Source organism: Arvicola amphibius, chromosome 1 (assembly GCF_903992535.2).
Source record: "Arvicola amphibius chromosome 1, mArvAmp1.2, whole genome shotgun sequence".
Taxonomy (NCBI): domain Eukaryota; kingdom Metazoa; phylum Chordata; class Mammalia; order Rodentia; family Cricetidae; genus Arvicola; species Arvicola amphibius.
In genome coordinates, this window is record NC_052047.1 from 69,467,832 (window position 1) to 69,670,971 (window position 203,140).

The 203,140-nt window shown below is 42.9% G+C and overlaps 2 protein-coding genes and 2 pseudogenes across 2 annotated transcripts; 1 reads left to right on the forward strand and 3 right to left on the reverse strand.

Moving 5' to 3' along the window:
• Window positions 1–7,303: 7,303 nt before the first annotated feature.
• Window positions 7,304–11,187, forward strand: C1H22orf31 (chromosome 1 C22orf31 homolog). Its single transcript, XM_042055043.1, is given in 8 exon segments — window positions 7,304–7,318; window positions 8,457–8,604; window positions 8,607–8,678; window positions 10,072–10,180; window positions 10,754–10,858; window positions 10,860–10,946; window positions 10,948–11,003; window positions 11,006–11,187. Coding segments are annotated over 8 exon segments (774 nt in total).
• A 720-nt stretch (window positions 11,188–11,907) lies between these two features.
• Window positions 11,908–163,214, reverse strand: Znrf3 (zinc and ring finger 3). The gene is made up of 9 exons (XM_038344436.1): window positions 162,924–163,214; window positions 75,430–75,555; window positions 25,597–25,671; window positions 24,795–24,926; window positions 23,194–23,304; window positions 22,068–22,235; window positions 18,990–19,092; window positions 16,473–18,179; window positions 11,908–15,441 (listed from the first exon to the last, which is right to left on the reverse strand). Exons 1-9 carry the CDS (start codon window positions 163,212–163,214, stop codon window positions 15,404–15,406), a joined length of 2,751 nt encoding a protein of 916 aa, XP_038200364.1. The 3' UTR covers window positions 11,908–15,403.
• LOC119818933 lies at window positions 118,184–118,752 on the reverse strand (annotated as a pseudogene).
• Window positions 163,215–198,352: 35,138 nt separating the features above from the next.
• On the reverse strand, window positions 198,353–198,509 carry LOC119805993 (annotated as a pseudogene).
• Window positions 198,510–203,140: the final 4,631 nt, after the last annotated feature.

The window sequence follows — 203,140 nt, forward strand, 5'->3', positions numbered from 1 at the left end:
AAAACTGGGCATGGGTGGAGTCTTCGTTGCCTACTGTCGGTGCTAGATATAGGGCTATTGGGTGTTTGCTCAGCCTCCTCAGGAAAAGCAACATAACACCAGCCTTTTTGCTCCTCCAGCAAGATCCCAGGCCTCTGTACTCTTGGCTTGAATCACCTTCAAAGAGAAGAAAATGAATGGGTAACATTGGTGCAGTCTCTAGGTAGAGGCAAACCTGCTCCCCTGCCCCGCCTCAACAAATAGTCAGTAATGGGGTGGGAATATAGCTCAGTAGAGTGTTCACCTAGCGCACAAAAAGACCCGAGTTCAACCCCCCAGTACCAAATAAGCAAGGTGGCCGGCACACACATGCCTGTTGTCTCAGGTTTTGGGAGGTAGAGGCAGGAGAAACAAGTGAGTCCAAGGTCATTCTCAGATACACCAGAACAAGGCCAGTCTGGACTACATGACACGGTCTCAAAACAAAGATGCATAGTTAGGAACATGGGAAGTGCTGAGGACATAGCTCCTGACAGGACAGCCCAAGTTCAGGGTGTGTGTGTGTCTAAGACACCCCAGAGTACTGTAGAGAAACCAGTTTAACGATGCTCTGTGAATGCTAAGCCAGCGCTCTGAGTCACATCTACAACCCCAACCCTAAATATTTGTTGAAGGAAGGCAGGCTCACATCTGTCGAGAGAGAGAGAGACAGACAGAGACAGACAGACAGACAGAGACAGAGAGAGACAGACACACACACACACAGAGAGAGAGAGAGAGAGAGAGAGAGAGAGAGAGAGAGAGAGAGCGCAGTAGCCTAACATGAGTCTTTGGGTCCCATCCAAAACACGAGGCTGTTTTGCACCCAAAACAACGGGGATGCTGGGGAGAAGCCCAGCAGGACAGTACTCTGCAATTTCAGTTCCCTGCAGTTTACTAGCCTCTGTATCTCCTTCGGGTGTCAGAGGAGAAAATAGGAAGGGAACACACAGGAGATTCAAAACAAGGTTCTTTTGGCCAACCCAGGGTGTCCAGGCTTCGTGAAAATAGCTTTAGACGATTCTGCTCCTGGGCTGTATAGAAAGTTGCCCTTGTAGGACAACTTTTCATTAGGCTCTGGTATAATAAGAACGGACTCTACAGTTTGTATGGCTGAGTAGGAAGTGGAAATACAGGATTCTAGCTGGGCATGGTGGTGCATGCCTTTAATCCCAGCACTCGGGAGGCCAGCCTGGTCTACAGATGGAGTTCTAGGACAGCCAGGGCTACACAAGAAACCCTAAATACAGGCCCTCTGTTCAGACTTACTGAGGTGGAGGGATTGTTGGATGCTCAGTGGCAGAATGAGAGCCTGTCTCAAACAAAACAGAAGAAGTTCAAGATGATGACAGCAGAACATTAAAAATGGTTTCAAGGGGGCTGGAGAGATGGCTCAGAGGTTAAGAGCACTGACTGCTCTTCCAGAGGTCCTGAGTTCAATTCCCAGCAACCACATGGTGGCTCACAGCCATCTATAATGAGATCTGGTGCCCTCTTCTGGCCTACAGGCAGGAAAATAAATAAATAAATAAATAAATAAATGAATGAATAAATAAAGTGGTTTCAAAGCCAGGTGGAGGTGGTGGCGCACACCTTTAACCCCAGCACTCTGGAGGCAGAGGCAGGGAGATCTCTGAGTTCAAGGCTGGCCTGGTCTACAGAGCGAGTTCCAGGACAGCCAGAGCTATGCAGAGAAATCCTGTCTCGAGCACCTTCTCCCCTCCAAAGTTGTGGCTTTTCTAAGCCCTTTGGATCTTGGTCACTACACAGGAGGCACACTCATGAAAGTGAGACCCTGTGTGTAATTCAGCCTGTGAGCGCCTGCCCATTGGGCAGCTGTGAGACGGAGGCATCCCCTGGCCTTCCCTACCCCCACCTTCTCTCTGAAGCTAAAAGCCCAGCACAGGTGATGGAAACATCCCACGAGAGGCTAAAAATACAGCTGAGTGTGTCTAGGTCATGGCACTCACGGGCTCAAGGTCTTCTGCTCAGCTATGTGGTGTTGGCCTCCGATGGGAGCAGCCCCAGATGCTCGCTTCCGTGCTCTGCATGCCTGGGAGCTTCAGAGACTTATTTCATGGAAAGAATGAGGACATTCACGGTAGCCCCTTGCCTTCAGGAAGGTGCTGCCATCTGAGTCTATTTGCTTGCTCACACTTTCCTCTTCCTGGGAGGCCTACCTAAGCTTGGGGGGGGGGGGGGTTGGTTCAGTCTGGCATTTAAAATGGGAATGATTTTGCTCAGAGACTGTCATGTTGCAGACAGCCACAACACAAGGGTGTGTGGCCCAAACATCTAGAGATTTTACTTGCCAGGCAAAGAGGTGCACACTTTTAAGCCCAACACTTTAGAGGCAAAGGAAGGAAGGTCTCTGTGAGTTTGAAGGCAGCATGTCCGAACACAGGAAGCTCCATGCTATCAAGGGCTACAGAGTAAGACACTGTCTTAAAAAAAATTCCTATGCTTTGCAGTGTGCACGATCATAAGACCATATTCCACAGAACCCTCCCCAATGTGTTAAGAAGGAGGGCCCTGAGAACCAATGAGATGCTTTGTCACCAAGCCTAGTGACCTGATCACTGGGACTCACATAGCAGAAAGAGAGAACTGATTCCCGCAAATTGCCCTCTGACCTCCAAACTCAAGCCTTCAAGTACACGAGTACACACACATAGAAAGACACACTAAGTGAATAATGTAATTTTAAATACACGCACACACACATACAAAAAAAAAAGAGACTGAAAATATAGGTTAATTAGAGTGCTTGTCTTACAAGCATCAAGTTGTGTGTTTCATACACGGCACTGACTAAACTGGGTGTCCACACACCTGTAATCCCAGCATTTTGGAACAGGTAAGGCAGTGGAAGGCCGGCCTTGGATGCAAAGTACAGTCTCACCAAAACTCCAGGGTGAACAAAATAATTCTGTCTCTGTCTTTCTGTCTGTCTGTCTGTCTAGATCAAGCACATGGGCTTCCACTACTGAACAACTACACATACCCCCATCCATTCCCAACATTTCAAACAAACATCAGATTGTTCTCTGGAGTTAAGCCTATCTCAGCACCGTGTTGTTTACTGATCCTGCCTCCCCAGATTTCTAGCTCAGGAATCTAGTGATAGGAAATTCAAGAGAGTCAGAAATTCACTGTTCTGATGGAGTATGGGAAAAGAAGGAATCTGGTCCTGGCACAAAGCACAATGTGTGGGTATGTGGGGGGCGGGGAATATGAAATGGAGTCATCTTGAATTTAAAGTCAAGTGGCAACTAGCCCCAAGGTGAAGAGAACACCAGTTACCATTTCAGATGCAAGGCCTGTGACTGGTGATATTCAGCGCATGTCTCTAGGCCATGGTATCACAGTGCAGTACTCTCTACATTCTCTCCCAAGTTCTGCTGTCTTTTTGCACCATGAACCTCAGCTGTGTCCCCATATGGGTGTGGGAGCTTGCTGCCTGTGTGCCAGGACAAGGGGGAAAGCCACCAGAGCTCGAAGGGTGGAGCCATAAAGGGAGAAGACAAGACTCATAAAAGCAGGTTCACGCTCTTCTTGATTAGCTGGTCTTCCAGAAAGAAAATAAGAGCTGAGAAAAACTAAAGAGAAGAAAGAAAGATTACAGGAGCTAAAAATACTAGGAAGAAAGCTTGGCTGAGCATCAGAGAAGGACAGATGTGTTTCCAAATAGACGCATGGGCTCGCATATGTCAAGGAGCTCAGCTCCAAACATGTGGGAAGCCAGGAGACCGAGCTCAGCAGAATACCATAAAAAAGTTCTGTAGAGCAGGACGTACAGGATCAAGGCAATAGGGACATCCTCCTCTCTCAACCCCAAGCACTCCCATCCAAGCACTAACCAGGCCTAACTCAGATTCCAATTGGTTAAACCATGTGTGTTCAGGGAGGTACTGCCATGAAATTGATCTCACCGCCCAGATCAAATGATGATAACAAAGACCAAAACCCTCACTGCGGGTTTAGGAACCTGGGCCAAATAGTATTTGGAGCCTGACTTAAGGATTCTAAACAACCTCTGAGGGAAGACCACTTTCCTTACTGTAGCCACAGTTGCCTCTTTCCTGTGCCATCTAGCAAAGAACTTTCCAAAGATGCAGTATTCCAGAAAATTCCACAGTCAGGTGACCACTCAGTCTGCGCTGTGGAGCTGGGGGCAGAGCTCAGTGGCCAAGCACTTACCTAGCTATCGGAGGGAGGGATGGGGGAGGGAGAGGAGGTGAGAAGAGGGATGCATTAATAGCCAAGCTGCATCAGAAACCCTTTTTCTACCTGAGAGGGCCCATTGTTTTGGCTTTATAAGCCAACCTGATTCATATGAAACCCTGAGACGAGGATCATACCAAAGGTTGGATCATGCCACCTAAAACTATGGGCAGCAGTGTCCAGAGAGGGGCTGATAAGCAAATAGTCACAATGGAACATTAATAAAAGCATTATCTACTTTCTTTTTAAGCATCTAAGAACTATTTATTGTGTGTGAGCACGTGTATGGGAACAGAGGACAGCTTGCAGATGTGGCTTTTCTCTTTCCACTGGAGGTCAAACTCAGGTCACCAGGCATAGTGGCAACCACGCTTACCTGCTGAGTAATCCCAGTAGCCCTATTATCTGCTTTAAAATTGACTTTATTATTATTGCTGTTGTCATGTGTGTGTATGTATGTATGTATATATGTATATATGTATGTATGTATGTATGTATGGGATATAAGTATGTTGTGTGTGCTGTGGCACACATGTAGGGATCTGAGGACAGCATTGTGGAGTTGGTTCTCTCCACTTTTATGTGGGTTCTGGCAATTGAACTCAAGGCAGCAGGATTGCACCGTGGGGTGGGCAGCAGAATTGCACCAGCGGGCAGCATGATTGCACTGTCGGGCAGGCAGCAAGCATCTATTCATTGAGCCATCTTGCTGACCCTCATTATCTACTCTCTTTAAAGTGATTTATTTAAAGCTGAGTGTAGTGTCACATGACTTTAATCCCAGCACTTGTGAGGCAGAGGCAGGGAGATCTCTGTGAGTTTGAGGCCAGACTGGTCTACATAGTGAGTTCTAGGATAGTCAAGGCTACATGGTGAGACCTTGTCTCAAAAAAATACTTATTTATATTTATGTATACATGTGTTTCTATGAATGCATGCCATGTGTGTGGTGTCCATGGAGGATGCAGAAAAGCATTAGATTCCACAGTTATAGGTGTTTGTGAGCTTTGGGAACTGAACTCAGGTTCCCTGGAAGAGCTATGGCTGAGCCCTCTTGCTAGCTACTATCTATAGATAGATCATACCTCTCAATTCAATATGTACCACCTGAAGACAAAAAGTGCCATGCTTCATCCTTCAGAATCCTACTGCAAGGTTATTACATATTCGGCTTTGTGGGCAATGGTGCCAGGAACTCCCTCTGCATTGCTTGTTCTCATGGTGAACCTTTTGGAGATGCTGTTATTATTCCTGTCTCATGGAGAATATTCCAGTTCAGAGATATGCATTCGTTTGTCTGCTGAGTAATGGATCTGGGGTACCAACTTAGATCAGAACAATTTCTGAGCCTAGAGAAACTCTGGTGAGTAGACAGGACTAGACCTGAGCTCAGGGGCAGTGGCTGGATGGACCAGCCAGAGAAAAGGCAGGGTCACTGCGACAACTGTGAGCGGCCCAGAGCAAGGGCTATGCAGATTGTGGCTAGGTCTACTAGCCATAGGGCCTGGGGCATTTTTTTGAGCAACTTGTGACTCAGTTTCTTCATGTGTAAAGTAGGGGTGGTAGCAGCACCCATATCCACGTGGCTGTGGGTAGCATTTCATGATACGAGCCTGAACAGCAGCTGGCCTTCATTAAGTGTTCAATAAGTACTAATTTTACTGATGCAGAAGAAATAGCACAAGTGAAGTTACTAAGGGTTGGGTTAAGAAGAATGAGGTGTACCTTTAGGATGCGGTCAACTGAAAGTGAGCCACTCTGAACACGGAGCAGGAACTGAGTCAAAGTTGAAGAGTGCAGGGCTGGAGCAATGGCCACACACTTGAGAACGCCTGAGTTTGGTTCCCAGCACCCACATGGTGGCTCAAAGCTGCCTGTAAGGGATCTGGCGTCTTCCTCTGGCCTTCATGGAGACTTGTGCACACACACACACACACACACACACACACACACACACACACACACACAAATAGTAAAATAAATATTTAAAAATAATATAAAAATGAAGAGTGGGGCTGGGATAGAGGTAAGTGATAGAGTGTGTCTCTAGCATGTTTGAGGCCCAAAGTTCAAATGGCCGGCATGGGAGAAGGTTGTTTTGAGACACTCATGTGAACGGCCATGTGCCAGAAGGCTCCCAGTGCTTCTCAAAAGCCAAGCTGTGCCTCTCCATCACTGAATGGCAAAACTAATTCAGTAAACGTGGTGGACAAACTTGGAAGTGAGAAAACTAAACTTGTGGTGGAGAAGAATGCCAGGCACGGTGGCAAACACCTATAATCCCAGTACTTAGGAGGCTGAGGCAGGAGGATCATGAGTTGCAGATCCCAGTCTAGGTAGCATTACACAAGGAGACTTGGGGCAGAGGAGGGGAGTTGGGGAAGGGAAGGAAAACAGAATGCTTCTCACAATGGCTTCCTGTCGCTGACTAGTCTCTACCAAGCAGAGCTGAACGCAGATGGTAACGGTCCAGAGACCTACAAGCGTGGTGCCATCCATCTCTCTAGGATTCACGGGTTTGGAAGCATGTTTGCTTGTCTGGTTTTAGGTATTTGCAAACTCTTCCCAAAGACAAACCTTTTCCAATGGCCTGCTTTAAAACTGACCCACCTCTTGGGAGGTGAAGCCAGAGCTTGCTGCTGAATAGGTCTCATTGTCTTCCCAAGTGTCTGTGGGTCCAGATGCCATGGGACTGGGGGTGGCTCTACCACAGGGCAGCCTGTGTTGCGGTCGGCCTGCCAGCTTTGATTCTCTCCAGGGACAACAGCTGAAATTTCAAACAGGCAACACATGGCAATTCCAGGAGTCCCTGCCAGACTCATCCTTTGTTTTTCCATAGTGTCACCTCCCTCCCACTCTGGAAGGAGCCTTCTTTGGCGTTCTGTGTATGAAAAAAAAATCATAACCACCAACAGGACCAGCACCTGAGAAGGGGTGAGTGAGGCATTGCCCAAGAGTTCCCAGGAAGAGGCGGCCTTTGTTCTCATTTCCAGGCCTTTACAGTGCTAACAGCTCTAATTACTGCACTGGCCATGTGATGTCAAATAAAACCACAGAAACCATGTCATCTCCTTGGGTGAGACACAGGGAGAGGTGCTCAGGGCTGCAGGGATGTGTTCTTTCATTTCTGGTCCCTAACCTTGGCAGCTATTTTGATCATTTAAAGTACCCTCTTTTATGTGCATGGAGAAGGGCACTTGTGCGCACATAAGGATGGATCTCCACATCTGCACCCACATAATCTGGTCTGCATGCTTGGTGCTATTTTACGCAAAGCATGCTCCCTAAGAACATCAGGATTTTCTTCCAAGCCTTTAAGGGAAAATGAAGACTCCAGAAGTTTCTGAGCTTTTTCTAACATCATTTGATCATAAAATCTAATTATGTAATACCTGCCCACACCCACATCACAAACCAAAGTGACATCACAAATACTGGAGTGAATGGCTCAAAACTGGCCGCGTGCCAGCCAGAATCTAGACAGTGATTTGCCTCAGATAAGACAGGTGACCAGACTAGAAATATAAAAGCAACAACAACAATAACACACACACGTAGGTGATAGGAAGCCTGGTCCTCTGCAAGAGCAGTCAGCTCTTGGCTGCTGCTGAGCTCTCTATTCCCTGAATTGGTAACATTTCTTAAAAAGATAGGTCTCATGTGATCAAATCTATCCATTGTTCCCTTGTTCTTAGCCAGTCCCAGGGAGTATGTTTTGGTCTTTATGGCCACCAGAGTGCATTTCCCTATCGGGTGGCTTTACCAGGCTCTTGCTATCAAGTTAGAAGGTATATTCATGGTCCAGTAGGATTTACTTGCTGTCATTTGTGTTCGAATGTGCATGAGTTGTGATCACAGCCTATGCAGAAATCTTGTAGGACTTGGTTTTCTTTCCTGCTTGCTATGGATTCATTATCTTTCCAGTAGGCAAACAGTCTCATTCTCTTACCGAGCTCTTCCTGACTCCAGCTTCCTGCCCCAGCATGCTGTTCTTTAAGAACCAAAATATCATCATGACCTTTTAAAATTCACATCTTTCCCTTACTTGGTATAAAGGAGTCTAGATGAGCAGGAGGCACAAACCCCAACACGACTGCTAAGACCAGGGGTAAAGGAATAGCATGTGAAATGATGTTAGTTTCTAACATACTTTCTAGTTTCTGCGTGGGAACTGCTCTTTAACAACAAAAATCACTTCCTCTTTATATTTCTAGCACCCAATTAATGTGAGACAAGAGTCCAGCATCCCTACCTATGGACGACCCATGCCATTAAACACCAAGCTTCAGGACTGCTATGTGGCCTCGCCGACATCCATGTGGGCCCCAGCACCAGGTGCCACCTCTTATTGGGAAGTGGTAAGGAGCCATAGATTGCCTATTTGTTCTCGCTGGCCAAAGTTGTGCTCAGACGACAACAGAAGGGTAAATGCCACAGTATGCTTTCTCAGCTCAGAGAAGCAAAATCCTCCAAGGGACTGAAGCCTAGCAATAGGATAATACTGAAAGGCACATGCTACCTTTAAATGTTTTTGTTTCCAAAAGGAAGTAGCCCATATGATCCAGCCTCTCAGAGTGCCTCTGTTGCAGTCTCCTCAGAATTCCGCATCCAGAACAACTTCAAAGCTGCTGAGATGGTCCAGTCTCACAGACTGTCCAGCCAGGACTTCAGATAAGCTCTACACTTTCCACCACCCAAAGACTAAACAAAAAATGATACAACCAGCTCTCCCAGGACTTTACCATTATCCCAATTTTCTCAGGGTCCCCTAAATATGCTGTTACCCCCAGATAGCAGGAAACAGTCTAGAGAACACAACACCCACATTCCCAAAAGGTGGAGTAAGTGGGTTTTGGTTATTTGGCATTTGTTATAATTTTGAGTGGTGGTGTTCACAAGTTGTTATTGGTAATGGTCAGGAAAAAAGCTGAACAAAGGAGATTAATTAGATTCAAGTATCTCTGTCTCTCTCTCTCTCTCTCTCTCTCTCTCTCTCTCTCTCTCTCTCTCTCTCTCTCTCTCTTTTTCAAGACAGTGTTTCTCTGTGTAGCTTTGGGGCTTGTCCTGGAACTTGCTCTGTAGACCAGACTGGCCTTGAACTCAAGAGATCCGCCTGCCTCTGTTTCCTGTGTGTTGGGATTAAAGGCGTGCACCACCACTGCCCAGCAAGAATCTTTCTGAAGGGAAAAGGGAGGGGGTATATAATATAAAAACGATGAGATACGCCATCATAGTTATAGTTACAGCTTTCCTTGTTACCAAATTAAAAAAACAAATTTACAAAAGAGGTATAAAGTATATAAGGTTGAAAGATCTAAAAGCTTAAGCTGTGATGTGTCTTTGCCAAGGCACCTTCTGATTGGTTTAATAAAGAGCTGAATAGCCAATAGCTAGGCAGGAAGAGGTTAGGGAAGTCTTCTGGAACATAGAGGACTCTGGAAGGAGAAAGGTAGAGACATGAGGAGACACAGAGAACAGGATTCACAAAATGGAAGAGAGGTAATGCCATGTGATGGAACGCAGATGAACATAAATGGGTTAAATCATAAGAGCTAGTTAGGAACAAGCCTAAGTTATAGGCTAAGCGTTCATAATTTTATTTTATTTTATTTATTTATTTTTTTTTTGTTTTGTTTTTCGAGACAGGGTTTCACTGTAGTTTTAGAGCCTGTCCTGGAACTAGCTCTTGTAGACCAGGCTGGCCTCGAACTCGCAGAGATCCGCCTGCCTCTGCCTCCCAGGTGCTGGGATTAAAGGCGTGCGCCACCACCGCCCAGCGCGTTCATAATTTTAAAAAGTTTGTGTCATTACTTGGGTGTTGACTGGCAGGATTAATAAAAAAAGACTTGTTAGAGGCAGAGACACACAGAACAAGAAAGGCCAGCAGGCCAGCTACTGGGCACTCCAGAGCAGAGGGCCTGCAGGCCGTACCAGAGAGGTAACCAGTGGCCAGTGGTGATGAGATGGGTTGGGGAAGGAAAAGCTAAAGCCAGAGATTTTACCATACAGATTTATATATCCAGGCGATGAAAATCCTTACTCATGTATCCACACCTAAGGTACCAATAGCCTGTGAAATTGCATTCAGAGAACTTGTCCGCCAGAGGCCTAACCTGATAAGTCCAGTTCTGTTGTTTCATGGTGGCCGGCAGAGCTCAGAGTATGTTCAAATCCCAACTCTGACAAACCATTGTCTTGATTTTATCATATAGACTGACACTGGCCCTTCTCTCACAGGGTTCCATGAAGACTAAATGAATTAATAGATGTAAAGGCCTTTTGAACAGTTTGGCAAAGAATAAATAATTAGGAACCCGCTTAGTGTGCAATAGATGTCAGCTGTGGTTATGAGCTTCTTAAGCTCCGTGGCCTTGGGCAAACCAGTTCTGATTTCCCCACCTTTCAGTCTGTCTCAGTGGACTTCACGGGGTTCTAGAGATGACAAACAGTGCCATATGAGAAGGTATTTGGTAACTAGACTGTGCTAGGAGCATGATGGTGGTTGCTGCAGTGACGATTCTGAGACACAAATCCCTGATTATTCTGACCTCCCAAGTTTGAACTTCATCTCTGCTTTCTTCTTGGCATTGAGTAAAGAAAGTTCAAAGGAAAAAAAGTAACAGCCAAGATCTTGAGGATAGATACGCCAAATATGCAGCTGCTACCCAAGTGTTGTCCAGGGGCACTGGGATGACAGCCTGGAAGGTTGCTTCCTGAAACCCAAGAGGGACAGCAGTTGGAGGACATGCCAACCATCCATAGGATCAGGCTCTGCACCATGCTGTGGTGGAGCCCACGCTGTGAGATCCTTCTAAAACCATGAGGTACAGACTGGAGCTAGGTAAAGCCTTTATACAAAGGCTCCAAGAAGCTCAGCAGTCAGATGCCACCAGGAGTGCAGAGAGGAACCTGGAACTGAGTGGGGAGTATGGCTGCTGTCCCTGATGAATGGCGGCCCAAGCTAAGATGAAAAATAACGGGAACTCATAGGATTGGAGTGTCCTCTGCAGTGTCTGAAAAATAAACTGTCCCCTTCACCCAATCTCAAGGTGGAGTAACTACCCTCCCTGGGAAAAGAGACAAAGTCCCCAGGCTTTATTATTATTATTTGGAGATAGGCTCTCTCTACATAGACCTGTTCTAGAACTCACTATGTATATCAGGCTGGCCTTATACTCAGAAATTCACCTGTTTTTGCCTCCCAAGCACAAGAATTAAAGTTGTAAGCCACCATGCCCAGCCAGGTTTTGGGGGTGGTGGTGTGGGGGGTGAAGATATGGGGTAGGGCAAGGCAGCTATGGGGGATTGAACCTAGAGCCTTGATTGCTGGCAGGCACTCTATCATCAGGCTGAGCACACTTTTTACTTTTTTTGAGAAAGGGTTGCATTGAATTGCACAGGATAGCCTTGAATGCACTCTGTAGTCCAGGCTGGCCTGGAAGTTGTGGTCATCTTGCTTTAGGCTCCTGCCACACACTGCTATGCAAGGATAAAGCCCACAGACTCTAGCCAACTCTGATGACTGGAAACGCCCCACAACTTGGACTCTTAACAGAAGCAGAAGTTTACAGGGAGTCTCTGAATAACAGTGCTCAGAGCACTGGCTTGTGTAAAGTAGCAGACTCTAGACTTCAGCCATCCACAGCAATGACCACATGTAACACATACTTGATAAAATTGTATTTTTTTTTTACAGTCATTTGTACAATTTGTTACAAAACCATAGAAGACTACAACTTGCTTTAAATCATTTTTGGTCTGCAAATATGTAAAATCTGTGTGCAATTATCATGTATTTACAGGGCCTTGTTAGTCATTTTCAATGCTTATTTCAACAATATCACACTCTCAACATAAGACATGGCTTAAGATAAATATATTAGTAAATAAATATTCTGAGAACATATTTCCATAAATGAAATGTGTTGCTATACATATACAGAATATACATAAGTTGTTTTCTAGCTTTAAAAACAGTTTTTCAAATGGTAATGTTGAAAAGAGCCCTTAGATCATTTTATCACAAAGCCTTTACAGCAAAGTCTTTACAAAAATCTTAAGTGCTATGGAAGAAATTTTTTTTTAAAAAAGTGTCTCGTTAGACCAACAATACAAAAAGTTCATGGAAGGAACAGAAAACGGCCGATCAGTTTAAAAGACGATACTTTCAACTAATTCTTTTATAGACCACATTTAAAAAACATTAGTCCTGTGTGAACTTTGAGATCAGAAGACACAGGGGCAAGCTTGAACCACAGGACTAAAGATGGAACCTAGTAAAATGACCTGGGCCTGGAGGAGAGAGGAACCGTTCGCTATAGGAGCTGTGAAGAGGTATCTCATGGATCAGAATGCCCAAACTTCCATTTTCATCTGATTCTAGAATGTTACAGTTGACATGGCTGTTTTACACCCAGGGGTGGTATCAAGTTTATACTAGCTATCACACACATTTAGATGGTACAAAGGTTCCCAGGGGAAAGTGAGGTGCTCCTTGTCCATGATTATGCAATTACCACACACTACTGATCTATTTCTGCCTCCCCTTCCTCGAAAGAGGGTACTTGGAACTTCAAAGACACAATTTCTTTTTATTGAAATGGTGACATGAGATAGTTGACAGGTGATTTTGTTCTGGTCTGATGAGGGAACACAAAGATGGTGATTGCTTCTAAATCTTCCTTTTGTTCCTACTACCCCCCAAACTATAACAACTACAAGTGTCTGTCCCCTACCACTGCCACTCTTTCAGAGGATAGCTGGACCTGTTCATCTGACTTCTTCCAGTGGCATTCAAATTCTCTATTCTTTTCTGTCTTAAGACTATTGAGAAGTGGTTTTCTAGCCAGGGCAAAGACAAGTCTTTCTGGGATTTGTTTCAGCCAAGGGAGAGATATGCACATGCAGACACTAAAAATGGAAAAAAAAGCACAACCTGAAAAAAACAAATATTTCGACAGTGAGAAGCTGCAGCTTTGCAGTTCATGTTAAAAGCTGTGCCCCATTCCCACTGCAAAGTAATGCAAGCTCTTGTTCTTAGCAGCTGCAACTCCTGGCCCCAGAAATAAAGGCAACCCCGATCACATGTCAACAGCTTAGGCCCTTCTCACACCCTCACCAACAGGTGCACTGAGCACAGCCTGGGGGAGAAGCCATCAAGCAACAAACTCCCAGAGTTAGGCGGAAGGACAGATTTTTATGAAAGCCACTTCCTAAAGGGTAAATGGCTGGATCACCTGATGTGGGGACTTCTTTCTGTCAGATCCTGGCTAGAAATAAGTCAATGTCCTCATCTAAAGATGGGGTTCTAAGGAACAAAGCATTCTGATGGTCTCAAACTGTGTAGTCTGGCCCCTGAATTGACTTCCTGGGAGTCTGACTGGAAGAGGGGTCATTTCTATCTCTGGTAACATAGGGTAGTCCCTGTTTCCCTAGGTTTCAAGGTTCCCGTTCTGTAACTGGGCTTTCAGATCCACTAGGCCAAACTCTTTCAGATGGCAAAAGATATCGGCTAAATGAATGAATAAAAGTGACCAGAAAAGCTACTGACACAGGGCCAACCCGATTAGTTTCCTCTAAGGAAAAGAAAAACATTTTTAAGAACAAGGACTATATTGGACAAAAAGGATTACAATCCCTGAAGTAGTTTTCAATAAATTTTCTCCCTTTTAAAAACAAAACATCTTAAAAACAACAATGACAAAAACAACCAAAAATGGTTTGGGTTTAAAAAACTCTCCCTTCCCCTTAAAAAAGAAGAGGCAGGAAAAAACATACAAAGGCTACCCTTTGGGTCTGAACTATCTGATAGTCTGTCTCGTGGAGAATCAGTACATAATAGTGCATCAGGCAGACAGGCTAGCAGACCTCTGCTGGTGGGGTGAGCCACTGCAGTTACCAGGCAGAGGCCCAAAGAGCCCTGAGGCCTTTTTCTGGGGTTGGAAAATTGATTCAAATGAAGTTTAGTGCACACCCCCATGGGTCAAGCATATGTCCCCTAGAAAGGCAACCAAAGGGGGCAGTAGCTGAGGGGTGTGGCTGCCCCCAGACCCATGGGCACAGGTGTGCCCCAGCATGCCTTTTTTCAAGGGGCGGTGTACTGCTGCTGGGTGAGAGGAGCGCTTGTTTCTCCAGTCCCATAGGACACCAAGGCCACAAAGCAACATTCCTCCTGGGTGTCTGTCCTGCACACCCCATTCAAGTCACCTCTGCAATTGATGGCACAAAGTCCAGAGCAATTTTACAGAAGACTTGAGAGCCGGACAGTAAGGGGGAGAGTTTCTCTTCCTTGCCACAGTGGTCAGAATGCAGGAGAGGGCCTAGTAACAGGGCTGGTCAGTCTTGGATTCTGTTGGGACAAAGATGATAACCCAAAGGAACAGAAGACAATGGGCACAATGCTCCCCAACAACCTGGGGCATAGGCAACAGTGGTTTGACACCTCTCCTTTCCCTCCTGTTCATAGCAGTTCCATGGCTGCCTACAAGGTTTGGGCACAAGAGGTAGGGCTTCCCAGAAGCCCTGAAGTCTAGATTTGCCTCAAAAAAGGGAAAAAGGAGAGGCAGCTTTGCATTGTTCCTCGGCATTTGTACCCCTATCAATAGCTTTTTACTTCAAGTTTCTGGTTCATTTTCAATAAGGCAGGTGTAACCCTGAGCTTTTCAAAGGCCTGAGGTCCCACCAAGGAGACAACAGTATCGACACATGATGTGGTTCATTTAATGCAGCAGTGATCTTTTTTCTTTTTCAACAAAAGTTGGTGGTTAGGGTTCTTTAAAATATATATTTAAATAACTTTTTACATTTACATATAACATCTTAGAAAAAAAAGCAGAGAACTCAATCCCACACACCTCAGAACCCCAAACACACATTACAAAACAGAATAACACATTATTAAAAGAGAAAAAGGACTCAAGAGATTTTGTCTGTTGGTTTGTTAATGGGAAGGGGATGCCACAGAAGGCTCACATTTTGGGTTGAGGAGGGCTCTCTTTATTACCACTTTTGTGTTTGTCAAAACTAATATATATATACATACATATATATATATGTGTGTGTATATATATATGTGTATGTATATATATATTAGTTTTGAAGGAAGCCAGACTTTGAAGTCTTCGTACAGTTTCCGATTTTTACAAAAGAGTTCCTTCTGAGCTCAAGCTCCCGTACCGATGCCTGGGCCAGATCCTGGTCCTGGGAGAGAGAGGGAGAAGAGTCAAGGTTGTGGAGAGCTGGCACAGCAGGCTTTGGGAAGTATGTACCAGGTAAGGTGGGCTCTTGGAAGTGACAATTCACAATGGTGGGTGGACTACGTGAATGGTAAGGGGGAGGGACAGCGATGGCTTCTTTCCTGAGGGGCTCAAGTCTACACAGTTGTCTCTGGGGACAGGTCTTCCTTTTTTGGCTATACAGTCTTCTGGAAGTACTAAGATGTCATGAAATCATGATGTAGAAAACTGAATTCCCAGTAGCACTGAAGAAGCAGGGAAGACAGATCACACAGACCTTCCCACAAGGACTTAGGGAAGAGCAGAGGGAGCAAGAGTGATGCTGATGGGGAAAGAAAGGCCACTGAGCTGAGATCTAGAGAGGTCGAGAGATGTAAATGAACCTGACATGCTGCAGGGATCAAAGGGAGAAGCTCCACTTAGAAGACATCTTATGTGTACGCCTTTAATCCCAGCACTTGGGAGGCAGAGGCAGGGAGATCTTCTGAATTCAAGGCCACTCTGGTCTACAGAGTTGAGTTCCAGGACATTCAGGGCTACACAGAAAAACCCTGTTTCAAAAAACCAAAAACCAAACCCAAACCAAATCAAACCAAAAACCAACCAAACAACCTCCCTCTCTGTCAAAGGACATCTTATAAAGGGAATGAGTCATTACAGTGTTTCTAGTGTAAGGATGGTGACTTAGGTCACCCAAATGGGACAGTAGGCAAGTACAGCGAGGTCTGTTGGGAGGACTTTGCTAAGAAGCACAGGGATGGACTAAAGGGACCATAGGAGATGCAGAACAGTTGATGAAATTGCGATTCCTATTGGGTGTGAAGTATCTGAAGGGAAGAGATGCCAACGTCATGGGCAGAGGACTTGAGGACGAGTGGAGCTAAGAAGCAACGTTTGAAAACTATCAGGTACAGAAGCCAAGTTATAGAAGAAGCCAAACAGAAAAGGCCTGAGAAGAGAACCCCTATACAAATACCTACTATCATCTGCTCTCACCTGAAGCCTCAGCAGCCAGGGCATGGGACTCTTGAGTGTCCTGGGGAGCACTGGAGAGGCTAGCCCTGGAAGCATCCGCCTCCTCTGGAGAGCAGCCAGGCTGCAGTGGCATCTCAGCTTGGTAGCATGGAGATTGTTCCTCTTCCCGAGTTGTCCCCAGACTCCAATGGTGGAGTCTGGGGACATCCAAGCCCAGCATCCCACCCCAGGGGCTGTGGCTATGCATCCCTTGACAGTCTTGAGGCAAGCCCAAGTCACAGTCTACATCCTCTGGAATAATGGGGATACGCTGGCTCAGATCCCGAGCTCCTGCATAGCAGCTGGGTGGGGGTTCCTCAGTGAGTGTGTACTGCACACTCACAGAATAGTCTTCAGTGTAGCAGCCATTGCCCCTGCCAGCACTGTGGGCCACCTGCTTCTCTTCATAGAAGCAGCAGGGCAGGCCCTCATATTTTACCCCATCTGTCCTGGGAAAATGGTCTGAGTGAAGGCCATACAGGCCTTGGGAGCTCCCTGGTTGTGGCTCCCCACTTGTAGGGTTGCAATCTTCAAGGAGCCGGGGACCCAGGAATAAGGTGCTGCCACCAGAAGCTGCTCCTGTCCCAGGGCCCAGGGAAGAGGGCTGGGGATCAAAGCAGCAAGCACATGATGGTCCCTCTGGGCCCCCTTTCCAGGTCCTCCTGAGGTCCAGGGCAGCCCCAGGAGAAACCTCGAGCCCCACTTCTGAGGTAGAGCTGTTGGGCCCTCTGGGTTCCAGTGAGGAGTTGCTGCTGTAGTTCATCTCTAGGCTGCAGGTGGACAGCTGGTCTCCTGAGGGAGAGGCAGGGCCTAGCCAAGGCTCACCCCGCCCAGCACCTTGACTGTGTGCTGCTGGGAGCTCCTCTGGTGGTGGGGAGCCCTCAAGATGTACAGCAGGTCCCCGGCTGCGGTAGATGAAGGGGTCATAGTCACTGCTGAGGGAGCTGCGGAAGGTGGAACAGCTCCCATACACACCTTGGTTGCTGACTTCTGTGCAGTCCACCACGGAGTCACTGGAAGAGCAGCGGCACTGACCAGAGCTGTTACTGCTGCTATCACTACCAGGACAGTCTGCCAGATAGCCACTGCACACAGAACGGTGCCCATGGTAGCAGCTGAAGCTGGAAGAGCTGCCACTCTCCACGTGGGTGGGAGGGGCCATGTGCACCACGGTGGGGAAGAGCAGGCTGCTTCCACCATTTGGTGGGAAGGCACGGGATGGACCCCTGGGTACAAGGCTGGGAATAGGCTGGCCCTCCTGTTCTGGATAGCTGAGACCCTGGAAGTAGTAGTGTTGGTACATGGTCTCATACTGGGAGAAGCAAGCTGCCTTGGAGAAGCTGCGGCCACTGAACTTGGGCCTGCGGAAGGGATGGGCTGGTGAGTAGGCCCGGTGTTCCAGGCTGCAGCGGTGAGGGGTCAGAGTGTGGTCCAGGTGCAGGGATGGGTAGCCACGGATATAGGTAGGGGTCTGTGGAGAATAGAGGTTCTGTTCCCCATGCCGGTCCATGGTCAGCAGTGTGACAGGATTGCCATGGGAGTCCATACTTGTCCTGGTAGGGTAGGCTGGGATGGCGTTGGTCCTATGCACACGGCCTGGGTAATGTACTGGCAGGGTCACTCTTGGCTGACGACCACGTGTAAGGTTGCTGGTCTCAACACAAACAGCACCCGGATTTCCCTTTTGTTCTGGAAGAGGAGGAGGAAACAAGGTAATGGGTCAAAGCCTGAAGCATCAAGTAAAGCCAAGTGCCAGGGAGTTTATGCTTGACCCTGCCACATTATAAGCTGCCTCCAAGTTCAGCTGAGCTGATGGAGGCTGACTTGTCTCTTTTCCTATGTCTCCACACAGAGTACAGAGAGCAAAACACAAAGATGAAAGTGTCTCCCACCCTGCCCTGTAATGATGACATGGGTAGAGCAACAAACACTGTTACTGCATATTCATCATCCCTTGTGTCCCTGGAAACAACCCTGCAGTCTAGGCCTGGGCAGTCATCTGTTAGAGACAGGGCTCTAGGCCCGGGAGGCCAGGCCAGGATGCTAGGGTCTGTTGTTTTCTACTTTTCTCAGGCATGACCCCAGCCTGACCTCCAACCTGCTAGATAGTTAAAGATGACCTTTAACACCTGTGTCTACTTCCCAAGTGCTGGGTATACCATGTGTATACCATATACCCAGCTAGGGTCCTGTTTAATTGGAAACTCAAACTTGAACGCAAGATGATTTTCTTGAGGGGGTGGGAGGGTGTCAAGCCTGTGATTTTGCACAATCTAGGCAACAGTCTCCTACTGAGCCTCATCACCTGCCCCTAAAAGTGATCCTCAATGCCAAGCTCTGCTTAGAATTGTGCAGCCAAGTTTCAAAGCCTAATGCTTACACACCTACAGGCCAGAAGACCATGCCGCGTTGGTTCAGTTCGTTCATGAGCCTACAGCATGCATTAAGCACTTAACATACTTTGAAGGGACAGTGTCCTCCAAGATCTGTAACAATTACCTATGATGTTGTGCCGACAGTGGGGGCAAGTGTGGTGCTGCAGCAGCCATGGATCCACACACTTCCTGTGGAACCGATGGGTACAGGGGATGACCCGAAGTTCCTGCAAAGGGAAAGAGGGGGACATAGCATGAAGAATGGACTGAAGGGAGGGTACTTCTGCCTTCAGTCTCACACATGTGCCTCCTCCAATGGATCCTATGGGGGACAGAATGTGCTGGTGCCCTCCTGCTAAAATATGAATCTTAAGTGTTCCTAGATTGGCAGTACCAGGAAGGAGAGGGCCTAGTGGGACCTGGTTTCCCTCTCCTTCTCTTTTGTGTCCTTCTGGTAAGCAATGTTGAAGATTTACTTATTTTTTTATTTCTTTACTTTTTTTAGACAGGATTTCTCTGTAGCCCTGGCTGTCCTGGAATTCACTTTGTAGACAAGGCTGTCCTGAAACTCAGAGACCTACCTGTCTGCCTGTGCCTTCTGAGTGCTGGGATTAAAGGCACGTGCCACCACTACTTGGTTTATTTATTTACTTACTTATTTACTTATTTATTTTTAAGCTAGATGACTATTTATCTATCTATCTATCTATCTATCTATCTATCTATCTATCTATCTATCTATCTATCAATCATGTATACAGTGTTCTGCCTGCATGTATACCTGAACACCAGAAGAGGGCATCAGATCTCATTAAAGATGGTTGTGAGCCACCATGTGGTTGCTAGGAATTGAACACAGGACCTCTGGAAGAGATGCCAGTGCTCTTAACCTCTGAGCCATCTCTCCAACCTGAGATGATAAATTTTATTAGAGATGAAGAGGGAACTTTCAGGGTAGGAAAGCAGTGTATCTCAGAAGTTGCTCAGGAGAATGGAGAAGAGAAGGGAGTTCATGTTGCTAGAGTTATGCTGGTACAGAGGTCAGATACATGGAGAAAGAACAAGGAAGAAGATTAAGAAAAGGTACATTTGCCGGGGCGGTGGTGGCGCACGCCTTTAATCCCAGCACTCGGGAGGCAGAGGCAGGCGGATCTCTGTGAGTTTGAGGCCAGCCTGGTCTACAAGAGCTAGTTCCAGGACAGGCTCTAAAAAAGCTGCAGAGAAACCCTGTCTCGAAAAAAAAACCAAAAAAAAAAAAAAAAAAAAAAGAGAAAAGGTACATTTTTCTGAGTAATTCAGAAACACAGGCAGACTTACAAAGCAGCACAGCTGCATTCTGCACAAGACTGCCTTAATTTTAACTTTTAGTTATATGAATGCATGCTTATGTGTTTGTACTGAGTGTATGTATGTGAATGTAGTTGCCTGAGGGGGTACTAGTCCCCTGGAGCTGGAGTTGCAGGTAGGTATGACTCACTCAACACGAGTTTTAGGAACAGAATTCAGATCCTCTCCAAAAGAAGCATGTGCTCCTAACCACTGTGGTACCTCCAGTCCGATCCATCACATGCTTTCGTCATGATATGCTGCCTCCCTGTTTGCAGTCAAATGATCATGGGCCAAACTGTCCAAAAACTATGCGCTCAAACAAACCTTTGCTCTTTATATGTTTATTACTGCAGGTATTTGTTATAGGAATGGAAAGTTAAAACACTGTACTCTCTCCCCTAATTCCAACTAAGGGCCACTTTCATTCCTTCAAGTATTCAAGTAGGGCCCATAGGGAGAAGGAAACTGAAACTGCCCAATCTACGTGGCCCAATCATAGTCCTCAGGGTTAAAGGACAAGGAAGGCAAGGAAGTGGGTTCCTTTCTAGGAGCTGGAGGGCACACCTAAGTCCAAAAGCAGCAGGCTAGAGAGCATGGGGTTTGCAGGGAGAGTTACAAACACCCTAGGTCATTTATGTTGAAGTAGAGCAGTGGTTCTCAGTCTTTGGGCTGCGACACACCAAACCATCTGAAAACACAGATATTTACATCACAACTCATAACAAAATTACAGTTATGAAAGAGCAACAAAAATAATTTTATGGTTGGGGTCACCACACATGAGGAACTATATTAAAGGATTGTAGCATTAGGAAGGCTGAGAGTCATTGAACCATATACAGACGGTTGCTTCTTGGCACTTTTGAAGGAGGTCAAGTACAAAGAACACTTGCTGGGGCCACCTAGCTTCTAAGGAAAGCAGTCTATGACAGAATGTGATGGCTTTCTAAGTATCATCCTAACTATTCTTGCTGCTTTGCTTTTATTTTCTCACAAGTCTGACACAGTGATATTCACACTAATAACCAATGTGGTGCTTTAGAATGCCTGTGTCTTCTCACCTAAGTAGCCTTCGTGAGCATCTAGTATGCTGGTTTGGATCATCAATGCAGACACTGGATGAAATCACTTGCCAAACCAAGAACCTGCCTAGGCTAGGTTGGAATCCTGGGCTAGGTATGTACCTACAGTCCATGCAAGAGCATCATTCCAAGTGCCTGTGTGCAAACATACTTTTGTCCAGCAATCTATATTCAGGGGCTATCCAAGGCCTGAACTCTCTAAACAGTTTGCTCCACCCTCATCCCAACTGTTGTGTACCTGTCCAACTGGAGAGAGGCACAAAGTAACAAAGTGCTAATGATGGGTGGTTATAGGTGAATGGTCTATGCTGCTCCTAGTACTTTAATTCCAACTTTTAATAAAGAGCCACAAGTGAAAACAAAGGCATCAAATATCTTGACTTTTTCCAAGTAAACATACCACATAACCACTTCTTCAAAGCAAAGCAAGCAACTTGTTCTTGCATCTACGTATTTTCTGTCTAACCATGTACTTTTTTGTTTATTTGTTTTGTTTTGTTGTTGGAGTCATGACCTTAAACTCACAATTTTCCTGATTAGCCTCTCAAGTGCTATAATGACTGGCACGTGCTACCATGCCTGGCATTCACGTATTTCTGATTAACTTCTAAAGTCACCCAGTTAGGTAGACCATCTATAGACTATTATGTCTTCCCAGGTCCTAGGAGAAATACCTTTAAAAGCCTGGATATTGAATCAAGGTTGTAGGAAACTGGTCATGGTGGTCCCCAGCACCTCTGGGGACCATATATCCCCTCCCCACCCAAGACAGGTCCTGTCTCTAACATTACCTCTCCATCAATGTACTTCTCCAGACAGATAGCACAGTCAGATGTGGAGCCACTGCTAAGTGTATCCAGGGCCCCACAGCTTCCTTCCCGGCGCCCCTTGCTTTTGGAGTTGAACTTTCTGGTTTCCATCTTCTCCAGAGCCTGCACGGCCAACCTGTTCATGGAATTCTGCAAGGAAGAACATGGTCAGTGTTGGTACATATTATATTAATAGTAGTATTCACACCCCAGGCCAATGCACTCAGGACACTGGGACAGAAAATACTAGTCTCACTCAGGTCAAACAGATTCTTGAGAAACTGTTCAAAACTCACCCTGCCACTGTATTTCATAGACCCTTTAGAGTGCCCATGACATCTGTCTAGTATTTTCACAAGTGACCCTACTCAAAAGTCTTGCCTTCAAGGTAAAAGGCAATTCTCTGTTTCTGGTACTTCCCAACTCTGTGGGACTTTGGTTTTTAGAAGGCCCTATGTTAAATACCTCCTTGTTGAGGGAAATGAGCATTTAGATGAGTGCTCAGCATCTGACACACAGTGTGAGTGGATAAATACTAGCCAATAATCCCTGTTTTTGCTGGTGATGGCCCCTCAGACCTCCTGACAACTGAAACCATTTTCTTTTGACTGTCACTCTCCAAGGTACCTTCTCGCCAAGGTATCACACTGCCACACATCTCAGTCTATCCTCCTGCTTCCCTCCTCTCTCCACCCTCTGCCTGCAGATCTTTCTTGCAAGCAGCAGTGATGGGTTGGCTAGAGTACTAGTATGGCTACCTGTTTATCAAGAGTCATCATAAGGGCCTGGCAGAGGTAAATTTCATCACAAGACCTGGGGACCTGACAGTCTGTATTTTTACCAACCCTAAATCTACCTGAGGAGCAAAGGCCTCACGTTCCAAAACAAATTTTTATTTGGACATTTCCTTCAAAATACTCGCTTGGAATACACCCAATGAAGAGGCCTTTTCAGGCTTGCCCCTCTCAACACTAGGGCTCAGTACTTGAGGTCTGACATTCTCCAGAACACTGAGAAAGGAAGGGGAGCAAGGATAGCAGGTTGCCTAGACCTCTAACTTTCATCAGCAACAGGGTAATGGGGTTCACAAGTTGCTTTTAGGGGTTACCTGACTACGACGCTGCTTCAGCTTGATTTTGACAAGGAGAATGAGGCAAACCAGGGAGACGACGACGAAGAAAGCCAGGAAAATCCCCATGTCAAAGTACTCAGTGGGTTGCTAGAATAGAACACAAATGCCATGAGCCATGTTCTCTTTGGCCTGATTGTGGGCATGTGGGCTGTCAGTCCTGGTCAGGAAATGGAGTGGACGAGTGAGGACAGGATCCCTCAGTGTGTAGGAAGTTTGTGGGGTTCTGCTCACATGAACACAGTGATAGTGCCTTAATGTGGCCAGGATGGGGGTGGGGGAGTTATATTAGCCTCACACCTCCTAGTAGCCGAGAGAGCCATTTGTAAAGTTTAGTCTCCCATTAAAACAGTGCAAAGTTTGGTATACCTCGTGAGAAAAGCCCCTCTGAATAAACACAAATAATCACAGTTATAGACAAAGGAGTGAGTGTTGTGTTTTGAGGGAACAGTGATTACTAAGCATATAATTAATGGTTTACAACAACTTAGAAAATTGTATGGTGTTTCCACAAAAATCAGCTTCCACTACAATGAGTCACGTTTGCCCAAGAGTTCCTTCTTCCTTTAAAATGAAGACAGCAAGTCAGTTCTGCAAATGTCTTGTTTCTTTTTTTGGTGTGGGGTAGGGGGTAGCATTTATCCTAAGTTGGTCTTACCTTGCTATGGAGCTGAAGATGACCCTGAATTTCTAAATTCACCTTCTAAATGTTGGAATCACAGCTGTGCCATGACAGCAGCTTTATGTAGTGCTGGGGAATGAACCCTGGGCTTTGTGGATGCTAGGCAAGTCCTCTACCAACTGAGCTGCACTTGGCAGCTCTTATCTTTTTCACACAAAGAACACTGACTTCTGCTATCTGAAGCTGCTACATCTCGGATATCCACTTAGCCAGTAAGAACAGGACCCTAGTAAGATGCTGTGCTACCCATATACTTGGTGCAGGAGGAAGAATCATTCTGCATGGGAACAGTTCAGTAACTGTGAAGAGGGAAGAAAACATATATGGGCATCAGCCCCAGATTCCAAGGCTGAGGAGAAGAGGCCAGTCAAGTGTCAGTGGGCAGTACTACTGTTTCAGTGCAATGAAGTGACGCCTGACTGCTATTCATCACAACCAATGTCAGTCCCATGTCTGAGAAATTCTTAGTGTTCGTATTTGTGAGCCGGGGAGTTTTAAGTCAGTGATCTACCTGATTGGCAGAAGGAAGTATAGGCCTTTTCTTAGGTCTTTCTAGGTCAGATGGCAGGAAAGAGACAAAGGGAAACAAGTGCTAAATGTGTCATCCCTTCATTTTTTTCAGCTTGTCTCTCAGAAGGATGGGCTAAAAGGGGCAACGCCAGATGAGTAAAACCAGAGACTTCATAGCATACAGTGTCTATTTCTGTAAGCTTTTACAATTTTTTTACAAATAAAAAAAATTAGTGAAAATTTCTGTTTTCCTGTCCTATAGCTGAGCTCAACCCATAGAAACAGATACTATGCCAGCATTCTAGATATAGGAACAAGATGGCTGAAAGTCAAAGCTCAAAGAAAATGAAGGCACCGACCGGTAGGCAACAGACAAGTTACCACTCACTCGAGGAGGGAGGTGCTGGATCCTTGCTCGGGCTACTTTCTGCTTGTTGACAATGTTCATCAGCTTGATGGCATCTGCACCCTTCACATACACCACTGGTCTCTTAAGAGGGTCTTCTGAGCCTTGGTTTAGCTGGCAAGAAAGAGAGGGCACCAATTAAAAGACATGCTTACTTTAAGAAGCAAGAGAGGCTGGGCGGTGTTGGCACACACCTTCAATCCCAGTACTCAGGAGCCAGAGGTAGGAGGATCTCTGTGAGTTTGAGGCCAGAATGCTCTACAGACTGAGTTCAAGGACAGGCTCCATAGCTAGAGAAACCCTGTCTCAAAAAACAAACAGAAAAAAAAAAAAAAGAAAAAGCAAGATGTGGCTCTGTGGTAGAGCACTTGTCTGGCAATGCAAGGTCTAGCTTTCAGCACATACACGCACACGTGTATTTTATGAATGCATACACAAGAAAGAACATTAAACCCCCACTTGGACATTCTTGAAGTCTTCAAGCATTACAGACTTGGGATTCCCAGAAAGGCAAGGATAGGGTGCTATACTTGTTTTAAGATGGGCTGAGCTGGCTGAAAGTCCAGAAGACTATTTGAAAATGTCCCTTATCCCTAACTCCTGACCCATAACCACTTTCTATATGCCTCCCTCAGGATATGATACTCAAACACAGGCATATTACTTCAGCAGATAGGTGCAAAGAATCTGAGACAAGGGTGTCACAACAGTGCCCACTCAATATAACCACAGCAAATTCCTCTCAGGCAGACAGTAGGAATGATTTTGGTGGAGATTTATTTACCTGGTCAATGGCTTCTGGGTTTTCAGATACATCAAAGATAACTGCAGTGGCTCCCCGCTGAACTGCTCTCTTGGCCTGGAACATGAAAAAGAGAAGGTTGGCAACTCTGTCCCTACCTGCCTCGAGCCAGGGTTTCTCTGTATAAACAGCCTTAGCTGTCCTGGAACTAGCTCTTGTAGACCATGTTGGTCTCAAACTCACAGAGATCTACTTTCCTCTGCCTCTCAAATTCTGGGATTAAAGTTGTGTGCCATCACTGCCCAGCCCAGCAACTCTGTCTTTTGACCCTACCAATACTGGCCTCATAAATCAGGTATGGCTTCAAATGCAGAACCAGAGAGTAAGCAAGATCTGTGCCTCTGAGCAAGTTGTTCTACTTTTCCAAGCCTTGACATTCTCATCTGAAAAACAGGAGACACAGCCACTTACTGTGTCCTATCATCCCAGTAGCCTGGTGACTTAGAATGGGTGGAAATGAGTAACTGACTATGCAAAGTCTTTCTTTCCCATCTAGCTGGAATATTAAAAACAAGTCTATGGATGGGCAGTTTGCCCAGCCAGTGCAGAGGTACTGGTTTTGATATTTTCTGCTACGAACACACTGCCCCTGGCAACCAGAGTAAATGCCTTTGGTTTGTCTCTTGTGGTCCTTTCTTCCTTCCCATGCCATCTAGTTAGAATAGCATGTTGACTACTACTGAATGGATCTCAAAATGGTCACTTTTAACACACAACACAAGCTGCAGATCTTTGTAGACACCATTGGGGGGCTTAAAAGAAATAATAAGTGGGGATTTAGAGCAGCTGGCTGCCAAGCCTGGCTGAACATCAGAAACCACTTGTGAAATTTGTAAAGCAGATTTCCTGGCTCTGACCACAGAGAAGGGTTCAGTGAAGCTGGAGGCAGGTTCAGCAAGCTCTGGGGACTCAGCTGATCCCACCAGTTGGAAAACTAGAGGTCAGAGGGACAAGACAAGAAGGCTTAAAAACAAATGAGAAGTGATAGAAATTTATATTGTTGTTGGGGTAGAGGAAAAGATGGGAGAAAAGATTCCTTTCCACCTCAGTGAACCTTCTCATTTTATCTCCAGCTAAGTGAACAACAGAGTTGAATCTGCAGAAGAAATGAGACAGACCCTTGCTTTTAGGACTTGAACTACTGTAACAGAGGTAGCCAGAGGTATTAAAAAAAATACAGGGAAAACAAGCCAACTTCCCAAACCAGCATGCTAAAAGATGGGCAAATTATCATCCAGGCCAGTCACTATGAGCTCAAACAGTGAATAGACCCAACAAATAAACAGAGAATAAATGTAAATTCCTTCCACAGGAATAATCTGTACTGACAGGTGCACAAACCCAAAGAACACAGACAAGAATGACCAATGACTTTATCGGACCACTAGAGGGCAGTGTCACTTCGTTACTTTTTAAGTCAACCCCCTTGCACTTGGGACCAAGTCAAAACTTAATGACACTGAAGATAAAGTATGTTCCTTGGAAGCTTAAGAAACACAGGAATCCTGGGTGCAATGATGCAGGATTTGTCCTTGTTCTACAGGTACCTTTCTTAAAAACAAACTGAGACTGAACAATCAGAAAGTCAACTGAGGGTTACCTGGTTGTTTTATTATCAGTGTTCACTGGTGACCAGTGGGCTGTCCCTGCTAAGTTTCAGTCGTTCTTTCTTTTCTGCTTGGTAGTGTTGTGGTCAAACCTGGGCTTTGTTCATGCTGAGCAAGTGCTGTACCACTGCATTTTAAGTCACTGAATCTTTCATGCCCAGCCCCAGAACAACCATGTCCCTGTGCGAGGCCAAGATAAAATGGCACGACTGTTTTCTTAGATTAAGTTCCTTAGGGGAGCAGACTTCTACCCACAGCTCCTAGACTCCTGATGGGTGCTTGTGTTTCTGCCCCAGTGGTACCCTAGGCTTCTTCACAAATTCCATTCCCAGAGGAAGAAATAAAGAGGTCCTCTCATTCTTTTATTCTGCTTTCATCCAGGGATCCAGGATATCAAACAGTACCTGTGAAGAGTGTGAGTTCAGATATGTCCTGACTGGAGTGCTTGTCCCTCCAGCTTTGATGCTAGTGCACCTGGAGAGGCTGGCACAGGCTGCAGTGCCTGGGTAGGGAATGCCTTCCTGGAATGTGCCTCAGGGAAACTACACAGCCAGAGGGCCTCCTTGACTTCCCTGTATTTCTTGTTTCACAAGAACACGAATGTTCATTTGTTTCAGAGGCATGACCCATTCAGGGCAGACATCACAGAGCCGGGGGCAGGGAGTGTAAACCTTGGGCCTCATCCATACCAGGTTATGTCCTTTACCATGGGGCTATACATTCTCAGCCATACAAAAGATTATTCAAAACATACATGGTTTTGTTAGGCATGGTGGCACACACCTTTAATACCAACACTTGGGAGGGGGAGTCAGAGTCAGAGTCAGAGTCAGAGTCAGAGTCAGAGTCAGAGTCAGAGTCAGAGTCAGGTATATCTCTGTGAGTTTGAGGCCAGCCTGGTCTATAGAGTGAGTCTGAGGATGGCCAGGGCTACACACAGAAACCTTGTCTTAAAACACCAAACCAAAACCAAACCTTATTTATTTGGTGAGGAGGACAGGTAGAGAATAAAGTGCTTAGCTCTCATCTACAACTCAACCTCAGACAAATCACTAATGCATGGAATCTAAGGACAAGTCCTGTGGCTGAGCAAATTTTCAGTGAATTACAATAAAAATTTTATTTATGGAGGCTGGAGATGTAGTGCAATTGGCAGAGTGATTGTCAACCATGCCTAAAGCCCTAGCCCTTCATAAAGAGATCCTTAGCAAGGCGTTAGGACTGGGTATGGTGTCTGTAATTCCATCATTTAAGAGGTAGAGGCAGGAGAATCATAAAATTCAAGATCATCCCAGCAACACAGAGTTTGAGGGTAGTTTGGACTAAGCTGCTAATTGAAGTAATTTGTATTTCCAGCACATATCAGGACTGGGTAAAAAGAGAGCCTACTGAGAGCATGCCTGTTGGGAGGTGTGTGGCTTTAGAAAAGACTGATGGATGTTACTCAATGGTAAAATGTGCTAGCATGCATTAATCCTGAGTTTGTTTAATCCTCAAGAAAAGGTCATGGGTAACCTTAATTTACAAGATGGGAACTTTCATTATATTTTAAAAACATAAAATACTGTTTGGTTACACTTTTCCTCCTGCCCCAATGTAATTTTAAAAACTTGAGAAGCCAAGTTCTTTGAACAAATTTTCCAATTTTATCTATTGCCCATCTCCTGCCAAACTATTATATTTCAAACAACCTAAATCCTAGCTAGAAGATTACCAGTCTTGTGACTAGAGTAAACTTTATTTTTATAATGTTATACCTGTAATGCTGCATGAAAGGATGGAAAAGGCTGTGGCTTTCTTAGATGTGAGACATCCCTGCAAAACTAAACAGCAGCCAAAGGCCTTGCCTTGCTAACCCTTCCCATCAGAGGTATCTTCAGGTTGCTTTTATCCTCACTTAGGCCAGCACAGGTAGAACCAAAGGAGAGGCAACCAGAAACATAGTGGCAAGGAGATGTTTGTAGGTGATACAAAGTAACGAAAGAGCAAAATCTGCATGCTTCTATTTTACAAAGCACAAAATTAGAAGCCTCAGAAGGCAAGACCCTACTAATCATTCATCACTCCTATGATGATTCAATCAATGCTCAGTAAATTGAAAGAAACCTGTCTGGGCCCATATTTAGGTTACGGCAAGGAAAGAGCTCCCTGACTATGGGGATGGTTCTTCCACAAGACCAAGTCTATAAACTCCCAATGCAGACAGCATTCTGATGACAATGGTTCTGTTATAATAGGGCCTTATAGGGATGTGTGTGTGTGTGTGTGTGTGTGTGTGTGTGTGTGTGTGTGTGTGCGCGCGATTGACGTGTCCAGACCTGATTTGGAGCTCAGACCTACCAATCAATACCTGTCCTTTGGAACTTCTGAGATACATTAAGTTTTGTTTAGTTATATCTTTGTTAAGCACTTGGATGTAAGTTCCCTAATGTCTAAGCTTTATTGTAGGAAAATGAAGACAAAACATGTTCTCAGCAGGAAATAACCAAAAAAACTTTTCTCTGGATTCTTGATGAGAGAGTACCCAAGGAGTTGGACTGTCAATAGCTAGTTGGAAGATGTGTCTACAGCTTCTTATGGGAAGTTCTGACATATATCTATTCCAGTGGCTCTACGGAATATAATTTTATTATATTTATTTAACAGCAGACATAGTGAAAGACAGGTATTTATCCTTATGGAGCATATCTTCTGCATGTGATGATGGTGGAATACACCATACCTCTGGGGGCATCACCAGGAAAGTTTGGTGTTTAGTTCAGGGACATATGGGCAAGAGATGAAGAATACAAGGTTGCTTATCCTGTCTCTAGAGTGGCTTTCCACAAAGTGCACATATGGAAATGACCTATTTTCCTGGCTGGTATCCTCTGGAAGTATTGCATTTTCTAGAGCTATCCATGACAAATGTGAAGCACATTCATTTTTTGGCTGCTCCTGACTACCCAGCATTAGAAAGCCTTTCTTAGCAATGCATAGAATACCTTCCCTGCTGTATAGCAGGCTTTGGATCAATGTTCCATGGTGGGTAGCACGCTTGGGTTAAAGGATTATCAACCCCTTCTTTTCACTCTCACAGGTAGAAGGATGACATTTTGCTCTGGTAGCCAATTACTAAATAATGTACACATCCACAACTTAACAGAAATGGTTATTGGTATGAAAACATCCAATTATATAGTTCCATCTATGAACAATTTAAGATAGCCAACTAACTGTGTGATAGACACAAACAAGAACCTTTTGGAAGCATCTACCATAATACACCTGACAATGTCTTTTCTTCCTTCCCTTCCCCTTCCCCCAGACAGGGTTTTTCTGTAGCTTTGGAGCCTGTCCTGGAACTCACTCTGTGGGCCAGGTTGGCCTTGAACTCACAGATATCTGTCTGTCTCTGCCTCCTGAGTGCTGGGATAAAAGGTGTGTGGCATCACAGGCAGTGAGGCACTCCTTCTTAAGCAAGGTGAGGATGCTGGGGACTCCTCCTTTCAGCCATGTGAACATGTTTATGGGGTTCTCAGATATGCTTACATATAGCTTAACACAAGGTGGCAGACATTACAATAGTGGAGAATTCATGGTACTAGAGGCTCAAGAATTGCTTTCCATGACTTAGCACCAACTTTCTGCTTCAGATTAGATTCTTCTAAACTTTTGCAGCTAGTTCCAGAGCAGGGCAGAACACATTATCCCAGACCCTGCAGGACATTTCTTGAGCAGGATGATGTGGGCCTATGATTCATTCAATTCTCTTTTTTAAAGTTGCTTGTGATGGTGCATACCGGTCATTCCAGCACTCAGGAGGCTGCACGTTCGAGGCCAGTCAGCGGTAAACAGAGTTTAAGACTAGCCTGGGACACATGGTAAGACACTGTCTTGAAAACTCCCAACAGCTTGGCGGTGATGGTGCACACTTAATCCCAGCACTCAGGAGGCAGAGACAGGTGGATCTCTGTGAGTTCGAGGCCAGCCTGGTCTACAAGAGCTAGTTCCAGGACAGGCTCCAAAGTTACAGAGAAACCCTGTCTTGAAAAACTAAAAAAGAAAAAAGGAAAAGAAAAAGAAAAAGAAAAGAAAAAAGAAAACTCCAAAGAAATAAATTCTTACTTTCCTACAACTTGGTCTCCATCCTCAAGGTGGTACATGGAAATTGTAGTTTGCTGTGCCACTCTACATTTAAGTGCTTGCCAAGCTATACTGATTCCAACTTCCAAATCTACCTCCTATTTTTCCATCCCCACTGCTGCCACCTTAGTGCCTTGTGAGTCACAACTAATTTTTTCCCTGCGGCTCTTCCTACCCAGCCAGCCTTACTTATTTACAGCACAGAACAAGACCTTTCTTAGTCAGGGACCTAACTGTGCTGCTCTTAGGGTAAGATCTGACTTCCCTTGCCCACAGCTTCCAAACTCAACACCCCTCTTATTCCTAGCCTTACTAGACAGTTCTTCTCCTGGTTCTCTAAGTGTCCTTCCCATTGAAGGATGTAGCATGCAGCACTCCTAGGGCTCAGTTTTACCTCATTTAACTTGCCTTCCATGGAATAGTCCCTAAGCCTTGCTGCCAGTTCCTCATTGCAGCTCCATCTTCAAAAGCTTCCCTCAGTAGAGGGCAGTCTGGGTGTCAGACTTCACAGCTGACTTAGTGTCGGCTCACAGAGCATCAGTCTCACTCAGTGAGCAAGGCTGGTCACCTGTGGATCCCCCAACTCTTCCATAGGTCTGTTTAGCTGTACCTTTTTGGAACTCTAGTCCTATGTCTTCACACTTCCAATTTCAGGACCCGCCCTCCCTATTCACCATACCATCTTTTGTTGTACTGCTGAGGAGGTTGCTGACTTCTAAGGCAAACATCTTGACTCTGGCCAGCAGTAAAATCAAAAGTAGCTTTGCCTGTAGTTCTTAGGCCCTGGGCTTTGTATACTGGAGTCCAAACCTCTCAAAAAAAACATCCTGTACACTTACAATGTGTGCTCTGCCCCTTCTTTCTCTGGAGGAAAGTGAACTTTTCTTAGAACTCCAATGAGGAAAAGCTAGACAGATGACTACCTCTGGATTTGTGCCCTTGGCCTTCCTCTGGCCTAGAGAACTGATAGAATCTACCCTGCCATTTGCAAAAGAGAACAGGGCACTGGGTCTGCTGAGACACCGAACATGGCTCTCTAGGAGTAGTGGCTGCAGATTCCACAGCTTCACAGCTTTCAAGCTCAAAGGCAGCCTGCCTTAGAGTATTTAGACATCTAAGTACCAATATGGGAGATTTCTGTAGCCTACAGACTTGCAGAGTAGCAGTAACAGCTTCTGGTGTTGTACAGGGTCCTGATCCTGCTGCAGGAAGGCCACGATGGAGCAAGTGGTGGTGGTGTGCTGTTCATTCCAGTGGAGAACAGCCAGTGGACCTAGGGGCTGACCATATCTACGACCACAGCTTTCTCTTGGTGGTTTTTCCTAGTCCGAACTGCCATTCATTGGGTCCTGTGCCCTTCTCTTTCTGGAGAGCACTAAATGGATTTTAAACCTTTACTCCTCACTTTTTCCTCCTTTACTCTTCTCTAGTCAGTGACCACCCAGGCACCAGGCACTTGCATACTCTGGACAGCCCTGTGCCCTGAAACATGAGCCACACCAAGCAAAGGGGCTCACAAAGCCAACTCACCAAGGGCCCTGTTTTCTGACAGAGATTTTTCATTCCATAGGAAATGAGGTCACACAGCAGGGCACACGGGGAACCAGTGAGAAAACCCTGGTGCCAAGAATTGGGACTGGCAGTTATGTTAGAAGACATGGGGAAACCTGGCATAAGCCACCAGGAGAGGTCACCTGTGCTCGGAGGTCATTTGTGCTGGAACACACCGAGTTAAAAACAAAAAGAAACAACAACAACAAAAACCCAGCCCTGATCTCTTCTAAAGTACACACAGTATCTGATTTTACCAAATTACATTTAGAGGGCATTTTGTTAGTTTCTTTCAGGCCTAATCCAAAAGGAGACCAACACGGAAAGAGGACCAATGGTAAAAGAAAGGCTGGAAGACTGGGTGGCCAGACAAGGTTACTTCTCAAGGGTGGGAGGTAAGGGTGGTGACATAGAGCCACCGGCTCCACTGACTTGGCTCCTCATTCCAGGGCTTGGCTGCAGCCTGGCCTGACCTTCCAGGTTTCCCTGGCAAGTGATCAAAGCTCTGAAGCCACAAACACAGTTCAGAACTCAGGGGCCCTGCGGCCAACACCACCCCCCTTCTGCCAGCTCTCATCCGGCTTCTCTGAGAAAGGGCTCTCCCACCAGCTGCACTCCTACCCACCAGAAGATATTTCTTGCCATAATTAAAGTCATTAAGCCTCCAAAGGCTCCCATGGGCTTCAAGTTCTAAGTTCCCGAGAGAGGATGAAGCATTTTTAAGTCCTAGTTAAGATTATGCTGATCTATTCAGGAGACATGTAGCAGCGAGAATCCAGTGGTTAAGTTAATGGTTAAGGCTGCCTAAGTTTAAACAGTGTTATTTATTCTCAAAATATGCAGCAGCCTCCACTTAATTCCTACTAATTAAAGGAACCATCAGAAGAGGCTGAGTCTGTAGTCATGCACGGCGCCGGTGCACAGGTTGGGAGCCTGTTCACAATCAGAAACTACTGGGTGTTAAACGGAAATGCATTTCCTTAGATCTTAATCTCAAATATAGACTTTTAGATCAGTTCCAAGAAACACAATGGTCCTCTTTGTTTTAACACCTGACAAGGAGTACCTAAACCTTAGGAGAGCCTGTGCACACCCTCTTGTTCCATCCATCCTTCTGGGTGAAGGATGTTATGGAAAAATGGCTGCAGAGCTGTCTATGCCTGAAAGAGAATCTTGTAGAGGAACTTGGAAGCTATTACTTTGCCTTGGGAGATTCTCAAAGTCCCATTTCAGGCCAGATCTTATTAGGTCTGTAACTGGAAACTTCAAAAAGGACCACTGCTTTCTGTACATGTGGCAACTAATTAATATAAACAAGTGTTAATTAGGTGGCAGAATCAGGCTTAACAACCTTGCCTGCAAAGTTTGAACATCTAAGCTGTCCTCTGGAGAAAGAGGGCAGGCCCCTTGCAGCTAGGAGCTTGGTTCTTAAGGTTGACCCACTGAGGGGGAAGTTGGGGAATTAAAATTAAAATCACAGACTGGTGAGGTGGCTCAGTGGGTAAGGGGACCTGTCCCCAGGTCTGAGATCTCAGTTTGATGCTGGGAATCAGTGTACTAATGCTGTTGGGCTAATGGAGCCTGAATCTAATTAAGCAGAACCCCAGCAATACTTGGGATGAAGTTAAAGAAGATATTACAATATTCTTGAATCAGGTGACAAACATTTAAAAACAAAACCAAAACAAGAGCATTCTGACTAATAACTTTATCACTAAGCACAATATATCCTTGACATATATAGCCTATTCTTCAGTTCTTGATTAGAGTGTGCCCATTTTTACACACATGCAGGTAGACTCTCAGCCTTCAGGGCCAAGTTCTCATCACCTTGCTTAGAGATGTGCTGCCATTGCAGTCTGTTCCTAGGAGGATACTCTAGAAAGGATTGTAAGGACTGGGAACTAACAAAGGGCCATCTTGAAGGTGGATTGAGGCATGATAAGCTGGGTCACCAGCTTGATAAGCTGCCAACACCCCATGTCTTGTCATCAGCAATACTGGCTTAAAGCATGAAACTTCAGGAGGGAACATAAAGTACTCATTAATGAATCAGTGCTTCCAAACGGTATTGAATCTGCACAACTGCAAGGCAGGGGCAGCTGGCCCCCATTGTATAGTTGGAAGCTCATGTGTTATATATCTTGCCTATGGTCATGAAGTAGAGGGCTGACATTTGATCTAAACCTTTTCTCCCACTCCACCCCAGAGAAATTTTCACCTTGTCCCACTTGGAAGCATGAATGTTGAACTATGACTTGATAGCTTATACAAGTGTTATACGGGTCAGGCTTAGAAGAGCAGACCTATAATCCCAACTATTCGGCAGATTGAAAGTCAACATAAAAACAAGAGGACTAGGCTTAATAGTACAACTCTTGCCTAGCATGTATGAGACCCTAGGTTCAGTCCCTTGTACAAGTGAAGTCAGATGAGTCTCATTCTCCATAGCCCTACAAGGAAATTCTAGATAGCTTTTTAATTAATTAAATAAGTAAATTAATTATATCAAAATTTAAAATTTCCCCTTCTTGTTTGGATTTCTGCCTTTTTTAAATAAAATATGCATTGAAGTTTTACTTGCACATCTTTTTGAGGGAGTTGGATCCACTGGAACTTGAATTACAGTTATGAGTTGCTATATGGGTGCTAGGAATTGAACTTGGGTCCTCTCAAAGAGCAGCCAATGCTCTTAACCACTGAACCAGCTCTCCAGCCCAGCTTTTTTATTTTTAAAAGATACACTTATTTTTATATGTCTGAATGTTTGCCTGCATGCATGTTAAATGCACACGACTGGAGTATGTACAAAGGCCAGAAAAGGCATCAGATCCTCTGGAGCTGGAGTTATAGGTGGTTGTGAGTTGCCATATGGTTTGTGGGAACCAAACCTGGGTCCTCAACAAGAGAAGTTAGTGCTCTCAACCCAAGCCATCTCTCCATAGTCCTTCCCAGGTCCCATTTAGTTCTTATTCTAATTCATTTGGTTTTCTTCCTCTTTAAATTACTGCTAGCCAGGCATGGTGGCGCATGCTTTTAATCCCAGCACATGGTAGACAGAGGCAGGCGGATCTCTGTGAGTTTGAGGCCAGCCTGGTCTACAGAGCAATTTCCAGGACAGCCAGGGCTACACAGAAAAACTGTCTTGAAAAACCCCAAATAGGGCTGGAGAGATGGCTCAGAGGTTAAGAGCACTGGCTGCTCTTCCAAAGGTCCTGAGTTCAATTCCCAGCAACCACATGGTGGCTCACAATCATCTGTAATGAGGTCTGGTGCCCTCTTCTGGCCTGCAGGCATACTCACAGACAGAATATTGTATACATAATAAATAAATAATTTTTAAAAAAAAAAAAAAAAGAAAAAGAAAAACCCCAAATAACAACAAACAAATAACTTTTTGTTAAAAATGTCATCTTAATCAAATATTCAACATAAACAGGGGTCGTATGCCCTCTAGTTGCCTATCACACTGGTTCCTAAGTGCCCATCTTTAGGAGGTTTTAAGGAAGAAACTTTTCCTACTATAGCAGCAGGCTAGCATCTTGGAAAGTCTGCTTTATCAGATACAAGCTATTTCACTCAGTAGTGTAATACCCATTGGCATTTAGGCCAATGTATGCTCATAAACAGGACAGTTCTCACCTTTCCTATTTACTTTTTACTTATTTATTATATTTTATTTTTGAGATGGAGTCTCTCTGTGTAATCCTGGTTGTTCTGTAACTTGCTGACCTAACAGTGATCCACCTGCTTCCAGGTGGGTTAAAGTCTTGTGTCACCATGCCGGGTTTCCTTTCTACTATTTAAGGATGTATCCACCTATGTTGTTCAATATTACTTCAACTCTAAATCCTATAGTTAGTAGAGTTTTAAAATGATAGTTTCGCTATCTTAACCCCCCTCACCAAGAGCATTTATAAAAATATCATAATTAAATCTTTCTCTAGGGAAGAGCAGTTACAACCCTCCTACCTCCCCACCCCTATGCTAGTCTTATGTGTGTATAACTGGTTTGAGGACACCTCACCAAGGTGACCTTTGGGACTGGCACAAGCTGAAGGTCAGGTGACATGAGCTCAGGCTGGCAACACATGTTCTTTTACTTTAGCTCTGCTATGGAGGAAGGGAAGGGAGCTGAAACTCCTGGAATTGAAATCTTGACTCACCTTACTTCTCCATGACCATGAGTGTGTGAGAGAAAGCTCTCTGCTTTGCTTCCTCAGGAATGGAGTTACTAGGATAGTTACAGCAGCTGGGAGGGCTGTCAGAGCAGACACCTGGCATTCAGATCTAAGTACCAGGGGATGATCACCACACACATCTCCCTCCTATGCTCACATCTTTCTGTGGATCTTTACCCTTCCCTTAATGTATGCATGCAGGATGTACTCTTTTTCTGATCCTTCTTGCAGGTGCAGGATCTGTACAAAGTAGGAAGGCCCCCAAGAACCAGTGAGTTGACCTGAAAATTTCTGGAGGCTGATGAGACATGCTGCACTCCTAATACCACAGGAAAGTCTTATATATGGCAATAAATAAAGCCATGGAGTGATCAGGCACAGGGTGGCAATGGGAACTGCCTAGAGAGCTTGCTCAAGACTCCTCCTGAGGCTAAAATCAAAGCTCAGTAGTGTAGTAGTGCTTGCTTCTCTTCCGAAGATCCCAGTTTTGTTCCCAGTATCCAGGCTTTGAAGTTCACAACTGCCTGTAACTCCAGTTCCATTGGATCGGCCACCTCTTCTGGCCTCTGTGGGCACCTCCATGTACATGGCATATACTCAGAGAGAAACGCACATACATATAAATAAAAAAAATCTTTTTCAAAAAGACTCCCTGGAGAGAACTGGGGATCTGCTAGAAGTACACTGGGACCTGTTGGGTCTGAAAGCTCCTCAGGCTAATTCTGAAGTACAACAGCATGCATGAGACCTAGACATTAAGAAGGCTGGAGAGGTGGAAATGTGGCAGGGCACAGGGCATACACCTCTTAACCTAACTCATCACCAACCCCTTGTTTGTCTACCACATAGAATGACCCAATTCCTTCCTCAACTATATTTCCAGTTTTGAAAAAATCCACTAATGCTAGTCTAATTCAGACTAAAGGACAGCTTTATTAAAGAGACAATGTGTTTCTATGGCACTAAACAACAGGGGCTTTTGTAATGTCTGGGGAAAGGTGTCTCTAAAGCAGATGTTTGGGTCCTTCACAGTCAAGGCCTTGCAGAGAGCTACTATACAGACCTATCCCACCCTTACCCCTGTCATAGCACCTGCAATCCAAGAGATACACAAATGCTGATGATACATAGCTGTGGGCATGAACAGGGCAAGCTTTGGTAGTAAAGGACAAATTCCTGGCTTCAGGGTCTAAGCCTTTAACTTCTATTCCACAGGAACCCATGACCTTGCATGGAGTCCCTCCCTATTGGTAGAACTGAGCAGTAGCATAATAGATGGCAAAAACTGGGAAAGAGAACTTCATTTTGAACCAAGTCTCTACTTTCTTGAATTAAGTCCTCAAACACACTCATGAGCTGTGCTTACCAACTCATAGCAATTCCACGCCAACCTCCCAAGTCCTGTCATTAACAGTTGTCGTAGTGATGGGACAATGGGTATGGAGAGAGCTGCTGGCTCTAGCAGCTGGGTTAAGGGGTAGGCTATAAACACAGCATGAGTTAAACTGGAAAGGATGTAATTCAAGGTCTAATTTAAATAGCAAGTGATGTGGGATTCCCCTCTGTATGCTGTGAATACCGTTGGTTAATAAAGAAAACTGCTTTGAGTCTATAGAAGAGGCAGAAAGAGTTAGGCGGGGAAAACTAAATGGAATGCTAGGAGAGATAAGGCGGAGTCAGAGAGAAGTCATGTAGCCTTGCTGGAGACAGACACAGGATGGAACTTTACCCAGTAAGCCACAGCCATGTGGCAATACACAGATTAATAGAAATGGGTTAAATTAATATGTAAAAGCTAGCAAGCCGGGCGTTGGTGGTGCACGCCTTTAATCCCATCACTCGGGAGGCAGAGGCAGGAGGATCTCTGTGAGTTCGAGGCCAGCCTGGTCTACAACAACTAGTTCCAGGACAGGCTCCAAAGCTACAGAGAAACCCTGCCTCGAAAAACCAAAACAAACAAACAAAAACAAAAAAGAGCTAGCCAATAAGAAGTTAGAGCTAACAGGCCAAGTAGTGATTTAAATAATATAATTTCTGTGTGTTTGTTTCTGGTCTGAACTGCCAGTAAATGAACAAGCAACCTCCTAACAACAAGCGTTATAATCAGACTCCTATAGATCAAAAGGTAAATGCTGCCTTTTTATGCATACTCTTACATTTGTCTGAATTCATTCTAGTCCTGGCCCTCGATAAAGAGCCATCACACTTGTGATACTGATGGAAGGGGAACAATAAAACAAGGACAGTGTAGTCCCAAGAACTGACACTAGTGGTCACACCAATAAGTGAGAGGAAGGGTTCTGCAAAAGTTATTCTGGGGTATATGGTAGTTTTGTACTATAGTTCTCACAAGCTCAACACAAAAAACTTCTTACCTACTGCCACCTGGCTTTACTCTCAGTAGCAGCCGGTGTGTCCACAATCTAGCTTCTGGTCTACAGGCTCCCAAGTGGTCCATATGATCTTGGATCACTACTTGGAATTTTGTTTTCTGGAAGGTTCCGTAACTCCTACATGTGGCTCAGTTCTGTAGCTCTGTGTTTCCAATCAAGACTCACACATTTAATATATGTTTACTGAGCATCTACCATGAGACTACAACTACATGCCCCCAAGTCCTCATTCCCAACGCTCCAGTCCCTCTTCTCACGGTGCTTCCACAGTTCTAGGGATGTTATAAGCACAACCAGAAGTAAGTGTTCTGAAGAGCTTGAACTTCAGAGGATAGCAAAAAGAAAGGGAGGGAGGACAAAGTGCAAGAGGCACTTGTGCTTCTACTTGTGCCAACCCTCAGCAGGCTAAGTCTGCTGCAAGCAGCACCCCTAGGAGCCCTTCCTTGCTCAGCTAATATAAATATATTTGCTTGATACCAATACACCCATCAACAAGTCAACAGACAACTGTTGTAAGAAGGCACTTTCATCTTAAAGAATAATGTAGTAGTCTTCAACAGGAAAGAAGATTGAATAAAGACAGACAGATCTTTAAAAGTCAATACAGTGAAAGAAATTTAAGGACCTATGAAGAAACTTAAGAAACTATGACTGGGCCGGGCTGTGGTGGCACACGCCTTTAATCCCATCACTCGGGAGGCAGAGGCAGGCGGATCTCTGAGTTCGAGGCCAGCCTGGTCTACAAGAGCTAGTTCCAAAACAGGCTCTAGAAACTACAAGGAAACCCTGTCTCGAAAAAAAAAAAAAAAAAAAAAAAAAAAAAAAAAACCCGAAAAAAAAAAAAAGAAACTATGACTGGGCCCATCACTTCCTTTGGTTAAAAACAGATGAATAAAAAAAGAATGTCTTGCAAAGGGACAGCTTAATTCCAAGAAAAGGAAAGAGTAAGGGTAATCACTACCAGCTACCCAGAACCCTTCTTGTTGGGGAAGTTTCAAATGAACAGGAAAAGAGTATGTAACTCTGTTTTCTGATATAAGTATAACTCTGTTTTCTGATATGAGAATTTGCCAGTGGGTTTGTGGGTGAGTAGAGTTAGTACCACATGATCTGTAGAACCCCAAATACAAGTTGCTAATTGCAGGATATGCCAACACTGGCTCAGGAGGTATCCAGCTATCAGGCAGGTCTGAAAAAGTGGCTGCTGGCAGTTACTTTATTATTAGTGTGTGCGTGTGTGTACACACAGGTGCTACAGGAAAAGCCAGAGAACATTTTTGTGGAGTCTGTTTTTTTCTTCTTCCTTTATGTGGGTTCTAGAAATTGAGCTCAGGTCATCAGGCTTTTGTACCAAAAGCTTTTACCCACTGAGTCATATTGTTGGCACCTTTTGTAATTGTTTATTGAGAAAGGGTCTCAAATGTACCTTTGGCTAGCTGGAACTCCCTAAGTGAGTCGTTCTCAACCTGTGGGTTACAAACCCCTTTGGGAGTGGTATCAAACAAACGTTTCACAGAGGTCACTTAAGACCATTGGAAAACACATATTGTAAAACTACACAGGTTCCATTCCGCACTCTACGGGAACTAGGCTGAAAATTTAAAAATCATACACACACAGACAGAGACAGACAGACGGGGCACAGGAACATCCTCGAGACAAGAATGCCCACTTAACTGTGCTCAGGGGCAGCTTATATAGGGCTCTGGCCATGCCCCAGCTCTCAGATCTTTCAGCTGCAGACTCATCAGAACCCACTCCCTTGCCATCAGGGTCTCATGCTCAGAGCAGCTGCAGGCTGCTCAGAGCAAAGGAAAACAAGTTGTTTACAAGAAATTCAGGGTCTGGCGTTCCGCAGTCACCAACAACAGGAGTATGATTCACAACAGTAGCAAAATTAGTTATGAATTAGCAACAAACATAATTTTATGGTTGGGGTCGCTACATATGAGGAACTGTATTAAAAGGTTGTAGTATTTAAGAAGGTTGAAAACCACTGTTCTGTGGACACCAAACTGGCCTCCAACTCAGAGATACAGCCTGCCTTTGCCCCGATTGCTAGGATTAAAGGTGTGTGCCTCTACACCCAGTCCCTGTTCTAATTAAAATTTATTATTATTATTGTGTCTATGTGTGGGAGCACATGCCACAGTGCATATGTGGAGGTAGAGGACAACTTTGTCAAGTATGTTTTCTCTTTCTATCTTCATGTGGGCATTTTGAGTTTTGAATTTAGGTTGCTGGATCATCAAGCTTATATCCTTTTCCTAGTCTGAGGCTGAAGAGATCAAACTGCATACCCTTTGAGTTTCTGGAACACATGGAAAGATCAGTGAGCCAACTCTAGAAGACCACAAACCACTTTCTTTGAAGTAAGAGTTCTGGCCAGATGCTCCTGCACAGACCAAGTCCATTACTCTTGGCCCCAAAGCCAATGTGGCACACTTGAGGACACTAAGCCTGCTTCTGTCCTAAGACTTGCATAGCACACCTCAGACAAGGAGCCTGAGTCCCACTTATCTGATTTGCAAAGAAGGCCATGTTTTGCTGAGACCAGAGTGTATCCCACTCAAACCTGCCCCCAGCCTACAATCAGGTTTCGAAATGTCCAAGTTTTTGCTTGAGGTTGGTAGAATCCAGATATATCTTTAAGCGTTATTTCTGTAAAATTATAAACATTTTATATGTATTGTTTCAAGCAATCATTACTAGAACTTTCTAAGGGATCTAAAGGTAAGCATTTGTGATGATTTGAATGAGAATGGCTCCTGTAGGCACATATATTTGAATGCTTAGTCATTGGGGGTGGACCTGTTTGAGAAGGATTAGAAAGATTAGGAGGTGTGGCATTGTTGGAGGAATTGTGTCACCAGGGATGGACTTTAATGAGATTTTTGGTTTTTTGTTTGCATTTTTTTTTGAGGCAGGGTTTCTCTGTAGCTTTGGAACTCACTCTGTAGAACAGGCTGGCCTCCAACTCACAGAGATGCCCCTGTCTCTGCCTCCTGAATGCTGGGATTAAAGGCATGTGCCACCACTGCCCGCCCAGGTTTCTTAATCAAATGCCAGTAACAGAGTCACTCTCTGCTTGCCTCCTTCTAGACCAGAATGTAGCTCTCGGCTATTGCTCCAGTACCATGCCTACCTGCTGCCCACCATGACAATAAACTAACCCTTGGAAACTGTAAGGAAGCCCCCTAAACTGCTGTCTTTTGTAAGCTTTGCCTTGGTCATGGTGTCTCTTCATAGTAATAGAACAGCAACTTAGACAGCTTTTAAAGAATTCAAGTGAATGTTTGTTAAAGGAAGTTGGACTAAGAATTTTGCTACTAGACAGATATAAACTAGCTCAGAAGGGAGCCCCCCTGAGCCTCCAGAAAGGGTTTCTCTGTGTAGCCCTGTCCTAGAATTCACTCTGTAGACCAGGCTGGCCTCGATCTCATAGAGATCCACCTGCCTCTGCCTCCTGGATTAAAGGCCACCACTGACTGACCAGAAGATACTCTTGACATGTAAATTAAAATAATTTCAAATGTAGAACGCAGTCACTTAATAAGTCTTTTTTGTTTGTTTTCCTTTTTGAAGTCTGTTCTCATTTCATAGCTTTTGTTGTTTTCGGAACTTGCATGTAGACCAGCCTAGCCTAGACCTTGTAGTAGTCACGATCCTCTGTATCTGACTATTAGTATCTTTTTTTCTTTTTAAAGGTTAAAGAACAGCTTTATTAGGAAAATGAAAATAGCATACACTCCTGACTAGCTAAACTGTAGAAAACTATCCTGATGTCTTTGAAGAGCTGGAACTCCATATGCATCTCATTCTTTCCTCAGACCTCACCATTATTGAATCTTTAAAAAATGTTTTACTTTTAAATTTTATGTGTATAGGTGTTTTGCCTGCATGTATGTCTATGTATCACATGTGTGCCTGATACCTGTAGAGGTCAAAAAAGGGCACTGGATTCCCTGGAACTGGTGTTCATGGGGTGAGCTAATGTGTGGGTGCTGGTAATTGAACCCCAATCCTTTGGAACAGCAGCCAGTATTCTTAACCACCAAGCCAATGCTCCATTCCACATTATTAATTTCCCTCCCTCCTCCTCCCTCCTTCCAACCCCTCCCCCTACCCCCGTGTGTTTTGAGACAGAGTCTCGAGTTAGCCTTGGATGTCCTGGAACTCAAAACAAACACACACACACACACACACACACACACACACACACACACACACACACACACACACACACACACACACACACACACACACACGGCTGACCTCAAACTCAGATATCCACCTGTCTTGACTCCCAAGTGCTGAGATTAAAGGCGTGCGCCACCACACCTGGCCATTATTAAATTGTAAAGTGAATACTTTTGTAGCAATCATCTCCCCGATATAACAGAGTCTGCCCCAAGGCAAGGCTGGGGTATTTGCATAACTTAAGCCAGTCAGAGAGTAACTGAAGTTTTTACAGTACGCCACCCATGACAGTCTGCTGGTTACAAAGCCACACACATTAGCGTATACAGAGCTACACACTCTCCGAAGTCCTCCAGGCTGCCTTCAGTTACCACTTCAAGAGACGATATGTCTAGAACCAGAGTCTGATAGTCAAGAGGAGGTTAAGCTTGGGGGTCATGTTAACAGCTAACAGATGGAGTTATAGATTAACTTATCATTGCCATTAGTTGGTTAATGTACAATTCATAGGTAACTTTACTGGTCCTGGCCCACATTCAGAGTGGGGAAAAAAAAACCCAGCATGTTTACATGATCCCTTATTTTAAAATCTGAAATCTCTCTCTCTCTCTCTCTCTCTCTCTCTCTCTCTCTCTCTCTCTCTCTCTCTCTCTCTCTCACACACACACACACACACACACAAACACACACGCACGCGCACACTCCATTGACACATATCTCCAACTGTCTTAAGTATTTTAAATCTACTATCAATGCAACTGGATGAAGGCTAAGTTTAGCTAGCAGTGCAGAATTCACCTGGTTTCTGAAAAGCAGGCAGATCCCAAGTCAGTAGACAAAGTGAATATTTCATCAAGAAAGGGATGATAGCCGAGCAGTGGTGGCACATACCTTTAATCCCAGCACTCGGGAGGCAGAGGCAGGAGGATCTCTGTGAGTTCGATGCCAGCCTAGTCTATAGAGCGAGTTCCAGGGCAGGCTCCAAAGCTATACAGAGAAACCCTGTCTTGAAAAACAAAAACAAAAAAGATGATAGCTAGGTGTGGCGGAGCTGTGAGATCGAGCAGTCTGGTTTAAAGAGCAAGTTCCAGGACAGTTAGAGACACACACAGAAACTCTGTCTTGAAACGAACAAACAGACAGACAGACAATCAATTGTGTAAAACTCTTTCTAAATATTCATATTTATACCCATAGGATTAGTGCTGTGCTCCATGCTAGTGAAAGAAGCTTCTATTTTTACAGTGGGCAAGGAAGAGACTCAGAACTGGTCAAAATGCCGAGAACAGTGAACAATGAGTGCTCACCCCTAAACAGAACACCCATAGCACCCTTCTGAAACTCAGGGAACACTGTGGAAGAACATCCACAAAGTGGAGAGGAGTGCTGCTGAACGTGTCTTCTGGACACGACCCAGCCACTGGACTCATAAACTCATGACCACCGTGGCTTACTGTACAAGACCTCCACTTCTCTCTGAGGGGCTAGCAGTAAATAACCACCACCCATGTTCATGTAGGTTTGGGACCAGCCTGGGTGCACAATTAATTCAAGCCCAACCTAGGCTACATATTAAGATCTTGTCTTGAAAGAAGGGAGGAGAGATGAGCATGACATAAAATGTACATTTGTTGCTGCTGTCCACAAAAGAATCCAGAATTCTGCAAGATTTTCATTTCTGGTTCTATCATTTACTAAATACATACCCTTGGGTAAAGTCACTTACAGTTTAGCCCTCAGTTTTCCTATCTTTAGAACTAGGACAGTGGTAATGACAGGATTGTTATATGTTATAGGGGTTGATCGGAGTACCAAATAATTCTAGGTGTAAGGTGCTTGGCTCAGTTTGGAGACACAGTAGATGCAAACTAATGGTGGCTACAATCACTATTCACTGACCTAATCTTTCATGAGTATTAGCAGTAGATGCTGAATCCTATATATCAGACAACGCAGATTTGAGCAGGAGTATTTCAGTTTGAGTTTGTAACTGATTATACATTTATTTTCTTTAAATACTTTATCTCATTTATTGTATGTTGTATGTATGTACTTGTGCAGAATTGTGTAGAGGATTAACTTCCAAAAATTCTCTCCTTCTACCAAGTGAATTCCTGGGAGTGAACTCAGGGGATCAGGTCTGGCAGCAAACTGAGCCATCTTGTCCCTCAATAGCCCCTCCTTTTTTTTTTTTTTTTTTAATTTTTAAGACAGGATCTACTGCAGTCTAGGCTGAAACAGAACTTATTATGTAGGCTAGGCTGGCCTTGAATTTGCAGCAATCCTTCTACCTTGGCTCCTATCGGAGTGAGCCACCATATCTGGCATTATCAATCTTGTTAGGTTAGTGTTATGAATCAGACTGGTACTTTTTTCCTTTCTTGCATTATCTTCACCTTTTTGCCATCATCTGAGGCCAAACAGAAATAACCTCCACAATAAGGTCTTCAAATTTTCACTTGCTCTCTTGTGATTTTTAATGCTTTCTAGCTCACCTAGAAGTTACATGGCTGATCCAAAGGATCAAGTATCTCCCACTACCATGTGTTACAAGATACTTATACTCTTGAGTGAACTGAAGAAAACAGCCACAATATTTTGTGGCTTTTACCAGAAAAAGATGGAGTTTGTCTCTCCATTTCCTTGAAACTATGCCTGTATACACAACTTGGGCTCTCTCTCTCTCTCTCTCTCTCTCTCTCTCTCTCTCTCTCTCTCTCTCTCTCTCTCTCCTAGGAACCCCCATAGGAGGCTAAGTTCCTGAATGACAGGGCACAGCTGTCTTAAGCAGAGTCCCAATGGTATTAGGGCCTTCCTAGACTATCCAATCTTTGTTGAGCCACCTGGTGATCACAGAGGTCAGTCAGGGTGGCCCAGACTAAAAGTGCTTAGCCAAGTCACAGAAACAGAAGCAGAAATAGTTTTGTTTGGTTTGGTACTGTTTTAGAGGCAGCTGTTATGCAGCAAAGCTGACATACCTAAGTTAAATTAATACACAAGGCCATGTTCCCCTACTCGCCTATCTTCTGTGCTGTGCCAGCTCCTCCTCTCTCGTATCTTTAGGTTTCTTCATAGTTTCACTCATTCTTTTCCCAATAGGTCCTATACTAGGTCCCCTTTCTCTAAATTTTCTTCTAGGACAAGCTCATTTTGGACTCTGGGAATATCTAACCTTCTTCACCACACTCTACAGCTCTGATTTCCCAGGCAATTTAACACGATCGAAATCAAAGCCATCAAATTTCTCCTAAACTCACATTTAAATGAAGATCACATCCCTCTTCCCCTTCTCTCATAGTCCCGGCTCCTTTCTACATCCATCCTGTCTAATCCTATTAATGTAAGAAGTCCTTGCAAGCACACTCTGTTCCCGTTGCAACTGCTATTCTGCACTGAAATCTGTTTCTAGTGGCTTTCTAGTCCACCCCTACACAATGCCCAGCATCATCTCACTCCTTGCAGATACAAGTGCTGACTCAACATGTAATGTTCAAGAGTCCTCTGAGTTTGAAGTCAGTCTGCCTGGCCTGGCCTCCCTCCTACGTGTAATATGCCTCCAAGCACTGTATACTCCAGCCACAGAGTTCAACTCTCAAAACGGAAGAAACAAACAACTTCAAGCTTTATATGGATTATTTGTTTATTTATCTGTTTGTTTGTTTATTTATTTATTTAGGTCTGGTTTTGTTTTTAAGACAGGGTTTCTCTGTAGCTTCGGAATCATCCTGGAGCTCACTCTGTAGATTTCGAACTCAGAGATCCGCTTGTCTCTGCCTCCTGAGTGCATGTGCCACCACTGCCTGGCTGGGTTATTCTTTTTCACCTAGACTGCTCTTCAGGAACCTGGCCTACTTATTGAAACCCTTCTCATGTTCAATAACTCATCTTTTCTCTGCAACGCCTTGCCCTATTTCTAGAACCACCTCCATGCCACTTGCAGCCATGAGCATGCCTCTTATATGAGTCTTTATTACACTCCCAGCTGACAAAATGGACTCTGTTCTTATGTGCCAGGGCCCAGGGTGCAAGCACAGGACGGCCCCAGTTTACACCTGTCTTCCAATCACAGTTAATAAGAACAACCCCTTCCATTCTCAAAAGTCTCAGCTTGGATAAAACAAGTAGTATGGTCATCCTACTTTTGTCCTACAGTGATGGACAAAACTAGAGGCCAAGCTGTCTTGAGCCCTAATTCTTATGTATTGTTTGATGGTCAGAAAATATTGGTTTTTGTTGTAACTGATTCACACAGTCTTCCATAGACCAATTTAACAGTACTCCTCTAGCAGCTGAAAATGAAACAGGAACCCATGCATATGATAGTAATTGGCAGGCTGCTGTAGTATGAGGAGGGTAGTGGCAGTGGTGGGGATGACAGTGTGTATCTGTCTGATGGGCAACTTCCATTCAATACAAGCTTCCTTTGCCAGAAGAGCTGAAATAACAACACTGAGAAACCCGAGTTTTCAGAAAGTAGAAATATGGTTATTTATATTAAACCTTCTAATTGAAGGACTGACAACTAATTCACACTTAGGATATTACAATTGTGCCCTACACAGTATTTTGGCCTTCATAAAACCCACCAGCATCTACCTGGAAAATGCTCCACCTTTAGGAACAGAACTACATGAATGGCCTCCACAGTAGGGCCAAGTGGTCTCTGTCATTCATTAGCTCTGCTACAGACATCTGTGAGCAGATTGCTGGAATAGCTTCACCTAAATTATCAGGAGCACACAACTTTTCTTTCTAGGAAAATGTTATTTTCCCTCCCACTTCAGGTCTTTGGGGTGAAAGCATGTCGTATGCCACCTGGCCTGCCCATGAAGATGCTGGTGGGCATCTCCCAGGGAAGTCACAGTGCCCTAAGGTAGCAGAGCTCCTCTCTGCAAGCAGCTCGTCTGAACTCTCTCACTGGAACAATTTTTTATTTTTTTATATTTTTTATTTTTGACAGGGTCTTACTGCCTAGGTCTCATTCTTCTCTTGTTTCATCCTTCCAAATACTGGAGCTACAGGCATGTGCCACCATTCCCAGATGGGGGTAACTTCTTTAAATCTGAATATGGAGATCTCATTTGAAGCTCCCTGTTTAATCAGTAAGTACTCTTAAATAAAATACTAAGAAGTTATCCATATACTAGGGAACAAATACACTTGTTTCTTTGGCCTCTAACAAATAATTTAGAAAAATATCTTTTAAGTTCTACTGAGCCCTAAATCAATCTTCAGTGGGCCTCTACTATAATACTCCTAATATTCAGCATTATCAGGACTTTAACAGAACAAAGGAGGTGGATTCTAATACATCTTACACTGGCTAGAGATCTCCCCACTCCCTGTAAAGCCTTGCTTTCTCATTCACTCTTTTTTTAAGGAGAAAGTTCTCTAGTCTATCATGATCTACTTCCATTCTTTCATCTTTTCTCAAGATGGTCAAATGCTGCTTCACCTTCCCAACTTCTTGATGACAGTCGAAAGGACACTTTGCTTGTCTTTGGATTTTCATGTGAATACAAAGCAGATACACACCAGGTAGCTTTTTATGACAGTAACCTTCACCAGCACAAGACATCATTTGCTAATGATCACTTAAGCTCTTATATATTTAGTTCAGGGTGTAAGACATGGCTAATTGTTTTTTTTTTTTTTTCACCTCAAGACAGGGTTTCTCTGTGTAGCTTTGGAGCCTGTCCTGGAACTCACTCTACAGGCCAGGCTGGCCTTGAACTCACAAAGATGTGCCTGCCTCTGCCTCCTGAGTGCTGGGATTAAAGGCATGTGCCACCACTGCCTGGTTTATCAGTTTTAATTTTCAACAGATTGTCCCTCCCCCCCACTTCTTTATAGTCACCAGAAGAGGGAAAGAAGTTTTCAAGGAAGAATAGGTGCCCAAAACAAAACACTGTAATAAACTTTGTAGGTTACATTAATCCTTAAAACAATACCAAAGGTTAAGTTTTAGGACACACACACACATACAGACACACACACCCCTTTATATCACAGCATATTATGCAACTTTCAGAGTTAAAAAGTATTATCATGAAGACAAGTAGATAATATTTAACAAGGTTCCTAAAATAGAGCAGCTAACTTTCTGTAAGACTAAGTGCTTTCCTGTCATTATTAGCCCTTGCTAATACTTATATGGTAGCAAAGAGCTGTTTGATGGGTTTGAAAATGACAGGGATGACAGGGAGCAAGAAAGCACACCTTAGTAGCAGATGTGGTGACGAACAGGTGACAAAGCAGAGGTAGGCAAGCTCTCTGTGGGGAGAGGTGTGTGCAATGTCTCTTTTTTCTTGACTCTGGGTTGATGGTTCAATGTAGCTTAGGTAGAGATGCCTTAATTACTCCTTTACCTTGGTGATCTTGCAACCACATCATAGTCTGCAGTCAACCCTGTTGTGTATGTCATGTGTTGGCTGTCTCTGCATACTCTCGACTGACTGAGGGTCTCACAACATCAGGGAAACTTGTCTACTCTAACTACAGTTGTGCCGGGAGCACCAGTCTGAGTTGTAGGAGGGCCTTAATACATTCACAACTAAATTTCAAGGACAGGATCTGTTCTACACTGTACAAATGGAATACTTTAGGTAAGTTCTTGTCTGAACTACTTTAGTAGGGAGGCTAGGGCATCTCTGTAACCTGCACAATGTGCTGCAAGATAGGCTGTGAGTCTAACTGCTGTGTAGTTAGTAGCTGCTGAAATGCTCTTCGTTCACAGATCTCATAGTCTCAAAGAACACCAAATCCAAACCTGTTCCAGCAGGTCAGGGGACCACTGATATTCAGACAACTAAGTGACATCAAATATACCATTGCTCAAGAGTTTGAGTGGACAGACAACTCAAAACCAAGATGTATACATTTTTTAGCTATTTTGAGCAGCGAGATTTTCAAGGATTTTTCACTGCTCTTACAATAGCACTCTGGATGGTAGACTTCACAGAAACAGAAATGGCTAGAATTAAAAGTATGGAGAAAAGATGCTTAGAGAATGATGTGAAGACTATTAAACCCTCTGCACTGTTTTCTCCAAGTAAAGATATTTTTTAGCAGTATCCACAATACTAACCAACCTGTTCTGGTAAATGCTATTGCCATTATTTCATGATGCCCATGTTAAGATGATGTCAGGCCCCAGCTAGTTCCTCTTGACACTGTAGCAAAACCTTCATAAATCCAGGATTATTCATTTTACTCCACATACTAATGCTTTTATGACTTACATAGGTAATCTAATCATCTCTGGTAGAATTTGTTTTTCTTTCATTTTTAGTGTGTGTGCACATGGGCCTGTGTGTGAGGTGAGAGGACAACTTATGGAGTCAGGTCTCTCCTCCCAACATGGCTTAAGCTGCAAGGGCTTTTACCCAGAGCTAACCCACCAGCTCTAGAATTTAAAATTTATTATTGGAAGCCAGGTGGTGGTGGCTCACACCTTTAATCCCAGCAGAGTCAGAGGCAGGCAAATCTCTGTGAGTTCGAGGCTGGCCTGGTCTACAGAGTGAGTTCCAGGACAGGCTCCGAAGCTACACAGAGAAACCTTGTCTCGAAAAACAGAAAACCAAAACCAAAACCAAACCAAATCAACCAAACAACAACAACAACAACAAAAAAGCAAGCAAGCAAACAAACAAAAAAACCTAAAAACCTTATTGTATATAATAATTGGGAATTTGTCTGAGCATAATGCCTATGCACCACATGCATGCCTAGTACCAAAGGAGGACAGAGGAGGGAACCTGATTCCTTGGAATTACAGTTACAGAGGGTTTTGAGCAGCTTTGAGGATGTTCTGGAAGTATAGTCTGTACTCCTTACTGATGAACACTTCTCCAGTCATAGATTTTTTTTTTAAATAACCAATGCCAGGTACAAGTATAAGATGAAATGCAAATCATCAGGCTCACCCTCCTCCTTTGTTTGGTACAACTTTGAGTTACCTGTGAATGTAGAGGTATAGCTTGACAAAGATCCCAGGTAATAAGAGATAAAAGTTGCTCCTGAATCGTCATTTAAATACTACACACTCCAAGAATCAGAGAATAAACCAAGGAAGTAACCCTAACATTGCTTCACATATCTTTTGAGAGAGAACAATGTAGCTTGTAAAAGAAAAAGAAAAAAAAAAAAAAACTCAGTTTTCTTTTTCAGCCTGGATTTGTCACTCAATGTCCCTGAAAATTAAAACCAAAAATAAGAAGCTGGGACAAGAGGTGCACTAGAAACATCACGAAGGGATACTCTGTATAACTGCAGTTGTCCTAGGAAGCTGACTAGGACAATGTTCTTCCAAGAAGGAGTGGACCACAAGCAAAACTGAAAAACAACTGCCCAGGGATTTTCTGAGGCAGAGGGAGCAAACAGTGGTGTGTGTGTGTGTGTGTGTGTGTGTGTGTGTGTGTGTGTGTGGCGGCGGGGCACTTTGGGAAAATAAATACTGAACATATACATTCTTCTGGCATAGGACAGCCAGGGATAGGTGTGTTGACAGCAGTAGCTTCTCAACAAGGAGAGGGCATAGACTGTCCAGGAATCCATCCTGTTACACATGAGAACTAGAGAAATAGGCTCCACAAACATGAAGACAAGATGTGCCAACTTATGTGCCAAGAAGAGCTGCAGTAGTCTAGAAAGAAAGAGCCTGGGGGTGGGAGTGTTCATGCTAACCTAGGGCCTTAGCTGGTGTCTGCAGCCAAGCTCCTCTCCCCAAGTTTAAGATCATTAATCTTTGAACTAGCTCCCAGGGTTTTGAGTTTTAAAGACTCTGTCAAGACAGGAGTCCGCCTGGAGCTTTGCAGGAAGCAGCTGCTTGGGAGATGCATCCATCCTGCTCAAAAATGTGTAATTTCCCCCGGCAAGTTTTTTGAAGTCCTTTAGGAACAAATATTTTGTACTAAGTCATGGCTTCGACAGTAACAATAATAGTAATAATAATAATAATAATAATAATAATAATAATGCTGGCAGCTGTAAGTTAGTGCTTAAAACACAAAGGACACATGAAATTCCCCTGCTCCCTTGCCACACCACACTCACTGGTAAGAAGGATGCCTGAAAAGAGAACTGCCCTTTGAGGCTACAAAGGCAAATCACTAGAATTTACCGAATTTACTTCAAATTATCTAGAACCAGTGCTACGACTTACCAGTAATTCGAAACTTTAGGTATAGAGAAGCTCTGCCCTTCTGTCTTTCCAGAGCACCCCCCCTAAATAGTTGAGGGTGACCCTTTGTTTTAAGCCCCCAAAGGTGCATTACAAGGTAAGGATGCAGCAACAACAGAACAGGTAGCACTGATGGGTCCAGGCGCAGTCTCCATTTATTTGATCTTAAGAATCAAAAAGTAACCGATCCCCCATGTAGATGTAACAGCTTAGGAACTACAGGAAAGAAAGTGGACCTTGCCAGTGCTTCAGTTCTCCCAGGCCTGGAGTCTCAGAGCCTCAGCTCTCCCTTACTGCTCTGCACTGTGCTCATGCCTCTGTTCTTCTCTGGAATGGAGAGAACTTCACTTGCAGCCCAAGCATGGGATTTGAGTGTCTCAAGGGACAGAGGCAGCATAAGCACCAACTTAGGCAATAACTTCAATGACCAGCCAAACCAGGTAACCCAGCCCAAGCTCTTTGTTTTGGGTTAGGATGGCTACAGGGTCCTCTGTCTGTGGTGGGCCCACAATGTTTCCCAAAAGAGTATCTTGTTACAAAGAGAAGCTGGAAATTTCTTTGCACACAAGCAGAGACATGGCAGGCCCTGCAAAGGCCCCAGGGTAAGGATTAAAGAAAAACAAAATAGAAACCCTTCCATTTCTAATTAGGGTCTTCATTTGCCAAAGTGCCATTCCCCAGCAGGAGGGTTTACATTCAGGCCACTGCTTGGAGTTAGTTGGAAAACGTCTCTTAGCAGGTTGGTTCCTCAGTTCAGGCTCTTCTGAGCCAACAGTTTCTGGTTACTTAGAGGAGTGCTGCCTGTATATTGTTTTAACTGGCCTGGCTTCTGCAGCCAGCTTAGCTGTGTGAACAATCTTCCATTCAGAACCTAAAGATAAAAGCACAGTTTGGTTGAAAAAAAATCTCTTTAATTTTTTTTTAAACTTGAGAATTACAGGTTTTAGAATTGGCATTATTTCTCTTGTACACAGAGTGTTTTTCCCTCCGCCTTGGTTCTCAGCCAGCAAAGGCTGCATCCTGGACTTCTGCCAGCCACCACTCCCCATTTCCTTGCCATTCACACCATGGGGCTGGTGGCAGCTGGCCATGGAGACAGGACAGCAATTCCCATTTGCAAGAGGTTGGCCACGGAATAGTGCAGCCAGCTTGCTGGACCCCCGCAGCCAACCCAGGATACCTCTTCTACATTTCCGTCTCATTCTTCATGTCTAAAAGTGCACATCTTCTAACACATGAAGATGCTGGGAGCCTGGCACAGGATGCAAGGATTCTTTTCCTTTCTGGAATTCTCAGGATAACAATTAATTATAAACTAGACAAATATATTTGTTTGACATTTTATGTACTAAAACAAACAAACAAAACTGTGCAAATATAAGGAAAAAAAGACACCAAAGCACAGGCAACAGAAAGAAAATAAAACAGACAAATTGGACTTCTTCAAAATTAAGAACATTTGTGCATCAAAGGATACTATCAACAGTGAAGAGTCAGTCCAAAGAACAGGTGAAAATATTTGTAAATTGTGTACAAGGTAAAAGATCAATACCAAGAACATATTAAAAAATTCCCTAAAACTTAATAACAAAATCCAACCAATCTGCCTTCAAAATAGGCAAAAGACCAATGAACATGTGGACAAAAAGGCTTTTCAGCATCACTGATCAATAGGAAAATACAAACCAAAACCATTATGAAATACCACTTCATACCAATTAAGATAGTTACTATTTGTCTATGTATATGTATATGCCCATAGTAACAGGATGTGGAGTAAAGTAAAAAACTATTGTACATTTCTGGTGGGAAAGTAAAATGATACAGTTACTGTGGAAAATAGTAGAGTGATTCCTCAACAAGATAAACAATGGGGTGACCATGTGGTTCATCAATTTCACTTCAAGGTACAGTAGATGCCTGAAGAACTGAAAGTAGGATCTCTCAAATAGATGTTTATACACTCTTATCCATAGTTTTATTATTTATAATTACCCTAAGGTAAAAAAGTAACCCAAGGATTAATCAACAGATGAATGGACAAACAAAATGTGATAAATACAACAGAATACATACAATTCAATCCTAAAAATGAAAAAATTCTGCTACATGCTATAATATGGATAACCTTGAAGATGCTGGTGAAAGAGCCCATCATAAGAGAACAAATACGGTGTCAATCTATTTATATGAAATGCCAAGCATAGGCAAATTCAGAGAGACATAAAGTAAATTAGTGGTTGCCAAGGTAGAATCTGGCAGATATGGAGAGTTGGTGTTTAATGAGTATGGAGTTTTACTGAGGTAGGGGAGAAAGTTCTGGAGATAGCTGTTGCCACTGAGTTCTAAACAATGTGAATGTACATCATGTCTCAAGAGTATACATTCAAAAATACTTAAAATGGTAAATCTGGTGTTATATATAGTTAATCATCATCTATTTATCTACCTAGTCCTCTAGCCATGTACCTATTCATCTATCTATTCATCTGCCCATCCACACATACTTTTCTTTAGGGGGCACAATTCTGGGAACCATGGTCTTGTATAAATACCAGGAGAATGCTTTCTACTAAATTACAACCCAATCCCTTAATTTCAATTTTAGAAAGAGATAGAGAGAACATGGTGTAGTGATGCATGCCTTTAACCACAGCACTCAGGAGGTAGAGGCAGGTGGATCTCTGTGAGTTTGAGGACTGCCTAGTCTACATAGCAAGTTCCAGTACAACCATATATATGTATGTGTGTGTGTGTGTGTGTGTGTGTGTGTGTGTGTGTATATATATATATATAGAGAGAGAGAGAGAGAGAGAGAGAGACCTTGTTTCAATCAAACAAAAACAGAGATAGAGGAGAAAGAAAAAAATGGGCTGAGAGAATTAGTATTACTGTAGGGGCATACCCTTATAAGGCAGGCTGATCTCTTTGAGTTTGTTTGAGGCCAGCCTGGTCTACAGACCGAGTTCCAGGACTGGCTCCATAACTACTGAGAAACCCTGTTGTGGGGGGGAGCGGGGGATGTCCAGAAATTGTTCAGAAAATGTCCAACCCCTTGCCACCAAGTTTTTTGCTCTGTAGACCAGGCTGGCCTTTAACTCACAGAGATCTGCCTGCCTCTTCTGTACTCACAAGTTTTTGTTTGTTGTTTATCCAGAGGTTCTGCCCCTAAGACCTTCTGGAACACATGGTATACTATTTATGTTATTGCTGACCCACTCTCAGAATTCCCTCTCCTCCTTACTCTAAACTCATTCCTTTTTTAAATCCATTCCCTCTATGAAATCATCCCTGATGATACACTATTGGTCCAGAAAAAAACTTTCAGTAGAAAGTGTGGCCCAAGTTAAGACCTGAAGGAACCCAGAGTCCCTCTCCCATGACCACTCTGAATCTGGAAGTGTGGCCAGAGTATTTGGATTGCTGTAATAGGTGATTTTATCATCTTGGACACACTGATATCTTAAATCACAAACTCCATCTCCTAAGCTGTAGGGCAGTCCTGGATAACAAAAAGGATCAGTGGCTACCTAGATCACAGTCACACAGTTTGAATAGACATCAGAACCAAACTGAGGAATCCATGGCAAGTGGTGATCTACTACTTTATTTTTGGTTCTTCGAGACAAGGTTTCTCTGAGCAGCCCTGTTTGTCTTGGAACTGACTCTGTAGGACTGGCTGGCCTTGAACTCACAGTGAGTGATCTGCCTGTCTCTACATCCCCAGTGCTAGGATTAAAGGCATGTGCCACCACTGGCTAGCTGATGTCCTACTTTTGTAACCAGTTAAATTACCAACAAAGACATGGTCATTAGTGAAATGGAGGAGAAAAAAAAACCCAATAGTTTATACCAAGAAGCATCAGGATTTAAGGTAAAAGCCATCAAAAGTACACGCCCCTCCTTCAGGAAATAGTCCCAAAACTGAGGCTATCCCATGCCTCTTACCACAGAGAATGAATGCAAATAGCCACTCAACCTTAAAGCTAGAAGGGCTTGTCGGGCATAGTGGTATACACCTTTAATCCCAGAACATGGGAGGCAGAGGGACGTGGTTCTTTGAGTTGGAAGTCAGCCTTCCAGGATAGCCAGAGATACATCGAAAAACCCTGTCTCAAAAAAACCCAAAAGTGTTAGAAGGGCTTAGACTGGGAAAAACAAAGAAAGAAAAAAAAAATTTCCAGAATGCCCTATTCTCTTCAGGATACAGACCTGATACCTAAGAAAGCCTAAGGTTAAAGACAAAGAACCTGGGAGATTGATTCAGAATGTGTAATGTACAAAACCATCACCAGGACTCCGTAACTGTAGCCCAGTGCTGCAAAATTTGAAGCTGTGGTCAGGTAGACTTTGAACTGACAGGGCTTCAATTCCAGCACAATCTGCCCACCAAATAGGGTGTGGTTAGAAAAACATTTTGAACATTCAGTCCTCTTAGCTTCTTCCTTGCTGAATTTTGTATGGGCAAGTAAAAAAGGGAAAAGAAAAAAAGGAAAGGAAAGGAAAAGGGATAGATTGCTAGCAAACTACAATCAACATAAGAGAAACTAGGAATTAAAAAAAGATTTCTTTGAGACATTTCATTCTCTTATTAGGTTCTGAAATATTTAAGCACTAACAAAGTACTTACTTTTTATGTTATTTTATTTGGGGGTGTGTGGTTTGAGTCAGGGTTTTTCTACATAGCCTTGGCTGTCTTGGATCTCACTATGGAGACCAGGCTAGCCTCAACTCATGGAAATTTATCTGTCTCTGTCTTCCAAATTCTGTGATTAAAGGCATGTACCACCACCATACTAGGCTATTAAAAAGGTATTTTTGATCAACCCTGTCACTAACGAGTTTCTAGAAAGGGCAACAGCAAATTGGAAAGGGAATGGTGGGAAGAGTAGATAGCTCAATGGTCCCTGTTTGCCAAAGACCAGCTACAAGGCCACACACACTGTTAGGTCATTCTGGAACCTCATCCCTGTATTCACAGAACAATCTAGTACCATTCCCTTCCTGGAGGAATCATACTGCCTATAATAGGTATGCCAAGGGCATCAATTTTTAGGGTTCCAACAGAGTGAGATGTTCTTAAAAATCCACCTTCTAAATGATGTTCCACAGGCCAGTGAACACAGACTTTTGGTGAAGCAAAGCTATATTACCCTTATAATCCTAGTTCCCCAGATGTTACAAATAGAAACTACAGCTAACCCCATTAAGGTGAATGATCTTTTAGTAATATAAAGGGTACCTATGTCCTATCACTACAGGGAAACCTGCAATTGCCTAACCTGGATCCCTGGCTCTGGGAGAGTGAGCAGGCATCACTTCCCTAGCCAGTCTCCAGGGACAGGAAGCAAGAGCCATTTTTCAACTTCATTTCTGCTGGCCTGTAAAAGGCAGAAGTCTGGCTGATGATGTCCCCCTTAGTCTCCTGTTTCCACATCTTCCCCAACCCATTATTTTCTTTCCCTTTTATCCACCGAGAAGACTTCAAGAGCCTTCTTAGGGTTTGCTCTCTCCTTCAATTTCTACAACTTCCTAAACAAAGAGGTGTAGGGAAAATACCAATCTAAAGACTATAAACATCTATAAAGGGGCTTGCTAAGAACTGGGCGTAGTTCACATGCCCAGCAAAGGCTAGGTCTTCCTCCTGGCAGGCGGGTCAGAGGCCTGGCAGAGGAGCCTCTCATTGTGCACACCCTAGGGCAGGCAGCAGCGAGTCTGGGAGGAGAAAGGATCCCTTTGAAGCACATGGTGCTAAGAGCTTCCCAGTGACCATGGAAACAGGCACAGTGGGTTCCTGAGAACCAGGGAGAGCCAGCCTGGATTCAAACACAAAACGTACACAGAGCACACAAGATCTAAAAGGCAGGGGGCAAGGCAAAGGGTGGGCAGCCAGGCTGGCAGGAACTGAGCGGCTCCCTGTTAGGAAAATCCAGTCTATGAAGCTGAGCAGATTGATGGGAAAGGGGAAGATCCTTTTCATTCCCAAGGCTTTCTTCTCACTAGTCATTGCCCCTTGGGTCCTATTCAGAACCTCATGAGGTCAGTATAGTCGGACCTTTAGCTGGCCTGCTGGCAGCCAGGCCTGGAACCGGCAGGAGGTGATCAAAGGAGCCGTCACTGCAGCCGCACCCCACCCCCCTACTCCCTTGGGATGAGGCCCGCCAAGGTGATCCGGTGAAAGCCATTGGGGGAGGGTGAGGAAGAGACAGCTTTCATGTCTGCTTTTCTGTTAGAAGAGACACAAAGCACAGCATGACAGGACTAGTAGGTCACAGTTCTCTACTTCTGGGATGGATGACTGTTCTTAAAGTGAAGGTCTGGGGAAGCCACCTAGACTGGTATCTGGGGTGTGCTCTGATGCCGAGATCCTGAAGTCCAAAAGACCAGCAGCACTGTACATGGTGCTTCTGGGTCCCCTTTCACAACTGTCTGCCTTCTCCTGGGATGAAGTTACACTGAAAAAGTCTCCATGTTATCTGAGAGTCTTCGTGACGGTTTGGGCTTAATTTCAGTGTTCCAACTTAAAAGGGATTAAAAAAAAAAAAAAAAAAAAAAAAAAAAAAAAACCTGAGCTGGCTTTTCTTTTTGGTTCAGCAAGATGAGGAAACAATGTGATTAGAGTGCTAAAGAGGAAAGATCCTTGTTTACAGATGAGTATCTCTCTGTCTTGGACTAGAGGGAATCAAAATTAAATGTGGCTCAGTGCCAGACCAAGGCAGGCGCCAGAGAAAGGCACACAAGCCCACTTTAGCCACTGGCCTGGCTGCTGGGTGAGTAGGGCAGACTTCATTAGACCAGCTTCTCTTGAGGAAGGCGGTGTTTGGACAGGCCTGCAATTTGAGAAGCCTGTTAGGTGCATTCTCCTTTTCTTACCTTTGTTGGGCTGCCAAAATATTTACTTGACTTCTTAACTCTAAATCTCTAAAACACACCTGGATTGCAGAAAACAGGCAATTTTCTTATTTTTTTCTAACTCAAGTAATAGAGTCTACTCTAAGCAAAGATAACAATATTATGAGGGGGTCAGAAGGAAAGAAAGGCTGGTAAGAGATGCATACTTTTGCATAATTCAGTCACTTCTTAAAGAGTTGGGTAACTGGGTTGGTTCCCTCCCCCCCTTTTTGGTTTTTGGAGACAGAGTTTCTCTGTAGCTTTGGGGTCTGTCCTGTAACTTGCTTTATAGACCAGGCTGCTCTTGAACTCACAGAGATCTGCCTGCCTCTGCCTCTCAAGTGCTGGGATTAAAGGCATGCACCATCACTGCCCGGCTGTGTCTTGTGTGTGTGTGTGTGTGTGTGTGTGTGTGTGTGTGGTTGCACGTTAGGGTTATATGAATAACCAATAGATTTTACAGGTGAGACTTTTGCAAATCAAATCAATTTTTATTTTGGTTTTTAAGAAGAGAGTAGGTTTCTATGCCAAGTAGAAGTCTCTGTGGTAGTCAACTGCATTTATTATTATTATTTTATATAACAATTCTACAAACGCTAACTGCCTTGTAATATCAGATTGAGGACCATGTACCAGGGAGAATGGGATGCTGCAAAGATAAAGGCTGATAGACTTTATATGAATTTCAGATGATAGGAAAGGCCCCACATCAACTGGAAACTAAAATAAAACTTGGGGGATCATATGTGTTCTTCTGAAGTTTTCTAAAAGAATTTGAGAAAACAGGTCTAGTAGATGAGAAATTATATATGCCAATCTCTTTGTCATGTGTGCCTGCATAGCAGCCCGTTTGCCAAGGCTGAATGGCCTACAGGCAGGCTTTCGTGGAGGCTGGTTCTCAGTAAATCATTTCATCAAAATAGGTAGATCTCAATGAAAAGGTCTCTGCATTGACTGTTGGTCCCCATCTTAGGTTCTCCAGAATCTCAGCTAATGATCCTACTTACCCTTTCAGATACCTAGTCCTCACACCCAAATCTTTCTGAGAATAAGGGCCTAGCTATCAGTTAGGGAAATTATTTCCATTCTGGTGCTCATGAGCAAACCTTTGATCGAAAAACTACTTTGAAAACATTCTGATCTTAATCATACTAAAATGAAACTTTTTTGAGATATTCTCTTTTCAAAGGCACTAAAAAGCACAGGAGTGGTGGGAGGCTTACTGACAGCTTGTTACTAGCCTACATCCTTTCTGTAGCAGCACCTTTATTACTTTTACTTAGGTAGACAGTCTTGTCTTCCCTTACTTAGACAAGACGGAATATAATTTTAAGTCCATAAGAAATAAGGTCTAGAAGGTTGGCTGGCAGGTGCATCCATATTCATGAGTACTTTTGAAATTCTAGGAAGTAGAATGTCACATTCTTCTAGAACGATCATTAGCTGAAAAAGGTGGCTCCTGGGTGGTGCTTCTCTCATCTTACCATATTGTAACCTAGCCATTTATTCTGCTACCAAGATGGAACATGAAGGGGCCTGAGCATTGCATGCCTAGGAATCTGCCACCCTCCCACTGTTGGATATGTGGAAAAGTATTGTGGTGCAACGGCCCCGATGGAGTCAAGGGATCCTAGATGGCAGATTAGGACAGGAACCTGTGATACACACAGATCAATGCTTGCTGGCTCTCTATTAACTTAAAAGCTTTTGGAAAGAGGAAAGGAACTCTTCAGTAAGAATTCCAGAAGGCCCTCAAACAGATGTCCATAATAAAATATCATAGAAAAGATTATTAGTGGATTTCAGAAAACAGCCTATAATGATTACTGAGACAGAACATCAAAACACAAACAACCAAAGAAGTGGTAACTTGGATTTTATCAAAATGAAAAACTTTTGTATTGCAAAGGACTTCATTAAGAGAGTAATGTTTGATAAGACATGCAGTGGGAAAAAATACTTGTTGATGGCACACACCAGAGGTGGGCAGATCTCTGTCTGAGTTCAAGGCCAGGTAGATATGTACTGTGAGTCTCCAAAACCAAATAATAATAATAATAATAATAATAATAATAATAATAATAATAATAATAATAATAAACCCTTCCAGGTGGTGGTGGTAAACGCCTTTAATCCCAGCACTCAGGAGGCAGAGGTAGGATCTCCTTGAGTTCAAGGCCATCCAGGTCAATGTGTTGAGTTACAGGACAGCCAGAGCTACACAGAGAGATCCTGTTTTGAGAAACTAAACAAAAACAACAAAAAGTATACAAACTACCAGTAAGCACAGGAAAAGATGCTCAACCTAGCAAGCCACTTAGAAAAAGTGGCTTTTTAAAATTTTTCTTCTCTTATCCATGTTTTTATTTTTCTTCTCTTATCCACTCTCCTCCAGGCAGCTGTTAAGATTTACAGATTGCCTGCCCTGGGTTTTTCTTTTAAATTTAAATAAAATTGTTCTCACGCCTCTATTTGACTCTATTGTTAAATTTTTATAATAATAAGCCCAATAACTCCAATCTGGCAATTACCAAGGAATAACCTAAAAATCTGCCAGGCAGTGGTGGCACACACCTTTAATCCCAGCACTTGGGAGGCAGAGGTAGGCATATCTCTGTGAGTTCAAGGCTAGCCCAGGACAGGTTCCAAAGCTACAGAGAAGCTCTGTCTGAAAAACAATACCACCACTACCAACAACAACAAAAACAATCTACAAAAATTTTATGGTAACATTTAATGGCCTGTATGGAGAGTATTATTATATTACAGAAGCTTTTCTGAGTCTGAGGATACAATATAACCTTAGCTTGTTCCTAGAAGACCCAGATGTCACCTCTGTTGAAGCCAGTTAAAAATGGTGACCACCACTCCCACAGCTGTGAGAGGCTGAGGCAGAACAATAACAATCTGTAGTAAAGGAGAGTCTAGAAATTAACAAATGAAAAGTGGCAGCACAGCAAGGCCTCCACCAACCAGAGCTTTCCAGAGCCAAGTAATCATGCTTCTAAAGCCCAAGTACATGAATGAGATGGGTACTTGTGATGTCCCTAAAAGGTCACTAACAAATGGCTGCTAACAAGTGATTGTAACTTTAGTTCCAGGAGATTCAATGCCTTCTTCTGGCTTCCATGGATATTTGGCATGCATATGGTGCACATACATACATTCAGGCAAACACATAAAATCTTAAAAACAAATAAAACCCAGAAATCTTTATAAAAAAAAAATCAGCTTTTCACAAATAAATGAAAAATTTGAAAGCTTTTAGCCTTTAAATAGTAATTCAAATTTTATTTTTAAAAATCAGAGTTGGGGCCGGGCGGTGGTGGCGCACACCTTTAATCCCAGCACTCGGGAGGCAGAGGCAGGCGGATCTCTGTGAGTTCGAGGCCAGCCTGGTCTACAAGAGCTAGTTCCAGGACAGGCTCTAAAAAAGCTGCAGAGAAACCCTGTCTCGAAAAACCAAAAAAAAAGAAAAAAGAAAAAAAAATCAGAGTTGGGGAGATGGCTCAGTGGGTGAAGTACAGAGGACACCAGAGGATGTTCTCTGACATTGCACACATGCCGTGGTAGGCACACATATAAACTCACACATACATCAGAGGTGGGGGCTAGGAATAAGGCCAAAAGGCAACAGGTTCCTTGAACGTTCCACTTTTCTCTAAGAGTCATTTAAGAGTGGATAAATTTGTGAAGAACTATAGCAACAGGTTCAAGTTGAAAAGTGAAGGCCAAGTTCCTTAGCACAAGAAATAGCATAAGTTCTTCAAGATGACTAAGATATCATTGACTCTAATAGTGCTTAGAGTAACTGGGATATATTGATAGGAACTGTATTAAATATGTAAAGTCTCATCTACATGGGCTCGATTACAAAAACTAATAGTGTATTCCTTAAATAATGAAAAATTTGTCTTATTACATTTGTTTTAGGTATGTGGGGGAGAGGCTTGAGCATGTCATGTGGGTTGTGTAGAGAACAGAGGACAACTTATAGGAGTTGGTTCTCTCTTTTCACCATGTAGGTACAAGGCTTAGTAGCAGGCTCTTTTACCTGCTAATCCCTATCAGTGGCCCTTTTATTATTTCTAGAACTATATTATATATATTTTATGTTCTATATTGATTATTTCTATAACTAGAAAAAGCTAAGATATTAGTCAGATCATAGAGTGTAACAATGGATTTGGAAAAGAGTATTATTTGTGTCAGGAATCTGAGGTCTTGTGACCAAGGCCAGCAGACAGGTTCTCACCCATGTCTCTATTCCCCCTACTTAGTCTCTAGAAGATTCTACGTGCAAGAGAGGTGTGTAGCAGTATTTTGCTTCTATGTTATACAAGTGCTGTGTGTGTGTAGGGAGGTGGTGGAGATGGGAGGTTAGAAAAATCTATACTCTGCATGGCCTTGGGAACTGTCAGGGCTGCTCTCATATCTCCCTTGACCATGGCCTGGATCTGCTACTTAAGCAGGTCAATGAACGTGCAAACCAGATGTGTGTGAGACCCTCTATTTGAAAATGGGGAGCAGATGGGACTGTGAGCTTGTTCCCAGATATGTGAGGTTCTGGAAAATTGAGCTGGTAGTTGTATTTTATATACTGTGAAGATGTAATGTATTAGAGTCACAACCTCTCAGAGTAGATAATTCAGTAGCTACCTTTTTAGGCTCCTATACTGATTATTTCATTTGTATTTTAATAAATTAAGTTTTCTTGAAGATCAGAAAGCAAAACAGCTACAAAGGCCAGGCAGTGTTGGCACACACCTTTAATCTCAGCATTAGCGAGGAATAAAAGGTGAGATGAGACAGGAACTCTCTCTTTCAGTCTGATGATTTCATAGACATAAGAGCTCTCTAGTGGTTTGACTGATTTGCTTTTCTGATCTTTAGGTTGAACCCCAATATTTGTCTCTGGGTTTTTATGATTCATGCTACAGTCTGTCTTGTTATCATCTTTTGTGTTTTGGAACAACTTCACTGTAGCTCCGTTGAAAGTGGTTCTCTGGATGCAGGCAGTGATAAGGACTGCCAAGACAGAGAGGCAGACTTCTCTGAGACCTGGAGGTGACAAATTGCCTGTGTCCCTTGGGTTAGCAGACAAAGTATTTGTTCTTTTCACTTACTGTCTTCAAAACTACTTCAAGCCTCCTGCTTGGTTTCAGACTTTTATAGCTAAAAGATGTATCTAATATATAGATGGTGTTTATTATAGCCTTTTAACCAAGAAGGTTATGGAAGGTTTAGGTATAGATGAAAGCATCACTTAAAAACTCTGACTTTCATATCAGACACATGAACTCAAAAGCAAAATGGTATTTCCAAATTTTTTCCATTCATATCAAGCCAATCTTCTCCTCCTGGTCTGATTTCTTTTACCAAATTCCTTTCTTGCTTTCTTTTTTAACCAAATATGGGAGATATTTACCCAAGTGTTCCTTAAAATAAATCTGTAGAGTCTTCCAAACTTCCTGCCCAATAAGCTCAGTTCAGCACACTTCAGGAAAGGACTCCTGTTGCTCATCAGAAGTATGCTTGAAGACTGAAGGAAATTGTTGAATTTCTATGAACTTGGCATATACATTTTATACATCATCACAACTTTTTAAAGGTGTGTGCATGTAGGCTGGAAGAACTATTGGTCAGTTCTCTCTTCTCACTGTGGGCTTAAAAAGCCAAACTCATGTCATCAGACTTGAGCAACAAGCTGAACTGCCTTGCCAGTCCATCATAGCTCTTTACAGAAGCACATTTGCAGAAACAGAGGCAAATAGACATTAGCTGGCTTAAAGACACTTGGCGTGGGGGCTGGAGAGATGGCTCAGTGATTGAGAGCACTGGCTGCAATTCCAGAGGACCAGGGTTCAATTCCCAGCACCCACATGGCAGTTCACAACTGTCTGTGACTCCAGTTCCGCAGGATTTAACACCCTCACACAGACATATATGAAGGCAAAAGCACCAATGCATATAAAAAAATTAATAAAAAAAAAGACACTTGGCTTGCTAAGTAGAATTATCATTGACACACAGGCTGCTTGGCTTTCATAGCCTGCATTCTGCACACATCTCAATGTGCAAAATGCTTATCATTCATTCACTCTGCAGACTAAAAGTACCATGTACTAAGAACAATGAGGCACAGAAGCAAATAAAGGCGGAAGAAGTAGAACTTAGTATCTTTGGGGAAAAGAATATTTGCATGTCACAATAAAAAAGGGTGGGGTGGGGGGGGCGTCTAGACAGGGTTTCTCTGTAGCTTTAGAGCCGTCCTGGAACTCGCTTTATAGACCAAGCTGGCATTGAACTTACAGAGGATCACCGGCCTCTGCCTCCCAAGTGCTGGGATTAAAAGTGTGTGTCACTATTGTCTGGCTAAAAAAGGGTTTTTCTAACTTGATGCTGTTGATATTTGAAATCAGATTATTCTTTTTATCCTTATTTTAAAAAGTTTTATTTGTATTTCATGTATGCAAGTGTTTTGCTTGCATGTCTGTGTACCAGTTGTGTGTCTGGTATTCAAGGAGGCCAGAAGAAGGCATTGAATCCCCTGGAACTGGAATGTTACAGACATTTGTGAGTTGCCATGTGGGTGCTGGTAATTGAACCTGGGTCTTATAGAAGAGCAACGAATGCTCTTAACTGTAGGACTATTGCTCTAGCCCCTTCCTTATTTTTAGCAAACAAGTAATTGTGTATTACATTTTGTGGAGCCCGAGGATTCTCTGTGGTAAACTGTCCTATGCACAATAGGACACCGAGCAGCAAGCCTGGCCTGTACCTTTTCCACCCCCATCCCACCCTAATGTATTTTTCTAAAAACTAAAGATGTCTCCAAATATTGTGCCTGGTTGAAAACAATGTAATACATTAAAAAAAGTTTACAAAAATATGGACATGGGCTGGAGAGATGGCTTAGCAGATAAGAGTACTATCCTTTCTTGTAAAGAACTTGAGTTTGATTCCCAGCACCCATGTTGGATAGCTCACAACTTCTGTAACTCCAGCTCCAAGGAATCAGATACCTTCTTCTGGCCTCTCTAGGCATCTGCAAATAAGACACATACTAAAGAAAATTAAAATTAAATTTAAAAAAAGTTGATATAGCAAGTATACTAAACTCTGCATAGGATGCTTCTAGGGATGCCAAAAAAAAAAATAAGCTATAGTCATGTCTCCCTGTGCCAGAATATGACACATATCTACTTGTTTTGCTGCATGCTGTTGAGGCAGCATGCTGAATGTAAAAGACTGCAAAGTAAAGCAGCTGGAGTAACCAGCCACCTTTTTTCCTTCAGACACAAGAATTTTAGTTCCATTATTCCTCTTGAAATAGACTAAGCTGAGCTTGGGTTAAGGACCAGGACACTCAAGTATTCCAGAAAACACCTGTGAGCAAAACCCCAAATAAGAGTGCTGTGCTGAGGATAAGTACCTCTCTTCCCACCCCAATACATGCAGGACTCAAAAAGGACTCTGAAGCTTACCAGACACCTAAAACTTCATGCTCAGATAAAAGCTCACCTTTATAACCTGCTTCTAGAAGGTCATGGCTGATTCAAGCATCAAAGATACTAAGACACTAAGAAGTACTTCCTGTTGGTCTGGTCATTTGTTGTTATACATTGCCCTCTATGGCCTCTATTGCCTAATCATTCCCACTGACTCTGTAATAGTCACAGAGCTTAGATGAATTCTGTGAGATCTTGCAGTAGGAACATAACATTGGATTAGAAAACTCAGATTTCAAGTTTCATTCCATATTCTCAAAAATTAAGACCCCCTAAGAATTTTTTGTATGGGTTACAGCTATTATATTTAGCTTACTGGGAACTAAAACATAAAGTTAGAACACAGAACACTCAAGTACATATTACATTACTCGTGAGAAAGAGGAAGTCAGCACATACAATGACACTCTTGGAAACCTCCATCCACCACACACTTCCGAGAAGACGGAGTGAAAAAGACATATAGCACTGCAGTATACTATGAAAATAGTTCTGAACTTTAGGGTCTCCTGGCCACACTTTAAAATCTGAAGTGTTGGATTAACAACTATACCGGAACCAGAGAAGCCAGTGAGACAGATCCCAGAAGAGAACAGCCCTACTACGTTCAAGGTATTTGTCAAAACCCATTCACCATCATGAGGTCACTGATAACTTTGGGGGAAATTTTCTGTCTTTTGTTTGTTTGTTTGTTTTGGTTTGGTTTTTCAAGACAGATGTGTATCCCTGGCTGTCCTGGAACTCTGAGGACCAGACAGACTGGCCTTGAACTCAGAGACCCACCCGCCTCTAGCTTCACTGCCCAGCCCCTTTTCTTTTAGGCACCAATTGTTGCCATTATTGTATTGCATATAGGCTCGGGTTAATATCTGGAGATAAACATTTTTCCGTTTCAGTTAGATTCATTTTCTTCTCCATTTACTTACTATGTGAGAAAAAGAGCAGAAATAAAAGTACATTCACCTTTTAGCCATATTTTCTGTTTTGAACTAGAGATTGTCAAAGCTGTTAGTTACCCCCCAGAACATAACAACAGAAACCTATTGCTGAAGACACCACATTCTTGAGTTAGAACATAGAGAAATACAGAGAGTATCATCTAGAAGCATTCTCTCTACTGGCTTTCATAGCGGGAAGACACTATGTATACTATAGAAAGAGAAGTGCAATCATCAGTCTTACCCAACTGCGAACCCTGTGAGCTACAACAATGACTCTGCTTGACAAGACAGGTCCACTGGTGCAATAGTGGGTGTTAATGGTATAAGAGTAACAAATGAATTTAAGGTTCACTCCAGGAGATGGAACCCATAGATAGGTGGGTTATGGACCCCAAGGGAAAACCTATTACCATTATTCTACTAAATGGACACAGCAATAAAACACCTAATGACTTACTGCTATCCCCATAGATCATGTCTCACCCCTGGTAAGAGAAGCTGCCCCTTACGGTAGATGCAATTAACTCAGAGAATAAGAGACTTCATAGTGCTCAGTCCTAAATGGGCTGTCTATATTACTTACCTTCTCTCAAGGCTCAAGGATCTATCCGAAAGAGGGCAAGATTGTTAAGAACCACTGTAGTAGATGACCTCAAGAAAACTGTTTTCCAAGCACAAAAGGCAGGTGCACACATATGAACTGCTAATGATTATGATAACATGCATAAGACCTGCAAAAATTCAAGTCAGACAAAACCCTCGCATGAAGAAATGGAGTTGGACATAAAGCCCCACTCCTGCCTGAGGAGTTTTTGACATCTGATTGCTGCTGGAAGAGGAAGAGTTGGCTTTCTTTAATGGTGTGGCACCTGGTATATGGATCACACTCCAGGGCAGGCCTCATGCTCAGGAGTGCTAGGTCAACACAAACTGGACTCAATGGGGGAGAGAGCAAGAGAGAGAGAAAGAGAAACTAAATTGGATGGTTAGGGAGGTAGCGATGATCTGGATGAGCTGGGAAAGAGGGATGAATATGATCAAAATATACTATATGATATTCTCATAGAATTATTATTTTATAAAAAGACTTTGTTAATAAGAACAAAACCACAAACTTATCTATTTTGATAGCTGCAATCTGAGAGAGAGACAGGGAAGACATTTCCCCAGACAGACGAATGCAGAGGAGGATGGGGCTCTCCCATTTCTGTCTCCTTTTCTTCAGTATACCAGGACTCAGAAATATCAGGCATCCCTTCATAGGGCTACACTTTATCACTTCAGGAACAAAACAGCACTGTTGCTGTTGTTGCTATTTTGCTGTGCTTTGTTTTGTTTATTGAGACAAGGCCTCACTTGGGAGCCCAGGCTGGCCTGGGATTCATTATGTAGTTCATACTGATCTCAAATTCATAATGATTCTATTATCTCAGTTTCTCAAGTTATTGGGATTCCAGGCACAAACCAACACATTCCACTTTATTATTATAATTACTTGTACCTACTGCCATTCTACTCCATATACTATAAAATTACTTAAGACACCATTTTATTTAGGTAAAATACATATAATACAAAATTTACCATATCAATTATTAAGCACACAGGTCAGCAGCATTGTCAGTCATGGCTATCAGCAACCTCCAGAACCTTTTTATCTTTCTAAACTGAAAGTTTCTACTTGTTTTTTTCTTTTTGTTTTTAAATACCTTTATGCTCCTGGATCCCAGATTCTGGCAACCATTTATTTCACTCTGTCTTTCTGGATTTCACTATAAATGCAATATAACTTTGGATACTAAAGAAATAGAAGGACGATAAGGGAAGGAAAGAGACAGCAAGGAAATATAGGCAATAAAAGCCACTTTGTTTAGTATATTCATTTGTGCTAGGAACAACGACTAACAGTATATGTACTCTCTCCTTTAGATCCTGCTCCTATTGAGGTTGGAACATACAAAGGACTGAGTGACTGCAGGGGTCAGAGCTCGAGAGGGTTGAAACTAGGCTGTAACTTGGTGCTTGTACAGCATGTGGGAGGTCCTAGTTTCAATCGTCAGTATGGAGAACTGTTAAGACTGGGGTTCAAACCTTGATTAAAGAAAACATCCCTTGGCTCTGACTTCTGGTCATCTTGGTCACCAGGTGTATGAGTCAGAGCTCAGTAGAAGACACAAAAAACTAAAACAGCAGTTTTTTTTTTTTTTTTATGTTTTTCTTTGCAATGGCATTTCTGAGACTCGGGTCTGGATGACGGGGCAGCCTAAACACAGGGTGCAGTTCTCTATCAGCCTTCACCCTTGGTTTCTCTGTCATCCACCAGGAGGGCCAGTTTTTAGAGCAGTTTTGCTCATGGCACAGACAGGTCTTCCCTGTCACTCTGTAGGCTATCCAGTCTCTGCACTGCATGTCTAAGAGTGAAAATGGAACAGGACAGAGGCAAACATGACTCCTCGGCAACTCCCCTGGGTAAAAATGATTGATGTGTGGGCCTACTCAGTTCCCAGAGCCAGATCTTATGATACAGTCATTCTATTAGAATCCTTTAGTAGTTTTATAAAGACCAAATTCTTCAACATGAAACCTTTCTTCCTCAGCAACTTTCCACATCCCTAAAGAATCTCTGGTTTCCTTTGCTTTACACTGTTCTTCCCCCCTCTCTTGCTTTCATAGTCCACTTTGGCTGCCATCCCTTCAATAACTATGACCACATCCATTTACAGATCTCTACTATGAAAACACATGGCCCAAGAGTCTTCTCTCAATAGACCCAACTTCAGGTCACCTAGTACCGAGAATTCCACCCACTAGGCTGTGACAGCATTCTTGACTTAGCAACTACAAGGGCCTGCTTGTAGTTGGCCCTTGTAGGATAACAGACCAGCACTATTCCAGGCTTCAGCCCATTTCTGAAGAAAACATTTTCTTCCTACCCTCACACATGACAAGGTGAGACAGGCTTTGTTCCATAGTGTGATTTTAGCCCCAGAGAACAGCTGGTCAGCCTATAAAGAGCCTGATTTGAGATGGGCCAATGAAGCCCCTTCTTGAAATTTTTTAGAATCAAAACCAGGAATGCTGGATTTGTATCTTCCACTGAATAGGTAGGGGAGTGGAGATAAAGCAGGTCTACAAAGAGATCTGGGGAGGGGGATGCTGACTTGGTGAGTAGTGGCAGTACCAGATATAAGTTCTGTGATATTGCTCAACCTTCAGAACAACCCTTGCCTGTAGAGTGAGAGCTGTGATTCTACCATGTAGAAGCAACAGTCCAGCTAATGTCTATGATCTAGAAGACTGGCCAAGACAAGAGGAGACAAGAAGTCAACACTGGTGAAACAAAGAATAGTTCTGTTTCAGCTCCAGGCTCTTGTGAGCTGTGTGATCTCAGATCATGTGGAGAAACTAACTAGGACTCAGATTACTCACCATAACATGGAAATGTGGACAAGATGTCAATGTGACAAGCAAAGACATCTACAGCTCCTAGAGGCTCCTAGAGTACCCACCCAGGATGGCTGCTTTTGCCTTCATTGAGGATTGTATGGGCTAAGTGCTTTGTTAATACCTCATAGCCCTACAGCAATCAGAAAGGCTATGCTTCACAAAGGAGCAAGGCACCAAAAACTGAAATTGTCTTTCTAAGGTCACTCAGTCAAGATGGCATTTCTAACATAAAATTCTCTTAAATATTTTTTCAGTAACTTCCCCAAACCATTTTCTGAAGCACTGGACACAAGCAGGCCCAGACCTGTTGGATGTACTGTACTTTTTTGTTTGTCTGTTTTGTCTTTTGAAACAGGGTTTCTCCGTAGCTTTGGGGCCTGTCCTGGGACTAGCTCTTGTAGACCAGGCTGACCTCAAACTCACAGAGATCTGCCTGCCTCTGCCTCCCAACTGCTGGAATTAAAGGCGTGCACCGCCATCGCCTGGCCGGATGTACACTATTTCAAATAGCTAGCACAGAATTGGTCTACCTTGGGTTTGGGGCTTATCCAGCCAAGAATTTCAGAATTCAGGTGAAGTGAATTCTGCTGGAAACTCTAGCATATCACGTGTATCCTGACACGAGAGTCTCCACGAATTTGATGGGTCATAACAGTCAAATTAAGATTAACCTCTTAAATTTTTTGCAGCCTTGTAAGATGCTTAATAAACACTACAAAGCTGAAGAGCTGAAATGCCTGAGGCATACAGACTCTTGCACTTTGGGAATAATTTAAGACCTTTCTCAAAAGTAAGCTGTTCCCAAATGTCAATCTTACTGTTTCCATGGGGTTCAATCTTTCAGCTCTGTAAAGAGGGTGTTAGGGAAGATCCTAACCATGGTCCTGAAGGTCAGGTTATGATACAACAAGGTTCCAAAGACAGTATCTCTGCACTCAGTGAAAAAGAAAGCACCCAAGGGCTGCAGAGGTTTACCTGAGCCTGGTCTAAAGTGGGGCCTGGTTAGGTTACTTGAACCTGTCCTGCTTCTTCCCTGTGGAATTCATCCTTACCTCAACTCTACCTAACTGGCTGGGCGGTGGTGGCAGGCACCTTTAATCCCACCCAGCACTTGGGAGGCAGAGGCAGGTGGATCTCTGTGAGTTCGAGGCCAGCCTGGTCTACAAGAGCTAGTTCCAGGACAGGCTCTAAAATCACAGCGAAACCCTGTCTCGAAAAATCAAAAACAAAACAAAGAACAAAAATCTTTACCTAACTGACGTTGTCTATACCTGCACTACAGAACTAAAAAGATCAAAAGTATGTGATCATAAATTATTTTTTCTCTTGTAAGTTTAAAGTGCTGATATCAAAGCCCCTTGGGAATAAACTAAGACGATGAATCTATGCCTTTTGCTTTTAAAATAAAACTTGATTTGAACTCCTAGAGAAGCATTTATGCCTTTTAAAGTCATCAGGTCATGATTTCCTGTGGGCAGGAGAACTCCATGTCTAGCCCTTCTGGTTTCCTACAGGCTTTCTGTGGTGACAGAGACAAGTTTCAACATCCATTCGTGGCAGTTCCTGCAGCCCCAACTGCACACTGGGCTGGCTGTGTGTTCTTCCTACACCTTTTAACTTTTTTTCTTTCTTGCAATGCTGGTGATGGAACCCAAGGGCTCATACATGCTAGACAGGAGCTCTATCACAAAGCCACATTCCCAGCCCACTTCCTATGCCTTTGTGCTTCTCCATGCCTATCTCTCCTTGCCATAACCACTGAAAGCCAAGAAATAGAAGGAAAAATCATACTATCTGCAGGGGACTGGCATGCTGAGCTACTGGGAAGATTATTATGCCTTCCCCCACACTGGAGTCTTTTGTTTCTACACTTGGGAAACCATAAAAGTAGACAACAGAATTTACAAAGTTAATGAAATTAGAGGAGGAAGAGGAAGGAGGGATTTATCACATCTCCATTACCAACCCACATTTAAAGCAAACAGTAAACTTTGTCTGGCCCAGGCATCTTTACTAATGATTTTATTCAGACTCAAACTCTTAAGGTAAACAGCAATAGCAAATGCAGGCTGCCTTGTGCCACACTCTCAGTCCTAGCCTTTTCCAACAGAAATAAGTTGCTGCTCTTAGGCAGGAAGAGCCATATGCTAAGTTCCTAGTCCTCCACATTCAATAACTATTTCATGAAAAGTCAACACACGAAGAGCTCCATGATTCAATACCTATCTAAGGTTTCTATCCCCTTGGCTTCATAGACCAGCAGGCCAAACCATATAAAACTCACCAAGTAAACCATGGTGCAGTTGATTCAGGAAGTGGAGAAAATAATTTGGTTCTGAATGACTTCAACAAATGCCCACCACTAAATTATCTAAGGACATACATATGCTTTGGGCCCTGTTACAACCCACTGGGCTGGGGAAAACAAATGAAGCCAGTAAGCTGAGCACGGTACAGCAGCAGCTGAAGTGTAGGAGTAAATGGCATATTCGAAGCAGACACCTACAAGGAGAACACTGTTCCTACACTTTGGATGTAGCTGGCATTTCTCCTAAGAAAACACTAACTCTCAAGAGGGTTACTGCTCCTAACCATCATTAAACAGCTCTGGTCAACTACTGAAATGATGAAGTATCAAGGCTGAGCCACCTCAAACACCTTGATTCAACTTAGTGAACCATAAACCAAACAGGCTATAATTTGTGTCAGGTTTTCCCCTCCAATGAAAGGGTAGGAAAACTTGTCAAGAGTCATGGAGCTTCTCAAAAGGCAAATTAGGCTTCTGAGAGTCTCCAGGACCAAAGAACTGGCAAGTAGACAGGTAGAGCCACATGCTAAGCTTAGTGTCTGGCAAGAAATTCTTTAGGTTTGGTGATGGCTCCCTGCACAGTGCCACCTCTTCTTTGGCCTGAATATCCAAAAGAGTCTGAGCTTCCAGGAATAGGTCTCAGTTGTCTTACCAGAGGACACAGATCTGTAGCTCTGGGGTCCATAAAATGTCTAGGCGATAAGACTACTCTTAGGGATTATTTTCCTCTAACCAAAAATTCAAATTACTTTCACAAAACCCTTCCTTTTAACAAAAATGATCTACTTTAAAATAGTTATGACCTATCAGATTAAAAGTTCCTCATGGATGGATTCCCAAAATAAATTTATTTCTATCTTATACTGCAGTCAGAAGTTATAGTGGCACATTAGGCATCAAGCATTGCATGTCACCTCACCTCCTAGTCACCTGGGAGGTAAGTTCTAATACAGGGCCATAATTGCTGTCTGCTGTTCTGAAACTAAGGAAGCTCTAAATCCAAGGTTTTCCATAACGTACGTGGCTACAAAAATTAATGGACCTGAACTCATTTTAAGGCAAAGCAGCTGTGGGCTAACAGGAGGCTATTTAGATTATAGTTATCCCACTTAATGTGAATATCCATACGATTTGCTATACATATATGAATATGTGTGATTACTGAGTATGGCCCCAGGTCCCCGAGGTTACTTAAGAGACAATATATGCACCTAAAACTTTCCCAAATCTTAGGTTTAAACATCTGGCCCTAAAGGTACAACATATAGTACTATGGGTTTCTAGTAATAACCCATTTCACAAACAAGAAGCTGAGACTCAGGTAAAGCAACTTGCCCAAGGCCACACAGAAGGCAGGGATAGAGCAGATTTGGATTGCTGTGCCAGCATGACTCTTCTCCAGAACAATTATTTGAAACTCAAAATACTTAAGTGGAAAACACCACACAATAGCAGTGACACAGAAGGCCTGGTGCTTACCTTGCCCAAGACAGTGAGACATGGTTTGGGGTCCAATTCTGGCTGTTCAAGCTTCACCACTCCTACCCAGCCATATTCATACAAGTCCTCTTCATCATTGTTATTACACAGGCCCAGTGGGTGCATCTAAGAGACAAAATGAAAAGAAAATGTCAACAGGCTGGCCACAGACTGCCTTGACTCCCTTTGTGCATTTCTTATTGTGTACTAAGTCTAAGCTACCTCAAAACTTTAAGGCAGGGAATAGTCTTTCAATTCACAGGGAATTCCATTTCATTACAAGGAGCTGAGCACTGGAGAGAACACAATAAAACAAGTAGAAGAAGATATTATAAGGGCTGGATAAATAACTTAACAGTTAAGAGCACTGGCTGCTCTTCCAGAGGACCCAGGTTCAACTCCCAACATGCATATGGCGTTCACAACTGTCTATGATTCTGGTTCCAAAGGATCTAATGCCCTCTTCTGGCCTCCATAAGCACCAGCCCTGCATATTCTATACAGATACATGCAAACAAAATACCCACTCATAAAAATTAAATAAAGATCTATCTGTATATATACGCACATTCATGTGCATGTACATTTGTTGATGCATATGGAGGCCAGAGGTTGATGTTAGATGTCTTCTCAATTTCTCTCTACAGAGTCTTTAAGTAAACCTGGAGCTTTTCAATCAGCTAGAATGGCTGGCCAGTATGTCTCAGGGATCCTCCTGTCTCTGCCTATACAGTGCTGGGACTATAGGCATATACCATCATGCTTGGTTTTCTCACGGTACTAGGGATTGAATTCAAAACCTCATGTTTGCACAACAAGCACTTTACGGACTGAGCCATGTCTCCAGCCCCTATAAATAAATTTTATGACTTCTTTCTCTCTACCTTGAAAGTAATGGTTGTCTAAGATAGAAGCCATCTGATAAAAGGTAGGAGAGAAAAAAAAATCTCATATAAATGCCAATTTAAATTGCTATGAAATACTATAAATCTAACACTAAGCAATTATAAATGAAACTCACCAAGACAGTATCCTGTTTGGCTTCTAGATCTTACGGTCACATTAACTTATCCATGAGGGTCTAGAGACACATTCAGGACTTTATGATAAATGGAAATATGGTAAACTATCAGTATAATTAGCAGGCTAGTTATAAAAGTCTGGAAACAACAGAAATCCCAAGGTCTATGCTCACAGTTCTAGCACTGACTATTATATCAGACTATTCTGCAGTAATTTCTTCACCCGTTCCTTAAGACCCAGGAAGCTCATTAAAACTCAGAAGTTCTAGGGCTGGAGATTTGGTTCAGGAATAGTAGCACACACCTTTAATCCCAGCACTTAGGAAGTAGAGGTAGGTGGATCTCTGTGATTTTGAGGCTAGTCTGGTCTACATAGTGAGTTTTCCAAGACAGCCAGGACTCCATATATTATAGTGAGACCCTGCTTGGGAAACACAACAAAACAAAGAACCTTCTGGGTTCCACCATAGAATCCAGTATAGAAAATAAAACCCCAAAGACACCCATATTCTAACCTTCAGACATATGAATTTACCTCACACAGTAAAACACTCTGGCAGATGTGACTAAGCATGATTAGATGGAAGTTTTCTGGACTCTCTAGGGAGGTCAGTGTAACAAGATCAGTGTTATTCTAAGTCAATAGACCTGTAATAACTTGTAGCAGCAAATAGAAAGCTAATGCATATTATTTCTTACTTATTTTATGGGTGAAACCAAAAGTTCAAGGTAAATTTCCAAGATAACCTAGGCAAGCAAGTATACCCAGTCCAATGAATTCCATCTGGGACCCAGGATCTACATTTGTAAACTGAAATTCTACAGAAGGCCAGTTTCTTTTCTCTCTTTCTTCATGTATGTGAGTATATGTGGACATGCACCCAACCAATGAATTAAAAAGTTGTATGCTTTTACCCATTCAGACATGCCAAGGCTGCGGGTTTTCCCTTTAAAAAATCCCCTTACCCCGAAGCCTCGGGGCTGGCTTTCCCCACCCCGCTGCGTCAGTGTGTTGGATTATGGTCCAAGTTAGCTAACTTGTAATCAATAAACTCCAGTGTGTTTGCATCGGACACTGGCTCTGTGGTGGCACCACATGCCAAAACAAATTTATTTATTATTTATTTATTTAATTATTCGTTTGTTTGATCATTTAGTTTATTTATTTATTCATTATAAGTCTGGAACAGTCTTGTTGAGTTTCCCAAGATGGTCATGAACTTGTTATCCTCCTGCCTCATATTCTAAATATCTGAGATTGCAGGCATATGCTACCATATCCAGCTATTAAAATGAGGGGGGGTTAACAGTTGTTAAATCCATAATTTTTTACTCTGCTCCTACAACTACTTTGTGTTCAAATAATATAACCACACTGTTCCATGAAATACATTTTGAGAGCACACTGGGAGGGAGAACATACACACACTGAGAGACTAAATTTGATACAAGACAAAGTTAAATGGCCTAAATACTAAAGAATCAACCCTGACTCAAGAGTAAAAGATAGGGGAGAGGGACAGGGATAGGGATATGGAGAGGGAGGGGGAGGGAGGGAGAGGAAGGGGAGGGGGGAGGGAGAAGGAGAGGGAGGGGAGGGAAGGGGAGGGTATAATAAGAATGGGAACCAAGAGCATCAGAAGCCAAGGTTGGAACTTGATAACTTGACTCACTACAGCCAACATGAAAACAGGGGCCTAACACTAAGGATAGTGTGACAAGAAAGAACATGTATCTAGAAATATCAAGTATACCCAAGGGTCCCTAAGGTTCTGTCAGGCAAGCACCACTCTGGAAAATACTTCCTACTGGGCTGGCTGGATCTCCCCTCCTTTCACTCTTCTGTAATACTCCTTATCAGAGTTTCTTGCTGACACTGGAGCAACTGTTGGTAGCTCAATACATCAGCAGCCCTGTTAAGGCTGCCAACTATTAAATAGTATCAAAATCTTCAAAACCAAAACAAACTTTTCTAAAGCACTATCAGTTGCCAAGGGCTGTTTACTTCTTTTTGGAATAAAGATGTTATAAAAAATTTATGGGGGCTGGAGAGATGGCTCAGTGGTTAAGAGCACTGGCTGCTCTTCCAGAGGACCTGAGTTCAATTCCCAGCACCCAAATGGTGGCTCACAACCATCTACAGAGGGATCTGATGCCCTCTTCTTCAGGCATAAAGTCATACATACAGATAGAACACCTATATACATAAAATAAATAAATCTTAAAAAAATAAGTAAAATTAGAAAAGATTGTTTTTAAAAAAATTATCACAGGATTGAAAATTCACCTCATAGCCATTCATGATGAAGCAACAGAGACAGGCATATTTCTGTGAATTCAAAGCCAGCCTGGTCTACACAGTGAGACCCTACCTCCAAAAAACAGGAGGCAGGGGGATGACATCATCAAAGACCACCACCTACCTCACCATCCTTGCCACTTTTCCACCTTCATCTCAGTTCCTACTCTTATTTACTTCCCCAAGTAGTTAACCTTGCAAATTCAATCTTAGCTAGTTAAGTTAACCAATATAAGTATCCATTTACTCATCTCCTAGAGATAATATTATAGAATTCAGGCTGCTGTCAGTTTGCTTCTGACAATAGCATCAGCTTTCAGAAATGCCTGTTGTTCCACACCTACAACTATTTGCATCACAGAGTTCCTTCAATTTAACCCAAAAGGTCCAAGTTACAAGGTCGGGAAAATGTTTTCTTCATTAAGTAGAAATAGTCATACACTGAATATATGCAATAGTAAGTTGACCTGATACAAAAAATGGTGTCCCCTAGGCAAAGAAAGGTATTATGTGCAAATGAGCAAGCTATGTCAAAGGGGAAATCATGGTGGACTTCTCATCTCAGAATGTGTACTAGGTTGCATTTCAATTTCACTTCATCCTTACAGCCAACTGCTGTAGGAAGTCTTACAGGTAGCAGTTACCCGCCTACTGGGGCGTGGCCTCTTATACTATTTTTGCTGATGCAGAGCCCATGTCCGCTCTCTTTTCGGGCCTCTCTGTTCCAGTTGTGGATTTTGATTTCTGATTTCCGTTCCAGCAGAGGATTCTGATTTGTGAGTTTACCCATAAATAAATAACAACCTATTTCTCAATTCTGAGTTAGTGTGGGATTTCTTTTAAGTGTCCTTCAAGCAAACTGTTAAACTAGTCAATGATAGTGATTAGACTATATAAAGAAGCTGTATGCTAGAACTACAAGTCATCAGTAAAGTCAATTAGTGGTACCATGAAAGCTGTGTCAGCCAATGAACAGCTGGATCCCAGTCAAAGCCAATGGCAAATGATCTAGTTAAGGATTAAAGAACTATGGATGTGCGTTTCCACAGAGAATGATCAAAGTAGAAAGGAACTATATATATCAAACAAATCTTTAAAAAAAAGATGAGCCAGGTGGTGGTAGTGCAAGCATTTAATCCCAGCACTTGGGAGGCAGAGGCAGGCGTATCTCTGTGAATTTGAGGCCAGCCTGGTCTACAAAGTGAGTTTCAGGACGCCAAGGCTGTTACACAGAGAAACCCTGTCTCGCGAAATCAAAAAATAAAATATAAATAAATAAATAAGCACAAGGATAAAACAAAGTCTGATCTGTGTTTAACTCTGATCCTGTGCTATAGGAAAAGTAACTTGGGATGTCCAATATGGCATGAGTCAAGGAAGAAAGAACACTGCCTGTCTTTTATTGGGACTGTTACTATTGCCAAAGCCTCAAAGGGATACAACAGTTAAATGAGATGTGATGCAAACAAATAGCAGAGTATATGCTCAATAACTGTCCTCTCTTTTTCTAAATCTGTCACGCTCACTTTTACTTTATACCCTTGCCAAGAACAATCTGCTCTTCAAGACCAGCTTCAATGAATTGAATGCACTCACAGAACTAAGTTGCTTTGATAGCAAACACTTCCATTGTGTGTACAGGGCCTTTTATTGCCCATACCTCACTCCTCCACCCCACACCTAATGTGAGCATCTGCTTCTAGAACAGCATTACTTTACTCAGAAGTTCCAATCATCTTACTGTTAGTCTTGACATCAGCTGGTGCTCAATACATAGCTGCTGGCTAACCAAACTAGTGAATGAATTTTAAAGGATTAGTTCTACTAAGTGTTGATCGCCAATTCATCAAAGTCATTTTGAAGACAAAAAGACTGGTATTGGCACAAGAAGCTAATACTTCCCACCCAGAGAACACAACCCTGCTGCCCTTAACCCATGCAGGCTGGTAGCTGTATCTTAAAAGGTCAGTGAATGGGGAAGGAAAATAGAAGATGACTCCACCCCAAAGAAAGTTCCACATGTCTACAATGTTCCTACTTATGTCTAATCCACAAAATTACTGTCAGCAACAACAAAAGTAAGGAACTAAACCTAAGGAGAGGTAGAAATAAGATCCAGGAACAAGGATTCCAACAGAAATAAAGGAACTCTTAAAATGAAGGCCCAGAGGGTGATAGCTGTAGGAAAGTCAAAACAACAACAACAATAACAACAACAACAACAACAACAACAACACAACAAAACTTGAATTACTGCCAAATGGGTTAGTGGTACTGAGGAGTTTTACAGTTCTGAAAAAGAGCATGAAATGTGGGGTAACTAAGGGTAATATTAACTGATGGCAAGAAGATAGAATGACAACACAGTTCTTTATTCCAGAGAAAGCCAGAACTTACACCTAGGCCTGCAGATCCAGCTGAGAATACTGTTATCACCATGATAGTCTGATGCAAGCAGCAATTATAAAGTGACTAGATTGAAAAATGGAGGATGGGTGGTGGTGGTGGCGCACACCTTTAATCCCAGCACTCAGGAGGCAGAGGCAGGCATAATCTATGTGAGTTCGAGGCCAGCCTGGTCTACAAGAGCTAGTTACAGGACAGCCTCTAAAGCTACACAGAGAAACCCTGTCTCGAAAAACCAAAAAGAAAAAAAAATGGAAAACCTGGTTTATGCTAGAATATGAAAATAGACCTTCAGATTTCTCAGGGCCAAGTGAGATTGATTATATCATAGTTTCACTGCTTTGTTAATGGACAAAGAATCTAAAGGAACCCCTAAGTCAAAGACAATGTGATGCCAGGCATAATTATCTGGAAAGAATTATTCCCTTGAGATCCTCCACAAGCCAAGCTCTGAAACCAAGAGCAGCTTTTCCAGAAGCTTTTCACACAAACTACTTGAGACACTGGCATAGTTTCCTAACATCTCAGGGGAAGAGTTGAAGTTGGGACTAGCCATGCTTTTGCCCAAGGTTATACCACCTCTACACTTCAAAGTTTACAGTAACTTCAAAAGGACCCGCTTGCTTGCAAGTGAGTGACTGCTACACAGGAGCCATGCGCTATACTATCAGGAGGACAAGCTAACTCACTCTATAAAATTAACTCATCCAAGAGGTCCTGGAGACTCAAAAGGGAGATTTCCCTCCTTTTGTCCTCTGTCCTCTACATATGGCCCAGGATGTAAGATGTCCCTATGGTATAGAGCCTCGTGTCACAGTTCAGACATTTTCTTAAAAGTATGGTGGCTAAAATCAAGGCTAATTTATGTGAAGGGACAGGATAACAGCCCACCTACTCTTCTCTTGAGTCATAAGGTCTTTCCCCCCCTTTCCTATGTATAAAAAAAGAATACATAATTCCTTTTCAAATTTTTTTTTAAAGCTCTGTGTGTGCATGTGCAAGTATGTATGAAGAGGTCAGAGGACAACCTCAGGTATCAGTCCTTGTTTGAGATAGGGCCATTTGCTCTTTTTTACTGCACAAGTCAGGCTAGCTGGCCTCAAGATTCTGAGGAGTAGCCTGTTTCCACAGCCTATCTTAACATCCAAGTGCTTGGATTACAGACTTGCAGTACTGTGCCCATGGGGATCCACACTTAGGTCCTCATGCTTGCTGACCAAATGCTTTACTCACTGAGCCATCTACAATGTTAGAATCTTGTCTTGAAATGGATGCCTCTCTAGCTCTTTGAATGGTCTAAACCATTTTTTTTTCCTGGAATCTAGAATCCAGGAGAACCTAAATACAGTTTCTTTTCTTCCTGTTGTCATAGTTACTGGGGCAACTGTAATAAGGATGGGAACTTACCCAGACACAGAAAAGGAGCTGGTGGCTCAATGTGTAAAGGCTTCCAACTGGGAACGATCTAATGATTAAACCAACACTTCTCTACACCAGACATAAGTTTTCTAAATGCTCAGCTGGAGTCTCTGCCAATGAGTATCGCTTTTTAGAAAAAAAAAAAAAAACAAAAATGCCTTTTGATGTGGGATTCCCCCTCTGCATGCTGTGATTACCACTGATTAATAAAGAAACTGCTTTGGACCTATACCAGGGCAGAACAGAATTAGGTGGTGAAAACTAAACTGAATGCTGGGAGGAAGACGGTAGAGTCAGGAGACACTATGTAGCCCCACCAGAGACAGACATTTAGGACGTAACTTTACCCGGTAAGCCACAGCCACGTGGTGATACACAAATTAATGGAGATGGGCTAGTTTAGGATATAAGAGTTAGCCAAAAATATGCTTAAGCTATTGGCCAAACATTATTGCAAATAATATAGTTTTGTGTAATTATTTTGGGCATCCGGGAACTAACAATAGCCTTTATTTTACATGGTTCCTCTGTACCAAAAGAAGATAATGAAAGGTGGTGGCGGTGGCACACGCCTTTAATCCCAGCACTCGGGAGGCAGAGACAGGAAGATTTCTGTGAGTTAGAGGTATGGCATGGCATGGCATAGCACTGATGTTGTCTTGAAATCAGATATGTTTTGGAATATTTGTTTACACTGTGAAGGTGTGTCTTTGTCAGGCACTTTCTGATTGGTTTAATAAAGAGCTGTGTGGCCAATAGCTAGGCAGGAAGAGCTTAGGTGGGACTTCCTGAGACAGAGAGGACTCTGAGAAGAAAGGCAGAGTTGCCAGAGAGGAGACAGGAGGTACAAGATGGAAGAGAGGTAACACCATGTGGTAGAACAGATTTAAAAATATGGGTTAGTGTCAGATGGCAATGGCGCATGCTTTTAATCCCAGCACTCAGGAGGCTAGTACCAGGACAGGCTCCAAAGCTACTGAGAAACCCTGTCTCAGAAAAAAACAGACAAAATATGGGTTAGCTAGGCGTGGTGGCAAACACCTTTAATCCTACCACTTGGGAGACAGAGGGAGGTGGATCTCTGTGAGGTCGAGGCCAGCCTAGTTTACAAAGTGAGTTCCAGGACAGTTAGGGTTGTTACACAGAGAAATCCTGAAGAAAAAAAAAAAAAAAAAAAAAAAAAAGAATGAACGGTTAAGTTATAAGAGCTAGTTGAGATAAATCTAAGCTGAAGGCCAAGCTTTCATAATTAATAATAAATCTCCTAGTCATTATTTGTGTGCTGGTGGTCCAAAGATACTTTGACAAAGAAAGATTGCTACATCAGATCAGTTATGATTACCAGTACAAAACTCTCAAAAGATCTAGCTTATTAATATTTCCTCCTGGAAGGTAGGAGAGGCCCGTAAGACATAGGAGGCTCCTCCCCTCCTTGAAGATATAAGCAGTTAACAATTGCTAAGACAGAATCTTATTCAGTGGTATAACAGCCCCTAAGTTGATTATACCCCAATTAAAGCAGCCCCAATTAAATGCATTGTTCTACCAAGTTAAGACTTAGGTGGGATTGTTTCTTTGGCTTGTGGCTGGTGCCCTATCTGGGGTTAACAGACATTTGTTAATGAGTTTTCAAGAAAAGTCACAAGTGCTCAGGATCAAAACTAAAGCCTCACACAAGTGGCAGGTACAGGGAAAAGAACACAGCTGAGGCCCAGTATATTTACTTTATCTCCCTCAGTTCAGCTTGTTCATCTGAATAACAGAAATGGTCCTGACCCACTGTGCAGGGGGACATCACAAATCGACAGATGGAGAGCGGCAGAGTGTACTGCGCAAGAGGGAATGGGTCCTAGGATGAGACCCAGAAGTATCGTGATAAGAATGAAAATAGCACAATTTCACGGTGTGTGTGGGGGTGTCTGTAATCAAAGGAAGTTTGGTGGGACAGGGTGGCCTTCATTGAACTTCCCAAAGCCCCAACAAGAGGCCCAAATTAAAGAATCTAGAAAATGAGGACACTAGCTATGAATCCAAAATGGGCAACAGCTCCCATAGAAGGATGGTTCCTTGCACTCACAGACTGCAGATTCACTGTCTCTGTAACTGCCTGAATAAGTTTCAAACCCAAGAAGAGAGCCAAGAGTACTCGAGGAACGATACTTGATGAAAATCACCTGATTAAAATATTCCAGAGTAGTCTGTTAACAGGGGCTGAAGAAGGGAAGAGGAAACCATAGGCTCAGGTTTTGAAGGCAGTAAATTATGGGCTGGCCTAACCACCCTATATGACCTTGGGCAAGTCAAGTAAGGACCTACTCACTGATCCTAAAAGCAATGGGAATGTCTGTCACCTCCTTATCTTGTGTGGGTTTGATGAGATGTCTGAGCTATGGTACTGTGGGATCCCAGGAGACAGCCATCATCTATCAGGGAATTATCAGCACAAATTAGGGTGATTTCCTGCCCATCCTCACCTCATGTTACCTACACTAAGTTGATTCTGCTTATAAGGTCTAATCCCAACGAAGAGGAGAGTGGTGAGATAATTAACTGGTAAGGCTGGGTCTACTCTGCTTGGTCTTGTTAAATCCACTTCCTAAACCTTCATTTGTTAGTAATGGGATATCCTGAGATTTTAGCAGTGTTTAGTTTATAATACCAATAATGGATGATTAAAAAGAAACCGTGGGCAGTGAGATGGCTCAGAGGATAAAAGCACTTGCTGTACAAGCCTGATGAACTGAGTTTGATCCCCAGAATACACAAGGTGGAAGAGGAAAACTAAACCACAAAGCTGTTCTCTGATGCTGGGCAGTGGTAGTGCACGCCTTTAATCCCAGAACTCAGGAGACAGAGGCAGGTGGATCCCTGTGAGTTCAAGACAAGCTTGGTCTACAAGAACTTGTTCTAGGACAGGCTCCAAAACTACAGAGAAACCCTGTCTTGAAAAACAAAAAACAAATAAACAAAAAAAGTTGTCCTCTGATTTTCACATGCATGCCATGGTACAGATACCCCCATATACAATATTAATTAAAAAAATTTAACAGAAAGCAGATATGGTGGTGCACATATTTAATCCCAGCACTGGGGAGGCAGAGAGACAAGTGAATCTCTGAGTTCTAAGCCAGCCTGGTCTATAGAGAGAGTTCCACGGCAACTAGAGATCTGCAGAGAAACCTTGTCTCAAAAAACAAACAAACAAAAAGACAAAAACAAAAGTTTTTTTTTCTTTCAAGAAATAATGGCCCTCTAAACTTTTTGTAAGACCCTTTGCTTTGTGTTACCCTTCACAGGCAGTAAAGAGCTGGTTGCTGGGTTCCCAGACAGGACAGACAAACTCAAAGAGTTTTTAACCAGTCAGTTCTTAAGTATTAGTACAATGATAGTGTATATTTGTTAGGAGAGAAGTTAGGAGACCCAAGTGCCTCAGGAAAAAGATGCAGAGGTTGACAGTGGGCCTGTGAACCAGGGGAATGCTCAGTCACAGCTTCCTGACACCCAACATCTGAGGAAGCAAAGGCTGAAGACCACGAGGTACACTTTAAGGTCATCTCCCACTTATCCCTTTTTCCCTAGTAAGACAGGAACCTCATCACCTGTGGGTTCTGTCTGTTCTGACCCACTCCAAAAGGAGTTGCAGAAGGAGAAACCCTTCTGGTTGCAATCTTGAATGGACTTTTCAGCAGTGGAGCACCCTGTACCATCTATTAGTCACCTGACCCTTCTATTTCTATGCCACACTTTACCAGGAAGGACAAAAAGAGATGATATCACTGCCTACCCAACCTTCAGCTATCTATGTAAATAATAAACAGTCTGAATCAAAAAGTGGCATGTTGTACCGTTATCAGCCCAATCAGTAAGGCCCTGCCCCGTGTCTTTACAAGATGTACCCAACACTCACCTTGATTGCATCAAAGTTTAGGTGAAGAGGAAAGGATGGCTTCCCATGACCTGTCACAGGACAGGACCCAGAACAGTGAACAAATTTAGACACTCCTGGGTCAGCCTTGTCCCGCAGCCAGAAATTCTTTCTGTTTTATCATCCACATGAAAAGATCAATGCTGGAACTATAAGGTTGTTGCTAAGATTGGAGGGGGAAAAAAAAACCCAGAACTAGTCCAGAGTAGTGTCTGACACAACCATTAAGACCCCAGAAATAATAACAGCTACTGGCATTTGCTGTGTACTTATCAGATCATTGGCACCAATCCACTATCATACAGGCACTGACTCTTCTGATCCCCACAATCACTCTGGACTGCACTATGGTCTTACAGATGAGGAAGATAAGACAAATTCAGTGATTTGCTGGAGGTTACAAACAAGGATGCTACAAGTCTGGCATTTAAACTCAGGCGGTCTCTGAGCCTGAACTCTTTTAACTAACTGCCACAGCAGATATTAAAGTATTATCATTTATTCACTGTTGCTGAAAAGAGTAACATTTTATCCAGTCTAATCTAAGAACAGCTCCTGACTCCACATCTTAGTTATCATTAGGTTGAGTTTGAGTAATAGGCAACAACATGAAACAAAGACAAGAGCTATCAGTGTTCCAACTGACAAAAGACTCTAGCACTTGATAGGCCTGGTTTACAGGTAAGGACAAACTGACTCCAAGAACTCCCTGCATCTCCATAGATCAAAGATCCAAATACAAGAACATGCCATATGCTGTCCCTATTAAGTGAGATGCAGCAATGAAAATTCTAAATTAGCAAATGAAAATACTACTTTGTAGAAAGAAAAAGAAATACTATTTCTTAAACTAGTTTGTGAATACATTACAATATACATTACAATACATTACAATAACTGTAAGGTATACATTACAATAACTGATTTCTAAAACAAAATTTTCACATTTACATACATACATACACACACATATCAGAGAACAACCCTCAGAGCTGGTTATGTTCTTTCACCTTGTGGGCTTCAGGGATCAAATCAGGGTTATCAAACTTGGCATCAAGTACCTTTTCCCACTGAGCCATCGCATTAGCCTCAATCGCTGATTTATTAAAAAGATATAAACTGGCCAGGCAGTGGTGGCGCACGCCTTTAATCCCAGCATTTGTAAGGCAGAGGCAGGCAGTTCTCTGAGTTCAAGGTCAGCTTGGTCTACAGAGTTCCAGGACAGTCAGGGCTATACAGAGAAACTCTTGTCAGATTGTGGGGGGCAATAAACTGGGCTAAGGGTGTAACTGAATGTTAGAGCACCTAACTAACATACAAGAGACCTTAGGTTTAAACCCAACATTTAAAAGAAAAAAAAAAAGCCGGGCACTCGGGAGGCAGAGGCAGGCGGATCTCTGTGGAGTTCAAGGCCAGTGTGGTCTTGACAACTATACTATATTATATACTAAATCTACCCATGGCAACTTCATTACAAGCACAGTCAACTACTTCATAAGTGATTTTCCTAAGATGTGTCCTGTTTCTGATGTTTTCCCCAAAGTTGACTTTAAAACCTTAATTCTTATTTCCAACAAAGTACCAGGCCTAGCTCAATGGAAAGATAAGAGATATAACAAAAATTAAATGTTTAATAGTTAGTAGGGTAATAAGCAAAGGTAACAAATGGACACGTTATTTGTTTGTTTGTTTTTAGAGACAAGGTTTCTCTGTGTAGTTCTGTAGCCTGTCCCGGAACTTGCTCTGTAGACCAGAGCTGTCCTCGAACTCACAGAGATTCACCTGCCTCTGTCTCCCGAGTGCTGGGATTAAAGGCATGGGCCACCACTGCCCAGCCAAATGTGTACTTTTAAAGAAAAAAGTAATGCCTAAGAAAAAAGGTAATACATAGGAACAAATATTTATGGCATTAACTTGACCTAACAACATCAATAAAAGAAATAAATCTTTTTTTTTCTTTTTACAGGAAGGGAACAAAGAAGTAAGAACAAACTATACATACAAGGCACTAACTAGGCGAGTCTGTTGGTTCTGAAGGGTAACCAGCCCATCTAATTCCTTCATTAGGACAACACTGACCCAGTCAGAAGTCAGAAAATGACATACAGCCTTGGTCTGAAAGGTCATTAGCTACAATCGGCACCCCAACTAGAGATCTTTAACTCACAGTAAGCTTAGAACACCAACTCCTGAGCACTTGTGACTATTTGCTTGGCTTGTGTGTACATTCCACCAAAGGAGAGCTACACAGAGCAGCCTCTGACAACCTTGGCAATTCTGTGTCACACAGGTACACACACACAGTTCTCTCTCAAAAGACATCTTGTGGTTACCTAAGAGCAAACCTTCCCAGTGGAGTAGAAGCATTAAGTACACTACTGCCTGCTGCAGTATTTAAGGTTAAGGCTTACAGACTAAGAAAAGGAAGCATCTTCAAATTTGTTCTTGTATTTGTCTTCTCTCTTCAGAGATTTTTGTTTAATCCTGCATTGGGATATTCTTCTGCAATGTGTCTAGAAATAGATCTATAGATGTGTTCCAATTTGTCCTGCAAACCAAACACTGTATTTTTTCTAAAAGCCCGTCTTATTCCACTTCTAGAAAGTTTTCATAGCTCTAAATCAGAGATTCTTAATTTATGGGTCACAACTCCTGGAGGCAGGGGGGTATAAAATAACCCTTTTATAGAGATTGCCTAAGACCACCAGAAAACACCTAACAGTAGCAAAATTACAGTTATTAAATAGCTGTAAAAATAATTTTATGGTTGGGAGGGTCACTACAACATGAGGAATGTATTAAAGAATCACATTAGGAAGACTGAGAGCCACTGCTCTAAATAATTCTTGTCTTAGTTGGGTGGTGGTGGCACACACCTTTAATCTCAGCACTCAGGAGGCAGAGGCAGGCGGATCTCTGAGTTCAGGGCTAGCCTGGTATGTAGAGTGAGTTCCATGATAGCCAGGGCTATACATAGAAACCCTGCCTTGAAAAACAACAAATAATGAATGAATGAATGAATTTCTTGTCTCCTATTAAACCCTCTGTGCCCTAAAATACAAAATCAGAACTGGGTCAGAAGCTTAGAGCTGCTTTCTGGGTTACTCAGCTACTCTGTTAAAATATACTGGCACTCCTTTTTGCATTCTAGCAAATTCCTCAGCATAGCTTTTACTTTACCAATCCTAGCTGCCTTCCTGTTCAACTTGAGTTTTACTTACAAATATTTAATTTTTGAGTTAAGTGTTTTGGCAGAAGCCTATAATCCCAGCAGTCAGTGGCTAGGAGAGAAAGATTGCCACAAAACTCCAGGCCAGCCTGAGGTGAAAAAAAAAAAAGAAAAGAAAAAACAACAACAACAAAACCCTGTCTCAAACATTGTTGTTTTAAAATCTAAATCTAATTCAATGCTCACCTCTAGAGACAGATTCGTGCCCAGACGACTGTTCTTGAACTCCTGGTGAACCTCTTGCTGAATTAACCCTTCTTAACGGTTAAGGCTACAGGCCTGTCATGTTTCTTCTAGCGTTTCTATGTCACTCCTTCATTCACAGCTGATAGAAGGAATCACTTTTAACCTGCTGTGTTTCACCTGTTTTCTTACTGATATTCTCTGTTTCATCTTCAAAAAACTTTTCGGAGGAATTGTTTTTGAGTCAGGGTCTTACTATATAATCCAGACTTAATTTGAATATGGCGATCATCCTGCCTCTGCCTCCTTTATAGGCATGGAGTACCACTCTGGTTTCATCTCTTTATAATTTTAAAGATGTGGTTTTGTTGCTTATCTTTTTCCTCCCTCCTCCCTTTCGAGGATGTGGTGAACCAAACTGGAGCTTCATGTATGCCAAATTCATGTTTTTTTTTTCTGCAGCTTTAGAGCCTATCCTGGAATAAGCTCTTGTAGACCAGGCTGGCCTCGAACTCACAAAGATCCACCTGCCTCTGCCTCCTGAGTGCTGGGATTAAAGGGGTGCGCCACCCCTTTAATTTTTGTTGTTGTTGTTCTGGGTTTTTTGGTTTTTGTTTTAAACCACTGAGCTACATCTCCTGGGCCAGTTCTCTTTCCTTGGGATAATCTTCCTGAAGTATGTTTATGGTTTGCAAACTCACAGTCAGATCTAGGTGAAGTGCAAGCAATGAAGGTGGTTCTCTGCACATACCATTCCTCGCCCAATAGTTCTGTGGTTTCTTTTTTTTTAAGATTTATTTATTTAGTATGTATACAACATTCCTTCCATGTATGTTTGCAGGCCAGAAGAGGGCACCAGATATCATTATAGATGGCTGTGAGCCACCATGTGGTTGCTGGGAATTGAACTCGGGACCTCTGGAAGAGCAGTCAGTGCTCTTAACCTCTGAGCCATCTCTCCAGCCCAGTTCTGTGGTTTCTTTACCAGGATCTTTACAGCTGGACAGAGCAATGCTGTTACTCTTCAGTTATCAGTCCTCTAGGAGGCCATGCTGGCTTCCAACTGCTCCAGGATTACCTGAGCAGTGAATGAAGGATGGGCTTCGTTTTGGCTTTTTTTACTCTCCTTTCGTAGGCAGAAAAGTCAAGCAGTCAATATGATGACTACAGTCCTTCCCACATGGACTACTTTTAGGTCCCACGAGCCTTCCAGAGTAGAGTTAGCTTCAACAGCATTAATGCCTTCTCTCTCTCTCTCTCTCTCTCTCTCTCTCTCTCTCTCTCTCTCTCTCTCTCTCTCTCTCTCTCTCTCATTGTTTACACACACACACACACACACACACACACACACACCCCGGTTTTGTTTTTTGAGACTAGAGTTTCTCTCTGTAGCCCTGGATATCCTGGAACTTGCTCTGCAGACCTGGCCTCAAAGCCAGAGGTTTGCCTGCCTTTGCCTCCTGGGTGCTGGAATTAAACATGTGTGCTACTACTGCCCAGTGAATGCCTACTTTCAAACTCAACATACAGGCCTATGGTTTCAGCATCAACCTTTGCTCTGTATTTCTGTTTGTCTACAGACTTGTTTATATATTAGTTTTAAAGATACTTATATTTCTAATTTTCTTTTTATATTTGCTGCTTGAAATGGAAGTGGAGTGCTAGGTGTTATTAGCACAAACTTTTAATCCCAGCATTCTAGAGACAAAGGCAGGGTCACACAGAAAAACCCTGTCCCCAAAAAAGAAAAATCAAACAAATAAAAAAGAAAGAGAGGGGAGTAGGGAGAGAAGGAGGAAAGGAAAAGAAATAAATGGGGGGGGGGGTACTAGAGAGATGGTTCAGTGGGTAAGAGCACTGACTGTTCTTCCAGAGGACCTGGGTTCAATTCTCAGCACTCATATGGCAACTCACAACTGTCTGTAATTCTAGTTCCAAGGAACTGACACCCATGGCAAAACACCAAAGGACATTAAATAAATAAATAAATAAATAAATAAATAAATAAATAAATAAATAAATAAATAAATAAGAGAATTGGAAGAGAACTGATTTAAAATCAAGTTTACACTCTGAGAAAGTGTAAGAGTGGTAAAAGAGAGTGCCTTGCCTTGGGATAAAAGACCAAGGAAACAAGAGTAAGCACAAAACACCTGAGGTAGGTCTGGCACAGTACAGATAAATGGAAGGATAGTCAAGGGGGAGAGGATAGGAGGAAAGGGAAAAGGACACAGCAGACCAAACCACAAAGAGTTTCATAAGCCTTTGGAAGGAAATCAGCGGTGAATTCTGTGCACAGAGGTAATGTGGTCTGGAGCGTATTTTAACTGGATTGCTCTGGCTGCTGCTATACTTGGGGAGACTAGGTAGGAGGATAACAGTGGAAAGTGGGAAAGCCAGTCAGGATGCTTGAGGAGAAATGGTAGAAATTTGGAACAGGGTAGTAACAGCAAAGGTAGTGAGAAGTGGTTATACTCTGAAAGTGACAGTACTACTTCATGTTGATGAATTAGTTATGGATGGGGGAACAAAAAGGGACCAATAATTGACTATCCACACAGAGACATTACAACCTAAGCAGAAGAAAATGATGGTTTAGGTTTGTTTTGGAGGAAGGCCAGTGCCCCTCCTCCAAAAACCTTAATATTAATTAACTTGCTTTCCAGTGTTAAAGATGGAACCAGAACTTGGAGCATATTAAGGTTCTACCAACGAGCTATACCTCAGTCTAGGAGTTCAGTTTTAAACACTAAAATGAATATAAATTATTCTTACTCAATTGCAAAAATACAGTAATTACTTTAAAACTCAAATGAGGACTGAGGGCTATAATCCAGGATAAATAGAAAGCTCTTTGTTTGTCTGTTTTTCTATTTTTTAAGACAGGGTCTCTTTATGTAGCTCGGGTTGTTCTGGGGTACTTGTTATGTAGACCAGATTGACCTCAAACTCACAGAAACCTATCTGCTTCTGCCTCCCCAGTGTGTGCCACCAACCTGACTCTCAGAACTCTTAGAACTCAATGATGAGAACATCAACAACTGAAACCAAAACTACCTAAAAAATATTAAATATTTACTAAAACACAGCTATCATGGTGCCCGCAGTCCCAGCAATTTGGGAGGCTAAGGCAGGAGGACTGCAGGTTCAAGGCCAGTCTGGGCTACAGAGTGGGTTCAAAGTCTGAACAAATCTGGTAACTTGCCTCAGAATGAAGAGTGAAAACAGGACTAAGGATATACGTAAATAGGGCATGTGACTACCGTGCACAAAGCCCTAGGTTTCCTCTTACACACACAACACACACACAGAGGGGGTGAGAAGGGAGGGAGGGAGGGAGGGAGGGAGGGAGGGAGGGAGGGAAAGAAAAAGGTGTGACTGGGTGTGACTTCACAAAGAGGTAGGGATAGCAAGATGTCTAACAGCATTATTTGAAGAAATGCAAACTGAAACCAAATAGGATACTGTTACATAGCTGCTAAAATATAAAGATATATAAAGTGCTGGAAGAGTATAATGCAACAGAATGCTTGCACACTACCTTTGGTAATTCATTTCCAAAAAAGCAAGCCCTTCAGAAAAGAGTTAGGCTTATCATATAACCTACATATTCTAGTAAGTATTTATAAAAGAGAATGAAAACATTTGTCCACACAAATCTTTTATTTAAACATCCACAGAACCTTTTTTATAAAAGTAAAAAAAGGAAATAATCTAGGTAAATGGATAAATCAATTGTGGCACATCTGTAAAGAGACTGTTATTCAGCAACAAAACACTGGTATACGCCACGATTTGGATGAACAAATTTAGACATCTTTTCCTTCTAAAATAGCAACAAAAATATATAATGCATGTTTTTCATTTATATTGAATTCCAAAAAAATGTAAACTAATTTATAGCTAGAAAGCAGATCAGTGATTGTCAGGTCTGGGGTAAAGAAAATGCTAGACTACAAAGAGACAAAAGACTGAGGGTGATGGTCTGTATCCTGATTGTGATGATCAGTGTCACAACTCATGTATATACATTGCTTTGAGTTTACTGTATGCAAGCACATCAATTGAGTTTTTTTAAAAAGGAAATTGCTGAATTCAGACCATGAATAAAGCATTCTAAAAAGAGTCCTCAGCTTTACCCTAAAATTCTCACACTGTTATTGTCCAAAATCACATTAAGTCCTCACTGTAAGGCCCAAAAACTAAACATATCAAATGCAATCCACTGGGCTTGGAGTTTTATATTTACTTTGAGCTAAGAGAAGCCAAACTGGGGAATATGTCTTAACGCAGCCAATCACAGCCTCAGGCTCTTGGTGTCTTCTGTGCCTTCATGAAAGCTATTTTAATATCTTTTCTCTTTGAGTGGCAATAACTCATAATTCAGGAATGGTCTTTACAACTCACAATTCAGGTTTCATCCACTGTGTGTGGTAGATGAGAGACATGAATATCCTGTGGGACACCCTCCACTTCGAAGCCAAATTCAGTCTAACCCAACACTGCTGAATGCACATTTACACCAGGCACTCTGATCTTCAGCACCAATTCTTGCTTTTAATCACCCCATCATTTTTGCTCTCAGAAAGAAAGATCTAAAACAAAAGGTATTCGTTTATCTCCAAATCTATCAATCATTTCTTTATCACCTGCCTTGTAGGCACCCAAATAGTTGATACACCAATTGGCTCCCAAATTTCAAGAAAAACAAAACTGCAACCTCAGCTTGTAATAACATTTTCAAAAACCCTTACAGATTCCGTTGGCCCAAGCTCTCAACTCAACAGCCAAACATCAGCCCAACAAACACCTCTAAATATTGTGCCATCTCAGAGAAAAGGTTTATTGTAATGGACGAGATCTAAGAAAGAGTAAGTACCATTATCTAATGAGAAAGAAATTTACAAGTTTATATTCTTACTGAATAAATTGACCGAGTACCCTCTGAGTAGACACACACTATAACAGGTACTATAGTGACACACCAAGGATCCAACTGTCCTGTGGTTCTGAGGAATGAGAATCCTCAGCTGGAATCCTATGGGTATAAGCCTTATCTTGAAACCAGTGCCATCAAAGCAAAACCTCGGAACTACAAAACTCCCAGTGATGGAATTTGGAAAGCACTGTCACTGGCTCTAAATCATAAAGCCTAGGGTAGTGACAGACCAAGATGAACTATGTATACCAACCACGCTCTACAATTCTAACTTCAAATAGAGAAAGAAAATGCCAGTCCCATTGGAACTAGTGGCTCATATTAGTAATTCCAAGATTACAGGAATTCAAGGCCAGTCTGGGCTACAGAGTGAGACCTTGTTCTGGGAAGGAGGCAGAAAAGGAGGAAGGGAGGGAAAAAAGAAGGGAGGAAAGAGCCAGTCCTGGAAGAGAGAAGGGGAAGAATTAAAAAGCAGCTGTTGAGTTTTGTTCAACTTAGTGTAAGGAAATGTTGTGTGGGATTGGGGAGGTATAAAAGAAATGGAAATGAAGGCTGTTAAAATCTTTGAAATGTTACCAAACACTCTACCTATAGGAAGACTTCCAAGTACAAGCAGGAACTACCTATTACCACTCCCACCTTACCAGTATCATATGCTTGTCCAGTGCCTTCTATTTTGTGAACTTCGCAGATTATTTTATCAACTCATTTCCCTTCAAGACAGCAACTTGTAAAGGACACATTCTTTCCTGAAATGTGACATCCTTTGTTTCTATGGCACTCAGGATAATCCAGTGGTAGATGTGCCTGTTTTTCTGCCTTGAGAAGGAAGACAATATCTCGGCCCCATCCTGCCTGCTCTGTGTGTCTCCACAGGCAGTAAGTAGAATCAATGGTGTGTTCTGTGTGGTTCAAGTCATGTTTAGAGTTAGAAGTCCTGTCTATAAAATAAGCATGAAGTTAAACTCCAGTGCTCAAGACCAGTAAAACTGCTGAGCTGTGAAGAGGCTCAAGGCTGTTCCTTGCAATTCCTTGTTCCTGGCAGTATTTCACAAAACATAACCTGAAAATTATTGATTTTTCTCAAAACACAGGCCATAGTCACTGCTGACCCAGAGAGATTCAAGGAAGTCTATAGGTGGGCTTAAGGAAACAGACACTTACTCTAACATAAATTAGAAAATATTCTTGGTAAATGTTTCTTCCAAAAAATACCATCTTTGGGGGCTGGGGAGATGGCTCAGCAGTTGAAAGAGCTTGTTACTCTTTCAGAGGACCCAGGTTCCAAGCTCCCACATGGTGGCTTATAGCCATCTATAATGTCCGTTCCAGTGTCTCTAAAGTCTTCTTCTTCAGATATGCATGTGGCACATATACATACACACAGGTAAAGCATCAGATAGACAATCTGAGCATACCTTTAACCCCAGTCCTTGGACAGAAAGAAGTCCAGAGCTAGTCTGGGCTACATGAGACCTTGTCTCAAAACAAAGAAACAAAACCACATATTAAAAAGCTCTCAACCTTCCCAGGGAACAATCTTTGTCAGGCAATGTGGTATACTTAAAAGACAGGCAAGGATATCAGAGGTTCTAAGCCAGTCTGGGCTATATAAGACCCTATCTTTATGTTTAGTGCATATCTATGTGTGAGTGTGTGTGCAAATGTCCACGTGTGGGTAGGTGCATGTACAGAAGCCAAAGATCAACTTTGTGTGTTCTTCCTCAGGAGTGAACTTGCATTTTGAGACAGGGTCTCTCACCAAGAAATGGGATGCAGAAATTAGGCTAAAGTGGCCAGTGAGCCCCAGGAATCCACTTGTCTCTGTCTCCCCAGTGCTGGGATTATGTACCCTGAACCTCGATTTTTACACAGATGCTGGGGTAGAGGGTAATCATACTCAAGTTCTCATGCTTACTTTCCTAACTGAACTATCTTCTCAGCATAATCCCTTTTTAAGAAACAAACAGCTAGTGTGGTTGAGCGCCTTTAGTTTCCCAGCACTGGCGAGGCAGAGGCAGGCAGATATGTGTTTGAGGCCAACCTGGTTGCAAAAGCAAAACAAAACCCCCAAAAGAAACAAAAGCTCAAACAGAAAAAAAAAAAAAAAAAAACCCACCAATAACAAGTTCACATAATTTTTTTTATCAAATCTAAGATACTGTTGATTATTACATTCTACCTCCCTTTTCTTTCTATGAAGACAGTATAGCCCTGGCTGGCCTAGAGCTTGGTATATAAACCAGGTTATTCAGGGGCTGGAGAGATGGCTTGTTAGTTATGAGCACTGATTGTTCTTTTAGAGAGCCAGGTTCAATTCCCAGCACCCACATGGCAGTTCATAAGTGTGTATAAATTTAGTTCCTGGGCAACCTGAAAACCTTTGTACCACTGCACATAAAATAAAGTTAAACAAATCATTAAAAAGTTTCTTAAAAAAACAAACAAACAAAAAAAATGGGTTACTCAATCAGTTTTAAGATACTTCAGTTTGGGGAAGGGAAATTGCAGTCAGGGTGTAATGAAGGAGAGAACAAATAAATAAACAAATAGAAAAGGGAGGAGATATCCCAGTTTCAGCGCTGATAAAATATAAAGAGAGAAGCATGAAAATTAGCAAAATAATTGTCAATTTTCAAATTATAATTACTTTTTAAAGAACGAAATGTATATACGTATGTATGTATGCATGCATGCATGTATTTATGTATTTCTTAAATGAAAACACATACTGAGTATGTAGCTCATTTAGAACTTGTTTAGAACTCACTGTGTAGATCAGGCTGGTCTCCCAAGTGTTGAGATGAAAAGTGTGTACCACTATGGCTACAGCAAATTGAACAGTATTAAATTACGCCATTGTGAATTGAACTGTCTCCCTAAAATTCTAGTGATGAAGTCCTATTCCCCAAAGTATCTCTGCAGCTGAGGGCTTTAAGAAGTAAATAGGGTTAGATGATTTGGTAATGCTGTATGATGGAACAAGTGTTAAGAGAAGAGGCACCAGATAATTTTTGCCCATCTTGTTTCCTTTGCTTCCTGAGGACACAGCAAGAAAAAGACTCTTTGATATAGCCTGCCCTCACCAGAAGCCAACCATACTGGTAGTCTGATCTTGGTGTAAAGGTCTAGAACTGTGAGAAATAAATAGTTGCCGCTTAAGTGGTTTAAACTACAGTGTTCTGTTAGAGAAGCTGAGTGGAATTCTCTGTGACTACTTAGGTGACAAATATGGAAGAAACCTCAGATGCCCCAGTGTTGGCCTTAATGAGCTGGAATCTAGATACTTTTTATAAGAAATATATTTCATTTTTAAAATAAGCCTATGATGTATAACCACCAACATTCTCAGTTTCAGGGTAGTACATTAAATACCATGAAGGTGAGTGACCTGTCAAGAGTCACACAAGTGCCAAGTAAGAATTCCAGCACAGCACAGCACAGGCATGTGGGTCCCAGGTCCCCATTTTTATAAAGTGTAAGACCCTTTTTAAGTATACCCATAGGAAACTGCCAATATACTACCAAGAATGGAAAAGTCACAAAATACAACTTAACACACCCAAGTGCTATCAGTCAAGAGTCTGATTACTGTCTGTTGGATGACTGGCTGCAGAAAGAAACACTTTCAGTATATAGTGGCATACTGGTTATTAGTACACATCACTACAGCTATCCCAGAGTCCTGAAGCTTCTGAAATACTCTGGAATGCTTAACTAAAAGCCCTCTTCATCTTCCTCATTCATATTCTATCCTTCAAGGGGGGAGGTGCAAAAGAAAAAACAGGAACATACACTTTACTTAGTGTCAGGGCTAGCCAGTGATTTTATAGCAACCTTCGGAGTCAACAAATTCTCCAGACTACCTCTCTCAGGCTATAGCCCTGTAAGCCCTGTAGCCCTGTATGCTGTGGCTGTCCTAGTGGCTGTGTCTCTGATAGCAAGGCAGAGCTCTAATCCAGAAGTGGCCAAAACTCCCTAAAATGAATGATCTGGCTTATGGACAGAACAGCAGGAACATGGCTAGGATTCGTTTCTAAGAATAATTATATATTAGTTGACCCAAACAGTCCTCCACCCACTAGGCCTTTCCCGTTAGTGTCATCGTGCAGAGCTGCATGTCACCCGACGCCCTTGATGCCAAGGACTACTTTGAGCACTCTATGATGAATGAGGCCGCTGGGGTTGTGCAACATGCTGGCCCCTCCTGCACGTATGCATAAGTAGCTCAGGTTTCTAATAATACTGGGAAGATGACCAAAGACAATCTGAAGTTGGGCAGAAACCTGATATACACTTTGATCATCAAGGAGGAAGGCTAGGGGAACCTCATGATCATTACACTTCCTTATTTTAGGAAACTACCACTATACTACCATATTCTGATATTTAACTCAAAATATTTGATACCTAGGACTCTGTCTGAGAGGGTTAATACTCATGGCTCTCTTACCAATAAATCCAAACATACATAAGAATCTTTTATTTTTATTTCTTTGAACTTCCAGTTCATTCTTATAAGTAATAAGCCTCCATCAATTCCTAATTCAGAGCAATATGTACATTCTTAAACATGTTCTTTTTTTTTTAACTGTCAAAGTTCACACCAGAAAAATTAACTCAAGCCAGAGACTATACTCACAATATTAATGGAAGTAGACTTTCTTTTCCCTCAAGCAAAGTAGAACTATGCAATGCCTTTGTGTTTGGTGCTCAAAACCGTGAATGGGAATACTTTCCCCAAGTCACTAATATACAAAAGAACCAAGCAAAACTGTGAAAATACATGGAAATAAAAAACTTCTCTACACTGGAAGGAACTCTTCTCTGTCAATAAAGAGAGGTTCGAACATATTTTAAATATTTTTAAACAAAGGCCTAGCTGATGCCCCTTAATCCATCCATCCAGCTCAACTTTCTGCTCAGGCAGCTGCTGCAGTGGAGTGCCCATCTAGAAGGGAGGGCCACAGCATTTCCCCAGTGCCCTGCATTCCTGGGGGACAAGGGACTCAAGGTTAACAGCAATCTTCAACCTCCATGCAAGTACAACAACATCTTCATAAAAGTTTTACAAGGACATCCTGGCACAAACCAAACTACCACGAAGGGTAATGTTTCGGGGCCCTGAGCATTCCAGCAGCTCGCTTTTCTTGGCTGCCTTTCCCAGCTGTGTGGTTGAAATCCTTGGTCAATTGGGAACCCACAAAAGGGTACCATGGTGAAAGCACTTGGAGAAAATACAGCCAGAAAGCCCCATGCAAGGTCAAGGCTATGTGGTTCCCAGGAAAAGGAAGCAGGTGAAGGCCAATCAGGTACAGGACAAGAACAGGCAGCAGGATTGAAGCAGATACACACAGTCACTTGTCTCTGCGCCCACTAACATTTTCCACCATCCTTCTAGAATACACCACCCTCAATGTTGCATTCTTCATTAACGTGACCATATACAGAACACTGCTCTAAGAAGGAACCTTGCGTGGTAGGGGCAAGAGGTCACCCTGGGAAACCATCAATGAGGTGACCTTATGAAACAAAGGGTGATAATATAACAGAAAGATTGGGGCTACGGTGGACAGCAGTCAGCCTCGAGCCAATAGTGTTTTCCCAGGGCTGCTAGAGCAAAGCAGTACAACCTGAGTAGCTTATACCACTGAAACTTAGTTTAGAAGGCTTTTTAAAAGTCTAAAGACTTTTATCAGCAAGGGCTGGTTCCTTCTAAGCTCTATGAGGAGACTTTTAGGCTTTCTCAGCTCCTGGTGGGCTGCTGTCAACCATTAGTGACTCTTGGCTACAATCACTATCAATTAGGGCTTCTTCTGCCTTTAAGTCTGTTCAAATCTTATCTCTTTTGAGGACACTCGCCATAATGGATTAGAACTCTCTCTAGTTACCTCATAGTACCTTGATTAGCTCTTTTATGTAGACCCTGACTCCAAATACAGTCATAGTCTATGATACTTGGTGCTAGGGTTTCAACTCATAAATTTTAGAGGGGGGGGGGACAGAGTTTAGCCCATAAAAGGATTCTGAAGAAATCTACTTAAGTTGAAAAAGGAAGGGCTCTAGAGGAAGACATTAGCATTTTCATTCTTCAACACGTCTTTCAAAATAAGTAACTACCGAAGCCAAGTCTGTAATATCATGATGAAGAAATAAAGTAATTTTTTAAAAAGTGGATGAAAATATGCTGGAGAGAGAAATACAGGCAAGGTGCCACCTCAGAGGAAAAGAGGAAAAATGAGGTGTAAAACAATACCTTCGTAGACTGTTTTGGCAGTGGCCTGTTGCCAGTAGCTATACAGTAGACTCTCAAAGTCTGGCAAGATATAAAAGAGGTCGAGGCTCAAAATACACTAATGGCCCAGCTACAGCTTCAGATGGAGTCATAATTGGCTGGGAAACTGGGCTTACCTTACAATTTCATGAATTGCTAAGTTGGAGTCTCATGCCATTCAGTGAGGATTTACATAGCAAGGATCAGGTCATTGCCAGCCACTGGCCAGGGCTTGAACTATACATCAGGCAAAGTTTCTCAGTGGGAGGACTGTCCTAAGACAGAAAAAGACATAGAAGAAGTCTCCTGTGGGCCACAGCCACTGCTAATTCAGAATATAAAAAGAAATAACATATTGCAAAGGTGAAGAACACTGTCTTCTTAGAAAATGAACTGGGAAAACATTTTATTTTTCAAAAAAGCTGCAATAGGAATAGCCTTGTGATTTTAAATTCTGAAAAGATAGGAAAATAGGCTAATTTTACACTGTCTCACAAAAGCAAGGGCTTTCAAGACAATTCAGCTCCAATTCCATTAAATGCTGTCTAGACCAGCAGTTCTCAAAGTCCAATCTGCAAGCTCTGGGGTCAGGTGAGCTGTGATATATCCTTCACCCTCTTCAAGAAAAATGTGAAGGCTAAATGTTTTTGTAAAATTACAAAGACATTGTGCTTTAGGGTTTTATTGCTGTGAAGAGACACCATGACCACAGCAACTTATAAAGGAAAACATTTCATTGGGGCTGGTTTCAAGTCAGAGGTTTGGTCCATTATCATCAGGGCAGGAAGCATGGCTGCACACAGGTAGACAGGTACCTGTGCTAGAGAGGTAGCTGAGAGTTCTATAACTGAATCTTCAGGCAGCAGGAAGAGAGAATGACACTGGGCCAGATTGAGCATCTGAAACCTCAAGGCCCACTCCCAGCCCAGCAACACTGCCTCCAAGAAGGTCATACCCACTTCAATAAGGCCACACCTCCTAATAGAGCCACTCCCTATTAGGGGGCCATTTTTATTCAAATCACCATATAATGTTTCCCTTTTATACTTTGTGGCATTTATTATAATGGCACAAAAGCAACAAAGATAAACGTTTCATAAAAGCAGTAGAGTGGCACTACACCTCCACTTTTTTGTTTGTTTGTTTCGAGACAGGGTTTCTCTGTAGCTTTGGAGCCTGTCCTGGAACTAGCTCTTATAGACCAGGCTGGCCTCAAACTCACAGATCTGCCTGCCTCTGCCTCCCAAGTGTTGGGATTAAGGAAGGTGTGGGCCACCACTGCCCAACTGGCTCACACTTCACTTTAACCATTAAACACACACACACACACACACACACACACACACACACAAAACCTGAAGTTTCCTAAAGAATGTTGGTGAAGCAATAGTAATAGAACAATAAAAACTATCAACTTTATTCAATATCAATTGAGTACACTTATTTTCATACTGTTTCTTTTGTGTGTGGTTTATGCATGTGTATGCCCTTATATGCCCATGAACGGAGAGGAGAAAGTCAATATGGAGTGTCATTCACGATCATTCTCCACTTTCTCTTTTGAGACAGGTCTGTCACTGAACCCAGAATTCACTGACTGGTTAGCCTGGCTGGCCAGAGAAGTCCAGGGATTCACTTGTCTCACCCCAATCCTCAGTACTAGGGTTACACTTATAACTATACTTGGCTTTTATGTGGTTTCTGAGGATCCCAACTCAGGTCCTTCTCCTAGCATGCCATGCACTCTAACTGACAAAGCCATCTTCCCAATGTTCCTTGTTTTTGTTATTGTATGACAAAATGTGAATACACAAACACTTTTGATTTATGATGAAACTTGACAGTTGTCTCAACTTGTGTGATTTTGAGTTGCAAACTAAACTAGTCAGTTTTCCAGAGGACTCCATCTTACTTAAAAAGAATACCTGACAAGGATGATTAAATCTCAGATATATCCAGATGGGTACAGGGCAGACATTTTCACCAATGAAAAAAGAAAGACCATAACTTCAAGTAATTGAAAAAAATTTTAAATATTTATTTATTTATTCATTCGTTTGTTTGTTTGTTTGTTATGTATACAATATTTTGTCTGTGTGTATGCCTCCAGGCCAGAAGAGGGCACCAGACCCCATTACAGATGGTTGTGAGCCACCATGTGGTTGCTGGGAACTGAACTCAGGACCTTTGGAAGAGCAGGCAGTGCTCTTAACCTCTGAGCCATCTCTCCAGCCCAGTAATTGAAAATTTTATTTCCAGTGATAAAATCTGAATTTTCTAAAAGTAGTTTAAGAAACTACTTACCACCATGTAATTAGGATTCATAGAATCCTAATGCCCAAGGAATTTATTGTTGAGATAGATGATGATAGTAGTAGGAATGAATAATTTTAAAATATTGTATAAGTAAATGTGTCATTATTTGAAGAGCTTCCTAACTAAATGGTTCAGTATTTACTAAGATCAATTCATTAAAATACAACTTATGAGTAAAGTAGCCACTCAAGGTGCAGGAGTATCCAACAGATTTCATTATAAAACAGTTTATGAAGAATTCACTGATGTGGTTTCAAGTTCTACATTGAAGTCAACACATTTTTGAGAAAATATCTCTTCAGACAAGTATGTAGCAGATTCTAGGACTGCAGCATCTGGGAGACAGGAAAACCAGGAATTCAAGGATAATGTGGCTACAGACTAACACCCTGCCTCAAAAGGGAGAAGGGGAAACCTGGGCAGGAGGCCAGCAAGTCAGTTTAACAGGAAAAGGTGCTTTCTAACAAGCCTGAGTTCAATACCAGAACCCTTATGGCAGAAGGAGAGGACAGACACCCACATGCTGTACTCTGACTGATGTTCATGCATGAGCATATATACATACGAACACACACGTGCACGCACACACACACACACACACAATTTTAAAGAATGTTTAAAAATGCCTGAAAACCCATAAACAAGCAAGCAAACAAACAAAACAAAGTCCTAGTAAATTAAAAAAAATTCTGGGTATGGTGGTATGCTACACCTAGAGTTAGAGGACAGGCTGGGCTATACGAAACAAGACCCTGTCATGAAGGAAGGAGGAAGGAGGAAGCCAAACAAACTATCTCTTGTCAAGTTTTCACACAATATTAAAGGATGTCCAAACTACCTTAGAGTCATTAAAGAGTAAATTTTCTCAACAACATCTGTAGAAATTCTCTATATACTTCAACTAATACATATAACAGACTAAATAGAGCAATATAACTGATTTTATTCTGTTCAGACAAGCATCATAGACATTTACAGGGCTAGAGATATGGACCAATGGTACATCAATGTGGGAGTGGAAAGGGAAGAAGTGTTGCATGTAAATAAGGCCGTTTTTCTTAAGTCTTCCAAAACAAAAAATTATTTTTCATTAAAAAAACAAACAAACAACCCCAAACCAAACTATTCTGGAGCTAGAGAGATGACTCAGCAGTTAAGAACACTTACTACTCTTGCAGAAACCCAGGTCAGGTTCTTAAAAGCCACATCAAATACAAAACCACCCCTGACTCCAGTCCCTGAGGATCTGATGCCTTCTGGCCTCCATGCATATCTGCACATGCACAGTACACATAAACTCATATAGGCGCACATATAAATAAAAATAATAAATACATTTTAAAGTTCGTTTGGTTAATAGGTAATAGGCTTCTTAATTACTTTTAAATAAATTTTAAAATATTTTTAAATGTTCTAATTTTTCATATGGAAACTCAACAGATTTAACCCACTTAAGAAAACCACTTTGTGACCATCAATTCAATAATAATAATACAAATATCATGTTTGAAATGGACAAAGGATTTAATAGATACATCTCCAAAGAACATATAAAAATGACCAATGAGCACAATCCAAAGATATTCAATATCATTAGCCATTAGAGAGCAAATCAAAGCCAGCATGCCTAAGATCCCAGCCCTTGGAAGGATGAAACAGGAAGACTGCCTCACGCTTAATGCCAGCCTGGGTTTTGTAATAAGTACCAGGCTGGTTAAGACTACAGAATAAGACCTTACGCAAAAAAGAAAGGAAGGAAGGCAGACAGACAGACATCCAGGCAGGCAGGCAGGCAGGCAGACAGACAGACAGGCAGGCAGGAAAAAGAAAAACAAATGAGTAACAGCATAATGAGATATCACTTTACTTCTACTACAAGACAGCTAACATCAGAACCATTAAAGGGAGAAGGATGGTACTGAAGAGAAGGCTAGGCAGTTCAAAGTACAAACTGGGGCTGGAGAGATGGATCAGCAGTTGAGAGCACTGGCTGCCCTTCCAAAGGACCCAGGTTCAATTCCCAGCACCTACATGACAGCTCACAACTGTTTGTAACTTCTGAGACCCTCACAACAGACAAAAATGCAGGCAAACCACAAATGCACATAAAATGATTTTTTAAAAAATCAGCACAGTACATTCTTGCAGAAAACCCAATTCAGTTCCCAGTCTGTAACTTCAATTCCAGTTTCCTCTACCAGCAATGCATTCACATGCTATATATATATATATATACATATATATATATGTATATATATATATAATTAAAAATTAAAATCTGTTTTTAAAAGATAAATCTCACAGGGTTAGAGAGAGTGATCAGTAGTTAAGGACACCACTTGCTACTCTTGTAGGAGATCTAGGTTCAGTTTCCAGCATGGTGGCTCACAACCATCCATAAATCCATGTCTAGAGACTGTAATACACTCTTCTGATCTCTGCTGGCATCTGATATGCATGAGGCAAAGCATTCACACAAATAAAAAATAAAATAAAATCATGCCAGGCAATGTTGGCATATGCCTTTAATAACAGCACTTGGGAGGCAGAGGCAAGTAGATCTCTGAGTTTGAGGCCAGACTGAGGTACAGAGCAAGTTTCAGAACAGCCAGGACTACACAAGAGAAACCATGTCTCAAAACACCAAAATAATAATAATAAAAATAATAAAATCATGATTTAAAAAGAAGATAATTTATAGTAAATGTTAGTGAGAACATGGGGAAATTAAAAGCCCCATATATGTGTGATAGGAACACAGATGGTATAGCTACATTGAAAAGGTCTACCAACTGCTCAAAATGTAAAACAGGGTGAATAAATAAGTAGCAATTTCTCTCTAACCTTTTACCCAAGAGAAATGAAATGTGTCCACAAACATGTGCATAAATGTTAACAATATAATATTGTTCATAACCAGAGTAAAAAGAACCCAAATGTTCATCAACTGATTTTTGGATCAATAAAATTAGGAATGTCCACAGTATAATAAAGTAAATATAATAATAAATATAAATGCTTGATAATAAAGATACTAGTAAAAGAATATTTTGGCCGGGCGGTGGTGGCGCACACCTTTAATCCCAGCACTCGGGAGGCAGAGGCAGGCGGATCTCTGAGTTCGAGGCCAGCCTGGTCTACAAGAGCTAGCTCCAGGACAGGCTCTAGAAACTACAGGGAAACCCTGTCTCGAAAAACAAAAACAAAAAAAACAAAAAAAACAAAAAAAAAATATTTTAATTTTAATGACAGCTATAGATTCTCATGTGCCTATTTACAGGAATCCAAGTAAAAGTTTTAAAAATATGAACTCCTCCATATGGGCAGCACTGATTGAACTCAGTGAGTTAGGATGTGGTGGTGTCCAGGAGGAGTTGGATATGTATGAAATAACTGAAGAACGGTTTCAAAAAACAAAACAAAACTCCAAACGAGCCAACTCTAACATCGTTCATCTTCCAAAAATGGTGAGCCTGGGGCTGGAGAGATGGCTCATTGGGTAGGAAAAAGGGTTTTCTGCCCAAGCGTGAGAACCTGAGTTTAGCTTTCTAGTACCCACATAACAAGCTGGCATGGCTGCAAGCATCTATAACTGCAGTACTAGGAGAGACGGATGGGACTTAATGGCCACCCAACCTACCTGAAAAAATGGGGGGCTCCAGGTTCAGCAAGGGACCTCTTTCAATGGAAAATGGTAGAAAGTAATCAAGGAAGACTCCCAACATTCTGTTCTGGCCTCACGTGTGCACACACCTGTGCACATTCCCTAAGTCACACATATCACACAAAAAACCCACATGTACATGCAGTACACAAAATGGTGAACCCAACAGAAGCACTATATTGTGGTCTTATTCACATTCCAGTACTCTGAATTCAACTTTCAACTTCCAAATGTCTGTTCATATTTAATCTTTTACAGTTTTACAGATTTCTCAAAAGGTTGCTGACAATGAAGTTCAAAGAACCAAAAAAGGCTGAGAGTCCGGGGTTTCACAGCCACATTATCTCCCAACTCAACCAACCTCAGAACCAAGTGTACCTCAACACATAGCACAGACTTTAACCCTCAAAGGCTACCACCACAAATGAAATTCCTGAGTCCCCATCTCATCCCTCTCGATGCATCTAGAATCAAGATCCAGGATCCAGAATTATTTCAACACCAGACAAACTAGCTCCCAAGTCCACCACCATTCTTGCCCACCTTTAGAAAATCCCCCTGGACTTTCTCGTAACAGCTGGCTCAAGCACTAATTTCCCTAAACTAGTAGGTCATTTTTAAGTCAGGCTTCACTGCATGATCACAGGAAGCTGATGCAGAAAATTGCAAAGGGATAGATTAAAATGCAATTTAAAGCCACAAAACTTTTCAGACAAGGAATGACAATGACTTTAACTTGTAAAAAGAAAATTAACTAAAAAAAAAAAAAAAAAAGCTGCAGAGAAACCCTGTCTCGAAAAAAAAAAAAAAAAAAAAAAAAAAAAAGAAAAGAAAAAGAAAAGAAAGAAAGAAAGAAAAAAGAAAGAAAATTAAGGGTTGTGACTAGTAGTTCAGTTAGTAGACTACTTATCTAACATGCACTGGGTTCAATCCTCAGCCCTGCATAAAATCAAGCACAGTGATACATGCCTATAAATCTATAATTCCCTCAGAGGGAAGGTGGAAGCAGAAACAGGAAGACAGGAATTTAACAATGAGTTCGAAGACAGCCTGGGTTACATTTTTTTTTTAAAGCAAATCTACAAGCAGATTTAGGTAATAGAGCAATCCCCAACAATAATAAACAAAGGATAGAGGTATTTATTTGCATGGTTCACCTATTAAGTAAGCATTTAACTTTAGGTTTTAAAAAAAACACTCTGAAAATACTTTGTAGGAGGGAGAATCAATTAAAATTAACTTTCTCAGCTTATAAAAAAACAACTGTAAGATAAAGAAAATAAAAGCATTAAAAATCCCATTATAAAAGAACAGCCTATGTGTAAGAGATCATGGTAGTCTTTTCCTCCCCTCTTCTAAGTACCACACAGGTTTTTTTCTTAATTTTTTAGTTAAACAAAATTAGGACTTTTTCTTTTCTTTTCTTGGGTAAATTCCTAGAAAAAAGGAGGTTGGTCTAGGAATATGAATATTTTGAGTCTTAATATATGCTCAAGCAGCCTTACCATAAAGGAGCCGGTTTTCTTCTACCTCTTAATGAACAGAATGATTTTCTTTAGCCTTTACTATTTGGATAGATTTTTTTTAAGGTTTTTTTCTGAAAAATCATAACCTGGGTTCTTTTGGAATCCTAGCTGTTTCACAAAGTCCTACCTAATCCCCACCTTGTCCAAGGCAAAAGCACAATCCAAATGCAAATCTTACACATATCACCAGCACATCATGAGAACAAACAGGGAAGGGCCATGGACTACGTAAATAAACAGCAAAAATGATGCTTCAGGGAAAACAGAAATGTTACAATGTATAAAGAGTTAGGTAATTTAGCAATTCCCAGAGCTCTGATTACACCAGAAAGCAAGTTTACTGCCAGCATGTAGACCTTCGGAAGAATAAGAGGAAAGAGTGGTATTCCCTTCCCTCTTACGTATATTAATCACACTATTAGAAAGATGAGAGGTCAATTAATAAGTTTTAATAACCACTGCAGCATCTGTTTCCAAATTAACTAGGACCAGCCTGCAAAGATAAAGCTTATGAATGTATGGGGCGGGGGGGGGGGGGGGGGAGAGATGATATGTGTGCAGAGGGCAGCTTTTTCTCTTCTATCCTCTCCCCAAGCCTTGAATTTTAGATAGAGAAAATGCATGCTGAGGGACACTGGGAACCCTAGAATAAAATGCACTAACAGCAGGCCCCTACCCCCAGCCTGGTAAACCTCTCATCTATAATCCAACACGAGAGACAACAGGCAAACAGCAAGAGGTCATCGTCAAAAGACTGGTTGCTAAGGGAAGCAAGTATAGAGGCAGCAAGCATGTCCCCATCAAAGTCCAGCAGCTGCAGAAGAACCACAAAGGTGCAGTTCACTTCAGAGTGGAGCAGAAAGGGGGAGGGACGGAGGAGGAAGAGGAGGAGGGAAAATATCAGACCCTCAGCAGCTGCCCCTTGGAATGAAAAACCTGGTAGTTTTGTGCTGTTCAACAAGGAGGAAAATAGAAAGAAAAAGAAACTTAAAAAATTTCCTGAACATGCCTTTTAAAGTACTAGTCAAATCTTTCAGCAAATCTGAAATGGTTAGAGAATGGTCACAGCTATGGAAAAGCAAATACTAGTGATAAAAGGAAAGGAAAAGCTTTGAGGACACACCAGAACAAACATAACCATCTCTTAATATAAAATGCTTTCAATTTTAGTCTAAAATACCCTTTTCCAATGCTGGGTCAGGGAAATTTATCTAAACACAAGAATCTGAGAGCAATCAATCTAAGTACAAATTGCTCTTATTGTTTCAAGTGAAAGACACAAGAGTTCACAACCCCTAAGTAGGTAGCTCAAATAGTACCCTTAACTCTTGAGATCTCCAAATCCAGTATAGCACTGGCCTCTAGAAACCGAACAGGACTGGGGTGTGCGGAATGGGGGGTGGCATGCCAAAGAGAAGCAAGCCCCATTCCCTCACTCTGAAAAAAAAGAACTTGGGACATAAGAGATTTGCAGATCCTTGACTTTAGCGAAGACAAGTCTCCCCAACTCTTGGAACATGGCTTCAAGGACCAACTACAACTACGAGACCTAGGGACCAAAAGGAAATGGCTTAAACATCTTCATTGCTTACCTTGTGGTTGCTACTAAATAGCTTCTTTGAAAGTGCTAGCTCTCCTTTTTTCTAACACACACACACCACCAACACAACTATTCACCTGTAGGTTTTAGGAGGTCATCACAATAGAGTCAAGCTACAAGTAGGTGGACAAAGCTGAATGTTTTTGCCCCAGCTCCCTGCATCTATCATATACAGATAGAGATGCTGATGAGCCCTGCTCAGAAAAGGGCTCAGACCTTCAGAGAGTGAAGTCTGGTCAGAAGCAGTGCCTGAAAGGGCTAGACCAGAAGAACATACCAGAGAGGCCCACAGTTCCACATAGGGGCAAAGCTAAATGGCCTGGGTCATTTATTTCACTTAGAAGTTAAAGACTTAAGCCATCTTTTTGTATTAGTGGACCTGTCTTCATTATATTCTGCAGATTTAAAATGCCCTGGGTTAAAAACAAAACTTTAATGACTTGTTCTACTGTTGAAGAGTTTTTATGAGTGACTGTCCCCAGCCAAGTACAAAAGACAAAACAAGTAATTAAAAAAAAAAAAATCTTGCCAGGCATGGTGGCACTTGCCCTAACACCAACAATTAGGAGGCAGAAGCAGGCAGACTTCTGTACAAAGTGAGATTCTGTCTTAAAAAAGAAGAAAATATATTTTATTAGTGTGATGAGGCTAGAACCTACATAAAATTTCAGCACTGACCAAGTGATTTGAAATTAAAATTTTAAAATGAAACACAATAAAGGAAAACTTCTGTATTCGTATCAATATAAACTGACATTATTCCAGACTGTTGGTGCCATGCAGCTAATAAACAGGTATGCTCACACAACATCTGGGTGACTTCTGATTTTCTTCTCTAGTTGCAGCCACCACTGCCTGCTCATCACCTCAAGCTTCTTTCTCAGCAGTGACAAAACTCTACTGTTGCTTTAATATCAGAGGAAAACAGAAAAGAGGGGAGATATGTAGTGTTTATTATCATGAAGACAGACCTCCTAAGGGCCTTTCACTTCTGTGGTCAAACACTGGAGAACTGAAGACAGAAGGAAGGAAGGGGGATTCATGATGGTAAGCCAAGTGCTTGAAAAGGAACAACTATCCATAAAATGAACAATCTCAGTAGAAGAATGAGTCCCATTAAGGGTTGGTTATTTTCATTTAGATTTTTGGCTAAAACCATCAAAAGCTTTTTACAATGATAACTTATAGAGTAATTTCCTGCTGGTAGCAGTACACAACCAGAGGTTAATTTTAAAAAAGACCCAGTCAAATCTCCCATCCAAAGAATGAGGTGCCTGCTCCTGGGAGCCTTCTAAAGTCCTAAGAGGAAGGTCACAGTGGCCCTGGGTCAGGTACCAGCAGCCTCTGAAGGGGAAGGCAGGGGCCTCTGAATGACCAGATTAAGTCTGAATGGAAGACCCTGTGATTACATTTTCTGAATGGTTGGCTCTTTCAAGGGGGAGCAACTGCCTTAAAAAGCAAGAAACTAGCAGAACAACCCTAGAGTGGCTCTCCCTGACAGATTTCCAAAACTCAGAGTCCTGATCCTCAAATCTAGCAGAGGAGGTTTTTGCAAGCTCTATCTACAGATTCAGCTGACTTCAAAGAGGAGGACAACACTGCCATACCTCTTCAACAGGTGAGGCAGACAAGGAGCCTGCTTTCAACACCACTCCTCACAGGACCAACCTGAAAACTTTCCCAAACTATTACATAGTGAAGAAACTATCACTTCATCTTCCACATCATCTTCAGCAAAAACTTCTTACAATGATCTCCCCACATTGCTGTCCCAGCATCCCTGTGGGAAGGCACTTTGATCCAAACATGAGCAGGAGCAGAAAGGAGCAAGAAGTGTTTCTCTAAACTAAGGCAGACTGGTAAGAAATCGTCCTGGTTATACAGGGCATGAGCCTGCTGAGGTTTTGTTCTGTTTTTCTAAGTAGTGGAAAGAAATAGCAACATAAATCTTTCTTCACAGACAAAGAGCTGAGGGTTAAGTCAATTCATAATGAAGATTGCTCATACATCAAGATATAATTTGTTAAAAATCTTGTTCAACAAAATGTTCAATGACCCTTCTATGTTAAAAACTCAAGGTCGGGTGTCAAAGGCTAATTTTTTAAAAACTCAGGAGGGGAAAATAGGACAATCGGGGAAAACTTCACAAAACTATCATGTCTAAGCTTGGCCTGCCAGGCAGGGTGTGAGACCATTCTCTAGCATCTAGTTCTGTAACTGACATTTAACGTAGTCCCATTAAACTGCAGGAAACACAGGATCGAAAGGCAGAGATTCTGAGCTCCAAGAAACTGTAGCTGCACAGAGAGGTAATGTAAACAGAATACAGTAAGTATGGGTAGAGGGTAAGCATCCATTAATAGGATGCTTTAAGGACAGAAGGCCTCAAGATGGCTTCTGGATATGGTTCCAAAGATTTTAAAAGGCAAAGCTCTCCACTTAGTAACCAACAGAGATTGCATTTATATTAAATATTCTACTTATTTTTTATATATGAAGCAGAATATTAGCTAGTTCTTAATTTAAATTTACTTAGCATTTTTGAAGATTTATTTTGTTTTTAATTATATGTATTTTTATGTGTCTGTATGGGGGTATGTGCATGTGAGTGCAGGTGCCTATGAGAGGTATTGGCTCCTGCTGAAGCTGGAGTTATAGACGACCGTAAACCATCCAACATGAGTGCTAAAATTGGGTCCTCTGCAAGAGCAGCACATGGTCTTAACTACCGAGCCATCTGTCCAGACCAAACATATTTAACCATTAAAACAACTATATACTGGGGCATGGGAGCACACATCTGTAATTTCAGAGGATCAGCACCTGGAACTTGCCTAGGCTACAAACATACCCCCAACCCACAATACCAATAGAATATACCTTTTTAAAATACTCATAACCAAAAATTCAGGAAGGTCATTGTATGAAATTCTCAAAGAATGGAAACAGTTTTAAATTTTTCATAAAGGTTAACTTCCTTGCCTAGAGAATTCAGTTAAAAGATTGGTTAAATTCATAGGCTGGAGAAATGGCTCAGTAAAGTGAGTGCCTTCCATGCAAACATGAAGATCTGAGTTTGATTCCCAGAAATCACATAAAAAGTCCTGAGTGATGACATACACTTGTAATTTCAGCACTCAGGAGGCAGAGATGGGAGTACCCAAAGGGGTTCTCTGCCAGTCAGCCTAGCCTACCTGGCAAGTTCCAGGTCAACAAGAGACCCCATATCAACAAAAAAGAAAAACAAGAAAAGTGCGGTGGTGCAAGCTATACAATTAGGAGGCAAGTGGGTGAGTTCAAGGCCAGCCTAGTCTACGTGGAGAGTTCTAGGACAGCCAAGACAACCAGGGAGGGAGCTGGGAAGGAAGAGGGAGTGGGGAGGAGAGGCAGTAGCCTGAGAGGAGGTTTATAACCCCAGAGGATAAGTCACAAGTATCAGTACCTTCCCACCACCACAAGATTGTAAAAGCAACCTCCAACATTGGTTTGAAAATACTCCAAGGGATGTGTCTTACAACTCTGCTACAGGACAAACACACTGGGTATCATCCATTAACCTGTCCAACAGCAGCTTCTACACATTTTAATGTTTTGGTTTTTTCCGTCACAACAGAGATGAATGATATCTCACACTGTCCTCTCTTCCACAAACACCCAGATACAACGAATAAGCACACATTAGCACACAGAATTTCAATGTAGGTCTTACTGACAAGTCTAACGTCTGAGTCCCAACTTTGCATCAGCATGAAAGTCATATACATTTACTATAAGTCTTCAAATTTTAAATCTGGATCTTTTCCTAAGCTACTGATACTTAGTACAATCTCCAATGAGGATCCACAATGCAGACACCCTACAAGGATGCTCTGTGTGTTCTATGCAGTTTCAGTTTACACTATTTCCAACTTACCATAGGTTTATCTATAACCACTGGGGGCATGTGGACCTCCTCTACACCATCATAGCTGTGCATGTACACACTTTTGAAGACATGAAAAATCCACTTTGCAACTTCTTACAACCCATGGCCTCTCACACAATATCTCCCCACCCCCACCCCCCGCCGTTTCAATACTAAGAATGGATCCAGGGATAACACATGCTAGCCAAGTGCTCTACAACTCAGCCCCGTAAAGTACACACACACACACACACACACACACACACACACACACACACACACGTTATATATAATATAATATAATATAATATAATAATATAAATGTTATTTTCTATGTACTTCATATCTGAAATAGATTGGTGTTCAAGGATACCATTCTTCTTCCTATAACAGCATTAGGTATGGCACAGAGAGGCCAAAAAAACAAGCAACATGCATACTAAGCCTTATTGTAGTCTGTTCACAGCACCTAAAATGCCAGAGAACTATGGCTTCAACTAGAAAGTTGCCAGAGGATTTTGCTCCTTTAACCTCCCTGACCCACAGTTTCCTCATCTTTTAACAGGGAAATAATAAAACCAATTTCTTAAAATTGTTTTGATAAATGAGTTAGATAATATGTTAAGTGCTTGGCAGTGTCTGGAACATGTTAGGAACTCCACAGAGGCTGGTAAAGAATCTCTAACCTCCAATATAAGATAAAAGGGAGGCGTGTCTGTCCTCACCTTTCATCGGCTAGATTTAAAATCTGGAAAGAGATAAAACATATTAAATTTTTAAGGGATTAAAAAAAATGAACACTGTTCATTAAAAAACAATGGAGCAGATCCAGAGATACTGATGAAAAAAATTAAAATAAGACAGATATGTGTATATGTAATTACTTACATGCACATATAAATATGCAGGGTAAAAAATCCTGAAATATATAAGAAGTGGAAGAATGAAAATGTTTTTATCACTATGAGATTCTAGCTGAATCTTTTGAAAATGTGTGTGTTCATTATAAAGGCTGTAAGTTACCCATTCTGTCTCACAAGTTTCCTATAAATCTAAAACTACTCCAAAATAAAATAGTTATTGGGTAAAAACAATACCGAGTGCAACACAGAATGTTGCTGTTTAAAGTATGTCTGTATCAGAATGCACATACCTTCCTCTCCTTGCACCTTCTATACCTGAGGTTTCAGAGGAAGAAGATCAGTAGAAGCAGCAGCATCTCGGAACTTGTCAGAAATGCAAATTCTCAGGCCCCACCCCAGAGCTACTGAATCAGTCTCCCAAGAGGTGGGGCCAGATGATTCTGTTGTACCTGAAAGCTAGAGAATGTTGTCCTAGATCACAGAAACTGGTTTTGTAACAAGTGCCACTTCACAGTCAAAACAATAGAACAATGAAGCTGGAAAAAGGGGTCAGTGTGCTGATGGATGAATAGCATTTAAGAGTCACCACATGCCCAAACATGGGACATACTATGGAACTCAGGCACAGCAATTCTCAAACTCAGTGATTTACCTGCTCTACCTACCTCCTGCCCCCAAGTTAGTTTAGTGGACACCTGTGAGAGGCCTGCAGAGACACGGCTCAGGAAAATTTGGCATGAGGTTTTTTCTTTTGTGTAAAAAAAAAAAAAAAGTTTGTGCAAAAGACTGGCGTATTTTGATCTTCATCTCTCTCCACTGGCAGATTTTGATCTTCATCTCCAAATGAATGGCTTCTAGTCCCAGTTTTAAATTAATAGCACTAGCTGGAGTAAAGGACCTGGAGACTCCTAAACTTGGAGGTGTAAAGCTAGGATGAACAAGGTGCTTAAGTCAGGCAGTGGGTCCTGCTTTGGAGATGACCTCTCATATCCTCCTTCACATCTGTTCTGTGGGCTCGAGTATTTGTAGCCCTCCAGGAGCATCCTCAGACTGCTGACTACTGCCTGTGGTAGAAACCCCACAGTTGTTGGCTTTTTCCCCTTATTTCAATTTTCAGAGAATGCACTATACTTTTCCAAGTACCAACTGGATGCTTTTGTCCATTAATGAAACTCTGAACATACTATCAGAAAGAAACACAGAAATCCAACTTCTAGAAATCTCTACCTTAAAACTAATCAGTTTTTTCCCACCTATGATTGGCTGGAGCAAAGACTGTCTAGGGTGGAAGAGAAGGTGTGAAACAGAGTAACCTACTCATGATGATACATCTATTCCAGTTACTTTTCTGAGCCCAAGGAGTGGGTGTCACAGTCCAGGTGTGGAGTTAGGTGTTCTACCATGGAGGGCTATTGATGCACTCCTAAGCAAGAGCCAGCAAGCTGAAATGGTAAAACTATTCTGGTATAGTATATTGGCTGGGCAAGGTAGTCATAACCACCATGGATGAAGTCATCAGGGCTAGAAAGACTAGTGCAGGTCCAGCTTGGGTGGTGACTAAATGAGATCAGGTCTTTTAGCCACAGCATAATACTGTTAGTGAAGTAGCTGGGCAGTGGTGGAACACACCTTTAATCCCAGCACTCAGGAGGCAGAGACAGATAGATCTCTGTGACTTTGAGGTCAGCTGATCTACAGATCGAGTTCCAGGACAGGTTCCAAAGCTACAGAGAAACCCTGTCTCATAAAACCTTAAAAAGAAGAGAAAAAAAAGAGAAAAGGAAAAAAAGATTATTACTTAAGTATACATAAACTATCCTTGAAATCAGGACCTATGGAACTTCTCGTGAGTTTGGAAGCACCAATGGAGACTCCAAAGAAATGTTTCAAGGTAAATGACAGGGAAGATGACTGACTGACACAAGAAGTCTGTGCCCAGAAAAACAAAAGACTAGCTTCCTAAATTATACCAGCTATATCACCAAATAGTACTCTGAACTTTCACTGCAGATGGCACCAGAAAATATGGGTGATGAGGCTCCAGCTCAGGCTTCTCACTAATGGTGAAAGACAACAAATATAGGCAGAACTCCTTGAGGCAAAAACAGCTACTCCCTTCTCCTTCCCTTGGGTTAGTTGGTAGTTGGGAATTCATGTTAGGAGCCTCTATACAGATGCTATTATGCTGTTGGTTGCAAGGACTATTTTAAATTTAGAAACAGGCCTCCAGAATCCACAGGGAAAGATCTGTGGAAAAACATCTATAGCTATGAGAAGTTAAAAACCAACAAATCTTGAAGGACATGGAAGGAGGTGGCAGGTCAGATCTGTGTTGGTGGTAGCAATTTGGATACTTCATCCACTCAACAGGAGATAGGCCAGTTCCCAAATGTACAAAGAGAGACTGCATCTGTACCCGGCAGGAGTGAAGGCCAGTCAGTATACTTCAGATGAAGAACTTAGAATGAGAAAAAATTAAGCAAAACTGATTAAGAACAGGACTGCATACTTGTGAACAGGGCTTTATGACCCTAAAGAACTGGAAGGAACCACGTGATTATAATACTCAACAGTGATACCTCCAGACATAGATAGGTTTATACGAACTAAGCAATACAGAAATTCTATACCAGTAGAGTCCTATTAGAAAAACAACAGGAAAAATCATGTCTAGAAAGTAGGGTTATATCTAAAACATCTAGAAGAGAAACTGGGGGACCTAAAAATAAATGTTGCTCAGACTATGCAAAGTGGCACACATCCCTAATCCCAGCACTCAGGAGGCAGAGGCAGGCAGATCTCTGTGAGATAGCAGCCACCACAGTCTACTTTGGATTATAGAGTTCCAGGCCAATCAGGCTTCAGAGTAAAATCCTGTCTCAAAAAAACAAAACAAAACAAAATATAAGCACCACTCCCCTACAAGTGCTTGGAAGCATGTCCTGCTTCGTAGTCTGAGTTATAAATCAAGATAAGGTTTTGTTACGGTACATTTTAAAGCATCCTGTATCCACAGAAGTCCCAGGCTTGTAACAAGTGCACAGGATATTCGAAGCAAAATCACATTGAGTGTAGCTAAATGCATTCAAAATCAAAACCAGAAACCCATCTACTGTAAGAAGAGTTGAGTAGAAGGGCTTCTATACATTCACTATTTAGAATATTTTTTTAACTTTTATCTGCATTTATTTTATGCTGAATTGATTCCAGTGTTCTGAGTTTTGTTTCTTCAGTTTCTTGTGGGATATCTTTGTCTTCTGTGTACCCTCCTCTTCTGGGTTTGGGACAATCTGTTCCTTTTCAGTGAGAATCATCTCAATGTGGCAGAGGCAGCACAAGTGTGGTTAATCCAGCCATGAGCTTTATAGGCTCATTGACGCATCTTAGATGCTTTGTTCACCTGCATATGCCCAATGACTAGAGAATCTACATCTAAACCCTTACATTCAGCATTACTCTCTACATTTTTAAGCAACTATGGCAAAACTTCTGTATTCTTTTTTTAGCCGCTGACCTTGTGTCCAGCTCCACTGTCTGGCCTGGGTGCACCAACCAACTCTAACATCATTCCGCCAGAACAGCACACACTGCTTCTTTAAGGTGACATCTTCCAGACACTTGGTGGCTTTAGGGAATACATATACTAGATGGCCTGAGTGGTTTCACGGGTGTTCTTAAAATGAACATGAAGATTTGAACCTCTTAATTTGCATGATTTTGTAGGGTTTTCTGGGTCAAGAGAGTAGCAAACCATCTTTACAGGTTACCTCAGGCCACTTACAGGAAGAGCACTATTTAAATTTTAATGAACATTGTCTTTTGGCATTACAATTCTTTAAAGTGATTTTTTGTTTTTGTTTCTCTTTGCATCCCTGGAACTCATGCCATAGACTAGGCTGGCCTTGAATTCAGAGATCCGCCTGCCTCTGCCTCCGGAATGCTGAAATTAAAGGCATGCACCACCACCACCAGTTTAAAGTGACTTTTTTAAAGACAAAAATTAAGACCAACATCCTTAGTCATCAGAGAAATGCAAATCAGAACAACTCTGAGATTCCATCTTACACCTGAAAGAATGCCAAGATCAAAAACACTGATGACAACTTATGCTGGAGAAGTTGTAGGGAAAAGGGAACACTTCTGCATTGCTGGTGGGAACGCAAGCTGGTACAACCCCTTTGTATGTCAGTGTGGAGATTTCTCAGAAAATTAGGAAACAACCTTTCTCAAGACCCAGTAATACCACTTTTGGGTATATATCCAAAGAATGCTCAATCGTGCCACAAGGACATGTGCTCAACTATGTTCATAGCTGATGTAGGAGGGTCATCTGTCTATCTGTTGTTTCATTGGTTAATTAATAAAAAAAAAACTGCTTGGCCTGATAGGTAGGCGGAGTAGAACAGAATGCTGGGAAGAAGGCAATGAGGCAGTCGCCATGACTCTCCTCTCCGAGACAGACACAGGTTAGGATCTTTCCCGGTAAGCCACCACCTCGTGGTGCTACACAGATTACTAAATATGGGTTAAAGCAAGATGTGAGAATTAGCCAGTAAAAAGCTAGAGCTAATGGGCCAGGCAGTGTTTAAAAGAATACAGTTTCCATGTAATTATTTCGGGTGTAAAGCTAGCCGGATGGTGGGACGCAGCCTGCTGCTCCTTCTACACACAGCAGCTTTGTTTGTCATAGCTAGAACCTGGAAACAACCTAAATGTCCCTTGACCAAAGAATGGATAAGGAAAATATGGTACATTTACACATATTACTGCACAGCAGATAAAAATAATGACATCTTGAATTTTGCAGGAAAATGGATGGAGCTAGAAAACATTATTTTGAGTGAGGTAACCCAGACACAGAAAGACAATTATCACATGTACTCACTCATAAGTGGTTTTTAAACATAAAGCGAAGAAAGCCATCCTACAAACCACAATCCCAGAGAACTTAAAACAACAACGAGGACACTAAGAGAGACTAACATAGATATAATCTACATGGGAAGTAGAAAGTAGAAAACGACAAAAAGTAAATCGGGAACATGGGGACCTTGGGGGAGGTTTGAAGTTGGGGAGGGAAGAGGCAGGGAGGGGAGCAGAGAAAAATGTAGAGCTCAAGAAATATCAATTAAAAAAAGAAAAGAAAATTAAAACCAAGAGTACAGGAGGGCTAAACAAAAACTATCTATAAATGGCTTTTCAAAGCCAAATCTCAATACACTTCATCAGCACATTTTCTAAGGGTTTTTTTCAAAGTAAATAAGAGGCAGAAAAATGGCCACTACAAGGCATACTATATAGAAACATGCTAAACTTTTTTGGGGGAATGTTAGGCTGACAAGCTATTAGGTGCCACAGCACTGAAGCAGCTGGCAGGTGGCAAAGCAGAGGCACACTATTCAGGGCCTCTGAGATCTTCCCATTGATAAGTCTAAATGTTATTTCTGTTCTTCTTGGGTCAGGGTTGGGAATACAGGTCAGTGGTACAGCCCTTGCCTAGCACATGTGAGTCCTAAGTTCAGTTCCTAGTGCCCTGTTTAAAAAAGGTTTCTGGGTCACACAGCCTTTTGCTAACAACCAAATGACCACATGTACAGTAAAGCAGTAACTCCCTTCCCCTACGCTCTCAAATATGAGCAGCCTAGGCAGTATCAATACCCTAATCCTTAAGATAAAGCACTTGAATTGCACCCCAGTATCACTGTCATGGTCTCTATCAATCAATTTGAATTAGCACCCCAACAGAAAAAGAGGTACTATTCTCTGTTTCACAATAAAATAATAACTTCCTCTTTGTACCCCAGAGCCAGGTAAACGGGGGGGGGGGGGGGGGGGGGGTCCGCAGGAAAGCCTTTAACAAGGGATTCAAAATGTTAAAAGAGCAAACTAAGGAATCACAAGGTCAATGTTCCTTTGGACATCATCAAGAACCTTCCTCTGTTGTGGCCTAATGTCTAGTCTCATCCTGTCCTAGCATCTCCTCAAAGAACAAAGCTGATAGCCAGAAAGTGTTCCAAGTTATTGTTGAGAACAGACATAGTAGAGGAAACCCTTGTGTTAATATTTAAACATGGCAGAGGTAATGTTAACTCCTTAATAGTTATGGTGAGCACCAAGTAACTGTCTTTGACTTACCCAGCTGTGAATTCATTCAAGTTCAGAGTATGCTTTAGAAACAATTTGAATTACACCCAAAACTGAAGCCTCAATTGATTTGTGTTTAAACAACTTTTTATATAATCCCTACTTTTTAAAAGTAAATTTCAATACTATCTAGAGAAATTAAGGAGAATAAAGAAAGGATTAAGGTAAATTTGGGGTATAATTAAGAATGCCTTTGTTTCAGAGTTTAGGTGATATTTTAAAAACCACAAGCTAATATTAAAATATATCTTTGCTACCAGAGGGAAGACTGCATTCTATAGTATCAACTGGTGTACTCTGACAGATTTGGCCACTACAATTAAGTGCAACACAGAGGTATGTCCACCAAAGCTTCAGCCTAATGCTCTCTAGCAACCCTTTGTTTCTTTATAATTAGCTGTTTTGTTCCATTCTATAACAATAAATGAAAAGAGAGGAAGAAGGGGGACATGGGCAGAAGGGAGAAAACAGCAACTCTCAGGAAGAGTCACTGCTGTTGAGGGCTACAGAAACTCCTGATGAAGCTAGTGAAGCTATTCTATGGCAGCTCCTTAGGCCAGCCAGCCACTAACAAGCAGGTGAAGGATCAGGTCACCCTTTCTAGACACCAGGATTCCAGTTACAGAAGCACACTTCTTTGTCTATTCTGAGTATCCACGGAGCAAAGAAATTTCTGAGTCATGATGGAGGAGGGTCATCTGTCTACTTTTATTGGTTAATAAAGAAACTGCCTTGGCCCTTTGATAGGACAGAAAGTTAGGTAGGTGGAGTAGACAGAACAGAATTGTGGGAAAAAGAAAGCCGAGTCAGGCAGACGCCTCAGGCAGTCACCATGCTTCTCCTCTCTGAGACAGATGCAGGTTAAAATCTCTCCTGGTAAGCCACCCCTTGTGGTACTACACAGATTACTAAATGGCAAGATGTGAGAATTAGCCAATAAGAGACTGAAACTAATGGTCCAGGCAGTGTTTAAAAGAATAGTTTCTGTGTATAATTATTTTGGGTGTAAAGCTAGCCAGGTGGCGGGACACAGCCCTGCCGCTCCATCTACAGATTGGCTTGGCGGACTAGCTCTAATATAAAATATTCTTTAATAAAGCAAAGAATGAGAACTTACAAAACCTGGGTTCCAGCGAGGAGCGCAGGAAAAACAAAGAGGAAAAACAAACGCACACGGATGTTTTATAGACTATTTGTGGCCCCGGGGGTGGGGGGGACACCACACAGACAAGGTGATTGGCTGAGCTTCCCCATCAGAAGCCAAGATGAGTACAGCTAGACATGGTGACTGTATAAGGTTAGCTTTTGTCAACTTCATACAAACTAGAGACCCTGAGGAGTGAACCTTAATTAAAGATCTACCTCCGCTAGACTGGCCTGTGGGCATGTCTGTGGGGAATTTTCTTGATTCTTGACTGATATATGGAGAAGGGGTGGGAGTAGACTTGTGGGTAGTACCACCTCTAGGCAGGTGATCCTGAGTTGTATAAACAAAATGAGCAAGCCATGGAAAGTGAGAAGCATTCCTCTATGGTCTGCTTCAGTTCCTCCCTCAAGCTCCTGCCCTGGCTTCCCTCAATGATAGATAGACTCTAACCTGTAAGCTGAATTGTAAGCTGAATAACCTTTTCCTTATAAAAAACCCTTTAGGTCAGTGTTTTATTGCCACCAAAGAAGCAAACTAGAGCAGAAATTGGTACCAGAGAGTGGGATGTTACTGTGATGAAGCTGACCGTGTGTTCTTTATACCTTTTAGACTGTGTGTGTGTGTGTGTGTGTGTGTGTGTGTGTGTGTGTGTGTGTGTGTAGAAGGGGGCAGACTGCCTTTGAGGGGAAAGGATTTGAGGGCTTTGGGCTGGAAAAGCCATTGAGAGCTGACCTTAATGAGCTGTTGTAGGAATTTGGAAGATAATATTGAGAAAAAACAGATGATAGAAGCCTAGCATATGAAATTTCTGAGAAAAACAAAAACTATCATGCTATTTGTGTAATATTTGGAAATAAGAATCTATGAAAGTAAAACCTGTGTTTCACTGGAATTGCTAATTAAATGGGGCTAAAGAATCAGCTGTGATTTAGACACCATCATCACTGAGTTGAAATCTTCTGGGAAGTAGTTCCTCAGGGTCAGTACACAGAAGCTGTTGTCCAGAGAAGGCCACAGCTGGATCTAAAGCTGGCAGCAGAACACAGAAATGTGTACTGATTTTTGAAGACCTAAAGGGGTCGTAGAGAACAACTTAGTACCCAAGGGGCAGCCTCAGTTGCAAGAGAGACCCCAGAATATTGGAACTGTCAGGACTGTGGAATGACCAAAGGCAGCAGCAGAAGTAGAGCTGGCCTGAATCTCTAGGACATGCTATGAGTTACTCAAGGCAGAGCTGGAAACATAGATGTGCCCAAGCCCTTTGGAGCCCAGAAGATTGTAGTACATCCCAGATGTCAGTCAGGCACTGAGCTACAAGATCTGGAGCTACTCTGCTGGGCTTTGGTTTTGATTAAGTATGGCTGTTCTTATGCCCTGGTTCTTCTCTTTTAGAGTAAGAAAGTATTTAACTTGTTTTGTCCATCTTGTCCTTCCCATTATACAGGAACTCAGTTTAGAGACTTCGACTATTTCAAAGAAATTTTGAATTTTTAAAGTGCTTTGATTTTTTTAAAAACTGGGACTCTTAAAGTTTTATTATGTCTTATATTATGATATGAATGAGGATCTCTGGGATAAGCAAAATAAGTTATTGTTTAATAGTGATGTATTTGTGTATCCAGTTGACAAGGGATCAATTGTTCTGATTAGTTTTTGTCAACCTGACACAAACTCAAGTCATTTAAAATGAGGTAACCTCAACTGAGGTTCATCACAATGATCTGTGAGCATAACTATGGGACAGTTTTCTTTCTCTTCTCTCACTTTTTTGTTGTTGTGGTTTTTTTTTTTTTTTTTTGAGACTTTGTCTCAATTATGTAACACTGGCTGTCTTGGAAGTCACTATATAGAACAGCAGGTTGGTCTTGAACTCAGGATCCACCTGCCTCTGTCTCCCTACTGTTGGGACTAAAGATGGCAAAAAGCTCAGGTTTACCACACCCAAAGTGCCGCTGGTAAAGGTGTGCAGCCTCAGTTGCAGCAGAGACCCCACAACTGAACGGATGAAAACATCGTATTCCTTAAGAGTGTAGTAGCTTCTCTGATTGTTTCCCCTTTTCTCAACTCCAACATCAGAACACCATGCTAGTTTAACAGCAGAGTACATCATTTTCTCAGGCTAAGCAACAGCTGGCTCATTAATAACAAAGTGATGTCCAACATAACAATTACGAGCACAATTCCTGTTATGTGACCTGCAGGACAACCTGCTCAACAGTAAAAAGCCAGCATTACTATCATTCCCATTGACAGACAGAAACCCAAGGAAAGTAGCCACCAGCCATCCCTCAACCCATGCAGAAAGCATAAAAAAATGGAGCTTTGAAGCCACTCTTCTAATTCTTAAGGAAGCAGGCACACCACCACCACCCCCACACACACTTCGGTTTTTTTCAAGACAGTGTTTCTCAGTGTAACATTCCTGGATGTCCTGAACTCACAGAGATCCACTGTCTCTGCTTTCTGAGTGCTGGAATGAAAGGGGATGTGCTTCCACACTCTTTTATTAAGAGCTCTCCAACTTTTCTCTAAGGGTAACTTCATGCATTAAAAGGTCAACAACTACTGCTTGCTGCCCCCACCTGATGTGGGATTCCCCTCTATATGCTATGAATATGTTTTATTACCATTGGTTAATAAAGAAGCTGCTTTGGCCTATAGCAGGACAGAATATAGCCAGACTGGAAGAGATATAAAGAGAAAGTAGGTGAAGTCAGAAAGACACCATGTAGCTGCCGAAGGAGACAGACACCAGAACCTTACCTGGGAAGCCACAGACTTGAGGCAATACACAGAATAAAAGAAATGGGTTAATTTAGCTAGCTAGGAATACGTCTAAGCTATTGGCCAAGCACTGTTGTAATTAATATAGTTTCTGTGTGGTTATTCAGGTCTGAGCAGTCGGGAAACGAACAAGCAGTCTCTGTTTAAAAATGATGCCCAACGTGGAATGTTTTATTACCACTGGTTAATAAAGAAGCTGCTTTGGCCTATAGCAGGGTAGAATATAGCTAGGCTGTAAGAGATATAGAGAGAAAGTAGGCGAAGTCAGAGAGACTCCATGTAGCTGCCGAAGGAGAAAAAGATACCACTGCCAAAACCTTACTGGTAGGCCACAGCCTCGTGGTGATACACAAAATAATAGAAATAGGTTAATTTAAGATGTAAGAGTTAATAAAAAGCCTGAGCTAACAGGCCAATCCGTGTTGTAATTAATATAGTTTCTGTAAGATTATTTGGGTCTGGGTGGCCAGGAAATGAAAGTGCTGTCTCCGCCTACACCTACCTCCTGCACAGTCCTAGACAGGAAACTACACTATAGGTGCTCCACTGCTCCCACCAGCTGAGTTGTCTGCATTTATATTTGCTTAGAAAAGCTCACCTCCTATAATTAGGCACTTAAATACTACAAAGCAAAACCTTAAGTTTTATCATTTGAAATATAAGTCAAATGATTTGGAAAGATTAAATAATGTCCTCTTTTAAAAAAATGGTTTATTTATTCTTATTTTCTGTGCAGTGGTGTTTTGCCTGCATGTATGTCTGTGTGAGGGTGTCTAATCCCCTAGAACTGGAGTTACAGACAATTGTGAGCTATACTGGGAACTGAACTCAGGTCCTCCAGAAGAGCAGCCAGTGCTTGTAACCACTGAGCCACCTCTCAAGCCCCATCAACTTTTTTTTAATTGCTGAGAACAAACTGAAAGTTTTGAAAATTCAAAGGGGAAACTGGTAAAATTCTAGAAGGTTCCTGGTAGTTTTATAACTATCTTTAAATTTCTGATCTGCTATCAAAAAAAAAAAAAGGAAGTGTATATCAGGGTATCAGGGAGGGTATCAGGGTTGAAACTAGTACAAGGCTGGTGGTCTTATTCCTAAAGACCTGGGCTTGAAAGCTTATTCAAGCCTTACCTTTTCATTTTTAGTGCCTGTGCTCTATTGCTGAACTACATACTATCAGTCCCTTAAATTTAGTTTCCTTTTTTCCAGACAGTCTCATATAGCCCATCTGGCCTCAAACTTTATGTAGTAGAGGCTGGCCTTAACTCCTGATCCATTTGCCTCCCAAGTACTGGGATTACAAGTGTGCACCACCAAGCCTGGATCTAGACCCTCAATTTTAAACTATCATTTTAAACCATTCTGTGCTTCAAATGAACTGACCCTTTTAAATACTCAGCCACCTAGAGATCCTAATAGTCTCAGACAAACAGGCTGTTCTTAAAGTATAAAAAATTATGAAAAAACACACTGTTTTCATTTGCCAACAACTTCTGATCCTTTTACTTACAACATCTAAAAATTCCTAGATGTTCAAATTGGAATTGACTTAAAAGTTGAGATGAAGACCCTGACAGGTGTAAGAAAAGGAATTCCTAGGAGTTCCAGACACTTCTATAACATCACAAAGAGGTCACTTCTGAAGCTCCTAATGCAAGAGTTGATTTCTTTTTTCTCCCTCTACATTCAAATATTACTCAAAGACCACTGGCTTCCTGGTGTTCTTAATAAAAGTCAAATATCTCCTGAATTTCTTGTTTTGTGATAAAACAGAAAACAGTTTGGTCAATATTTTTTCTTTTACATTCCATAATACCTCTACTTATCTCATGAGTGGTTATAAAAATAAAAGTGTCAAAATCTGCACTTATAAAGAGATGGGAGCTGGCATGGTGGTTCACACCTTCAGTCCAAATTTAGGAGGCACTGGGCAGGAAATGGAACACACTTTTAATCTCAGCACTTGGGAGACAGAGGCAGGAGGATAGATCCTTGAGAGTTCAAAATTAGCCTGCTCTACAGAGCTAGTTCCAAGACATCTAGGACTACACAGAGAAACCTTGTATTGAAAAACCAACACATACACACATGCACCATATGCAAGCTCTATTTCAGACACTTAGGTAGGCAAGTCACCTGAGCATAACAGGGTCTCCACAGTCAACCCAGCTACCAGGTAGTCTTTGGTCTTTGGAACCTCCTGAGCTCCCTTGAATGTTTGAATACAGAAGTAAGATCTCCAAATTTGTTCCCAACCTGTGTGGGGATAGGAAAGATCTACAAATAAAAGTGGTATTAACATAATTTTTTAAAAGAGGCCCTTAAAACCCCTTGCAATCATTAGAATAGGTAAGCATACCTAAGCTGGACATATGTAAATATTAAAATCATATGTGAGAGAGGCAGTGGTGGCACAAACCTTTAATCCTAACATTCAGGACAGAGAGGTGGGTGGATCTCTTGAGTTTGAGGCCAGCCTGGTCTATAGAGCTAGTTCCAGGACAGCTAGTACTACACAGAGAAACCCTGTCTGGGGAAAAGGGTAAGGAGAAAGAGTCATGTATGGATAGGTAAATATGTAGAACAGTAAATATAGTAGAACATTAATGGTAGAATATAAGGGGTAGGTATATATGAGTGTTCACTGTAAAATTATTTCTATGCTCCTTTGCTGGAAGTTTTTCACAATGAAATATTTGGGGAATGTGCTTGTAGAGAAGGTAAGGGAAATCATCTGTAGATGGAAAAGAAAGAAAAAACAGAGAAGAGAGAGGAGGAAGGCTTGAAAAAAAGGAATGAATTTCATTCTTGCCTTCTAGGGCGTCTATGTACAAGGACAGACAGAAAAAGCATGAGGCAAGAGAAGGATAAACTAGAAAGATATCAGTTCCTTAGCTGAGTAACAGACACTGATTATCCTAAGAGAAACAGACATGGGAAGAGAGAAGAGCAATATGGTTAAGACACAGCAGGTCTGCTTGGGACCTATGCAAGACATAAAGGTAGATTTCAATCACTATGATTTAAATTTAAAGTGAGGGATGCTACAGAGTCCACAGATCCTGAACTTTGATTGGAGGAGGAGGTGTCTTGGTAAGGAACTTAGCATGTAACAACTTGGCTCAACTTGGAAGTCTGCTTTGTCTGTGCAGACATTTGTAAGATTCACTAGGCAAGCTCAGAAGGCAGAGGCAGATAGATCTCTGTGAGTTCAAGGCCAGCCTGCTCTACAAGAGCTAGTTCCAGGACTGGCACCAAAGCTACAGAGAAACCCTGTCTCGAAAAACTAAAAATCTTTAAAAATTTTAAAAAAAGAAAAAGATTCACTAGGCAAGAAAACAAAATACGGATATTTATCCATAAAGTACATTACAGGGTATCAAAGAGTTGTATGCCTCTATTAAAGGCTGGGGGAACGGTGTAATCTAGTAGTACCCCAAGATCAGCCAATGTCAAATGTCAGTAATTATTATAGAAATTGGATGAATAATCAAGTATAGAGATGGGTTAATCCTGGTACTTAGCCACATGCTGAAGCTCCTGCCCACAACAAGCCTCTGGAGAGAGAAAGGTGAGGTTCTTTTCAAGATATGAGGTTCTTTTCAAGTTAGGCAGCCCACAGACTGCCATTCCCTACCTGCTTCACCAGGTATCTTCTGTTGAGGAATGCTGCTTTCAAGATTTGAGTAATATAACCCAGGAACAAACCTGAACATCCCAAAAAAGTTATGAGGAAATTAACTGTTACCAACACAAACAGGTTGTCTTTTATGGAAAATCTGCAAGCCTGCAAACTAGCCACTACTAGCTGCCCTTCCACAAACCAACCAGTCTAAAGTGGACACCCCCCACACCCACACTGCACGTGTGCCCTGCATAGCACCCGCTTCACCTTGCTAAATAAACAAGAGGAGTCTTTGTTTAAATTAAAAAAAAAAAAAAAAAAAAAAAAGGAGAACCTGTCTCACAGGCTATGATTACATCAGCAGGGCGCTCTCATTCTCGACATCAATCCGAGCTGCTCAGGCGGCTTTGAAGCGCCTCAGAGTGCGGCGCCTTTGATCTGGTGGTTCCCGCTTGTAGCAAAGCTGATACCATCGGGGCGCCCAACCAGGATCCCAGATTCTGATCGCAGGGGCCAGTTCAGGGTTGGAGCCTCAAAGGTTGAGTGCCCATTGGTCACTAGCTACCAGACACTAGCCTCTCATCCTCTCCTCCCTCTCACTCAAGGGCACACATTTTCTGGGTGGAGGGGAGCCAGGTAGGGGAATGGCTCTAGGAAAGAGTCACCACTAAATTAATATTGGCCTCTCATGTACTAATGTACTAGTCTTGATTTTCTATTTAATGAACAATTACAGGAAAAATATGGCTGATTTTGCTTCAAATAATACAGGAATGGGGTTTGAATGAGACAACCTGGCCAGGATTGACAACTACTCAAGTGATGTGTATATGAATGTCCACTGCATCTTACACCCTTGTTTCCTTTAGTATAATATAATATAATATAATATAAAAGTGTGCAACAATGTCCTACAAGTGAGAGCTTGAAAAAGACAGGAAATTCTTCATTTGTATGTGTGTGCTTTTTTTCCAAGACAGGGTTTCTCCGTACAACAGTTCTGGCTGTCCTGAAACTTGCTCTATAGATCAGGTTGGCCTAGAACTCACAGAGATCCTCCTGTCTGTATTAGGATTAAAAGTGTGCACCATAACACCTGCAAAAAAATATACTAACTTCTAACTCTGCTAGTTTTATTCCTTTGCAGTCTGTTTTTAAAAAGATAGGGTCTTCCTACAGAACCTGGGCTGGCATTAGACTTCACAGCCTTCCACCTTAGACTCCCAGCAGCACTAAGACTACAGAGGCAAATCAGCACACCCAATTTCCTCACAGATCTTTAGTAGTTTGAGATTGGGTGAAGGTGAGGGCAGATTTAATCTGACTTTCCTACTGAGTCCCCAGGGCAGTTACTATAATAGGAAATAAAGGGCATGCAGAGCAGAGTCCACTTTTCCTACACTGTCCAGGACATCAGTGTCACATTTTCACAGCTTTTCACTTCGGGGAGAGCCCATCCATGCAAAGAACTACCCTTGAATATACAACAGTGAGGAGGTTCCACAAGCAGCTCTGTGGGAATCAAATTAGAAATGGTCCCTGGAGGAAGCCTTCTAAACTGCTGTTTCCCTAGGACAACTCCTTCCCTCCATGAGTTGCAGGTACAAGACAAGCCACTGGATTCCCAGCACCAACATATGGAGCTAAGCATAGGACATGGTCACGTTCTTGGGCTGCACCGTAAGATCGACTTTGCTCCCAAATGATTAGCTGTGTGGTCTTAAGTGGCCTAACCTCTCCAAGCTTGTTTCTGTATTTTTTAATCAAGAGCTATTAATGCTGGCACTTCTGATATACACCTGGCACTTCTGATATATACTGGAACACAAAAAAGAAAAACGTGCCAAAAGTAAAAGGATGCAAGCAACAGTTCTTCCCTCAAGTACAACAGAACATGCCACATATAGATAAGACACAGAAGAGTTGACTGGTGGAGAGCTGACTGAGGAAGGGACATGTGACAGCACTACTAGGTGTGTTCAAGGCCAGAATTTCATACATACAGGCCAAAAGGCAGGGCACCCACACAAACTAAAGAAGGGATCTAGAAAACTAAGTATGACCTCACAACAGCTAAAGGTGATTAAAATATTTTAAGAGAAAAATGTATTATTATAGTGGTGTAAGGGGAGGTCAAATAATGGGCCAGATATGGTGGCTCACATCTGTAATCCCAGCAATCAGGAAGTTGAAGCGAGAGGAATCCCATTAGTTCCAGGCCAGCTTGAACTACAATGAGACTCTTTCTCAAACAAACAAACAAACAAACAATAATTGCATGGCATATTATGGACCTTAGTGAGCTTGTATTTTAGTTGGGAGATAAACATACCTACATACCTATAAATTAAACAACACAAAATAATATATTATTAAATTTCAAATGAGTAGCCAGACAAGGTTGTTTCAAGTTCAGAGATGGCAGAGACAACTCTACTACACTGATCCAAGAAAGGTTCCTGGAGATGACAGCCTTGAGAGAAGGGCAGGCTGTGGTCAAAGCATGTTTGGAAGAACCATTTGACTGGGGTGAGAGATTCTGCAGTACACTAAAATCATGCAAAGATGACTGACAGAAACAAACAACCAAGAGATTTAGGCTATGAAGGTAAGGCAGGATTTAGACCCCATCCTATAATCAGCAAAAGGCTCTGAGAGATTTGTAAAGAGGACCAGAGGACCCTGGCACCAGGCAGCTGAGCAGCAGACAGGAAGAGGAGATCCAGGACCCTAAGGAAATACATTACTGGGAGTAGAAGTCTGACCGCTTAAAAGAGAAATAGCTGCCGCTCCGTGAACTAGAGGGAGCCATGTGCTTGGGCTACAAGTTGAAGGAGGGGGAATTTCCTCGTGTGTGTGTGTGTGTGTGTGTGTGTGTGTGTGTGTGTGTGTGTGTGTGTGTGTGTGTGTAAAGAAACAAAGGGGTGAAGATGAAAAGAAACAGTTTGCAAATGAGAGCCCTCCTGCTCCTGACTTGTCATTTCTAGTCCTTTCATCTTTTTTTCCTGTGTGAAATTCAGGTGGGAAGGAGGCATGTGGCCAGTACACTGAGAACCTGCCAGCCTGGTCCAGGGTCAGGCCCCATGTGTGAGTAGGGGCAAATCCCTCTAACTTTCCCAGTACCCATCCCCCCTCCGTTTCCCCCCACCTCCAGTAACAAAGGAGGGTCAAAGAAGGTTCTACAACTCCTTGAAGGAAGTGCAAACTCTGGTTCCAGGCTAAGGAACGACCAAACCCAACAGCAAAGGCACAGACTACACCTGTTTTCTCCCAACAACTAGATCTTCAATTAAGAAAGCCTCAGCAGAGAGAAAAGGCATTCCTAGTTCCCATTTGTATAAAAACAACTTCTGACCAAGTCTGGAATACAGAATGAAATCTTGCCTCCATCACTTTATAGCTTCTATTTTATTACAAATAAAGTGCTTGATGTGATGGCACACTCCTGAAAATCCTAGCACTCGGGAGGCTGGTGAGCTAAATAATGAGACCCTGTCTCTAAAAAACACCAATGACGTTCTAAAGTCAGTGTGATGGGGGTCTCTTTTTACCACCCTTGAACAGTAGAAAATAAAACTTTGGGCAGATTATTTCTTCTGGCCTCAGTTTCCTTTCTCATTTGTAAAATGGGGACAAGAACAGTTAACAGCACTGGGCTGTTCTGGGGTGGAATAAGTGAGGTCATTCATGCCACTGCTTAACACAATGCCTGGCAAAAGTCAGCAATAAATGCTAGCCACATGGAGTTATTTTTAAATCTGCGGCCCTCATCCCTTATCTGAGAGACATAGGAAGTCATGTAAGAAGATGTAAGAAATCCAATGAGAGCCAGGTGGTAGTGGTGCACGCCTTTAATCCCAGCACTCAGGAGGCAGAGGCAGGCGGATCTCAGTGAGTTCAAGGCCAGCCTGGTTTACAGAGCGAGTTCCAGGACAGGCTCTAAAGCTACACAGAGAACTCCTGTCTCAAAAAACCAAAAAGAAAGAAAGAAAGAAAAAGAAAAAAATAAATTCAATGAGGACATCTCCTAGGAAAGAAAGGAAGGATAGCAAGCCAGGTTCAGAAGGAATCTGCAAGAGGCACCATTTGTGAAAAGCAGCAGGTTGGCATTCTTCTCCAGAATATAACAGCTGCCTTTCCTCCTGCTCTTGCCCAACCCCTCCTGGGCTGCAAATACTCAGGGATTAAGAAGACATTCAAGCCTTGTTCCGTGTCATTTCTGCCCTGGCATTCTCTCTGGTCCCTTTATCCTAAATGCCAATTTCTGCTCCTCAGCAGGTCTGCATTAGAGAAAATGCCTTGCACTACAAGGCCCCCTACCCCAGTATTTCCACAGATCCTTGAAGCACCCTTTGAAACTGGCTCCATGTTACCAAAGAGAGTCCCAAGGTAGAAGTGAGAACTCCTGACTCTGATATCAGTGCTCATTTGGACTGCTATACTAGCCTTGGACCTGAAAAGAGAGAAGATCCATGACAGCTTTCCTTCCCCCAGGAGAAAGTAAGAGCAGGGCTGGCTGGCTGCATTAGAACTTCACAGTATATTCCAAGCTATCACTCCTGCAGGGAGGGAACGCGGCAGCCTCAAGAGAGAAGGGACTTCAAAAGGGATTCCAGCTACCAAGTGGCTTGATGACTGTGTTCTAACTATCCCCCTTGATGAGAAATAATTCTTTTGTGGAAAAAGAACACAAGGGGGCGGGGGTTGAAACTGAAGCTCAAAGCTGCAAACTATATGAGGAGTAACACTGCCTGAGAGATTCAGATGAAGGCTGAACAATCTGTTCCTCAGAAAACTCCTTGGGAGAGAAGAGTATTTGAATCCCACTCCAGATTTTATTCTTCACCAGGTTTTACCCTTCACCGCTTCTCCTAACACTTCAAAGGAAGTATTTTTGTACAGCCCAGGGAGGAGTGTAAACTGGCCAGCTGCTTCCAAAGCAGAGAAATTAACCCTGAAAGGGCTGCTAGCCTGGCAGGATGGAAGGTAGGAAGACAAGTTCATGGGGAGAGAGCATGAGTTCCCACATTCACCAGGCCTGCCCTTTCAGACCACAGCAAGGGCACAGCTCTTAAACCACTACAGAAAGGCAGGGCCTGGGCTTCTCTAAGCATACAAACAGCTAGTTATAAATACCCTCTTAGGCTAGAAGGTCAAAAAAGCCAGCAGTTAGCATTTCAGTGGAAACTCCAGCTAACAGCACAGACTTCTTTTGCTGTTCTAGCACTCCTTGAGCCATGCTAAGAACCGCAGATCAAAAGCTACCAGGTCAAAACCTGCTCCTAAAAGTCTGACCTGATATGGTATCTATCAATGGGCATTATGACTTCAGCAGCCTTCTAGCAACAAGCTCTTTCTAAATAGTGCCTAGTAGAGCTGCTCCCTACCCCTAGTGTCAGGTAGGCCAGGCTGATAGAAAACTCTAGGCCTTAAGGGCCTTCCCATACTCTTAATTCTTAATATTCACTCTGCAGATTATTTGGCCCACATTTAGAATGAACGGTCTTCAGTTACCTTGCTGAATTTGAAGGACCCTCCCAAAAATGGACACTGCACAGGATACCCTCCAGATCACCAGTGATTTAAGTCATCACCCACCTTTTTTTCTGAGACAGTTTCATGTAGCCCAGACTGGCTTCAAACTCTTTAAGTAACAAAGATGAATTCAACCTCTTTATTATGTATTTATTTATTATAAAGGTAAGGTACAAACATGTGTGTACCCTGGTATACAAGTGGGCAACCTAAAGAAGTTAATTCCTTCCACCATATGGGTCCCAAGAATCAAACTTAGGTTGTCAGGCTTGTCAGCAGGAGCCTTTGCCCACTGGCCTAATCCACAATTTCTGATCCTCCTGCTTCCCATTTCCTGACTTCTAGGATTACAGAACTCATCACCATGCCTGGCATTTTGTGCCTATTAGGAAAGCACTCTACCAACTGAGCTACGTACATAGCCCCAATTTAAGTTGGAGGTTGGCAGTGAAATCAGCTTGGGCCTCTATCTCAAGAACACATATACTTTGGTGTGTCTGTGTGTCTGTCTACATGTCTCTCTTTTCAATTGCCACCATTCCATCACAAAGACTATGAACTCTAGAAACTCCACATCATTCCAGAAAGCCATAGTATCCTAATAGCACCAGGGGAGACCTCAGAAGCACTCAGGTGGGGCCCACCTCCCACCACCTGGCTGATGCTGCCAGACAATCAGAGTGACAGCAGATGAATGTTAGCCTCATCCCACTGGCAAAGGGCAGTCTGTAATTTACTGACACTGAAAAGAAAGCTATAAATAGCTGGTGTTTTTAATGTTGTCAGGCCTCCAGAACAAGGGTGCCTAACAGCTGGGGAGGGGGGGAGATTCCGGAGTCTAGGGTTCAAAGGGCTACAATTTGGAAATCCTGTGCAGTTAAAGCCTCTTCAACTAAAGACTGTTACTCCGAGAGTGTTGAACTCCATGTCATGAGACTACAGGAAGGGGAGAAAGGCTGTCAAAACTATCAGTCAAGATTTACAGACCACAGGTTAGCAGTAGAGTACCAAGAGTTTTTCATGAGTGCTCCACAATTCAACAGTAAAGGGAAATGGGAGTGTAGCTAAGTGGTAAAGCACCTAGCATGCACAGTGCCCCGGGTTTTATCCTTAGCAGAATAATTCCTAAACCTTAAGTTGCTATTTTTACTTCATTTAGTCTTCTAAAACACAATGTCCCTAGTTAAATAAACACAAGGTAAGAGGATTCATTTAGCCATTCAACAAACTTTCTGAACTTTAAGTACTGAAAATACAAAGAACAAAGAAGAGTCTTTTGACAATTTCTAGTGGAGAAGATGGATAATGAAAGCAAACAATTTGCCAAAATGAAGAGGTTACCTTATAATTTTAAATCTAGTTATACTACAGGTTGGCATAAAACTATGTATCTAAAATAAGTTATGCCCAGTAATTGACTTCTAAGCTTTCCAAACAACAATTAGACTTTAAAACAAAACAAAAAACTCCATGCTTGTTTGTTCCTTTGAAATATCTATCCCCTCAAAATTTCCTAAAACTGAAGTCTATGAGGAAGGCAAGAGAGTGATAAGTAAGTATGGCTTTGGGTGCTTTATTCTAAACACAGATGCCTTGTCAAAGATGTCCAGTCAGCATCGGGCTCACGGCTGCTGGGCAGAGCTACAGCAGATGATTACTTGACCATCCCACGGTACGAATCACGGTTAGTGGTCCTACATACTCAAGCAAAGTGAAGATGAGAGCTGCAATGCAAACTCTGCAGGACTATTTGAGCCCTCTCCCCCAGATATCACCACATCTTTTTGCTGGGGTAGAACATTAGTGATTGTTATATGGAGCATCACAAGCAGTATTCATGTATTCACTGTATACATGGTATTCACTGTCCTTCCTCAACTGAACAAAGTCCAGGTTTTGTGGTGAAGAGGGACTCCAAAACCATCTCCTATGAAAAACGAGAAAGAACTTGGGGTGCTCAGCAATGAAAAACCAAGTTTACTGATTTTGTTGATAAAAAGGAAATTCAGGATCTTCAAAAAACCTGTAGGACCATCATGCCTTAGTGACTGTTGTAGGCTATGAAACCATGAACCCAAAGAAATACCCCTCCTCCTTCCAGTCGTTCTCTAGGGCACTAAGACAGACACGACACAAAAGTAAGCAGTAATAATGCGGCTCCATCTAAGCCATGGACCTCTGTCCAGGTCTCAGAAGGACATAGCTCCACCAACACCCTGCTCCTAGACTTCTAGCCTCCAGAGCTGTGAGAAAATAAACGTGTTTGCAGGCTACCTAGTCTGCAGTACTTATTATGCCTGCCCTAAGATACACACTAGAAGGTAGCATAGAGTTCCAGGCAAGCCAAGGCTATAAAGTGAAACTCTGCCTTCAATTAAATAAATAAATAAAAGTTTAGGGGTGCTAGGTCAAAACTCTATTATGTCTGGCACTTAGTTGGAGAAGATTAAACTTCTCACCTCAGAGATTTTCCTCTCTGAACCTCAAAGAGGATTATCTAAGATAGCCAAACTTGTGCCAAACACTCTTCCAACTTTCATGCATTCATTAAGGTAGACAAGCCTAGAAGTAGATCCATTCAACTCAGAAAATCATCTCCAATGCAGCTGAACCTCAGAAACAGACCACCATAACTTACAGCAAGAAAGTATATTTGGGAAACATAGCCACGCCAGCCCCAAGATGGTAACCCAATAGATGGAGGCTTGAACATTGGCCAGTGATCTTTCCAGGTTTTTCACACACATCAAACCTGAAAAGAGCTTGCTAAATTATCACAAAAGCCTCCATTGCTTCTTGCTAGCCCTGTCCCCCAAAATGCCACATAAGAAATTTCTTGGGCTAGGCTCACTTTGGGGTTATGGCATGGCTTCTAATTTCTTACACACCATTACTCACAAAGACCATGATCTGCTGAGCTGAAGTTAAAACATTCACATCACCTTTAAAGGTGTGCCCTTGGTTGTAGTAGTGGTGACTATATATCCCAGGGCCTTTAAGATAATAATGGATATGCTCTTGGCCTGTCCTACTCATAATCCAACAGGCACAGATCCTAAATTAGCCGAATGGAACAGAATCTTTTCAAGTCCTTGGATTCCATGAGAAAAAGTTTTGTGATCAAGTATATTTGGGTAATGCCAGATTAAACAGAATAATTTTTTTCTTCAGTAGGATTTTTATGGCCATTAATTCACTAAATTAATTAAACCAAATTAAAGTATAAAATCTCTAAAAGGAAAATATAATAAACACCATTTCTTAAAGTTAGTTCATAGAATTCTTTCACATTGGGACATTCTGCAGTTGGTGTCTTTTTTTAAAGATACCTTGAGAAGATACCTGGTCACACTTCACAGAACCTACACATGGTGGTACACACTGTTAATCCCAGCACTCGGGAGGCAGAGGCAGATGGAGCTGAGTTAGAGGCCAGTCTGATCTACAGAGCTAGTTCCAGGACAGCCAGGGCTACACAGAGAAACCCCATCTCAAAAAGCAAAAAGAGAGAGAGAGAGAGAGAGAGAGAGAGAGAGAGAGAGAGAGAGAGAGAGAGAGAGAGAGAGAGAGAGAGAGAGAGAGAGAGAGAAAAGAACACATCTAGGGCAGGCATTGTAAAACATACCTCCTTCAACCCCAGCACTTAGGAGGCAGAGGCAGAGGCAGGAGGATCTCTGAGTTCAGGCCAACCTGGTCTATACAGTTAATTCCAAGACAGTCAAAACTATATAGAGACTCTGTCTCTAAAAAACAACCAAAAGAGAACACATCTATTTAAATATAGGTGTCTGGTGTCTAAAAAAATTTATAATATTCCCAAGCCAAATTAAATCAAGCCACTCCAGGATGGTAGAATGGCTCAGCAGTTAAAAGCACAGACTGCTCTTTTAGAGGACCCAAGTTTGGTTGCTAGAACCCAAGTCCTGACTCACAACTGCCTTTAACTCTAGCATGAGGGGATTTGAAATCCTGTTCTGGCTCTGTGGCATCTTCACTATGTGGCAGATATAGACACATACACATGAATAAAAATGAGTTAATCTTATATCAAGTCAGTCAGTAAAAACCCAAATTAGTGAAAGCTAGAAAACTCTGTCCTTGAGCCTAGGAGTCTTTGTCTATGCCCAGAAGAACAGTCTCCCAGGATCACTGAGACACTAGCAAAGGCCAGAAAGTTTCTGCCTCTCTCCCCTGAATGATCCTCACAGAAGGTCTATTAGACGCCCAACTATAATCCAACATAGTCTAGAGATAAAGATCAACTGTAATCCAGCTGGCTAAAAAGTAAGAGATAATGATCAAGTTTTTTTACTTTTGTTTTCTTTTTTTTTTTTTTTTAAGAAAAAAAGGCGGGGGAGGGACAAGAGGAAACTGTTTGAAGCACAGTAAGAAAACCCAGTTAAACATTCTGAAGAAAACTCTGCCTGCACTGGCCTGGTTCATTCTGCACCTCTTGCCCTAAATAAAAAAGCTGACACGTGCTTTGGTTCTGGCTAGAACAAGCACTGTTTCTGGAACAGCTCCACCTTGGTTGCGTGTTTCTACTTTAAACATTCCACAGTTGCTGAAGGCCTCCCAGGAGCATCTGCTCCCGTTTCTCCTGCAGGAAAGTGTTTGTTTAGTTTGATTACAACTTTGAAGAGGAGTAGGAATTCTGGCTCAGAAGAATTTAATGGCGGGCCCTTCTCTTACATAATTTGTAAACAAACAGAGTTTATCCCGGTGTGGCTCATTTGGCTCACAGGCTGGATTTGGAAAAAAAAAATTCCTCATTCAGTTTGGAAAAACCACAATAAGGCCCATCAATAACCAGAAAAAGGTCCAAACCAGCCTATCACTCTGTTGCCTAATCCTAAAGCTGAGGATGGGAAGTGCTTACAAGCTCCCTACTAAACCCATACGCCTGTCCACAGACATCTTCAGATTGAAGGGAGTGGGACAGAATTTAAAAGGCCTCTGATGAACTGATCTCCAGAAGTGTCCACACACTCCTGGTCTATTTTTCAAAACCTTAGAAAATAATTTGTGCCAAGGTCAAATGTCACAACAGCAATTTTCTCCCAAGGTGTTGTGAACAAGTAGAGAGCAATTTGTTACTAATAAAGCTAAAAGTCAAAGCTGGTATATTTATCTTTAATAAAGTGAATTCAAGGCTGTCACATGAACGTCACTCCCTGACATTCCAAACTATTTTCTTCATAGGAGTAACAGCTGGACCAGCCCCTGCTAACTGTGCTGCTTTAGAACATGGGGCAGGAGAGAGGTCATGCCATCAAAACTCTTAGCACTGCACACAGATGCCATCTGTTTTCTGCCTGAGGGGCCCACTGGTCCTAAGACAGAAGCTGTACTCAAAGCCACCCCTACCTTCTAAGCTATGTGCTGTCCTCTCTTCCCAGGTAGGTGCTCTATCACCTAGCTGTAATCCAGCTACAGATTTCCTATTCCCAGATAATTCTGGACTTGAGATCTCATACCCCTAGTCCACACCCCTGCCAGTCTACAGATATCAGGAGAGAAGAGCTGGCTACCCTTAGGTCTCATTTCAGTGTCATGATTCTGTCCATGCCTCACATGGTCTTTCTTTTCTCCTGACTTTGCCCTGGGCATATTCATGCCAGCTGACTCTGATCTATACAGCAAAAATAAGCCCCTACTGAGTGCCATCCCAGCCTAGGTTTCAGCAAAGGAAGTGAAGTATCAGGAACAAATCCAAGAACAGGCCTTCATTAAATAGGGCATAGCCCAGGACCAATCTCTGATTTCATGACACACCTTTGGCCTCAGGCAGGTAGTACTCGGCATGCATTATTATCACTGCCACCATCGGAGATTCATATCCTGTCTTCTTGAACAGCCAATAAACCTAACCCAGCAGATAGATACCCAAGAGGAGGTAACCATGATTCCATGAGCACCATCCAGAAAACCACAAACTCTACAACCATGAACACTCTCTAAGAAAGAGGCTGCAACAAAGGAGCTGTCTTTTCCTGTGAGAACTACATCTCTAAGAATTCAAGCATACAGATCTGATTTGCATAACTGTTCTATTCTTGCTAGGGGGAGTTTTGGTTTGAAGATTTTTACACACACACAAAAATCATCCTGGTCTAAAGGATCTAAATGGAAAATACATGCAGAGTGGGACTGATACACAAAGACCTTAGGAAGGGTTCTAGCTTCAAAGCTGTTGGCTCGCCAGGAGGTGGTGGCGCATGCCTTTAATCCCAGCACTTGGGAGACAGAGGCAGGCAGATGTCTGTGATTTCTAGGCCAGCCTGGTCTACAAGAGCTGTTCCAGGACAGGCTCCAAAGCTACAAAGAACCCTGCCTCGGAAAAAAAAAAAAAAAAAAAAGCAAACAAACAAACAAAAAAAGCTGTTAGCTCTAATTGTTGCCTGTTCCCAAACAGCAAATTTCCCCAGACAATAGTTAAAAGCAGGACAACCTGTAGCAGAGCTTTAGAAAGCAGTTCAAAATATTAAAGCCTTTTCATCCAAAAATACCAACTAAGGCAATAGGCCTTTGACTGGGGACCAGTAATCTGTACTACACCATGAGCTTCATCTTTGCTCCCACAGAGACAAATCTAATCACCAATTTCTAAAACTGAAATGGAAAGCAAGCCCTATCTAACATTGTACTATCACTGCAGGCCCTTTTCTTTTCTCCATCAAACATAAACTACACCTAGTGGATCGCAGAGCCAACAATACAGCTAAGCCTGGAGAAGGGTCAATGCAGAAAGGATTTTGTTTCTGTTTCCACTTTTGACATTGGGGGGATAGGACACACACAGGGACATAGGGCAAATTGATGCTCTGTATTTGAACTGCAAACCGGGAGTTAGAAAGATGGTGCCAGGAGTCAGAAACATGACTCTGAGTTGGCCTCCTGCGTACTGTTTTCCCAGGACCTAAGTTTGATTCCTCGCACCATGTCAGGTGGCTCACAAATGCCTCTAACTCCAGCTCCAGGAGGCACTGACTGGACATCTCTGTTCATGTGCACATACACAAACATACACATAATTTAAAATAATAAAAATAAATCTTAAAAAAAGAGAAAAGAGTAATAGTGGCACATGTATTTAATTACAGCACTTGAGAGGCAGAGGCAGGAGGATCTTTGTGAGTTCAAGGTCAGCCTAGTCTACAGAATGAGTTCCAGGACAACCAGGGATACATAGAGAAACCTTGTCTCAAAAAAAAGAAGGAAGGAAGGAAGGATGGAAGGATGGAAGGAAGGAACGAAGGAAAAGAAATACATTGCCACACAAGAGTCCCAGTGATACTAAGTCAATTTTCTTTTTACTCAAATGTTGCTAGTTAGTAATGGCTACATATACCCTCCAATGGACTTACACAGTAGACAATACTATTTCAGAGTTGTTTTCTAACTTTCCAACTCGACAGAAAAGTCATATTTAAGTCTATTTCAGGGAGAAGTTTACAGAAATAATAGCAACTGCTTTCCATGAATCTTCTGGTCTAGATTAAATATGTATCAATTGACTGAACAAGTGAATGTACACTGACATCTACTCTAGACCAAGTACCATGGGCAAAGTAAACAACTCTGTCATGCAGCCATCCCTCACTGTGTTCAAGAGTCAAGGGTATAGTACAGGGCCTACATTTCAGCAGTGTAAATGACTGAAACCGTGGAACCTTGGAGAGGAAAACAGCTACAGGCCATAATTGATTCTGAACATGGTGCTGGGGAGAAAACCAAATCAAAGCAAAATCTTATCAACAAATCCCCATGGAGCCAGACCATGAGAAAGCACAAACACCATCTGGGCACTATGGGGAACCAAACCGTCACCATCTGCTCCCTTGGCAAGTTTCGAGTACATTCTCAAGTACTGTAAGGTTCTTATATAGAAGAGACCAGAAAATTTAAGGGAAATTAGATAAGATTAAATAGTTGAAGGACCATAAAAGATAAACTGGATATTAACTGGAATGTGTCTGTGCTATTTGGCACCTTGAGATTTTATTTTTCAGGAAATCTTTCTTCAGGTAGCAATTAACATTTTAGAGGTCAAATTCTAATAAGAGGAGAAATGGAGAGGGGTTGGGGGTAATTGAGACACACAATCAGCTTGACAGGATAGTCCCACCTAGTATCATCTGGCTTCAAGGAGGCACTCAAAAGTATCTGCTTAAAGAGAATGTAAAGCTCTTCACCAGTGGCTCTGGCCTGGACCCTGCTGTCAACGACAGGCCTCCCAGCTATTGCTGCCATAGTGTTTTCTAATGACTGATTTACCTGTCCCCCCACAGGACTATGAACTCCTTCCTTCAAACAATGACAATTTGGTAGTACTAAGTCACCAATGTATTTTTTCACTTAACCTTTATAATTCTTTAGAGGTAGAAGCTAAATAACCCATGCTACTGATGAGAAAACAGTTCATAGAGGTTGGAGGACCTGACCAAGATTATAATGGTCATGTCACTGGCAACGGCAAAGCTGACACATACCTATCTGGCACCACTGTGGCTTTTACATGACAAAAATCTGTCAGCTCTGAACTCTCAGAGCATAATACTTTAACCTCAAGAGCCCCCACCCTTTAAAACCTGTAAAAGCCTAGCAGACCAGCACAGGATACACCTACCCAGAACTAGCATGCAGTGAAGCTACAAACAGTCTTGAGTTCCAGCTAGCTTTTTTAGTCATCAGCTGTGCTAAATCTCACTACCCTTTGGTGTCCTCATCCAAAAAACAGGGAGGAAACCTCATCACTCAGAATCCTCCTGAGGATCTGGTGACACAGTGTAAAGCCCAAGGACAGTGTCTAACAGAGCATCCATTCATTCAAACATTTCATCAACCACCTATTTGACCTTCAGTCTCACAAAGCAACGTAGTAGCAGGCAGAGCCAGTGGTGCTGGAGAAAAGTCATAAAGTGTCCTGGCTTCTGCCTGTCTCGGCCAGGTAAGTAACAGGGAGCCAAGAGTTCAAAAACTTGGATTGTTTCACAAGCAGAATGTTTACCTGAGCCTAAGCTGACAGGTCGCTGTCCCCTCTCTTTGCCACATGTTTTCATTGGTACAAAGTTTCTTTCTTTTTCTTAGTGGCTTAACAAGTCTCTATACTACTTGTTTATCCCATTCCTGAGACTTAAGTCTTTGATTCTCTAATATTTAGACAAGTCTAGTAAAGTCACATGAAACAAACCCACAATCAAGACAGCATTGTCTCCAAGGGTCTCTTACAAGTCACAACGTTGGGAAGTCCAGACTTCCCAGGCAGGCAGAGAAAGACATGGCCACTGGTCATCTTTCACATGCACTGCAAAAGGCTCCACACCAGTCTGAATGCTTTCAGGTTGCCAGAAACAGATTCCCAAGCCAAATCTGAAAAGAACTCAGCATTTAGAAGGTCAAGAAACAAACAGAAATGCCTCGAGCAATCTCAAGTAGACAGTATGATACAGAGAGAGGGCCTTTACTGAAGAGGCAAGAAGAGGAGTTGGCCTCCTGTGTGTGGATGCAGCCAGAGTCTTCATCAAGGCTGCAAAGGAAGCAAAATAAACTAGTAGGATAAAAAGAAAGCTGCTGCATGACCAAGAATTTTGCTCCAGTTTTTTAAAAAAGATTGAGAGAAAGAAGAAGAGAAAAAGAAAGCACATACTGAAATGATCTAAAGCTGCCTATAAATATTTGGGAACATCAAAGGCGGTCCTGTTAAATTAAAAATGCTGTCACACAGATAGGAACTAGCCTCTAGCACTGCCAGCTTCAACATGTGAGCCTGTGATCTGAGGAGTGAGGGCTCAGCTCCTCAAGAAATCTGATTCACTAAAGAATAAAGTGAACAAGCAGTTGAGTTTTAATAAGGGCATTAAATACCTTAGGAATGAGCTAATTAGAGTTTAACTCTTTCAAGATTGTCAGAGCTCTTAAGAATGCTGTAAAGTAAGCTCCCTCCAGAATCTAGTTAAATTGCTCTCGAAACCTACACCGTAAAGAAAGTATTAAAATGGCACCTTAGGACTTCAAAGTTGTTAGCTCCCAACAGGTCAGCTCAGACACGGCACGCAGAGGCTATCTGGGAAGCTACAGGAGGGGGGTAATCAAGAACAGTTTTCTGGGGTGGGGTAAGGTGTGGCTGCATGCTTGTTTGGAGCCAGTTTTTTTTCTAGTATAGATAGGAACAAACTCACCCTTTAATACCAAGTATATATCCTGTGAGCTTCCCTTAACTCAACAGATTGTGAACAGACTCAGTGTGTCAGGTAGGAAGCCCTGTTGCTATCACTCATTTACTCAGACAAACTAGACACAAAATTCTGACTGATTCTCCCAGATACACTCAAGGTCACTAACAGAAGTCATCCAACAGTTTTCCTTGCACATAGCCTCAATCGAATCCCAAGGAAAAAAAAAAAAAAAAGACAAGTTCCCAGTCAGTAAAACTCCATCCTAACAGCAAATCCTTCCTTTGGCCTTAAAAGAATGAGTAAAGTATGGTGAAGGATACCTCTAATCACAGCATTTGGGAGCAGAGGCAAAATGATTAACTGTTTCAGGTCATCCTCAGCTACATAGCAAGTTCAAAGGCAGACTGAGCTACAAGAGACCTTGTCATAAAAATACAAACACCCTTCAAGGGGCATCTTTCTATTACCTAGTTTGAATGTGAGAGGAGACAGCCAGTGATGAAAGGGACCTTCTCCATTCAAGGACAGAAATGCACTGTCTAGCCTTTGCGGGGGGGGGGGGGGGATGACAAAGGAGGATAGACTTTAAAAGCCAACAATGCACTCCAATCATTTGTATTTTTAGAAAAAGCCAGTATGTCTAATTTGATAAGATTAATAAAGTACTTGCTCTGGCAAATTTCATGCTGGATTAAACCAAGTGCTGAAGTTATTTGTGCCTGCCACGAAACTAGGCCCACAGTGTGGACTCAATATACCACAGCTCTCCCTGTGCTCTGAAGGACAGAATCATCTGCCCCACTTTCGGTCAGTACAGCCTTGACCAAATGCAGACCATAGGGCTCAGGAAAAACAGGCAAAGCAACCTAGAAGCACACAGGCTGCATCACACTTCCTGTCCTGTAGAGAGTGTGTTTGCATGAGAGGGTATATGAGCGTGCGTATGCATAAGAGTGTGAATTCATGTGTGTTGTGTTCCTTCATTAGCAATGGAACTGGTTATCTGGCCAATGTCTGACTTGGACAGAGCAGGGCTGAGTTAGCAATGCTGAGACAAAACCCCCAGCCTCCCAGGTCACAGAGCTAAGAGATCCTAAGAGTCCCAGAGAACAAGCAGCCTGAGCCTCTCACAGTCTCTAAAACCACTCTAGGGAAGCCACAGCCTCTACACTAGAAGACAACAGACAAAGGTACAAGAAGAATGGTTCTGAGCATAGATTTTATTGTTGCTTTAAAAAAAAATCCTGGTGACACAAACCTGCCCTCTCAGCAACTCAAGAGATTAAAAGAGGACTCCAAGTTCAAGACCAGCCTCAGCAACTTATCAAGATCTTATCACAAAATGAAACTGGGAAAAGGGCTTGAGAATATAATATAGTTCAAGGGTAGAGTGCTTGCCTAGAATGTGCCCCTAGTACTAAACAAAATAGAAAAAAAAATTCCCAAAATCTGGTCACTCCTCAATCAGTGCTATCGTTTGGGCTTTAGAGTAAAAATGATCAAGCACTGGGAACCACAGCTCAAAGATAAGGTACATGTGGAGACTGTCTCAGAACCATGTCTGGGATTTTCATCCTCACTCACCCTGACCCAACATGCACTGCATACTGTCAATAACTCAAGTCTTCCTTGAGACAAATCTTGGACGTATAAAGAAGCTGAGCTCCACAAATACAAAGCCCAGCTTCTATCTGTTGTGAGACTCTGTCCCTCTGGGTATCTTGATATTAAAGCAGCTGTGATTATCACATGAATCCTTTACAACGTTGGCCCACCAACATCCCTCATTAAGAAAAGTTACGAGAGCCGGGCGGTGGTGGCGCACGCCTTTAATCCCAGCACTCGGGAGGCAGAGGCAGGCGGATCTCTGTGAGTTCGAGACCAGCCTGGTCTACAAGAGCTAGTTCCAGGACAGGCTCCAAAGCCACAGAGAAACCCTGTCTCGAAAAACAAAACAAAACAAAACAAAGAAAAGTTACGAGGCTTGTAAGGTTCATAAAGGACAGGAGGCTTTGGGCCCATCCCTCCCCAAGAATATACAGGCAGTTAATAAATCCAACACACACACACCCCAAACCAATAAGCAAACAGAAACACTCTTCCTTGGTGGTGTAGCTTCCTGTAAGATGCTCATGGTCCTGAAAATAACCTTTTACTCATGCTCGCTAAGTAGCTCTGAGATTTCTTTTGTTTGTTTGAGTTTTTGGGGGGGTTTTGTTTTTTTATTTGTTTGTTTGTTTTGTTTTGTTTGAGACAGGGTTTCTCTGTAGCTTTGGAGCCTATCCTGGAACTAGCTGTTGTAGACGAGACTGGCCTCAAACTCAACAGAGATCCACCTGCCTCTGCCTCCTTCCTGAGTGCTGGGATTAAAGGCTCGTGCCACCCTCCCCCTCCGGCTCACTAAGTAGCTCTGATTAAACTCATTGGTTAACCAAGCTAGAATGGAGAGGAATTGTCTCTTTAAGCCTAGTATAGCCCTATGTACACGTGGTAAATACAAACAGGAAAAGTCAAGCAACATCATAGTAGTAACAAGCAGTGTAAGAATGCAGACCCATGAGGTCTGACCCCAGAGAAGACATTGGGCAGCCTCTCTCTCTATCAAAAGAAACAGAACTGTAGCTCTCTACAAAGCTCACAACATGTTATAAGGAATCAGGCAAACACTGGTCCTGCTGATGTTGGTGTCCCTAAGCCCTCAGACACAGTTAACTAACTGGTATAGTTACCAAGAACTAAAGAAAATTTATATACAAACCAGATTATAGTCCAAAAACTTGCAAGTGAATTATTAAGAATATGTATTTTCAGCTGGACATAGTGGCACATGCCTTTAATCCCAGCACTCAGGAGGCAGAGGCAGGAGGATTTCTGTGAGTTCCAGGACAGACAAAGCTACACAACAAGACCCTGTCTCAAAAAAACCAAAATGATATACAGCATGTTTCTAAATTCTGAAGATCCCATGCACTAGTCAGCTCATGTTCAAAAAATTGGCACAAAATATTTCAAGAAGCAGACAAAGCAGACCCCTTGGTGTCTGTTTCCTCATATTACATACAAGATTCCATGGTTTTCCAAGAAGGAACTTCAGAAACCAGAAGGAGCAAGCCAGACTGCAAAGAGGAAGTGTTGCAGAAGTGACAGCAACTCATAAACAGGTACAACACCCATCACAGGGAGAGGGGCAACTCAAGGGTACCCAGCATGAGCACTGTACAACTCTAAGGGATTTTGCACAGCTGTCCTCATACTAAACCCATAATAGCCTTTTGTAATCTGCAGGGGCACTTTGGGAAGAGTGTTTCATCCTAATGGAGAGTGTCAGAGTAGGTTCTGTTATAGCAAGCAAAGATTGTATGCGGCCAATCCAAGTAAATTGGCCAATCCAAACCAAGGCCTCTACACGCCAAACTGCCTAGGCTGTTGAACCTTGACAGGGCGCAAGCCTCCAGTGGCTGACAGGTCTCTTCTAAAGAGGTGCTAGAACTGGCATCAGCAAACCTCATACCTACCTGCACTCTTGGATTCTAGCTAGCTTCCTAGGCCTGATCAATTAATTCCCTGTCTGGCATGATGAAGTGTCATGCAGAACACTATCTGCATGGTAGTTTATCCCCAATCCTAGCTTTCCCTGCCAACAGTTGAGGGCTGGAAAACATAAGACTACCATGTGTAGCCAGGTCTGTTAGGAGAGGTCTGCAATCCCAACTACTAGGCAGGTAGAGACAAGAGGATCAACATTAAGTCCAGCCTAGGCTGCATAATGGCTTCCAGGTCAGAGTGAGATCCTAACTCAAAAGAAACAACAAAAGCATTCCAACTACAGCCATGGTGATTGCTGATACACAAGAACAGAGAACAGGAAAGTCTTCTGGGGCAGGAGGTAAAGGAAGAAATGAGAATAAGAAGCTGTAGGTGGTGGAGCTTATCTACCCTTTCTCCTGTCCTATTACCTCTCTCACCAATCAGTCATCACTAGACTAGTGGTAGGTACCAGAGGACAAAGGTATTGTAGGAGGTAAAAAGAGGTTATTCATGGACCAATCTTGACTTGTCCTGTAGTCAGACTGATGAATATCTTAAATATTACCATAGAACCTTCATCCAGCAACTGATGGAAACAGAGGCAGAGACTCACATCAGAGCACTGGACTGAGCTCCCAAAGTCAAGTTGAAGAATGGGAGGAATAAGAATATGAGCAAAGAGGACAAGACCATGATGGGTTCACCCATTGAAACAGTCTACCTGAGCTAATGTGAGCTCACCAACTCCCCCTGGACTGGGAAGGAACAAGCATAGGACCAAACTAGTCCCTCTGAATGTAGTTGACAGTTGCATGGCTGGGGCAGATTGAGGGGCCACTGGCAGTGGCACCAGGATTTATCCCTACTGCATGTACTGGCTTTTTTCCTTTTGGATGTATACCTTGCTCAGTCTAGATATAGTAGGAAGGGCCTTGGACCTTCCACAAAGCAATCTACCTTACCCTCTCTGAGGATTGAATGGGGGTTGGGTGGGAGGGTGTGTGGAGGGAATGGGAGGAGGGGAGGGAGTGGGAACGTAGATTGGTATTTTTTAAAAATCTAATAAATTAAATAATAAAAGAGAGTATTCATAATATCATCTGCATTTACCCCAATAGGTAAAGACATACATTAATCAGAAAGTCAATATAGACCATTCTCAGATTTGCAAAAGAACAATTAAAACAAGCTTTCAAAAGAAAATTAAATTAATGCTGTCAAGTATGCAAAAAGAATTCCAGGGCTTTTCAGGGCTGGAATGATGGCTCATCAGTTAGAGCACTGGCTGCTCTTCTGGAGGACCTGTGTTCAATTCCCAGCACATGGTAGATCACAACCACCTGTAACTCCAGTTCCAGGAGATCTGATTTTCTCTTCTGACCACCAAGGACAACAGGCACACACATGGTGCACAGACATACACACAGGCAAGACATTCAGATACATAAAAAATAATAATTAAATTGAGTTCTAGAGCTTTCTACATCTCTTTGAAAGGAATTATTTTACTTGAAATATCCAGAACTATTTTGCCTCCACACCATGAGCTGTTTTAGAGTCTCCCCTTTCCAAAAAACAAGGTTGGCATGGCAACCAAGGCCAGTCACCATGGTCTCTAACCACATCCGCTGGGGTTTGGCATGCTGAGACATGTGCCAACTCTGTTGTCTGTAGGGCACTCCTGGCCACAGTATATAGCAAACTATAATCAAGTTGGAAAGAAAAAAGCAACTCACATTTGTATAAAATACAGCTCAACATAAATATTCATTAAATGTGAAAACCTATGGTGATGCAATGTTGAGACTGCAAATTTAAATATAAGAATCAGGAAACAAAAACTACCACTGCTTCTTCAACCTTCAATCATCCACACTGCACATTCAATATCACAAACCATTATAGACATTTAAACCTAGTAACACCAAAACTTCAAAATCTTGTATTATCTGTTCACTTAATAACTAGAACAAGGGTGGCATTAACTGATAGGCACTGAAACATATAAGGAGAAAACATGCTTCATAAAAAAGCAGTCATAAAAATCCTCTAACACATGTAAAATACAGCACACTATAGATTGTCTCTGGAATATTCCTAAAGATACTGATGTCCATGCAATCCACACTGTCCCATACAAAAGAGCAAGAGAAATAGACTGCCTCGGAAATACTACTATCACCCTTTGATCAAGGCCCATGACAGAGCTTCCAAAGAGGCAAAAATTTTTGCAGGAGCATCCAGCATACACTTAAAGATTCACATGTAGTTACTACTGGCATTCAGGAGCAGTTTCCCCAAGGTATGTGCGCGTGTACGTGTACACACACACACACACACAAACACACACGCACGCACGCACGCACGCACGCACACACAAACAAATTGCTTTTAATTTAGTGACACTTAAATATCATAAAATTTAAATAAAACCTCCTTAAAGTCTAGAGTCAGGCTGAGATGCTTGCTTCAGCAACATGCTCACAACACATGCCCAAGGCAGACATATTCCAGGCTGGGAGGAGGAAGAGGGAGTCAAAAGACAGCCTTCATGGCAAGGATCACAGAATGCCAACCATGCCCAAAAAGGTGAAATTATTTTAAGAGTCTGGACTACCCCGATTACTTGGAATAACCTGGGACACATCCATGTATGAAAACTGCTTGTGAATAGTTGCTAAATCAGAGACAGTTCTCTGTCATAGGTTGTCTTTTCCTACACTTAACACTCCCTCTATGCTATTCCAAAGTAACAGTTCTAGGAGCATTTCAGTTCAGTAATGACCTTAAAAGTTGTAAGCCGGGCAGTGGTGGCGAACGCCTTTAATCCCAGCACTCGGGAGGCAGAGGCAGGCGGATCTCTGTGAGTTTGAGGCCAACCTGGTCTACAAGAGCTAGTTCCAGGACAGGCTCTTAAAAAGCTGCAGAGAAACCCTGTCTCGAAAAACCAAAAAAAAAAAAAAAAAAAGTTGTACATGCAGCCAGGTGGTGGTGACACACACCTTTAATCCCAGCACTCAGGAGGCAGAAGCAGGTATATCTCTGTGAGTTGGCCAGCCTGGTCTACACTGCGAGTTCCAGGACAGGCTCCAAAACTACAGAGAAACCCTATCTCAAAATAACAAAAATGAAAACAACAAAGAAACAAAGTTGTACATGCAAAGACCTAGAAGGATGGAATGTTCTGGCTCAAAGGCCGTGCTGGTGGAGCTAGAAAGAACTTGATGAAGGTCTATAAGTTTTGGTTCAGATGGAAGCTGGAAGAGGGCAAAAAGAATCGAAGGCAAGATAACAGAGCAAGAATGCTGAAACACAGAACTGTTTTCAGCAAGAGGGCAATGGAAAGGAAAGCACAGGTGAAAGAAGGCCAGGACCCATCCTTCAGAGAACAAAGATTCTGACCAAGGGCTGATGTGATCAGAAGTTACTGCAGTAAGGTAAATGTGGTGGGAAAGGGAAGGTAAGAGTGGGAGGAGACTTAGATATCATAGAGCAAGAAGTAAGGTGGGAGCTGGAGTGATGGAGGAGGGTCTTCTATCAATCTGTTAATTTCATTGGTTAATTAATAAAGAAAACTGCTTGGCCTGATAGGTTAGAACATAAGTGGGTGGAGTAGATAGAATAGAATGCTGGGAAGAAGGGAAGTGAGTCAGATGCAGTGAAGCTCCGACCCAAGATGGACGTAGGCTAGAATCTTCCTGGTAAGCCATCCCTCGTGGTGCTACACACATTACTAAATATGGGTTAATCAAAATGTGAGAGCCAGTAAGAGGCTGAAACTAATGGGCCAAGCAGTGTTTAAATGAATACAGTTTCCGTGTAATTATTTCGGGTGTAAAGCTAGCCGGGTGGCGGGACACAGTCCACCATTCCATCAACACTGGAGAGATAGCTTAGCAGTTCAGATATGTACTATACTTGAAAAGGACCCATATTCAGTTCCCAGCACCCACCTTAGGTAGCTCACCAGTTCCAGGGCATTTGCCTCATATCTAGTCTCCACAGGCATCTGCACTCAGATGTATACACAAATAAGTACACATAATTAAAAATAATAAAAGTATCTTTAAAAGAAGGGAAAGCAAAGTCAATAACAGGCAGGGAAGATGGAACACCATCCTGGAGGACTCCTTTTGCAGTGACTTAATCCCTAGCTAACTTTTCATATTGAAAATTTTGCTATTCAAGCTTGCAACGTTCTTTACAAGCCACCAGCTATCTGCTCACCTTCTACTCCAAGATTGAGGTACTTTGTGAAAAGATGTCAAGTTTCAGTGATAGTCCAAAAAGAGAGGGGATGTTCCATAAAGCAGTTAAATACATAATATCAAATGTATTTACAGAAAAATACACATCAGGTACAAAGAAGTATTTACTGTCAAGTACAGACAAGCTTTGGCAACCAAGACCCCCTAAATGGTAGAATTCACTCCCAGAAGAGAAGAAAGATAAAGACAACACAAGCCAAAGTGCACTAGGGACTCTAAAACACCAGGCACATTAGAGATTTCCTGGAACTGAACCAAAGTAGAATATTGTTCTAAAAGACCACTGTAAGGGAAACACTAAGCCCAGCCTCTCTTGGACCCTTGTTCATAGTTCCCTTATGCTAAAGGAAAAATGAGTGATGAAATTTACAATGCAATATCTAGCTTATCCCCTGTAACTTTAAAAAAAAAAAACTCCATAGTGACTCATGCCTATGATTCCAATACTTGGAAAACTGAAGCAGGAGGATTGCCCTGTTTGAGGTCAGCCCGGGCTACACTGTAAATTCCAAGACAACCTGTATTATAGAGTAAAAACTAAATTCAAAAAATAAAAACAAAGGTTGGAGAGTTGATTCAGCAGTTAGGAGCACTTGCTCTTACAGAGGACCTGGGTTCAATTCCTAGAACCCACATGATGGCTGATAGGCATCTATACTAATCTTGGGGGAACTAACACCCTCTTTTGACCTCAGAAGACACCAGGCACCCACATACATACAGGCTCATAAAATAATTTTTTAAAAATTTAGCAGAAGGCTGAGAGATGGCTCAGAGGAAGAGCACTGGCTGCTCTTCCAGAGGTCCTGAGTTCAATTCCCAGCAACCACATGGTGGCTCACAACCATCTGTACTGAGATCTGACGTCCTCCTATGGCATGCGGGCATACATCAAGACAGAATGTTATATACATAATAAATAAATCTTTTTTTTGATTTTTCGAGACAGGGTTTCTCTGTGGCTTTGGAGCCTGTCCTGGAACTAGCTCTTGTAGACCAGGCTGGCCTCGAACTCACAGAGATCCACCTGCCTCTGCCTCCCGAGTGCTGGGATTAAAGACGTGCGCCACCACTGCCCGGCTTATACATAATAAATAAATCTTAAAAAAAATTTAACAGAGGATGGGAGAGATGATCCCTACAAACACACAGATCAAATGGCCCTAAGGCAGAACCCCAAAAGTGGGCTGAGAATTTAGCTTATTGGTGGAGCTAAGGTCCTAGGTTCAATCTCCAGTACTGGAAGGAAAGAAAAAAAGGGGAGGGAGGAAAGGAAAGGCAGAGGAAGATAATCCAAAACAAATGATGGGCATCCTATAGTCCCAGTACTTGGGAGGGAGAGGCAAGGTCAGGAATTCAAAGTCTTCCTCTGCTACATAGCAAGTCCCAGTTAAAGGCCAGCCTGGGTTACATAAACAGGCCTACTAGAAAACATCCAAGACAATAGCACCACCACCATCCCCAGCACCAAGTTGCAGCATCTTGTGGCATTCTCTGCAGTCTCCAGATCTTCAAGCTTGCTCAGCCAACTTGGAGTAGATAGCCATCTTGCTCCTGCCCAGAGCAGGGGCACCACCAGCTGCTGCTCCAGAATCAAGCTCACAGACACCTACAGTGAAGGCATTCAATGCTACCAACAGCACATCTCTATGCAGAATTAGCTATCATTCAGAACTCCAACAGAGAAAAGAACCAATATTTGCTATTTACTGTATGACAAGAATATGCAGATTTCTACCTTTCCAAGTTCTGATTTATTTACATTACTTTCTAAAGAAACAGATATGTACCACAAGGTAAACATTCTCCATGCATGCTGACTAGTGGGTTATAAACTAAAACAAGACTTCTGCAGAGCAATCTGACAATGCCTGTGAGAACCTAGAAGATATTTAAGTATTTAAGATACTTAGTGACTCTAAAGATAGTTCGGCCTATAACAACAGAAAATAATAACCTGTGACATGGTTTCTTGATGTGGGAGGGTCTTCTGTTTGAGTTGATTTCATTGGTTAATGAAGAAACTGCCTGGCCCATTTGATTGGCCAGCCCTTAGGTGGGCGGAGTAGACAGAACAGAATGCTGGGAAGGGAAGTTAATAAATCACCATGCCTCTGCTCTCTGAGCCAGACTGCCATGCCTCTCCTCAGGGAGAGAGAGGCGATGAAGCTCGGACCCAAGATCGACGTATGCTAGAATCTTCCCGGTAAGGCACCACTTTGTGGTGCTACAGAGATTATTAGATATGGGTTAATCAAGATGTGAGTAAGAGGCTGAAACTAATGGGCCAGGCAATGTTTAAAAGAATACAATTTGTGTGTTGTTATTTCGGGGCATACGCTAGCCAGGCGGCCGAGAGCTGGGTGGCAGGAACACAGCTCGCTGCTCCTCACTACAGTTTCTGTAAATGTTTACAAAATATTTAACAATTAAACACTCAAAGTAGACAAAGGGTTATCACCATTAGGTTTTTCTAATTTTCTTTAAAACCACATTTAGTTCATTGGAAAAGCACAAAGGCTAACAGAGTGATATGTAGATAATAAGATTTTCTTTTTCATAATTTTCTGTATTTTCCAAGTATTGTATAAATGCATTTTCTCTCTGTGTGTGATATGTACTTATATGTGTTCTTATATTTGAGCAAGTACATGGAGGCCAAAGGTGAACATTGATATGGTGTCTTCCTCAGCTACTCTCCATTTTCTCCAAGACAGGGTTTCATCAATTTAGCGAGGGCTGTCCTGTGAGCTCCAAGGAGCTGCCTATCTCTCTTTGCCAACACTGGGATTCAGACACATTCTACTTTACCCAGCTGTGGATGTGGATGCTGGGGATCCAAACTCATGTCTGCATACTTTCATGACAAACACTTTACCAACTAAGTCATCTTCCAGCCTCATTAAAAAAAAAAAAATGTGTTTTAATCAGATTTTACATGTACTTAAAATTCAGCCATCATTACTCTTCCAGTTTCAAAATGCAGCAGCCTTTAGGCAGCCAGAAGTTCCCATTCCAACATTTCCTCATCAACTTCTAGTATCATCAAAGTTTACTTTCACCAAGTCAACTCTCACAGTCAGTTTCTAAATAACCATATCACCCTGGCTGCTGAACAGAGAAGGGAATTAATATCAACTCTTACAACACATCTTAAGGAGTAATAAAAATAAAAAGGCTCTCCTTTGAACCACAATGGGCCAGCTGACCTTAGTCTTTTCACACTATCATAAGTCAACAGAGCTGCTAGAAGTTAAGATTTTAAAACATCTAGTTCAGCCTACAAGGGGAACAAAGAGCCTCCATTCTGCCTCCTGCCTTTCTGTTTGACAGTTACAAAGGCACATCTCCACAAAAGGTTTATCAGTTTTAACCTCAGAGATAGGTAAAAAATTAGTTGGAAAAGGTGAGACTGCTCAAATTCACATACTAGCTGTGGCATACAATGGCTTGACCAGCCCAAACTCAGCACCAGGGCCAAATTCCCTCTCCCAGGGGTCTCACAGAATTCTATAGACAGAGCATGTTCCAGGGTAAAGTAGTGCTGTCTGCCTGCTATCTGGTCCCCACACGAGGCTGCCTGCAGACAGAAGCGAAGCATTATTCATGTTCCCTGCCATGCCCTATCCAGGATCTGGTGGACACAAAGCACATGCTTTGGTGTTTTCCCTGCAAGTATGTCTGTGTGAGGGTGTCGAATCCCCTGAACTAGAGTTACAAACAGTTGTGAACCACCATGTAGGTGCTGGGAATTGAACCAAGGTCCTCTGGAAGAGCAGCCTGTTCTCTTAACTGTTGAGGCATCTCTCCAGTCCCAAGTTTCATGTTCTTACAATCATTAAATCAACAGGCAATATGCAAATATGCAGTCTGTGGGGAAAAAAAAGGCAATGTACATGGGACATAATTTCTCTGAAGAAGTGGTACAGCACAGGAAGGAGTTGTGTCTTACACCAGAAATCATCCTAAAGGCCAGGCTGCTTCAGCTAGTCCAGCTTTGCCAATGGCCCAAAACAGCACAGTGCCACCAAGTAATAGCTAGATAGTTCCAGTCACTGTCTTTGTAAACTTTGCAGCCTGGCTCTAGGGGAAAGCAAGCTGAAATGAGCCTTCTGTGATTGTGGAAAGAGTGACAAGAGAGAAAGAAATTTCTAGTAGGGTAGAGGTTTTCTCAGTTGAAATTACAAACTCATTTCTCAGTCAATGGCTCTGGGTCTAAACCCAAACCTGAATTCCAACATCAGTTCATATAACCTTATCACAAAAGTGCCATGTAAAGCAACCTCAGGAAAACAAAATATGTCTCAGCATCAGTAAGATCAGTTTGAATCTGATCTATTACACACCTGCTTAGTGACTATCATAGGTGACTTTACCACTTGTCTCCCGGCTTCCTAACCTAAAAACTGCCATCAGCCTTGTCTGTCAAATTAAAACAAAGCACTGTGCCTAGTGCCTTACATGACAAGCATTTGAACATTAGATTTTTTTGTTGTTGCTGTTTAGGCTTGATTTTTGTTGTGGTTGTCTTTTGTGTATCTCACTATGCTATACAGGCTAGATTGGGACTCCTGGTTCATCTGATCCTCCTGCCTCAGCTTAAGTATCTGGAATTAGAGATGTTTGACACCCACAATCACAGTACCAAGTTTTATTAGTAGCTACTTTTTGTAGGTGTGTGCGCACATTATGTGTGTATGCAAGTACCAGAAGTCAATGTTGGGTACCTTCCTCAACTACTCCGTACCTTCTTTTTTGAAACAGGGTCTCTCAATGAAGCTAGAGCTTGTTGATTCAATTAGAATGGCTAACCAGGAACTCAAAAGGACTCATTTAACTCTACCTTTCCAGCACTGAGAGATCAACATGCACTCCCTGCCTAGTTTTTCACTTGGTACTGGGGATCTGAATTCAGGTCCTCAGGTTTATAATGCTAGTACTTTACCCAATGAGCTATATCCCCAGTCCGAGAGCTACTTCTGTTTGTTTGTTTATTTTCCAAGACAGCATTTCTCTATGTAACAGTTCTGGCTATTCAGGAACTCGCTTTTAGATCAGGATGGCCTTGAACTCACAGAGATCTACCTGCCTCTGCCTCCTGAGTGCTGGGATTAAAGGTATAAGCCACCATGGCCTATCCCTGATTGCTACTTTTAAAAGCTCTGACAGAATACTGGAAGACTCAAAATTTAAATTAATCAGGAGAAAAGCAACCACTTATATTCAATATATAACTCAAGAATGCCTGACTTTCCTTAGTTTAATCATAAGCCATACTCTTACACACACTCTTCCCTGAGACACTGTCTAACTGCACCAGGGTGAACAGAGAGGCTCCAAGCCTGAGAAGCGAGGAATTAAATGTTAATCATAGCTGGCACTACTCTTACCACATGGCCCAAAACAATGCACTCCATCTTTCTAGCCTTGCATTAAATCTGCTGCACTAAAGTATTACATCTGGTACTTTGCTTTCTTCCATTTCTAGGGATGAAACTCAAGGGCCCTTATGCACTGAGCTATGTTTAAGCACACACATTTGGCTCTTTTGATTATGAAGATTAATTTAAAAATAATTTTTCTGTGAATTACAAATCCATATTCTACAGACTAGGAATCCACCATAAGCCAGGCTCTTAATAACACAGGTTAATGATTATGAATAACAGATCTTCAGTTACTCCCACCACCACTAAAGTTTCAAACGCCATTCCATCTGTAACACCTGTTCCACATAAGGGATTTCTCAATGCTCAGTGTTCTACCAGGAAAGACATCTTCAGACTAGACACCATGTTCTGGAATACAAATACCCTATAAAAAGACAATTGGTATTCTAACAATGGGATGATCAACAAACAGACCTGTCTCCCTGAAGATCTAGGTCCACAAGAAGGCAGGGGCTGCTCTTGCAGCCTTCCAATACCAGGAGCTGTTTTGCTTCGCTGTGTAATGAATAGTAGAAGGAAACATGTCTAACTCTTTGCTATCTCAAATCTTTCATTTCCATCTCTTCTTGTACTTCATCTAAATGTAGAAAACTCCATGGGTGGTTGGTTGCTTTTTTATCTCCCCCAAGGATGATACAGAATTAGCAGGAGATAGATGCACAAATTCAGTTGAGATATAAATGTCTGTGGGCAGGAGGAGTCAGTTCTATGTACAAGCCTATCTCAGAGGACTGTAGCACTGTAGTGTTATTCTGAAAAGGATAGGGTTTTGACAGACATCTATCAAATAAATGTGCTCAATGGAGGCTTACAAAGTTGCCAACTTCCCTCAACTCCTGCTAGTCTGAGTGACCTATTACCTCACTCAACTTTTTTTTTTAAACATTTATGGGAAGGGCATGTGTGCCACAGAGGTCACAAGACAACTTTCAGGAGTCCATTCTCTTCTACCATGTGGGTTTGAGGATCAAATTTAGGACTCAGGCTTGAGAGCAAGCACCTTTATCCATTGAGCAATCGCTCAAGCCCTCTACTCAAATTTTTTGTGCTGTACTAGTCAAAGACAAGTACTAGAGGGGAGTTTCCCTTTCCTTCTTGGGAAGCTATCAGGAAAATAAACACATCCATTCACAAGAATATGTGCATAATTTCAGGGGATCACAGGCCTGAAAGAACTCCAATAGCAAATTATGGGAAGTAGGTTTGTATTAAATGTCAAAATCCTTACAAACCCAGTGTTAGCTATTTGACAAGACCAAGAACAAGTCATGGTTTCAATTCAGGTTCTGCTAGCTGTCACATTAGAGAAACAAACCTGTCTCTCTTAGCCTCAGTTTCTTCCTCTGTAAAACCGAGAAAACGCAGTGTCTAAATGAAAGATAAAATGAACAAGCATAATGTGCTTGGCACAGTATCTTGCACACACAAAATAAGGCTCATCAATGGAGCTAAGATTGCTTCTTCCACACTCCCATCCCCAGCCAGAATTACTGGGAATTGCCAGATCTCAGGGTGTAAAACCAGAGAAGAGATCGTAGGAATTTACTAAACCCGCCCCCCAACAATGAAATGCTTGCTTTTAACCTATAAAGGACCATCTGACAAAATGGTCGGCAGGCCCTTTTCTGCGTAAATCCAAGTCAGCTGTCAGCATGCAATTGTTCTATTAGACCAAGTCAATTTTTGGAGGCAGGCCTATTAAGTTAACCTCAAATGGAGATGAAAAAGAAAGTGCTTGATCAAATGCTGAACTGTAAAAACACACTGACAGGGAAACAAGGCAGAGGAATTAGCCTCCTACAATTATTCCCTGTGATACCTTTAGTTACCCAGACTATCTAATCACCATGCAGCTCTCCTTTCACTCTTAACAGCTAAAAGAACTTCCTTAGTTCTTCATGTTCTTAGCTTCAAGTCCATCAGACATTTAGCCTGGGATCCGAAATAACTGATTTAAAAGTTGAAAAGAACCAATCATTCTAATTCCTTCTACAAATTAATTTCTCAATATTTTAATATTTGACTTCAATGGGAGAAATAGGCATTTCCACTTTAAAACAATCTTTTATTTCTAGTAATGCAAATTTTCATGTTTGTTCAGCCAATCCACATACCACTAGCCAGTGTTTAATCAAGTCCTTTATTTAACAACACCAACCACATGGACTGCACAGCCATGTATAAAAGTTTCAGATAATAATTTCATTAACAGCAACACATTGGTTTAAAGATGAAATATGTACTAGTATGTCTAAAAGCTCTTTAAAGGTCCACAACTCAGAAGTACAGTTAAAGTGTAATTCTTCTAGCAATCAGATCTTGATTGGTCCGCTTAGACGCAAAGCGGCAAGATAATAAAAGCAATTAATTTCACACCCAAATATCCTGTTCACAGCCGAAGATAACAAAATAGGAAAAAAAAAATTCAAACACACACAAACAGCCCTTCATACAGACTAATGGCCTTAGTATAATTATGCCTAATACATTCATCTGATTTACTAACCCTACTCCTACAAAAGCACATACATCCAGGCTTTCTCCCATCCAATTTATACAAAAGACTGAACAGGTATCCAAACTAGAAGTCTCTAGGATGGCCAGGCTATGATAAGGTATCTACTGTGTACACATGTATACACACACACACACACACTCATTCACACACTTTCACTGGTAAATTGAAAAACAAAATCAGTACTACAAAACATTTCTTATCTTAGAATTTTTAAAGAGAAACTTTGAAACAGCTTCCCCCTTCCCAATTAAAAACAAAATTGCTAGAGAATCACACTAGAAATAACCAAAACAATGCATCATGCATTGAAATAAAGACTATGACACACTAGAGGGCAAATCGTGAAGTTTTTTAGGTGGTAAAACCAAAGTTGAATGAGTACTTAGGAAACATGATCAATCTGAAATTAAACACTGTCTTCACTTCAACGCTCTTACTACACACTCTCTTGTTATAGTCCCTCTCAGCAGTCCTAAAACCTGACTTTCCGAACAAAACTTATTTCAGGGCTGGTAGGCAGAAGCTACAACAGTTCCTTCAGTCTGGCAGTAGTCACAAGATAAAAGCATGCCAGTCTGTGTACACACACAAAGCTCTCTGAAAGCCACACTGTGCTCGTCTGTGGATAGGGTTTTCACAGACATCTATCAAATAAATGTGCTCAATGGAGGCTTACAAAGTTGCCAGCTTCCCTCAACTCCTGCTAGTCTGATGACCACAACAAAGTTATTAAAGCTATAGTGTACCAAGCACTAACTATTCAGAGAGCTCAGATAAGCCCATCAATATTAGTGCAGTTATAAAGGAATTAAGAACACCATCAGCGATTGGTTAACAGGTAAACTTATTAAATACCATTTAAGCCATTTTTTCCCTTAGCAATTGTTGACTTAATTTGGGAGGTGCTAGTCTAATAGACTACAAAAGAGTTAGATAAGTACTTCAAAAACTTCAAGAGACCAGAGTCCTGCCAAATTCACACATTATCTCTCTTCTAGGCAGGATAAAATAGTTGCAAATGGTGTGTTTAAACGGCTAATTTTGTATTAAATGGTGCACCCAAGAATATCTGCAAAGCACAGCACTATGCATAATGGATAGCTCACCAGACAAACTGCCATGGAGAATGGCTCAAGTTTAAACACTGCAGATAAAAATCTGAAACTTCAAAAGTCTCCTTCAAAAAGTGAAGTGCCACGTTAAAACATACTCCCCCTCAGCTGCCACCTCCCCCTCAGGCTGTAAATCAAACATTTCTAAAGCCACCAGGGCATAGTGAAAGCCTCAAAGAAAGACAAGAGTCACAAGAAGCAAGATTTAAGATTCAAACTATTCTCAAAGCCTACAACAGCAATGTTTAGGAATCTTCAGCAAAGCATCCTCTCTAAAGCTTGTATGTTAATGACAGTAACAATAACATTATAAGGAAAAAAAGAAGTCCTATCACATTTAGCAACATCTGTAGCCACAGAAATCGGTCAAGCGTGTGTTTCGTTTCCTATAGATGAGAACAGAGCACCGTGGAACAATGCTTTTTAAGTACAGGCATCGGGACCTCCTCTAGCTTTGGAAGGACAGACACCTTTAAGGAGCCACACTGTACTGGCCTATGTCCTGTCAACTCAGAGCTCTGAAGCTGCACCCGGGAGAGGCAAGGGAATTATGCTGTCTACACTCAAAGCTGCTATGTAGTCAGTCATTCCACACAGTCCCTTTTCTCTTCATAATTCACCCAAGAGCAACGCACCAAAGATCCAAACTATAGGCCTTTATAGCCCCCCAAAATTAAAAGACAAGCCAACCATATTCAAATCGCCCCCACTAGAGGTGCGCCTGCTACAGCTCACAAGTGCGCTGGCCCTAGAACAAGTTGATAAAAATCCTGGTCAAGGAAGCGGGAAATCTATGCAGCTATCCATCCGCAGAGGCTTCAGTTGTGAGTCGCTCCTCAAAGAATGGGGACAGCTTAAAGCTCTCCATAGCCAGCTTCCTTTGGAACGCAGACCTCTTGCATTTTGGAGCAAGGTGGAGGCCCTGTCAGTGAGCGACCCTGGCTTTGCAGGCCTTTTCGGTATTAGTCCTTGACCCAGGGGCGAGCTTGCGGTCTCTCTCATCCCCCTGTAATCTGAGGCACGCAGAGAAGGCTGCCTTCCACCGCCACTACAGTGCACCCCCAATGCCCACTCGCCAGCCAACTCCGCCTGCTCCCCTTCCTGCTGGTGCCTGTCCAGAGCCCTGCCAGAGAGTAAGCGTCCAGGTAAGACGGGCGGTAGATCCCAACCGGGGAAAGAAAAACCACCCGAGGATGTGCGCCCCGGCAACCTGGCCTCTCCGAAAACAGAGCCAGCATGGCTAGAAAGCAACGCCCGCGACCCTAAGCAGCCGCTCCATCCTTCAACTCGCCTTTGCAAAGTTGGCATTCAACAGGTAGTTGCCGGGACTTTCACCTGAGGGAGAAAAACGTCCCGCCAACTTCAGAGTTGCCGCCCCGGCGCCCATGCCCAGCCCAGAGTCCCCACCCCCACTCCGGCGCGGTGCCCCCACCGGAGGCCGAGCCCCCACGTGCGCTAGCCCCAGCCGCAGTACCCCGGAGGCCGCGTCCCGCTCGCCAGCCCGCCCGCGAGGGATGCCGCCGGGCTCCGCGCCTCCCCCTCCCCGCCCGCCCGCCCGCCCGCTAGCCCGCGGCGGGGTCGGCGGGCGCAGCCCCCGGAGCCATCTTGTGGCGGCGGAGCACGGGGCCCGAGCGGCTACCTGCACGATCTCGCCCTCGGCGCTGAGCATGGCCCCGGCCCGCGAGAAGCGGCCCGTGAGGCCGGTGGTGTGGGTGGTGTAGTCTCCGCTCGGGCTCGACTCGAACAGCACCACCTCCACGAACGCCGTCTCCTTGGCCCGCGCCGCGCCGGGCCCCGCGGCCGCCAGCAGCAGTCCGAGAAGCAGCGGCAGCGGAGGCGGCGGCGGCAGGCGACGACCGCGGGGGCCGCGGCGGAGGCGACGGCGGCGGCGGCCCGGGGCCCCTGGGCGCCCGCCCGAGCGTGGCCTCATGGTCCTGCAGCGGGAGGGCGCGGAGGGCGGGCGCGGCCGGGCATAGTCGCGGGCCGGCGGAGGACCGAGCGCGGGCGGTCGCCTCACAGCACCATCGCGGCGGCAGCGGCGGCTTTGTGGGTCGCAAGCTCTGCTCCGCTCCCCGGGCCGTCGCGCCGCGGCCCTTTCATCTGCTCCACGTGAGGGGTTATCCCCGCCCCCGCAGCGTCGTGACCCGCTCTCCCCTCCCTCCCCGCGCTCGGCCGCGGCCACCTCTGAGGGGAGCCGGTAGGCGGGGCGGGCGCGCCCGCGGCGAGAGGCGGGGCCCAGAGGCCCCGCCCGCCCCGCCCCATCGGCTGAGTCCCTCCCCGACTCTCTGCATGGGCCACGCCCCTTCGCCCTTGCTCCGCCCTGGCCGTCTTTTTGGTCACGCCCCTTCCCTCTCGCTCCGCCCCCTCATCTGTGCTCCGCCCTCCGCGGCGGACATTTCTCCTGGCAGTTGCTAAAATGACCGAGAATAAGGATCGCAACCTGTTCCCGGGTTATTCGCCCGCTCGGCGCGTCCTGCTCTGACGCGGGAGCTAGAGCCATTGGGGCGTGGAAGGATGCTTCATCCACAGTTCCGGCGATGCGAGCCAGCCATCCGCACTCGATGCTCGCCCTCACCTCCAGGGACCGCGAAAGGCCCTTGCGGCTGTCAGGGGCAGTTTGCAACCCGCCGGGACATGTCCAGTTCTTGCGTGGGTGTCGCTTTGAAAGTTACCCTCAACTAAAAAGAGTGAGGACAGGTGGCAGAGAACTCGAAGAAGTTATCTGGATTCTAATGGAGTTCATCTTTCTGCAGCCCTGGAGAGGATCTCTAACCCCCGCTTCAGAAGAAGTTGTGAAACTTGAATTTCACCATGTGCAGAAGGGCGGAAGAGTCCAACACGCTTAATGCACAAACTGCTGGCTGCCAAACATACCAAAGACACGTGCTCCGAGCACAGACGTTCCCAGTCACCCAGAAGATAAACTTTTAATTCCCTTTGCCTTTTTGGAACAGGCTTTTTCCTTCCTCAACAAGTCTATGAGAATCAAAACCCTCCTTTAAAAGCCACATTTAATTTCTGCTTCCTCAGTCCATCTTCCCTTCCTGACCTGAATGGCTTTGTTTAAATATTTGGTTAGGGTGATCTGCTTCTACTTGCTACCGCACCCAAAATATTAAGACAAAAAGAAAAGTCATTGAGGGTTTCCTTGAGTAATCAACTCGACGAGGTTACAGCTTAAACTGAAAAGGAATGTTTTGCCAGAGTGTGGAATAGAAAATACTATGGAAAAGAAACTCCTAGAACTGTGTTACTATATTTGGACCACCCAACGCTTTGGCACAGACGGCACCTGACAAAGCAAGAGAGTCGTTAGTTTCCTCGAGCCAAATTAATCAGTCCATGGGAGCACGGTCAATACCAAGCATTCCGACTTCACCCACCAAGGCACAACCCAGTCTTTAAGGAGAGGACAATTACTACAGCCCATGCATGACATCGTAATTCTTAAAAGTATGAGGTCATCATCAACTAGTGAAAATGAATAAGCAAATATGCTCTATCCAGACAATGGAATCTTATTTTTTTAACATGGTAAAGTTTCAATCTTCAATTGCATTTTAAATGACAAAATTAAGGCTACAATGGGATCTTACCAAGAAACAAACTATTGAAGATTGAATGAATGAAACACAAAACTATACTAAATGGAGCATATAGTGTTTGATCTGAATGAAATGCCAAGCATCTAGAGCGATGGAAAGGTTAGTGGTTGCCAGACGCTGAGCTGGAAGTAGGATTAGATAGTATGACTGCTAATGAATTTCTCTTAAGGGTAATGAAAATATTCTGGAATTAGATAATGATTATATGCTTTGTAAATATCTGAAACCCATTAAATTGTACCTTTTCACAGGGTGAATTTTATAGTGTATGAATTACATCTCAATACAGCTGTTAAAATTTAATTAAGTCTTTGAGTGCTTGATGTGGTGGTGCCCTCCTTTAATCACAGCACTGTAGAATGGAGTCTGGTAGAGCTATGAGTTCAAGGTCAGCCTGGTCCAGACTGTGTTTCAGGCCAGCCAAGCTACGTAGTGAGACCCTTTCTCAAACAAACAAAATGGAGTCATGAGGCAGGAAAGATGGTTAAGAGAGGAGCCAGGTTCGGTTCCCAGCACCCATGTTAGGCAGTTCACAATTGCCTGTAACTCCAGCTTCTGGGGATCTGACCCTCTCTTCTGTTCATATGGGGCATACATTTTACACACACACACACACACACACACACAGAGAGAGAAAGAGAGAGAGAGAGAGAGAGAGAGAGAGAGAGAGAGAGGATTTTCAAAATCTTTTAATTCAGTCAATAGTGCTGGAGATGGCTCAGTGGTTAAAAGCACTTGTTTTCTTACAGAAGACCCAAGTTTGGTTCCCAGCACCCACATGGCGGCTCACCACCCTCTGTAGGGAAATCCAACACCCTCTTCTGGTTCTAAGGACACTACATGCATGTGTTGTATGCACAAATATACATGCAGGCTAAACACCCATACACATTAAAATAAATCTCTTTTTAAAATCAGCTCTTGATAGCCGGGCGGTGGTGGCGCACGCCTTTAATCCCAGCACTCGGGAGGCAGAGGCAGGCGGATCTCTGAGTTTGAGGCCAGCCTAGTCTACAAGAGCTAGCTCCAGGACAGGCTCTAGAAACTACAGGGAAACCCTGTCTCGAAAAACCAAAATAAAATAAAATAAAATAAAAAATAAAAAAATAAAATAAAATCAGCTCTTGATGATTTTCATCAAGTATACACATATAAAATACCATGTTGAGTATCTTGTGTTCTTTGAAGTCTCGGTTCGAATCCCATACTCTCACTAAAGACCTACTCTGACTATTCTAATTAAACCGCAGCATTTCCCCTACTCCCAATCTCCCTTGATCTGCTTCTTCTAACCCCATGGCATTTATCACCCAACATACTAAATAATACAGTTATTTAATTTTGTCTGTCCTCTGTGTCTCTCCATGCATACATGCCACAGAAAGGAAAGCTACAATGGCGAGGACCATTGTCTTATCTAGGCTGGAGCTGTCTGGCCCAGAGTAGGCACTCTGTAAATATTTGTTGCATGAACTAATGAGAAAGCGGTTGAGGGATGAGCTCATCAACACATATTCCTCCCATTCTTCAGACACTGAAGGCAGCTTGACAACAGCTGCTAGGAACACTGGGCTTCATGAGTCCAAAATAAATTCTGAATATGGAGAAGAACAACCATGCTTCTCTCAAAAACTTCAGTGACAGCCGGGCATTGGTGGAGCACACCTTTAATCCCAGCTCTCAGGAGGCAGAGGCAGGCGGATCTCTGAGTTCGAGGCCAGCCTGGTCTACAGAGCGAGTTCCAGGACAGCTAGTGCTACACAGAGAAACCCTGTCTCGAAAAACCAAACAACAACACAAAATGAATACTTGAGTGACAATGACAGCACACACAAGGGTCAGAAAAGAAACTCATTTAGGGCCAGTGGGGGTGGCTCTGGGGGTAGAGGCACTTGCTGCCAAGTCTGGTGACCTGAGTTTATTCCCCAGGACCCATGTGGTAGAGAGAGAGCACCAACTCCCACAAATTGTTCTGTGACCACCTGGTCTTAGACGGGCAGTGGTGACACATACCTTTAAGTCCAGCATCCAGGAGACAGAAGCAGGAGGATCTGTGATTTTGAGGCCAGCCTGGTCTACATAGAGAAACCCTGTTTCAAAAACGAAAATGAACAAACAAAAGCAACTGGCTTTTGTTTCATATTTGGTTTTCTCAAACAGGGCCTCTCTATGTAGCCCAAGCTGACCTCAGAGCAGGCTTCCTGCCCCGGCACTGGGATTGCAGGTATGTGCTGCCTACCATACCTGCTGACTTTGATTGTTTAAATTCTACTTCAAGAGATGATCAATAAGACACATCCTAGCAAAACAGAAATAATGTGATCTGCCTCTCTAAAAGCTGATGTTTCTTAGAAACCGAGGTATTTGCCAAGTAATGAAGTTTCCCCAAAATCTGGCAAGCAGAAAAGGGAGAGAGAAAGATCCTTCCTTCTCAGGCAGAGGCCATGGAAGGACTAGAGGCCCCCGTGCTGCCAGAGATTCACCAGGACTGACCGAACCCTGAGTGTGTTGAGATCATCACCAGCAGCACCAAGAGAATCTAGAATATTCTCAACTCTTTCGGTATGCTTCCAACATCTCCTCGTTCAAGACTCACAGCACTAAATGAGAAATTGGCAGCCCTTGAAGGGGAGGACAGTGCACCAAGGCAAGGGTGCAAAGGGTGAGGCTCTCATCAAGACCTGTGCCACACACGCTACTGCTGGGGAGTTGCTGTACAGAACACTGGAACACTGGCAATGTGGGAAAGGTCCCGCAGCCTTCTGCATCCCTCTCCTTAAAGAGAAACAGGGCTTTGTTTGTTTGTTTGTTTGTTTGTTGTTTTTGAAGACAGGGTTTCTCTGTAGCTTTGGAGCCTGTCCTGGAACTAGCTCTTGTAGACCAGGCTGACCTCAAACTCACCAAGATCCGCCTGCCTCTGCCTCCTGAGTGCTGGGATTAAAGGCGTGCGCCACCATCGCCCGGCTCTTGTTTTTTTTTTTTTTTTTTTTTTTTTTTTTTTTTTTTCCAAAAGTGGGATGTGATGTGGCATGGGGAAGAAGTCCAGGGCACCTTTTGGAAACAGCTTTAGGCATTTCTACTTTTCAGAAACGTTGTTTGGAACTACCTGTCAATATGACCCGTGGCCGTCATACATGGTACTTCTGGTAAACCTAGGCGTGAGCTGTAATCGAGCTGTTGAAAACATTTTCAGTATCCATCCATCACAGACAGTGTGCATCTACTTACTCCATAAGGGGACACATATTAAACAACTATTTAAAAAAAGAAATTTGGGGACAAGGCAGCAGAGGATGAGAACGAAAATTAAAGTACAATGACATACAAGTATGAAAATTACATAAACTCATTATTTTGTATGCTAACTCAAAATTTTAAAGAAAGACTTGTATAGAATGATTTAAATATACTCATAAGTGAGAAAAAGTATGTATATGTACACATCCTTGTATGTATAATATATATGTATAGAATATGTTTTAATTGCAAAATATATTTCTAAGTGAAAAGATGCTATAACAGAAAAGGCCGTGGATGGGGAAAATAGATACATGAATGTTTGTTTGGAAGGAGGTATAAGAAATAAATGGGGGTTCCAGGTTTCACTCAGCAGTTAGGAGCACTTATTCATCTCAAAGAGGATCCAGGTTCAGTTCCCAGTGCCCATATGGTGGTTCGTAACCATCCCTAACTCCAGTTCCCAGGGATCCAACACCTTCTTCTTTCCTTGGGCATCAGATGTGCACTTGGTGAACAGAAGTACATGTAGCCAAAACACATACCCCTAAAAAATAAGCAAATATTTTAAAAGACATTATTTTTAATTAAGTAAACATCTTTCTCTCTGTGTATGTGTATGTGTCACATGCCCTTGGAGGGATGTGAGGTGTGTGTGTGTGTGTGTGTGTGTGTGTGTCACATGCCCTTGGAGATTCCCTGGAACTGAATGTACAGGCGGTTGTGGTCCACACAACATGGAAAGAGAACTTGGGTCCTCTGCAGTGTAGTACACTCTTTTAGCCACTAAGCCATTTTTCCAGACCCAATAAATCTTTAAGAATAAATAAATAGCCAGGTGTGGTGGCACACACTTTTAATCCCAGCACTCAGAAGGCAGAGGCAGGCAGAGTGAGTCCAAGGCCAACATGGTCCACAAAGTGAGTTCAAGGACAGTCAGGGCCACACAGAGAAATCCTGTCTCAACCAAACCAAAAAAAGAAAAGAAAAGAAAAAAAGAAAGAAAGAAAGAAAGAAAAAAGAAAAAGGATAAATAAATAAATAAATAAATAAATAAATGGATTTCCCTGAATGACTAAGACTAATTTTGTTCCCTATGCATATATTTATTATCTTCTCAAAAGAATAAAAATAAATGAAGAGAGTAATCCACTAAATCAACAAATGATAACATTCCTTTTCTATATGCAAACATTCATTCAATAAACTTTATTGAACAGCAATAAGGTTTTCCACATGAAGCCATGACACCAGAAGACAAATGGGATTGGCCTATAGTTATAGAAGAAGATGTCACCATTAGGAAAAACTGCACAGTGGGCACACAGGACTGCCTGTATTTTTTTCAATTATTTAAAAAATAAAGATTAAATCTACAGTTGTATTAGGTATTCCCTGTATTCAATTACCTTTCTGCCGCCTTTTTTCTTTTGCCTTCCCTACTTCTGCAAACATTTATTACTATATGAGACAGACAAAGAAGTCAATAAAAGATTTCCATAAAATGTAAGTACACATTAACTATTTTACAAAATGGTTTTAAGACTTTGAATCTTATCCTACTTCTTTTAGGCAATTCAAATTTAAGCTATGCTAGCATTCTTCTGCAGCATTTATATCTATTTCTGGAAACTTCATTTATTGTATTTAAACATCATATAATTCTCTTGAAAGGTACAATGGTAGTTATACAGACAAGTAGCGGCAGTTCTTTCAAACCCCTTAGAAGTGTCTCCTCTGCCTTTGATGTATGCCATCAATCTCTGTCTCCCCCAAGCCTTGAGGCAGAAGGCCAATCTAGGCCCCGACTCATCGGTGGTTTACACCCTGCTTCAACCTGCCCCTGATTTGCAATGGCCACCCAACCTGGAGTCACAAAACTCAAACAATGCTCCAGGGGCCAGGCAGGGAATGGGAGTGAGTGAAGTAGGCCAGGTGTAAGCAAAAATAACCAGCAAATGCCATGGTAAAGGATGGTGGGGCTTCAAACAGAAACTCCCTTGGGAGTGGCGGCCTGGGGAATGAACGCCTGGCCATTTTAAGAAGGTTGCTCCAGCACCTAGTTGCTCTGGGGAATGTAAGCTTAGGACACATAGCTCCTCTGATTTATTCAAAAGAAGTTGAGACAGAGAAAGAGAGAGAAGAAAAAAAGAAAAGCTTTTGCAATCAGTTTTTGAGATTTGGCTTATTACAGGGCTAAATATATCTGCAGGTCATTTTTGGTTCAAAAGACACAGAAATACGGACTGTCTTAAGGAATAAGTTTTGTCCAGGCTCTGCTGATAGAGCAAGAAGCAATTTCTAGAGCTAAGTGTGAACACCACACTATGTGGGAGGGACAGCTGTGTCCCTGGGCAGCAGTTCTCAGCCAGCACGCACAGGTATTTAACGGAAGTGGAAGTGTAATCACAGGCCCACTTGGCCAAGAAAGGCTGATGGTGGATGAGGGGGTCATTAGACCTTTGAAGAGAGGCAAGCCAGGCTGCTTTTATGTGGGTTAACCTCTATTAGGAGAGAAAGGGAAAAGGAACCAGAGGAAATAAAGGCTGCCTACTTGCTTTTGCCCAACGAGCATTTGGAGGATAGTGTGGAAATGTGTGTTCCATTTACCATGCCTAGAAAACATCAGCATGCGGGGGAGTGTATGACGAACGCAAATTATCAGCTCAGCATCCTGTTCCACCCCTTCCTGGCCTAAACACAAAGCAGTCAAACACAGGACTTAGAAAGTTTATAGGTTGTTGGGAGTAGTGGCTCATGCCTTTAATACTAGCATTTGGGAGGCAGAGGTGGCTGATATCTGTAAGTTCGAGGCCAGTCAGGGTTACATAGGAAAACCCTGGATGTGTGGGGGTGGGGGACGTATGAGTGACATGTGACCACTTAGAGTACTTCAGTCCTTTAACCAGATCAGTTGGCTCAACAGTGACCGTGACACAGCAGAACTAATCAAAGCCTTCTCTGAAATGAGCTCACTGACAACCTGGAGGACAGAGCTGACCTCTGCTCTGCAGTGACAAATTTAAAGATGTCATAATATAACTGTGTGGCTATTTCCCTCAACCACAAAGAAAATATGGACAGACTTTTTTTTTTTTTTACAATATACTACCAAGAAGAGGATATGAACCTCCAACTGAATTCACTATAATACATTTTTATAAAGTTAGCAAAGCAACCAGAGGGCTGGGTAGGTGGCACGGAGGTAAAACAAACAAACAAACAAACAAAACTGGCTACTCTTGCAGAGGACTCAGGTTCAATTCCCAGCACCCACAGGCCACAGGGCTGCTCACAACTGTCTGTAACTGCAGTTCCAGGACATCTGAAGCCCTCCTCTGGCCTCCAAAGGCACTGCATGCAGGCGGTACACAAACATAGATCTAGGCAAAACACTCATACACATCAAATAATTTTTTTAAAAAGCAACTAGAAATTTAAAAATAAACCCAGTGTATAACTTTAATCCCAGCACTTGAGAGGCAGAAGCAGGCATATCTCTGTGTTTGAGGATAGCCTGGTCTACATAGTTAGTTCCAGCCAACTAGGGCTACAAAGTAAGATTGTCTTAAAAAAAAAAAAGTCAAGCCGGGCGGTGGTGGTGCACGCCTTTAATCCCAGCACTCGGGAGGCAGAGGCAGGCGGATCTCTGTGAGTTCGAGACCAGCCTGGTCTACAAGGGCTAGCTCCAGGACAGGCTCTAAAGCTGCAGAGAAACCCTGTCTCGAAAAAACAAAAAAAAAAAAAAAAAAAAAAAAAAAGTCAAAATAAGTAGCTAAGTGAGTCAATGTGGCAAAAGTCTAGAGGCTGGCGTTTGTAGCTCAGTTGATAGGAGTAACTTGCCTAGCACCTCGTAAACCAGGCATGGTGCAGCACGCCTGTAATCCCAGCACTCAGGAGGTGGAGACAATAGGATCAGGAGTTCATTGTTATCCTCAACCTTAGTTTCTAGCATCCACTTGCTACCTCATGACAGTCCTTAACTCCAGTTTCAGGGGACTCAATGCATCTTCTGACCTTCTCAGGCTCCTGTGTACACACACACACACACACACGCACATATATTTTTAAGAAAGCAACGCAGGGTAATGAGTATTGTTTTTAATTTTTTGTGCAAAAAGAAAATAATTGCATGTGTAAGTATTTTAATGTGCATGAATATACATATATGTGTATATCAAAATTGAAGTATGAGAAGTCTAGGAAAGAGGCAGAACATATTGAAACCTGTTCATTTATGGTGACAGAAATCCAATTTAGATTGCTTCCCCTCCAAAAAAGAGGGAGGGGGTTAATGGTTGGTATAAAAGCCCAAGGTTCAGTCAGGCCGTGGTGTCACACCCCTTTCCAGTACTCGGGAGGCAGAGGCAGGTAGATCTCTGAGTTCAAAGCCTGCCTGGTCGACAAAATGAGCTTCAGGACAGCCAGGGCTACATAAAGAAACCCTGTCTCAAGAAACAAAAAAAATGAAACAGACAAACAAAAAAAACCCTGCAGGGTTGAGGGTCTCAAAGGGTACTCTCAGGTACCACTTCTCTCACTCTTGCGCGGTCCTTACCTCTGTGACGTCATTTTACTACCGGAGTCGCCTCTCTTTGGAGCAAGTCTCCCACGTTGCCCTGGGTGCCCAGGAAAAAGGCTACTATCCTCTTGGGGCCCGCCCAAGACATTGATTGACTGTCATTGGGCAGACTTAATTGACGTCACCACGGCCCGCGGGAAGGCGTCTGCTGATGGTCTAGATTGGATTTAACAGCCTTTTTCTGGTACTTGGGGGACTGACCAGGAGTGCAAGGGCTGATCCTGGCTGATTGCTCCTGCTTAGGAAACGTGGGACGGGGTGCTAAGGCAACAACGGTTCCGGGAGTCGACTCCCCTAACGGTCCCTGGCTCCCCACCCCAGAGTGGACAGGTGCCTGAGTTCAGGTTCTAGCCCCTTGAGCCGCTTCTGACCTGCTGTCTTTCCCCATCCGAGGCCACTTTTCCTGAGGACAAGGACTGTGCCTTTTGCTTCCGTAGCTAATCCCTGGCAAACTGCCTCAGATACAGTTGGCACACAATAAATATTTGCTAAATGAATGACCAACTCTTGAGTGTATGACAAAATAAAAGTCCAACAGTCCATTTTTTCCTTGATTGGACCCCAGACTATCCTTCTAGCCTTTTTTTGCACCCCCTGCACCCCTCTCAAACACACAGCAGCTCCCTCAATTGCAGCAGGCACTCTTCCCCCATTTTCATTCTACTATTTCCTCTGCAAGACGGTCCTCCGGGTGCCCCAGAGACTCCCGATGGAAAGATCTGTAAAGGTTGGCGAACCAGTTTTGTGATCATAAGACCCTGCAGTTGAGATTTCAGTCATAGAAACCTCTGACCAGTTTGCTCAGCGTCTTCGCTCTGCTTTCAACGTGTCCAGCTGCACCTGACACTGTGTGCATGCAGTGACCCCGCCTCCCTGCCTTGCTATAGTCGGTTCCCCAACTGAGGGAATCGGAGCGGGAGATGCATGCAAATTTGTGTGGGGGCCGGGAAGGCTGAGGAGGCAGTTTCCTCCGTGTGAGATGATAACAGTTTGTGCTTATTGAGTATTTATTGTGTGCCAGGCACTAGGCCAAACGCTTGGCACAGGTTCCCTCCTTTGATCTCTACCCGAGGCATGTAGTATTCCCACTTTATAGTTAGAGAAGAAGGGGAAGTGGGCTCCACTGAAGTTACAGAGCGACATGGAGGTGAAGCCAGGACTGCACCCAGATCTGACGCTAGAACCCTTGCTCTTAACCCCCAAGTAGAAGGATGAATATAAAGAACGCTCAGTGAGAAGTGGTGTCAGGAGGCTATGGGGTCCCAGGAAAGCCAGTGAGGGCTGGAGAGACGGCTCTTCCAGAGGGCCTGAGTTCAGTTCCCGCGGCAGGCAGCTTACAACCACTAGCAATTCTAATTCCAGGGGATCTGACACCTCCTTCTGGCCTCCCTAGGTACTGCACCCACAAGCTCATGTTACACATGTAAAATTCAAAAGCAATAGAAAATAAATGCCTGAAAAAGACAGTTGTCGCCTTGCCTTCCAGAGCTTTGCTGACACTGTTTGTTATTTGGGAGAGCCAGCGTCCTTCCCTGCTGGTATGTTCCTATGCACCTTCTCTAACAAATTCTCTCCCTTTGCTAAGGGGAAAGTCACAGGTTCAAAGTGCCTCAGAGATCAAAGAAACGCCTGCTTTTTCCCTCCGTGACTGACAAGCCGTGTGACCAAGGCAAGTTGCTCGCCCTCTCTGATCTTGAATTTCTTTGCCAGGAAAGTGCAGTTGATCCTTGCCTTACATCAGAGGGTCATCCTGAGGATTATATTATGTGACATACTGGATGGGCTGCGACTTGCATCTGGGTACTCACAATGAGAGCTCTGAGCACAGGGTAGATTCTAACCTGCTGTGTGCTCTGTTTCCACAGACCCTGGCACTGAGATGCCACTGTAGAAGGTGCTCAACAGCTCTGCGCTCTGGCTCAGAGAAGGGTGAGTAGCTGCCACTACTGATAAGCGTCCTTCCCAGTCTCATGGCCGTAGGCCCTTGATGTGGGAGATGTGGTTTATACCCCTGTTTGTTTCTTCCACGAGTTAATGATTCACTGCCAGTGTTTAATTTTGTTTAAACAGACACGACCCCGTTGGTACCCATGGCTCTTTCTCCGGCCAAAGTGGCTCAGAGATCAAAGACACCCAAAGACACGGGAACCCTCCCACTGCCGTCTCCCGGAACTGTCCTGTAGCCTGCTGGCACCTACTCTTGCCCTGTTGCCCCTTGACCTTGCATGTAGCCACATTCTGGTTAGCCCTTCTCTTGGAGATTAGTAGGCTTCCCTTGGGGCCACCAGGAAACCATGCACCCTCCAGCTCTTTGGTCCTTTTTTTTGAGACAGGGTTTCTCTGTATAGCCCCGGCTGTCCTGGAATTCACTCTGTAGACCAGGCTGGCCTCGAACTCACAGAAACTCACAGAAATCCACCTGCCTCTGCCTCCTGAGTGCGGGGATTAAAGGCATGCACCACCACCGCCCAGCCTGGTTCCTCTGTCTTTATTTTCCCCCAACCTTCCCCCCCCACCCCCCGTTTTTGCTTCCAGAAGAACACTGCACTACCAAGAGCTCACCCCAAGGCAGCCTGATGCCTCTGATTCTTTGCTGCCCTGTGTTCCCAGGCCTCCCTGGCCTCCCTGGCCTCCCTCCTCCTCCTCTCATGGATAAGACATCTGGAGGTGCTTGGTAGATTTGTTCCTTCCTTTGAGGACATTGAGAGCGAAGCTGGCCGCAGCTTGGCTCTGTCACTCATTCACCTCTTTAGCTCCCGCACCTGGAGTGACGACTCTACTCACCCGCAGGAGGAATGGCCGCTCTCGGCAGAGGATTTGAACAGCTTCATCCCACCGCCCTCTTTGTCTTCTCCAGCCTTCTAGATTGGGCTCCCTAGTCACAGCTTTTAAATCCAGGCACCCGCCTTTCTTCTCTCCTTTCTCTCTCTCTTCCTTCTTTTCTGCCATCGTCTTCTTTCTATTCATTTCCTTTTTTGTTTCTTTATACACAGTTTTAACATTCCATGTTAGACTTGAACCCTTGATCCTCCTGCCTCTGCCTCTTGAGTTCTAGGGTTCCAGATCTGTACCATCCCACCCAGCTACCTGGAATAATTTCCCAGGGCTATGTTTGAACATTGTCACAAATTTAGTGGCTTTAAGCAATAGAATTTTATTCTCTCATAGTTTGAGGGATGGAGGATTTAAATGAAGTGTCACCAGGGTTTCATTCCCTCCAAAGAAGGGAAGGACATGTCTTTCTTTCTCTGAGTTTGTAGTGGCTGCCAGGGGTCCTTAACTTGTTACTCCATCACTCTGGTATCTCCTGTCTTCAGATGGGTTTCTCCATCCCTCTTGTCTTAGAGTTTCTGCTGCTATGCAGAGACACCATGACCACAGCAACTCTTATGAAGGAAAACATTTCAATGGGATGGCTTACATTCTCAGAGGTTTAGTCCATTAGCGTTATGGCAGGACATGGTGATGTACAGACAGACATGGTGCTGGAGAAGGAACTGAGCGTTCTACATCTGATCTGTAGGCAACAGGAAGTGAACTGTGTCATGGGCATAGCTTGAGCATAGGCGGAAGTTTCTCAAAGGCCACCTCCACAGTAACACACTTCCTCCAACAAGACCATCAAAGCCACACCTCCTAATAGTGCCTCTCCCTATGGGGGCCCGTTTCCTTTCCAACCACCACACCTCTATGCGTCTTTTTCTCTTCCCTTCCGTCTCTTACAAGGACTTTTAACTTTATGCTCAAATTCCACCCAGGAAATCCAGGATGAAGCTAGATAAATGAGATCCTTATCTTAGTGATTTGTGCAAAAACCTGTTTTGGGGATTGATTGTGTTTACTTATTCTAATTGGGTGCATATTTTGGAAATACACTGGGCTTTTTAATAGCAGAAAATGGACCACTGCTGTGACAGACCTGACCAAATGGTTTTGGGGCGGATTGTGGACGTATCTGGAATCCTGCTCTGGAAAAACCACTGAGTGCTCTCAAAGATTTAATAGACTGTTCTGTGGGGGCTTGGAAGACATGAGTGTGGAAAGAATTGCAGATTATGGAGACCTGGCTTGTAAAGTTTCAGAAACAAATATTCTATTAGGGTCTTTGTGTGCTATATCAAAATAATAATAATAATAATATGTGGCTTTGGTTAGCTGGGACCGCAAAATCAGCTGTGATTAACAAGAGACCAGCGTCACTGAAGCAAAACCTTTGTTTACTGGGACAATGGCTGGTTAGTTGGAACTGAGAAGTCAGCCCGCCGTCCTCTAGGAGGTGAAGTCCTCTGGGAGTATTTTCTCAGGGTCAGCACACTGAAGCTATGGTTCAGGACGGCCAAGGCCGGGGTCAAACTGATGGCCATACTTTATACTGTGTAAGAGTTTACATAGTAAACGATTTTGAGGCATAAGGGGTGAGCCATGGAGATTTGTCACTGTGAGAGCCCAGGGGAAGCCAGTGGTGAAAGTGTAGCCTCGGTTGAAGTAACCTGAAGGTTAAGGGGTCATGGAGAGAAGCTGAGGCTTGGTACCATGTGGCAGCGTTGGAGTCTCTCCTGCAGAGAAGCCAGGAAACCGTTGGTGAAGGTGCAACCTCACTTAGAGTAGAGACCCCGCACGCTGGAGGCTTCAGGACTCTGGTACCCACCACGGATGGTAGCAGGTGTGCAATAGGCTCTCTTGAGCCTATGACAGATGGTGGACATTGCAGAGCCCAGAAGATAACCAATGAGTCCCAGATGTTGGACACTGGATGTTTATACTGTTGAATTTTGGTTTTGCTTTGATCTGATTTTTAACTATGCTCTGGTTCTTCTCTGTTGGAGTAAGAAAGTGTTTAGCTTGTTTTTGATTTGCAGGAGCCCAGAGTTAAGAGACTTCAGTATTTTAAAGAAAATAATAAAAAACCCTTTTTTTTTTTGGAGAAGGGTTTCTTTGTGTATCCCTGACTTAGTTTTGTAGACCAGTCTGGCCTACAACTCACAGAGATTCACCTGCCTCTGCCTCCCAAGTGCTGGAATTAAAAGTGTGCACTACCTCAGACTGGAAGAAAATAAATGAACTTTTGGGCCACTGGAGTTTTAAAAGACTGTAGTACTTTTTTAAAAAAAAGATTTATTTATTGTATATACAGTGTTCTGCCTGCACACCAGAAGAGGGCACTACATTTTACTATAGATGGTGGTGAGTCACCATGTGGTTGCTGGGAATTGAACTCAGGACCTCTGGAAGTCCAGCCAGTGCTCTTAACCGCTGAGCCATCTCTCCAGTCCCAAGATTATGGTGCTTTTAAAGTTGTATTTCTAATATTAACATAAGGTAAGAAAAACAGGTTATGATTTGTAGTGGTGTATTTGTCAAGTTGACAAAAAGTTAATTGTTGGCAATTTTTTTTCAACTTAACATAAACTAGAATCCCCTAAGAAGAGGGACGATCAATACAGGGATTTTGTCTATCAGACTGAACTGTGGGCAAGTCTGTGGGGGCACTTTAATGGTTAATGATTGATGGGGGAGGATCCAATGCACTGTGGGCAGTGCCACCCCTGGGCGAGTGGTCCTGGGGTATGTAAGGAATCAGGCTGAGCAATCCTCCGTGGCTCCTGCTTTGTTCCTGCTCTGTTCCCCCAGTGATCAGCTGTGACAGGGACGTGTGAGCTGAATAAATCCTTTCCTTCCCAGCCTGCTTTTGGTCACGGTTCTTATTGCAGCATAGAACGCACACTAGGAACTGGGGGTGGTGGCACATGCCTTTAATCCCAGCACTTGGGAGGCAGAGACTATTGATCTCTGTGAGTCTGAGACCAGGCTTGCCTCCAGTGCAAGTTTGAGGACAGCTGATACACAGAGAAACCCTTTCTTGAAAAAGAAAGAAAAAAAAGAAGAAGAAAGGAAAAGAAAGAAAACTAAAGACCTATATTTGAAAAAAAAAACTTCAAGGAAAGAAATGGAAGCAAATACTGTTTTGATTTGGTTGGCAAAATGTGTGTGTGTGTGTGTGTGTGTGTGTGTGTGTGTGTGTGTGTGTGTGTGTTGGTGGGCAGTGAACACAGCATAGGGTCTACTGCCGAGCATAACTCTGAAAAGTTTTTTATATTGTGTGTATATATCTATGTGTGTTTGTGTGTATTGTATGTTCATGTGTGTGCAGGTATACCTGTGGGGGTAAACATATACATGTATACGTATGCATGCAGAAACCAGAGGATACCTGCCATTCCTCGGCTATAGTTTACCTTGTTTTGGGGGGATAGGTTCTCACATCCATCTGGAGCTGCCAAGTCGACTAGACTGCCTAGCCCAGGGATCTGCCTGTCTCTGCCTGCCAAATGCTGAGATTACAGGAGTACCACCATGCCCAACTTTTTTACATGGCTTCTGAGGCATCAAGCTCAGGTTCTATGCTTGCAGGGCAAGCCCTTAACTGCTGACTTACCTTAGTTTCCTATGGAGTTCTTAAATAAGTCCTACCATCAAAGAAATAGACAGATTCAATTTAAAATCTTTTGTTAAGGGGATGGAGAGATGGCTCAGCAGTTAAAAGCACTCGCTGTTCTTGCAGAGGAGCTGGTTATGTCTCCCAGCACCCACAGCAAGTGGCTTATAACCGTCTGACTCCAGATCTAGGGGATCTAACACCTCTGGCCTCCAAGGTCACCTGTGCTTATTCCAATACAGACACACACCTACATATAACTTTAATATATATATATATATTATATCAATCTTTAAAATCTTTTCTTAAACAAATGACATTATTAAATAAGTCAGAGATAGGAAGATTTTTGGCAACATGTAATCAATGAAAGTCAGTGTTTGGGAACTCATAAAATCTTCCATAAATATGCTGGCCAGTGGCGGCACATGCCTTTAATCTCAGCACTAGGGAGGCTGAGGCAGGAGAATCTCTGAGTTCAAGGCCAGCTTGGTCTACAGAGAAACAGCCAGGAGACTAGCAAGAATTGAAAAAAATCTGACTATAAGGGCTGGGCGTGTCCTTATATAAATGTCTTTAATCTCAGCAGAGGCAGGTAGATCTCTGAGTTCAAGGTCAGTCTGTCTAACAAGTACCAGGCTAATCAGGACTACACAGTGAGGCCCTGTCTCCAAAATATAAAGAAATCAAGTCTGACAAGCGCTGGTGTGGTATGGAACTGAGATTTGGAGAGCAATTTCATAGGACAGATTGAACCAAAACTATGAAATGCTTCAAAACCAAATTTTAAATGATGCTGTGGGCAGTAAATTCCATACCTGGCCTCATTTGACAGGTTGTGGCCATAACACACCTCGTATAGAATCTACTTCAGGTTCTGTAAGCAAGCTGTAAACATGCCCATATCTAATATTCATGACATGAGTCAACTTTTAAAATCCAGTCTCATCCTCAAGGTCTCTCTCTCTCTCTCTGATCCTGTGTGTGCGTGTGCGTGTGTGTGCGTGTGTGGTATACACGGGTACAACATGTCTGGGGCCCACAAAAGCCAGAAGAGGGCAATGGATTCTCTGCAACTGGGGTTGCAGACAGTTGTGAGCTGCCATATGGGTGCCGGGAATTGAACCTGGGTCCTCTGGATGACTAGCTGGTGCTTTTAACTATCTCTCCAGCCCTGTGCATCCCTGGCTTTTCTATGGGTGATGTGATCTGAACTCAAGTCTTCGTATTTGCACGGCAAGGGCTTTACCCACAGAGCCATCTCAAAGCCTTTTCAGTGTCTTTATTTATTATTTTGGACATGGCCTTAAATATTTCAAGCCAGCCTTGAACTTTTTGCTTCCACCACTTGTTTTTGTTTTTGGCTGTTGTTTGTTGTTTTGTTTTTCGAGACAGGGTTTCTCTGTGTAGCCCTCCCTGGCTGTCCTGGAATATAATTTGTAGACCAGGCTGGCCTAGAACTCAGAGACCTGACTGCCTCTGCCTCCCCAGTGCTGGGATTAAAGGCGTGCGCCACCACCGCCCAGACATGCTTGCACCTCTTGAGTGCTGGAATCACAGGTGTATATCACCACATATAGAGTATGTGGTGTCAGAGATCAAATCAGGGCTTTACGAATGCTGGGAAAGTACTCTAACAACTGAGCTGTCCCCAGCCTGCAAATATTCCGGTCAACACATTAGTAACCCCAAACATTTTGTATAAGGCATGCTCAAGCTGCATCTGGCACCCCCAGCAGTGATGCAGAACCCCAACAGCTCTCAGTTGTCTGCCTTTCTGTGTGTGCCTGAGGAAATTCTTGCTCATGCACACATGGAAGCATGTGGAAAATGTTGAGAGGAGGGACACTGTAATAGGAAGGGAAACGGGAGAGTGGATGAGCATTAGCAGGCAAATGGCTGGATACGGTGCGTTCATTGCTGCGTTCATTGTGAGATGGCGAAGAGCCAGGGAGCTGAATGAGCTGCAGCTGCAGGCAGCAACCTAGCAGACTCATAAATGTGATATAAAAAGTCCAAGAGCACATGATATCTGATTTCATTTAAATAAGCTGTACAAACACACAAAACAATACCACGTCTTGTTAGGATGGGCATATAGACATCATAAAATTATGAAGTATTTATTATAGGAGTAATTCATCAGGCTGGGGGAGAGGGTGCACTTCGGGGAAGGAGAAATGTGGTCAGGAAAGGCGCACAGAGACGGCACAGCCTGGAGGATTTGTCAGTGCTGTTTAGAAATGGGGCAGAAGTGGCCCATCTGCCCTTGGTTACCAAATAGGTGGTACCAAATGTCCCATGAAAGGCCATAAGTCCTGTATATAGCTCTGTGAGTTGGTGTTATTTCATTTTATGTGTGTAGGTGTCTTGTCTGTCTGTTGTCTGTGCACCACTTCTGTGCCTGCTGCCTAAAGAGTTCAGGAGAGGGCGTCAAATCCCCTGGAGCTGGAATTTTAGATGGTTGGAAGCTATCATGAGGCTGCTAAGAATCAAATCTAGGTCTTCTGCAAGAGCAACAAGTGTTCTTAGTGCTGAGCCACCTCTCCAGGCCTCACTCTGAATTTTAGCAAAGTGAACACACCTGTGCACTGAGAGCCTAGCACATGAAGGTGAATATCTTTCTGCCCCTGGGAACCCTCCTGATGCTTCCTCTCGGACCCTGCCTTTGCCCTGAGAGAAGCCAGCACCACCAGTTCAATCAGCACCAGTGAATCAAGCTTGCTTGTGAACTTAATAGAAATGAAATTAAAAAGGCATGCAGTCTTTTGAGTGTGTGTATTTATTTATTTGTTTGTGTTTTTATTTGGTTTGGTTTTTCAAGACAGGGTTTCTCTGTAGTTTTGGAGCCTGTCCTGGAACTAGCTCTTGTAGACCAGGCTGGACTTGAACTCACAGAGATCAGTCTTTCTCTGTCTCCTGAGTGCTGGGATTAAAGGTGTGCTCCACCACCACCTGGCTTGTTGTTTTTGAAACAAGGTATTGTCATATTGCCTTGGCTGGTGGCAAACTCACAGAGATTATTTCTGCTTTCCAAGTGCTGGGTTTAAAGGCATGTACCACTATGCCTGGTGAAGTGTGTGTGTTTAAGTGTTTAACTATTTGATTGTTTTATATTTTAAAATATTTTATTTATTGATTGGTTGATTTGTGTTTGTGCCTGTGGGTGCAGTACCTGAGTAAGTCAGAAGAGGGCAATGGTGTCATCTCTAAGAGCAATCCCAGGTGATTACTAGGGAGCCATCTTTCCAGATGACTTTAAGTTTGCATTTTTAGTTTAACATTACACTTATGAGATTTACCCAATTGTAGCAATTCATTTTAATTACTTAATTCTCACTGTAATAGGAAGGGGAACTGGAGAGTGGATGAACATTAGCAGGCAAATGGCTGGATAGACTCCCACAGAATGACTATACCCTAACTTATTATCCATTATACCAGCGATGGTTTGGGGCTAGGGGTATATAGCTCAGTGGCAGAGGGCTTGCTTAGCATAGCACAGCCTGAATTTGATTGTCGATAGCACAGAAAAAGGGAGAAAAGGGGCATGGGGAGACATCTCAGTAGGTGAAGCTCTTGCCATAGAAGCATGAGGACATCAGTTCTTTTGACTACTCAGAGGCCACGTGAAGCTAGATGTGGGTATTGATAAATAAAAGCAAAGTGGGTACCTTTTGGCAGGTCCTGCCAAGGTATGCCACAAACCAGGTTAACTAAATGTGTTGGTTATACTGCCCTCTTGTGTTAGAATCAAGAACAGCATGTGATTTCGTTTTCCAGTGGTAAATTGGCTTCTGATGGTAGTTGAGAAAGGGAAGAAGGGGAGACACCAGGGCATAGGCAACTCAGTCGGAAAGTGAGACTAGAAGCAAGTCCTTAACTTTGATACTTTTAGTTCCAGGATGTGGAGAGAGAAAGGAAGAAACATACATTCCCCCCTTATTTGAGGGAGCATCCTGTGAGCCTGTTTTGTACCCCATTTTCCTTAGGGGAAGCAATGAGAAATCTAACACCAAATATGCTCTAAAACACACAGCAAAATGCACATTAAAAGTCTACTGTTGGGGGGGGGATGCTGGAGAGATGGCTCAGCGATTAGGAGCACTGGCTGCTCTTCTAGAGGACCCAGGTTCAATTCCCAGCACCCACATGGCAGCTCACAACTGTCTATAACTCCAGTTCCAGGATATACAATGCTCTCATGTGAACTTACATGCAGGCAAAACACCAATGTACATAAAAACACAAAAAGAAAGTCTGTTTGGGGGTTAGAAGGTGTGATTCTGTGGGGTGCTTGACTACAAAGCTCCAGGATCAGTCTCTGCAGTAAACGAACAAAACCCAAACCTCCAATTGCTCCTGTTTTTGAAATGTGTTTAAAGACACAGACTGTGGGTGATATGGCAAGTACCCATGATAAAACTGGAAGAGATGTAAGTGTCTTCCACCGTAAAGAAACGACTGTGGCAGACAGTGGTGGCGCACGCCTTTAATCCCAGCACTCGGGAGGTAGAGGCAGACGGATCTCTGAGTTCGTGGCCAGCCTGGTCTACAGAGCGAGTTCCAGGACAGGTTTCAAAGCTACAGAGAAATTCTACCTTGAAAAACAAAAACAGTAACAAAAGAAAAGAAAAGAAAAGAAAAGAAAAGAAAAAGAAAAAGAAATGGCAATGTGGGCTGATTAGGTGACTCAGCAGATAAAGGCCCTCCTGGCCAAGCTTAACTCCGAGTTTGATCCCTGGTACTCACGTGGTGGAAGGAGAGAACCAGCTCCTTCAAGTTGTCTGTCCTCTGACCTCCTCATACACGCTGTGGTACATGAATGTCCATACTCTCCCATACATGTCACAGACACACTAATGATAAATAAAAACAAAATTAAAATAATTGTTAAAAGACATGACAGATGTTCGAGGGTACAGGCAGGGTAGTTTGGACCTGCTTTCAGCAGTTGCCAGGGGTGAGCTCTGCGGCTTGCCTGCCACACTCCAGGGACTGGATTCCATCTTCTGTGCCAACAAACTGAATGTTACACAATGTGCATGTACCCAAATGTCAAAAGGTTTCCTTAAAGATGTACAGTTTGGATGTTTCATGAATCAGTTAAAATGGATTTAAATTAAGCAACGGCAACAATGATACTGATAGTCCTCAACCGCTGTGTGTCTGTCCCACTTGCCTGACGCGGGACCCGGTGAGGCTTGTCTAACACAACTGCCTCCGTGCCCTCCTTTCCTCCGCTCACTCCACAGACATCCAGCATCCTCCACGCCAGTTAACTTCCTCGGTGCTGAGGCTGCTACTGTGGCCAAAACAGAGTCAGAGAGACTAGATTCTAATCAGGGAGGCAAAATGGGTGACAAACACATTAATAACCAACACAGGGTGTTCCGGCCTGAATACCCATGTCCTCTGAAAACTCATGGCTGAGGCTCAAACCCCAAATGTGAACAATTAGAGATGGGATTATAAAGATGCATGATGTCATAGGGATGCCATTCCCTTTAATGAAGAGATACCAAGCCACGGGGGTGGCATAAACCCAGTGTTGTGGGATAATCTTTTTTTTCTTTTCTCTTTCTTTCTTTCTTTCTTTCTTTCTTTCTTTCTCTCTCTCTCTCTCTCTCTCTCTCTCTCTCTCTCTTTCTTTATTCCTTCCTTCCTTCCTTCCTTCCTTCCTTTCTTTCTTTCCTTCTTTCTTTCTTTCTTTTTTTCAAAACAGGGTTTTCACTGTTTAACTCTGGCTGTCCTGGAACTCACTTTGTAGACCAGGCTGGCCTCAAACTCACAGAGATTCTCCTGCCTCTGCTTCCTGAATGCTGGGATTAAAGGCATGCACCACCACTGCCTGGCAAGATAATCCTTTTGTACCATGTAAAGATGGGTCTCTCCCTAAGGCATATTCTGATTGGTTTGATAAAGAGTTGAATGATAGCTAGGCAGAAGCGAATAGGCAGGACTTCTGGGGAGAGAGAGGAACTCTGGGAAGAAAAGAGGTGGGAGACACCAGCGAGACAGGGAGGGAGGCAGACATACATTATGGAGGAAAGAAAATGAGTCACGTGGCAAAACGTAGATTAATAGAAACAGGTTATTAAGTTATAAGAGCTAGCTGGGACAAGCCTAAGCTAAGGTCAAACATTCACAATTAGTAATAAGTCTCCATGTCATAACTTGGGGGCTGACAGTCCAAAGAAAGTCCAACAAGAAAATCCAACTACAACCCAGCACCCAGGAGTTAGAAGCAGGAGGACCAACGCCAGCCTGAGCTGCTAATGAGACCCTGTCTTAAAAAGAGAAGATGGACCTTATGGCTTGGGTTGTATTTATTGTTGAACTTAGCGAAGCTGAAACAAACAAAAACAGAGATCCCTGAGAACTCAATGTTGGACATCCTCATCCTCCATTCTCACTGTGAGTGCAAAGAGGCTCTGTGATTAAACAGGAAGAAGGCGACCTTCTAGAAGCCACAGAAGAGCCTTCAGCAGATGCCAGATCACGGTAGAGCCTAGGACTTGCCGACATCATTATAGAGCTGAGTTCTCAACCTTCCCAATGCTGTGACCCCTTAATACAGTTCCTTAGGTTGTGCTGACGCCAAGCAGCAAATTATTTTTGTTGCTACTTCATAACTGTAATTTTGCTACTGTTATGAATCATAATGTAAACATCTGCATTTTCTGATGGTCTTAGGGGACCCCTGCGAACGGGTTGTTCAAACCCCAAGAGGTTGAGACCCACAGGTTGAGAACTGCTGGTTTAGCGTGGTAAGAAAATAAATGCCTTTTGCCTTAAGTCATTGTCTATATTTTCATCTCTGTGTGTGTCTGTATGAAAATGTGCACACGCCAGAGTGCACATAAGGAGGTCATGTGGATCTTCACTTTCCACCTTGTTTGAGACAGGGTGTCCTGTAGTTTGCCACTGAGCTTACCCTGTTAGCTTCCCCAAGAGCTCCGGGGGAGCTTCTGACCCCACCTCCCATCTCAGCAGAGATGGCAGCATTATACTGTCATTGCTGACTTTATGTGGATTCTGGAGATGCTTTGGTCATGACGCTTTGGTGGCAAACGCTTTTCCCACTGGCCAGCTCCTCAGCCGCACATCTGTGCTTCTGTGTTTTGGCAGCTGGAGTTGGCTAACTGGGATAGTCCTGGTTACTGTGAAGGGGTGGAGGCCAGTGTTACACATTCAAGAGACGGACCCGGTACTGTGCTCTCAAAAAAGGCCCTCTGCTGTGGTGAGTACTATGTAACTCCAGGATGCTTGCACAGATTCCCACCATGTGACACACACCCTGACCATGCTGAGGGATGTCTCAGCACCCCAGCAGCCTCCTCAAGTCCCTGCCACCGCAGTTCCCTAAGAGTGAACATTATTCTGACTTCTGTCAGCACGACTTAATTTAGGCTGTTGAACTTTATAATGACAACCTTGTGGCATATTGATGGGCGTTTGGGTCCAGTGTGAAGGTATTCTATACAAAGTTGCAAAGAATATTTTTTTTCTTTTTTCAGGGGTGGGTGGGTCTCACTATGTAGCCATACCTCTCCTAGAACTTATGGTGTAGATCAAGCTGGCTTCCAATGCGTAGAGATGTGCCTCCCTCTTCTGTTTCTGCTGGGATTAAAGATATGTGCCACCAAGTCTAGCTTAGAAGGTTCTTGAATGTCTTGCAGTCTAACATTCACTCTGGCAGGGCTATGCCCAGCAGTGGACTTTCAGGGCACAGGGCATCCTCATGTTTAAGTCTAGTGCCCTCTGCTGTCTTTTCACCGTGCCTGAGGCGGGGCGTCCAGTGAGGAAAACAGGCTATAAAGAGGCATTGGGAAGCTAGGTGTAACCGCACTCCTGTGGTCCCAGCACGGGGGAGGCAGAAGCAGGTGGATCTTGAATTTGAAGCTAGCCTGGGCTACATATCAAAACCCTATCTGCAAAAAAGGTAACGTCAAACCGGCAAATGTGCCGATATGACTGCTGAGTGTCTGAAGTGTGGCCGACAGGGCTGAGGATCCGGATTTGTTTTGTTTTTGAGACAGTCTCACTATGGTGGGATTACAGGGGTAAAGGAATTTATCACATGTATGTGTACATGTGTGTGTGTGTGCGTGCGTGTGTTCATCTGAACACTCTTGAATGAATGCTTGTGTTGCCAGACACTGAACCCACAACCTTATGCATAAGAAGGATGTAGTCTCTCAACACCAAATCTCCAGTGCTATTTGAACGGGGCGTAGTAACGCGCACTTGCAATGCTGTGACTCCAAATGGGCAGGTAGTTCAATCCCATCCTCCACTGCCTAGTAAATCTGAAGCTGGTCAGTGCTAATGAGATCTTTTGTTTTGTTTGTTTTTGTAAGACAAGGTTTCTCTGTGTAGCAGTCCTGGCTGTCCTGGAACTAACTCTGGAGATCAGTTTGGCCTCAAATTGACAGATTCACATACTCTGCCACCTGAGTACATTAAAGGGATTAAAGGCACGTGCACCACCACCACCTGAAGAAAGATGCTAAAAAGAAATCCCACACTAGCTCAGAATTGAGTATAATAAAGGGTTATTTATTTAGGGGTAGACTCACAGATTACAGTCCTCTACAAGTACGGGGAACAGGAACCAAATCATGCCACCAGAAGAGAGCCGGACCTGAGCTTTACATGGGCATTTATAGTATAAGAGGCCACTCCCAAGTGGGCAGGCAACTTAAAGGCTACTGGCAGTAGGAATTCCTACAGCACCTCCCCCTTTTGTTTAAATAAGAAAGTTCTAAGCCTAGATACAAAATTATATACAATAAGAACAAATATCAGGTATAAAAATTAGAATTACAACCAACATAAACAATATCGAACAAGAAACTTAATAAATGTTTCAATAATTATCTTATCATAAGGAGTTTAAATCTTGTATAATAAATAACTTGGCCAAGTCATGAGAGGAAAGTAACTACAACTATCTAGTCTTCAACCCCATCTAAGACCTGAGAAGGGAAATAATATTACTTGAGTAAGCAGGAAGTGCAATCAATTAACTTCCAAAATGTGCTACCTGGGCAATCACCCAATCTCATTTGCAATGTTGGAACAACCAACTTTGGCTAAGGCCTAGAGTAACTGACAGACCATTTTAAGAGGCAGGAAAATTTTCAAAACTGTCTTACCCTGTCTTGGCAAGATTTGACAGTTTTTTTTCTTGTATCCTGCTTGTCCTATACAGACATTGTGCATTTTGTCAGCGGTTGATGCATAGGCAGTTCCTTGCCCAAAGGTCAGTTTTGCCAAGAAAAAACAAGCTCCAAGTGGAGTATCTTTGGTGCTCAACATTCTCTCAGGAATAAATCGGTGCTGCCAGGACCAATTGTGTCTCACATCAAGCAGAACCCTAAATTATTTAAATGCCATAGTCTACAGATCCTTGAAGTGGTTGAAGATTATCTGTCTATGCAGAATACAATCTCTGTGTATCCAAAGAACCTGATTAGTATAACTATAAGTATGACAAACATGGATGACTACTGACCTATAATTCTTAATACCTATATAACTTAAAGACTAGAATTAATAATAATAATATTATACAATAAACAATTGCAACAAATGAGGACAATGACCTCAAAATGTAAACAATGTATAAGTATCTTGATCAGAGGTAGAAATGTATATTGCAATATGATAAATATATCCTAAAATTGTATCAATATACAAAATGTCTTAAGCAGAGGTAGAAGCATATATGCATACAATATGACAAAATAACTTTGCCTAGATATACAAATATTGTAGACAAAAATAGAAACATATTTAATACAATTTAAGTTTGTATCAATATACAAGAATCTATACCAATGTAAATTGCCTATAAATAATAGCTTACAAGTATTCACTCCATTACTCACTATTATTGTTAGTGTGAGTAAGCTCACACTAATCTATTATCCCATTCAATTTCCCTTTTTCTTCAAAGAGACCCTTGAGTCCACATAATTTCCCTCTAACCCCCAACCCTATAACACTTACAATCAACCCCTAAATGATGTCCCTAACCTTGAGGACAAACTTTGTTGGGAGAGGGGACGTTGTCTTCTAGAATTACTTCCAGCTGTCATGGGGGTGATGGTCTTTCTATGGGATCCTGTGAAAGTAAAATGATGGTTAAGTTCCAAGATTACTGTCTGGTATAATTTGCAAATAGTCTCTGAGTACTGGGTAGGGTTTTCCTGAGGTTCCTAGTTGTAGTTCTGGCCAGAACGCTGTAAAAAAGAAGTGTACCATAAAGGCACATGCGCCACTACCACCCTACAAGATGTTTTTTAAAGTGCTTTTAGTGAATACTATGGTATAGTTGCATTTTGGGGGGGGGCTCCCAGTTCACAAATAATGACATAAAGACTTATTATTAATTATAAAAGCTTGGCCTTAGCTTAGGCTTGTTCCACTAGCACTTATGACTTCAATGAACCCATCTATATTAATCTGTGTTCTGTCTGCATTCCGCATTGCTTGTTACCTCATCTCTCTGTACTACCCATGTTGCTTCCTCTGTGGATGGCTGGCAACTCTGCTGCCTTCTTCCCAGAGTTCTTTCTCTGCCCGTAAGTTCCACCTATACCTCCTGCCTAGCTATTGGTCATTCATCTTTTTATAACACCAAACACAAAAATACATTTTCACACAGTGTACAAATATCCCACAACACTATAGGATGTGGGAAGAAAGTCAGGAGAATCTCCCTTTAAAAAGATCCACATGCATTGTTCAGCTTGAAGAGCAGCTGTTCCTGCCTAAAGCCCAGGGCCCAGGTTCCCTAGCAGGCCCCAGCAGTGTCTGGGATCCTGTTTGGTGCAAATTCAGCGCCCACCTCTACATTCAGTCTTCCTAGGCCCCTGAGCCATGTGTAGTGGCCCAGCTTAAAATACCTTTCTTGCGCAGGCTTTCTACCAGCTATGGATTGGTTTGGCCTCAAACCGAAAACCCAGTCAAATAATGGTCTGGCCCTTCTCATATAATAAAAACCGAACTGGGCATCCCAGGGCTTGCGCACTGTGGTTGTGTGCTGCCAGCAGAGACCCACTCTTCAGCTCATCGTCCTCCCCCCAGGGGGCAGTGCCCACTGTCACTCTTGACTCATCCCTTCAGGGTCACAAAACGGCTGCTCCATCTCTAGGATCCACTCTGCATTGCAGGCAAGGGGCAAGTTAAAGATCAAATGACTTGCTAGGGGGTAGGTAGATGGCTCAGGGGTAAAGGTGATTGCTGCTAAGCCTGATGAGCCGAGTTTTATCCCTGGAACCCACCAGCTTCTACAGGTTGTCTTCTGATCTACTCTTGGTCTCTCAAAATAAAAAAAAAATGTAAAAATATTTTAGATGAGGAAACTATTTAAAACAGTATTTATCATAGTGACTTTAGAAAATAAAGAAAAATGTTCCACAAGACAAGCCCCATGATTATCTTAAAAAGATTTACTAGTAAGAAAATCCATTCCAAAGTCCTTTTCTAGGGTGGAGAGGAGGCTCAGGTAAAGGCAGTGGATGCCAAGCCTGAGGATCTGAGTTCAGTTCTCCGGAGTTATAAGTTGTCCTCTTCCACGATACTCTGTTGCATGTGCGCACTCACAACATGCCCATAAAAATTAATAAAAATGTAATGAAGAAGTCATTTCTTATGCATGCGTATGTATGTGTGTGTGTTCAGAGATGCCCATGTGCACATACAACCTGGGTGTTGTTCCTCAGGAGCCATCCACCTCCTTTGAGACTTGGAGCTTCATTGGTTGACTAATGCTATAGGCTCCTCCAATCTTAGTCTACTCAGCACTGGATTAGAAGCAGGAGCTACCAGACCCAGCATTTTGGTATTGTTTTGTTTTTGTTTTGAGACAGGGTTTTGCTGTGTAGTCCTGGCTGTCCTGGATCTGTAGACCAGGCTGACCTTGAATTCAGAGATCCTCCCACTTCTGCGTCCTGAGTGCCGGGATTAAAGGTGTGTGCCACCACTGCCTGATTTAGGCCCAGCATTTTTACGTGGATTCTGGGGGTTGAATTTAGGTTGTAATTCTTGCAAGAAAACTCTTTAACAACTGGGTTATCTTTTTTATTTATGATAGTGTTCCACAGAGCCTGAGGCCAGCCAAGGATTGGAACGCAGCATGGACAAGCTCTGAAGCTCCCGTTGAGCATGTTCGAGGCCCTGGGTACCATGCCAGCACCAAAATCAGAGGCACAGCTGGAGAGACAGCTCAGCGGTTAAGAACACTTGCTACTCTTGCAGAGGACCTGGGTTCGATTCCCAGCACCCACTGTAGCTCCAGTTCCGTGGCATCTGAAGAACTCTTCCGGTTCCCATGAGCACTGTACGTATGTGGTGGGCAGACAGACAGACATGAGGCGAAGCCCACATTCTCATAAAATAGCAATTAAAACAACAACAAACCTTCCCCAAACTCAGTGTTTTAGAACAGTCTCACAGGTCTCTGACTTCAGAATCTGAGAAGGGCACTGCCTGCTGGCTCTGCTGTGTGGAGCTGGAACACGGGATCTGGCCGCTCACCTCTTCACTCCTTATTCTTTTGAGTTCAAGGTCCCTCTTTAGGCTTCCTAAGCTTTACACAAGTGGGCTACTCACAAGGTGACCTTCCTAATTCAATACTTGCAAGAGCAGGTCTTTATTTATCAGACAGGGTTTCTCTGTGTAACAGTCCTGGATGTCCTAAACTCACTTTGTAGACCAGGCTGGCCTCAAACTCATAGAGATCCACCTTTCTCTGCCTCCCGAGTGCTGGGATTAAAGGTGTCTGCCATCATGCCTGACTGAGCAGGTCATTACTCAACTTAAATTTTCAAAGGTACTTAGTATGGAAAAGTGTTTAATCGGGTTCAGTGAGATTGTAGTCCTACCTGTTGATAGGAGATGCTATCATTTATAGTTTTGTGTCTGAAACAAGTCTCATGTGGCCCAGGGTGGCTTTGAGCTTGCTCTGTAGCTGAGGATGAACTTGAAGTCCCCATCTGCCTGTCTCCATCCTCTGAATGCTGACACTTTATGGTTTGGACTTCTACGTGTTGAAGGCATGGTCTTCAGTGCTCTGGTGTTCAGAGGTGCGGCCTCTGCAACGTGACTGGATCACGAGGGCTCTAACTTCATGGATTCATAACACACACATGGCCTGCATGCATAACACAACATTAACCGAAGAAGCGACTAATTGGCCTCTATTTATATTAGCATTCCATGTGAAGTGACAGTTGATTTATAGTTGATGACATATTCGCCTCCTAAAGTCTCCTAAGCACAATCAGGAGGAGTTAAGAGCTGGGCCGCTCTCTGAAGTTAAAACAGTGTCTTTTGGAAACAACTGAAAACCTTTCCTGTAGTGATGGGAGCGGCGGGCTGCATTCTCACCCGGCTCCCAGCCGCCTGGCTAGCTTATGCCCCGAAATAACAACACACAAACTGTATTCATTTAAACACTGCCTGGCCCATTAGTTCCAGCCTCTTATTGCCTAATTCTCACATCTTAATTAACCCATTTCTAATAATCTGGGTAGCATCACGAAGTGGTGTCTTACCAGGAAAGATATTCAGCATGTCTGACCTGGTGGCTGGCTTCATGGCGACTGTCTCACTGAGGAGAGGCATGACATCTGACTAACTTCCGTTTTTCCCAGCATTCTCTTCTGTCTACTCCACCTATCTAAATCCTGCCCTATCAAAAAGCCAATGCAGTTTCTTTATTAACCAATGAGAATCCTCCATCACTTTCCAGTCGCTAGTGTCAATGATTAGTGAAGGTTCTCCGGAGGTACAGAGCCATAGAGTGAATACTTATATATTAAATAATTTATTAAGTCCACTTACGTTAAAAATACCAACAATAGCCAACTTGCTCTGGAGAGGCTGAGAACCTGGTAATTGCCCAGTTCACGTGACTGGGACCTCAGCAGGCCCAACCTGGCCCCCAAACCTGGAGGGTTCCCAGAGAGCCTGGGAACCCTGGTTCTGATGTCAGCGGGGGAAGCAGCCACAACAGGGTAAATCAACTCAGCGGCAAGAGGGAAGACCGTGACCTTCCTGCCGCTATGACCTCCTTGCTTCCAGAAGGTGCTGCCCGCACTTGGGCGGTCTTCCCACATCCATTAAAGGCAACCAGGACAATTAATTTACATCTCCCTACTCAGCTGCTTCTGATCTGTGGCAAGCTGGCTTTAAAGCTGACGAGTATGGCTTCTCTGAGATTTATGGAACAGCCAGAAAACCAGACACAGCCTCAGTCAAGCCTAGAAAGACGGTAGAGAGAATCTTGAAAAGGCTTTCCAGCTTTCAGTGACTGAGAAACTTGGTCAATAACTGAATTTATCAGATTGTCCTTGGAGCCAGAGAAAGGCAGATCTCTGAAAGTTCAAAGCCACCTTGATCTCCATAATGAGTTCTAGGGCAGCCAGGGCTACACACTGAGAACTAAACCGAATGAATGAATGAATGAATGAATAAATAAATATATGTCTTGGCGCTGGGTGAAAAGTGGTTTCGGAAACAAGTTCAGCTGTCTGAAGATGATGAGAAGTTTGCTCTCCAGTGCTCGCCTCTTGGGAAAACTGAAGTCACGCCAATACCAGGAAGCCTGGGACAGCCGGGGAGCAAAATGGACTGTTGGGGGGGGGTGTTTCCTGTCTCTCTGTTTCAGTCCTCAAATTGTTTACAGATAGAGCAAGTTAGGTATTTTTTGGGTACTTAAAAACTGTTAAAAGTTAGAAAAGCCCCAAACTGCCAATTGACAAACGAATGGATGAATGAATACAGAACAAACATTGTAGAGCACATCCCAGAAGTCCAGAGGTTGAGGAGAGAGGACAGAGAGTTCAAGGCCAGCCAGAGCCATGTAGTCAGACTGTCTAACTAAAACAGGAACAAAGAAAAAGAAAAAGAAAGAAAGAGAGAAAAGAAAAAGAGGAAAAGGAAAAAAGAAAGAAACAAAGAAATCATTCCATCAACACACACACACAAAAGTACTGGTAGTTCTAGTACCTGCGGAGTAGAGGCTTGAGAATCAGTTCAAGGTCATCCTCAGCTATGTCTGGAGTTTGAGACCAATTTGAACCACATGACATCCTGCTTTAAAAAAAAACTTTGCATGGTACATACATTTTACATTATTTGTATTCTACCATGATTTAAATTTTTTTTGATTTTCGAGACAGGGTTTCTCTGTAGTTTTTGGTGCCTGTCCTGGAACTAGCTCTGTAGACCAGGCTGGCCTCAAACTCACAGAGATCCACCTGCCTCTGCCTCCTGAGTGCTAGGATTAAAGGCGTGCGTCACCGCCACCTGGCTTTAAATATTTTTTGAGGAAAAAGTTTGGTTTCTTTTTTTCTGGAAACTTTAAAAAGTAAGGTGCTGCCAGTTTCAGGAAATCACAGATTTCTGAACTTCATAAAGAAAAATGGTTTTCGTTTATTTATTAGTCTTTGGAGACTGGATCTCACTGTGTATCTCTGGCTGACCTTGAACTTGCAGAGATTCCCCCTGCCTCTGCCTCCAGAATGCTGGAGTTAAAGGCACTTACTACAACACCCAAAAAAATGGTTCTTAAAAAAACTTGCCTAGTGTGTGTGTGTGTGTGTGTGTGTGTGAGTGCGTGTGTGTGTATGTATGTGTGTGAGTGTATGTGTGCATGTATGTATGCATATATGTGTGTTAATGTGTGCCTGTGTATGTGAGAGTGTGTATGCGAGTGTGTTTGTGAGAGTGTGTGTATGCATGTGTGTGTGTATGTGAATGTGTGCACCCGTGCTAGCCTATGAACTTCTGGATGAAATTCCTTCCTCCACCTTCCATCTCATGTTTCAGGCATGCTGCTACATGTAGCTTTTCTTGATGTGGATTCCAGAGACCAAACTCGGCATCAGTCTTGGTGGCAAGCATCCTTACCTACCAAGACATCTCACTGGCCATGAAAGAATAACTTATAAAGCTGCCTCAAACATGACAGCGAGTGCCGAAGTGCCTGCTGGTTGTTTGGAGGCCTGGGGGCTAAGGACAAGCGAAAGGACCACTTTGGTTGGGTGTGTGGATTTGAGGTACTGCAGGATACGCATCCATTTCTAGACACATCCGATAACACTAGACACCTAACGCGACTCTTGTCTCGGAGGGAGTACCTTGCATCTCTACTTCTGCCTCTCTGCTCCTGGCCTGGAAGACTCCAGAGAGTCCCAGATTTCATGGTAGATCACCTTTCCATCCACGTCTACCAGTCTTGCAAGGTAAATCCTGAAGACCTTCCATGCTAGGCATTCCTGGTAGGGAGGCAGGTTTCATTGGTAGCTCTGAGACTATTTTCAGGGTGGTGGTTCTGTCCCCAAACTTGAAGGCAGGTTTGTTCTCTTCGCCCCCTTGCTTATATCAACCACATCATTTCTCTCAGACCGACCGTCCGCTTGAGCTCACTAAAAGTCACCCATGCCCATGCGGTTTAAGACTGCTGCGCTCCGGGCACCCCACTACAGTGTCACCCTCTTCTAAAGCGCCACGGTGGGTCTCACCCAGTTCTGATGTCGCTGAAGGCAGTGGAATGATCTTGTTGCTTCTCCCAGTCTCTGTACACTGCAGTCAATTCAGTTGGACGGCTCAGGACCACTCCATTGGCAAGACCTCTGGCTCAGGCCATTTGCCAGCTGTGTTCAAACGGTAACAGCAATTGATAGGAAACTCGATCTACATTATAGCAAGGGATCCTCTTAAGCCCAAAGCCATGGGCATATTTGTAAAATTAATCTCAAAAATTTCATCATAGGGATGGAGAAGTGGCTCAGCAGTTAAGAGCACTTGCAGAGACCCAGACTCAATTCCCCGGCACCCAAATGTGGCTCACGACTTCCGCTCCAGTTCTGGGGACCACACGCCCTCTCCTGGCCTCCTTGGGCACTGCGTGCATGTGGTGTCCATACATGCAGACAAAACACAAAATAATTTTAAAAATTCTACCAAGTAGGCCAGTGAGGTGGCTCCCTAGGTAAGAGTGCTTACAGCACAAGCCTGGTGGCTTGAGTTTGATCCCCAGAACTCACATAGAAAAGTCAGGTGTAATATGCACATCTGTAATCCCAGCAGGATGGGACACAGAACTGGAAGGATCAGCGGCAAACTCATGGGACCAGACAACCAGAAAGTCACCACCTAAACAAGGCTAAAGAAGAGAACTGACTCCTTAGAGCTGTCCTCTGAGCTGGGCAGTGCCCTTAGTGGTGGTGCATGCCTTTAACCCCAGCACTCAGGAGGCAGATCTCAGAACAAGTTCTAGGACAGCCGTGGCTATACAGAGAAACACTGTCTCAGAAAACAAAAACAAAAACAAAAGAAAGGAAGGAAGGAAAGAAGGAAGGAAGGAGGGAAGGAAGGAAAAGGAAAGTTGTTCTCTGACTTCCACACACATGCTAGAGCACACGTACACCTACATTCATATGTACACACAGACACTACCACACAAACACAGAAAAACAAGCAAATAAAAAGTTTTAGAAAGATTCATGGACTGGAGAGGCGGCTCTGTGGTTGAAAGCACATACTGTATTTATAGAGGACCTGAGTTCCATTCCCAGTACCCATGTTGGGTGGCTCACATCCACCCACAACTCCAACCTCAAGAGATTCAATACCTCTGGTCTTCATAGGCATTCATTCTTACGTCCACACACCTACACATAGGCACATATGCATACACATAATTAAAAATTAAACATTTTCACAAATGGCCCACGTTATTGGATGGGTGCAAGTCAACCATTTTGGGAAGCACTGTATATGCAGTGAGAACAAGTGGCCATTAGGTGGCTCTGCAACTCTTTGCGGTACCTCTGCCAACCGCCTTGTAGCAATGATTTCTGGGGAGCCAAACCACAAACGAAAAATGAAAAAATTCAGAGCAATGTAGGATACTTAAGAAGCTGAAGATGCTCAATTGCGAAAGCAATTCAGAGATCATATCTGTCTCTCTGAGTAGTCATAGATGCTTGTTCCTGAGCAAATATTCTTGCTTGGCAAATTGATCTTAGACACACATCCTCTCTGCAGCTCTTTTTCTGTTTGTTTCCAAACATTATGGACTATGAACTCTCAAAATCTGAGGTCAGCGAGGTTTAAGTTCTACATTTACACGAGTATTTTCTCCCAAGTGAACCAGAAGGAAGAAATGGGCATTGCGTAGATACAGTACGAAGAGCAGCCACAGACGTCTGGGTTTGAGCAGACCTCAGCTGCGGGGTGTAGGGGAGAGAGGCACTCAAGTCTGAAGGCTGGATGGGGAACTTCAGGGACAGCGGATTTTGAGCAAGAGTCACAGTGGAGGTCAGGGACAGGCAAGCACTGGGGCCCAAGGATTAAGAGCATTTTGTAAGTTACTACTGCCAGGTACTTAGAATTCGTCATCTCAAACCCCAAAGAGCGGTAGGAAAAGATGCTGGCCCCAGGTTCTTGCCTCTACTAGGAGGTCCAGAAATTAGAGACTTGGGGTGGGGGTGGTGGGAAGAGATGATCCAGTGCTCATTTCTCCTGCCTCCTCCCTCTGGGTACACTGAGCCCTAAAATTAAACCAAATTTTCCTCAACAGGAGCTAGGCATGCAGACTAGATCAGTAGGCATGCAATTTGATTATTTTAATTCTAGGCTTCCATTTTCAAACTGCATTTTGTTTTTATTTAAGAAACACATACCTATAATTTGTTTTATTCGTCAGGACAGGTTTTTCAAGCTTACAGCAAAACCCAGCTTGTTGTTCTAGAGTGGAAAGCCCAGGGTTCAATCTGCAGCACCGAGCAACACAGCAAACCCAGCTTGCCTACTCCCTTCCCTCAGGCTTTACATTTAAAAGAAAATGTGTATGAGTGTTTGTCTGCATGTATATGTGTGCATCACATGTGTGCCTGGTGCCATGGAGGCCGGAATATAGGCACTGAGTCCCCTGAATCTGAAGTTAACAAGCAGTTGTGATTTGTTATGTAGGTGCTGGGAACCGAACCTGGGTCCTCCACAAGAGCAATCTGGTTCTGGTCTCTCAGCCACTGAGCCATCTCTCGAGCTCCATCCCTCCCCTTAGTCTTATTCCATAGAAACAATTTTCTTGCTCTTATTTTATGCAATTAAATAAGTTTATATGCTGTAAAATAATACATTGCTACCCATTCACTAAAGAAGTTTAATTAATTAGTTTATTTATTCAGTATCTCATTCCATAATCGAAACTAAGCTAAAATTTGTGGCAATCCTCCTACCTCAACCTCCTGAGTGTTAATATCACAAGAGCCAGCCATCATATTCAGCTTATATTGCTTTATCTTACACTTGATCTTAGCCAAAAGGCCGAGAAGCGATATATTGCTTTATCTTAATGTGTCAAGTTTGGACTTGATTGGCTTCTAGACGATCAGTGTTAAACCATTCCCAATGTATTTTGTGCCCAACTATTTATTGCATTTATTTATTAATCTGTGTGTATGTGATCACTTGTGGTGCTTAAGGCTTTTGAGATTGGTTCTCTCCTTCTGTCATGTGTATCTTGGGGACTGAGCTCAGGCTGTCAGGCTTGGCGGCCAGCACCTGGCTCATATGCTACCACTTTCAGGAAGTCAGTTCTGCATGTGCCTTATTGTGACTCTCTATTCATAGCTGTGACGTGCAGCCTGTGATTGAAATTTCATTCTATAACTTTCTGTTTTGATGTGATTAATAACTGCTTTTCTTTCTTTTCTTTCTTTTCTTTTCTTTTCTTTTCTTTTCTTTCCTCTTCCTTTCTTTCTTTTTTTGAGATAAGGTTTCACCAGGTAGCCTGTCTTGGAACTTACTAAGTAGACCAGGCTGGCCTCAAACTCATAGAGACACCCCTGCCTTTGCCTCTAAGTGCTGGGATTAAAGGCGTGGGCCACCACCACACTGGACTCTGCTGCTATTTTTACTCAGCGTTTCTGAGGATCTTTGTTGTTGCTGTGGACTGAACCCAGTTCTCGCGAACGCTAAGCATATGCTCTCCCACCCAGGCGCACTCCCAGAAATGATGGTGTGTGTATAATCACAGTCCCCTTCTCCAGTCTGCACCGCCTGTTCTCTTGACTTGCACAGCCTCCCTGGAATCTTTGCCCGGATCTTATGTCTTTATCTCTTGACATTCTGTAAGATTTACTTATTTTTACGTGCATTGGTGTGTGCCTGCATGCATGTCTGTATGAGGGTGCTGGATCCCCTGGAGCTGGAGTTACAAACAGCTGTGAGTCGCCATGTGGGTGCTGGGAATTGAAAGTGGGTCAGCAAGAGTAACCAGGGCTCTTAACTAACCACTGAGCCATCGCTCCATCCTGAAACATACATTTTAAAAACAGCTTTACTTGAATGTAATCAGCACACCATGCAATTAGTCCATTTACAGTGTTGTTTTATGGCTTTTCGTAAGCTCACAAAGTTTTGAAACTACGAACACAATTGATTCCTTTAGCACACTTTAGTCCCCTCCCCCCCCACAAGGAGCCTCCACATCCCCAGCTGTCACACCCACCCCAGCCTCGGTAACTAACCTTCTCTAACCTCCATCTCTATGGATTGGTTCTTACAGATTTCTCATAAAAGGGAACTCATATAACATGTGGTTCTCTTTAATGGCCTCTTTCCTTTGCATGGAGTTTTCTTCTCACTCCCACTGGGAATTGACCAGGATCATTTATATCATAACACATATCAGTATCATATCCTATATCTTGTTTTTAAAATAAAGAAAATCTTTTGAGGCAGAGTCTTATTTATCCCAGGCTGGCCTCAAAGTCCCCATGTGGTCCAGGATGATCCTGAACTTTCTGGTTCTCTTGCCACCGTTTCCTCTTGGCTGGGATCACAGGCATGCGCCACCATGCCCAGTTTGTGTGGCGCTGGCAATCAAGTCTAGAGTTTCGTTTATGTCAGGCAAGCACTCTACCAACGGAGCTACATCCCCGGCCCAAAATATGAATAACATAAAATTTCCTCATCATGACCATTAAAACATTTTTATTGCATTTATTTATTTGTTCATTTCTTTATCGAAAGGCATGAGTGTGCACTTGTGTGCCACAGTATGTGTATGAAGGTCAGAGGACAACTTGGAGGCATTGGTTCTCTCCTTCTACCATGGGAGTCCTGGGAATCGAGCTCAGGCAGTCAGGCTAGGCAGCAGATGCCCTTACTCACTGAGCTATTTCACAAACCCTGTTGTTATCATGCAAAGATGAATCTAAACATGATGCAAACCTCTGTAAGTGTGGCCAGCAGCTAACTGGATTCGTGTCGGGCAGGCCATCTACAATCTCTTTCCATTATGCCAAGTGGAGACTGTATACATCACACAAAACCCTTTCTCCCTTTTGCACAGCCTGCCAACCATCATTTACATAGTATGTGCCCTTCCTTGTGTTTGTGGTGGGGCATGTACACCTGTGTGCACATGTGGGGAGGCGGGAGGTTGACATGTAGTGTCTTCCTCAGCTCTCATTGAGTTTTGAGACGGGGTCTCTCACTGAACCTGATGCTCCTTAATTTGGTCAGGTTTCCTAACCAGCAAGCCCCAGGGATCAACTGCACCTATGGCCCCAGCGCTGGAATAACCCCGTGGTCAGGTGTTTGCGTGGATGCTGGGGATCCAACTCAGATCCTCATTCTTACTTGGCAAGTACTTATCAATTGAGTCATATCCTTACCCTCCATCTTCTATGCTTCTACCTTTTTAAGATTTGTTATTATTTATATGTATGCATGTGTATATGCCAGAGAGACAGAGAGAGGGAGAGAGAGAAAAAGAGAGAGATTCTTTGGTATATATACTATTTTCTTTCGAGACAGGGTTATGCTGTGTAATGATCCTAGTGTCCTAGAATTAGCTCTTGTAGAGCAGGCTGGCCTTGAACTCACAGAGATGCTCTGCCACACAAGTGCTGGGATTAAGGGCGTGTGCCACCACCACCCGGCCTTATATTTTTCTTCATTGCTAAATAATGTTCCATTGCACAGATATACCATGCTCATCAGTTGATGGGCTTTGGATTGCTTCTTCTTGCTGGCTGCTATGCCTAACATCCCACGGGCAACTGGATAGTGTTTCTGTGCAGACGTGGGTCCATGCATCTTGAGTGGTATGGAGACTCTGTATTTTGAGGAACAACCAAACCATTTTCCCAAAGCAGATGGACTATTTTTAATTCCCAGAAGAGGTACAAAGGTCCATTAATCTGCATCTCCCAACACTTGTTACTTGTGTTTTCTTGATAGACAAGTGATGACCTAATAGTGTCATCTCAAGACGTGTCCAGAGATATCTCTTTGTGTTTTTTTTGTTGTTGTTTTTGTCTTTAGACAAGGCCTCCATAGCCAGACTGGCCTCAAACTTCTGATTTTCCTCCTTCAGTTTCCCAAGTGCTGAGATTACATGGGCTGCCATCCTAACTTCTCTTTGTGCTTTTGGTTTACATGATTTTGTTTGTTTATTTATTTTTTTCAAGATAGGGTTTCTCTTTAGCTTTGGAGCTTGTCCTCGAACTAGTTCTTGTAGACCAGGCTGGCCTCGAACTCTCAGAGATCCGCCTGCCTCTGCCTCCCGAGTGCTGGGATTAAAGGAGTGTGCTACCATCATTTGGCTTACATTGTTTTAATAACTATGGACAAAGGTGTCTTTTTCATCTTCTTTCTTCTTTTTTGTGTCAATTATACATTTGAAAAATTATAAAGGGGCTGGAGAGATGACTCAGTGGTTAAGAGCACCAGCTGCTTTTGCAGAGGACCTGGGTTTGATTCCCAGAATCCACCCGGCTGCTGACAACCATCTGAAACTCTAGTACCAGAGGATCTGACGCCCTTCTGGCTTCTACAGGCACTGCATGCGTGTGGTACACATTTACACATGAAGGCAGAAGAGTTACACACATAAAATAAATAAATATGAATTTAAAAGTGTGTGTGTGTGTGTGTGTGTGTGTGTGTGTGTGAGTGTGGGTGCCTGCCAAATCAGAAGAGAATATTGAATCCCCTAGAGTTGGAACTATAGGCAGGTGTGATTGTACAGTGTGGGTACTGGGAACTGAACTCTGGTCCTTTGGAAGAGAGGGGAGTTCTCCTAACTGAGGCATTGCCAGTACCACAGTTGTTTTGAGAGATGTCTATTTAGATTGTTGTCGAGTTTAAGTGGGCTGTTCATAGCATTGAGTTTGTAAAGTGGTGTATGATTTAAATGTATACACCTCTCATGTATACACAACTCCTTTTTTCCCCCTCTTTTATTTTTTTTTATTCGAGACAGGGTCTCTCTACAGAGCCCTGACTGTACCGGAACCCACTCTGTAGATCATGTTGGCCTTGAACTCACAGAGATCCACCTGGCTCTGCTTCCTGAGTGCTGGGATTAAAGATGTGCGCCACCACACCTCAGTGTTCTTGTTGTTTTACTTACTGGTACTTTTTTTTTTGTCTCTAGAAATCTATTATTTGCTCAATTTCTGTTACCACGATTCTTATTATCAAGAATTCTTTTTGGGACCCAGTCCTTTCATAGTGTTCCGCTTTGCAACATATCCTCTGTCTCTTGGGGAAACTCCATATTTTGGAATGTTTGTCATTTTTGTTGTGTGGTTTTCTCATGCTCCTGGCTGGCCTGTTTATTTGCTTTTGTTTTGAGGGAGGGTTTCATGTTCCCCAGGTTATTCTCAAGCTGCCATGCAGACCAGGGTGATCTCGAACTCCTGATCTTCCTGCATCCGTGTCCCTAGTGCTGGGATTCCAGGCACACCTGGTTTATGCAGTGCCAAGGACCCATCTAGGGTGAAGGGCTTGCCAGACGAACACTTGACCAGCTGGCCTACAGACCCAGCTCCATCCATTTGTCCTTAGTTCCAAGTGTTATCTTCATCTTCTTCCATATCTGGGGCCCTGCTATGACTCAGGTCTGGAGTGTCCCCCAAGGACCCCATGTTAAAGGTTTGGTCCCCAGCTTGGTG

What these genes read in the sequence shown, in the direction of transcription:
- Znrf3 (XM_038344436.1), bottom strand. Translation starts at nt 163,214, where the DNA reads ATGAGGCCACGCTCGGGCGGGCGCCCAGGGGCCCCGGGCCGCCGCCGC. An exon ending in CCGAGGGCGAGATCGTGCAG is followed by an intron (nt 75,556 to 162,923) that starts GTAGCCGCTCGG and finishes TTTGTCTCTTAG; the next exon opens with ATGCACCCACTGGGCCTGTG. An exon ending in CTGTCGGCACAACATCATAG is followed by an intron (nt 18,180 to 18,989) that starts GTAATTGTTACA and finishes CTCCTCTTCCAG; the next exon opens with AACAAAAGGGAAATCCGGGT.